The following is a 259,687-nucleotide window of genomic DNA, read 5'->3' on the forward strand; positions in this document are numbered from 1 at the left end:
TCCCAAGAGATAAAAGGAAGGTTCTGAAAACATTCTTTCCATGCCACTGCCTCCAGCCATCTCTGTGGGTTCACAGGCTCTCTTGTAAATGTGTTTCCATTCTCTCTCCCTTGTACTCAAGTCAGCTAACTTGGGCCAAAGCAATGTGACCACTGGGTACATAAGCAAGGGCAAACCAGATCTGGTTCCCGCCTTCCTGCATACCCACAGAATGTGGGCCTGAGGACATGAGTGGAAGAGAGAATATGAACCTCTCAGCAACTTTGGCTTCCTGTCTGGTCCTAGGTCCAGAGCTGCACCCCCAGTGAGGTAAAAAGACAGGGAATGTCAGGCTTAGCCAAAGGCACACCTTGTACTTCTGGTCTTTTCCTTGTGAGAGGCGGCAGGGTCTCAGTGTGTGGTGGCTCCGCTGGTCTAACTGGATTGTAGAGAAGAAACTGGAAGCCCCACATGACAGACAAATCCCGCTCACTCTGCAGTTTGCACTGAAGAGCTAAATGACACGTAATTCAGTTAAAGGAGACGGAAGCAAACCTCATCACAACAGCTGAAAACACGAAAACAACAAATAAGCATCTGCTATGAGCTGGCAACAAGGAGGCCAATTTGATCTCTGCTGAAAGAAAAGTACCATCTTGCGTGTGTGTGTGTGTGTGTGTGTGTGTGTGTGTGTGTGTGTGTGTGAGCACACACGTGCGTCTGTGTAGGGAAGGGCAGCTCTTTTCAAGAAGCCTGCAGCTGCCAGCATTTCAGAGCGCAGCATCAACCAAGTTCCTGGAACACTTTGCTAGATTAGAACTACACCATTCACAGCTTACAGAGTAGGGTCCCAAGTTGCAATCAGAATAGCCTGCACCACATACATGCCTTCAACACACACACATACACACATACCACATATCATCGAAGCTGAGCTTTAGGGGGAAACATTTGGACTCAGAGCCAAAAGTCCTGGGTTTGAAAACACGTTCTGATACTCCCACCTGCCAGCCTCTGGTGAACTGAGACAAATAGCATCGCTTTTCTAGTCAATGTGTAATAGGCAAACAATCTGTCACAGAACCACAAAGCACAAATTTAAAATGAAGGTTCCTGGGGCCCTCTGTAGAATTAGTAAATCAAAATCTCCTGGGGTCCTAGGAGACTGTTTTGTCGGAACCTCAGTGATTCTTTGGCACACAAAAGTTGAGGAAGTACTTAGAACACATTGTCTCTAAGAGCATCAGTGAGCTATTGCAATAATAATTCTGCATAACGAAAACAACCCCACAAAACCTCAGTGGCTTAAAACAACAGATCAGCAGGCCAATGGAGGCTATTCAGGTTCAAGCTATAGGTCTGCAAGTGTTGGGGGTCTGTTCCACAAGTATTCTGGGGTTCAGGCTGAGGAGCAAAACTCATCTCATAGCCATGGCAAAGGTGGGAAAAGACAAAGGTCTACAAGGTCCCTTAAGGCCTGGCCTCAGAATGGCTTGCTGTTACTTCCATCTCATTCCAGTGTCCAAAGTAAGTTACATAGGCAGGCCCAGAGTCAAAGAACAGGGAACTACGCACTGCCTACAATAAGACTATGACAGGGTATAGATTCAGGGAGGGATGACAAAGAGGGGCCACTGATCCTCACAGTTTCTTATTTTCTTCATCTGTAAAAGAGCCTCAATTCTCAATTGTTCTATCTACAAAGTGGGCACATAGTAATCCTTGCCCCTACCTATCTCGTGGAAGTATAGCAAGAATACAACATAATCAGAATAAGGAGGTAACATGTTTTGCAGTGATTTCAAAACTACGTGAGATGATGTGCACATTAGCTAACATGACTGTTACTCAACACGAGTCCAAAAGGTGGAGACTGGTAGACCAGATGACCTCTACATTCTAACAGGTTCTCCAAATCAGTGTCATGAGCTGGATTGTGTGACACTGCTTCTCCTTATCCATCTACTCCCTGCTTGCTGTCCTGCTCTCAAAACAGTAAAGAACACAGCAGGGAGCCATCCTTTGGCAGACGCAAGTCTTCCTGCTGAAGAGATCACATCGAGATATCTCACTGCCCCAGCCACATGGGCCCTGTGCCCCCAAAACCTATCACTGTGGCACACAGCTCCAACATCCCATCCCCAGTTAACATCACACCCTGCTCCTAAATACTCTTAATCATTTGGGCTGCAAGAATGTATAGATCTGGGCTGGTCAGCAGTTATATCACTCTCAGTTGTCCCAGTCCCAGTTCTGTTTGATGAATGTGTCATAGTCTCCACACATTTTGTTCCAAAGAGCTCTTTCTGGTTCCTTAATCTTGGGGAAGACATAAATTGATGCTGATGCAATACTTCAACCATGCTAGGCAAGCGGTATAAAGTCATGGCTCCACTCATAAGCAAGCCTTGCCCACAGCACTGTGCCCCCTTACTAGGCCACTCAGAGTGCTGGTACCCATGCATCTGAGGGTGAGTGTGCAGGATAGCTGAAGAGAAGCCCAAGTGTCTGTAATGTGCCCATTTCCCTCAGTCCACCAAGCCTAGGCCTAAACCCAGACACTGGTTCCTAGTCCACCTTCTTCATTGTGCACCTGGGATTTGATTCCTTAAATGTTTCTGTGGATACAGGTGTGTGGTCACAACAGGAGTGTGGTCTAAAGCCATTCCCTTTTCCCATCACATCGTCCTCCTAATGATGAGACCTGTTGAACTAGAGTCCCCCAAATTTCTTCTGAGGACCCGCGTTAAGGGTGATGATATATTTAGATAAAGACACTCATCTCTCTAGAATGAGGGCGATGTCGTGAAGATGAAGACATATTTTTTCACTCTTCCTAATATATGCCCAGATGGGAGATTTCTGTCAGTTTCACCTAGAACCCAATGAGTTTTTCAGTCTCTAGACACAAGTTTTTTGACAAACCAAGAAATTTTTCCTGTATTATTTCTTTATTTATTGCTTCTCCATCTGTTCCTTTTTCTCCTTCTAGACTTCTTGCTATTTACATGTGAAGTCTCCAGAATCTGTCCTCCAAATATCTTATCTCTTTTCTCCTCATAATTTCCAATTTTTAATTGTTTGCCCCATATTTGAGATTGTTTTTCCACTTTATCTTCTAAGCCACTAATTTATTTCTCAGGAGTTGCTATTTTCTTTTTTAATTCAGCTACTGAATCTTTCACCTCACAGGACTTTTAATTCCAGAAAGTTTCCATTATGCTGTGGTTTCATCACCCTCAGTGCTCTGGTTTTATAGTTACATTTGCTAGTTTTCCTCTGTGTCCTCTAATAGAGCCACCCACTTTGGGTGTTCTGATTTTTCTTTCTCTCCTGCTGGAGGGTTCCCTTAGGTGTGTTTCAGTTTTTCATTTCCAAGGCCCTATATTTACCCTGTGGGCCTTTCAAGCCCTTGGGGGTCCCTGTGCAGTGGCCCCTGTTCAGGACTGGTAGTGAGCTATCAGTCCTCCATTGAGGCTCCAGAAGGAAAGCTCTGTGCTTCCACCTCCGTGATCCTGGGGTAGTACCCTCTCACTGTATGGGGTGGCATGAGTCCCTCTCCATCCCTGTCGTCCCCAACAGCTTCTCTGGGTCCAGGGAGATGACCCATATCCAACTGTCTACTCAGAATCTTCCCTCAAATATCTAATATTCATCTCAAACTTAAGGTCCAAAATAGACCTCGTGGTTTCTTCCAAGAAATCTGATTCTCTACCCAATATTCCCCTACTTCTCTGATATGCAAACCTAGGAGTTATCCTTGATTCTTCAGTTTCCTTCATCAAATGTACCCAAAAGCCATGAAGCCTTCTTGATACTCCAGGTCTAATTACCACCTTTTTCTATCTAGATATTTTTCGTATGTCTATACTAATCAAATTTTCTTTTTTAGGCTGTCCATTCCTAGAGTTTGACTTCCTACTTCTAATTATCTATTCAAGCATTCATGCATTCAAAAAATATGTATTAACTACCTACTGTATGCGAGGCCCTGAGTTAGGTTTGGAAAGTAATGGTTAGCACATCATGGTTTTCACCCTCAAGATATTTGTTGTATCAATAAATAGGAAATATTGCACAGAGGGCTAAGTACTGTGTCGGAAGAAGGGACAAGTATTGTGGGAATGGGAAGAAACAGTGCCCGTGTTCTTTGGTATAGGTTAAGGGATCCAATCTTTCTTTCTTCCCTCTGCCTTCAGTATTTTTACTTATTCAACAGGAGTCCCTGGGATTCTTCTCGTCTTGTCTCTCCATGGGTATTTGCCCACTCTCTTACTTGTTGACTTCTCCCTTACAGACACCTCCCCTGCTCCATACTGCTTTTCCTGGCAGGTGGTTTAGTAGCTACTAAACCATATACTATTCTGAACCCGGTCAGACATCAATGGGAGGACTACTTTTTCTGGGCTTCTGCTTCCCATGCAGCTGGGGACCACATTTGATCACCTTCTTTTTTTTTTTTAATTTATTGGGGTGACAATTGTTAGTAAAATTACATAGATCAGGTGTACAATTCTGTATTACATCATCTATAAATCCCATGGTGCGTTCACCACCCAGAGTCAGTTCTCCTTCCATCACCATATGTTTGATCCCACTTACCCTCATCTCCCACCCCCCACACCCCTTACCCTCTGGTAACCACTAAACTATTGTCTGTGTCTATGAGTTTTTGTTTCTCATTTGTTCATCTTGTTCTTTTGTTGTTTTTGGTTTATATACTACATATCAGTGAAATCACATGGTTCTCTGCTTTTTCTGTCTAACTTATTTTGCTTAGCATTATACTCTCAAGATCCATCCATGTTGTCACAAATGTTCCTATATCATCTTTTCTTACCACCGAATAGTATTCCATTGTGTATATATACCACAACTTCTTTATCCATTCATCTATCGAAGGACGTTTTGGTTGTTTCCATGTCTTGGCCACTGTAAATAAAGCTGCAATGAACATTGGAGCACATTGTCTTTAAGGCTAAATGTTTTCAGATTTTTTTGGTAGATACCCAAGAGAGGGATTGCTGGGTCATATGGTCATTCTATTCGTAATTTTTTGAGGAATGGCTGCACCAGTCTGCATTCCCACCAACAGTGCATGAGGGTTCCTTTTTCTCCACAGCCTCTCCAACACTTGTTACTATTTGTCTTGTTGATGATAGCCATTCTGACTGGGGTGAGGTGATATCTCATTGTGGTTTTTATTTGCATTTCTCTGATGATTAGTGATGTTGAGCATTTTTTCAGATATCTATTTGCCATTTGTATGTCCTCTTTGGAGAAATGTCTCTTCAGGTCCTCTGCCCATTTTTCAATAGGGTTGTTTGTCTTTTTGTTGTTGAGTTGCATGAGTTCCTTGCATATTTTGGAAATTAGCCCCTTATCAGAGGCACTGTCGCAAAAATCTTCTCCCATTCAGTTGGTGGCCTCTTTATTTTGTCGAAGGTTTCTTTTGCTGTGCAGAAGCTTTTAACTTTCATATAGTCCCATTCGTTTATTTCAGTTTTACTTCCATTGCCTTTGGAGTCAAATTCATAAAATGCTGTTTGAACCCAAGGCCCATAAGTTTAGTACCTATGTTTTCTTCTATGCAGTTTATTGTGTCAGGTCTTATGCTTAAGTCTTTGATCCATTTTGAATTAATTTTGGTACATGTGACAGATAGCAGTCCAGTTTCATTCTTTTGCATGTGGCTATCCAATTCTCCCAGCACCATTTATTGAAGAGGCTGTTTTTCCTCCGTTGTATGTTTTTAGCTTCTTTGTCAAAAATTATCTGTCCATATTTATGTGGTTTTATTTCTGGGTTCTCAATTCTATTCCATTGGTCTTTGTGTCTGTTTTTCTGCTAATACCATGCTGTTTTGATTATTGTAGCCCTGTATTACAAGCTAAAGTCAGGGAGTGTGATACCTCCAGTATTGTTCTTTTTTCTCAAGATTGCTATGGCTATTCAGGGTCTTTTGTGGCTCAAGACAAATCTGATGATATTTTATTCTATTTCTTTAAAAAATGTCATTGGGACTTTGATGGGGATTGCATTAAATATATTGCTTTGGGTAATATGGCCATTTTAACTATGTTGATTCTTCCAATCCATGAGCACGGAATATCTTTTCATTTCTTTGAGTCTTCTTCAATTTGTTTCAAAAATGTCTTAAAGTTTTCAGCATATAGGTCCTTCACATCCTTGGTTAAGTTTATTCCTAGGTATTTTATTCTTTTTGCTGCAATCGCAAAAGGAATAGTTTTTTGTATTTCTTTTTCTATGATTTCATTGTTAGTATGTAGGAATGCAATGGACTTTTGTACGTTGATTTTGTTGCCAGCAACTTTACTGTATTCGTTGATTGTTTCTAATAGCTTTTTGGTGGAGTCTTTAGGGTTTTCTATATATAGCATCATGTCATCTGCAAAGAGTGATAATTTAACTTCTTCATTCGCAATTTGGATGTCTTTTATTTCTTTCTCTTGCCTGATTACTCTGGCAAGGACTTCCAACACTTTGTTGAAAATTAGAGGTGATAGGGGACATCCCTGTCATGTTGCTTATGTCATAGAGCAAAGGGCTTCAGTTTTTCACCACTAATTATGAGATTAACTGAGGGCTTGTCATATATGGCCTTTATTATGTTAAGGTATTTTCCTTCTATACCTATTTTATTAAGTTTTTTAATCATAAATGGATGTTGTATCTTGTCAAATGCTTTTTCTGCATCAATTGATATAATCATGTGATTTTTGTCCTTTATTTTGTTTATGTGATGTATCACATTGATGGATTTGCGTATGTTGAACCATCCTTGTGCTCCGGGGATGAACCCCACTTGGTTGTGATGAATAATATTTTTACGCATTGTTGTATTCGATTTGCTAGAATTCTGTTTAGGATTTTTGCATCTGTATTCATCAGAGATATTGGTCTGCAGTTTTCTTTTATTGTGTTGTCCTTAGCAGGTTTTGGTATCAGGGCAACGTTGGCCTCATAAAATGAGTTAGGGAGTACTGTCTCTTCTTCAATTTTTTGGAAGAGTTTGTCTAAGATTGGTATTAGATCCTCTTTGAAGGTTTGGTAGAATTCACTAGTGAAGCCATCTGGTCCCGGACTTTTGCTTTTGGGAAGGTTTTGGATGACTGATTCAATTTCGTTACTTGTGATCGGTCTGTTTAGATTTTCCAGTTCTTCATGGTTCAGCCTTGGAAGGCTATATGTTTCTAAGAACTTGTCCATTTCTTCTAGGTTATGGAATTTGGTGGCATATACTCCTTCATAATATTCTTGGATGATCCTTTGTATTTCTGCAGTGTCCGTGATAACTTCCCCCTTTTCATTTCTGATTTTGTTAATTAGTGTCTTCTCTCTTTTTATCTTAGTAAGTCTAGCGAAGGATTTGTCAATTTTGTTAATGTTTTCAAAGAACAAGCTCTTTGTCACATTAATTTTTTCTATTGTCTTTTTGTTCTCTATTTCATTTAGTTCTGCTCTAATTTTTGTTATTTCCTTTCTTCTGCTGACCTTGGGTTTCACTTGTTCTTCTTTTTCTAGTTCTTCAAGGTGTAACATGAGGTTATTTGTTTGGGATTTTTCTTGTTTCTTGAGAAAGGCCTGTAATGATATAAATTTCCCTCTTAAAACTGCTTTCGCTGCATCCCAAAAATTTTGGTAGGATGTATTTTCATTGTCATTTGTTTCTATGTATCTTTTGATCGCTCCTCTAATTTCTTCATTGACCCAGTCGTTCTTTAAAAGTATGTTGTTTAATCTCCATGTATTTGTGTTTTTTCCTGCTATCTTTTTGCAGTTGATATCCAATTTCAAAGCCTTGTGATCAGAGAATATGCTTGGTATGATTTCAATCTTCTTAAATTTTCTTAGGCTGATTTTATGTCCCAATATATGGTCTATCCTTGAGAATGTTCCGTGTACACTAGAAAAGAACGTATAGTCTGATGTTTTAGGATGAAGTGCTCTATAAATGTCAATTATGTCCATTTCATCTAATGTGTCATTTAGGGCTGCTATTTCATGATTTATTTTCTGTTTGGATGATCTGTCCATAGCTGTCAATGATGTACTGAAGTCCCCTAGTATAATTGTGCTTTGGTCAATTTCTGCGTTTACTTCTATTAGTAGTTGCTTGGTATATTTCGGTGCTTCCTGATTGGGGGCATAAATATTGATGACTGTTATGTCTTCTTGTTGTATAGTCCCCTTTACCATTATGAAATGTCCATCGTTGTCTTGTTATCTTTTTCACCTTGAAGTCTCTTTCATCTGATATCAGTACCGATACACCCGATTTTCTCTGGGTACCATTTGCTTGGAGTGTCAATTTCCACCCTTTCACTTTGAGTCTATGCTTATCCTTGTAGCTGAGATGCGTCTCTTGAAGACAGCATATGGTTGGGTTTAGTTTTTTGATCCAATCTTCTGCTCTGTGCCTTTTTATTGGTGAGTTCAGTCCATTTATATTTTGGGTGATTATTGATATGTGAGGATTTCCTGTCATTCTATCTTTAGTTTTCTGGTAAGACTGTGTCTCCATTGTTTCTTTGCCTTTTTATTGTTTTCTGTTATTTCTGTGTGGTGGTATTCTATGATGTTTCCCTCTGTTTCTTCTTTTATTACTGTATATATTTGAGTTCTGGAGTTTTTTTGAATGGTTACCCTTAAGTTTATGTAAAGGAAAGTTTGATATTTAGAGTATTCCATTTTCTTCAGCATGCTTACTTTCTCCATTCCCATATTCCGGTTCAGGCCTTTACTCTCCCCATTTTTGTTTTGGTTGCTACAAATTGTCCCTGTTGATGGTGGTCAAATAGCCTCCTTTAGTATTTCTTTTTTTTTTTTTTTTTTTTTTTTTAATTAAATTTATTGGGGTGACAATTGTTAGTAAAATTACATAGATTTCAGGTGTACAATTCTGTATTACATCATCTATAAATCCCATTGTGTGTTCATTCCTTTAGTATTTCTTGTAGTGCAGGTCGTGTATTAGAAAATTCCCTCAGCTTCTGTATGTCTGGAAAGGTCTTTATTCCTCCTTCATATCTAAAGGATATCTTTGCTGGATATATTATTCATGGCTCATAATTTCTCTCTTTCAATAGTTTGAATATTTGGTTCCACTCCCTCCTGGCTTGTAGAGTTTCTGCTGAAAAATCTGATGATAATCTAATGGGCTTTCCTTTGTAGGTTACCGTCTTCTTTTCCCTGGCTGCCTTGAGGATTCTTTCTTTGTCGTTGATTTTAGACAGCTTCAATACAATGTGCCTTGGAGAAGGCCTGTTGGGATTAGGGTAATTAGGTGTTCTATTTGCTTCTTGGATTTGAGGATCCAGTTCTATCCACAAGTTTGGGAAGTTCTCATCAAAAATTTGTTTGAATATATTCTCTGTTCCCTTCTCTCTTTCTTCTCCTTCCGGCATGCCCGTTATTCTTATATTGCTCTTTCTGATGGACTCAGAAAGTTCTTGTAGAGTTCTTTCATTTCTTTTAAGTCTCAAGTCTCTTTCTTCTTCCATCTGTGTAATTTCCAGGTTTCTATCTTCAATGTCACTGATTCTTTCCTCCATCTGGTCAACTCTACTACCTAAGCTGGTTATTTCATTCTTAATTTCTTCTATAGAGTTCTTAATCTCCAAAAATTCTATTTGGTTCTTTTTAAAATTTTCAATCTCTTTTGTAAAATGCTCATGTTGTTCTTTGATTGTGTTTCTGAGTTCGTTCAACTGCCTTTCTGTGTTTTCTTGCATCTCGTTGAGTTTTTTCAGAACTGCAGTCTTGAATTCTCTGTCATTTAAGTCACATATTTCCATATCTTTAAGTTCCTTTTCTGGAGACTTCACTTTCTTTCTGAGGTGTCTTGTTGCCTTGGTTATTCATGGCAATTACTTATTTATTATTTCTCTTCCTGGACATCTTCAGGAGTGGCTTCTGCAACAGGTTGATAGGAAGAGGTCTTTCTTTTGTTTTCCAGTACTTTTTTGTAGAATGTTTTATATTCTCTCCGATTGCAGCTTTTTTTTTTCTCTCTCACATGATAGTGCTATGTTTTCTCTGCACTCTTCCAGCTTCTCACACAATGGGGGGATTCCCTGGGAGATGGGCTTCTCCCCTATTATAGTTCACCTGGGTACAGGGCGCAGTGTCTGTACAGGTATGCGGAGAGCTTTGGAAGTTCCAAAGCTCTTCCTGCACCAGATTCAGAGCCTGTATGTTTCAGCAGTTGTATTTACTCCTGCAGGGATCCGCCCAGATAGGTGGGGCCAGGAGCGGGGTGAGTTGTGAGAGGTGGCCCAGAGCAATGGCGGTGACCACCACCATAGCCGGTCCTGCTTCCACAGCTCCCTCCACTTTGCCGGAACTAGTTAGGCTGCAAATCTGTGTCTTTGGTCCACAGTTCTCAGAACAGCAAATATTCTGTTCTTTTGATCTGACACTGCTAATGTTCCGCTTCTAGCACCAGGCAGGTGGGGGAGGGGCGAGCTCTGGGAGGGTATGGAGGGGGCGGCTAGTCTCAGTACCTAAGGGTTCCGTTCTCTGCTTGGCAGTGAGGGCTTAAACCACCGTTTTCAGCTTTCTTCCCTCAGTCTTTTCTCTGAGGTCTCTGCCATGAGTGTTGGGTTCAGCCGTGTTATATGCTGCCCCCTCAGCCCTGTGGGCCATAAGCGGAGCCCTAGCAGTCCGAGTTCTTCCTTCTCCCGCAGCTGCGGTTGTTCCGGGATTCAGCGAGCTCGGAGCACTGAGCTAAGTCTGCATCCTGCACCCGCACGGCTCCGTCTCCGCACTTCTCCCTTCCCACCTTCCCTTCTTGCGGGATTCGCCCACCTTTAGGTGAATTCAGTAGTGGGCCTCTTCATCTTGCCTGTCTGCTGTGCAGGGAGTCCTTTGTGGTGTAATTGTTGTTTGATTTGTGGTGTAATTGTTGTTGTAAATTCCAGGGGAGCTTTACAGAGTCTCACCTCATGCCGCCATTTTTCCGGAAACCACCCAGTTTTTTTCAAGATCTCTTTTGGAAGGAGAGGGTGTTTTCCAATCTTGACAGTCTATGAATTTATAAAACATGTTTACTATTAATTTAATGGTATATCAGAGTTTTATCTTGGTGAGGAGAAATCAAAAGATGGACATTACTTCAAACCTTTATCCTGTCTTGTGTCCATGAGCCTTCACTACTCAAAGTGAGCTTAGTGGACCCAGGGCATCAGCATAACCTTAGAACTTTTTAGAAATGCAGGATCTAGGGCTGACTGAATCAGAACCTACATTTTAATCAGATCCTAATCAGAATCAGGAGATTCCTAAGTACTTTAAAATTTGAGGGGCTCTGCTCAAAATTTGAGAGAACATAGCTCAAAGCGTTAAAGGGAAGCAGTTTTCAGTTTCAACACAAAGAACTTTCTAATTTAGGGAACAAAGCAAAGATACAATGGGATGTTTTAAAAGGCAAAGGAGCCACTGGCATTGGGTTAAAACAGAAATAGGATAGGCACCACTGAGGGTGAGCCTGGAGTATCCTGTAGGGCATTGGATGGATGACCTGTGGTTCCTTGTAACTCTGAGGTACACGGTTATTAAATTCTGCTCCTGCTCATTACTAGATGGTCAGTAGAGGCAGAATGCAAGCCCACTACTCTGCTTAGCTTGTTTTGAGATACCACTACCAAATACAACTGTGATGGTGGAAGGGTACACAGCTGGGCAGAGAAAAGTGACAGAGGCCCATCCTGATTGTACGTTAGTTGCTCCTCACCCAGAGACATTTTCTGGGAGAGCCACTGAGCCTATTGCAGGCCTATAAACCTCCTTTCCTCCCGGACTGCACAAAGACCTTTTTTCCCCTTCCTCTTCAAGGGCTTGGATTCTCAATTTAGAAGCTAATTCTGGTTCAAATTAGTCCATCTCATAGATAGAATTAGAAGCTGGGTGATGATTTGGAAAATACAATCAATTTAGTCTAATTGTTCTTGCATGTCAGCTCTACCCAATGATAGAGAATTTGCTCCTCAGGTTCTTGTGCTGATGAGGAGCCATTATCCGTGGGAGTGAGGTTAGTCTGATAGAACACAGGAACAAAATGGGTTAAGGGCTGCATTCAGCCCCCAGCAAAGGCACCAGCCAGGGCCAAAGGGGAGGCAGGGGCAGGGAGGCTGGTGATCAGATTCTGTCCACGGAGGAAAACTGACCAGAGCAGGACAATCACCTCTGTGAGGTCAGACCTCAAAACAGGGCTAGTTCAAGACAAGGCACCCATCTCTACTTCAGTTTCCTTATATATAATTGGGATTACACCCCACCCATCTCATGGGGTTATATTTAGGAACAAACAACACAATTTATGTGAAACATCATTTATTCAATTCATTAATTTTAATAAACATTTATAACATCTGATATTCGTTAGGCATCAGCATATACCAAACACTGCACTAGGTGAAAGAGCTGATTTAATAAACTAGATAGTCTGATGGTGATGATGATGGTGATGATGATGATGATGATAGGCCTTCACCCCAGAAGATACTATTGGCCGGTACCTGACTTTAATGTGCAGTGAAAGATTGTTCTTCCCACTGTTCATCTTGGCTATGAGCTAAGAAAGATTAAAATGCTTCTGTACAAAGCAAACAATATACATATTTTATGAAATACATTTCTCTGCCTGTTTAATTGTGGGAACTTGAAGAGAGGCAGAGAGATTTGCTGTTTACCACTGGGATAAATCGATAGAGTTTCAGCCTCAACCTCAGGAGACCCCCTGACCATGGTAATGTCCTGGCTCTCCAGGCTTGCAGAGGATCAGAGCACGCAGGAGGGCCAGTGGCCATACAATGGACCTCCATGTGCTCAGCTATAAAGCTAAAATGTCCACTTTCCCATTGCCTAAGTTTATCACAAACAAGTCTGCTGAGATTCACAAAGATGAGAGTGATTTACCAGAGAATAAGGAAAAAGATCATTACAAATGGCCTGTCTTAGGAACTCTGTTGGTCCTATCAAGTTTTTCATTGCCAAGACACTCTCATACTTTCCCTTAATCTTTAATCTAGAATGTGGACATTGTAACACCTCCCTCCAAAAAAAAAAAAAAAAACAGTAGGTGCTTTAACAGTGGTTTCAAATTGGGGATATCTTGAGCCTTCCTGTACAGCAACCACGGAGTTCTACCATGTTTCCCTGAAAATAAGACGTAGACGAACAATCAATTATAATGCGTCTTTTGGAGCAAAACTTAATATAAGGCCCGATTTATATTATATTATATTATATTATATTATATTATATTATATTATATTATATTATATTATATTATATTATATTATATTATATTATATTATATTAAAGACCCAGTTTTAGATTATAGTAAAATAAGACCGGGTCTTATATTAATTGTTGCCCCAAAAGACGCATTAGAGCTGATTGTCCAGCAAGGTCTTATTTTCAGGGAAACATGGTATCAGGTAGCCTGTGTGTGACCACAGCCAGGCCTGGCCTAGCAGAGGCCTCTGAGATTGCCCTAGCTACATCAATAGGCAAATGTCACTTAACAAAGTGGACTTGCCAGCAAACTGATGATCCAGACTTCAGAGCTAAGTCATGGAAAGCTAACTTGTAAGTTCTGCTAGTTGGGCCATAAACATGTAAAGAGGGTTGTAATTTTATTTGGGTGGCCCATTGTGCCAGGACTTCATCATACCTTCATTACACCAAGAACATGTCATCAATTCCACAGAACACTGTTTTTATCCCACTATATTGTACCTCTTTAGTTGTCTCCTTTCCTTACTAGACTGTAAGTTTATTGAAAGTAGGGTAAATAAAATGTACTTTCCAGTAACAAGACCTAGTAGGCACTCAATAAATGTCAGATGAATGAGTGAACAAATGAATGAATTTAAAGAAAAAAATGAACTGGAAGAAGAGAACACATGGAACCACTAATTTTTTTTTTAATTAAATTTATTGGGGTGACAATTGTTAGTAAAATTACATAGATTTCAGGTGTACAATTCTGTATTACATCATCTATAAATCCCATTGTGTGTTCATCACCCAGAGTCAGTTCTCCTTCCATCACCATATATTCGATCCCCCTTACCTTCATCTCCCACCCCCCACCCTCCACCCCCCTTACCCTCTGGCAACCACTAAACTATTGTCTGTGTCTATGAGTTTCTGTTTCTCATTTGTTTGTCTTGTTCTTTTGTTGTTTTTGGTTTATATACCACATATCAGTGAAATCACATGGTTCTCTGCTTTTTCTGTCTGACTTGTTTCGCTCAGCATTACTCTCTACCCAAAAAATCTGAAAACATTTAGAGATAAAGACACGTGTGCTCCAATGTTCATTGCAGCTTTGTTTACGGCCAAGACATGGAAACAACCAAAATGTCCTTCGATAGATGAATGGATAAAGAAGTTGTGGTGTATATACACAATGGAATACTATTCGGCAGTAAGAAAAGATGATATAGGAACATTTGTGACAACATGGATGGAACCACTAATTTTTAAAGACATATAATCCTAGAAGTTAAAAGGATCTCAGATATCATCTAGTTAGCAGAAATCACTATCCTACAGAAATCACTATCCTACCACCCACTCAAGGCAAATATCACCAATGGGTCATGACACTCTGTCCTGCTCACCACAGATATGGCTTCAGAACACTTCACACAACACTTCACACATCCACAATTTACTGAAATTAGCATGCAAAATAAAATTGATTTGCTATCCCTGACCTAGCTCAAACCCCTCATTTCAACCATGGTCCCTCTTAACCTTCTCCAATCCTCCCCTGAATACCTGCTCCTACTCCTATGCCTTATCTAGCTGTCACTTTAAAGAATATCCTCTTTTTCAAAAACACAGAGCTACAGGGCATGGAAACAGGGATCTATGTGGGTGTCGGCATGGCTGACACAATAGGATGCCCTCCTACCCACCGCAAGCTGGGCTTCCACAGTCCTGGTATTGCTTATGCCCAAATGCGAGAACATACGCCACGCATGCGTGGCGCTGGCCTCGGTGCTGAAACATAGACATGTATATATGAGACTGTGAAACCTACATTATTGAGGATTTAGGGTGTTTGCTTTACTGAATGAGGGATTAGAGACCAAAAAGCCCAAATTGACCATCCATTTGCAGAAAACAGAGCTGGAGAATTAGAACTGTCAGATGTGTGCTCTAACCCAAAGGGTCCTATTAGAGCTCTCCCTAACTCCTTAGAACCTTTATCCATCACTAGACAATGGGAGGACGGATCACCAGCTCCTTTACAGAGACCCTGAATGCATGCAGCCAGGAAGTAGCCTTAAGATAAAATGTAGTTTTCCCAGTTTCAGGCCTGGGTGCAGCCATCTCTAGGGCATGGCACCTGGTGAGCAACCACACTGACCTGGGGCTAATTATCTGGACAGGAGCTCAGGACTGCCATCTTTGGGATCTCACCAAAGGGCCTGATGCTGAGCAGTGTCCAGGCTTTCAAGTGGCCTTGCCGTTGAAAGATCAGCAGGAGCCTGATCTTTCATTTTTTTCTCCCCAAAGTCTGAGGAGAATCTTGGTCCTTAACATTCAACACCTATTCATATGTCCATACCTCCTCCTTCTCACTTCCTGACAGACTCTTGCTTGTTTCATAAAGTCAGTAGGGAAATGTTCCTAAACCCCTTCAGTTTCCCATGATCCATGGGGCTGTCAGGGAGGGTTCAGTATGAGTTTTCTCTTTTCCATTCTGCCAAAACACATTGATCAGGCCACATGCAGACTGGGAAAATCACATCAAGGCCCACTAATTTTGAGTACACCCCTTACCAACTTCTGTCATCTTCTTGGCTCCAGGAAAAAAGAGAGAGAGGGGGAGAGGAAGAGAGAGAGAGAGAGAGAGAGAGAGAGAGAGAGAGAGAGAGAGAGAGAGAAGTTTCCAGGCCTGAAGACTCGGGAGGGAGGAGAGAGATCTGCTTCTGATACACTGAGCACAAAAAAAGATTTCTGAAACTTTTTAACACAAAGCTTTTCCTACTCTAAGTCTGAAATTTAGCTGCAACTGTTATAGTCTCCTCTTCTTCCTCTCCCACCCCAAAAAGTCATTATATCCAGCATATTGGGTGATGACAAAGAGCATTTGGAGGCCACTGTCCACTGCTTCCCCTCCTCCTCTCCTGGCTTTTGCCATCTGCAGTAGCCCTTGCCAAGGTCTCTGTCTCCCCGCAGAAAACCCACCCCTCTGCCCATCTCTTCTTTCTTTCAGAAGAATCCAGTAGAGCACATGGGATAAAGCAGATGGCGAAAATGAAACACAGAAACCTCAAGCTTGAGAGGACCACTGGCCTGAAAGCAGGAGACTGATCTTTCATTTTTCTATTTTAGCACATAGCAAAGCTCCTGGCACAGAGTAGGCTCTCAGAAATCAGGTGGAATGAGTGAATGAATGAATGAAATCAAAGCCCCATTTAAGGAAGACTCCTAGCTTCTTCTTTATGTCTTCCAAATTCCAAAAACAAAGGGTGAAAGTAGCTCAGGGGCACGAAGTCACTTCTGCAGAAACTCTGCTAACACCCAAAAGTCTAAGATATGCGCCCAGCATCCTGGTTGTGGAGGGGAGTCTAGGCAGGAAATTAAGTGACTACATCCATCATATTTATTTAGCAGCTCCCCTCTAGAAGACACTAGTGTTGGAGGTCAGTCAGGCACACGGATCCTCAAACTCCAAAAGAGAATGTTCATCTCACTTCACACCACTTTGTCCTTGCTCTTCACAGTCCAGCCTCACTTGCCTCATGTTTGTTTCTCAAATACACAGAGCATTTGGCTGTTTCCCAACTTTGCCTATTGCTGTTCCCTCAGCTTGGGCTCCTGTTCTCCAACTCTGCACACAGCTGGCCCTTCTCATCCTGCAAATCATAGCTCAAAAGTGATCTCTTCACAGAAGCTTTTGCTGTTCTTCCCCTGTAAAGAGCCCCTCCCGGGATTCTCCCTAGCTCTTCACCCTGTTGATTTCTTTCTACATCTCATTCAATATCTGTGTTTATGCTGTTTATTTGCTTGCCTATTACACATATGAGCACATAAGCTCCTGAGGTATACTCGGATGGTGACTACCAGGAGTCCTGGATCAAATGCCAACTTTGTCACTTACTGCACATGTGATCTTGATTGAATTACCTAAATACTATGCCCCAGATTCCTGACCTACAAAACGGAATTTTTAATAGAATCTTATCATAAACAGTACCTCATAAACGCCCTATGACATGAAATTGGTTAACGCATATGACTTAGGACATAAAGGGCCTAATCAAAGTTAGCTTTTCTAATTGCTGTTATTTACTGCTATATTTGTTACTACTATTACTACTGCTATATCTCTAGTACCCAGCACAGTGCCTGGCTTATAACAGAACTCATATACCCAGCATAGTATTAACTAGCTGAATTGGTAAAAAGCATGCACGCATGAATATCAGCCTCCAGAGAAAAGTGCGATGGGACTGAGAGGAAGGGCAGTTCACTTCCTGAGGTGCCTGGGAATCAGGAGAGGCCACAGGAATAAGGCAGCAGAGCCAGAACAGGGTCTCAGAGGAACTGAGGGAGACCATAGGGTTTGCTCCACAACTGACCCAGGTCCAGATTGCAAGGGACTCCAAAGGGACTTGGGGAAAATGGGCTCTGGGGAATAGTTGGGGAGTAGTTAGGAAGGTCAAGGGGCAACCTGGATTGTTTTCACTTCCCCAAGAGGACAGAGAATGGTCTCAGGTTTGCCTCAGAGAGATGTTCCCCGAGTCACAAAGCTCTACTCTCATTGCCTCTCTCAGCTACAGGAAAAACAAAGCAAAACACAAATTATGTGACTTAACGTGATCAAAAGCCATGCAGCTGAGACCTTCCTGTGTATGAAGAGATTCGAGAGGGGCAGGATCAGCCTTCTTACTGCAGCTCAGGAAAAATGCTGGCCCTGCTGGAGAGGGAGGGAGGGAGAAGAGAGGGGGAGCTGAGGGCTTGGTGACCAAAGGACCATTTCCAATTTGTTATGGAGAAACAAGAATGTTCGAGATCTAAAGCTCTGACCAGACACCTCCTAATGAAGGGGCCGTGAGCTCAACCACCCAAAACAACACACGCACACACAGCCAGTGAGAACCATTGCAGGAGAATTTCATGCGTGCCTGTCAAACACTGCACAGCTTGACTGGGCCCTGGGGAATTTACCCTGCCTGCCCTCCTTCAGCTCTCCTGCCACTGTCTGGTGAGACAGAGGCCGATGTGCTTTGTGTGTTTGTTGGGGGTGGGGGGCTGTCTTCATGGACTTTACATTCAACATCAGAAAAGTCACTCCTGTGCATTCTAAGGGGCAGGGAATGGCTCCCTAGAAATGGTGGGGCACCTAGAAATGGCCCCAGCAATTAGACAGCTAAAACAGGCAATGGATCCCAGACAGGCAGGGAGCAGCTCAGCGGAGCTCAGGTCACCTCTGTGGGGTGGTGAACTGAGAAGCAAGGGCTGGTCAGAAAAGGAAGCATCATTACAAATCAGGAGCAGATCAAAGGTCCTGCTGAAAGAGAGGCCCTGGCAGAGGGAACCTACAAGGGGAACAATTAACTGATGAGTAAACTGTTATTCATATTAAATTAGGGCACAGGTGATTTGGAGAAAACCTACAGACCCTCTCAGATGTCCTGTGGGTTTTGCATTGCAGATGACAGTTTTATGGAACCCTTATGGGCGTCAGATTATAGGAGCTGGGCCAGGATAAGAGTGGGGGCAGGGATCCTGTCCTGCTTAACTACACAATAAACACATAACGGCTTGTCCTAGAGGACAGTATGCTTTGAATACTAAACATTTTGGTGCGAGGCTTTGGGGGCCTCTGAGAAGAGGGGCTCACCCCTGGCAGGGAAAGAGAGAGGAAGGGAAGATCAGTCATTTACAGAGAGCCAGGGCTGCTCCAGATGTTCGGAGCAGGAGCTAAGTCGTGGGTATGTATTTGATCCAGAATGTGGAAGGAAAGGATTTTCACAGACCTGCAGAGGCCAACAGGAAGACAGAGAAAAGGGGTAGGAAGGCAGTAGTTATGGCACACCACTTTTGGGGACTGGTGTTTGTGTGCACACGCGTGTCTGTAGTGTGCAGGTAGGTGCAGGTGTACACACATGTATGTGTGCATATGTACATACAAGGCATAAGAAGGTACAATTGTGTGTGTTTGCATGTGCACCTGCCTCTGAGTGCATGTTTTGTGTTTACATAGCTATTTAAGTGTCTGTGTTTGTTCATGCACTTGGGGTGATGCCAAAACTTCCCATTGAAACTAACAGCAGGCTGTTCTCTCTTCACTGAGCCTTATCATGCTAATTTTAATCCCACATTATTGTGTTAAGTTGGCTTTAAAAATTAATATTTAAAAATTTGGTAAACAGAGCCTGGACCTAAATTGCAAGTTGGGTCCCTAGAAAGGGGTTTTTGTTCTTATAAGAATGGTGAGGGTGAAGCTTGTCACCCTTCCTGTTCCATCTGGTTAGCCTTCCATCAGCTAAAGGGAGAGCACTCGAAGGGAGGACCACCAGAGAACACCTGCAGAGAGGGTTCAACTGGCCACAGCCTGTTAGGACCAGACAGGACTCAAGACTATTCGGTCCAACCCCTGCTTTTATTACTACTGAAGACACTGGCCATGACAGAAGGTAATGCCTTCAGAATTCACCCCAAACCCAGGCCTACTCATTGTCTCCCCCCTGAGCTCACCACCCGGTGTTATGCCCTGTCCTGGGGAAACTGATGGAGAAGTGGGTGTGATCCCATCATTCCCTTACACACATACACTGCTGATGGTCCCTCTGAGGGTTTGTTTCCTTGTTTGTAAAATGAGGGGTTGCAACTAGGAACTCTTCAAGGTCATTTCTGCCCTACCATTTGGTGATTTTTGACTTGGAGTGGCTGGCTCAGCTAGAGAGAGAGGCAGTTTGTACTCCATGAAAATTGATGCCCAGGTCCCTCCTCTGTGCTCTGTGCCCTACCCTTTCCTGCACCTGCCTTTCCCATCCTCTAGTTGGTGTGGAGTCTTAGGGGGAAGCAGAATTTGAAGGCCAGGAAAACACGGTCTCAGGAAAGGTTCTCTTCGCAGAGTCTAAAGGAACAAGGGTTATTCAAATAAGGGAAGGAAAAACCAGAGTAGGGCTTGTAGTAATTCATTCTTCATTACGAGAATGAGGAAATGATCCTGCACTGTAGTAGGAGGTATTCAGGTTATATTTGGGAGAACTTCCTTGCTGGCAAAGAGGTTTATTGAACACAGGAAAGGAAGAGGGAGTAAGAGGAAGGGACAGCTGTCCCTAGAAGCAGTAATTATTAATTATATTGTCAAATATTTGTGGGATGGTGTGGATGGAAGGGCTCCTTCCTCACTTCAAGGTTTTTACCAAAGTGGCTGATTCTAAAGCCACCGCCCCTACCCTTACCCCATCCCCCACCCACCACACATACTCAGCTACTCAGTAGAAGGAGCAGGGCCTGGCTTGGTACTAAGCAGGGCAGAGAAGATGAAAGAGAAAGGGCTCCTGTGATTCTCAGCATCAGCTCACAGCACACAGAAACACATTGCCTCATGTTATTACTTTGATTCAGCAATACCTGACAGTGGGTCTAGACTTGGTCGCAGGGTAAGGGGAAAAGGCATCAGAACTTGTGGAATAGTTTCAGTTACTAAAAGGCACTGACATCCTCCTGGCTGGCTGGAGCCAGAACCCCAGCTACAAGAGCTGGCCTCCTCCTGGAGATGTGAAGAGGACACAGGGTGGCCCTGACAACAGGTGTCCAGGAAGAGGACCAGCCAGGGGTTGCAACCCTTAAAACACTTATGAGGAAGGTTTCTAAGTCTCCAGCAACTTGACAAGAGCATTTGGAAGTATCTCCATAGATGGCTACATGCCATGGCTACATCTGTACCCTATATATACATATATACATACACAGAGACTCCTGGTCACACAGCCCCCATCTCACCCAGCACATACAGGCAGGGAACATGTAGGGATTCCTTTGCTCAAGGTGCCCTGGAAAATTCCTGGATAGCCTGCTGGACCCTTTTGCTCCATCTCTGCGCCTCCATTGCCCTTTCCAGGTCCCTCTCCACCCCATTGCCTTCCTGCATTGCCTTCCTGCAGCTCTTTGGAATGTCCAGGGCACTATAGGAGGGGGCTGAGGGTGGCACTCTGCAGGTTGACATGCCCTTGGCAAGGCAGCAGTGCCTACAGGTGGGGCTGCCCTACTGCCCAGCGCCCAAGAACTCCCCTCTCCACCCCCACACAGGTACCTCTGCATGCTGGCAGGTGCCATACGTCCCCACTAGCCATCTCCCGCTGCGGGGTGCCTGAAGCCAAGCAGGGAGCGAACCCTCCCTGCTCCCCAGCTCTTCCTCTCATCTCAGAACCGCCCCCCACTGCCCAGCCCGGAAACAATCACCCTTTGAGAAAGGCTGCCAAGCTGGGCGCCAGGAACAGCCAGGATGGAGGCGGGGTGGGATGGGGGTGCAGGCAATGGGCCGGGCGAGCTTTAACTCTCGAGAGCCGAGGCCCGGGCTGCCTTTGGCCCCCGCCCGCAGTCCCTGCTCGCGCGCCTCACGCTGGAGCTGCCTCCGCTGGGGAGGGTGTTGAGGGATTGGGGGAGGTGATACCAATCCCAGGGTTGTGCTTACTGGCCTCCCTCCTCTCGCCCCCCGCCCTAGCTAGCGAGGTTGGTACCGACCATTAGCGGCGGGTCCCGCCGGCAGCTCGCGCTCGCTCGGGGGCGGGGAGTGGGGGGTGGAGGCGGGGCAGAAGGCGCTGTCAGAGCCGCGGCCGCACCGGCGCAGCCGCCGCCGCCGGAGGGACTCCGAGCTGGCCGGGTCGGCTCGGCTCCGGCCACGCGCCCGGACCCCTAAGCACCCCTCCCCGCGCCTCCCCTCCCGGCTCTAGCCCCAGCCCCCGGTGGTCCTTGCCTGCGCCTCCCGCGCGCTCCAGGCTCTGGCCACTGGTTCTCTGGGCCCAGGAGGAGCGGGGCCGGGCGGCGGGGCCGGGCCGGGCCGGGGCGGAGAGAGCGCGGGTGCGCGGACCCCGCGGCTATGAAGTGGCCCTCGGGGGCCAGCAGTCCGAGAGCCCCCGGGGAAGGTGGAGCGCGCGGCCCAGGGCAGCAGCCTGGAGGCGCCGGGGCCGGGATGTAGGGGCTGCCGCCCACGATGGACCGCGCCGGGGACGATTCGGACTCGCCGCCGCAGGTCAGTGCCCCCCGCGTCCCTCGCGGGCGCCGCCGCGGCGCACAGAGCCCCTTTATGCGTCCCCATCAGTACCCACGCCATGTCCTCCCATTTGGGTGTGTGAGTGTGTGTGTGTGTGTGTGTGTGTGTGTGTGTGTGTGTGTGCGCGCGCGCGCGCGCAGCGGGGACAGCTGGAAAGGGGGCCGGGAACGAACGGGACTGGGAGGCGCTGCCTGCCGCCGCCGCCGAGGGGGCTGCGAAATAAAACCCTCCTCAGGCCCAGCATCAAGGGGAGAGCTGGTTCTCAGCAGCTTGTAACAACTGGCCCAGCCTCTTAGCTGGCCTGTGCATTTCCACCTCAGCAGGTGGTTCCTGGTGGCCCAGAGGAGTCAGGGGCTAGCATCCTGTGCACCCCAACTGTCATCCCCAATGGCTCTGAGCCTCCAGACACTGACTAGTGAACTCCTCAGGGGACCCAAGCTCTGCAACTCTGTTGGGGAGGCAGAGGGACTGAGAGGTGGCAGGGGTAGCCAAGGGTCCTGGGTACCTTCAGTGTAGCAGGAGGCATGACCAAGTTCACCACCCACCCCTCTGCACTAGGTTTCAGGCCTGAAGTCCTGATTCCCCAAATTCAGAGCATACAACTTCCGAAAAAGAAGCTGAGAGGTGAGGCAGGAAAAGAGAAGGAAGCCGCAGGATTTAACAGTGCTGGCGGAAGGAGGTGACAGCCTGGTACCAACTAGTTAAGGTCAAGAACCACACACACACAAATAATGCCTTGACTAGCCTCCCCTTCCCCTTCCTGGTCTGGCCAGGCCTAGTCTCAGCCATGCACTTTTTGCATGGATTCTTATAGAAGCTGGAGCTGAGGGACTCTGGGGATTTCTTTGCTGACCATTGCTAGCCCCATGCTGGAGGGGGCAGCGCTACCTACATGAGTATCAGTCTGGATGGGGTGCCCTTGGGACCCTGAGCTTGGGTTGTATGCTATACACTGTTTAAAAGGATTGATTGGATGGAGATGTCCTTGTGCATATAGCACTGTGAAGTTATTGTAAGTGTGTGTGGAAATGGGAGGCACACAGCTTCCTAAGTTACTGGGGTTGAGAGGCCTGCAGCCTCACAGGACTGTTGCTCTAGGGTTTTTTGAGATGTCGTCTGTGCCTCCTGTATGCCTCTCTACTTCTGCCAATAGCCACCACAGAGACAGAGACATGTCCTCCCAGAACCTGCTTAGTGGTGACAATTATTGGCTTTACTTGACTTACATAGTCCCCCCTTCTTTCATATGGAATGAAGACCCTTCCCCATAAGACCCTCGAAGAGATCATTCATTCTGCCCTGTCCGTGCCCAGCACTCCCAAAGGTTCTGGAGCTGCATGCCTTTTCCCACTTGCCCCTTTGGTGGGAGCAAGAAGCCTTGCTAGAGCTAGTAGAACAGGGAGGGTTAATGGAATTGTGCCCCGTTCAGCCCAGGAGCCAAGTATCTTGTTGTGCCCATTTCTGTACTTGACCCGGGAATCACTCCATGGTCAAGCGTGTTGGAAGCTCATATGTGCTGGGCTGAATATGTGCATATATGTTTCTGGATGAGCAGTCACTAACCAGTCCACTTGAAGCACAGGACAGGTAAACCACTAAAGTGGGACAGCTCCAGTGACAGCCCATATCAGAGACCAGGGGCTCCAGAGAAAGATACCTGTGGGGCTAGCCCGGTTCCCTTCCTCTGGCCTCTTGATAGAACTGGGTTTTCCCACAGTAGTTTTGGAGGGGTGGAAGGACCAAGTCGGCAGTACTTCTGGTTGTGGAGCACAGGGTGATGAAGTAGTTTGGGAGCTTTGCGAGATAGGGGGAGCATGTTGGTTCAGTTTGGCTGGAAAAGAGGGATGAGCTGGCACAGAGATGGCTGAGAGCTCCTGTCTGCCGAGAAATGGAGGAGAAGAGAGGCAGGGTTCAGGAAGAGAAAGAATCTGAGAGAGTCTGAGGCAGGCAGAGGAGCCAGCATGAGACAACAGACAAAAGACACAGAAGCATGCTCGCAGAACAACACAATGGAGGAAGGCCCGAAGGCAAAAGTCCGGCTGGTTCAGTGGTATAGTTGGGGCCGGCCCAAGCATCCTCCTTCCCAAGCTCTCCAATATCAGCAGGCATCCACCAGAGCAAGAAGGCCCCTGGGTGAAGCAGTGAGACAGTCTCCTGAGGAAAGCTCTTTCTGTGGCTCTGATGAATGCCAGAGTAATTCAGAGGGAGTCCTGAAGGCAGAAAGGGGACAGGCTGTGAGATCAGTGATCTTCAGGGAGACCTTCTCGCCTGGGTGAATCCCCCAGTGCTGAAGGATCCACCACACCCCCAATCTCCTAGCACCTGCTCCACCAACCTTCCTGATCCTGTGATAAAATGGGGTGGGGAAGGGTGTGGACTCCGGGGAGACCTGGCATCTGGGGAGAAGGAAAAAGGAGAAACTCCTTCATGCAACCCCAGGCCTCCAGGCAAGAAGAGCCTTGGGGCTCCTGCTGAAGAGCATCAGGGACCGGTAAGCAGTAGTGGAGAGCACCGGCTCTGAGCCAGGCCAAGGGCCTGTCTCAGCTCCTTCAAGGACCAGCTGAGTGGACTTTGAGAAAAACTGAGCCCTCTGAATCTTGGTTTCTTAAAGGCCTAGAAATTGAGGACCCTTCCTCTCACCAGGCTGTTTTTAGGTGAAGTGCTAGACAAATGTTAATTTAATGTATTTATTTTATATACCCCCCTGCAAATTACTCCAGAATTTGGATGGCTCTAGAATTTGAAGTAGCAATTCTCTAGCCAACCCTGGAGCCCATCAACTTGAAATGATTGCAGTCTGTCCTAACTCCCATGCCACCGCACCCCAATTGATTTGCCACACCTCCAGATTTTGATTCTTCTCCAGGCCCACCTGGGGTGTTCCTCTGTTGCAAGGAACAGAGGAACTCTCGGTGTTCCCTTACAGAACAACAGTAACAATAATATTTCCATGTCTAACTAGGTTATTCTAATTTATTAGCCAATGGTTGTCTAAAAAACTTCACGCAACTTGCAAGGACTCCTCTTATTATCCACACTGAAAAATGTCAAGGTAGACAGAGATCACTCAAAATTCCGCTTACTTCCACAGACATTGACTGAGCACCTGCTATGTTCCAGGCTCTGGGCCAGTGCCGGGAACTTAGTAAAGTATCAAATAATCCAAAAATCAGGATTTTCTGTTTAGCTTTGGAAGGGTTGTGTAGATTGCTTTTTTTTTTTTTTCCTGCAGCTATAGCAAATTTACTTTTCCAATGAGGTTTAGCTCCAGCCAATATTAAAATGAGTCTGCGTTCCCTACACACACAAGCTGACAGTAGGGCCAGCAGCTTCCCAGCCAAGTGCCTGGGTGAGATTAGGCCTTTGCCACCAATAAGTCCAAAAGTGGAGAGTTTCAGTCTCGATTACCAAGAGTTGATGGGATTCGGGGATAAACCTTGCCCACAGGGCTATGAATCCCACAGCTCAGTATTAGAACGGTGGGCAGGGTTTCTCTCTTCTTGGGAAATGTGAGCCAGTATTGTTGCTCCATGAAGGAGGGAGGGGTGGAGAGAGCAGAGAGAGCAGAGACAAGGCTTGGCCTTGGCTATTAGGAGTGGACTGCACCTGAGTTTGGGGACCTGGTTCTGCCAGTCCTTCCTGACTGGCTGTGTGTGGCTGGGGACATTCCTTTACCTGTCTCCCTGGCTTCTCTCCATCTTGCTTCCTTCTTAATGAGGCAGTTGAGCAATCTGGCCTCTGAGGCCATGAATCCCTTTAGTGTGAAAACTCTGGGCGATTCATTCGCCCGTCGTTCAGTAACCCTTAGAGCCCTGCACTAGATGTGAGACTGGGGGCTTTCCCTCCTGTGCTGGGCAGTCCCTCAGTCACAGCAGCCACATTTTAAGAGCTCAGTAGCCACATGTAGCTAGTGGGTGCAGATATTGGACAGCAGATACAGAATATTCCCAGCATCACAGAAAGGTCTACTGGCAAGTGCTGTTCTAGTCTTTACGTGGTTTTGCTAGGTGGCTAAGAGCATGGATTCTGGAGCCCGATTGGCTGGACTCAGATCCCAGCTCTGCCACTTACTACAGTGTGGCTGTGGGACATGACTTAACTTCCCCGTGCCTCAGATTTCTCATCTCTAAAATGGGGATAACATAGGATGTTTATGAGGAAGGAAGGAATTATTGCAGTTAATCATGATAATCACTCAGAACATGGAATAAATAGTAAGTGCTTTGCTTAGCAATTTTTATTATTCATTTATTTAATGATTCTGGTAACAAACATGCATTGAACAGCCTGCTTTAGGTCCAGCATGACACCAGGTGCTGGAGCTGTCAGTAATCAGCATGTGACCTTGCTCACATCCCTGCCCCTCCTGAGCTTCAGTTTCCTCGCCTGTGATGGGAACATGGCCGTATAGTAACCCCTGCACCACTCCTTCCCGCTGAAATAAAATATGAGAAATATGTCCTCCTTTGTATATGAACAGTGCCAGATGAAGAGGGATTAACGCTTTTGGAAGTGGATGCAATTCTATTTTATTGGAACCACTGTCACCAAAAAGCATTTCCCAAGCCCCTGTATGTTCAAAATAAAAGAAGCAAATGAGGTCCCAGATGCTGCCAGCATCTTGCTGCAGGGGGATGGAGGGGGAACTTAAGGGGCCTTGCCTGGGCTCACCCACTCCCTGGTCCTGAGGGAAAGAAAGCCAGGAAGCCACTGCCCTGAGCTCAGCAGAGGGAAGCAGCCAGGAGGCAGAAGGGCCCTCGGCCTGACAGGAGTTAGAGATTAGCTGGCTGACCCCCGCTTCTGGTCATAGCTGTGTCAGTAACTCACTGTGTGGCAGAATCTCATAGAGTCCCAGTTTCCTCATCTAAAATATGAGGAGCATGAATCATGTGAACATTTCCCCACCCAAATCATACCACATACCTTGGTAAACGCTCTACAAAATGCCCCAGAAGCAGGAGGCAAGAGAGAGAAGGGAGCCTACCAGCCAAGAAGGGGAGAGGAAATGAGTCTGAGGAGCAAGAATTTGACATCCATAGTCACAAACTAACAGGTGGACACAGGAGACTGTCTGGCCTGCAAGGCTTGTCCCAGAATTAGGAATCTGTGACTCTAGGTTGCTTCCTTCTTCTTGTAGACAAGGAAACCAAGGCCCAGAGAAGTTCTACTCTTGCCTCAGGTCACACAGCACTTGAGTGCCTTGTCTTAGTATGTCATAAGTCTCCCAACTCCCCGCTCCTCCCTGTCAGGCTTCCTGTCCTCTTAACAGGACAAAGAGAGACAGAAGGCAGTAGGAGCAGCCTCCCTGAAGCTCAGGGGAAAGAGGCTCAGTGTCAACGGAGACCCCAGAGCCCCTTTCAGCCGACTGGAACAGACCTCTCTCCTCCTCTGACAGCCGGCCCAAAAGAACCAACCCTAAACCATCTCTGACAGGGCCCCAGGGAAAGTCAGCTCCTTCAGGCCACAGGCAACGCATTAAAAATACATACAAAACTTTAATTAAATCAGTGAATCATTAGCCTGCTATAGTATGTCCATGAGCACTCTGACCAGAGGAATAAGGTCAGCCTGGAAATCATCAGGCTGGGTGAGCTGTCAGGGGCTTTCAATGGCTTGAGACCTGGGTTCTGGGGCTGCCTGGCCTCTGCTCAGCCCAGGCCTGAAGTCCTCTGGGTCCCCATTAGTTGATTGAGGGTCCCCTCAGGGGTGTCCCCCTAAGCCTGAGGAAATCCAGGGAACATCCTCAGCCCAACTTCCCGCCGACCAGTGCCTGGTGTCCTGGGAGCTAACAGCCAACTCCCAGAGGTATCAGCACTGTGTCCCCTGGGAGGTGAGTTAGTGGAATCACGTAGCCTGAGCTAGCAGGCCGCCCCACGCTGCCTTCACATGGCCCCCCTGGGCATAGATGTAGTCCCCTGAACTCAGTGCCCTGTGCTGACTTCTCCCCTGCGCCTTCCTGAACACAGCACAGAGCAGGAGGGACAAGCCCTTGTTCCACAGGGAAGTCCTGGCCAGCACTCATGCAGGATTGACCATCATAGGCCAAGAAACCTTGTTCACAGGCGGCAGGTGGCTCATGCCACCAGGCTGCTTCAGTTGACGTACAGCCTCTGGGCATGTTATTTTCTTTTTCCATCGGTTTCTGAACTTAAACTGAAGTATTACTCTCCTAACTCATCATTGGTCAATATTAACTTCTTCTCCAACCCATAAATCTTTCTCTCTGGGAACAAGTCTCCCAGCTGCTCCCAGCGTCCACATCTCCCCAGGCCCCAGGACTAGGAGACACAGCAGGCTGCCGTGCACACACACACACGTGCGCACACTCCTCCAGCCATGTCCAGCTCACTCTTAGCAGCACATCTGCAACCTCTGGGAGGTGCTCTTCCAGGCATGCTCTGTGCCTGTTTCCTTATGGTGACGGCCAGCAGGAAGGTGCACCCAGCAGCCTCACCTGACACCACACACAGGTGCCCACCCCAGCCCTACTACAGAGAAAGCTCTCTGACCCCCCAACTCCACCTGGGTGTCTCATTGACAGACCTAATCAGACTTTCTAGATGACAGGTTCTTTTTATTATTATTATTGGGGTAAAAAACAAACAAACACGTAACATAAAATTTATCATCTTAACCATGTTTAAATGTTCAGTGGTATTAAGTACATCTATATTGTTGTGCAACCGTCCATATCCAGAACTTTTTCATCTTACAAATTGAAACTATATTTGTTAAGCAACAACTCCCCACTTCCCCTTTCCCCCAATCTCAGGTAACCACCATTTTGCTTTCTGTCCCTTTGAGTTTGACCATTTTAGGTTCCCACCTATAAGTGGTACCATCCAGTATTTGTTCTTTTGTGACCAGCTTATTTCACTTAGCGTAATGTCTTCAGGTTTATCCATGTTGCATCCTGTGTCAGGATTTTCATCCTTTCTCAGGCTGAATAGTACTTGTTTGTATGCATATACCACATTTTGTTTATCTGGTTGACAGGTTATTTGATGCCAGGACACAAGTTGAAAAGTGCTCAATAGTAGTTGTTCTCCCCACTCACCCTTCCCACTCAGGGGCTGTTTCAGGGTAGGGGCCCAGCAGATACCTGCACGCTCTGACTTAACGTACGTTCCAGGCGTCAGAACACAGAGAGGAAGGAGTACCATTTTATTTGAGGAGAGCGGTGTCTGGTTTGGGCCTCTGGTTGTTCCCTTCACCATCCAGTGCTGACTGAGCGTTCCTCAGTGTCCCGCCGCTGCGTGACAGTCTCCAGAATGAGTGCACCTGCCAAGTTCTCCTCAGCTGCTGGAGGTACAGTGAGGGGAAGAGCATTCCAGGTGAAGGTGTTGCCTGAATTCTGTTCCAGACCCCTCCCTACTCTACCATCTTCCTGAGACTCTGAGAGAGAAATCTTCCCTTTCCTCCCAGAACCCTCTCCTAGGGTCCAGAGGCCTGGGTGACCCCCAGGATCCCTGTGGATGTGGTGAGCCTGCCTTAGTATGAACATTTGCAGTGTTCAGGCTCCATCTCAGCAACCCATAGCTATCCCGCTGCTGGCTGTATAGCGCATGGCCTATAAAACATAGATAGTGTCAGTATAATCTACTAGCTGGGGGACTGAGATTTAGGGACCCTTGATTCATCATGTTCATGCCTGCTTGCTCACAGGGGGAGCGCACACTGCCCAATCTAGGCTCACAGGCCTTCTTGGACTGAGCCCCCCCACCAACCCACCTTCAATGCCTTTCGTTAACTATTTCTCATCCAGGCAATATGGTTAGCCGACTCTGCGGGAGGGACCTAAAGCATAGAGCCCAGGTAACAGATGGGGTGGGAGAGCCGGGGAGAAAGGGCAGGACAAGATAGGGCCCAGGGGTCTATGGTCCTAGACCCCTGCTGATGGCCAACTCTCAGCCCCAGTGACATGAGAGGAGACTGCTCTGACAGTTCTGGAGGCAGAAAAAATGAAGAGGTGATGCCTGGCTTTCTGAAATCCCCAGTCCTTCCCTGAGTGCAAGTCTCTGGACAGGGACACAGGACTAATTGTGTGTGTGCGTAGGGGGTCGGGGGGTGGTCCCAGTACCAGGGCAGGCCCAGGCTGTCTGCTTGTAGCAAGGCCTCTCAGTCCCAGCTTGGGTTCCAGATCTGTGAAAGAGGGACGTAGACGGTGTCCGCCCAGGGGGCTGTGCTGAGGCCACAGTGGGAAATGTTAGTGAAAGTGCCAACAAGAGGGAGCCCGCTGGGCCTGGAGATCAGAGCAGGGCAAGGGGAGCTGGGCCAGACTTCAGGCTTTGCGACCTTGGCCTCCCTACATGTGGCAAATCTCCCTTCTCCAGGTACCCCAGCCACTCCACGTACACCCCCATATGGCACACGGACTCATGCCAACATGGTTGCTTTCTATGGAGCCCAGCCTCGGCACGGCCTCATCCTTGGGGAGAGGAAACTGCTAGAAAAACTGCCCAGAGGCCTGTCAGTGCTGACCCAAAAGGAAGGAGCTGCCCCTTTCTCTCGCCTTCTCTTCCAAGTACTTAGATTCGGCTGAATCTTACAACAAGGTGGTAGTTGTTATAATTACTGTTATATTTTACATTAGTGAACATTTTTAGTGCTAATGATGTGCCAGGCCCCATGCTACATGTTTTCTATGGATTTTCTCATTTGATCTTAAAAATAGCCTGGTAAGAGTTACAGATAAGGAAACCGAGTCACAGAGCTGTGGGTGCAGCTTCTGCTTTGTGCCAGGCTCTGGACATGGGATCCGGAGGAGCTCATGGCCTGCGGGCTGGGGACAAAAATGAAAACCAATGAGTGCATAACAGGTTACATGACTAGACAGTTGCTACACGGACCCGTGAACGCTCAGGCCTGGGGAGGAGACAGCAGGGAAGGCTTCAGAGGGGTCACAAAGCTCGGGACAGTCTCACCAAGTCAGCATCTTCACCAAGAACCACACAGACATCAGCAGCAAGAGAAGGTGAGGCACAGAACAGTCTGGACCACATGAGGGTGGGGAGGATGGTGCTGTAGGGACAGACTGGCGTTGGCTGCTCACACCCTCCCTCCCTCCACGGCATCCGAGTCCCAGCCTCACCACAACCTAAGAGGCTTTGCACAACTGTCCCAGTCCAGCCACGCTGCAGACCCTTAGTCCCAGGACCAGACCCACCAGGCTACCTGGACTTCTTGGTTCTGGTCCCCAGACCTTACCAAGATCATACGCCTTGCCCTCTGACCTGCTGGGGTCCAGTGGGTGCCCAGTCAGTCGCCACCACCTGTGCCAGGCTCCACACTGCAGATTCTCATTACAACCAGTGCTCAGCACCCCACCCCGGGTAGCACAGCCTTCCCAGGTCTCCTCTGTAGATGGGGATTGACAAGATGAGGGCTGTGCCCCTCCCAGCTCCCAGAGACCAGGATGCTAGGATGCTGCATTCTCCCCGCCCTCTCCTGCCCCAACCCCACTCACGCTGGGCAGCTGCAGGAGAGGGGGCCTCCCAGCCACCTACCTGTGTGGCTCTTGATCAGCCGCTGTTCCACTAGCAGCTGCTGATTTGCTTGCCTGGCCCCTGCTGTTCATTTTGTATCAGAATCTGCTGAGCCCTCCTCTCCTGCTCCCCTCACCCCTACTCAGGCAGGTGTCTGTGGTGGCCTGAGCCCATGAGCCTGTCCCACTTGGAGGTGGAGCTCCAACTGCAGATGTCCTGAATTGCCCCACAGCCCTCACAGGGCACTCACTAGGCATTGCATCAAACTGGGCACTGGGCGGCTAAGGCTGATGTGTTAAAGAGCGCTTTGCTGTAACTGTATGCAGAATCCAGGGCAGGACGGCATCCTGGCCGGGACTCTACCTGTGCTGGGGGAAATGTACTGCCAGTTCTGCTCAGCCTGTTTTCAAGGGGGCAAGGCCAGGCTAGGGCAGGCAGAGGATGCAGGGGAGTGTTCTTAACAGCAGTAAGGGCCCTATACTCCCAGGCCCTATAATGCAGGGTCACAAGAGCCGTTCTAGGTTTGCTTATAAAGGTTGACCCGTACGGCCTTCACACAGGAGCTAAGACCGAATGTGACAGTGGGCTGGAGAAGAAGCACCAGCTCTGTACTTGGCACTCGCTCCCATAGCCAGGTGTCACACAGCGGGTGGCAGTGGGCTCTGAGTAGGGGAACCACTGCCTACTGAGCCCGGACCAGTCCCTGACCATGTCTGTTGCTGATGTGTTGACTCCTGTTACTGTTTCATCAGCTCAGCACACTCTCAGAGGGCCCAAGTTTGGATAAAATAGTATATGGTCACAAACACTCTAATGAATAGGGTCAGGGAAGGCACCTTCAGCACAGACACTTGGTGCAGGCACCCAGGCTAGGAGGAGGAACATGTGTTTCCATCAAGCCCAGTGCAGAGGCAGAAGAGTACCTCTGAGAGGGAGCCAGCAGGGAACTCAGGCCAGGAGAGGAGACGGTGGTGCTGCGAGGGCGCCTGTGAGGGTCACTGCTACCATAGGAGGTAGCAAGCCTCAGGCAGGGGTGTAACCAGGCCACTGTCTGACTGGACACTGTCCAACAGGGCTCAGAAGTAGTAACCAAACCCAGTCGAGGGAGTGCAACTTGTGCCCATGAACACACGTACTTACTTATTCAGCTGGGGTGCTGGCCATGGGCACACACGTGTGTACACAAGTGAGTGAAGAAGTGAGCTGCTGCTCTATGAAATCACTCAGAAAGGGGCTCTGTAGTTCGCTGAGACATCCTCAGCAAGTTCTCAGAAAGGAAGCCCCAGCCCCAGCCATGGTCCTAAGTGAAGCTGAGGGTGCCTCGTTCACCTTTGGAAGGCTGACATCTTCCCAAATCAGGTGGCTTTGAGAGGATAGTGAGTAAAAGGGCAGAAAGGCACAAACACCGAACTGATACTTAGACTTCCCCAGGGCAAAGACTTGTGACAGCCAGTGGGCCCAGGTACACACATGCCCCCGTGCTGGGTGATAGCAGAGGTTTGGCAAACAGGAGCAGCAGGGTCAGAGGCCAAGGCGAAGAAACAAGGTTGCATCTGGACGAAAATAAGGAGAATACTCGCTTGTGGGGGTCAGGCCTCACTTGATCTTTGGGATCCTGCCTCTAAACTGAGCCCTCATCCCCTGGGGCTGGCCCACACCCTGGCACTGGGTAGAGATGGGAAATTACTATCTGAATGGACAAAGCAGGTTGGCCTGTCTCCAGAGCTCTCACAAGCCCTGCAGGGAGTGACTGTGGTGCGGTGCTGGACTGCAGAGGTCAGAGACTGTCATGGAGGGAAGTTAGATAGGAAACAGGAGAGGATACAGTTAGAGCAGTGGGGTGGGGCCATGGCAAAGAGCAGTGAATGCCAAGCTAAGTAAGTTGCCATCAGGGGGAGATACAGAAGGTTCTGAGCATGAGCAAGTCGATAAGGTAGCTCAGGCAGTGGGGTGGACTCTGAAGAAAGATCACAGTGGAAGGCTATGGAAGCGAAGGTCTGACCTGGGTCAGTACTGGGGGCAGACTTCCCAGGGCCTTGGCGCAGAGCAGGCCAAGGGAGACGAGGACCGGCTGATGCAAGTAGGAGGGGGAATTGAGGACGGCCCTGGGATTTCATGTTGGCTGCCAAGACAGATGACAGAAAGAAGGAAGCCTGAGGAGGAGCTGCTCCGGGAAGAAAGGTGATGGTTGGCTCTTACTCACGTTGAATTTAAAGTCATAATGGAGTATTTCAGACAGTAAAGAAGGCATAACAGCTCCACAGTGAGTGTGGAGAAAGCGAGGTGAGGAGAAACCAAAGGGCCTCACACTGCATAAGGCCAGCGTTAGGCTTTGAGACAGGGAGGTGTCCCTACTGAGTATCCCAGCCACTCTTCCTTACTGCCTCTTCTTTTGGGGGTGAAATGCGGCATTCAGTGTCTGCAGCTTCCATCCTGCCTTCCAGCCACCAGAAGTTCAGCCGGAGGGAGTTAGAGGGAAGCAATTCCAAGCACTCATTCCAGGCCCTTTCCAGGTTGATAATTACAGTACCTTCTGTTTATTGGCACCAATCATGTGTCAGATGGTTTATATTGATTTTTTTCTAATCACCCTAAAAACCTAACGGGGAAAACACTATTTTTATTCCCATTTTACAAATGGGTGGAAACGCAAGGCTCAGTGAGGTTACTCTGCCCAAGTCATGTAGCAGAGGAAGAGAGACTGTAGTGTGGTGCCTCGGGCTATCTGACTTCAGGGCCCAGAACCTCTCCATGTGCCACTCTTCCAAGCAGAGGAGAGCAAAAGAAGATGGGAAGAAGGGAACCAAAGGCTGTGACTGTGATTAGGTTCTGCCATTATCCTCAGAAGCTGTGGGGGCAAGACAGGAACTATGGGTCAGGAGGTGACCTGGCCTCTTTGTTGTGGTGGATAGACTCTAAGACGTCCCCCCCCCCAGCCCCTGACTCCTGCTGTCTATGCCTTTGTGTGAAGGCATCCCCTCCAGCGTGGATGGCACCTGTAACTAGCCTCTAACCAACGGAACATGACAGAAGTGATGGGCCGTCACTCTCATGATTACATTCTGGTATGTAAGACTCTCTTGTTAGCATACTTGCTCTAGATTCCCCCTTGGTGGTTTGATGAAATGAGTGGCCATGTTGGAGAAACCCATGTGGCAAGGAACTTTGAGCAGCCTTGCTGAGGGCAGCCCCCAGCCAACAGCCAGCAGAAAGTGTGACCACTTTCTATGACCAGCAGACAGTGGACTCTGCCTACAACCTGAGAGAGCGTGGAAGCAGGTTCTTCCCTGATCAGCCCTCCAGAGGAAAGCGCAAGCCAACCAATACTTTGCTGCCTGTGAGACCCTGAGCAGAGGTCCCTGGTAAGCTATGCCTGGGCTCCTGACCCACAGAAACTGAAGACAATAGACGCATGTCTTTTTAAGCTGCTAAGTGTATAGTAACTTGTTAGACAGTACTAGAAAACTAATGCACTTGTCTTGGAAGCAGTGACAATCTTTTCAAAAAGCTGGCATGGCCAACAGAATGTGCCTGGGGCAAGGATGGAAAGATAGCAAGGAAGGAGGGCAAAAGACATGGGGAGGTGACACTTCCCAAGACCAAACCTCTCCCCAGACACAGCCCTAGTGGAATGCCAGCTGGGTTGCAAAGTTCTCTGCAGGGACTGCTCTCCAGTCCTGAAAACTCCAAAGCTAGTTGTGACTGTCACTGCCTTCCCCCATCCCTCAGGAAAGCACTGAACAGCCATGCGCTGCTCTCTGTCAGCATGACAGGGGCTGTCCACTGTCCTGTGGGTGATCAGCACCTTCCTGCTGAATTCTTCTGTCACCCAGTCGTTCACAGTAACCCCTCATGACCTACCATGTGAGGGCTCTCACAGGGGGTTCTCCATGGACCTCACTGACCACTGTCTGGCTGTTTACCGTCCTCCATCAGGTCTATATCCTGCAGCTAGCTGTCTCCCTGGCTGCTACACCCTCCCTCCTATCCCCACTCTTGAGGAGCTGAGCCGTCTGTGTGCTCAGGCCCCAGCTGAGAGCTGCAACAAGATTTCTCCACCAAACGAAGCACCTGATTTTTGCTCTAAGGGCCTCCTACATGGAAGCTTGGGGTGAATGGCATCCTTCTGCCTGAAGACCATTAGCTGTTTGATTCAGGGAGCTTCAGTAAAATCCACCAGAGCCAATATTTTATTCTGTTCAAGTTCCTGCAATGAACCAGAATGGACTTTCACTTGCACAGTACCACGTGACCAAGCTCCAATTTTCCTTTTTTACTGAATCAGAATCTAAATCTAATCCAAAGGCTATATCTGAAAAAAAAGAAGAGCGAGAGGAAAGAAGGGAGGGAAGGAGAGAAGGAGGGAGGGAGGGATGGAGAGAGGGAAGGAGACCTAAAATAAACAATGAATTGCATTTCCTGACATTGCTGGGCTCAAAGAAAACCAAGTATAAAAAGTATTCTTTACACAAGCCTGAACTGAACTAAAACTTACCTCTGCCCAAGCCCTTGGCTTGGTTTTCCCAATTAGAAGGGAACAAGATGGTGTAAGATCTGGAATCCACACTGCTGTCACCCTTCCTATCAGAAGTATCCATGAGTGAGTGCCAGCAGTGGCGAGGCCCGGAGTCAGGACATGGACCTCCCCAGGTCTTGGGCCTTCCTCTCCTCAGTGCTGCACCATGAAAGTAGGGTGGGGGAGCCCCTTCCTGCTGCACTTGGCCTGAGCACAGGCTGGCAGGGCAGTGTTGCCCCAGCAAGCTTAGGAAGGTCTGGCCCTGAGGGTGCCCCAAGAGACCAGAAATACGTGCTGGGTCTGCAAGGGGGAGTCAGGGTGGGATGGGGGTGTGCTGATTAAAGAGTTCAAAGGCCTGAGCTAGAGCAGTTCTTGTGGCAGTTAACCCTAGGACCTTGGGTTGATCACACAGGCCATTCTAATCCTCATTTTCCTCATATGTGAAAAGGGGATGGCATCTCCTTGCCCATCTCACAGAGCTATTGTGAACATCAAAGGTAGGGCTCAGGGCTGTTACTGGGAAGGCTTGCAATTCCAACCAAGCACCCCATTAGGGCCTCACTTAAAACTTCCTCGAGTAGAATGAGCTATAAGAGTCTCACTCCCTCCTCTCCCTCCCCCTGCAGGTGATGGGGGCAGGGGAGGAGGAAAAGGAGCAGAAGGCCTGGGGGTGGTGAGGGGAGAGAGGCCAATGCCTCTGCCCTGCAGCCCCCCACACCCACCCCAGCAGCAGCTGATGGCTGGAAGCTGGGGAGAAGTTGGAGATGAGATGGGAGTGGACAGGGTATCAGGAGGACAGGGCTGGGTTAATGAACTATGGATTGAATGGACCAGGAGCGGATCAGCTCTGGCACTGAGCTTTTCCTGAGCAGAGGCCGCAGAATCAATACTAATCCCTTGATCCATTCAGGGGTTCCTGCAGATCTCCGTGCCTCCCTTCGATGGGGGAACTGCCTGGAGCTGGAGGGGAAACCTGTAGCTTTGACTAGCATCCTTCCTGCTCTCTTCTTTTAAAATTTCCCCTCCTTCTGCCTCCTGTTGCCACATTCCTGCTGCCATGCTCAGAGGGCTGGTACCTTCCCTAGCCCCAACCTCCTCACCCTCACTCCACCTGGGCCTGGCCAGTGGATCAGTGGACCTGGTTACGTTCCTCCACGAGGAGGCTTCAGCATCTGTTTCATCAGCCTCAGGGGACTCAGGCTCCTAAATGACAGGCTTGCTTTTTTCCCTTCTCACATACAACAGAAGCTCTCTCAACCAGCCTCCGCTTCATCCCTTGATGGACTGAGAACATTGACCATTCTGCCTTCCACCCGTCAAGCACTCTAACGGGTGCCTGTGCACGTCTAATGCCAGCTCTCCCCTCTGGTAGCCTGCTCCTGCTCATACGGGTTGAGCCACATGCTGGCCTGCAGGCCAAGGTCTGTAGTGTTTATTTGCAACCTGTTTACAAAGGTCATGCTTGTGATCCTCACCATGGAATATGATATAAACCATGAAACATAAGCTGGAAAGAAGGAAATGTGTTGTTTCTATGAAAATTAAGTTAAATGCTCTCAAAAAACTTTAAGGTGAGTCTAGAGAAAAAGTTCTCCAAATTAGGTGAAGATTGGGAGGAAAAGCCATAAAAATTCTAAAGGATTCTGCACTCAGATTGCACATCAAGTGTCCTTCAGGTCTTGGATCACTTTAAAGAAATCAACAGGAGATCACAGGCATTGCCCTATGGCCAGGATGGTTCCAGAAACGCCAAGCAAAGCCCCCAGCTGACTATTGGCCCAAGCAAAGGCCTAAGTCCTGTGTGGAGAAAGCAGAAGTGCTACAAGCTAGCCGGTGATGAGTGGTTTGGATTTGGGGAAAATGACCTCGTATTGTGCGATGATAAAGAAACATCATCTGCTGAGCTCTTGGCTCCTTAACTGTTACTTGAATTGAAACATGCACGGTAAGCATGTATAATTTTGAAGGATTCTTCACTTTAACAGACTCCTTTGGCTAACCAATTAACTACTTTTGCCAGTCGTATTGGGTAACACAGCTAGTATCATCCTGCAGAGACGAGTGCCTTAGCTGGTTTCTGAGCTTGTTTCTAATTGACCTCCATCTCTCTCTCTCTCTCACACACACACACACACACATTCACATGCACGCACACACACAATCTTTGCCACATCTCACATCAGCCTTAGCTGTGTTAAGTCCCTCCTTCCCTCTGGGTCAGGAGGTGCTGGAAGGAAGCCCCTGCCCCTTCTCCCATGTTGCCTGCTGCATTGCCCATAGAATCTAACACCGTGCCTGCCCACTACAGATCCTGAAATACTATTTGTTGAATGGAATTAAATAAGCCTCCTCCTCAAGAACTACAGACATTGATAAAGTTTGAACACATGTAGACTCAGAAGAAAGCCTTTCCATGCATTTGGAGTTGTCCAGTCTTGAAGCCAATCTCATGGGCCCAGCCTCTCTTGAGAGGCTGACTGGCTCTACCCCAGCCTTGGGCACATCACAACCCTCCCATCTGAGTCCAGACACTTTCTAGTATGTACAACTCATGACACCCTAAAGCCCTTAGACAAATTCCTATTACCTGGTCTTTCCAGTCATGGCCAATCTCTGCGAGTAATTGGCCCTCAAATTATGACCGACTTCCCTGGAAAGCTGTTATTTCAGCCTCTTGCCTTGACTTTGACCTTGACTTGCCCACCTGACCCCCACTTTTCTCACAGAGGACATTTCTTCATCCTCATGGAGTCCTAACTGTTGCTACAATGGCAGAACTGAAAAGTCGTTTGAGCTTTCCCACTCCAGCTTCCATATATTTTTTTTTTAATTAAATTTATTGGGGTGACAATTGTTAGCAAAATTACATAGATTTCAGGTGTACAATTCTGTATTACACAGCTTCCATATTTTAAAGATGAAAGTATAGGCCAAGGAGGACAAGTGGTGGGACCCCAGTCCCCAGTGGAGAGCCGGCCAGAATACTGTCCAGGCCACTTCATCCCCACCTCCTTACCACTGCCTCCCATTGCTCTGCTCCTGTTGCCAAATGACCCTCCTGCACTTGACCACACACGCTCCACCCCCAGTGTAGCCTTCCTCTATGTCCAGTAGAGGCTTCTGAGAACACCCAGGGGAGTGGTAGCGCCTCCTCATGTCTGCACTTGCTGAGGGAAAAATGATAGTTGAGGCTGGTCACAGACATGAGTGACCACAGCAGACCCTGGGGCCCCACACTCATTCATGCCTGCAGTTTGCTGTGAGCCATGCCTGGCTGCCTCTAGCCGACTTCTTCAAGCATCTCATTCTCCCTGCCCTTGCTCCTGCCCCTCTCCTGGCTTCTGGTGCTCCTCCATCTGGGTGTTGATTCTTCTGCCTGCTCTCACCAAAGGCCCAGGGCAATTCTGGGGTCTGTGGCAGACACAGCCTGCGACCATAGAGAAGTTGCTGCCATCCCTCCAAGGCCCGGGCAGAAGAAGTAGGCTGCGGCAAGGTAGGCGTCCTCATCTCGGACTTGAACCTCAAATCTGGAGTTGGGGTAGGTGCCGCCTCCTCTCTGCCCCAGGCCCTCCTCCAGGTCTCCCCAACCCGGCCCCTCAGCTCCAAGCCCGATTTCCCCAAAACCCACCCCCGATGGCCAGCTGGCTTTCTCCAAGGCTGGGGCCTCTCCGTTCTGCTTAATAACTGCCTGGTAATTAGCTTCACGATTTCGCTGCTATGCTTATAATAGCCTCCATTAAAGTTATGGGGTTTTCAAGCCGTAATGGCTTCCAGAGTAATTAATGCACAACTGGGTTTATTGCTAAGTTTATTTTTAAAGCTTTTCTCCCTTATTCCCTCCTCCCTTTCCTTTCATAGATGGTTTGAGCAAAAAAAAAAACAAAATGGGACAGAACTGTCTCTCCATGGCCCCCTTCCAGCCTTGCCCCCATCTACCCCCACCACCTCTCCCCCCGCCCATCCCCCTTCCTGCTCCTGCCTCCAGGGAGGTACTGGGACAGCAGTAGAGGCGGCTTTCGTGGAGGAGGGTGGCTCTAAGCTGGGGCCTGTTTGTGTCCCTGTGATCACTCCACACCTGACCAGGTTCGGGGCTCTGGGGTCTAGAACCTCTCTTCTGATGCACCTAACAGCAGCACAGGACCAAAGAGCCGGGATTTATGTCTGTCTGCACCGTGTCCGGGCTGTGACCTCAGGCAAGCTACTGATCCTCACTGTCCTCAGTGAGTTCCAAGTGAAATAGTGACAAGGACAACACGTCCCACCCATCGTTGTTGTGATATTGAACATGAACTGTTGAGGGTCGTCTTTGGACACAAGTGCTACCTAACAGCTATTATTACTAAGGACAGCCCAGCAGGCAAGCAGGAAGTCGACAGGTGCCAGAGGTAGAGGCATGGACGAAAGAGACAGTCCAGAGGAAAAGGGGTGAAGGCAGCTAAGTGAGTGCACAGCAGTAGGCTGGACGTGCACACCCAATTGGCACGCAGCTCATCTTGCCATTGCTTTCTCCATCTGGGGCTTAGAACCCTCTCCAAGATGAAGGACATTTGAAAAAGCTCCATTGGGAGGCGCCGAGAACCCAGAGCACATCTCTCAGCCAGGCCTGTCAGCAGCTCTCCTGTCCTCCATCAAATGTGGCCTAAGATCAGCGAACCAAACCAAGGCCTTGATCAGCCCTTCTCAGCCGTCAGTGGCCTTGGAGTGGGGAGTAGGGCTGGAGCTAGAAGTGTGGCATGAGGTGACTCTGCTTCACCACACTCAGTACATGAGACCCAGACAGGTATCCTGGGCTGGGACACTGGGCTCTGTCACCTATTGGGGCCATGGAAGAGGAGTCTGTAGGAGACACAGCACACACTCCCCAGGATTATTTTTCCTGCTGTGTACCCCCACGGTTGGTCCTCGCCTGTAACCTTTAGCCCCAATGGGCCTTGCATTCCCCTGTGGGGTGAGGGACAGCCTGTCTACACCTGCCTACCAGGAGACTGTGGAGCCAGAGCAGGCCTTGGATCGTGGGGTGATGGGGCTTGCTGGCTGACCCAGACGACCACAGTGCTCTTGACTAGAATACTGGTTGTTTCACAAAATGTCTGAACTCTTTGGAGACAGGACTCTACAAGCAAAAGAAAACACATTGTTTCCAAATGTGGAGGAACAAAACTCCTCCTCACCCATAGCTCTAGGCTGCCAGCAATGAAAGACACATACTACCTGGGGACAGCGGCCTCTGAGGGTTTCACTGCGGAGCGCTGGCATCTGCATCATGCATGGTGCTCAGCACAGAAGTAGAAACGAGAACAGGGTGTGACAATTTCCCTGGTGGTCACAGGGCTCTATGCTACTCTCCTTGTGACATGCGAGAATAAGGCCCAGGGGAGGATGCTGCCTGCAGACCCTCTGCAGAACCGAGGCAATTTGAGCAAATCCATCCTCTTCACAAAGGCTACCACTCCTGGGGCCCATGCTGCCACCATTTTGAATGCTGTCTCCCCAGGACGCGGCTGCCCCCATCAGGACCACCTCTTCTTGCTGACACCCAGCTCCGGTGACCAGTGCTCTGTCCTGCACTGAGTGGGTGTTCCACAAGAATCTCCTGTTGACATCAACAAAGGGAGGGCACTTGCAGCATTTCCTCCTAGGGCCTGTTCCCAAGGCATCTCTTGTTTGTCCTCAAAGGACTCACCCAATGCTCACCCCTTTAATTCGGGCTATGAAAAACACATCTGGGCCCAAACATGTGGACAGCACAGTAGCTAACATGTCTTGAGCACTCAATTATGTATACGTCAAGTGCCATCCTAAGGGTTTTATGGGTGCTGACTTGCTTAATGCTCAGAACCACCTTGTAAAGTAGGTACTGATAGTATTCCATTTCATAGATGAGAAAACTGAGACATGGAGAGTTGCTGTAATTTGTCAAAAGCCATATGGCTTGTTGGTGGCAGAGTTGGTGTTTAAACCAAGGCAGGTGTGTCTGAAATCTGTGCCCTTAACCTCTGTGCCCTGCTGAACACACAGAGTGTGGCAGTGCCACACCATCATTTCTGTGGGTGGCAGAGGTTCACTTCACCCAGGCAGACAGGGAGAAGTGGTCCTCAGGGAGATGGCAGTCTGGCTTCCATTACAAAAACCCCAATGCTGTGTGTTCCAGAGCTGGGTCTGGCCCTTCTGTACGTCTGTCCCCCACCCAGGTCTCTGGCCATCCTCTTCTGCTCTCTCTTGCAGGTGTGCACTTCGCAAGGTTCCTGACTGTGTCCCTGAACAGTCACCCCTTCTCTGACTCCGGTCAGGCTGGACTCTGCAAACCTGCTTCCGCAATGGGTGGGTTGTGAGCGCTGGTAAGACCTTCTAGCCAACACTCGGCTTCTTTGCTATCCCTATGCCTGGCCTGTCCAGCCCATTCCTATTCTTTTCTTCCCTGTGCTTGTCACTGTCTGCTGCCACCACTTCTGGTGTCATCCCTCTCCTGACCTTGCCGCTGCCCAGGTAACGAGGAGCTGTGGGCCCAGCCAGTCTTGGAGATGCCGAAAAGACGAGACATCCTTGCAATCGTCCTCATCGTGCTGCCCTGGACGCTGCTTGTGACTGTGTGGCACCAGAGCACCATTGCACCTCTCCTCACTGCACACAAGGGTGAGCCCCCACACCCAGCCCCAGCCGCGGCCCCAGCCAAGCTTCAGTAATAAGAGTGAGCACAGCCAATGCTGATGGAGCTCTTATTTTCATTTACCAGGCAGCTGCGAGGAATCATAAAGATGATCCAGGTCAATGACCTGACCCTTTCGGGAGTCTTGGCCCCTTTGGAAATCTGATGAATGCTACCACACACACATGCACAACTCTGCGTCCAATTCCAGGACGTGCAAGAACTGGGAGCACTCAGCAGTGGTGGGAGGGATGGCGGGAGAGCATTCCTGGGCTAGACTGGGAAGAATAGATTGTTTGCCCCTCCTTTCCTGGTTAGGCAGTCCTGATCGAGTCCTACCTGGTAAAAATAGACCAAGCCAGAGGAAAAGTCCCATGAAGCACTGGTGGGAGAACGGGTTAGAACCGGCTTCTCCTGTCCCTGGATCTCGAGCTTTCCCCTCCACCAAGCTGCCTTTCCCTCTCACATCGGGACTCCCTACACCCCCAAAACCTCCCATGTGACCCACCTCTGGCCTGCCCCTTCATGCCTTTGTCTTTAGTCACTCCACACATGCGTAAGTCACTCCACACTGAGAGCCTCTCTTCCTGACAGTTCTCCTCTCCTCCCAACTCCAAAATCTCTCTTTGGTGCTTTTCACTTTAGAATTGTTCTCCTACAACTGCATCATCCCAGGTGGGTTAAAGCTGCCACGTATGAAAGGACGTGATATCAGGTGGCTTCCATTCTTGGCAGCGTTCTAGGGTCAGACATGTCAGGCTGTTCTGCTAAGCACTGATCTTACTGCCTTAGCATGAGGAATCTGCGTCTGTCTCCCAGAGCATGCCAAGAGGGACTGAACGAAAGCTGCGGGGAAATGAAGTAAAGGTCCCTGGGAGCCTTTGTGACTCAAAGGGTGAAGAAGCCCTGCAGCCGACGGGAAGGGCTCAGCTCCTCTGTGGCCAAGTCTAATGCATGGAGGACTTTCCCAGGGTGCAGATCCATCTGTTTGGGAGGATCTGAGTGGCAAAAAAGTGGGGGAAATGGCTCTAAATCTCCTCCCCAGGCCTCAGTTTCCAAAACTTTACTGACCATAGGATAAATTAATCCTTACATATCTTAGAATCCTGATCACTCATTCCTGTTTCCTCAAACTTGTTCTCTTTTCACCTTTTGACCCAAAACTTCTACAAAATATTACCTTTGATCAACTGCATCTTTGCCAGTCTTCTGCCCTTGTACTTACCCGTGACATCGTATCCATGGCCCAGGGAGCAGGCTCCTAGCTTGTACTGTGTGTCTTGTCGTGCCACCAGCCTGCGTGAACTCCCTAAGGCCTTCTTCTGGGTTCATCTGTGTCTCTTCCCAGAGCCCAGCGTCAGACCTCACACACGCACCCCACACACTCCACATGCGAACGGCAGCAGTGAAGGAAGAGAGGTGACTGGCTGATTCACAGCGTGCTCTCCAGGTTGGCACTGCGACCCTTTCATGTGATTGCTCATTGTATCCGTAGTCGCATGAAGCCATGCGGAAGTGGGGCTGGCTACTGTCCTACGACCATTATCACCATATGAGATGGTGTGAGAGCAGTGAGGAGCACACAGTGGTTCGAACGGAAAGCTATAACTTGGAGAGAAGGGGCTTATTAAGAATGACGACCAATGGCCCCGATTTCTCCTCTTGATAGGACTACTACTTCACTAAATGGGAAATGTCCAGGATGTAAGGAAAAGCTTGGTAATGAGAGTTGCCTCAATGGGAGCAGGCTGCCTTCAGGAAGAAATGGGTTCCCCCTGCTTGGGAGTGTTTCTCCATGGATCAGGCCCTGCGAGTTTTCACACAACATTCCTCATGGTGTCTTCGTGGAGATATGGGTAAACATCAACTGAGTTCTAGAATAGTCAGGGTCAGGGGGTGGTACAGTTTGTCTCCCAGATGGTCAAATGAGTATTTCCAGAAAGCGCAGATTAGTGACATCAAACCAGCAGAAGAGCTAAAACAGGTCTCCATCCTGTCCTTTTGTGTGTGCCAAAATGTAGGAGCATCTAAAATCAAAAAGGACGGGTTCAGGATTCAAAATTATCTTGACAACTATGGGCAATACCCTGGAATAAAATGTATAGTTAAGTATCAAATTCTGCACCATGATTCAAAGGACAGATTACATAAGGCCATGAGGGGAGAGACCCCACTTGACTAGAGGGTTTGTGAAAAATCAGAGTGAGCCAACCTCACATTCTTCTGAGTCCAGTGTGCTGTGCCCAGGAAAGCACTAACCCTGCCCTTGGGCACAGCAGTGTCTACACCACAGGATGGCAGTGCCACCATGCTCTGAAAACTCAATCCCATGTAGAGCAGTGAGGTCAGCTCTGGCCAGATGAGGATTCACCAGGGTGATGAGGGTCAGACATTTTGTCATACAAAACCCAACACATTTAGGAACTAAGGATGCATCTTGGAATCTGGCCAGCTGCACTCAAATAGCTACAGAGCTGTTCGATGGAGGAGGAGGCAGAGGTCATCTCTTTGTCATCTGGGGAGTCAGAACTAGAGTTCCTGGGATGCAGCCATCACCATTAGCTCTAACAGAGAGAGCAGCAGGCAGGGATCCGATTACATTCCTGAGGAGGAGCAGAGGGCGGGTTTGTCTTGCCAGGGTGGGCGGTATCCTGCCCAGTACCTGAGGCTGGAGAGCTGGTGGTGCTCGAGTCCCCACACTGCCTGTCTCCCAACCCACAGATGACAGCAGTGACCCCCGGCGCAGCACACCACTGGGCACGGACCCCAGGGAGTACTGCATGTCCGACCGCGACATCGTGGAGGTGGTGCGCACCGAGTACGTGTACACGCGGCCCCCACCGTGGTCTGACACGCTGCCCACCATCCACGTGGTGACGCCCACCTACAGCCGCCCGGTGCAGAAGGCCGAGCTCACACGCCTGGCCAACACACTGTTACACGTGCCCAACCTGCACTGGCTGGTGGTGGAGGACGCGCCACGCCGCACGCCACTGACCGCGCGTCTGCTGCGCGACACTGGCCTCAACTACACGCATCTGCATGTGGAGACGCCCCGCAACTATAAGCTACGTGGGGACGCCCGTGACCCGCGCATCCCACGGGGCACCATGCAGCGCAACCTGGCCCTGCGCTGGCTGCGCGAGACCTTCCCCCGCAACTCCAGCCAGCCCGGGGTGGTGTACTTCGCTGACGACGACAACACCTACAGTCTGGAGCTCTTTGAGGAGGTGTGAACAGGGCAGAAGGCAGGGGAAGGGGTGGGAGGACTGAGGGCCTCTGGTGTGGGAAATGGAAATGCTCCTGCGGAGGGGCCCTTTCGGTAGGGACACACAGGGACACTCACAGGAGGGGACATGGCTGATGTCCAGGCTGGGGTCAATATAGACTGCAGGGAACCAGGGAAGGGATGGAAGGCCTGGCTGCAGGCCTCAGCAGCCCGCCTCGTGAAAACGAAGAAAGTGATGTTGGGTTCCTGGACCACAGCCCCGGCCTTTGAGGCGTGGTCTGAATGAGGTAGGGACCAGTTTCAGTGTCCTTGGAGTTTGTGAGTCAAGGTAGTCTGGGGGAGGGAGAGGGGTTGTGTCAAACTCTAAATTGGGAAGACTAAAAGATTTTGTACCAAGGGAGAAAGTGGCAGCAGGGCATGTGGAGAGGGGGAAGATGAGCTGGTTTGAGAGGCCAGGTTCCTCTGTAGATGCCCACCACGGGGATGCATCTATAGACAGGGTGGCTTGGGTCCCCTGGCATGGCTTCAGATGTGTGCACAGAGCTAACTGATGATTTCATGCTCCATGTGGACAGCCATCATTCCCTATCAGCAGTCCCAGGTGTCCTGACTCTGGGTCCCCCTTGTAGATGCGCAGCACCAGGAGAGTGTCCGTGTGGCCTGTCGCCTTCGTCGGTGGCCTTCGGTATGAGGCCCCACGGGTCAACGGGGCAGGGAAGGTGGTCGGCTGGAAGACAGTGTTTGACCCCCACAGACCATTTGCAATAGATATGGCTGGATTTGCGGTCAACCTGCGCCTCATTCTACAGCGAAGTCAGGCCTACTTCAAGCTGCGTGGCGTGAAGGGAGGCTACCAGGAAAGCAGCCTCCTCCGAGAACTTGTCACCCTCAATGACCTAGAGCCCAAGGCAGCCAACTGCACCAAGGTAAGGCCTTCAGCAGAACTGAAAGCTGTAATGCAAGCATTTCCAAGCCCATTCAGACCCTCCCTACAGATCAAGGAGCAGGAAATCAGTCTCAAAACAGACTTGCAGAGAAGATCCATGCTTCCTAGAACACCCTACTGGGAAGGCATTTTATCACCTGTCAGGCAGCCACACTAAAGACAAGCACGGAAATGGAGAAGGTAGTGATCAGAGAGACAGAGCCAAGGATTGCGTCCTCTCCCTCACCTCAAAACAGCTGGGCTCCATGACCTCCCTGCCAAACACATGTATATGTGTACACACACATGCACAAACACGCATGCATGCACATGTACAAACACACACTGCTCCTAGTTTGAACTTCTCCGGCTAGGGCCTGGGCTATCAACCTGAAGGCTCCCGAGCAACTTTCTCTGTCTCTGGAGAGAACTATTAAGAAATGCAGGGGAGGATGAGAAGCAAGGGGAAATCTTAGAATTTCTCTATTTTCTGTAGCTGCAGACTTTGTTTCCAACAGTTATTTTGAATGCATCATATGTACAAACAGCAAGAGTGAGGGGGTAGATAGAAATAAAGAACGATGGAAAAAAAATTGATGGGAACAAGGGCAGAATGGGAGGGGGCAGGAGAAATACTTGCGGAGTGTGGTGGGAGCAGGGAGGTGGCAGGGTAAGGTCAGGGTGACTGCCCCATGTTGTTTTGTGTCTCTGGATGCACAGATCCTGGTCTGGCACACACGCACAGAGAAGCCAGTGCTGGTGAACGAGGGGAAAAAAGGCTTCACTGACCCCACTGTGGAGATCTGAGCCCCAGGATACAGGTACAGTGGGGACAGGGGCGGCGATGCACTGGGCAGGAGCACAGCAAATTTGGACCCAGAATAAATCTGCCGAGACTTTTGTTCTTGGTCTTTAATTGTGGAAGGACAGGGATAATGCCAGGAAGCATGAAGGAGACATAGCTGAAGTCCCCTTCCCATTGTACTATCTGGAAGGTAACAGGAGCCAACTTTCCCCCCACGGCTAGGTCCCTCTGCTACCAGCTCCTTGACAGGCCTCTCCTTCCAGACACCGCCTGATGACAACTTCCTATCATTGCTACTATTATTCTGCCCATCATGCCTGTCCCATTGCAAGGCACTGTTATGTACATTCTCTCTCACAGGCTGTCTTGCCCTGTGGATTCCTCTTCAGTCATGCTGCTGTGAAAAGGACCCACCCCTCACTCACTGCTTCCACCTCATCTAGCATGCCCATGTGTCTCTCAGTAGTGACAGTGTAGTACAGTGAAGATAGCATGGGCCCCAGAGCCTGGTTCAGTTCCTGACCTACCACTTTTCACTCTTTGACGTTTTTTTCTCTAGGCCTCGGTTCCTTCATCTGTATAATGGGTTGTTGGGGGTACCAAGGACAATCTCTGGCACATAATAAGTCCTACATATGTGTTACTGTTGTTATTTGATTCTTTAAAACCCTCTATTTACATGGGCCACAGGATCTATCTACATTTTAGAGGTAAAGAAATGATGTTCAGAAAAGTTAAATGAAATGAATTGTGCCAGCTGATTGGCAAAGCCAGGAATTTTCTCTGGGCATTTCTATGACCTTATCACAGAGGTGGGAACTCAGACAATGGGACACATGTGAACTCTGGCCCCGGAGTTTAGTGTCAGCTTCTGTGTCACGTTTGCCAGCGCCCTGCCAAAAGGGTTACAACAGGGTGTCAGTCTGCCTGTTTTGTCCCCTGAACTTAACAAATCAGCTGGGCCGGTGCCACTAAGATGCACCAGTACTGCGCCATATGCCCTGCCTCCTACCCTTACCGGGTCCCTGGAGGAATCTGCCTGCACCCACCCCTCATCAGGGGTCCACAGAGGACTCTGGGGGGGTGGGTTCCTTGCAGCTCCTGGGGACCCCTGTTAGGGGCTCAGAGTTGAGCGGCCTAACCAGACTGGCCACTCCCTCACCCATTGCTCCTCTCCCCTTCACAGGAGCCTCCCTCTCAGACCCTGTTCCTGGCCTTCCATCCTCTCCCCACGGCTGATGGTCCCTCCAAGGCAAACTCCTAAGGAATGGCCATCACCCTCCTTTCTGTTCTGGGGCTTCAGAGAGAGCCCGGCCCGATGCCAGGACAAAGGACGGAGAACCTAAAGCACAGAAATCCCACACCTGTTGTTCTCTTCCATCCAGCGTGACCAGGGCCCAGCTGCTAGCCAAGCACCCCCAGCCAGTGCACCGGTGCCCCAGTATGCCTCCCCAGAGCTTCCTGTACCAACAGGCCTGCAGGAGCAGACTCATGGGCACCCAGGCCCCAAAGTGATGTTGAACTGGGAGGGAGGTGCAAAGACTCGGCAGTCAAGTAAAGGGTGGCCCTCCCCAGCACCCTGCTCCTGGGGCCCAGCACGGCCACACAGGCCAGCCAGCCAGAGAATTCTGAAGACCAGAGAGCAGTCCCCGCCCAGGAGCGCCCCTCCTCTCCTCAGAGAGTTGCTCCCAAGTACACATGCCTCTATGGCTTTCCCCTAGTTCCTGTTTCCAGAGTATAAGGCTGTCTTTGATCCCAACGGGTGACCATCCCTGCATGAGGGGAGCCTGGGTCTGCCAACAGGCTCTCCCTGTACCTCAGTACCTCATGCTGTGGTGGGAGCAGAGCCCCTTCCACCAGCCCACGCTCCTCAAGCCTGCTCCTTGCAGCACTGAGAAGCAGGTGGCCCCTCAAGCCAGCACAGGTCATGGACTGACCTGGACTAAGACCACGTGGGTCCCTGGGTCCACACTGCCTCCCCACTGCCCACTGGGCTGTAGGGCCCCTTGCCTGGGCTGGGATAGGGAGGGCAGGAGCCCTCTTCCTGAAGCTCTTGAGAACCACAGACCTCAGTGGCTCGAGTGAGCAAGGGGCAGGCGAGGCAGAAAGAGGAGGGAGGCAGGGGCGACTCCAAGACTCTTTCCTGCCCCTGGTTTGAGGGCGAGGGACTTTGCATTAGCAGAGGGATTTATGGGAAAGGGGCAGAGATCATTTGGACACTGAGGAAAGGAGACCTGAGCACACACTACTTTGGAAACTATTCTATTTTCAACACAAAATGGGAAAGAAAATCTCCCTTTTCTCTGAGTGTGGAGCATGCAGGGCGAGCCTGTCTCAGGTCCAGCTGTGCCCTTTCCTCTCCAGAGAAAGATCAGTGCATGTGCTCTCCCCTCTACCAGCAGGAAAGTGTGTCCAGTTCTCCAGGGCACTGAAGAGGCCCCTGGCTTTCTGACAGGACAGGGCCCTCTGGTGATTATCTCACTTATGCTCCTGAAAGTTGGAAGCACAATTTTCCTCCCAAGTGGAAGAAAAGGAAAGATCTGAGCCTACTGATGAGGTGTTTATTTTTTAACCGCTAACAGCTCCCACTCCATTTAAACTCACAGGACCTGTCTGAGGACCACGGAGAACCCACTCCTGGGTGGGAGGTGGGGTAGGACTCAGTCTGGCGACCTAACATTCAAAAAGTAGCATTGACTGCCTATTTTGAAATGGACTGAACGTCCCACAGTAGTCATGAACCCGTCCGATGGGATCATATCCCTGAGAACCCTGAGCCACCTTGCAGTGCGTTCCCCAACCTCTTAACGTTTTCAATGGTTGCTTTGGAAATCAACCCCTCAGAATCAAGTGGCATGAGAGAGAAGGGAGGAGGTGGACACAGGGCAATCATCAAATGAGTGAATTTAGGCCCAGGCATTCCACTGCCTCCTCACCGAAACCAGCCCTGAATGCTCAGGTCAGCTTGGCTGGTCTTAGGCCACCTTCTCAGCCAAATTACCCAGGGCTCATTTTCAGGAAATTGATAATGAACAACAAAATGAGGTATTCTCATTCTCTCTCTCTCTCTCTCTCTCTCTCTCTCTCTCTCTCTCTCTTTCTCTCTCTCTTTCTCTCTCTCTCTCTTTGGCAAATGCTAGTTGAGTTGTTTTCACCTAATATCCTCTCTTAGCTGCATGTGTATTTATTTATAATGATAACCCTGGTGGTCTGCAGCTTCCATCTGTGTTGGGAATGAGTTTGTTATAAATCAGAATTGGGTCCATGACTACAATTTGTTTTCCAAACTCAGTCTGCTCCCTGCTCCCCACCATAGAGGAGTGAGGCTGGGGGCTCGGAATCCCAAACAGAGTGGGGGGAGGATGGAGCCCGTGCAGCTGCACCTTCTGGTCTGTTTTAATTTAACTATTTAATTTGTTTTTGGAATTAAAGTCAAATATGGTTTTTAACAGTCATAATCCTCCTCAGCCCTGCTTTATTTTATTCTCCTACATTGCTTTAACCAGCCAATAAGTATTTATTTGCCAGGTGCCTGCTATGCACAAGCATTATTCTAGGAGCAGCACGGAGCAGTGAAAACCCAGAGCGTTTGTCTTCATGGAGCATGCCTTCTCTTGAGAGGACCTGGATGCACAATAAACAGATCTGTAGTATTTTAGATGTGATCTGGTCTAAGGACAAAAATGAGGCCAGTCGGGGAGACAGAGGGAGAGGAACTGATCCCTACACAGGGTGGTCAGAAAGGCCTCCCTGATAAGGTGACATCTGAGCCGATGAGCAGCATGCAGACATGCCGTTATCTGGGTCAGGGCATTCCAGAAAAGAGAACTCTGTCCCCGGTGGTGGTGGGGGAGTGGTTAGCATGTTTAAAGACCAGCAAAAAGCCAGGATGAGTACAACTGACTGGGAAAGGTGGGAGGGCAGCAGTGGTGGGAGATGGGATGGGTGTGGGCACGGAATATGTTGGTTGGCCCTGGGAACCAGGGTAAAGCCTTTGGCTTCTACTGTGATGAAAAGGGAAGCCATTGGAGGGTTTGGAGCAGAAGACCGATATAATCTAATTTGCCTTTTAAAAGAATACCTCCACTTTCTGTGCTGACAATAAACAGAGAGGGTGAGCAAGGGCAGGCTAGGGGTGGTGACTCCTGCAATAATCCAGGCATGAGATGACGGTGAGTTGGATGAAGGTGAAAGTTTTGGGGCAAAGAGAAGTGGTCGGGTTCTGGATGTGTTTAAGAGGGACAGCCAAGAGAATTTGCTGATGGAGTGGATGTTGGATATGAAAGAGGGGAGCCAAAAGGCATCTGAGACACAGAATAGAATGGCCAGTTCCTGATACAGGGCAGAGTGCAGGAGGGATGATGTGGGATAACTGGAGTTGGTGTCACGTGTCACATGCCCATTAGACACGTGCAGGAGAGGAGGTGAGTAGATGGCGGCTAGTACACCTGGAGCTCAGGTGAAGATGAACAATGGAGAGTACAAGTGGCAGGCTATCTGCAAGCCACAGGCGGGTGAGTCTACCACAGTGAGAGGACAGAGGGAAGAAGCCCAGGGAGTGGCTTTGGAGCCACCAGCACTTAGAGGTTGGGGTTATGAGAAGGCGTCTTCAGGAGACTCTGAGATGAGGCCATGCACTTGGGAAGATCTGGACTAACCGTGAGTGAGCTCTGGAAGATGATCTCTGCCACGGGGCTTTGACAGAGAGAAACCGCAGGGCTATTTGGCAGGTAAAGTCAAGAACAGTAAGTTGGTACAGGAGGCTCTTCCCCCTGAGAAAGGGCCAATGCATCCCAGTGCAGACTTGCTTAAGAGTAATTTGAGGGGATTCTTCACTTTACAAAAGGATTCACTGTAAGATTCCTTTTAGTACCAGTTCCCTGTCACATTTTCCAACAGAAGCCAACTTACATACAGCTTTGTAGAAGCACACTCTGGTGTAAAGTGGGGAGCAGCAACACGGCTCCCCGCACTACTCACGCACCCAAGTAGTCCTGCTCTCCTCCACGCCTTAGCTCCATGCTTGCTGCTCCAAAGCAGTTCAAGAACAGGTGGTGAGTTTTGCCAAGACTGGGGACTTTGCCTCATTTGGCCACCCAGCCATTGTCCATGGAGTTCACTTTAATAAGCTTCACTTCTTTGCCCAGGCCCCTATGACTCTTTGTCCTTGACCCAGCTCAGCTCTTGGGCCCAGGGGCTGCACAACACAACTGTCCCCAGTACGGAACACTTTCCTTAGTGAAGCACAGGATGCAAGCCTGTGGGGCTGCTGGGGGCCTCATGGCAGGCTACTCCCCACCTGTTTTTATGGGCGCCTGGTGTAGGCACTGTCCTGGGGAGGTGTCTGCTATTTGACTTTGCCTATTATTGAAGGTAGTTTGTGGCAGTAGAATCCAGATGTTGTTTGTGAAGAAAACTCACCCACTGGAGCTGACTCATATGTAGAGAACTTGGCTGTCCAGCAGACTCTCACCAGCACTAGAATGGATTTGTATTGGACTTCTCCTCTCCAAGGGCACTTCCAATCCACAGTGACATTTCAAGGGCGGGGGGGGTCAGGAGGGAAGTGGTAAGGAGTCAGCATCTGGCTATTGAGTACCAGCTGGGCTAGCTGTGTGTCTGACTGCATACTGCCTTTTGCCTCTGGCTAACAGCGGCACAGATGGGATCAGAGAAATACTACCAAAGAGGGTTTGCTCAACTCTATTGTTTTATTGCAATTCAGGACAGAGAACCTGAGCCAAACCACTGGACTCAGTCCCCAGAACAAGAGCCTCACATTTGGGGAGACAACTGCCAAGGAAGGCTGCCTCTCCTCCCTGCTACTTGTTCACAGGAGGCTCAGGGAGGGAGACTGAGCTGGAGGCAAGGTCTGTGCGAGGCCTGCAGGCCCCGTGGCGACCCAACATTTCCAGGAGGCGATCTACCAACACCACTGCAGCTGGGTCCTCTGCACTGTTTCCCCTGCACCCTCTAATAGGGGTGTGGTTTCTGCTAGGATCTACATTTCCTCCTCTTCTCACTGAGGAAAACTGGAAATACTCTCTAATTCAGGAAAACAAATGGCTGAGTATTTCTGTTTCTCTTAAGCTCGGCTTGTCATCCTGTCGGATGCAATTAGAGTGAGAATGAAAAGGAAAAATGTGTGTCTCTCAAATGAAGTACCTTCCGGAATCCCAGAAAAGGTTTGAGGAGGGTAGTGAAGAAAGAACAGAGTTGAATGGGGTGAGACACCCCCGGTCCCTTCTCAGTCCTCTACAAGTGGTGACAAACCCACTATTTCAGAAATGAAAAGCAGCCCTGAGAGATGTGGCCAGGTCAGGTGAGAATGTTCATAGGAGCACACATATGCAGCAGCCATGCCCAGCTAGTCAGGACCGCTCTTGAGGTCCATGTGTCAGTCACCAAATGGAGATCTGACTAGACATTCCAACACCAGACATCCTTCTGTCCTCTCTCAGAAGAGCAGGGAGTCGGAAAGGTGCCATCAACAGAGCCCAGTCCAGAAGCCATTCCGGTAAGAAGGGAGGCCCTCCCTCCCCATCCCACCTCGCTTCTTCAGTTCTCTCAGATTTAGGATCTTGAACTAAAGCAGTGGGCAGAGAGGTAGCCCTCGGCTCTCTGAGGTTGCTACTTAAGGACACTCTCCTGATGGGAGGGTGTGAGAGGGTTAGCACACCCAGGCTCCAGTCAGCTGTGAGTAGGGTTTCAGGGCAGGAATTCCCGCCTGTTCTCAGGATTTTTTTTTTTTTTTTGCTTTTCTATTCCCAAAGCCCAAGAAAAGTTGGTCAGGAAATCGGGAAAATCGGCTCCTTGAACCCAAGTGGTTGGTAGTATTGGCCATCAGTTTGTGGAAACAATTCATCGTGGAGAACAGAAAACAGTTTCTATCTCAGGATTCGGGAGTGGGAAAGCGAAAAACATTCTTGAGAATGGGCAGGAATTCCCGCCCCGAAACCCTAGCTGGGAGGAAGGGGGCACGCTCCTGCTTCTCTCCACCAGGAGGCGCTGGGAAGCGCTGCTCAGTTAAGGTACTGGTTCCTGCCTAGGTAGGGTGTTTCAGTGAATCGTATCACAGGGCCTGCCATCTCCTCCTCGAAAACAATGACCTGGGGAGAGAAGGGGGAGCCAGATGAGGGAAGTGGTTGGGAACCGGGCTAGAAAGAACAGGGACCCACACTCATAAGCACCAAGGAAGAGGACAGAGGGACTTCTGCACCTCTCCTGCCCTAAGCAGCCTTAATAGACTGTGACAAGGGCCTTCCCTGCCCCACTTCCCCAGGGAAACACTGTGATACAAGGGAGAGCAGGAAAGAGAAGGGAGTCCCAGGGAAAATGGAAGGGACTACAAGTGTTCCCACCTGGTTGATGCCTTGGTCCAACCAGGTACCTGGAAGGTAGAGGGTCTCCTGGGGTCCAATGTTCCAGTAGCGTCCAAGGTTTTGGCTATTGATGAATACAACCCCCTTCTCCCAGCCCTTCAACAGAGCAGGGAAGGTGTTAGTCAACCACAAGAGTCAGCAAATGTAAAGTCCCACAGGAAAGCAGAGCCACAGTTAGACACCTGCCATGCATTCTCTCAGCTTCCAAGAGACCAATGTAAATGGATATCTTGAGAGCCATGAGGTTACTGGGTTGGGTGTTCTGTCTCCCATCCTAATAGCTCTGACTTTCCAGGCAGGGCATCCAAGCTCAGATTGGATGTAGGAACTCTGGGGCTCTGCTTTGAGCCCACTCCCTTCACCCAAAGGAGGCCTCATGGGGCCCCTTCAGAGAGGGCAACACAAAGACGGAGACCCTCTAGGCAAAGGTGGTAGAGAGGGCTCCAGCAAGGCTCAGGGGTACCTTGGGGGGAGCAAGCCCCTCCTCGTGGCTCAGGCTCAGAGCACTCTGAGAGATGAGAACCTGAGCAGGAAAGGGCTACAAACCTTCAGCTCCATAAAGGTGTCCAGAGGGGAAAGGTCAATGGACAAGGCACCCAGGAAGAAAGCAGGGAATATGGGTGCATCGGGGACAGGATTCCACATGCTGGCACTGAACCTATGGACAGAATGGGAGACAAGAAAGGAAGGAGGGGACTTTCTCAGATCTGGGTCCCATCCTGCAGCTAATTGCAAAGGCATTCAAAGTTCCCTACCTGTCAACCAGGGCACAGGACTGGCAGCAGGGTGATATTGTGGAAATTCCCTAGTCTCCAATGCTGGCACTGCCCCTACCCGGGCAAGTTGCTCTGGGTTCTGTTCTGTTCACATGTGACTAGGAGGAGGGGTGAGGCCAGAGCAGCTCTCAGGGCCTTCCTGGCTCTTCCTGCATGTTAACTAGGATTTCACACACTGCCCTGGTAGGGACCCACCTCTGAAAGAAGCTCTCTTTCATATCCAGGCTATAGATTCTGAAGTTTTTCAGGGGAGAATTATTCAGATAGATATTTCCAATTAAACCTGTGGGAAGGAGACAAGGAAACATGAGCAAGGCCAAAGACAGGGGACAACTGACCTGGCTGTGGCCAGGCACCTCCATGGAAAGTTTCTGGAAAGTTTAAGTGAGGATTTCTCCTGAAGTTTATACTCCCTAAGGGGCTCATCACATGCCTGAAAACCTTCCCTATAAATCCCGAAGGGGATGAGAATGAGTAACACTAGTATTTGTCAGGCCCTAGGATTTGCATGAAAAAAATACATCGAGGGCAATGACAGAGCTGAGAATGTCAAGGGCATGAACAGTCTCTGGCCTGTCTCTGAGGGAGAAGCTCCCTTTTGGGGGCTGAGAATCCCAATACAATAAAATGAGGCACAAAGGGCAGAAGACCAAGAGTTCACAGTGGTTCTAGCCTAGCTTCAAGGCCAGTTTTGGTGGGATCCCAGACTAAACAGGCCTAATAACTCAGCCAGAAATCTACATGACCTAAAATTAAAGATAGATTTTTTTCAGTATTTAAATTGTGAACAGATGGCAATATCACTTGGATGTACAACTCGGGGGAACTGCACACACTCGAATAGTGATTAATTAGTGCTGTAGGAAAGGGGTCAACTCTGTCCCAGAGCAGCCCCAAGGTCCTCCCGACCATGGAGCTGCTGAGTTGCTAGAGTAGAACCTGGATAGGCCGGGGAATAAGAACAGGCTTCATGAGGCCTACAGGCTCTGACATTGCAGGTCTTGGTGTGTGAGGGAACATCCACGTTTCTGGAAAGGAGGTCTGTGAGTTATAAACAGTGAACTGTTCCAGAGGATGGGCACTCCACAATGAGAATCCAGGGCACACCTGGACCAGGGGTCTGGGAAGGCAAAGACTAGGAAAGGGTCAAACTGGCAGTCTCATCCCACAAAGGAAATGAAGAGCAGCCTGGAGTAGGAGCTCCTTGGAGGAAGAAACTGAGACCCAAGGAGGAATGCTAGAGGACTGTTTAGGGAAAAGGGAAGGGAAGCCTGGACAGTGATAGAAGCTGCTTTGAGACCCTTCTGGAGAGGGCTGATCCCCAGGATCCAGAAAGCCCCCAATGGCTGGACCACATGGCTTCCTTGGCAGGCAGGAAGGGATGTACATGTTTCCTCACTACAGAGGCAAACACCAGTGAGAGTTGGGAGGTCACCAGTCTTACCACAGTAGGATTTACTTTTTCTGAGTTCTTATTTTTTAACTAACATGAAACCACCCGTATTTTAATAGACAGATAGGAAGGAAGAGGCCAATTTAAGCAGAGACTGTTTAGAAAGCCAGGGAAAATAAGATGAATTGGTGAAATATTCCTAGAGAGGTATGCCATCAAGAGGATTTTGTTTACCTGTGTGCCCTGCCTTCTGTCCACCACAAATAAGATCATCAGTGAATTTCCAAGGTGAATCAAGGAAAGAAATTCAAGGTGGAAACCCAAGAAGGCAAGTCTTATGCCTTTTTTGGATTTCTGAGAATCCTCTTGCTTGCCTCTCAGGTGCCTCCCCGCCCCACCCACCCACTCCGCCCCCCACCCCCCACACAACACACACCACACAGGCAGTACCCTGCTAAAGCAGGCTGCAGGGGCGGGCTCAGTGTCTGCTGTGTATGCACCAAGGGCATGTGGAGAACACATACAGGGAGTGCTAACAAGTAAGAGGTCTGAACCCAGGTGGGCCTCTCAGACCCACTTCCACCTCCCTCCAATGGGCCTCCATGACCCACCTCTCTCCAATGAGCTTCCATGATTCCACCTCCCTCTGTGGGCCTCCATGACCTACCTCACTGAGACAGGCCTCCATGACCCGCCTCCCTCCAATGAGCCTCCAATACTCACCTGATTGCAATGGACCTCCATGATCCACCTCCCTCCAATCAGCCTCTATGATCCTCGTCACATGTAAGGGGCATCCATGACCCCAGCTCACTACAATGGTTCTCCATGACCCGCCTCCCTCCAATGAGCCTCCATGACCCACCTCCCTCTAATCAGCCTCTATGACCCTCTTCACATGTAAGGGGCATCCATGACCCCAGCTCACTACAATGGTTCTCCATGTCCCACCTCCCTCCAATGAGCTTCCATGACCCACCTCACTGCAATGGGCCTCCATGACCCACCTCCCTCCAATCAGCCTCTATGACCCTCGTCACATGTAAGGGGCCTCCATGACCCCAGCTCACTACAATGGTTCTCCATGTCCCACCACCCTCCAATGGGCTTCGGTGACTCCACCTCCCTCCAATGGCTTCCATGACCCATCTCACTGCAATCAGCCTCATGGCCTGCTGAGGAGCTGGAATGGAGAAAGGATAGTCAGATATATGCTGAGTAGCAGTAGCTTTTCTTTCAGCACGTGCTGTGACCCACCTTTGCGCTGGTCATCGATATTATCCCCGTAGTTGACTCGTCCACAATTCTCCACCAAGATTCTCAGCGTGGTGTAACCCTGCCAGGAATACAGTGGTCGATGATGACCGCCTGGTGACCCAGCCACAAGGTCGCAAGTACACCTCAGGGTTTCTCTGTGGAACCCCAGTTCTTCTCTAAGCTCTGCGAGGGAAAGCATCTCTGCTGATCAGAAAGCAATGTTCTGCTCCACTCTCCGCATACAGCTCTGGTTAAGGAGCCTCCTGTCTTCCAGGTCTTCCCAACCTTGACTCCCACCAAACCTGTTTAGGAAGTGGCTAGCTCTAGCCATCACCAGCTCCCCAAGAAACAAACCTGGATCAAGGGAATAGAGATCTTCCTCGTTTTATAGTCCAAGAATCCTATAGATACTGTGTTCACAAAGACCTGCCAGATAAACAGACAGAGCATCCATGGGTCGACAGGAAGGAAGCCTAAGAAGGATCTCTGCTAAAGCAAAGAAAGAGGCCACTGTGTGTGTGTGCTGAGGAGGGAGTTAGGTGGGTATAGAGGAAAAATGAGTGCCCATGACTATAGCTGCAAAGGACTGCACAGCTGACAGTAAAGGACCACATCTACACACTGGTAACAGCCGGATATAGGAGCATAAAGAGGCAGGAGAGGCAGGGGCGTGTTGTAGGGCTTGATCACGACAGGTCATAGGAATTAAGAGGAGATACTCCTACCTGTCCCCGGTCACGCACAAGACCACTGAGGGTGCCAGATGAGTCAATGGAGGTTTCATACAGAGTGTACCCAAAGGACTGGCCATTTCCATCATTTACTGACAGGTTCTCCATATTGACAGGCTTTTCAGAATTGATTGGCTGTACAGAGAAAAGACAGGGATGCACAGGGTTAGGCAGAGGAGAAAAAAGGCAGAAACCTCATGTTGAGCCTTCTGGGGGAGTACTGGGTAGTATTTAGAACCTACCTGGGGGCTAGCGTACTGCGGCAGAGGCAGGGCAGGGGCCACTAACATTTTTTTTCTGTCTTGACTTCTCATGGCTCTCCAGGGTCACAGGGATGGGGGGGGTGAAAGAGGGAAATGAACCCTACAATTTAGTGGCTTTTTAGCCTTTTAATCCATCATCGTCTTGGATCATAACATCCCTCCGCATCAGCTACAGGAGGTGCACCCTCCTCTCTGCCCACTGAGGCTGCAGAAAGGGAATCCCCGTTGTGTTACCCAGTTTTTCTTCAAGTTCATTTTGTTCCTTCCCACTTCCTACTCTAGCATGAGTTCTCTTTACTCTGAGTTCTAAAGTTGGAGAGTGGACCTCAAGGTTGTCAAGCGTTAATGTTCTCATCCTCCACGACATCTGTTGGGAGGGCGTCCTGGCCTTGCTCTCCTGATGGCAGTGCTCACCTCCTCCATGTACTGCAGGGCATCCCACAGTGACAGGTACAAAGTTGGCCTCACTGACTCATATGCAGTCTTGGGAAGAAGGTCAGGTGGGGGAGGAAGAGGGCCACCTGAAAAACAGACAACAGGGCCATCCCGAAAGGACCAAACAGTCACTGCCTCTCCAGCCCTCCCAACCACTGGCTACTATCCATGACCCAATGTGCTCCCTAATCCTAGAGCCAACAGGGAAACAGGCCCATCCTCACACACCCTCGACCCCACTGGGAAGGTGATGCCAGTGGGGAGGACAGGGAGCCTCCCCGTATCCTCAGGAGTATTAACACCTACAGAAAGGCAAACTTGGCACGACACAAACCATGATGAAAACAGTCTCTCAAAATTGCCTATCTTTCTCTTAGGGTGTTCTTATACACAAACCAACTGGAGGTAATGTGCAATACTGAGGAAATAACTCTTTAGGGGGTCTCAGAGCAAAAGCAAGGGCCCAAGTTGGTGCTTGAGTCTGCTGTTTGCCAGGTACCTGAGATGGAGCCAAAGAACTCTCGGAGCTTGTTGTATTTGTCTGTGTAATCGCCGGCCTCTGTCAGCACCGCATCATAGTCTGCAAGACACCAGCGCATAGTCACTGGTCACTCATGTGCCAGGACAGTATCTATGGCAGCAAAGAGAGAAGGGGGAAGCTGGAGTCGGGCAGCACGATTTTCATTCCAGCAATTTTGGCAGCAAAGCACTTTGGGTATGGGCTGTCAGTCAGAATAATATAAATACTAAATACTTGAAAGTGCCACCAAAACTGCCCATGACCACAACATGACCCCAAATCTCCAGGCATCTTTCCTGCCTTCCGGGGACTCTCAATCTAAAGAGGGGCAGGGGCCATATCATTTCAAGGGCCTGAGCAGGGAGAGGAGACTATCCTCATCTAAGGACCTCCCGCGCCTGCAAGGGCCTCTCTCACTCCCTCCAGCTGACTTCCAAAGGCTCGCAGACATGTCAGCTGGCTTCAGGCTCTGACTGCTCTAGAAGTTTAAAAGTGACAACCCAGACCTAACCTCCACCTTTCGCAGGCACTTCAGAGCCAAATACATTAAAGGTGCCAGGGCTCTCCCTGAAGGACTCGCCATAAAAAGCCTAGACACAGAAATGTTGGGGTGTGCCAGGGAGGGTAAGTATTGGGAGTACTTGCCATAGCTGGTGACATCAGACTTATATTCATGAAAATGCATGGCTCCATTTATGAAGCCAAAGTTGGTGCCTCCGTGGAACATGTAGAGGTTGATGGAAGAACCAGCATCGATGATGGCAGACACTGTTTTCAAAACCTCTACAGCAGTTGGGGAGGAAGGGGAATGTGCAGAGTGAGTTAGAGATTGAGACAAGCCATAAATCCCTTTGGCACTCTCACCTTTCCCAATCCCTCCTCCAGTTCAACACTGTGACTCCTTCAGCTTTTGCTAAAACCCCAGTTGCAGGGGGACAAAGAGAAATGGCCAGAATCACAGCCCCAGGGCTTGGGCCCACCAGTTGTTTCATGAATCATAGTCAAGCCTCCATTGACTGCTATTTGCGCGACCTGCAGCCCAGCGCAGCCTTCTGTCTCTACCAGGCATGCTTCTCAACTGTTACCCCAACTCAGAAGGACACAAAGCGATAGGATTCATAATTAGAGATACTGATATAGTGCTGACCACCTCCCCATCCCACCTTTATTAATGAACCAATGACATGAAAAGACAGTATCAAAGGATTTATATAGTAACACACATATTAATATATATACACATACGCACACAAGTGTGTGTAGCAGATTGGCAAATATTAAAAATTATTTTAATACTCAGTGTTGATGAATCTGTGGGAAATGGGTATTCTCGTTTAATAATGGAGAGCTAAGAATTGCTACAAACTTCCTGGAAAGCAGTTTAGTAAATATATATCAAAAATTGCATTCATATACAATTCTATTGCTAGGAAGTTATCATAGAGAAAAAATATGCCAAGTCTGCAAAATTGGATGTTCAAGAATGCTCACTAAAATGGTGTTCAATTAACAAAAATCACTGGAAACAACCTAAGTGTTCATTAATAAGAGACTGGGTAAATGAATTGTGATTTATTCACCAGTACAGTGGGTTTCTTTGCATTCTTTAAAACAGTGATGGAATGTATGTCTAATAGCATACAAAGCTGTCCAGGTGTGTCATTCGCTGACACAAGCAGGTGACAAGAGCAGATATGACAGCATTTGTCCCCATCTCTATCTGTAGGTGCACAGAGGGCTGCAGACAGAGATGCAACACAGAGAACTGCCTGGACAGTGCACATCACAACGTTTTCTTTGGGCTCTAGGATTTTTATTTCTTCTTTACACACTTTCTGTATTTGCTAGGTGTTTGCAATAGGCACACATTACTTATGTAATTACAAAAGCAATGCTGAAAGCCCCACCGTTCACTTCCAATATCAAGACAAGTGATTCTGGAATATCAAGACCTGACTATTACACGCAAATAGCCCCAGAAGCCTTGCCCTGCAACAGCTCATTTATATCAGTTAATAGATTATCTGGAACTTATTCCTCCTTCTTAGATCAACACCCATGCTGGATGTAGGCACCGCAAAGCACTCACCAGAAGAATCCAGGATGTTGTGTGGACCTCCCCAGGAGTCAAACCACCCTGTCCAGTACTCCATCACCATCTTGGGCTGAACCCTCTGGGTGCCACAAAATGAGAGGTTAGCTGGTCAAAAAAGATAGACAGAAGGGAGCCCTTCTTGGAGGCGAGTGTCAACCCCTCTGTCCTGCCAACACCCCTCTCTCCTGCCTACACACCCCTGGTCTAGAGGCCACTGAAAGCAGAGCACAGATGAGAGCAAATGCATCTGCACCAGCTTAGCCTCCCTGTGTGGTCTCCACACTGGAGGTAGAAAGTAGAAAGCATTCCCAAAGGGGATGCAGTAGACCCTGCTGCCTAATGTGGTTTTAATGTTGCATACAGTGCTGGCGAGGAAACACGGGGCTCTGTTCAAAGTAAGTCTTCATTAGAGCTCAGCATCTGCTTTGGGAGTCTTTACATTGCTTTGCTTTCTGGATCATGCCAAGCTTTGTCTGTCCTCTCCCAGGGAAGGAGAATGGTCTATTAGGATAACCATATTGTGGACACAGACCCCTCCGTTGCTACTTCCTTTTAGCTGGAACAGTCAGAGGGCTGCAGAGTGAATCCCGCTTCAAGGTCCAGGTTAGTTTCAACAGATGTTTACCAAATTGGACCAGAAGAACAGGGCGTTATAGTGCAGCTATTCACAGAGCAGGCTCTGCAGCCGTGATGTCTGGCTTCAGAGCTTGGCTGGGACATTCAATAAGTCTTAAACATTACTGCAGAATACTGACTTTGGCACAGGATTGTCCCAGGGATGCAGACATTGTCCTCAGAACCATGCTCTACTCGGCTATGTTTGCAGCAGAAGCACCAGGGCACCTTAGGGGCAGGGGTACGGAGGTGGGTGAGGACTGATATGCTGGTATTTCAGGTTTCACACAACAGCCTTCCTCTTTCATCAAGTACCTTCTCTGGTAGTGACAGCCTTACATTTAGGGGCAACTGAATACAGAGCAACAAAATCTGATCCAAGGTGATGGGTCAGATTTATGAGCTATTGAGTAGAAGGTACCAACCACACCAGAAAAAAAGGCCAAAATAGTACAATAATTGTTTTTGGCAAACTGGTGGCTTGGTTTTCTTTGCAGCTGTCTCCCTCCCAAGAAGGAGATATACTGTACTACATTTAATTCACTAGAAAGGGAGAAGTAAATTCTAAGTCCCACATGTCAGTAGTCTCCAGTGCCCAGAGGGTGCTCCCTGACCTGAGCGTGCTGGGGTCGAGGAAGGGGGGTGTTAACAATGGCCCAGGTCACTACACTGTACAACGACCTTCAAGCCGGCGCTGTGCACTCACTCAGACTGTGCTCCCCAACCTGCCACTTTACGGGGTACTTGATCCATTCTATGAATCTGTCTCCTTAACTGCAAAATGGTAATGACCGTAGCCCGCACACATGGGTACTTGGAAAATTAAATGAGATAATGCATGTGAAGCCCTGAGCATACAGTGCCTGGCCCTTGGGAAGTGCCCAGGAAACATTCACCTTCGTTGTCTTCATCATGGACATGAAGAACCAGTGATGTGCTACTCGACACCCCAAAGGGAAGCAGAGCTGGGGCCTGTACTGTTTGACCATTCGAAGGAGACTTTGATCTGAACAAGCAAGCACCCATGTCCCCTTCCTTGAGGAAAACGGACATCACTGAACTGCGGACAGAAAGGCCTGTAGCGGTGCTGTTCTGTCAATGGGTGACCAGCCTGGGCACACAGGTGTGGCCACTTCTCCAAGGGGGACTATGCAGGAGCCAACATGAAGCACTGCTGTCCTGCGTGCCTTGCAAACTGTACCGCATGTGACCCTCAAACAACCCTATGCGTAGGTACTGTGATCATCCCCACTTTCCGAAAGAGGAAGGAGAAGCACAGAGAGGGCACACAATGAGTGGGCGGAGAGGCAGCTCACGGCTGTCTGTACTGCTCCTGGACAGCACTCAAGCACAGTCCTACTGAGTTACCAGGCAATTGTTGATTTAACACGTCCCTCCTCAAGCAGGTGCAGCTCCATAAAGGCAGAGGCCCCGTCGGCTTAGTCCCTGCAGTGTAACGGGGCCCAGGCCACTCCAGGAAAAGGGCAGGCACTCAGTAAATAGTGGAGGAAGGAAGGAAAGGAGAAAGGGGCAGGTCCTGGGCCACCTGTATCCGTTGTCTCTCCCCTGATCTGCCTAACCAGGTCTGCCAGGGGTGGGGTCCCACTGTCCTACCTCTTCCTGGGCACCTTCCCTACCCATTCTGCTTCACCCTCTAAATTCCAGTAGTAGCCTCAGCATACACATGGGTGGCCCTCTCTACCCTGCAGTGGTGACTTCATATGGCTGTGCCTTCGGTCACAACCTCTGCTCGAAAAAAAAAACACAAAAAAACAGCAGGGGCACAGAACAATCCCAGTATCTCCATATGCATCCATTCATGGGCAGACACAGACACCCCAGCAATGGTCTGGGCCCAAAGTGGTCTGGGCCTAGGGATCACATGTATGTCCAACAGTGGTGGCTGGGGCCACACCCTTCAGTAACGTGGGGTGAGAGATGAGGCCTCTCAGTTCAGTGAATGGGCCACAGCTGCCTTGGCTAGATTACATCTATCCTCCCAGGAGAGACACACAAACTCAAGAGAAATCAATTAGAATTGGATTTAACTAAATTGCCATCCATCTGATGGGTGTTGAGATATATCCAGAAACCGATCATTCCTTCTGACCTGGAATGGACCAGGCTTCCTGTCTTGCTGGTGACAATAATATTTGTAGACCCCGAGGGGCCTTACAGGTTACAGGCAGATGTGTACAGTGCAGGACATGGGAGTGTTTCTCCCCGCAGTCCCTAGGGCCCGGCCCAAATGGAGCAGTCCAGGGCTAACTGAATCCACAAAATTCTAGTGAGGAGCCTCTGTGAGCGCACCAAGCCTAACGCCTCAGAAAGGATCCCCCTTCTCAAGAGGTGAAAACCACATTCATGCATCGGCCCACGCAGCAACACCTCAGAGCAATTTTCAATTTCCCTTGCCAGGGGCCGGCAGCATGGTGCACAGGGTTGGGATTTGCAGTGCAAAAGGAGGGCTGTGAGCAGAAAGTCTGACAGAACCCAGAATCCCTCTCCCCATGTGGGGAGCCCTGGGCACAGTTGCAGGCACTCCAAAGAAGAAAAGACTTTCTGACAAAGAGGCTCAGCTTAACTCTAGGAATTTCTACACTCACGCTGAGCAGGGCAGGCAGCTTTCCCTGGGTCAGACTCACCTGGACACTGAAGAGAAAGGTGGTTAATAACTGCAGCTCATGTTGCGACTTTAAGTTGATGGTGGCCAGCACTGTGAATGGAAAGGAGTAAAGAGAAACAAAGTATTGTCTGGAAACTGGAAGACTTTTCAAATTACCCCAGACCTTTCTTAATTCACTGGCAAAATAAAGTAACTAATCTTGACATTATTTCCCACCTCCAATTAGAGTTTAGTTCCTCTGATGTCAGATTTATCTTGTTCATCTTGGCAATTCTACCACTCAGCACAGACCTTACAGAGCAGTCACTCACTAAGCATCTGTTCAGATTAATTTAATTTTTACAACCAGAGTGTGCATTTCTGTTAATTATTCTTTTGCAGGGAACTGCAGTCTGATCTGTACTTTATACCTCAAGCATCTAGTACAAGGTAATGAACTAAATGTAGATTCCCCTTTTATTTCTTAGATGGCGGCTAATTTTCTATTCTACCCCATGATGTGTTCATTTTTTTGTTTATAATTGTATTGTAAATGGCTGTCCATTAGTGAAAGGTATGCCCAAAAAAGCTGTGCTACCGTTGGCCTGTGGCCATGGATCCCTGGCCCACCCCAGCTATAGCACTTGGCTCTGAGGCTCTTTCACTGCTGCTGTCTGCAGGGCAGTGGGCCTCACGTGCACCAGCTGTGGCCTGAGGTCCAATAGGCCTGGAAAGGCATGGCAGAGACGGAACCAGCCTGGCCAGCTGGCCACCCTAACGCCCTCCTGTCGGACGTGAGCCCCTGGTTAGCAGTGATTGAAAACAAACAAGAACTAAGGCTCCTAAGGTTAAATAACAGCCCTCAAGGTCACACAATAGGCGAGCAGCAGAGTTACAGGCAACCCCAGCCCATCTGACCCATTGTTCTGTGATGTCACTGTCCTCCAGAAACCCCCGGGGGGTAAGACACTATACCCAGACCCCTCCTCACCTTAAGTGGAAACTCCTTGAAGGCAGGAAGCCTGTCTGAAACCGACCAGGCAGAAATCTCAGAAATCGACAGGATTAGTATGGCTAACTAAACAATAGCATCTATTGCTATCCTTTTGGACACTCCACTGGAATAAAATTAAAAGAATGGAAAGGTGGAAGGCTGCAAGGAACAAGAACTGGAAACGAGACATAGCAGAGATGGTTTCAAGAAAATCTTGGGAGATTGAAAATGGGTGGTGGGTTGGTAAATGGCCTAGGAAAGTGGAGAAGTTATGGCTGGCTCCCCAGCTCACGTGCAAGGCACTGTGCAAGGGAGGACACCGTCCCCTGCCTCACGCATTCCTTAAGCCTCTTTCCCCACTGGTGGCCATCCCCTCAGGGGTCTACACTCTCTGGGAAAGCTGCTGCCTCCAGGTTGGGAGGGTTCGGGCACAGTAGAGTGTGGGTAAGAGCCTAGAAGGGGGAATAAGGCCAATCTGAACTAGGGGAACCCCGCCCATTCTCCCCACCTGCTCCCAGAATATCTGTAGCAATAGACCAAAGTATTCTTCTCTGGAAACATTAAATAGGTCTAAAAACAGTATCTCTAAACACTGATGTTTGGGGTTCTCGCATTGAAACAGCCCACCACAACCCAGTCACCCCACAGAGCAGCACCCCTGTCACCAGCCTCTCCTAGCACTCAGTTCCCAAGTGGCTGGTTAGTGCCTCTTCCTTAAACTGCTCAGTCAAGAGCCAGGCAATTGAGTAAATCACATGGAAGACTGAGCAGAATAGGTAAATGTTTAAAAAAAAAAAAAAAAGTAAAATATCCTCAGAGAGAGACAGAGAAGATAGCATCCATTTAAAAAGTACGTGATGCAAAAAGAAACATACTCAAGAAAAACAGGATCCAGGGAATAACAGAAGGACTAGAAGACAAAAGTTGAGGAATCACCCAGAAGGTAGAACTAAAGGGAAAAGAGAAAAAAAATTGAAAAGTGACTTAGAGCCGCTACAAGAGTCCAATCTATAAAAAACAGGAATGACCAAAGATCAGAAAAAAGAGGGAAAAGCATATCAAAGAAATGCAATAACTGAACGTCTCACCATTGATGACCATAACTGTTCCAATTCAAATGACCCCCAGACGTGCCACAGAAAGGAGAAAGTTTCATGCCAAAGAATAGCACTGTGAGATGCCAGAATATCAAGGATAAAAGGAAAATTCTAAAATTTTCTATCAATCGGAGAGAAAAAAAATAGAACATATAAAAGGATCAGGAACAAGAATGTCTTTGCACTTCAGCAGCAATAGTGGATGTTAGAAAGTAACAAATCAATGCTTTCTTCAGAGTTCCAGGAAACGGGTTCAACAGCAGACACAGAGGCCAGTCTCAGGTTACCGATGCAGAGGCTGCCAACAGCCCTATCAGACTTGATACAGTGTGATAAGTACAGGCATTTGAAAAAACACCTGTGATAGGAGTGTGGAATATGTTCGGTAAAGTGTTTAAAAGAGAAAGGGGAAGAGTGGAGAGAAAAGAGAATTGAAAAGAAAAACAAACAGGATAATTGCATTGAAAGTGACAAGTGAGCACATTGGAAGTGAGTCAATGCACAAAAACTGTGCAAACTATTGGACACACTGTGAAGCCTGCCTGAGGACACCCCTGTCAGTCACGCACAAACACCGACTATCGATGTCATTCAGACGGGGCAGGGGCCATGGCTACACCACCAGGAAAGCCCTGGGCAGGTGAGATGGAAGAGAGAACCAGATTCTCAACCAGAACGAGGAATCAGTAGGTAGACTTCTAAATCAATACGTGTAAATACAGAGTACTATATGTATCTTACTTGGAATTATGAAGGAAAATGTCAGACAAAAAATTAAAGAGTTCAAAATGTCATTTCTGGATAGTGGGAGGAGGGAGGCTACACAGTATTTCTTTTTCTTCTTTTTTCTTTTTTTTAAACAGGACTTTATTGGGGAACAGTGTGTATTTCCAGGACTTTTTCCAAGTCAACTTGTTGTCCTTTCAATCTTAGTTGTGGAGGACACAGATTCAGCTCCAGGTCCAGTTGCCGTTTTTAGTTGCAGGGAACGCAGCTCACCATCCCTTGTGGGAGTTGAACCAGCAACCTTGTGGTTGAGAGGACACGCTCCAACCAACTGAGCCATCTGGGAACTCCGCGGCAGCTCAGCTCAAGGTGCCAGTGTTCAATCTTAGTTGCAGGGGGTGCAGCCCACCATCCCTTGCAGGACTCAAGGAATCGAACTGGCAACCTTGTGGTTGAGAGCCCACTCTCCAACCAACTGAGCCATCTGGCACTGGCCCATGTGGGAATCGAACTGCACGGGAGCTCCAACTGCCTGAGCCACCCAGCCAGCCCCTACACAGTATTTCTTAATAAGCATTTCTATGATTTGACTTTCAGACTTTGTGAATGAGTTACTTTAATTACATTTTTAATTAATTGAAAATAAGTCATTCCAGGGGGGTGGAGGGAGCATCCACACGAGGCTTTCCCCTGCAGAATGCTGGAGTGCTGAAAATCTGCACCAACTTCAAAGGGTCTTGCTTCCCTACCATCACTGGCCACAGCTTACCCCCACCGCCCACTCCAAGCCCCTACCCAGATCGCTGAGAGCTGGAGGACTTGAAAGAAGCCACGGGAAGACAGCGCCACCTCGTGGAAATGACAGGAATGGCTGCTGGTCTTCAGGAGACAGGTCCAGGTGCTTGAAGAACTCACTCATCGTGCCTGGGGACCAGTGCCTTCTCCCACCCATTCAGCCACAGTCATTCCCTGAGTGCTAGCTCCACACCAGGCGCTGGCCTAGGGCTACAGAAACTTAAATCCCTTTCTTCAAATGTTCGAGCCAATGGAGGGCAATGCAGAAGGAACAATAAAGTGCTAGGTGTGCTGCAGCAGAGGCCAGTGTGATTGTAGGAGCCCCCCGGAACAGTGGGTAGTGGCCAGGAGGGCCCAGCATCCACTGGCATCCTTTCAGTGCACAAACAGTGCCCAGGCACAGGAGCATGGCTAAACAAGACAGAACCCAGGCCCAGCAGAGCTTACTGCTGCAGTGAGACAGATAAACAAAACACAAAAACTACCCAGAATGTTAGAAGGCAATAATAAAGCAGGGCAGAGCTCTGGGAGAAGTTACAATTTCAAATGGGTCCTCGAAGGAAGCCTCACTTCGAGGTGACCTCAGAGAAAAGCGGGGAGGAAATGGAATAGCTGTGCCCCGCAGAACTGGCAGAACCTGGGGGTGTCCAGCACGTTAGAGGAACAGCAAAGAGGCCAGGAGGGTGGAGCAGGGTGGGCCAGGGGAAAGCAAGAAACACTGGCCAGGTCACAGAGGTCATGTGGGAGGCCCTTTGAGGCCATTCTCAAACTTGCACTTCACTCTGCTCGAGACAGTGTGCACCTGGAGTTCATTTGGAGGGTGACATAATCCGAGTGACATTCTCAATGGCTGCTGTGTTGAGAAAAAGTTATGAGAGAGTCAACAGTGATAAAAAAAAAAAGGGGGGGGGAGATTAGTTCCAATGCTGCTGCAATAATGCAAAAAATTATGGTAATACTTGAGGTGGTAGAACTTATTTGGATTCTGGATAAATTTTGAGGATAAAACTAAAGATAAAAAGGATTTGCTGATGGCTGAGTGTCAGGCATATGGAAGGAGAGGAGTCAAAATTGACTATAAGGTTTACAAAGAGTGATCAAAAAATACAGTGACTGTTTAAATAAAAAAAAATTTTACAGTAAAAGACACATTGCCATTAATCCCCCTCAAAATACTCTCCCTTGCGTTGAATGGATTTATCCCATTGTTCTTGCCACTTTCTGAAGCAGTTCTGGAAGCCCTTTTTCGTGAGCGTCTTTAGTTGTGCTGTCGTGGCTGCCTTGATGTCCTGAATCAATTCAAAACATTTACCTTTCATGGTCATTTTGACTTTGGGATAGAGCAAGAAGTCTCATGGTGTCAGATCTGGTGAATAAGGTGGATGAGGACACATCGTAATGTTTTTATTTGACAGAAGTTGCCATACCAGAAGCGATGTGTGATACGGAGCATTGTCATGATGGAGAATGAAGTAAAGGCACTCACAAAACAGGACTCCCAGAGCTGCTTCAGAAAGTGGCAAGAATGATGAGATAACTGTTTTCAAAGCGAGGTGGGTATTTTGAGAGGGATTAATGGCAATGTGCCTTTTACTGTAATAAGGTTTTTTTTATGTAAACACTCACCATAATTTTCAATCATGCCTCATAGGGCCTGTGCAATTGGGGGAAGATGATGTTGCACTTTACTGAGAAAAGGGGGGCGGAATGTGGGGCAGGTTCTAGGAGGGAAACAGACCAGCTCAGTTCCCTGGTAGCTCACTGAGAGTGGCAGCCTCCCTGGGGGCGCGCCCAGAAGGCAGAGGTAAGACAAGAGGAGTTCAGGAAAGGTTCCTGATGGGGACAGACATCTCGGACTTATGAACACCTAGATCCTATTTAAAGCTATCTGGATGACATCACCAGATCAGAGGCAGAATTCATTCCAAGGAATGAGCCATAAAGAATTTGAACATCAGAACTCAGGAAGAGAGAAGTGACCAGCACGAAACACCAACAAGGAGCTGCCCGTCAGATTAAAACCGGAAACGGTATCCCAGCTGTCAAGTGAGGAAAAAGTTTCAAGGAAGAGGTTTATGGTTGCTGACAAATAAAATCAGGCAGGTCAGAGGTGACAAGGACTGTTTAAATTTATAACGTGGAGATCACTGGAACCTTGAAAAGAGCAATGTCAATGGAATGGTGAGTGTGGTAATGTGATCACCACAGTTTAAGAGAGATCAAGAGGAAAGGGTCAGGGCAGCAGTGAGTACGGACATGGGGAGATTTGTTGAAAGGGGAGCAGAGAAACCGAACAGCCTCAGGGCAGGGAAATGAGTCAAGGGTTTTACTTTTAGAAGAGAGAAATAGTAACATGTTTGCATGCTGGTGGGAATGACCCAAGAGAGAAAATTTGATGATACAGGGCTGAAGAGGGAGTTGCTGAGCCAGCTCTTCAGTAGGTGACACAGGGCTCAGTGCATATGTGTGGAGCTGGGCCAGTGCATCTACAGTAACAGGGAGAGGCAGAGGTGGGTACAATGCTGGTGGACAGAGAGCTGCTGTTATCTACTGTACACTTACTCTCCGTCACTGTAGGAGCTAGACCTCTGTAGACAGACCCCGGGAAGGGTCAGTCACCTCTACAACTTTGGCAGAACTGGAGTAAGCCATCCTTACAGTACATCCCATGTTTCATCTTCTGGGCACCCTTTGGAGACATTCAGAGACCTCAGTTGCCCAACTCACATTCCCTATGTCTTGCAGTCTGCAGAGCACTGCTAGCATGAATGTGCAGCAGAAATGTGAGACCAGCTACAGAGCTGGCTAAGGCAAGCCTGTCTCTGACATGGAGGCTTCAGCTTTCTGAGGCCCAGAGCTTTGGGCCCAGTGCCATGCAAAAGGGAGAAGGACAGGCAAGTCCACTTGTGGCTTTGGACATAGGGGAAAGCATGCATTTCCAGGCCAGGACACTGACATCTCCCCCCACCCACACAGCCTCCATGCATGCACCTCCATTGATGCCCCCCCCCCACACTCCACACAGCCTCCGTCCAGATACCTCCATCAATGACCTCCCCCACAACACACACATGTTCTCCATGCAAGTACCTCCAGCAGCACCCCCCACCCAGCCCCTCACAGCTTCGATACAGGTACCTCCAGCAACAGTCCTGCCTGCCCTCCAAGCCTTTGAGACCTCCATCCAGATACCTCTATCCATAACCCACCCTCCCACACCCTCGGTGCAGGTACCTCCATGGATGACCCCCTTGCTCAGGCCATCCTTGTTGTCTGAAGTCAAGAGCAGCTCCACAATTCCTCGGTCCTCCAAGGCCTGTGGGGGGAAATGAGAGTAATCAAAGTCTGTCATTCCTCGGCGCTCCTGCTGTGTCACACAGCTGGGAATGAAGCCGCCAGAAGAGAAAGAGGGAGAGATTCATATAAAGCATTTATTTCTCTACAGGAAACAGAGAAACACACCCTGTCTACACGTGGCATGTTCAACAAAGCTCCCATCAGCTGGAAGTCCAGCCATGGCAGCAGCAGGGCTGTCAGGCTCTGGCAGCCTTTGGCTGCTCCTGATCTGGCAAAGTGCCCGGTCTGGCTGCTGTGCTATTCCTAGACAGGACTACTCAGAAGCCAACTCGGCAAGGCCAGCTGCCATACTGTCACTCAGAAATAGACCGCAGGGACCCAAGAGTGGGTCAGGGCCTCCGGGACAGCCCACCCCTCCTCTTTCACCCTCACCAGAAGCAAGCAGTCCATCCCTTCCCCACACCCAGAAGGGTGGGCTCTGGTTACCAGCCATGTCACAGTCACAGTCACGTGCCCACAATACACTGCACATACCCAGAACAGGAAGTGCTCCTTCAAGGTTGTAAATCAAATGATGAAGTGGAGGAAACACACGCTGTGCTGAGGGGCAATAACAATTTTCCCACTCAGAACAACTGCTAACACTGTGGTGCATTTACAATCATTCAGGCCTCTGCCAAGCACTTTACATAGACTGTCCTATTCAGTCTTCACAATTAGCATCTGAACAGTACAGACTCAGAGAGGTTGGGCAAAGCGTCAACAGGTATACGGAGCTGATGAGCATGAACCTGAACTCAGAGTCTGTCTACCTTCAAAGGCTCTTCTCTGGGGCTGTGGGAAATCTGGGGTCAGAAACACCAACCAGCAAGGGGGATTTGCCCATCATTTCCCTGTAGGTATTATGACAAAACTGCAACCCAATTCTTTTGGAAATGAGAGGAGTCAAAGGGGTAACACAGTAGATGAGTAAAGCTCACGTCTGATCCCAGATGCTGGTAAGGAAGGAACAGAGGGGCCCTAATTCCTGAAACAAAAGAAGCTGCAGGAATTTAACCCATTAGGCGAGGTGAGATTTTTATGAAAGCCCTGTACTCACCAGCTCTCAACCAGTCATTCACTGATACTTAACAAGCTTCCCTTGGGTTCCCACCATGTGCAGACAGCCTCGTGGGGGCTGGGAGGCTGTAAACATGGACAATAACCGTCTTTTGTAGCTGTACCATTCACACGTGACCTTTCGCAGGCACTGAGTTACTGGCTACACACTGTAAGGGCTGATTACTGCTTCCTGAGCACCAGCCATCTGCCAGGCGCAGTTGGGGGCCTCATGACTATTATTCCACTGCGTTCCCACAGCAGCCTTAGCGCACGGCATTCTCGTGTCCATTGTGCACACGGTGGAAAGCTCATCATCTGTGCTGATGCTGTCCACATGTCTGCAACACCCCAGAAGTTACATGGCAGCTCAGGAGAGGACCCTCCCAAGAGCTCTAGGATGACAGAGGCTGTGCCGTGCTGCCTCTCTCTGCCTATCTGACTCACACGTGGGTGCCTTTCCCAGATACCAGGGAAGTGGGACTGAGCAGGGAGGTCCCTGAAGGACCTCCTCACCCCCCTCAGTGGAGCTCTCCTCCTCTGCAGCTCAGGAATTCGGTAAACACAGGCTAGAGAAGCCGCAGATCCCAGAACTAGGTGGAGGGCGTGGGGTGTAACACAAGGAGCACGCCTGCCCTGCGCCCCAGCTGGGGTCTTCCTGGCCGCTTCAAAGACAAAGATGAAGACGGCTCTGGCTGGACTTGGCATCAGGACTGAACGCTCTCCCTTCCAGCATTAGGAATGTCACTGTCACTAGAGACAGTCTTGCTCCCTACGCCAAGGGCTTTCTGCCTGGGAGAAGGGTGGGGAAGAGTGGATAAGAAGCTACAAGCTGAAACTGAAAAAGAAAAGAAAAGAAAAAGCAATCATAGAAAACAGATTACCCCCAGAGAAATAAAAATTAGACTAACAGCTGACTTTTCAGCATCAAAATGAATGCTAGAAAGACTAGAATAATGTCTTCAATGTGCTGAGAGAAAATTTTCAACATAGAATTGTAGCCCAGGGAAAATATCTTTCAAAATTGAGAGGTATATAAACACAAACCCAGAAAAGCAAAAGTGTAGAGAGTTTGGTCCTAAAAACTCTCAGTAAAGAAATTTGAAGATTGTTCTTTAGGATGAAGGAAAGTAATCCCAAGCGAAACTTCTGAGATACAGGAAGGAAAGATGAGGAAAAAAGTGGTAAATTGGTGGATCAATTCATTGACTATATAAAATTATAACCATATTTTTGTGGAGTTAAAAAAAAAGGAGAGAGAAATAAAATACAGGACAATTTTATACATATATATATATATATATATATATATATATATATATATATATATGAAACTACAAGCTGAAGTGCTCAAGCCTTAGTCTACCTCTGCAGGGACTAAAGTAATTTCCAGATGGAAAATGAATCTGCCTTTGACAGAAGAAGAGATGCAGCCAAGCACAGCAAGGGCCAAAGCAAAGCAGCTTTAATTAGGTGAATTCACAGAGGCCACTTAACATTTCCTCGACTCACATCATGGCTGACCATTCAAAGTACTCCGAAACCAATACCAGTGATTCTATCAAAGTCTTATTCACTGACTACTTACTGTATGTCTAGAATAGTCCTGAGCCATGTGACCACACATATAGGCACAATTCAAAGAAGCAAATACTCCTATTAGTCGCACTCCATAGAAGAGAAAATGGAGGTTTTAAAAAATGCATTTGTTCATTTGTCTCAGCTACTAAGGCACAGAAACCAGGCTGAGTATTAGCCTGTTCTTTTAAAGTGTTCCTCTAGCCCTGCCCTTCTCTGTTTTGCCATATATTAAATCCATGGTTCTCCACCTCTCCCACACTTTGGAATCAGAAGTGTGGTATATGGCCTGGGCATAGATTTTTTTAAATTCCCCCAGATGAAGCCAGCGTGCAGCGGAAGCTGGGAACCACTGCTTTAGATGCTGAAATGAGAGCAGCTTCTCCAAAAAGACTTTCTACTCATCACCACTCAGTTAAGTCAAATTTTTTTCCCAGCCCCTGCAACACTATGTATGTAATGCCATCCCCAATTAAAATCAATCAATAACGGGTAAATAAGTGACAACCCTGTTGAAATAAAAGTGTGGAGAAAGAACTCACAAATTAATAAATGGTACTGAGAAATGTGGTATCAATACGAGAAAAATACTAGACCCACATGTGACACCATAGCCCATAATACATTCCAGAGGAAGGAATGTGAAGCAATGAACCGACTGACACTTACTTTCTTGATGTAAGGCATGTAGGCAGGGTCTTTGTTATAGGAACCGTATTCATTCTCCACCTGCACAGCAATGATGGGTCCTCCGTGCTTGTACTGGGGAGAAGAGAATCAATCAGAGCTGAGTTTGTAGTGGCAATTGTATTGTCTAGTTTCACCAAACTGATCACCAATTACTAGCAAAACATCCCATTTGAAAGCAAAAGTCTCCAGAAAATTGGTATATAATTGAGAGTGACGTCAATAAGACACAGAGTGGGAAGTTTCAGGCCCGTGTTTCCCTAGGGAAACATCAAATAAATAACTACATAACTGACCAAAACACCTTTATAGGAGCTTGGAAGCCAGTGAAATGTTTAAGCAAACAAATAAGTGCTCAATCAATAAAAAGACACATTCAAAAAAGTAGGAAACGTCATGGTGTTTTGCTTGCCCTTGCCCAACCCCACCCCAGCGGAGCACGGCACAGTCAAGGAAAAGCGTCCCAAATCCCAGTTCCCTCCCTCAAGACAGAAGCAGCAAAATGGAATTTGTTTGCAATGTTCTGGGCTATCTGTAGGCTTCCCAGCAGACTAGTTTTTTCTCATCTGACTTAGAGCTCAGACAGGAAATGTTGGCAAAGTTTGGACTTCCTCAGGTTCATATGTTTCTTTAGAAACTATTTCTAGAGATTTACTTTGTTCCTCCAAATGAGCCATGTTCCCGTTTCTTGTATGCCTTGTGTTTTTCTTGTTGAAAACTGGGCATTTAAAAAAAGCAGTCAGGGCCGGCCCAGTGGCTCAGGTGGTTGGAACCCGATGCTCCTAAGGCGGAGGTCGCCTGTTTGATTCCCACGTGGGCCAGTGAGCTGCGCCCTCTAAGACTAAGATTGTAAACAATGGCTCTCCCTGGAGCTGGGCTGCGGTGAGCAGCTGGAGGTCAGTGTGAGTGACGGGCAGCTGGCAAGAGCTACCATGAGCTGCTGTGAGCGGCCCACTGACTACCGGGGAATAACTGCCTCAGCGGGGAGGAGGGGAGGGGGGCCCGTAAGGCTCATAACACCAACATGGGCCAGGGAGCTACACAACTAGACTGAGAAACATCGGCTTGAACCGGAGTGGGGGGGGCATGCGGAGGAAGGGGGGGAAATAAAAAATAAAAACAGTCACCTCTCCCAGTCTTTGCAGATTTGAGGGGCATGCCATCACTATTTAGGGGGCTCCTGAGCTTTGAGATCAGTCCAGGGTGAAGGCTTAAGACCGTGTCAAATGTTTTCTGGACATGGGTCCTGTCTGGTCTGTGTGTGCATTTTTCCCCCACTGGCTGCTTTTACATATTTTACTTTCTCAGAGTCTCATACCAGCTTTTTCTCATGGCCTTAGATGTTCTATTGTATTCCTCTGCCTGTAATACCTTGCCCCCAGGCATCCATGGGTCTGGAGTCACCCTGAAGTTTTCATGTGCTGTGACCCACCACTGTTTCAAAGAATTACATGCAATGGACTTACTAGACAACGAATATAAAACAACTGTCACAAATATGCTCAAAGAGCGAAAGAAAATCATGGACAAAGAAATCAAGGAAAGGATATATGAACAAAATGAAAATATTAATAATGAGATAGAAGCTATAAAAAAAGAACTAAACAAATTCTGGAGCTGAAAAATACAATATCTAAACAGAAAAATTCACCATGGGAGTTCAACATCAGATTCAAATAGGCAGAAAAAGGAATGGGCAACCTTGAATGCAGGTCATTTAAAATTATTGAGTCTGAGGAGCAAAAAGTAAAAATAATGAAGAAAAGTGAACAGAGCCTAAGGGACTTACGCAACATCAGTAAGCATATAACGATACTCATTATCTTCTCCCCAAAAGGAGAAGAAAGAAAACGGCAGATATATTACTTGAAGAAATAATGGCTGAAAACCTCACAAATTTGAGGATACATGGATATACAAAGCCAAGAAGCTTCAATGAAATCCAAGCAGCATTAACCAGGAGACCCACACCAAGACATATTACAATCAAACTGTCAAAGCCAAAGACAAAGAGAGATTCTTGAAAGGGGCAAGAGAAAAGCAACTTGACATGTACAAAGGATCCCCAATTAAAGCTAGCAGTGGATATCTCATCAGAAATCTTGCAGGACAAAATAGTGAGATGATATATTCAAAGTGGGCAAAGGGGAAAAAAAACAAAAAACAATAAACCGAGAATACTTTATGCAGCAAAAGTATAAAATGAGAGAGAAATCTCCTTCAAAAATGAGGGAGAAATCAGGACATTCTCAGACAAGTAAAAACTGAGAGATTTAATTACCATTAGACTTGTCTTAAAATAAATGCTACATGGCAAAGAAAAAGCAACTATGGCAACACCAGCACTTGAGGCTTGAAGAGGGAGATGAGCTAAAACAGGTATAGTTTTTCTTATGGAAGAAGATACAGTTATTTCATGATGGCATTTGCACCTCCAAAACTCACAGATGGTCCCAAAATGCAGACAAAAATGAGTACCTGGACACCCCTAAACCATCAGCTTTTGAATGACCAAGTATTTGAAGAGAGAAATCTGCTTGGAAAATGGTTTGACAAATGGACAGATTCTCAAAGAAGAATCCTGACAGGCCTGTTTGAACACTGCTCCTTGTCACAGCAAAAGTTCTGCTGTCGAAAGCTTCAGGAAAAAATTCCTGCAGAAACTCTGGAATTTACTACCAAGCTTCCAAGGGTGTTTGTTATCTTTACACATCTTTTCTTTCCTGGACCCCCAAAGCCTTTGTCATTGTGCACAGGTGAGCTGGCTTTTGAAAAACTTAACTGAGCTGGATCAGCTCTGGATGCTCAAATGTTTATGGTTTAACTGGTACATCAGTTTTTCTCCAACTCCCTTTGAGCAGGGTATATGGAAGAAGGACTATATTCAAACGGTGAAAGAATTTCATGTTACCAAGCCTAAGACACCTCCCAAAGATGGGTTTGTGATTGTTGATGTTCAACCAGTTACAAGCAGTTCTCTGGAGGGAAAACAGTCTTCTTCATCAACTTTCCGATCCTCTTCCTCTTTAAGAAGGAAGAATCAGCCAGGGGAGAAAGAGATCCCACCCTGGCGATCCTCTGATAAGCATCCAACTGATACCATCCGCTTCAATTAACTGGACAACTGTGACCCCATCGAGCCAATCTGGCATGGAAGAAGGAAAAGACATGAAATGATCCCAGGTTCCAGCTGACAATCACATGATAAGGAAAATAAATTGCAGGACAGATGTAAGCTAGAAAAGCACAGTCACTGATATCCCTAAGTACAGAACCCAGTTCCCCTCTACAAGTTCCAACTCATCTCACCTGGCCTCCTCGTCAGTTAATGGAGCTCCCAACCACTGACGGAACAGCGAAACTTCTCATGCACATCTTTAGAGACACTCTGGGCTTCAGTCATTACCATCCAGGCTCCAGAGCTGAAGCTGACTTAAAAATGTGGAAAGAGTTCTCTAGAAATGACAAGATGCTCTACACATTGGAGAGTTGGATGTTACTTGACTCCTGTATTGGAAACTGTTGCTTTGGGTACCTTATTGTGAAAGCGTGTTCTACAGTATTTCAGCTGAAGGCATTTGTGGCATAAATGTTGACATATTTACAAACTTAATAAATAAATAAATAAATAAATAAATAAATAAATAAATAAATGTTACATGAAGTCCCTCAAGTTGAAATGAAAGGATGCTAGGTAGCAACTTGAAGCCATATGAAAATATAAAGTTTTCTGGTGAAGGTAAATACATTTTAAAAACATAAAAGCCAATATTATTGTAATTTTAGTTTACAACTCCACTTCTTATTTTTATAGGATTTAAAGACAAATGAATAAAAAATACTTATGAATCTATATTAATGGGTACACAGTATATAAAGATGTAATTTGTGACTTCAATAACGTGAAGAGGGACAGAGCTGTAAAGGAATAGAGTTTTTGTACATGATTAAAGTTAACTAGTACCAATATAAGACAGAATGTCATAAGTTTAGGGCAGTATATGCAATAGCCACTTTTTAATCACAATTAAAATATCTATACAATGTACACAAAAGGAAATGAAAGGGGAATCAAAACTTGTCACTATAAAAAAAATAACTAAATACAAAAGAAGGCAGTCATGGAGGCGATGAGGGAGAAAAAACCTATGAGATATACAGAAAACAAATAACAAAATGGCAAAAGTGTTTCCATACCAGTAATTACTTTAAATGAATGTAAATGGATTAAATTATCCAATCAAAAGACATATATTTGCAAAATAAAAAAACAGTGTCCAACTGTATGCAGTCTATAAGACACTCACTTTAGATCTAAGGACACACATAGGTTAAAAATGAAAGAATGCAAAAAGATATTCTGTGCAAATAGTAACCAAAAGAGAGCAGGGAGACTTTAAGTCAAAAACTGTTAGAAGAGACAACAAAGGGTACTATATGGTGTGTGTGTGTGTGTGTACATTAAATTATATAAATATAAATATATATATACATATACATATACATATACATATACATATACATATACATATACATATATATATATAACATACATACATGACAGCTTTATAATAATAGTAAGAGATTTCAACATACAATTTTCAATAATAGATAGAACAACCCGACAAAAAACCAATAAGGAAATACAGGACTTGAAACACTACAGACCAATTAGATCTAATAAATATATAGAGAGCACTCCACCCAACAATAGCACAACACACATTTTTCTCAAGTGCACATGGCATATTCCCCAAGATAGACCATGTGTTAGGTCACAGAACAAGTTTTAATAAATTTTAAAAGACAAATCATACAAAGTATCTTTTCCAATTACAATAGAATAAAACTAGAAGCCAATAGCAGAAAGAAAACTGGAAGATTCACAAATATGTGGACCTTAACACCCTCTTAAACAACGAGTGACTCTAAGAAAAAAAATCACAGGAAAATTAGAAAATATCTTGAGACAAATGAAAATGAAAACACAATATAACAAACTTATGGGATGTAGAGAAAGCGGTGCTATGAGGGAAATTTATAACTGCAGACACATTAAAAAAGAAGAAAGGTCTCAAGTCAACAACCTAACTTTTCACCTTAAGGAACTAGAAAAAGAGAGATAAACTAAACTCAAAGGTAGCAGAAGAAAGAATAATAATAAGGATTAAAGAAGAGATTAAAATAGAGAATAGAAAAATAGAGAAAAAACTAACAAAACCAAGAGTTGGTTCTTAGAAAAGATCAACAAAATTGGCAAAACTTTATTTAGATTAACTAAGAAAAGAAAAGATGCAAATAATTAACAATCAGACATTGCTACCAATTTTACAGGAATAAAAAGGATTACAGGAGAGGAATACGAACTATACACCAACATATTGGATAACTTAGATGAAACAGACAAATTCTAGAAACACACAATATGCCAAGACTGAATCATGAAGAAATAAAAAATCTGAATAGAGCTATATCTAGTAAAGAGATTTACACCAATCTTTCTCAAACTCTTCCAGAAACAACTGAAAAATAGGTAACACTTACAAACTCATTCTATGAAGGCAGTATTACCATAGCCAGAAAAAGACTCTATAAGAAAACTACAGGTCAATATACTTGATGAATACTGATGTAAAAATCTTCAAGAAAATACTAGCAAAACAAATTCAATAGCATATTAAAAAGATTATACACGAAGAACAAGTGGGATTTATTCCTGAATGCAAGGATGATTCAACAAAAATCTACATTAACAAAATGAAGGGGGGAAAAAAAACACATGATCATCTCAATTGTGCAGAAAAAGCATTTGACAAAATTCAAGACGCTTTCATAATAAAAACACTGAACAAATTAGGAATACAGGAAAACTATCTCAATATAAAATAGGCTATATCTGAAAAGCCCACAGACAATCTCATGCTCAATGGTGAAAGATTGTAAGCTTTTTCTCTGTGGTTAAGATTGAGGCAAGGATTCCTGCTTTCACCACTTCTATTCAACATAGTATTGAAAGTTTTATCCAGAGCTATTAGGCAATAAATAAATAAATAGAATCCAAATTGGAAAGGAAAAAGTAAAATTATCTCTGTTTGAAGACAGTATGATAATATATATAGAAAACTATAGATTCCACACACGCACACAAAAAAAACTATTAGCACTAATAAACAAATTCAGCAACCTTGCAGGATGAAAAATCAACACACACAAAAATAAATTCTGTTTCTATACACTACCAATGAACAATTCTATTTACAATAGCATCAAAAAGATTAAAACACTTAGGAATAAATTTAATCAAGGAGGTAAAATACTTGTACACTGAAAACAACAAAACATTGCTGAAAGAAATTAAAGAAGATACCAATAAATGAAAAGACATCCTGTATCCTGTGTTCATAGATTGAAAGACTTAATATTGTTAAGATGTCAGTATAACCCAGAGTAATCTACACATTCAGTGCAATCCTTATCAAAATCCCAATGACGTTTTGCTGAAATAGAAAAATCCATATGAAATCTCAAGGGACTCTAAATAGCCAAAACCATGTTGAAGAAAAAAAAAAAAAACAGAGTTAGAGGTCTCATACTTTCTGATTTCAAAACTTACTAAACGTACAAAAGCCATGGTAATCAAAAGTCTGGTACTGGCATAAAGACAGATATATAGACCAATGGAAAGAATAGAGGCCAAAAATAAACTCTCACATGTATAGTCAAATGATTTTCAACAAGGGTGCCAGCATTAGTCATCTTTTCAATAAATAGTTATTTATGGGGAAAATTATATAGCCGTATGCAAAAAAGTGAAGTTGGACCCTTATCTTGTACCATATACAAAAATTAACTCAAAATAGATCATAAACCTAAACATAAAAGCTAACACTATAAAACTCTTAGAAAAAAACAGGGGAGGAGCTTCGGGACATTGGATTTAGCAATGATTTCTTGGGCATAGAACCAAAAGCACAGGCAACAAAAGTAAAACTAGATTATGTTAGACTTAATCAAAATTTAAAACTTTTATGCATTAAAGGACACAATCAACAAGAGTATAAAAAGCAACCCTCAGAATGGGAGAAAATATTTGCAAATCATCTGATAAAAGATTGATATCCAGATATATAAAGAACTCCTGTAACTCAACAACAACAAAAATCTCAATTTAAACAATGGGCAAAGAATTTGGATATTTCTCTAAAGAAGATATATAAATGGTCAGTAAGCACATGAAAAAATATTCCATATCACTAATAATTTGGGAATTCAAATCAAAACCACAATGAGATACCACCTTATAACCATTAGGACAGTTTTTATTAAATAAACAAGAAACAACAAGAGTGGGTCAGGATTTCAAGAAATTGGAACTTTGTGCATTGCCCATGAGAATGTAAAATGGTGCAGCTGTGGAAAATGTATGGTCGTTCTTCAAAAAATTAAACAAAGCTAACCATATAATCCAGGAATATCACTTCTGAGTATATATCCAAAAGAAGTGAAAACAGGGACTCAAACAAATATTTGTACACCAATGTTCATAGCAGCATTATTCATAATAGGCAAAAGCAACTGAAATCTCCATTGATAAATGACTGGATAAACAAAATGTGGTATGTACATACAATGGAAAATTATTCAGCCTTTAAAAAAAAGAAATTTTGACATATGCTACAAATAGATAAACGTCGAAGACATTATGCTATGTAAAAGAAGCCAGGCATAAAAGGACAAACATTGTATGACTCTACTAGTATGCGGTCCAATTCATAGAGACAGAAAGTAGAATGGTGGTTGCCAGTGGCTACAGAGAGGGGACATAGGGAGTTAGTGTTTAATGGGGACAGTTTCAGTTTGGGAAGATGAGAAAGTTCTAAAGACGGATGGTGGTGATGTTTGCACAATGATGTAAATGTACTTAATGCCACTAAACTTTACACTTAAAAATGGTTTGAATGGCAAATTTTATATTATGTATATTTTACCACAATAAAAACGTAAAATAATTGTTATACCCAGAAAAAAAATTTTTAATAGGTTTGAAATGTCATTTCCATGTTTAATGGTGCTTCTGAACCATATTCCTGGCATAACCTTCCCAATAGCCCCCTACCCACCTGCACCACCCAACACGCTCAATCATCTCGGTGATCCTATCTTCCTTGCAAAAATCTAGACAAGTAATTTCCTACATTTTTTTATGATTGGACTACCAGATTTAGTAAATAAAAATATAAGGCACCCAGTTGTACTTGAATTTACAATTAATAATTTTTTTAATGAATAATGAACGTTTTTTAATGTAAGTATGTCCCATGCAATATTGGGGATATATTCATACTAACAAAATTTATTTCTTGTTTATCTAAAATTCAAATTTAATGGGGTTCCTGACTTTTATTTGCCTACTCTACAAATGATCAAACAGTTCCTTTGATCTATAGATGCTGTTTATTCAACACTATTGATTCAATAACAATTTTTTTGATGTACTAATTTTTTATTGACATACTAATTTGTTGATATACTAATCAGTGTCATTCTTCTTGTTTTTACATAAGCAATTGGGTTAATTATTCCCATTCCTGCTTTTTTATTGCTTCTAATTATTACATGTAACGTTAAGATACTTTGACCCCCAAAATCATTTTAATACGTTTTGAATAATAAATGTGGACCATGCAGCACCTTTTGGGAAGCAGAAGGATGTACCTTGAAAAGTCATCAACTATAACTTTATAATTACAAAAAGTCCTGCTATCTTACAGGCAAGGGCCTCTCCATGTATGCTCCTCTCTATGTAATCGCTGTGCTTTGGGGACCCTAATAGGTTTTTTCAGTTATCATGTCTATCCTTTCAGCACTGTGCCACCAAAGACAACACTCAAACAGGCAGATCTTTAAAAGGACAACCACTGCCAGCCCCTCCAGTTACAGGTCTCAGGCAGTGGCAAAGAATATGCTTCTGTGTTGAAAGGAACTGTGAGCCCCTTGGTCTGAGAACTGACCTAGGACTATTTACTACTCCCTGTAGGAAGATAGGTGAAGATCAAAGCAGAGTCTGCTTGCTTTTACCTGGAGGGGCACCACCCTGGACATCAGGTGATCAAAATAAAGGTCCACTGCTTCGGTGAAGCCCTTGTAAGTTGTTCTCAGCCTCATGTTAGAGTCTTGGAGTAACCAGCTTAAATAAAAGAAAAAGGCGGGGGATGCGGGGTTAGTTCCACTGTTGTGGGTTTGCTCTCGCCAGGGTGATGTTAGTGTGAAAAGGAAGCAGCTTCAGAGTGCTCAGGTATGAGTCTGGAGACCATTCCCACCCCACTCCCTCTACTCAGCCAGGTAAGTAGGAGATGATTCCAACTGATCAGGCACCACATGACCCAGCCTCAGCCCTGCACTCCTCACTGCTTCCCTGCGTGAGCACACCAGCCCTGGTGGGAATTTACGTCCAGCTTCGCAGCTATAGATCTGGCTGCCAAAGTAAGAAAAGCTCTTCATTGGATGCAAGGCCCAGTTTTCAAGCATTTATTCCACAATCTCATTACAAAGGGTGAAGCCAAAGGCGTTAGGCTTTGCTAGGACTGGAGAAGGACACAGAGGCAACCTTCCAGTGTCACACAGAAAAGCAAGCCTTAAAGGGAGGCTGTGAGAGGCTAATCCCACTTCCTGCTGTGCCCAGCTGCTCTCCGTGCTGACCTGGCCAACTCATTTGCATCAGCTCTTCAGAGCTCAGCTCCGATGGGGAGCAGGTGAACAAAAAGATTAATTCTTCCTACAACCTGTCTGCTGTGATCACATTCCCCAGATGAACGCAGAGCATTAGTTCCAGGGCTGGAGTCAAGGTATTTTTCCATCTCACTTGAAATTCTGAGGAAACACTTATATTTTCTTACAAAAGGCTCTGAAGCTCTCTCGTCCTGACATAGAAGCCTTAAACAGGGTCAGAAATTATCAATTTATGTTAGGTAAAAATGGATGCCGCGAGACACGTCTCCTCCATACTGACACCCCCTCATTCCATCTTACATAGAACAAGTCTAGTTTCTCATCCCCAGTGGGGTTCTGCCTGTTTTGCAGCAGTCCCTGCTTGGTGTCCCCAGGGTGTGCCCATCCTGGATGCGACCAGAGCCTGAGTGGACAGGAGCTGCATGGGGAGGTCAGAGTACTGGAGCTCCGCGCTTCTGAGCTAACACTTAAATCCGGTGCCTGCTCTGGCTGAGTCTGAGGACATTGCTAACACACAGATTCCTAATCCCCAGGTGTGGGGAGAGGCCACTCTGGCTGTGTTCACAGCCTTGTTGAATGGCACAGCGACAGAGAAGTCATCCTAGATAGCGGAGGAGATGAAGACCGAGTCTGCCTGTGCCCCATGGGGAAAGGCCGGGTTGCGTGGAAGCAAGAAAGAAAACAAGACCGAAGAGGGAGGTTGTACTGCAGAAAGAAGCCGTTCCCACGGGAGACAGCATGGCAAACAGGCCCAGCTTTCCTCCCGCTTGGGGCGGCACAGGGTGTGGGGAGAGTGGATCTAACCACCTGGAACGCAGTGAGGATGGGAGAGATTATGCTTATTAACAAGAAAATCATTTTTGTTTAATTAATGGCAAGAATGGTGAGGATGAGGAATGAATGTGGAACCAGGTGATTCTTCTCTGGATTTCTACGCCCACCACACAGTAGTCCCTGGACCTTGCGGAGACCACACATTCTAAGATAATTCATTAGGGCCTGAGATTTGAAGATTAAAAAAAATAAAACAAAAACAGTAATTTGTTTCTCTTAATACTTTATCAAAATACTTAGACTTGAAAAAAAAATGGTGGTACCATCCTTAAGAAACAGATACGCAGGTTTGATTTTTCCCATTTTGTAGACAGGAAAGTGAGGTCTAGAGCAGAGAAATGACCGGCCAGCCCTCCTGTTGCAGCTCGCCACATAAAAACCACATGGAATTTGACAAGGGCAATGACTGTGGCATCATTTAAAATGACCCCATTTTAATGCTACTTATTCTGAAAAGGAACTTCAGTACAGAATGGAGGAACATACTTTCAAAGCAAAATTAACCCTACATTTGTGATTCGCATTTTGCGTAAGCACACAGGAAAACTCAAGCTGTGGCTGGAGTCCCCACAGCCCCGCTCACCTGGGCAAGCCCCCAAGGTCGATCTCACCGCAGATGTAGGGGCCTGGACGCAGAATCACCCACAGCCCGATCTCCGCAGCCATCAGGACAAAGGCCCTAGAAAGGTCAATGTCAGCAACTCTCAGGACACCTGAGCGGAAGGTGGGGATGAGCCCAGCACGCATCGCAGGGTGGCAGAGCTCCCCGGCTCCTCTCCTCGCCTGCCTTCCTCTCTCAACCAGAGACTGGGGTGAGTGAAGGGAAGGCCGGGCCCTTACCCCCAGCAGAGCAGGGAATCCTACCCCAGGTCATAGGCCAGAGGCCCTGGGAACTGGGTTATCACTGGTTCCCAGACTAGGACTGTCAGCACAGCTCCACTGGGTCACGAGGAAGAAGGGCATCAGACAGGGGACAGGGTCCCTAACAGTAAACCTGACTCCCATGACCTCGTTACCCTCGAGGGGTAACCCCTGTCCCAGCCGGGATGGCTGGACCCCACTGCAGAGCAGGGCCAACACTGGGGATGAGGCATCTCTGGGCTGCAGTGAGGAAGGTTGGGCGCAGAGGAGGCAGGCCCTGATGCCTAGGAGTAACGGGTTTACTGCTGGAGAGCATCTGGGTCCTGAGTGCAGAGACTGTCAGTGTGCTGAGAACAAGGCGCTGGACCCCAGTCTGCCTCTGGTTCTCCAAGCAGAGCCAAGATGCCACTATGGTCCCCAATCAACCCCAGCCAGCCCCCTTCCTCCTTCCCTGGCCTGGGCCACGTCACAGAAGCAGCAACAGCACCCACTCCAGATCCAGGTTCCCAGAGAAGTCAAATTTGCCTCTTTGTGGCTCATGGAGGTTCCACGGAACATAGCTGTAATACAAAAGATAATTATAGGTCTGACCTTGTCATTTATTCTACTTCATCTCCCATATTACCTTCTTTATCCCTAAAACCCCTTATGTTGGTTGAAGATGTATTTCCTAGGTACATTGTCCTGGTAACATCAGGACTGGACCCAAGAACTAAGTGAAGAGATGTAGAAGAGAACCTGGGCCATTCCGAGGGGACTAAGCTCACATCCTTGGGAGAAGGGAGAGAAAGCCAACAAGATATGGGTGAAGCATAAGACATGAGCACAGCGCAGCTTGGGCTGTGCTCCCCCTCCTCCTGCTGTCCCTCTCTCTCTCTTCATCAGAGAAAAAGAAGTAACTTCATAGAAAAAAACAGTTATAAGTAGAGTAAAAGAAAACCTTAATTATCAGTCCTGTTTTTTAACTGAAGCATCGAATTCCAAACTTTGTAACAGAAGGGAGGTCCTAACGCTAAAGAGAAGATGAGGAAATGAAGTAAGTTCTCTAAGGGGCCCGACTCAAGAGGCGGAGGTATGGAGAGACATGTGACAATAGTAATGACAGCTGCTCCTGTCCTGGACTCCCACCACCCCTGGCTTCTAGTGAGGCCTCTCCAGCTGCCAAGAAAGTGCATGGCGTGAAGTGAGAGGCGAGGCTTGTTTCCAGCTCAGGCTCAAGAGTTCCATGTTTCAGCAAATACACATTATCCTGCTTTAATAAGACAAAAACTATTGTAGGTTGTCCTGCAATGTTCCTACAAACTTCAGGAGTCCTAGAACAGGTGAATATACCCTCAGGGTCAGAACTTTCATGGGCAAATAAATGGAACCTTTAATGAATCTTTCTGAAAAATTGCACCCATTTGTTTCAACTATGCTATCATAGCTCAGAATATTCCTATAACTCTTTTTTAGAAATTATCTTCAAAGCCAGTTCATAAACCACCTGAGAAAATGCATGTCCTTGATTTGCAACCCCATTTTCCCCTACAAATAGAATAATATAGCCTGATAACCCACTTTCTTTCCTAGACTTGGATTCAAGTATCTGTGGGCAATTTTGAAAACTAAATCCATGTAAAGGTCAAGACTTTTCCACCACTGAGCCTATTTTTTAACTGACTCGCACATTCAACATTTTATTGAGTGCTTACCACGTGCCATCACTGTGCAAGGTGTAGAATGAAAGCATTCTGAAGAAAATTCTAAAAAGGAATTCTGAAAACTGCTCACAGACAGCTTCCCAAAATAGCTACTCTGAAGACTACATTCATTTGCTGTATAAATTGGGGGTAGAGCGCTTGCTAAAAAAATTACTTAATGATAATTCGATCATCTCCTATATCTATACTCCCCTCCTTCACTCTTTTCCTTTGTACACTGTTGCTCTTTCTGGTGCCCAGACTTATATCCATTGCCCATCTGTCATCCCACTAATGGAGAGCGCTGCGGGGATTATGAAGAAGAGAGACTGTCTTCCCATCAAAGGCTGCTCAGATTTAGGATCTGCCAGGCCTCACCCATCTGGCATGCCGGAGACCCCCAAGCTGGGCTCCCACACAGAAGCCTAGAGGCGAAACTCGAAAAGCCCCCGGGGAATAAGGCTTAGTGGCAAGTGTAGGGCAACACTCACGTGGTGAGGGTGTTCAAGCCACAGGCTTTCATCTTCAGCAAGCGGTCCCTCCAGTATGCCTGGGGCACACGGAAATAGTGCACGGAGCCACCGAAGACCCAGAAGGTGGAGTCCTCTAGCATAAAGTTCTGGCCATTGGTGTGCAGCCCGGCCCGCCGGTGTCTGAGCCAGGGAGAGATCAGACTGCGCCAGTCCAACCTACAAAAAGGAAAGGCAGTGGGAAGCCTCGAAGGTCACCTTCAGCAGTGAGCAGGGGAACTGGAAGGGACAGGTTTCCTCTTCTCCTTCACAGGCCCTCAGCCTTTCTAAGGAGGGCCTGCTTCCAGGGTGTTCAGAAGAGGCTCCCACCCTCCGACGTAGCCACACCTTGGAAGCAGCCTTTCTTTGGCACCACGGACTCATCTGGCCCAGCTGCAAGGGAAGCGCAAGCTGAGTGAGGCTGCAGTCAGGAACGAGACAAACAAAACATTAAACATGGAGACTGTGCTAAGAAGAGAGAGGACGAGGTGGGCGCATACTGCACGGGAAGGATGGGCTCAGCAGGCCGGAAAGCTGCCTTCTGGTGCGGCACACAGCTTCCTACAACGGCCAGCCTCCTAGGCTGTGTGACCAAATTTCAAAGTATCAACTACTTCAAACAGTACCTCTGAGCCACCTCACAGTCACAGCTGCCCGGCTCGAGGTGTAAATACCTGCAAAGAGGTATCTGGGTTAGAAAAAGCATCTGTTCAGTTCTCAAATTTTCAGGTCTTAATTATTATAAATATCTAAAGATCAAGTGTCATGCTGGCCAAGAGATCACCTTGCCTGGCAGAGAGCCCCACCTGGGGAGGCTTTGGGAAAGTTTTAGTCCCTGAAAAAACACCACTTGACATCTCTTGGATTGGCCAAGGGTAGCCCACTCAAACTGATCCCCGTAATTCAGTGTTCCCGTCTCCTGAAGGTTGTGAGAAAAAGCAGACAAGAGAAGCTGGAAGACCCAGAGTTTCCAGCCAGGAAACTTAGGAAACTTGAAGACAGAAAACAACAGTGGTTGTCAGTCTGGTGCAAAAGCAAATTTTAGTTGGTGCATTTTCTGCACCCACTTCTCATTACAGTTCTTGACACTAGAGGGCATTTTGCCCAGCAGGGCTCCTCTGCATAAAAAAGCTCCCTAAACTGCTTCTGGTCTTTCCACTCATTTTGTAACACTGGCTAAAATGGTACTACTGGGACATGTGTCCTGGTTAAGGCCCAGCTTGATCCGTTCAATCAGTGTTGATACACACTGATTGGGGATTGTTGTCTCTTAGAAGACATGTGTGAACCAAAAGTGGGCTGACAGCAGCAGTCTTGATTCTAGACTCAACAATTTTCTGTGCCTTTAAAAGGGGCAGCTCCTTCACAAAGCATCGCCAGCCATGTGAACCAGTGGCAGATGTCACGTGGGCACAAGGCACATGCACCCCACACACCCCATAGCTGACTCTCCCAGTGTGCTCACGGGTGTCCCATCCCTCCTGCTCCCTCTCCATCTCTGCCACCAGCACTGTCCCCCTTCTGGGTCCTTTTCCTACATACCAGCCAGCTTCACATCTACCTACAATGCCAAGTGCTTCAGTGCAGAACATGACTTTGCACACCCTACACTGTAAAGCAGCAAGAGCCCTGCTATTAATGGGACCATTTTTAATGGCATTTAGGGAAAGTCTGTGGTAGCTCTTGCTCCTCAGGAAGCTCACTTTCATCCTACCTGAATTCCTCCAAACCACAGTTATGGCCCCTATGAGGATTCCGACACAGAGTCTTCTCCACCTCCCTGCACACTCAAATAATTACAATCCAGTGTCATGAGTGCTGCTGTAAGGCCTGCACAGAGATATGGCCAGGGCTGGCTTCATGGGCGAGTGACCCATGCAGTCAGTTACACAGGGCCCACACCCAGAAGGCCCCCTTGCAACGAGCAGTAAATAAGCCAACCAGATCTAATGCACAATATAAGGAATACAGGCAGCAACGTTGTGCTACAATTATGTAATGTAATAAAAATCACTACAATGGCAATCATATTACAATACACAATATACAAAGTAACACATTCTAAAATTAATTGTTTAAAAAGGCCCTACACATGATTCCAGACACCTCCTGTCTCCATTCTAAAATTCTTCATAATTTTTTCAACAAGGGCCCCACATTCTCATTGTGCACCGGGCCCCACAGATTAGGCAGCCAGGCCAACAACGGCAGAGCACAGTGGCCGAAGTGTATAGGTAACTGTTGAATGAAGAAATTACCTAAATCACCCAGGTGCCGTCAGAGAAGACATCATACTGAAGATGACATTCTCACTGGGTCTTGAAGGTAGGGAATATAAGAAAGCCGAGGAAATGTGTGGCAAAACCATAAAAAGTGAAAGACGTGTATTCATGGAATAGCAAGCCAATGGTCTCCTGCAGCCCCCACCCCCACCCGCCCCAGTGGCCTGGGCCTGGTCTCCCTCACACCACTGCCTGCTGTTAGTCCGCACTGGGAACGATACAGAAATTGAGATACTTTCATAGCAATGACAGCAATTTTATGTCTGTTGAAGGTACTCATAAAACGCTGGGGCACGTATTTTGTATATCTTTTCATTTCCTTTTTTTCTAGTAATTTGTTTTTATTGTATTTTATCGAATAACAGATTGGAATTTTTTTTTAGAAAAGAAGAAAAGTGATTCTTCACCACAGACAGAGTAAGAAGTCCTTCTCTGGACCAGATAGAATGGTCCGGCATTGGGCAGTTGTGATCATAGAGATGGAAAGACAAACATATTGACCAGTTCAATTCATCAGGCTTAGAAATCGAATGGAGGCAGATGTGGGAGAGACCAGAACCACGTGAAAAGCACTTCATCAACAGCCTTCCTAACACTTACCTGAAGTCAGCGATACTAGAGGTTTGGGTTTAGCCACAATCATTCTCAAAGGTGGCAGCATATTTGAATCACCTGGGAAACTTAAAACTAACCAATGCCCAGACTCCGCCCCCTGACGAATCTCTGCAGGTGGGGCAGACGTATTGTTGCTTTTTAAAGGTTCCTCCAAAGATCCTAACAGGCAAGGATGAGAGCCACTGGCCTAGGAAGAGCATTACAGGAGGGACTGGGGCAAATTTGGGGGCTCTGGATTCCAGAAACAGGACAGGAGGATGCCGACAGGGGAGAAGGTGCCACAGACATCACTGACCCCTTGGGAGTCTTATCTACGGCCACTCATGGGCAAAGAGAATTATTTGTCTTACTCATTCTTACTCCTCGCCGCACCCAGGACCCAAAACTCATGCTGCAGCTGCAGGACTACAGTTCAGCTATGTTGTACCTAAAATAGTCATTTGTGGATAACCTGGGAACATTATCACTTTTTTCTTTCTGTAAAAAGAAAAGTTCCATGTTCCAAGTGACTTATAAATAGTATGTCAGAACACAATTCTTCTAAAGGACCGCCTTTAGAAGAAGGACCACCTTCGGGGAATTGAAAACAAAAAACAGTATGTTTTTGGAGGATGGAAGAAGAAGGTTTTATGATTCAGGAGGAAGATCTGGACAAGAATCCTGGCCCTACCTCTAGGAGCACTGTAACCTTGGGTGAGTGGTACCAGCTTTGTGGGCGTGAGTCTCCTTCCTCTGTAAAACAGGACTAATACCTGCCCTGCCTGCTCACAAGGGCTGTTGTGAGGGCCTGGTATAAATGAAATAGTCTGTAATGTGCTGCAAAGAGTCTTGTCACTATTGGAAATAAATTTATTTTAGCTTAGCATGCTTTGCGTATCAGAGGGAATAGCCTCGGGGTGCAGGGGTTTATGTCCCCAATATGGAATAATCCCAATCTTTCCATTCTTTCTCATTTAATTTAGCATCTAATTATATTTTCTGAGCTAGACTTTGTGCCAAGCCATCTTATTACAACTTCTAAAATTTTACAATAAAAGGTCTGCTCACTGGGATTCTGTGAGACCAACCCAGCCCCTTAGCCAGAGGTCTGCAAATTCCCGCTGTGGACTAAATCAACCCTTCCTCCTGTCTTTTTGCCACATGCAAGCTAATGGTTTCTCACATTTTTAAGTGGTTGGAAAAAAATCAAAAGAAATTTGATTTGTTTTGTATCCAAAAGAAATTACATAAACTTCACATTTTAATATCCACAAATAGTTTTACTGGCACCCCACCACACCCATTCATTTATGTATTGTCTGTGGCTGCTTTGGGCACAGTGCAGCTGCTGTGATAGAGACTACAATCATATGGTCTGCAAAGCTGCAAACACTACCGTGTTTCCCCAAAAATAAGCCCCAGTTAAGATCATCAGCCAGACAGACGCATTTAGTACATTATGACGATGTTCCAGAAGAAGATGACATGTCTATTGTGGGGACAGAGTCCCAGAAAGCAGTTTCCAGGCTCTCGACCTCACGTGGAAAGTGCTGGCTCAGTTATTAGATGGCCGTCTGCTGTGGCTGGGTGGCCATCAGCTGTTACTGGTTAGCCATTAGCCACAGATATAACTGCCGTGACTACGCTAGGGGGTTGGTTGGTTGGCAGAGAAGCAGAGGGCAAATTGCGGATCGTGTGGCTCCTGCTTCCTGTGTCTCCAACCCAGCCGCCAGCGAGAATACAGTGGTATGAACCCCCTATCTACGGCTCCATTGGTGTTCCTTTTTCGCCTCACCATGTCCTGCGATCTTGTGCGGGGAGCGAGAGCTGAGACCCTGCATTACAACTATATTTGAATAAATATAAATTGTTGTACATGAAAAAATAAGGCATCCTCTGAAAATACGCCCTAATGCATCTTTTGGAGCAATAATTAATATAAGACCCGGTCTTATTTTCGGGGAAACACGGGTTATCTGGCCCTGTACAGGAAGCCCTGCCGCAGAGGAGGAGGCCCTGGATACCAAAAGGAGGCCTCACCTCTCCTGCCTGAGCCACTACCTGGGCCTGCTTCTAGCCACCCCTTTGTTCCGGCTCTTCCCACCTGACTCTCCTTTGACTACAGTCTCCTGACTATTCTGGCTGTTGCATACCTCACACACAGGAGCGTTTGTCTCCCTTGGTTCTGGACATGTCTGCTCCAGAGAATGCACTCCGCCTTCATGCTTCATGTGCTCACAGGCTTCACATGCTCTCCAGACTCACCTGACCACCCACCTCCCCCTGCCAGGCTCTCCCCTCAGGCAGCCTACTCTCCTGGCTCACCCCAGGCTAGAATGAGGAACAACTGGATGGCAGATTCTTTTCTTAAAAACAAGGACATCCTGACAGTCTGGTGGTGAAAATACACACTTACATGTTCTCTCTCTCTCCTCATCCCCCACTCCCACCCCATTGTTTTCAAAGACAGTGAGAAGACAGTTGAGCAATCACTCCACCAGGTAGCAATCCTTATTTGTCTGGCCAGAACTTCAAAAAACAATCTGCAATTCTTCACCAAGCTCACATCACTGATCCTAACTTTTGTTTACAAATGCTAGGAGTGCTTCCCCCTCTCCACCCGCTAAGTGTAAAGTGTCAGCAGGGTTGAAGAGGACTCTCTCTGGCTCCCTCATTCAAACACAATCCTGGCTAGTAACACAGTCCTTAATCTGTCCCCTAGTGAACAACTAATCCTCAGGAAAGTTCCATCCAGGTTTCCACCTCCAGATGTGGTCTGCACCTGCAGAGTGTCTTCATCTGGAGCTTGTTAGAAACTCAGGCCTCCCCAAGACCTACTGAGTGAGAATCTGCATTTTTAACCAGACCCCAAGGTTCAAGTCTGAGAAGCACCAGTCTGTATCTCCTCCTTTGATACATATAGTCTCTTTTGGGAAAGAGCTTCTCTTTGCAGTGTCTTTATATCCTATCATTTTCTAGATTTTTAAAAAATGATTTCCTTGCAGTGCTTATAAGCAGCTTGGAATTAACGCTGCAAACAAAAGCTAGCTGTTATCAATGTCCAAGTTCTGGAGAATTCAACTGTTTCCTTTCTGGAAATATTCTGATAGGTTCCTAGATGAGTTTTTAATACATTAATAAAAGGGATGAATTCACTGAGAAAATGAGGATGATAATGCTGGATTGCTCCAAGGAATTGACTGTGAGAAAATGAGATGATACATGTCAGAGCTTCATAAACAATAAAGTACCACTCAAAGGGGTAGTAATACTGAGAACGACCATTGGTACTAGTGATCATAATGCTAATAATAACTTCCACAGTTTCCTGAGTAATTAACTCAGTAATAATAAACTAAAGGAAATATAAAGTGTGTGGTTAAATCAGGTCAGGGAGACCTTCCTCGCCAATTAGTTTGTTACCAAGGAGCTAACCAGATCCAGAGGAAGCTCTTGTTACTGTTGATTTTCTAGTGAGCAGTTCGTTCATGATGCAAATTTTCTTGATGAGACCAGAGGTATCTGCCTTCTTTCTAGTTGGAGCTTATTATTAGCACTTTCTTCTAGAATTTCTGTTGCCTTTGTATCTTTAATTCATAGTAGGATAAGTAACTGTCCAGCCCTAAAATACACGGCACAGCAGGACCTGGTCACTGATGGGAACTGTCCTCAGGATTGCTCTGCAGAACCATACTCTGCTCAGTCTACAGTGAGGCTCCTGGAAGAAGGCACACATGTCAGGATTTCTAAAGGGGCCTCACAAAATAGAGCAAGACCTCAACATTCCTGTTGCTACCATCCCTTTGGGCAAGTGTTAGAGGCTGTGCAAGTTAGAGACACAATAGGTTGTAAAGAAAACATTAAGCAGAGGACTTGGGTCCTGAGTTCCCTACAGGGAGGAATTGTCATCTGGTGGTGACTGGTGAGGGAGGAAGGGTAGAGGGATGAAGTCGTCTTACACTTTATATCCATCATTGTACTGGATGACGAGGACAAAGTGTGCAGGGCAGGCTGCAGACTACCAGACATAGTCGAAAGCACTGGATGGACGTGTTTGAGTGCAAAAGGGCAGAGAAGCAGGTAACAAGCTTACAACCTCTATCATGTGGAAGGGGCCCATGAATTGATTCTCAGCTTTCAGAGAGGCTCTTCCAGGATAGCTGGGGTTGGAGAAGAGCCATGTCCAGTCACCTATTTAAATGATCTCCTTGAATGAGGTGTGCTAACCAGGACAGGTCTGAGGGCATGCCAGAGGGCATCCCTATGTCACCTGTAAATCCTGCAAATATTGATCGGTGACTGGAGTAGTGAGGGGCCTGGGAAGCCGTACATGGGAGTCATAGCCGTCTCCTTCAGTTTCCTGCCCTACCACACACAGTCTGACCAGATTCAGACAGGCCAGTAGCCACACAACCTAACATGGCAGAGACAGCATCATCAACTGCTGGAATATGTTGGCTTCCAGCAGCGACCAGACAATGCTCACATAGAAGACAGGTCCTTGCTGGTCCTGAGGGTTGGTTATTTTGGCATTATACATAATGTGTACGTACTTGTTAATCTGCAATGAGAATTTACAAACACAATTTCCAGGCACACTGTGACCGTACTAGGGCCACCCTAAACAAACGTTCAACCAAAGCTAGGCCCAGAACATCACATTAAAGATGCTGATCAAGAAAACACTCATTTATCCAAGTGGTTATGCCAGAGACCATGAGATAGCAGATATGTTAAACTGCCTAAAAGACATGATTACACATAAAAATTTCCTCACTTGGGTCTGAAATACAAATTGCTATTCATCAGTCTCAGGACTCTGATGGGACTATAGGCTCCCATGAGGCGCCGTTTCCTTGGCCATCCATTCCCCTGAAGTGTCCATTTGGGGATATTTCAGTCTTACCAGTCTACAGCCCTGTACACTCCTCCCTTAGCAGGGGAGTTTGAGGGCCTAACGCCCCAGGCAGGTACCCTCAATGCCTCTACTCCAGAATAGTGCCTCTTGGATCAATCCTTGAACCCAAGAATTTCAGCCCCAGGAAAATAAAACTCCGTCCCTGTGTCTGGCCCAGCTTCCTGGATGTGCTCCTTGGCCTGGGCCCAATGCTTTGGGCTCCTGCTTTGCTGGGAGAGGCATTAAATATTTCCAAAGGGCTTGGGCCTTCTATTTTAAAACCAAGTATAATACCTTCATTTTGTAGAGATGCAAGGTCATTGTGCAGGTCACTCTGCAATCTTAACAGCTCCATCCTTCCCTCTGAAAAGATTTCTAGGTAAGCCAGGAGCTGACCTAGCACTCAGGCTCTAGCAAGTCAGGCCAAGTGGCTGCCTACATGACCCAGGGACATGCTGGTAGATCAGAGGGCAAAATTTTCTAAATATTGTAGGAAGTTTGTATGTGAATAAGCATTTACTAGACCAAAATCTTGAGACCCAATCGTAAAAAAATACAAACTCCTCATTAAAATTGACCACATAACAACAATGAAACGTGTCCTGATGTTCTGTGACACTGTATTTTCAGTTTGGGAAAAATTTTCCATTAAGAGCATCATAAATGGAAAAGATGTTGTATCTCAACCTAAAGAGAAGTGAAAGTCTGTCAGATAACCCAAAGGGCTGTACTGATAAAAGACTGATCTTAGAGAAGTGTGTAGAATCGGAATGAAATGATTTCATGAGAGCGGGGACAATATAAATATGTTTTTAAAAATTTAAATCTACAACATGGGACTTATCCACATAGATATATGAGAAAGAGGCTAGTGCTTATGAGACACAAAGAATCTATACACACACAAATTAGGCAGAATTTTCCCCTCAGACTCAGGGAGCTCAGAACCTCCTTCATACTGATCCAACAGAAATAGAATGTGCTATTTTACTTACTTTTTTAAAATGTCTATTGAGATTTAAAATGAGTATCTCATATGGTCAGCAATTCTACATATAGAAATATATCCAACAGATATTCATTGCAACTTTGCAGCAATAAAAGGTGGCCAACAATTGATGCTTATCAGTAAGGGAATATTTAAATAAATTATGTACCAAATGGACCAATGGGGTCACATATATAGCTGTCTTCTTGTATATGCACAGAATTCCCCTGAGAGAAACCATTATCAGTAATAACATCAGGTGAGGGGAGAGAGTGCCTAGGGGCCAGGAGTAGGGGCGTTATTTTCCCGTGTATTATTTAAATACTTCATTTTTTTTTCATATATTAGCTACTCATAAAATCAACTTTGTAGGAAAAACACATGTGTTCTTGAAAGAAACCTCACTGTCTTGCTGAGTACAGAGGATACAGAGGCAGTGAGTATCAACTAAGATTAAAAATATCCCTGCACTTCTATCCTAGAATAAGTCCCACACAATGGAAACTTTTTCAATATGGCCTTTAACATCCAGAGCCATAGATTTAAGCAGAAGATAAAACTGAGTGGAGAGGAAGCAGCAAATATCCCCCCACCAAAAGAACTCTGCTGGGTGAGGGGGGTGAAGGGGGGAGAAGGCCTGGACTCGAGTCCTTTTCAGGTACTAAATGTTCTAAAAAGATCTCGCTAAGCTCCAGCATCTCCTGAATCCTCATCAGAAGACCATTCAAAGCAATATAACGGAATTCTGAGTCATTTCATCAAAGGTTCAGTGTTTATTTCACTTGCTACTTCCTTGACCTCAGGTGGAGAGTACTCTTTGGCCAACTTTCTGATACTTCTTCTGTCAAGGCAATGTAGCTCTTTGCCCCCAATCTCCTGGGTATCCCAGTCCCTTAATCACAAATACACCGATAATATCTATGCCCTTGCTTCAAGACACCCTGGTCCCCTTCAGTTGCTGGCTAGCTTAGCAATGTAAGACTCCCAGAGCCAACTCTTTGTTCCCAGCACCTTTCCCTGACTGAGCCACTGCCTAGCTAGGCATGTTTCCCCATTTATATCAGAGAGGTGACTACCTGCTGAAAGAGACACTTCCCAGATGATGAAAACTTCACTGCTGGAAGATGAAAGGGACACTGTTCAAAGAGTTTAAACATTCCAGGGAATATGACTCAGGCCTCAAGCCTAGTACAGTCCTAGAACAGGCAAAGCTCATAAAATCAATGACCTCACAGAAGCCCAGGAAGCGAGGCACAATTTGTCCACACAGCCTCGGAAAACAGGACTGGCCATGATCTTGATCAAAGAAAGTGACCTGGTCACGTTGCTAAGGTATCCCCCTTCACTAAGGAGAAGTGCAACAGGTTCTCCTCCTGGAATCCAGGTAATGCTAGCAAGAAGCCAGTGAACAGACAGCTGAGTGAAGAGAGGACCTTACTTTTTAGAAGGTATGATGCAGGCTGCCTATGTGGCAGCTTTCCTCTCTCCTAACTTTTGCCAGTTAAAATGTCAAGTATGAGATATGCAGAGTTAATGGATTTTGTTCAGTGATGCATTTATATTAAGGAAAAACATCATGAGTGGGAACCGTGCCTTGATACTATCAAGCAGGCATTCTTATGCTGGAGTGGGAGGAGGAAAAAGAATGAGAGGTAACTGGCTCAAACACACGGTTCACTTTTATACACACATCACAGACCACCAAGTAACATGCTAAGTGAAAAAAGCTTACCCAAAACAGAGCAAATACTTTAGGATTGCCTTTCTATAAAACACTAGAAAATACAAACTAATATATGGTGGCAGAAAGCAAGAGATCAGTGTGCTTGGAGATGGGGGAGCAGAGAGACACAGGAGAGAGAGCTGCAAAGGGGCACAAGGAAATATCTGGGGCTGATGGATGCTTTCACTATGTTAGTTGTGGTGGTAGTTCCACAGGTGGGTACATACGTCAAAACTTACCAAAATGTACATGGTAAACATGTGCAGTTTATCATATGACAGCTACCCTGCAAGAAAGGTAATTTTTAAGAAAGACCATTGTTTAAGCTAAAAAAACAAAGGTTGAAATCTTCCTCAAAAGTTATCTTGGTCCTATTTCTTGGATATGATATAATCAAAGAGCTATGATTGACCATAAACCGGAACAAGGGAAAATTTGTGGGGAAAAACAAAAGCTGAAGTGAAGCAGACCCCTTCTCCCACTCAAATACCTGTCTTCTGAAGTACGGAACAAGGGCTGATCCTGACAGCTCAGCTCCACAAAGCTGCCCGCTGAATAGCCAATTCCCAAGTGACTATATTCCACTGGCCTCATCTACATTCCCAATAACAGCTGGGAGAAATCCGACCTCCCACTCAGTTAATGACCCAGTCAAAGTTAGAGCAAGGCAGGAAGAGGATGCGACAATTAGTATGATCTACTCTGGCCTCCAGAGATAATCTGTCATGTCCAGCTCAGGCTGGACAGAAAGAATTGGGCAGTAAGTGCCCATGAATCAAAAAGATGGCAAAAAGGCACATATTCTAAAGGACAAGTTCAGAGGTAGCTCTGAACTTGGTTCACAGCTTCTCTGGCCTCAGTCTTACCTGCTGAGAAAGAAGAAATAGCAGGAAAAACAATAGTGTCCTAAACACTTCAAACTATTGTCACAGCTATTCATTCTACTCAATAAGCCACCACCCCGCCCCCAAAACTGACTACTACTGCAGTCACCCCACCCAGGTGGGAACACAGGTAACTCACCTGTGAGAAGCTCAGGCTTCGTCACAGCCAGACAGCTGTCTGACATCTCATCTTCTGTCCAAGAAACACCCAGCCTCCTTCCTGCCCCTTTTCCTGTGGACTGTTAGGGTGTACTTACCTGGCACATTTCAAGCCCCTCAGTGTCAGCCCTCATAATGACCTGCCTGAGTCCCCTGCATGGACTGCTATATCCTTGACCACCAACAATGGGCAAACCACATGCTACTTGGACACCTCTGGCACTTTTCTCTGGGGTGTGGGTTTCCTGATACCCTGCTGTATGCCAGAGGCTCCTGCTGCTTCTGCTTTAAGTAATTCTTCTGGGGTTTGCATCAGCCTTGCACCAGGGGGAAAGCTAAGCATCCTACAAGAGCCAGGACCGGTCTTCAAAGACGAAAGGGTTAGAAATCATAGAAAAGATGAGACAAAAGTCTCGGGAACAACTGGGGAAACAAAATGCTTCTTCAGTTTTCTGGGCCCCAGAGTGTGAAGAGCAACATTGCCTTCTCCCAAACATATCATGACATCCTCACTATCTCTGAAACAAAGAAGACATGTTAAGTTTTGCAAGACTATAAATTGGAAGAGTTTCTGAATGTGTTCTTGGGGCAGCAAAATATGTTCAGATATTTATCTCCACCAAAAACTTGCCTCTCCCAGAGGAAGTTCAGAGAAACTAAGAAGAGGGATAGAGAAGAAGACAAGATCGAGCTGAGGGGTGGTGTACCTGCCCCAAATTCCAATGTCTCAGTCTCCAGCCTCTTCAACACTAACTTTCAGTGCCAAAGCATTTGTTAAACTGCTGGTCTACTTTTCCCAGCAACACTGGAAGTTTTGAATATGGAAAGTGCCCAGCATAGACCTGAATGATATGGTCAGGGCTGTAGGATCCTTTAAATAGACCCAGTTTAGAAAACTTCTGGGTTAGGGCACCCACATAGGCCAGCAGCAAAGCATTCTATCACTAAAAGCAACCACTGGCCGCAGGCATTTTGTAAGGGGAGCTGGTGAGTGGAGAATGGTGGGAAAGGGGTGAGAGAAGACATATCAGTCCTAGAAAGGAGCGAATCAATCCAGGGCCAAAGATCTTGGAGGACCCATGGGGAAGCGTTCTCATGACTGTGCTGGGCAGGCTAAATCAACCATAGCGGTGAGCACTGGAGCTCTGGCCTCTGCTGAACAGAGAAGCCTCCCAGCAAGTTTGGTAGGAAAAGTGGAGATCTGGGGGAACAGCATTCGGGTGTTCTCCAAGGAGGACCGAAGGCGGAGCCGTGATCAGGGACATCTGAGAGGGATCTGAGGCTCGTTCTGCTGACCTTCCCAGAGGGCTGGGAGTATCCAAGAGACAAGCTGAGCCCGGCGTCACGGGCGCGGAGTGGGGAAGCCTTAGGGCATAGACGCCTAGGGACTGGGAGGGCAGCGCCTAGTGTCACCCAGAGGCCTGGATCTCGAGGCAGGACCAAAGGTCCTGGAGGCGCCCAGGGACGCCGTAGTATTGGGGAGCTACAACAAAAAGAAGAGGCTGCTGGGCTGCTCCCCAGGGGAACTCGGGACTCGCGGGTCGCGGGACGCAAACTCCGGAGTCTGGCTCCCTGCGGCGAGAAGCGCGGCGAGGACTGGAGACGTGGGGCGCTGGGCTGTCTGCAGTCAGACAGGCGCCGGAGGGGCTCTCACCTGCGGAGCACTAGGACGCTCAAGATCACCAACAGCAGGAGCCCGAACGCGCGGCAGGGCCTCCGCTGGATTTTCCACCTGCTCATCGCGCCTGAGCGCAGCTCGCAGGGACCCGCTCCAAGTCCAGCCAGCGCCCAGCCGCCGCCGGAGATGCGGCTCGGGGGCGGGGCCGTGATTAGTCGCCCGGGCAACCAGGCCCCCGCCCGCCCCGCACGCCCGTGCTCATTGGCTGCGGCCGGCAGCCCCGCCGCGGCTCTGCGGGGACTCAGGTAGCAGAGGCGGGACCTCCGCCTGAGCCAGGTCGGTGGGTCCCAACTGTTCTCAGCTCCGCGGAGGCTGTCTCGGTCTCCCAGCCTTCCTCCTCCCAACCTCAGAATGGTGCGCGAAAGTTTCAGAAGCGATTTTCCTAGACGTGATACGCAAACAGGTTCAGAAATACTGCGCACGTGTCGCCCAGTGTTTGCACACTGGTTGAAAGGCCACCACGCTGCATCAGCAAACGTGTATCTTTTAGAGCCCCCTGCAAAGCCAACGCAATCTTTTAAAACCCGATTGTGGAGAGAAAACTTTTGAAGTAATGACTTACCATGTGAAAAACCAGAACACTGGAGAATTTCTTTTAGACATATTTTATGGTTTAGTGTGATTCACGTTTGAATATCTTTGGGGCAGAGGGATTGCTCAGGGGGGAGCACCAAAATACTTTCTGTGGAAAAAGACTTTCCACAGTCTTTTTCTCGCCCTGACTCCCAGCACTTTTAATTTTTATTTTAAAAACTCCAGATAAAATCCTCACGTTTTAGAATAAGACAGAAAAAAATGCCTCTTTTTGGTTTTGTTTTGTTTTTGTTCTTTTTTTTAATTAAAGTTTATTGGGGTGACATTGTTAGCAAACTTACCTAGATTTCAGGTGTACAATTCTGTATTACATCATCTATATCTCACATTGTGTGTTCAACACTCAGTCAATTCTCTTTCCATCAGCTTATATTTGATCCCCTTTACCTTCATCTACCACCGCCTCCCCCCCCCCACCCTTTGGTAACCCCTAAACAAATATCTGCGTCTATGAGTTTTTGTTTCTCATTTGTTTGTCTTATTCTTTTGTTGTTTTTTCGTTCATATACCACATATCAGTGAAATTATATGGTTCTCTGCTTTTTCTGTCTGGCTTATTTCACTTAGCATTATAATCTCGAGATGTATCCATGTTATCACAAATGGTACTATTTCATCTTTTCTCATGACCAAATAGTATTCCCTTGTGTATATATATATGACAACTTCTTTATCCATTCATCTATCAAAGGACACTGTGGTTGTTTCCATGTCTTGGCCACTGTAAATAAAGCTGCAATGAACATTGAAGCACATATGTCTTTATGGATAAATGTTTTCAGATTTTTGGGGTAGATACCCAGGAGAGAGATTGCTGGGTCATATGGTAACTTATTCTTAATTTTTTGAGGAACTCCAGACTGCCTTCCATAGCAGCTGCACCAATCTGAATTTCCAACAGTGTTTGAGGGTTCGTTTTTTTTCCACAGCCTTTCCAACACTTGTTACTATTTGTCCTGTTGATGATAGCCATTCTAACTGGTGGAAGGTAATAGCTCATTGTGGTTTTTATTTGCATTTCTCTGATGATTAGTGATGTTGAGCATTTTTCATGTCTATTGGCCATTTGTATGTCCTCTTTGGAGAAATGTCTCTACAGGTCCGCTGCCCATTTTTCAATTGGGTTGTTTTCTTTTTTGTTGTTCAGTTGTACGACGTCCTTGTATATTTTGGATATTAGCCCCTTATTGGAGGCGTTAGTTGCAAAAATCTTTTCCCATTCGGTTGCCTCTATTTTGTCGATGGTTTCTTTTGCTGTGCAGAAGCTTTTAAGTTTGATATAGCCACATTCATTTATTTTAGCTTTTGCTTCCCTTGCATTTGCAGTCAAATTCATAAAATGTTCTTTGAACCCAACATCCATAAGTTTCATACCTATGTTTTCTTCTATGCAGTTTATTGTTTCAGGTCTTATGCTTAGGTCTTCGATCCATTTTGAATTAATTTTGGTACATGGTGACAGACAGCAATCTACTTTCATCCTTTTGCACATGGCTATCCAATTCTCCCAGCACCATTCATTGAAGAGGCTGTCTTTCCTCTATTGTATGTTTTTATCTTCTTTGTCAAAGATTATCTGTCCATATTTATGTGGTTTTATTTCTGGGTTCTCAATTCTATTCCATTGGTCTATGTGTATCTTTTTCTGCCAATAACATGCTGTTTTGATTGTTGTAGCCCTGTAGTACAAGCTAAAGTAAGGGAGTATGATACCTCCAGTATTGTTCTTTTTTCTTAAGATTGCTTCTGCAACTGGTTGATAGGAAGATGTCTTTCTTTTGTTTTCCAGTACTTGTTGGTAGAATGTTTTATTTTCTCTCTGACTGCAGCCTTTTTTTCTCTCTCACACTGTAGTGTTATGTTTTCTCTGCACTATTCCAGTTTCTCACACAATGGGGTGATTCTCTGTGAGACGGGCTTCTCCTCTGTTAATAGGTCGCCTGGGTCACAGGGCGCAGTGTCCGTGTGAATATGCAGAGAGCTTTTGAAGTTCCAAAGGTCTTCCTGCACCAGATTCAGAGCCCATGTGTTTCAGCAGTTCTGTTTACTCCTGCAGGGATCCGCCCAGACAGGTGGGGCCAGGGGCGGAGTGAGTTGTGAGAGGTGGTCCACAGCAATGGCGGTAACCACCACCACAGCAAGTCCTGCTTCCACAGCTCCCTCCCCTTTGCCGGAACTAGTTGGGCTGCAAATCTGTGTCTGCGGGCCACAGTTCTCAGAACAGCAAATATTCTGTTCTTTGTATCTGACACTGCTACTGTTTCATTTCTATCACCAAGCAGGTAGGGAGGGGTGAGCTCTGGGAGGGTAGGGAGGGGGAAGCTAGTCTTAGTGCCTAAGGCTTCCATTCTCTGCTCAGCAGTGAGGGCTTAAACCACTGTTTTCAGCCTTCTTCCCTCAGTCTTTGCTCCGAGGTCTCTGCTGTGAGCGTTGGGTTCAGCCATGTTATATGCTATCCCCTCAGCCCTGTGGGCCATAAGCGGAGCCCTAGTAGTCTGAGTTCTTCCCTCTCCTGCAGCTGTGGTAGTTCTGGGATGCAGCGATCTGGAACACTGAGTTAGGTCGGTGTCCTGTGCCCGTGCGGCCCTGTCTCTGCACTTCTCCCTTCTCTCCTCCCCTGCTCAGGCAATTTGCCCATCTTTAGGTAAATTCAGTAGTGAGCCTCTTCGTCTTGCCTGTCTGCTGTGCAGGGAGTCCTTTGTGGAGTTATAATTGTTGTAACTTCCCGGGGAGATTTCCAGAGGCTCCCCTCAGGCCGACATACTGATGATGTCACTCTGCTGTCTATTTTTTCAGTGTCATGGTATTCTATGATTTTTCCCTGTCTTTCTTCTTTTATTATATTATATAATTCAGTACTGGATTTATTTTTTTTTTGAGTAGTTACCATCAAGTTATGTAAAAGAAACTTTTATATTTAGAGTATTCCATTTTCTTCAGCATGCCTACTTTCTCCATTCCGTTATGCTGGTTCAGTCCTTTACTCTCTCCCCTTTTATGTTTTTGTTGTCACAAATTATCCCTATTGATGTTGGTCGAATAGCCTCCTTCAGTATTTCTTGTAGTTCAGGTCATGTGTTAGAAAATTCTCTCAGCATCTGTAAGTATGGAAAGGTCTTTATTCCTCCTTCATATCTAAAGGATATCTTTGTTGGATATGTTATTCATGGCTCATAATTTCTCTCTTTCAATAGTTTGAATATTTTATTCTATTGCCTCCTGTCTTGTAGAGTTTCAGCTGAAAAATCTGATGTTAACCTAATGGACTTTCCTTTGTAGGTTACCATCTACTTTTCCCTGGCTGCCTTGAGGATTCTTTCCTTGTCGTTAATTTTTAATAGCTTCAATACAATGTGCCTTGGAGAAGGCCTTTTGGGACTGAGTTGATTAGGTGTTTGCTTCTTGGATTTGAGGATCCAGTTCTTTCCACAAGTTTGGGAAGTTCTCATTGACTATTTGTTTGAGTATACTCTATGTTCTCTCTTTCTTCTCCTTCTGGTATGCCCATTATTCTTATATTGCTCTTTCTGAGGGAATCAGAAAGTTCTTGTAGAGTTCTTCAATTCCTTTAAGTCTCAAATCTCTCTCTTCTTCCATCCTTGTCATTTCCAGGTTTCTATCTTCGATATCACTGATTCTTTCCTCCATCTGGTCAACTCTAATACCTAAGCTGAGTATTTCATTGTTCATTTCTTTTATTGCGTTCTTAATCTCCAGAAATTCTATTTGGTTCTTTTTAAAAGTTTCAATCTCTTTGGTAAAATGTTCGTGTTGTTCTTTGATTGTGTTTCTGAGTTCATTAAACTGCCTTTCTCTGTTTTCTTGCATCTCATTGGGTTTTTTAAGGAATACAATTTTGATTTCTGTCCATTAAGTTACATATTTCCAGTTCTTTAAGTTCATTTTTTGGAGACTTTTCATTTTCTTTCTGAGCTGTCTTGTTGACTTGGTTATTCATGGCAATTTAATGAATTATTATTTCTATTCCTAGACATCTACAGGCATGGGTTCTGCAACAGGTTGATAAGAAGAGGTCTTTCTTTTGTTTTCCAGCAGATGTTGGTAGAATGTTTTATTTTCTCTCTGACTGCACCTTTTATTCTCTCTAATGCTATAGTGTTATATTTTCTCTGCATTGTTTGGCTTCTCACATAATGGGGGGATTTCCTGGATGTTGGGATTCTCCTCTGTGAACAATTTGCCTGGGTCACAGGACACCGCCTCTGTGGGGTGATGTGGAGAGCTTCTGACGTTCCTAAGCTTTTCCTGCATTAGTTTCGGAGTCTGTGTGTTTCAGCAGCTCTGTTTACTCCTGCTGGATCTGCCCAGATAGGTGGGGACCGGGGCGGGGTAGATTGTGAGAGGTGGCCCTGAGCAATGACAGCTACCACCAGAACAGCCAGTCCTGCATCCAAGGCTCTCTCCCCTTTTCCGGAATTAGTTGGGTCTCAAGTCCGTGGCTGTCGGCTGCAGTTCTTAGAATTGTAACAATTCTGTTCTTTTGATCTGACATTGCTACCATTCAGCTTCTATCACTGAGAGGGTAGGGTGGGTCAAACTCTGGGAAGGTAGGGAGGGGTCGGCTAGGCTCTGTGTCTATGCCTTCCAACCTCTGCTTGGCAGTGAGGGCTTAAACTGCCATTTTCATCCTTCTTCCCTCAGTCTTTGTTCCGAGGTCTCTGCCATGAGTGTTGGGTTCAGCCGTATTATGTGCTGATCTCTCGGGTGGGACTGTCGGCCATAAGGGAAGCACTAGCAGTTCAAATTCTTCCCTCTCCTGGTCTGCGGTAGCTGCAGAATGCAGGGAGCTCAGCGCTCAGAGCTAGGTCTGCTCCTGCGCCTGCACAGTCCATGTCTCCACACTACCCACTTCCCTTCTGCCCCACTCACCCAATCTGCCCACCGTTAGATGATTTCAGTTGCGTGTTTCTTTGTCTTGCCTGTCTGCTGTGCAGGGAGTCTCTTGTGGAATTATAGTTGTTCAATTTGTTGTAAATTCCAGGGGAGATTTCAAGAGACTCACCTCACACCACCATTTCTATGACCCCATTCCCCGTATACAATTCTTATTCAAGAACAGAATTATGTCACAGACATTGTATAATATTTAGACAAAACTTACACTGTCTAACAATCACAAATTCAACTCATCCCAACAACAAAGTCTTATTTTACCGAAAGAAAATCGGAAACATTTTCTAGGGAGGCTAATGTATTTTCAGAGCATCAGGGTTTCTAGAAAATATCCTCCATTGCAATTTTAAAACCATTTTCTATACTTATACATAGTTTTGAACTTATAAAGCTGATCAGAACAAAATGAGATTTTACTTCTAGCAACAAAGACATGCAGAGTTTAGTATGAAGGGTCCTTTTTCTAACATTAAGTAAATACTTAGTCAAGCAGCAAAAGTTAAACAAAAGAGAGACAAAAATAAACAAACAAGGAGGGGAGGCCTTCCACAATGAGAGAAGATAAGTTGGGGCTTTTCACATTACAGTTCTGAAAGCAGGGCCAAAAACATTCCTAGAGACTTGCAGAGAGAGCAGTAGATCCTTTTTAGCACATCAGTACCTTTTATCCATTTTTTAAAGACATACACCAGGTGTGATCAAAGAATGTGGTGAATGATTAAATTTTAAAAATGTATTACAGTAAAAAACACATTCCCATTAATCCCCCTCAAAATACTCCCCCTTGCTTTGAACACTCTTATCCCATTGTTCTTGACATTTTCTGAAGCAGTTCTGGAAGTCGTCTTTTAGTTGTGCTGTTGTGACTGCCTCTATGTCCTGAACTGATTCAAAACATTTACCTTTCATGATCATTTTGACTTTGGGTAAGAGCCAGAAGTCACACAGTGCCAGATCCAGTGAATAAGGTGGATGAGGACACACACCGTAATATGTTTTCTTTTTAATTAAAGTTTATTGAGGTGACAATGGTTAGTAAAGTTACATGGGTTTCAGGTGTACAATTTTGTAATATATCATCTATATATCACATTGTGTAATGTTTTTATTTGACAGAAATTGCCGTACCAGAAGCGATGTGTGAAATGGAGCCTTTCTGTTTTGATCCAAAATACAGTGAATGCTGCTTCAGAGTGCCATCCAATGGAAAGGCAGAAAACTTCAATTCAGGAGGCAGTGCATCAAACCTCAGTAACAGTGTGTGACAAATTTCAACTTGGTCAGTGCAGTCTGCCGTGTGTGACCTACGGTTGAGAGAAGGTGTGTTTTAAAGTGTGCCATAAGTTGTCCTCCATCATGACAATGCACCATGTCACACATCACTTCTGGTATACAGCAATTTCTGTCAAATAAAAACATTATGGTGTGCCCTCATGCTCCTTATTCACCAGATCTGGCACCATGCGACTTCTGGCTCTTCCCCAAAGTCAAAATGATTCAGGACATCGAGGCAGCCATAGCAGCACAACTAAAGACACTCGCGAAAGAGGACTTCCAGGAACTGCTTCAGAAAGTGGCAAGAATGGTGCAATAAGTGTGTTCGAAGCAAGGGGGAGTATTTTGAGGGGAATTAATGGCAATGTGTCTTTTACTGTAATAAATTTTTTAAAATTTAAACATTCACCGTATCTTTTTATCACACCTTGTAATTGCTTGATAGTTGTTAAGACTATGATGAAAATATTTTGGTATAATTGGGATAAAAGCTATCCCATGAGACATATGGAGAAAATGTCAAATATTAGTCCCCTTTTCACCTGTGAAGGTCCATCCCAATTACACATCCCACACTCACCCTCACTCCTCGTGATGTTGCTGAGCAGTGTGGTACAATCTAGTAAACATCAGGGTATCCTTAAGTTATTGAAACAATACCAGCATCTTCATAATTTTTGTCAGATATTAGTAATACCTTTTTAACATGGGCTATACAAACCCTGAAATGCTTAACCCATCCCTGTGTACTTTGTTTTTATTTCTGGGAGAAAAATGTAAATAACTTAGTGCTAAAAAAAATCATTACCCCTCAACCTTCTGGGAAGTACAGAACTATAGATATACCCTACTCACTGTTTAAGAACAATTTTACAACGAAGTCAGACAGAAAATGTCACAAACCATATGACTTCACTCATATTTGGGATAAAAAACTGAAGGCAACAAAGGAACAAAACAAACAAATAAAGAAGCAAAAACTCATAGACACAGACAACAGTTTAGTGGTTACCAGAGGGGGAGCACGGGGGATGGGGGTGGGAGATGAGAGTAAAAGGGGGTTAAATATATGGTGATGGAAGAACTGACTCTGGGTGGTGAACACATCCAGAGTGAGTTCTTCCAATATATAGATGGTGTATTATAGAATGGTACACTTGAAACCTATGTAGTTTTGTTGACCATTGTCACCCCCAATACACTTTAATTTTAAAAAAAAACTAACACTTAAAAAAAAAAGAATAATTTTATTTTATCTGGACTTCATACCATAGAGAGTGCTACAAAGATAACACTAATCTGAGATGAGTTTTGTTGAGGAGCCAATATTTTTGGTGTTTAAAATATTAGCAAAATACTCCTTTTCAAAATGTTTAATGATCTTAAACCAAAGCAGGCAGTGAAATACTCAAATCCCTAGGAACAGAAACTACATTTAAATGAACTGACCTGATGGGGATATAAACAAAATAGTCTGGCAAGGTGCGTGAGATGGTAAGGAATCCCTGATACAAAGGAAGCAGAACTTCACAGGCCACCTTTCTAGTGCCAAGCATTCTGGTTTAGAAAATTCAAGAAATACTTTTTTAAGAAAATGAAGTCTTATTGGTGGCCTCAGCCCACCACTCTTAAGTTAGAGCTCCAACAGACCCAGAGAGCATGTTTCCTTCCTTGAGAACTCATGTCTCGCACATAATCAATGGGAGATAGAAATGCACATGAAGAAGCACAGGGGAGAGTAAAAGCTACAATCATTCAGAATCAGTACAGTAGAGACATTTAAGAAAAATAATAGTATCAAACTAACCTCATCAGCTGTTTTACTATCTATTTTTAATAGGTACAAACATGTTTATAGATCAGTTAGTCATTAATTCACATATCTCATTTTTTAAAGCAACTTGCTAATGCCTTAAATATAGCATATCCAAATTTTAGGAAAACATTTGACAAATTTCTCTCTTTTTGTAATTTAATTTTTTATTTAAGGGTAGTGGATATACAATCTTATATTGGTGATATTAGTTTCAGATGTACAACATAGTGATTCAACATTTTGATACTTTAAAATGTGATTACCCTACTAATTCTGGTAAACTTCTGTCAGCACGTAAACTTATCACAATATTATTGACTATATTCCCCTTCCCATTTTCACCCATTCCCATATGCTTTCTCTTCTGGTAACCATCCCTTTGATCTCTGTTTCAATGAGTCTGTTTTGGTTTGGTTTGGTTAGTTGTTGTTTTTTTGTTTTTTGTTTGTTTGTGTGATTTTTAGATTCCACATCTAAGTGGAACCACATTGCATTTGTATTTCTCTACCTGACACATTCCACTTAGCATAATACCTTTTAGATTCATCCATGTTGTCAAAACTGGCAAGATTTCACTCTTTTTATTGCTGCATAATATTCCATTGTGTGTGTGCATGTGTGTGTATCACATATTTTTTTTCCATTCATCTCTCTATGGACACCTAGTTTGCTTCCATATCTTGGCTTATATGATTTATTAATCTACGACGACAGAGATAAAAATATACACTGGGGTAATGACAGTTTCTTCAACAAGAGTATTGAGAAAACATGGGAAAAAATGAAACTAGACCACTCTCTTACACCATATACAAAAATAAACTCGAAATGGGTTAAGGACTTAAATGTAAGGCCTGAAACCATAAAACTCCTAGAAGAAAACAGAAATAAACTATTTGATATCAAATCTGAGTAATATCTTTCTGGATATATCCCCTTGAGGAAGGGAAACAAAGCAAAAATACTGAGATTCCATCAAACTAAAAGCCTTCTACAGTAAAGGAAAACTTCAACAAAATAAAAAGACAGATAATCCTAAATTTTCTTTGTTTCAGTACAGTCGCTCTCCTCCTGAGCCTGTACACTCCTGCATTTTGGGAATATATATTCTTTTAAAAAATAAATCATCGGCCTGCTTGCCTTTGTTCACAACGAGTTATTCCTACATCCTGGAATGCCTTCCTGTGATGGCTCTGACCTGCTCTCCGATAACACACTTATTAGGTTAGAGCAAAAGAAGTAATTGGTAAGCCCCCACCGTATTGGGGGAGCCAACGAGGAGAATTACTGGCCGGGGCACTACTAGTTCCTGGCAGCCGCTGCAGCTGGCAAGAGCATCTACTGGCAGAGAGAAAGAAAGAAGAGGAAAGTCAAAGATACCTCTGGAAATTTGATTGTTTGCCTGTAAGAATTTCCTAAATGACTGGCCAGAATTATTGTTCCAAAATTAGCGGGGCCAGCTTAAGAGGCACAAGATACAACATACACAGAGGCCAACTCCAGACCAAACCACAGTACTACTGGGTTTGAGCTATAAGTGACACACCCAGAGGGGATTCTTTACAGGCACAAGAGCCCATAGAGGCCAAACCACACTTAAGCGGTCAACCCTCATGCAGCAGAACACCCTGCGGTGGGCAGAGCCCAGTCTCACAACTAGTCAGCCTAGGAGTTAACCCCACCTACTCACAAGCGAAAAGCTATTAAAGATCTTCTTTTACAGGACAATATACACAACACAAGAGTCACCTTTGGAGCACATGCAGAGAAGAAGAACGAAGTAGTGCAAGTCAAATATAAAGGACACATAGTACATAAGATAAACCAGCTAGAACTAAGAACTCTAGGGGACCTACTCAATACATCGAGGCAAACACAGAGAGTCAGCCAAAATGGGGAAACAAAGAAACATGTCCCAAATAAAAGAGCAAAAGAAACCTCCAGAAATGGAACCAAATGAAATAGAGGTAACCAACCTATCAGAGACAGAGTTCAGAACACTGATGATAAGAATGTTTAAGGAGCTTAGAGACGACATCAAGAAGGACGTAGAAATCATAACGAACAACCAGTTAGAACTAAAGAACACAATTACCAAAATAAAGAACTCACTTTAAGGAATTAACAGCAGGTTAGATGAAGCAGAGGATCGAATCAGCGACTTAGAAGATAAGTTAGCAGAGATCACCCAAACAGAGCAACAGAAAGAAAAAAGAATAAAAAACAATGAAGATGGTTTAAGAGACCTCTGGGATAACATCAAGCACAACAACATGAGCATCATAGGAATACCAGAAGGTGAAGAGACAGAGCAAGGGATTGAGAACATATTTGAAGTAATAATGTCCAAAAACTTCCCTAACCTAGTGAAGGAAACCAACATACAAGCCCAGGAAGTGCAGAGAGTTCCAAACAGGATAAACTCAAACAGGTCCACACCAAGACACATTATAGTGAAAATGACAAAGGTTAAAGACAAAGAGAGAATCGTAAAAGCAGCAAGAGAAAGACAGAGGGTTACATACAAGGGAACTCCCATAAAACTATCAAATGACTTTTCTGCGGAAACATTGAAGGCCAGGAGGGAGAGGCAGGAGATACTCAAAGTGATGAAAAAAAAGGCCTACAACGTAGATTGCTTTATCCAGCAAGGCTATCATTTAAAGTTGATGGAGAGATAAAGAGCTTCCCAGAAAAGAATAAGCTAAAGGAATTTGTTACCACCAAGCCAGCATTGCAAGAAATACTAAAAGGACTTCTGTAAATAGAAGAAAGATGAAAACAATCTAACTACAAATTTAAAAATGGCAATAACTATGTACCTATCAATAATCACTTTAAATGCAAATGGATTAAATGCTCCAATCAAGAGACATAGGGTGGCTGAGTGGCTAAGAAAGCAAGACCCTTGTATATGCTGTATACAAGAGACTCACCTCAGATCAAAAGACACACACAGGCTGAAAGTGAAGGGTTGGAGTAAGATATTTCCTGCAAATGGAAATGAGAAAAAAGCTGGAGTTGCAATACTTATTTGTGACAAAATAGACTTTAAAATGAAGAAAATATTAAAAGACAAAGACGGGCACTATATAATAATAAAGGGATCGATCCTACAAGAGGACATAACCCTAATAAACACCTATGCACCCAACATAGGAGCACCTAAATACATAAAACAGATATTGACTGACATAAAGACAGAGATCAACAGTAACACTATCATACTAGGGGACTTCAACACACCTTTGACAACAAGGGACAGCTCTTCCAGACAGAAAATCAATATGGAAACAACAGCCTTAAATGATACATTGGACCACTTGGATTTAATCAATATTTTCAGAGCATTTCACCCCAATGCTGCAGAATACACGTTCTTCTCAAGCGCACATGGAACATTTTCCAAAATAGACCATACGTTAGGCCACAAAACAAGTCTTAATAAATCTAAGAAAATTGAAATCATACCAATTGCCTTCTCTGACCACAGTGCTATGAAATTAGAAATGAACTACAGGAAAAAAACTGGAAGACACACAAATTCATGGAGGCTGAATAACATGTTACTAAATAATGAATGGGTCAAGCAGGAGATCAAGGAAGAAATCAAAAGATATCTCGAAACAAACGAAAATGAAACAATCCCAAAATCTATGGGATGCCAAACAAAGCAGTCCTAAGAGGGAAATTCATAGCATTGCAGGAATACCTAAAAAAACAAGAAACATCACTAATCAACAGTTTATCTTCACACTTAAGGGATCTGGAAAAAGAACAGCAAAATAAGCCCAAAGGGACTACAAGGAAGGAGATAATAAAGATCAGAGCGGAAATAAATGAAATACAAACCAGAAAAACAATACAAAAGATCAATGAATCCAAGAGTTGGTTCTTAGAGAAGATAAACAAAATCGACAAACCTTTAGCCAGACACATCCAAAAAAAAAGAGAGAGAGGACCCAAATAAAATCAGAAATGAAAAAGGAAAAGTGACAACAGACACCACAAAAATACAAAAAACTTTAAGAAATTACTACAAGCAACTATATGCCAACAAATTGGACAATCTGGAAGAAATGGACAATTTTCTAGAGGCGTACAACCTTCCAAGGCTAACTCAAGAAGAAACAGAAAGCCTGAATAGACTGATTACCACCAGGGAAATTGAATCAGTAATCAACAATCTCCCAACAAACAAAAGCCCTGGACCAGATGGCTTTACAGGTGAATTTACAAAAACATTCAAAAAAGAATTATCACCTATTCTCCTCAAGCTCTTCCAAAAAAATCCAGAGGGAGGGAAGACTCCCAAACACTTTTTACGAAGCCACTATCACCCTGATCCCAAAATCAGACAAAGACACCACAAAAGTAGAAAACTACAGGCCAATATCGCTAATGAACATAGATGTAAAAATCCTCAACAAAATATTAGCAAACAGAATTCAGCAATGCATTAAAAAGATCATACACCATGATCAAGTGGGATTCATCCCTGGTATGCAAGGGTGGTTCAACATCCGCAAATCAATTAATGTGATACATCACATTAATAAAATGAAAAATAAAAATCACATGATCATATCAATAGACGCAGAAAAAGCATTTGATAAAATCCAGCAGCCATTTATGATAAAAAAACCCTTAAGAAAGTGGGAATAGAGGGATCATATCTCAACCTAGTAAAGGCCATATATGATAAACCCACAGCTAACATCATACTCAATGGGGAAAAGCTAAAACCATTCCCCTTAAGATCAGGAACAAGGCAAGGTTGCCCACTTTCTCCACTTCTATTCAACATAGTGCTGGAAGTTCTAGCCACAGCAATCAGACAAGAAAAAGAAATAAAAGGCATCCAAATCGGTAAGGAGGAAGTAAAATTGTCATTATTTATATGCAGATGATATGATACTATATATAGAGAACCCTAAAGCAACTATTAGAGCTGATAGATGAATTTAGTAAAGTAGCAGGATACAAAATTAATATTCAGAAATCAGTTGCATTTGTATATACCAATAATAAAACATCAGAAGGAGAAATTAAAAAGCAATCCCAGTTACAATTGCTCCAAAGACTATAAAATACCTGGTAATAAATTTAACCAAAGAAGTAAAAGATCTGTACTCAGAAAATTATAAGACACTGAAGAAAAAAATGAAAGAAGATACAAATAGGTGGAAACACATACCATGTTCATGGATAGGAAGAATTAATATAGTTAAAATGTCCATACTGCCTAAGGCAATATACATATTCAATGCAATTCCTGTCAAACTACCAATGACATTTTTCACAGAAATAGAACATATAACGCTAAAATTTATATGGGACCATAAAAGACCCCAAATAGCCTCAGCAATCTTGAGAAATAAGAACAAAGTGGGAGGTATAACAATACCTGACATCAAATTATACTACAAGGCTACAGTAATCAAAACAGCATGGTACTGACATAAAAACAGACACATAGATCAATGGAACAGAATAGAGAGTCCAGAAATAAATCCATACCTATATGTCCATTTAATCTATGACAATGGAAGCAAGAATGTACGGTGGGGTAAAGACAGTCTATTCAATAAATGGTGCTGGGAAACCTGGACAGACACATCCAAAAAAATGAAACTGGACCACCTCCTTGCACCATATACAAAAATAAATTCAAATGGCTTAAAGACTTAAATGTAAGATCTGAAACCATAAAATTCCTAGAAGAAAATATAGGAAGAAACTTCACAGACATTACCTGGAGTAAGATTTTTACTGATATATCCCCATGTGTGAGGGAATAAGAGAAAAAAATAAACATGTAGGATTACATCAAACTAAAAAGTTTTTTCACAGCAAAGGAAACCATCAATAAAACAAAAAGGGATCCTACTGAATGGGAAAAGATATTTGCCAATGATATATCTGATAAGGGCTTAATATCACAAATTATAAAAAACTCACTCAACTCAACTCCAAAAAAACAAACAACCCAGTTAAAAAATGGACAGAGGACATGAAGAGACATTTTTCTGAAAAGGACATACAGATGGCAAACAGACATATGAAGAAATGCTTAACCTCACTAACCATCAGAGAAATGCAAATAAAAACCACAATGAACTGAATCTGGGTGATGAACACACAATGGGATTTATAGATGATGTAATACAGAATTGTACACCTGAAATCTATGTAATTTTACTAAGAATTGTCACCCCAATAAATTTAATAAAATAAAATTAAAAAAAAAAAAAACCACAATGAGATACCACCTCACCCCAGTCAAAATGGCTATCATCAATAAATCAACAAACAAGTGCTGGTGCGGATGTGGAGAAAAGGGAACGCTGGTGCACTATTGGTGGGACTGCAAACTGGTGCAGCCACTATATAAAACAGTATGGAGAGTCCTCAAAAGACTAAAAATAAATATACCACACAACCCAGCAATTTCACCTCTGGGTATTTATTCCAAAGAAAACAAAAACACTAATTCAAAAAGATACATGCACCCCTATGTTCATTGCAGCATTATTGACAAAATTTCTCCTAAAAGTCATGAGGACAAAATGCCAAATGTGGCTTCTATGATAGTGCCGTCACTTGGATTCCTGGACCATGTTATAACAACCTCCTCCTTACCACCTCCTTATAGGCAGTCACCTCAGGTCAGCCCTACCCTCTCACCCTCTCCAGTTCTTTTGTTCAGTGTTACTGGAGAGTCCAGTTATAATGTCAAGTTGCCAAAGATTCTTGCCCAAAGAAATTAGGAACACAGGGGAATGTCTGGGAATAAATGAGGGCAGTTTCAACCCTTGACAAAAAGAAAGTAGACAGCCCCAGGAAGAGGACTTGACCCTGGGAAGAGATCCAAGCTAAGATGGGTAGTGTTAAACAAAAAACTTTCAAAGCCAACGGCTTTTTTAAAAGAAAAGATTTATTAAGCCATTACTAGCAGGAAAAAGACCAGGTCCTGGGGAATGCGATCTGAACCACCCGCAGGAGGCTACGTGGATGCAAAAAGAGGCACTATGGAAAGTAACCTCACACGGTGTTTTGATCATAAATTCCCAACTGCAAAGGTCACGGTGGGTAGTCATGCCCCGGTGTATAATTTTTTAGTAAAAGGTTTATCTTTGACTTAAGCAAGCCCTGTCCATTATTTCTATGCATCTAGGTTAACATACCTTCGAAATAAATCATAACTGCCTTCAAGAGAGCACATTAATCTTAACCATCCTGCAATCTAATCCTCACTTTTCTTTCTTTCACCTCCATGTAAGCTTCCTTATGTCCCCTCTTTAATTTCAAATGCATAGAAGTGCTGTTATTCTCTGGAGCATTTGAGACCTTGCTCCCTGGCATATGTCATCAGTTTAGCTCAAATAAACTCTTATAAAAATTCCCTACATGTTTGGACTTTTTTATGGCAACAGCTAGTTAGAAAAGACAACCATGTCCACGGTCCTGGACTTGATGGATTATTTTATGGAAACAGTTTGGGGAAAAAGGCATAAGTTGTTTTGAAAGAATATACATTGGCTATACTCGTAGATAAAGAGCATGGGAGAAGAAAGCAGGGCTAGTTCAGGGATCGACACAGTCCCTAAGGAAGAAATGTCCACTCCCTTGGAAAGGCAGAGGGCAATAGATTGGAAAGTTCATATGTAAGCAAGAAGTGTGAGCTTCTGGGGTGCAGTGGTGCCTGGTTATTCTCTTTAGACGATCATGGACACAGTCATCTGGAAAGTAATTCAAAGTTCCAACATACATCAGGAATTCAAGCACTTTTGTTGGTTTGACCCTGCTGTTGTTAATTGATTAACCTCTCTATCCCTTTTTTGCACTCTTTGGCCTGCTGTAATTTAACTTAGGACACGTCAGAATTTTCTCCTTGTGAGTAGTCAGGCTTCTCACCCCAAACAATGTATCATTGGGACTGGAAGGGGCCTGTGTGCATTGGGAAGGAATGCACTGAATGTCATCGTTGGCCTTAGTCCAAAAATATCACTTTTCAGCCTCAGTCTTTGGAAGGCTGAAAAACTAAAGATCTAATTCACAACAAATATTTAATGACCACTGTTTTATACTAAACACTATTTTAAGTGCTTGGATACATCAGTGGACAAAACAAAGATCCCTTCCCTTTAAAACTTATATTCTAGCTGTGCAAGAAAGACAACACAAATTTGAACAAACGAATGAGTAAATTGTAGAATGTGTTCAAAGGTAATAAATTTCATAGCAAAAAGAAGGTAGAAAAAGGAAGGAAGTGTGGGAGGGAGGGGTGTGCACAGAAGAGGTCTTGCTGAGGTGTTAATGGAACAAAGATCTGAAAGAGGTGGGAGTTAGCCAGGCATGTTGATACCTGCAGGAAGGGCTCTCCAGGCAGAGAGAACTTCTAGTGCAAAGGCCTTCAGGCAAGAGCAAAACACTGTGTTCCAGGAACTGTAAGGAGGTCAGTGTGGGAAGAGGAGGGAGGGTGAGGACTACAGGAGATAAGGTCAGAGAAATACAGAAGCCTGATCATGGAAGGCCTTTCAGATCAGGGCTTTGACTCTGAATGAGACGGAGAGCTACAGCAGGCTTGTGACGTGACATCGGTTATGCTTTAAAAGACCACTCTGGCTGCTGTGTTGAGAATCACAAGGAGTGGGCAAGTGTAGAAGCAAGTTGACAAATTAGGAGGCTACTACAGTAATCTACGTGAGAGATGATGGCTCAGGCAAGGGTGATAACAAGGGAGGTAGTGAGAAGTGTGGATTTCTGGAAATATTGTGAGAGCAGAGACTAGGAGATTGTTGTGGTTCCTAGATTACTTGTGAGGTCAGAGAAATAAAGAGGATTGAAGAATGACTCCAACATGTTGGGCCTGAGGAACTGGAAGAACTGGAGTTGCCATCACCTGAGATGGAGAAGGCTGTGCAGGATGGGTTTGTAGGGGAATATCAGAAGCTCTGCATGGGCTTAATGAGTTTGTGGTGCCTTTGAGACTTTCAAGTGGGGATATGATGCAATCTGTTAAATATACAAGCCTGAAGTTCAGGAGAGAAGTTTGGAGATATTAATGTAGGAGTTGACAGAGTGTTGTTATTTAAAAGCATGAACCTAAATGAGGTCACCAATGAAGTATGTGTAGACAGAGGAAGAGGACCAAAGGTGAGTCCTGAAGCACCTAACATTGAGAAAAGAGGGAGAACCAGCAAAATTGGACTAGAAGGAGCAGCCAGTGAGGAAGGAAGAAAACGCAGAAAGAATAGTGTCCTCGAAACCAAGAATGAAAAGTTACCAAGGAGCAAGGAGTGATTAACTGCATTATATGCTGCTGACAGGTCAAGTTAAGGAATGGACCCATGGATCTGGTACATGGAAGTTTTTGACGAATATGATGCAGGCAGTTTTAGTGGAGTTGAGAGGTTGGGGTGGGGAAGCTGATTGGAATGGGCTTAGAAAGGGTGAAGTGGAATCCTAGAGTGAATACAGGTAACTCATTCAAGGATATTTGCTAGAAAGGGGAATAAATAAATTAGCTGGTGGCTCATGACTCTGAGTCAAGAGTAGTGTTCTGTTTTTATTTTATTTTAGATGGAAGAAACTACAGCATGCTTGTATGACAACAGTGATCATGATGAAAAGAGTGAAATCAGTAAAATAGGAAAAGAACTTGGAGAATTTCTGGAGCAATAATACCTTGAGTAGGTGAAGTAGATGGGGTCTGGTGAGCAAGTGAAGGACAAGCTTCAGGTGTGAGCATATAGGACCATTTAAAGCATCATTGCTTTCTCAGTGATAGAGCAATCGCTTAGGTTAATTTCAAATACAAACAACATAACAGTATCAGAAATGAGAAGTAGGTTTGTCATTTGAATTTGTTGTTGATATCTAAATATTCAAATGCAGATATACATTTGAGATGTGACATGAAGTGAAACATTAAGATTTTGTTGATAAGTTAAAATAAAGCAATTATTAATATTATTATGAAAACTATTAATATAATGTACAAAGACAATTTTTGAGAACTTTCAAATACCTAAGCACATAGGGAAATAGATTGACAGCTAACATGAATATTAAGAGAGTGCATTAGCTTTATAACTTCTAAGGAAAAATATGATATAATCTTTGAGCAAACAAATGTATACAAAATAGATCATTTTAAAAAATAAAATGCATTGACATTATATATTTATATAATATATACATTTTTAAATATAAATAATAATGTATATTGATAAAGATCACAATTTTTATCATTTTAGAATTTTTTGATATATAACATTCATAACATTAAACAACATACCTTTTATAAACCAAATTTAATTTTAATACTTAGTTTCATTCCAGCCATGAGTGTTGAAAAAAAGGCCTTTGGGAATTCTTGCCACCTCAAAACTTCATGAGGAGGAAAAGTTCCAAATGATGTGCAGCCACATCTATGACGAATCATGTTCAATCCAGATGGAATAAAGAATAAACCACACATGAAGAATAGATGAAAGTGTTAAAAATTAGGCACATTTTGTTCTCACTGACCTAACTTCAAAAGGACAGACTTAGAATAATACTTTAAGAAAACAATTTTGGGGGCAGCCAGATGGCTCAGTTGGTTAGAGCACGAGCTCTTAACAACACGGTTGCCGGTTCAATTCTCACATGGACCAGTGAACTGCACCCTCCACAACTAGATTGAAGGACAACGACTTGACCTGGAGCTAATGGGTCCTGGAAAAAACACACTGTTCCCCAATATTCCCCAATAACAAAAAAAAAAAGAAAAACAATTTCTTATAGCTTTGAGTTTATGAAGGCTAAATAAAAAGTTTCTCAAAACAATTGCTCTATCTTGCTATTTTCAGTCAATTTTTTTAAATATTGAAGGGTTTTAAAAATCTGCCCAAGTTATAACTTGCAAAGTTCCTTTGCAACATGTTGCTGGAAACTTTCTCCTGAATTATATTTTGCTGTGTACCAGTTAGTGATATTATGAAATACCCATATATTATGTATTAAATATTTGGACATACAAAAACAGATAGAAGTTTCTTAAAGTTCAACAGTCTAATAGATGAATGATGAATTTAACTATGGTTCTCCTTTATTTTGTTGCCATGATTTCTGAGTCTAGTACAGCAAACTAAGACATATTTAGAAAATGAAAAGTTAGGAAATAAAAGTGCCTTATAATTGTCATAGGCAAAGGACAAACATGGCTAAAGACATAAATGATTTAGGAATTACATATGTAAACGTTTCGTTCACAACCTTCAGCTCTGTATTTAGAAAGTAATTTCAGCACAGTATAAGGTAAGTATTTTTCAACCAAAAGCAAATTCCATGACATGCAAGATATTTTGAAACCCTCTTATTCCTTCACTTTATGCACGATATTCAGAAAGATTGAATAGTAGCTAATACACACTAAAATAAATTTTTTTAAGCTTCAACATAGACAGCCTTAATACTACACTTCGCAGAGAATAATAATGACATAGCATGACGTGCAAGCAACAAATGATGTACAGTAGTACCTCAGTTTTCTAACAGCTCTGTTGACAAACATTTTGGTTTATGAACACTGTAAACTGGAAGTAAATGCTTTGGTTTACAAACATGACTCAGAAGTCGAATATGTCACACGGCTTCCCCTGAGTGTAAGATCCTGAGGCTAGCTGTTGGCTGTTTTCAAGTGTTTCAGAGCTCGTCGATTATGTTCGAAAACCGAGGTACCACTGTATTTGCTTAAACCTGTGGAGAAAGGAACACGCTGATATCCCTTGAGAGGAAAAGTCATCCTGATATGACACTTACTAAGAATACTAGTATCCTGTGAAAATGAAAGCTGAAATGCAGATAAGATTTCAGAGATGATTTTTGTCATCTTAAAGTCCAGTTGTATTACTTTAAAAGGACAAATTTTTAGGGGAATGCAAATCAAAACTTCAATGTGATAGCATTTCACACCCACTAGGATAGCTAGAATCAAAAACAAAAAATATTAGAAACAAGAATTGGTGAGGATATGGAGAAATTGCAGCCCTCGTACATTGTTGGTGGGAATGTAAAGTGGTGTAGCCACTTAGGTAAACAGTTTGGTGGTTCCTCAAAAAATTAAACATAGAATTACCATGTCCCAACAATTCCACTCCTGAATATATACCCAAAAGAACTGAAAAGATATGTTCCACACAAAAATTTGTGCATGAATGTTCATAGCAGCAATTATTCACATTAGCCAAAAAGTGAAAATAACTCAAACATCCATCAGTTGCTGAATGGATAAACAAAATGTGTATTATTCAGGCATAAAAAGGAATGAAGTACTAAAATGTGCTACAGCATGGATGAGTTTTATGTTACGCTAAGTGAAAGAAACCAGTCACGAAGGGCCACCTGTTGTATGATTCCATTTACATGAAGTATTCAGAATAGGTGAATCCTAGAAAGGGGAAGTTGAGTAGTGGTTGCCAGGGGCCGGGGGGCGGGAGGGCATGGGGAGGGACTGTTAATGGGTATAGGGTTTCTTTTCAGAGGACAAAACATTCTGGATTTCGATGGCGGTGATGGTTACGTAACTTTGTGAATATACTATACTAAAAACTACTGAATTGTAAATTTTAAAGTATGAGTTTTATAGCATATGAATCATATCTCAATTTCAAAAACATTTCTCAAATGTAAAGCACTCCTATTTGTCTTTTTCTAAGTATAGAACGAAACACATTTTGCTTTATATACTTTGAGGCTAAATTTTTAGGAACATACAATTCTAGAGTTATTACACCTTTTTCATGAATTGAATCTTTTATCACTATTAGTAACCCTCTATATTTAGTAACACCTTTTCTCATTCAGGATACTTGAATGATATGGTTACTCCAGGTTTCTTCAGTAAGAATTTGCAATTTGTTAACTTTCAATCATTTTGTGTCCTTACGCGAAAAGTGTGTCTATTATAAAACATATATTTAGGTTTTTTTATTAGGGCTTTTTAATTGTTTCTGACAACTTTTGCTTTTTAATAAGTGGGTTTAGTCAATTTACAAAATTTGCTGTGGTTGCTGATATTTTTGTGTGTTTTTTCTACTATTTTAATATGTGCTTTCTACTTGTACTTATTTTTCTACTTCCTTATCTTCTACTCTCTTTTACCTTTTATTGGTTAGAGATTTTAGTGTTCTTGTTTTTTTCTTATTCTATTTATCCCCCTTTTTTGAAAGTTGCAGCATGATGTGCATTCTTCTAACAGTTAAGCTAAGTTTATTAAGATACATATTCAACAGGCTAAACTTAACGTCTGAGCATTACAAAAACCTTGATCACTTTTTTTTGCTATCACTTCCCTCTTACCCACATGACATTTGCCCATCTTACAATTGTACACTGGTTTTACCCTCAAATTAGACATGAGTCTACTTGTATTGAATTAATGTTTATTCATATGTAACTTCCTTTATTTGCTCCACATTCTTTTTTGAACCTCAGACACTCCCTCTGGGGTAATTTTCTTTCTGCTGACAGCACATTCTTTTTTTTTCAGGTTTTTATTAAAATATAGCTAACATATAATATTATACTAGTTTCAGGTGTACACCATAGTTATTCAATATTTACATGCCTAAAGAAGAGATCATCAACACCACATTAAAAAATGAAAAATAAAAATCATATGACCATATCAATAGATGCAGAAAAACCATTTGACAAAATTCAGCAGCCATTTATGATAAAAAACTCTTAGCAAAGTGGGAATAGAGGGATTATATCTCAACATAATAAAGGACACATATGATAAACCCACAGCGAACATCATACTAATTGGAGAAAAGCTAAAACCATTCCCCTTAAGATCAGGAACAAGACAAGATTGCCCACTTTATCCACTTTTATTCAACATAGTTCTCAAAATTCTAGCTACAGCAATCAGACAAGAAAAATAAATAAAAGGCATCCAAATTGATAAGGAGGAAGTAAAATTGTTACTATATGCAGATGACATGATACTATATATAGAGAACCTCAAAGACTCCACCAAAAAACTATTAGAACTGATACATGAATTTAGTCAAGTAGCAAGACACAAAATTAATATTCAGAAATCAGTTGCATTTGTATACACCAATAATAAACTATCAGAAGGAGAAATTAAGAAAACAGTCCCATTTACAACTGCTTCAAAAACTATAAAATATTTAGGAATAAATTTAACAAAAGAAGTAAAAGACCTAACTCACAAAATTATGACACTGAAGAGAGAAATTAAAGAAAATACAAATAAATGGAAACTCATACCATGCTCATGGATAGGAAGAACGAATATAGTTAAAATGTCCATATTGCCTAAGGCAATATACAGATTCACTGCAATTTCTATCAAATTACCAAGGACGTTTTTCACAGAAACAGAACATATTATCCTAGTATTTATATGGAACTATAAAAAACCCTGGATAGCCACGGCAATCTTGAGAAATAAGAACATAGTGGGAGACATCATGATACCTGACATCAAATCATACTGTAAGGCTATAGTAATCCAAACAGCATGGTACTGGAAGAGAAACAGACACATGGGTTAATGGAACAGACTAGAGAGCCCAGAAATAAATCCATGCCTATATGGTCATTTAATCTGTCACAAGAAAGCAAGAATTTACATTGGGGTAAAGACAGTCTGTTCAATAAATGGTGCTGGGAAAGCTGGACAGACACATGCAAAAAAAAAAAAAAAATGGAATCTGGACCACCTCCTTACACCATCTATGAAAATAAATTCAAATGGATTAAAGACTTAAATGTAAGATCTGAAACCATAAAATCCTATAAGAAAATAGAGGAAGTACAAAACCAGAAATGAAAAAGGGAATGTTATCACGGACACCACAGAAATACCAAGGATCATCCAAGAACACTATGAAGGGCTATATGCCACCAAATTCACTAACCTAGAAGAAATGGACAAGTTCTTAGAAACATATAGCCTTCCAAGGCTGAACCATGAAGAACTGAAAACTCTAAACAGACAGATCACCAGTAATGAAATTGAATCAGTCATCCAAAACCTTCCCAAAAGCAAAAGTCCAGGACCAGATGGCTTCACTAGTGAATTCTACCAAACCTTCAAAGAGTATCTAATACCAATTCTGCTCAAACTCTTCCAAAAAATTGAAGAAGAGATCATACTCCCCAACTCATTCTATGAGGCAAACATTACCTTGACACCAAAACATGATAAGGACAACACAAAAAAAGAAAACTGCTGACCGGGGCCGGCCCGGTGGCTCAGGTGGTTAGAGCTCCGTGTTCCTAACTCCAAAGGCTGCCGGTTCGATTCCCATATGGACCAGTGGGCTCTCAACCACAAGGTTGCCAGTTCAATCCCTCGAGTCCCGCAAGGGATGGTGGGCAGCGCCCCCTGCAACTAAGATTGAACACAGCACCTTGAGCTGAGCTGCCGCTGAGCTCCGGATGGCTCAGTGGGTTGGAGCGCGTCCTCTCAACCACAAGGTTGCTGGTTCGACTCCCACAAGGGATGGTGGGCTGTGCCCCCTGCAACTAGCAACGGCAACTGGACCTGGAGCTGAGCTGCGCCCTCCACAAATAAGACTGAAAGGACAACAACTTGACTTGGAAAAAAGTCCTGGAAGTACACACTGTTCCCCAATAAAGTCCTGTACCTCTTCCCCAATAAAAATAAAAAAAAAAAATCTAAGAAAAGTGCTGACCAATATCTCTGATGAATACCGATGCAAAAATCCTAAACAAAATTCTAGCAAATCGAATACAACAAAGCATTAAAAAGATTATTCATCACGACCAAGTGGGGTTTATTCCCGGGGCACAAGAATGGTTCAACATATGCAAATCCATCTATATGATACATCACATAAACAAAATAAAGGACAGAAGTAATATGATTATATCAATTGATGCAACAAAAGCATTTAACAAGATACAACACCCATTTATGATTAAAACACTTAATAAAATAGGTATAGAAGGAAAATACCTTAACATAATAAAGGCCATAGATGACAAGCCCTCAGCTAATCTCATAATTAATGGAGAAAAACTGAAGCCCTTTGCTCCACGTTCAGGAACACGACAGGGATGTCCCCTATCACCTCTGCTTTTCAACATAGTGTTGGAAGTCCTTGCCAGAGCAATCAGGCAAGAGAAAGAAATAAAAGGCATCCAAATTGGGAATGAAGAAGTTAAATTGTCACTCTTCACAGATGACATGATGTTATATATAGAAAACCCTAAAGACTCCAACAAAAAGCTATTAGAAACAATCAACGAATACAGTAAAGTTGCTGGTTACAAAATCAACATACAAAAGTCCATTGCATTCCTATATACTAACAATGAAATCTCAGAAAAAGAAATACAAAAAACAATTCCTTTTGCAATTGCAGCAAAAAGAATAAAATACCTGGGAATAAATTTAATCAGGGATGTGAAAGACATATATGCTGAAAACTATAAGACATTTTTGAAAGATACAACAAACTGCATAGAAGAAAACATAGGTACTAAACTTATGGAACTTGGGTTCAAAGAGCATTTTATGAATTTGACTCCAAAGGCAAGGGAAGTAAAAGCTAAAATAAACAAATGGAACTTTATGAAACTCAAAAACTTCTGCACAGCAAAAGAAACCATCGACAAAATAAAGAGGCAACCAACTGAATGGGAGAAGATTTTTGTAAACAGTGCCTCCGATAAGGGGCTAATATCCAAAATATAAAAGGAACTCATGCAACTCAACAACCAAAACAACAAACAACCCAATTGAAAAATGGGCATAGAACCTGAGGAAACATTTCTCCAAAGAGGACATACAAATGGCAAATAGACATATGAAAAAATGCTCAACATCACTACTCATCAGAGAAATGCAAATAAAAACCACAATGAGATATCACCTCACCCCAGTCAGAATGGCTGTCATCAACAAGGCAAATAGTAACAAGTGTTGGAGAGGCTGTGGAGAAAAAGGAACCCTCATACACTGTTGGTGGGAATGCAGATTGGTGCAGCTGCTAAGGAAGGCAGTGTGCAGGTTCCTCAAAAAATTACGAATAGAATTACCATATGACCCAGCAATCCCTCTCCTGGGTATCTACCAAAAAAATCTGAAAACATTTATGCATAAAGACAAGTGTGCTCCAATGTTCATTGCAGCTTTATTTACGGTGGCCAAGACATGGAAACAAACAAAATGTCCTTCGATAGATGAATGGATAAAGAAGTTGTGGTATATATACACAATGGAATACTATTCAGCGGTAAGAAAAGATGAAATAGGACCATTGGTGACAACATGGATGGATCTTGAGAGTGTAATGCTAAGTGAAATAAGTCAGACAGAGAAAGCAGAGAACCACATGATTTCACTCATATGTGGTATATAAACCAAAAACAGCAAAAGAACAAGGCAAACAAATGAGAAACAAAAACTCATAGACAGAGACAATAGTTTAGTGGTTACCAGAGGGTAAGGGGGGAACGGGGGGGAGACGAGAGTAAGGGGGGATCAAATATATGGTGATGGAAGGAGAACTGACTCTGGGTGGTGAACACACAGTGGGATTTATAGAGCATGTAATACAGAATTGTACACCTGAAATCTATGTAATTTTACAAACAATTGTCACCCCAATAAACTTAAAAAAAAGAAAATATAGGAAATAAATTTGCAGACATTACCTTAGTAATATTTTTACAGATTTCCCTTGGGCAAGGGAAGTAAGAGAAAAAATAAACATATGGATGATATCAAACTAAAAAGTTTTTGCACATCAAAGGAAACCATCAATAAAACAAAAAGGCATCCTACTGAATGGGAGACGATATTTTTCAATGACACATCAGATAAGGCAGTTTGATAGGAATTGCATTGAATATGCATATTGCCTTAGGCAGTATGGACATTTTAATGATATTAATTCTTCCTATCCATGAACATGGTATGTGTTTCCATCTATTTGTACCTTCTTTCATTTCTTTCTTCAGTGTCTTATGATTTTCTGAGTACAAATCGTTTACTTCTTTGGTTAAATTTATTCCTAAGTATTTTATAGTCTTTGAAGCAATTGTAAATGGGATCTTTTTTTTAATTTCTCCTTCTGATGTTTTATTATTGGTATATACAAATGCAACAGATTTCTGAATATTAATTTTGTATCCTGCTACTTTACTAAATTCATCTATCAGCTCTAATAGTTTCTTGGTGGAGTCTTTAGAGTTCTCTCTATATAGTATCATGTCATCTGCATATAATGACAATTTTACTTCTGCCTTACTAATTTGGAGGCCTTTTATTTCTTCTTGTCTGATTGCTGTGGCTAGAACTTCCAGCACTATGTTGAATAGAAGTGGAGAAAGTGGGCATCCTTGCCTTGTTCTTGGTCTTAAGGGGAATGGTTTTAGCTTTTCCCCATTGAGTATGATGTTAGCTGTGGGTTTATCATATATGGCCTTTATTATGTTGAGATATGATCCCTCTATTCACACTTTCTTAAGGGTTTTTATCATAAATGGCTGCTGGATTTTTGTCAAATGCTTTTTCTGCATCTATTGATATGATCATGTGATTTTCATTTTTCATTTTGTTAATGTGGTGTATTACATTAATTGATTTGCGGATGTTGAACCACCCTTGCATACCAGGAGTGAGTCCCCCTTGATCATGGTGTATGATCTTTTTAATGTATTGCTGAATTCTGTTCACTAATATTTTGTTGAGGAGTTTTGCATCTATATTAATTAGAGATATCGGCCTGTAGTTTTCTTTTTTGTGGTGTCTTTTTCTGATTTTGGGATCAAACTCTTAAATATAATGGATATGGGAAAGTCCTCTACAAGAAGATGGGCTTTGTTGAACATAAAAGAGCACACACAGGAGACAAAAACTTTGAATGTCATGAATGTGGGAAAACTTACTGCAGGATGTCAAACCTTATTGAACATCTGAGTATATATACACAGGGGAGAGACCCTATGAATGTGGCGAATGTGCAAAACCCTTTAATGCAAGATCATACCTCATTGCTTATCATAAAACTCAACAGGGAAGAAGCCTTTTGAATGTAATGAGTGTGGGAAATCTTTTGGCAGGAAGTCACAGCTCATTCTCCACCAGAGAACACACACAGAGGAGAAACCCTGTGTTGTGAATGTGGGAAAAAATTTCACGTTAAGATATCCCTTAAGGAAAACCTTTTCTGAGAAGGCAATCTTCACAATTCACCAGAGAACTCACACTGGGGAGAAACCCTATGGATGTGGTGACTGTGGGAAAAACTTCCGTGCAAAGAAATCCCTAAATCAACACCAGAGAACTCACACAGGCGAGAAACACTACAAATGTGAGGAATGTGGGAAATTCTTCAGAATTAATATGACTCTCAATAATCACCAGAGAACTCACACAGGTGAAAACCCTATCAATGTAATGAATGTGGGAAGTCTTTCGGGGTGCACTCATCTCTCGGGATACATCAGCGAGTTCACACAGGAGAGAAACCTTATGACTGTAACAAATGTGGTGATGCCTTCTATGTTAAAGCACGCCTCATTGAACATCAGAGAAGCATTCAGGAAAGAAACCCTAAGGATGCAGTGAATGTGGAAAAATCTTTACTATGAAGAAATCCCTTTGTCAACACCAGAAAACTCACACAGGAGAGAAACCTTACGAATATAGCGAATGTGGAAATGCCTTTTATTTGAAAGTATACCTCATTGAACATCAGCGAATTCACACAGGAGAGAGACTTTTTGAATGTCAAGAATGTGGGACAGCCTTCTGCTGGAAAGCATACCTCACAGAACATCAGAGAACTCAAGTAGGCCAGCCCTTGACTTGTACTATGGAGAAAGCTTCTCAGTGAAGACTCTTCTCACCATTTGATCAAGCCCTTTGGACCATCTGATCACCAGGGCACAGAGAGTGCACCTGTAACAATTTGGCTCCTAACTACATTGGTGTGAAAATATGTCCTGATCCCTTAGGGGATAGCTCATTGTTGTTTTCCCTTCATTTGGATTTTCCCTAATTAGTGGTGAGGTTGAACGTCTTCCTCTCTGTTGATTGCCCACTTGGGTTTTTTCTTCTGTGCATTGACTGTTCATATCCTTTTGCTCCTTGTTTTCTAATGGTCTATTTATCTTTTGTCTATTGGTTTAAATGTTGTTTTTTTATATGAGACTATAAAAAAAATCCCCTTTCAGTCAAAAAAAAAAAAAAAGAAAAAGAAAGAAAGAAAGAAAGCACAATCGGTAACCACAAGATTTCCATGGGGATACAAAAGACAGTTTAAGGAATATAATCAATAATTTTATAAAGATTCTGTAGGGTATCTAATGGACACTTGTCTTATTAGGGAGACCACTTCATGGACAGTGTAGGTGCCTGACCACTGCAGTGTATACCTGAAGCTGAATAATAATGAATGTCAACTATAATTTTATATATATATATATATATATATTCACAGGATGTGGAGTACAGCATAAGGAATAGAGTCAGTGGAACTGTAACAGCTCTATATGATGTCAGAGGGGTAGCAGATTGGGAGAGGGGGGCTATCACTTTGTGAGGGGTATAAATGTCTAACTATTACATTGTTTTGTACACCTGAAGTTAATAATAATAAAAAAGAAGTGATCACCATGATAAATCCAGACACCATATCTGACACCATATCACGCTATCACAATATTATCAACTTATTTATTTTATACCTGGAAATTTGAACCTTTTATTCCCCTTCACCTTTTCTCCCCCTGTTTAATTTTTCAATTACAGTTGACATTCAAATTATTTTATATTAATTTCAGGTGTACAGCATAGTGGTTAGACATTTATATAATTTAAGAAGTGATCCCCCTGACTAGTCTAGTACCCTCCTGGCACCATACATAGTTATTACCATATTATTTGCTATATTCCCTATGCTTTACTTTACATCCCCATGAATACTGTGTAACAACCAATTTGTACTCTAAGATCACATTCTTTAGAACACATTTTCTCAACTGTGGTTCCCTGAGAAATTTAAGCTGCAATGACCTCAGGCATCCATGGTCTGTAATGAATTAATGTCCCTAATGTGCATATAGAATGATACAAAAAACTAATCCCTGAACGCATTTTCTTTAAGGTTTAATTCTCTTATGAAACCAACTGGGAAAGGCTGCTTCAGAATTCCCTTTAGTGTGTGGATCTTTTGATGACAAAAATCGCTTCTGTTTAAAAGGTCTATATTTTGTTTTGCTTTGTTTTTCTTGAAAGGCAATTTTACTGGGTGAAGAATTCTAAGCTGTGAGCATTTTTCTGTAAGCACGCTGAAAGTATATCATCTGGATAGAAGGGTTGCATTCATATTTGGGAAAGACTGACATAGGTATGGAGCTGAGGTATCATAACAAAAGAAGAGGTTTGAATCAGAAAGACATATATTCAAACACCTTTTGGAACTTTGATTTTTCCACCTACAAAATGGGTATGTATTTGTTGCGTGGTTGTTAAATTTAGAAATGATGTATATATTGCATCTGAAATATAATACATTCTCATCATTATTGCTTCTGTTTTGTTCTCTTAGTATATAGTTTAGCCATAGAATTCATGAGTTTGAGTCTAGAGCTCCCTAGAATGAAGTTTTATGTAAAAATTGTGTAGGTACATGATAGAATTCTCCTTCAGTAAACCAGCCATTCAGATTAGTGGGAGAGAAGATAATCTGACTCTTTTGTCCTCATTCCAAACTGTAAGGTTTCTTCCTCCCTTTGGACACCAGATTATTTGTAAACTTCTCAAACCTCCTAGGTACTATTTCTAGCAAGATGATAATATTTTTGTTATAGTGCATTGGTTTGAATTTAGGCTAAGTGCTATATTTTGATTATAACAATGTGATTAGTTTCCAATGGTGTCATTTGAGAAAATTGGTTGAGTTATCCATGCATATGTGGCTTATCTCACTTATATCCGTCTTCTATCAGTAAGAGCTTCAACTATACCCAGACAGCTGAGGAGTAATAAGACACAGAGTGCTCAGTGCCAGGCTTTGCTGTCACACACATCAGAACCAAAGAACCAAATTGCTTTTCCTTCTTTCAGTGGACGTGATGCACCAGGTAATGCAGGAGACATGCAGCCTGTAGGGAAATGCCTGAAGACATTGTTCACTCTTCCCTGCATTGCCCCCTCCTACACACACACACACACACACACACACACACACACACACACACACCGGGGGTTTGTCCGTCAGCATATACAACACTCTGGCAAGGAGAGAGCAGTAATTCTCTCTCTGTCATAGGCCAGAGACCCTGCACTTCTTCCCAATTGAGGATGGAGAAGCACAAACAAAATTTGTTTTTATTTTATTCATATCTGCCTAAAGGCATATTTGATTAGAGAATAAGAACCTGCTAAGGATTAAGCATTAGCTAGGTAAATCAATCATTGCAGATTTGAAGACTTTTTAAAGCCTAAAAATAGGCATCATATGGATATACTATAACATACATAACAATTTCTCTATTGATTTTTTAGGGTTTTTCACATTTTTGCTATTGTAGACAACACTGTGTCTGAAATTCTCGGTGTAGCTCTTCCTCCTGAAACACTGCTTGTAGATGAACTCCAACAATCCAAGACAGTCTAAAGCATGGGTCCATCTATAGTTTGAATGTATGAACCGCTCTTGCTTTTCTCAAACAGGATGATCTAGGGAAAAAAGAAAGGCTGACAGTAAGAAGGGTAATCTCTTTAATACAGGATGAAAAAGACACTGCAATTTGCATTCTGTGGATGAAGGCAGATCTGAAAGTTTATGAGACAAAAAGGCAGGGGCAGGGGTGACTCACCTCATTGTCTTCAGGATGAAGCCAGGCACCAGGAAGGTAAAGTGTTTTCTGTGGTCCAATGTACCAATATCGCCCAAGGTTATGTCCATTTATGAACACAAATCCACAATTCCAATTCTGGAAGAGATCGAGGCTTGAGACGTGGGAACAGATTCACACTGGCAAGGAAAAATCAGAGGCACTTGGGGAGTGAGAGCATGACTGAGATGTGCTATGGTACTGAAAATGAAAGTGAGCTTACAATGGGATATGTTCTAGAAGATTTACCCTGCTGTACCTGGTGTAGGCATGACAGAGCAGGACTTCTGCTTCCAGAAATAAGTACTAGGTAATAGAAATGAATACTACTGCTGACAACAGCTATAAAAGCTAGACAATTTTTTTTTAAATCTGCTTCCAATACAATGAAGAATTATAGGACCAAGATTTAGGATAAGAAAACTGAGAACACATTGAGGCAATTATTCCAATAGAGGAATCTGCTTACTCAGGAAGAGGTGGCTGAGAAGCTGAGCAGAAATTTTCATAGCTTCACAAGTTTAGGGGAACAAAAATTCAATACAAGGGAACCTTATTATATAATCTACACTCTGGGTTGGGAACCTGAGGGTATACACCATAGGAGAAGAGTGAACTAGAAAAGTCTAGACATTGAATGGAGGCCTTGATACAAACCATTTCATTCATTGTAAATTATAGCAAGGTCTAGTGTCCCTAGTCACCTCCAGAGTTGGATATAAATCCCCTGAAATCACGTTAGGCCTTGAATTATTTCTAGAATTTTTCACTTTTTTTTGTTTGTTTAGTGAAAAAAGTTTATTTCTTTATTTTTCATTTTTTTAATTAAAGGTTATTGGGGTGACAATTGTTAGTAAAGTTACATAGATTTCAGGTGTACAATTCTGTATTACATCATCTATAAATCACATTGTGTGTTCACCACCCAGAGTCAGTTCTCTTTCCATCACCATATATTTGATCCCCTTTACCCTCATCTACCAATCCCTCCCCCCTTACCTCTGGTAACCACTAAACTATTGTCTGTGTCTATGAGTTTTTGTTTCTCATTTGTTTGCCTTGTTCTTTTGTTGTTTTTGGTTTATATACTACATATCAGTGAAATCATATGGTTCTCTGCTTTTTCTGTCTGACTTATTTCGCTTAACATTATAATCTCAAGATCCATCCATGTTGTCACAAATGGTCCTATTTCATCTTTTCTTACCGCCGAATAGTATTCCAATGTGTATATATGCCACAACTTCTTTATCCATTCATTTATCGAAGGACATTTTGTTTGTTTCCATGTCTTGGCCACTGTAAATACAGCTGCAATGAACATTGGAGCATAATTGTATTTACGTATAAATGTTTTCAGACTTTTTGAGTAGATACCCAGGAGAGGGATTGCTGGGTGATATGGTAATTCTACTCGAAATTTTTCTGAGGAACCTCCACACTGCCTTCCATAATGGCTGGACCAGTCTGCATTCCCACTAAGAGTGTATGAGGGTTCCTTTTTCTCCACAGCCTCTCTAACACTTGTTACTATTTGTCTTGTTGATGACAGCCATGCTAACTGGGGTGAGGTGATATCTCATTGTGACTTTCATTTGTATTTCATTGCTGATTAGTGATGTTGAGCATTTTTTCATGTCTATTTGCCATTTGTATGTCCTCTTTGGAGAAATGTCTCCTCAGGTTCTATGCCCATTTTTCAATTGGGTTGCTTGTTTTTTTGTTGTTGATTTTCATGAATTCCTTGTATATTTTTGATATTAGCCCCTTATCGGAGGCAATGTTTGCAAAAACCTTCTCCCATTCAGTTGGTTGCCTCTTTATTTTGTCGATGATTTCTTTTGCTGTGCAGAAATTTATGTTTGATATAGTCCCTTTTATTTATTTCAGCTTTTACTTCCCTTGTTTTTGGAGTCAAATTCATAAAATGCTCTTTGAACCCAAGGTCCATAAGTTCAGTACATAGGTTGTCTTCTATGCAGTTTATTGTTTCAGGTCTTATGCTTAAGTCTTTGATCCATTTTGAATTAATTTTGGTACATGGTGACAGATAGCAGTCCAGTTTCATTCTTTTGCATGTGGCTTTCCAATTTTGACAGCACCATTTATTGAAGAGGCTGTCTTTTCTCCATTGTATGGTTTTTGCTTCTTTCTCAAAAGTTGTCTGTCCATATTTATGTGGTTTTATTTCTGAGTTCTCAAGTCTATTCCATTGGTCTATGTGTCTGTTTTTCTGCCAATACTATGCTGTTTTGACTATTGTTGCCCTGTAGTACAGGCTAAAATCAGGGAGTGTGATACCTCCAGCATTGTTCTGTTTTCTTAACACGTTGCGTATGGATCACGAGAATCTTCATGAGGGATTTAAACCCCGCCGTACGCAACGTGTTAAGATTACTTTGGCTATTCGGGGTCTTTTGTGGTTGCAAACAAATCTGGTGATTTTTTGTTCTATTTCTTTAAAAAATGCCATTGGGATTTTGATGGGGATTGCATTGAATCTGTATATTGCTTTGGGTAATATAGCCATTTTAACTACGTTGATTCTTCCAATCCATGAGCATGGAATGCTTTTCCATTTCTTTGTGTCTTCTTCAATTTCTTTTAAAAATGTCTCATAGTGTTCAGCATATAGGTCTTTCACATCCTTGGTTAAGTTTATTCCTAGGTAGTTTATTCTTTTTGCTGCAATTGCAAAAGGAATTGTTTTTGTGTTTCTTTTTCTGAGATTTCATTGTTAGTATATAGGAATGCAATGGACTTTTGTACGTTGATTTTGTTAGCAGCAACTTTACTGCATTCGTTGATTGTTTCTAACAGCTTTTTGGTAGAGTCTTTAGGGTTTTCTATATATAGCATCATGTCATCTGCAAAGAGTGAGAATTTAACGTCTTCATTCCCAATTTGGATGCCTTTTAATTCTTTCTCTTGCCTGATTGCTCTGGAAAGGACTTCCAACACTATGTTGAAAAGCAGAGGTGATAGGGGATAGCCTTGTGGTGTTCCTGAACGTGGAGCAAATGGCTTCAGTTTTTCACCATTAATTATGAGATTAGCAGAGGGCTTGTCATATATGGCCTTTATTATGTTAAGGCATTTTCCTTCTATACCTATTTTATTAAGTGTTTTAATCATAAATGGATGTTGTCAAATGCTTTTTCTGCATCAATTGATATAATCATATGATTTTTGTCCTTTATTTTGTTTATGTGATATATCACATTGATGGATTTGCGGATGTTGAACCATCCTTGTGCCCGGGATGAACCCCACTTGGTTGTGATGAATAATCTTTTTAATGCATTGCTGCATTCGATTTGCTAGAATTTTATTTAGGATTTTTGCATCTGTATTCATCAGAGATATTGATCAGCAGTTTTCTTTTTTGTGTGTTGTCCTTACCAGGTTTTGGTATCAGGGTAATGTTGGCCTCATAAAATGAGCTAGGGAGTACTGTCTCCTCTTCAATTTTTTGGAAGAGTTTGAGCAGGATTGGTATTAGATCTTCTTTGAAGGTTTGGTAGAATTCACTAGTGAAGCCATCTGGTCCCGGACTTTTGCTTTTGGGAAAGTTTTGGATGACTGATTCAATTTTGTTACTGGTGATCGATCTGTTTAGATTTTCCAGTTCTTCATGGTTGAGCCTTGGAAAGCTATATGTTTCTAAGAACCTGTCAATTTCTTCTAGGTTATTGAATTTGGTGGCATATAGTCCTTCATAGTATTCTTGGAAGATCCTTTGTATTTCTGTAGAATCTGTGATAACTTCCCCTCTTTCATTTCTGATTTTGTTTATTAGTGTCTTTGTCTTTTTATCTTAGTGAGTCTAGCCAAGGTGTCGTCAATTTTGTTAATCTTTTCAAAGATCCAGCTCTTTGTCGCATTAATATTTTTATTGTTTTTTTATTCTGTATTTCATTTAGTTCTGATCTGATTTTTATTATTTCCTTTCTGCTACTGACCTTGGGTTTCATTTGTTCTTCTTTTTCTAGTTCTTTATGGTGTAAAGAACTAGGTGAGGTGAGGTTATTTATTTGGAATATTTTTCGTTTCTTGAGATAGCCTTGTAATGATGTAAATTTCCCTCTTAAAACTGCTTTTGCTACATCCTAAAAGTTTTGGTAGGATGTATTTTCATTATCATTTGTTTCTGTGTATCCTTTGATCTCTCCTCTAATTTCTTCTTTGACCCGGGCTTTCTTTAAAACTATGTTGTTTAATCTCCATGTATTTATGTTTTTTCCTGCTTTCTTTTTGCAGTTGATTATCAATATCAAAGCCTTGTGATCAGAGAATATGCTTGGTATGATTTCAACCTTCTTAAATTTGCAGAGGTGAGTTCTATGTCCCAATATATGGTCTATCCTTGGGAATGTTCCATGTATACTAGAAAAAAATGTATACTCTGATGTCTTAGGATGAAGTACTATATAAATGTCAATTATATCCATTTCACCTAATGTGTCATTTAGGGCTGCTGTTTCATTATTTATTTTCTGTTTGGATGATCTATCCATAGTTGTCATTGATTTATTTAGGTCCCCTAGTATAATTGTTTTTTGGTCAATTTCTCCCTTTAGTTCTGTCAGTAGTTGCTTAGTATATTTCAGTGCTCCCTGATTGGGGACATAAATATTGATGACTGTTATGTCTTCTTGTTGTATAGTCCCCTTTACCATTATGAAATGTCCATCTTTCTCTCTTGTTATCTTTTTCACCTTGAAGTCTGTTTCATCTGATATCATTATGGCTACACCTGATTTTCTCTGGATTACCATTTGCTTGGAGTGTCAATTTCCACCCTTTCACTTTGAGTCTATGCTTGTCCTTGTAGCTAAGACGTGTCTCTTAAAGACAGCATAAGGTTGTGTTTAATTTTTTGATCCATACTGCTACTCTGTGACTTTTTATTGGTGAGTTCAGTCCATTTACATTTAGGGTGATTACTGATATGTGAGGATTTGCTATCATTCTATCTTTAGTTTTCTGGTAAGACTGTGTCTCCATTGTTTCTTTGTCTTTTGTGTTGTTTTTGTCTATTATTTCTATATGGTGGTATTCTATTCTTTTTCCCTCTGTTTCTTCTTTTATTACAGTGTATATTTGAGTTCTAGATTTTTTTTTTGAGTGGTTACCATGAAGTTTACATAAAAGAAAGTTTGATACTTAGAGTATTACATTTTCTTCAGCATGCTGACTTTCTCCATTCCCATGTTCCAGTTCAGGCCTTTACACTCCCACTTTTTATGTTTTGGTTGCCACAAATTGTCCCTGTTGATGGTGGTTGAATAGCCTCCTTTAGTATTTCTTGTAGTGCACGTCGTGTATTAGAAAATTCCCTCAGCTTCTGTATGTCTGGAAATGTCTTTGTTCCTCCTTCATATTTAAAGGATATCTTTGCTGGGTATATTATTTTGGCTCATAACTTCTCTCTTTCAATAGTTTGAATATTTGGTTTCACTCCCTCCGGCTTGTAGAGTTTCTGCTGAAAAATCTGATGATAATCTAATGGCTTTCCTGTGTTGTTACCGTCTTCTTTTCCCTGGCTGCCTTGAGGATTCTTTCTTTGTGGTTGATTTTAGACAGCTTGAATACAACGTGCCTTGGAGAAGGCCTGTTGGGATTGAAGTAATTAGGTATTCTATTTGCTTTTTGGATTCGAGGATCCAGTTCTTTCCACAAGTTTGGGAAGTTCTCATCAACTATTTGTTTGAATATACTCTGTTCCCTTCTCTCTTTCTTCTCCTTCTGGTCTGCCCATTATTCTTATAGTGCTATTTCTGATGGAGTCAGAACGTTCTTGTAGAGTTCTTTCATTTCTTTTAAGTCTCAAGTCTCTTTCTTCTTCCATCCTTGTCATTTCCAGGTTTCTATCTTTGATGTCACTGATTCTTTCCTCCATCTGGCCAACTCTAATTCCTAAGCTGGGTATTTCATTCTTCATTTCTTCTATTGAGTTCTTAATCTCCAGAAATTCTATTTGGTTCTTTTATAAAATTTCAATCTCTTTGGTAAAATGTTCATGTTGTTCTTTGATTGTGTTTCTGAGTTCATAAAACTGCTTTTTGTGTTTTCTTGCATCTCGTTGAGTTTTTTTCAGAACTGCAATCTAGAATTCTCTGTCATTTAAGTCACATATTTCCATATCTTTAAGTTCCTTTTCTGGAGACTTTTCTCTTTTTTTCTGAGCTGTCTTGTTGCCTGGGTTATTATGGCAATTTCTGATTTATTATTTCTCTTCCTAGATATCTACAGGAATGGGTTCTGCAACAGGTTGATAGGAAGAGGTCTTCCTTTTGTTTTCCAGTACTTGTTGGTAGAATGTTTTATTTTTTCTCCAACTCTAGCCTTTTTTTTTCTCTCTCACACAGTAGTGCTATGTTTTCTCTGCACTATTCCAGCTTCTCACACAATGAGTGGATTCCCTGGAAGGCGGGTTTCTCCTCTATTAACAGTTCACCTGGGTCATAGTGCGCTGTGTCCCTGTGGGGATGTAGAGAGCTTTCAAGTTCCAAAGCTCTACTGTACCAGATTCAGAGCCCATGTGTTTCAGCAGTTCTGTTTACTCCTGCAGGGATCTGCCCAGATAGGTGGAGACAGGGGCGGCTGAGTGGTAATAGGTGGCCAAGAGCAATGGTGGCGACCACCACCACAACCAGTTCTGCCTGCACAGCTCCCTCCCCTTTGCCAGAACTAGTTGGGCTATGAATCTCTGTCTGCAGACCACAGTTCTCAGAACTGCAAATATTCTGTTCTTTTGATCTGACACTGCTACTATTCTGCTTCTAGCACTAGGCATGTGAAGGTGCGGCAAACTCTGCGAGGGTAGGGAGTGGGTGGCTAGTCTCAGTGCCTAAGGCTTCCATTCTCTGCAGCAGAGAGGGCTTAAACCACTGTTTTCAGCCTTCTTCCCTCAGTCTTTGCTCCGAGGTCTCTGCCATGAACATTGGGTTCAGCCGTGTTATATGCTGTCCCCTCAGCCCTGTGGGCCATAAACAGAGCCCTGGCAGTCCAAGTTCTTCCTTCTCCTGCAGCTCTGGTAGTTTCGGGATGTAGCAAGCTTGGAGCACTGAGCTAGGTCTGTGTGCTGCGCCCACGCGGCTCTGTCCCTGCACTTCTCCCTTCCCTCCTCCCCTGCTCATGCAATTTGCCCACCTTTAGGTGAATTTAGTGGTGAGCCTCTTCATCTTGCCTGTCTGCTGTGCAGGGAGTCCTCTGTGGAGTTATAGCTGTTTAATTTGTTGTAAATTCCAGGGGAGATTTCCAGAGGCTCACCTCACGTCGCCATTTTGATGATGTCTATCTAGAATTTTTCATAATGTCTAGCACTCAATCAAAAAATAATAAATGAAATACCATATACAATGGAATACTATTCAGCCATAAGAAAAGATGAAATACTGCAATTTGCAACAACATGGATAGCTCTTGAGAGTATCATGATGAGTGAAATTAGTCATACTGAAAAGGATAAGAGTCATATGATTTCATTCATATATCGGATATAAAACAGAAAGCAACAAATGAATGAACAAAACAAACAAACAAATAAACTCATTAACATAGATAACTGTATGGTGGTTACCAGAGGGGAAGGGGGATTGGGGAGGTTGAAGAGGGTAAAAGGGGTCAAATATATGGTAACTGAAGGAGACTGAACTTTGGGTGATGAGCACATAATGCAATATACAGATGATGTATTATAATATTTTACATCTGAAACTTATATAATCTTATTAGCCAATGTTATCCTAATAAGTTTTTAATAAAATTGAAAATAAAAAGGTGATTGTATGTCTAACTATTACATTGTTTTATACACCTGAAACTAATTTTAAAAAAGGCTATAGTTTAGAATTGAAATTCTAGAACTAAAAAGCATAATAATTAAAATTATGAATTTAGCAGATGTTTTGAATAGTGGATTAGATAAAGCTAAATAGAGAAAATAGCTAAATAGAAACCTAGCTGAATAATAAGAAAAATGAAATTTTCCAGAATTAAGCTCAGAGGGAAATAAAAAGAGAAATACACAAGACAAGAAGTGACAAAAGTAATATAGCAAAAGGTCTCACATATAAATTGGAGTGTCAGATTTTAAAAGACATATTTAAAAGAGAATAATTGATGGACTGCAGATGGGCCCTAGGTCAGACAAAGAACATAAACTCCATAACTGGGCCCCTCCCCCCACTGTCCCAATGCTGCCATTGCCCTTCCAGAGACGCAAGCTGGCCCCTCAACTGAGGAGTAGTGTCAGATTACAGAGGAGCCATAGTGCTGAGAATCTGGTAAGACCCAGCAGGCAGCTCTGACCCAGGGAACAGGCTGGGAAGAATGTGATATTGCTGGGCTGGGAGAGAGAAGACCCCTCCATCCTCAGCCACCACCTTTTCTGGCCTGACTATGGCAGGGCAATTACAACTGTGGAGACACTCCCAGGGATCAGCAGTAGGCGTCAGACACAGCTCTGGGCTTTCAGTAGCTCAGAAATCTCCCGCCCGCCACATACATACACACACACACACACACACACACACACACACATTCACGGAAGAAGTGCCCTAAGACTCAGGAGAACTGGGCACAGGGCTGGTGCTGCTACTCCCAGTGTGCATATGTGCAGGGAAGAACAGAAACTGCACTGACTTTCTAGAAACTACCATCCAGACCCCTTACCCCACTTATCTAAATCTGCAGTCCCAAGGTCACCCTGGGCACCAGGTGACCGGCTCTGCCTGCACAATATGCACAGGACTCTTGGGTACAGCAGAGGACAACCTGGAGATTACTTGATGGGCTTAAGCCAAGACTGGCCCTGCTTTTTTTGTTTTGTTTTTATATCTTTGCTATCTTTGCCTGTGTCGTGTGTGGGTTATCGATAGTTTCTACATGTGAATGTATTTGGTTTTCTCTTTGGTGTTGTTGTTGTTGTGCTTGGTGATTTGCTTTGTTCTGAAATTGCCCTACACCAGGGCCCAGCTTAAGAGGCACAAGATTCAACACACCCAGAGGCCAAATCTAGACCAAACGAGAGTACTACCCAGTTTGACCTACAAGTGACACACCCACAGGGAATTCTCTACAGGCACAAGAGCCCATAGAGGCCAAAACTCACTTAGGCTGTCACAGCAGAATATCCTGCTGTGAGCAGAGCCAAGTCTCACAACTAGTCAGCCTAGGAGTCAATCCCACCTACTCACAAGCTAAGAGCAGTTAATGATCAACTTTAACAGGACAATATACACAACACAAGAGTCACCTTTGGAGCACAAGCCGAGGAGAAGAAGGAAGTGGTGCAAGTCAAATATAAAAAACACATACTACATAAGATAACCCAGCAAGAACTAAGAACTCTAGGGGATCTACCTAATACATCAAAGCAGACACAGAGAGTAAGCCAGAATGGGCAAACAAAGAAACATGTCCCAAATAAAAGAACAGAAGAAACCTCCAGAATTGGATCCAAATGAAACAGAGGTAACCAACCTATCAGAGCAGAGTTCAGAACAATGATGATAAAAATGTTTAAGGAGCTTAGTGACGACTTAGACAAGGATAGAGAAATCATAATGAACAACCAGTTAGAACTAAAGAATGCAATAACTGAAATAAATAACACACTTGAAGGAATTACCAGCAGGTTACATGAAGCAGAGGATCAAATCAGCAACTTAGAAGACAAGTTAGCAGCGGTCCCCCAATTGGTACAACAAAAGGAGAAAAGAACAAAAAGCATGAAGATGGTTTAAGAGATCTCTGGGATAACATCAAGCGCAACAACGTGAGCATCATAGGAATACCAGAAGGTGTAGAGAGGAGGCAAGGGATTGAGAACATATTTGAAGTAATAATGTCCAAAAACTTCCCTAACATGGTGAAGGAAACCAACATACAAGCCCAGAGATCTGCAGAGAGTTCCAACCAGGATAAAGCCAAACAGGTCCACACCAAGACACATTATAGTGAAAATGGCAAAGGTTAAAGACAAAGAGAAAATCCTAAAAGCAGCAAGAGAAAGACAGAAGGTTACATACAAGGGAACTCCCATAAGACTATCAAATGACTTTTCTACAGGAATATTGCAGGCCAGGAGGGAGTGGAGGAAGGTACTCAAAGTGATGGAAAACAAAGGCCTAAAACCTAGATTGCTTTATCCAGCAAGGCTATCATTTAAAGTTGATGGAGAGATAAAGAGCTTCCCAGAAAAGAATAAGCTAAAAGAATTTATTACCACCAAGCCAGCATTGCAAGAAATACTAAAAGGACTTCTGTAAATAGAAGAAAGATGAAAACAATCTAACTACAAATAACACATTGGAAATAACTCTGTAGCTATCAATAATCACTTTAAATGTAACTGGGTTAAATGCTCAAATCAAAAGACACGGAGTGGCTGAGTGAATAAGAAAGCAACACCCTTGCACATGCTTTATACAAGAGACTCACCTCAGATCAAAAGACACACACAGACTGAAAGTGAAGGGTTGGAGTAAGATATTTCATGCAGAGATTAGTCATGAAAATGACGACATGAGGTGAGCCTCTGGAAACCTCCCGTGGAATTTACAACAAATTGAAAACCTATAACTCCACAAAGGACTCCCTGCATAGCAGACAGGCAAGACGAAGAGGCTCACTACTGAATTCACCTAAAGGTGGGCAAACTGTGCAAGCAGGGAAGGAGAGAAGGGAGAAGTGTGAAGACAGAACCGCGCGGGCACAGGATGCAGACCTAGCTCAGTGCTCCGAGCTCGCTGCATCCCAGAACTACCGCAGTTGTGGGAGCGGGAAGAACTCTAATTGCTAGGGCTCCATTTATGGCCCACGGGGCTGAGGGGACAGCATATAACACGGCTGAACCCAACACTCACAGCAGAGACCTTGGAGCAAAGACTAAGGGAAGAAGGCTCAAAATGGTGACTTAAGCCCCCAATGCTGCAGAGAATGAAAGCCTTACACACTGTGACTAGCTGCCCCCTCCCTACCCTTCCAGAGCATGCCCCACCCCCACCTGACCGGAGCTAGGAGAGGAACAGTAGCAGTGTCATATCAAAAGAACAGAATATTTGCAGTTCTGAGAACTGTGGTCTGCAGACACAAATTCAGAGCCCAACTAGTTCGCGCAAAGTGGAGGGAGCTGTGGAAGCAGGACCGGCTGTGGTGGTGGTGGTCACTGCCATTGCTCTGGACCAATTCTCACAATTCACCCCACCCCTGTCTCCACCTATCTGGGTGGATCACTGCAGGAGTAAACAGAACTGCTGAAACATACTGGCTCTGAATCTGGTGCAGGAAGAGCTTTGGAACTTCAAAAGCTCTCTGCATCCCTACAGGGAAATGGCACCCTATGAACCAGATGAACTATTAACAGAGGAGAAGCCTGTCTCCCAGGAAATCCCCCCATTGTGTGAGAAACTGGAATACTGCAGCGGAAATATAATACTACCGTGTGAGAGAGAAAAAAGGGCTGCAGTCAGAGAGAAAAAAACATTCTACCAACAACTACTGGAAAACAAAAGAAACACATCTTCCTATCAACCAGTTGCAGAAGCCACTCCTGTAGATGTCTAGGAAGAGAAATAATAAATCAGTAATTGCCATGAATAACCAAGAAAACAAGACAGCTCAGAAAGAAAGTGAAAAGTCTCCAGAAAAGGAACTTAAAGATATGGAAATATGTGACTTAAATGACAGAGAATTCAAGATTGCAGTTGTGAAAAAAACTCAACGAGATGCAAGAAAACACAGAAAAGCATTATAATGAACTCAGAAACAAAATCAAAGAAAAACATAAGCATTTTATGAAACAGATTGAAATTTAAAAAAAGAACCAAATAGAATTTCTGGAGATTAAGACCTCTATAGAAGAAATTAAGAATGAAATAACCAGCTTAGGTAGTAGAGTTGACCAGATGGAGGAAAGAATCAGTAACATCGAAGATAGAAACATGGAAATTACACAGATGGAAAAAGAAAGAGACTTGAGACATAAAAGAAATGAGAGAACTCTACAAGAATTTTCGGACTCCATCAGAAAGAGCAATATAAGAATAATGGGCATACCAGAAGGAGAAGAAAGAGAGAAGGGAACAGAGAATATATTCAAACAAATTGTTGATGAGAAATTCCAAAACTTGTGGACAGAACTGGATTCTCGAATCAAACAAGCAAACAGAACACCTTATTACCTCAACCACAACAACCTACTCCAAGGTACATTGTATTGAAGCTGTCTAAAATCAACCACAAAGAAAGAATCCTCAAGGCAGCCAGGGAATAAAAGACGGTAACCTACAAAGGAAAGCCCATTAGATTATCATCAGATTTTTCAGCAGAAACTCTACAAACCAGGAGGGAGTGGAACCAAATATTCAAACTAACGAAAGAGAGAAATTGTGAGCCAAGAATAATATATCCAGCAACGATATCCTTTAGATATTAAGGAGGAATAAAGACCTTTCCAGACATACAGAAGCTGAGGGAATTTTCAAATACACAACCTGCACTACAAGAAATATTAAAGGAGGCTATTCGATCACCATCAACAGGGACAATTTGTGGCAACCAAAAAATAAAAAGGGGGAGAGTAAAGCCTGAACCGGAATATGGGAAAGGAGAAAGTAAGCGTGCTGAAGAAAAAGGAATACTCTAAAAATCAAACTTTTTTTTACATAAACCTAAGGGTAACCACTCAAAAAAAATCTAGAACTGAAATATATACTGTAATAAAAGAAGAAACAGAGAGAAATATCATAGAATACCACCACACAGAAATAATAAACAACAACAAAAGGCAAAGAAACAATGGAGACACAGCCTTACCAGAAAACTACAGATAAAATGACAGGAAATCCTCACATATCAATAATCACCCTAAATGTAAATGAACTGAACTCACCAGTAAAAAGGCACAGAGTAGAAGATTGGATCAAAAAACTAAACCCAACCATATGCTGTCTCCAAGAGACACATCTCAGCTACAAGGACAAGCATAGACTCAAAGTGAAAGGGTGGAAATTGACACTCCAAGCAAATGGTACCCAGAGAACATCAGGTGTAGCCATAATGATATCAGATGAAATATATTTCAGGGTGAAAAGATAACAAGAGACAAAGATGGACATTTCATAATGGTGAAGGGGACTATACAACAAGAAGACATAACAGTCATCAATATTTATGCCTCCAATCAGGGAGCACCAAAATATACCAAGCAACTACTAACAGAACTAAAGAGACAAATTGAACAAAACACAATTATACTAGGGGACTTAACTACATCATTGACAGCTATGGATAGATCATCCAAACAGAAAATAAATAACGAAATACTAGCCCTAAATGGCACATTAGATGAAATGGACATAATTGACAGTTACAGAGCACTTCATCCTAAAACATCAGACTATACATTCTTTTCTAGTGTATATGGAACATTCTCAAAGATAGACCATATATTGGGACATAAAATCAGCCTCAGCAAATTTAAGAAGATTGAAATCATACCAAGCATATTTTCTGATCACACGGCTTCGAAATTGGATATCAACTACAAAAAGAAAGCAGGAAAAAACACAAATACATGGAGATTGAACAACATACTTTTAAAGAACGACTAGGTCAAATAAAAATTAGAGGAGAGATCAAAAGATACATAGAAACAAATGACAATGAAAATACATCCTATCAAAATTTTGGGGATACAGCGAAATCAGTTTTAAGAGGGAAATTTATATTCTTCCAGGCCTCTCTCAAGAAACAAGAAAAATCCCAAATAAATAACCTCATGTTACACCTTAAAGAACTAGAAAAAGAAGAACAAGTGAAACCCAACGTCAGCAGAAGAAAGGAAATAACAAAAATTAGAGCAGAACTAAATGACATAGAGAACAAAAAGACAACAGAAACAATTAATGTGACAAAGATGGTTCTTTGAAACAATTAACAAAATTGACAGACCCTTAGCTAGACTCACTAAGATAAAAAGAGAGAAGACACTAACTAACAAAATCTGATATGAAAAAGGGGACATTATCACGGACACCACAGAAATACAAAGGATCATCTTAGAATATGAAGGACTATACGCCACCAAATTCAATAACCTAGAATAAATGGACAGGTTCTTAGAAACATATAGCCTTCCTAGGCTGAACCATGAAGAACTGGAAAATCTAAACAGACCGACACCAGTAACGAAATTGAATCAGTCATCCAAAACATTCCCAAAAGTCCAAGACCAGATGGCTTCACTATTGAATTCTACCAAACCTTCAAAGAAGATCTAATACCAATCCTGCTCAAACTCTTCCAAAAAATTGAAGAAGAGACAGTACTCCCTAACTCATTCTATGAGGCCAACATTACCCTGATACCAAAACCTGGTAAGGATCACACAAAAAAAGAAAACTACAGACCAATATCTCTAATGAATACCGATGCAAAAATCCTAAATAAAATTCTAGCAAATCGAATACAACAATGCATTAAAAAGATTATTCATCACGACCAAGTGGGGTTCATCCCCGGGGCACAAGGATGGTTCAACATACGCAAATCCATCAGTGTGATACATCACATAAACAAAATAAAGGACAAAAATCATATGATTATATCAATTGATGCAGAAAAAGCATTTGACAAGATACAACATCCATTTATGATTAAAACACTTAATAAAATGGGTATAGAAGGAAAATACCTTAACATAATAAAGGCCATATATGACAAGCCCTCTGCTAATCTCATAATTAATGGAGAAAAACTGAAGCCCTTTGCTCTACGTTCAGGAACACGACAGGGATGTCCCCTATCACCTCTGCTTTTCAACATAGTGTTGGAAGTCCTTGCCAGAGCAATCAGGCAAGAGAAAGAAATAAAAGGCATCCAAATTGGGGATGAAGAAGTTAAATTGTCACTCTTTGCAGATGACATGATGCTATATATAGAAAACCCTAAAGACTCCACCAAAAAGCTATTAGAAACAATCAACGAATACAGTAAAGTTGCCGGCTACAAAATCAACGCACAAAAGTCCATTGCCTTCCTATATACTAACAATGAAATCTCAGAAAAAGAAATACAAAAAACAATTCCTTTTGCAATTGCAGCAAAAAGAATAAAATACCTAGGAATAAACTTAACCAAGGATGTGAAAGACCTATATGCTGAAAACTATAAGACATTTTTGAAAGAAATTGAAGAAGACACAAAGAAATGGAAAGACATTCCGTGCTCATGGATTGGAAGAATCAACATAGTTAAAATGGCCATATTACCCAAAGCTATATACAGATTCAATGCAATCCCCATCAAAATCCCAATGGTATATTTTAAAGAAATAGAACAAAAAATCATCAGATTTGTTTGGAACCACAAAAGACCCCGAATAGCCAAAGCAATCTTAAGGAAAAAGAACAATAATGGAGGTATCACACTTCCTGACTTTGGCTTGTACTACAGGGCTACAATAATCAAAACAGCATGGTATTGGCAGAAAAACAGACACATAGACCAATGGAATAGAATTGAGAACCCAGAAATAAAACCACATAAATATGGACAGATAATTTTTGACAAAGAAGCTAAAAACATACAATGGAGCAAAGACAGCCTCTTCAATAAATGGTGCTGGGAGAATTGGATAGCCACGTGCAAAAGAATGAAACTGGACTGCTATTTGTCACCATGTACCAAAGTTAATTCAAAATGGATCAAAGACTTAAGCATAAGACCTGACACAATAAACTGCATAGAAGAAAACATAGGTACTAAACTTATGGACCTTGGGTTCAAAGAGCATTTTATGATCTTGACTCCAAAGGCAATGGAAGTAAAAGCTAAAATAAACAAGTGGGACTATATGAAACTTAAAAGCTTCTGCACAGCAAAAGAAACCATTGACAAAATAAAGAGGCCACCAACTGAATGGGAGAAGATTTTTGTAAACAGTGCCTCCGATAAGGGGCTAATATCCAAAATATACAAGGAACTCATGCAACTCACCAACAAAAATACAAACAACCCAATTGAAAAATGGGCAGAGGACCTGAAGAGACATTTCTCCAAAGAGGACATACAAATGGCAAATAGACATATGAAAAAATGCTTGACATCGCTAATCATCAGAGAAATGCAAAGAAAAACCACAATGACATATCACGTCACTCCAGTCAGAATGGCTATCATCAACAAGACAAATCATAACAAGTGTTAGAGAGGCTGTGGAGAAAAAGGAACCCTCATACATTTTTGGTGGGAATGCAGATTGGTGCAGCCGCTATGGAAGGCAGTGTGGAGGTTCCTCAAAAAATTACAAATAGAATTACCATATGACCCAGCAATCCCTCTCCTGGGTATCTACCCAAAAAATCTGAAAACATTTATACATAAAGACACGTGTGCTCCAATGTTCATTGCAGCTTTGTATACAGCGGCCAAGACATGGAAATAACCAAAATATCCTTCGATAGATGAATGGATAAAGAAGGTGTGGCATATATACACAATGGAATACTATTCGGTGGTAAGAAAAGATGATATAGGAACATTTGTGACAACATGGATGGATCTTGAGAGTATGATGCTAAGCGAAATAAGACACACAGAAAAAGCAGAGAACCATATGATTTCACTGATATGTGGTATATAAGCCAAAAACAACAAAAGAACAAGACAAACAAATGAGAAACAAAACTCATAGTCACAGACAATAGTTTAGTGGTTACCAGAGGGTAAGGGTAGTGGTGGTGGGAGATGAGGGTAAGGGGGATCAAATATATGGTGATGGAAGGAGAACTGACTCTGGGTGGTGAACACACAATGGGATTTATAGATGATGTAATACAGAATTCTACACTTGAAATCTATGTAATGTTACTAACAATTGTCACCCAATGAATTAAAAAGAAAAGATATAACAGGTAAACCTTAAGCAAAACAAAGTTGCTATAGATCTATTAATATTGGAAAATTTTGATATTAAGGCAAGAAGCTTTACTAAAGATAAATAGGAAAATCTCCTGTTGATAAATTTTATATGAATGTATATATCAAATATAGACAAGCTAAACATATATATTCAAAATATATAAGCAACATTGATGGAATAACAGGAGAAATAAAATTCACAACCACAGTGTAAAATTTTCATACAATACTTCAATAGCTAATAGACAAAGCAAACAGGAATCAAGACATAAAAACATTTGAAACAAGATGATTAGCAAAATTGACCTAATTGGCATGTATAGAATATTGATCTAACACATGCAGCATACACATATTCTTTCAAGCATAGATCAGAATCTTTACAAATTTGACCCTATGTTGGACTAACCAAGTGTTGTAAACATATTTTAAAGTTCTCAAGGTCAGTGCAATTAAACAAGAAATTGATTATAAAAATGTTACCATAAAATATCCTTAATAATTTTTTAGAAACTTTTGCATGCAACCAAATCATGCTTAAATGAAAAGTAATAGCCTACATTCATACATTAAAAAAATAACATTAAAAAATCAGTTGTCTAAGTATGTACCTAAAGAAATTATAAAAAGAAAGCAGATAACTCCTACTATAAAATGTAGAATAAACAAAATAATAAATATAATGACAGAAATTAAACAGAAAAGAAATACATAATACAGTGAGTCGTAGCCAAACCTTCATTCTTTGAAAGATTAATAAATTAATAATGTTCTGGTGAGACTTATCAAGAAAAAAGAGATGTTACTACAGATGACCTAGACATTAAAAACTAACAATTTAAACACAATACATTTGTAAATTTAGATGAAATATTTTAAAATCTTAGAAAAATATATTTGATCTAAACTAATTTTTAAAGAAACAGAAACTCTGGAGAGTACTTTAATCTTGAAAGAATTTAATCGACACTTATAAACTTTCCCACAAAGAAAACAGTGGCCCTAGATGGATCCATTAATGAAATCTACCAAATATTTAAAAAATAATACCAATCTTACACAAACTTGACTTCCCAAATCATATATGTGGTTATTAAACCTTGGTAACAAAACCTGACAAAGACATCTCAGTCATGAACATAAACAGAAAAGTAGTCTTAATTATTTATAGTAGCCAAATGCTGGAAATAATACAAATGGCTATCAACTGTAGGATGGTTAAAGTATGGTATATTTTTAGAATAGAATCCTATACAACAGTGAAAATTAACAAATCACTGCAATATCATGAAATGGTTGAATCCACAATGTTAAACAAAAGAAGCTATATATAAAAAATTTAAAAAGACAGCTATGTACTTCAACTTACATGAAGTCAAAAGAGGAAACACTGAATTAGAAGAGTATCAGAAGTTTATCGGGGTGACTTTAATTAGAAAAAATAAAGAAGAGTATTAGAAGTCAAGACAATGGTTATCTTTCAGGAAAAAGGGGAGGCAGTGATTGGGAGGGCTGTTGACAGTTTTTGTTATCTCAAGGGCAATTATTTAGCATTCCACTTTGTGATAATTTATTGAACTGTACATTCATATTTTGTGCATCTATGTTATCTATGTGTGTTTATACATAAAAAGATACATGAGGTAAAAGTTGACCTCCCCCCAAAAAAAAACAATTTACAGAATATAATTTCTGGAATGGTCCCATTAGCGCAAAAAGTAACTATGTATGTGTTTAAGCAAAGTTATGTATGAAATCACACAAAATGTGTGTGCTTAGTTCTGAGAAGCAGAGAAGAATTGGCATGCAGGTAAATTTGAAGGAGAACTTCCACCATTTGCTCTCTACATCTTGTTATTATTTGAATTTTTGAACAATGTTTTGATGTATTATTTTTTGAACAATGATAAATTAGGAAGATTGAAAGATGTTTGATGGCTTGGTTGGAAGGGATGGAGGGAGAGAGAGAGAGAAGTATTCTTGCCAGGAACACTATGTCTTTGCTTCAAGATTTTTGAAGAAAGAATAGGTGTTTGGGACACCAGAGTAGAAGAGGGTGCTCACTTACCAGTAGTCTCAGGAAAGTGTCCTTGGGAGAAGAGCCAGCCTTCAAGGTACCAAGGTAGAAGGCAGGGCCCAAATAACTATTTGGGACAGGCCTCCAAGTGGCAGAGCGGAGCCTGGAAGAAGGGCCAAACCTTGAGGGAGAGGAACACCCCTTCGCAATTCTAGTCCGAATATTGAGCCTAGATTTCCATACAGGAACTAAGATTCAGTTTCAGTGGGACATATCAGACTAGCAGCATTAAAATGATAACCAGTAGACTCGTTCTAGGGTCCTAGGCCTGATTCCAAAGCACTCTACAATCCTGAGCAAATCACTTCAGTTCTCTGAATCTTAGGCTCTTCATCTGCACAGTGAAGAGTTTGAAATCTCTGAGTCCCCTGATCCCTCAAAGTGTCCAATGGGAGTAAGTAGGAACATACCTCTCAAAGAAGTTCATTTTCATTTCCAGAGAATAGATAGTGTAACCCTCCACGGGAATATTATTGATGGTAATAGATCCGATTAATCCTGCAGATGGGAAGTAGAAAAGAGAATATGGTCAGGGACTGGATATTCTCAGTGTTTGGAACAAAGAAATGCAGACTGTGTGTATCTTGGGCTCAGCCATGAGGGCAAACACGTCTGACTTGCTATGATTGAAGGTTTCTTGTATGTTTCCATACTACTGAGGAAGTTCCCCACTTAGCATCAGAGCTTTTCCTGAAATTCCCAAAAGGAGATTGAGCCTGCTCCAGGACAAGACAGCACCTAGCAAAACTACTTCACTTTCCTACCCTGGAGAACTGGAGAAGGCAGGACAAGGAAGAGGGAAAGAGTTTGCATCTTTGGTCTTAGGACCTAAGTCTCTCACTGCCTGAGCAGCACATTTATTTCCTTCTAACTCCAAAATAGTGCCAGTGTTAGGATCCAAGTAACCATGAAGAGAGATTACAGCCTGATTCTCAGGCCTTGAGCCCACCTTTCCGCTGATCTTGAATTTTCCATGAAAAATTGACTCGTCCTTGATTCTCCACCAGGACCCTTAGAAGTTGACATTCCTATTTGAAACAGACCAATTCATGGAAACTACGTGGTCACTCAGCATTTTTCCTCTAGAACCCATTCTTCTCTTTGAGTCCCAGACGGAAAGACGAGCAAGTGGGAGACAAGGAAACTCCGGAGCCCAGCAGTCCTCTCTCTCTCAAGGACCCTGTGTGTTCTTGTTTCACACTGTCTCCACTTTCTTCTGCTGCCTTAGGAAAGGCAGAGATACTCAGCTGGGCCTTTGGTCAGAGACCTGAACAGTGGCTGATGCCTGGCTCAGGGATTAATGGGAAAATTCTGTTCACACTGAACCTTATATAAGGCAGCTCTTGATGTGTCTGAGCCTGGGAGATGCAATTATGCTTATAGCTAACTTACAGCTAAACAAACACTTCCTGCTGCAACCCTAAGTGAGGAGCAATACCAAAGGGCAGCGGTAGAGAAAGGAGGTGGTCTCTATCAGGAGCAGGCTGTGTTTGCATTTGAGTCAGAGGTCTGCGGCAGTGTCTAAACTCTTGAAATACATACCCTGACTTCAGGAATGTTCAAGTTCTGATTACCATCACTCAGCATTCCTATACTTGTCTCATTCAAAAACACCTGCAAAAGAAGAGCTGGTGTCTGACTGGTAGGCCTACCTGAAGAAAGGGAGAAGGGAGGCTCTGGTTTAGGGAGGAGGTCATTATGGAGGAAGGGACCAGCCTTGGTGCTCACAGATTGCCAGAAGCTAACAGGGAGGCCCCAATAGACTAGGTTGTAATAAAGCAGAAAGCAAGTCTTTGGTTTGACTTTCTATTCCCATTACCTCACACATAGTAGGTCCTTAAAAATACTATCAAACAGTAAAGTTGACCAGCGACTGACTACCTTCCCCAATAGCAGAGTTAGGCTAAATGTTCTGCTTACCTCCATGGAGAAGCTGCTGACCCCTACCTGTGCTGTATCTTGAACATCACCATGGAGCTCACCTCCAGAGCAGATGAGAGTCTCATACAGTATGAATCCATAGGACTGACCGTTCCCATTGTTTATGGGAAGATTCTCCATGTTGACTGGTTTATTAGATATGACTGGCTATAAGAGAGACATGGCCAGAAACAAGAGCCAGGGTGATGAGAAGTCAGGATCCTTCTTCCTAAGACACTTGTCTTTTTTTTTTTTTTTGTACCTCCTAATGGTCCCCAGGGGTTCTTTGGATAAGAAATACTAAAACAGATGCTATGTGATGATGCTCTTGTGCAGGAAACTCAAAGGACAGTGAGGGCATGGTAGAGGGAACAACTGCTGTAATCATGAGAATTAACAGAATGAATAAGTTGTGTTCTAACATAATTAAAGTTAAAAATATGCATTAAGAGAATCTTTATATAGCATCCACAATGTGTCAAGCACTATTTTTTATCTAAAACAGTGATAGCACAGGTAAAACAATATGAATTCAAGAGTTGACATTTTTCAAACACTGTCGACCTTTTCTTCAAAATAGGACAGGTAGTCTAATTGTAAAGGGAGAGCAGGGACCTGTAGAAGTTCAGTGATTTGGCCTAATTGATGGTGAAGAAGAGTCAGAAACTCAGTTTCATGGGTTCCTAGCTCAGCAGCCTTTCCCTTCTGGACCATGCAGTCCCCCACAGAAGCATTTGCCAGATGGGTTCATCTGAGCTGGGAAAAAGTATCCTTTAATATCCTGCTTCTCCCGCAACCCCCACTCATTCTTCAAGTTCAAATCCCTTCACAGTCCACCCAGAAGGAGCTTGTAGGTTTTGCCCCATAATTGTAAACTGGGGCAAAATGAAGAGGATTAGCTTTCACACTTCCAATAAAAAATCCCTTGAAATAACCTCTACTCTGTGACCTAAGGCCTTCTCCCCCGTGTCTTAAATGGCCACCCCCCATTCCAGTGCCCAGGCAGTACTCACCTCATTTAAGTACTTTAACACATCCCATAGTGGCAAGTAAAGGGATGGTCTCACAGCAGGATACACAGCCTTGAGAGTGATCTCAGGTAAGGGGGGTAGAGGAAACGCTGCAATAAAAATGGGCCATGGGGCCAGAAGCACCTGCAGTAACTACTGCCTTCTCCACACCTCCCCATCCCTATCCATGAACTCTCGTACCCCAGAGCCAACAAGAGAAATGGGTCCTATCCTGCCACATGGCTATGCTTCTCCAATCATGATGGAAACCTGCCAAGAACTAAATTGGAGCTGTTTGTATGCACAGATAGCTCATACTAGATATAGACGCAGAAAAGGTGATGTTAGTCATACAGACTAACATTACAAATGGTGATTTGGGGAGCAAGAATTCTGCCTTACGCCTTTGGCAATGATAGTGCTTACCGACTTTCTAGCACACAGTGGATGGTTAATTAACTTTATTTAAATAAATAAAATTAAATAGGATGATTTTAGTTATTGTATATGAGGGTATTAGGTCATATATCATACTAAGAGCTTTATAAATCATAACTTAATTTTCACAATCATTATAGGAGATGAGTATCATTGTCTTCATGTTTTGGGGAAGAAACTGAGGCTTAAAGGACTTAAAAACACTCATGCAAAGGCACACAGCTTTTAAGTGGGGAAAATGAGGATTTGAACTTAAGTTGCCCTTGTTCTTAAGCACTTTATTAAGTTTCTGCCCATAGGGGAAACCCTTCCCTTTCCTCACCCTTCCACTTCATGGGGACGGCGAGCCCTCAAGTTAAAATGGTTGCTGGGTACCTAAAATGGATCCAAAGAGTTTTCGGAGCTTGAAATATTTGTTTGTGTAATCGCCAGCCTCTGTCAGCACAGCATCATAGTCTGCAATACACCACGGCATAGTCACTGGCCAGGCAATCCTCCACAACAGGCCCTGTTTCAGCACTTCTAGTATGAGATGGACCAGAGCCACCAGAAGGAAACAGAAGACACATCTTCCCCACCCCCTGGCCGGGTCCAACCCAGGCCAGGGTTTGAGGAACTAATGCCAATCTACCCACAACCTCTCCTGGGGACCTGAGGCTGCCATGACATTGGGCTCATCCTGTTTCACTTTCTAATGAACACTCTCTTCTTTCCTCAATCTAGATTGCCCAGCTGTGCCTATCGGTGCCCATATAGCAATCACCATTTGTAATCTGTCTCTCTTGGAAGGTTCAAGTCAAGGGGTCAGTGTACGTGATGAGTGAAGCAGAGCTTTAGGTCATAGGCAGCACCATCTACTGCAATGAAAGCCTATTGGGAGCATTATGAACTTCACAGAGAAAGGAAAATAAATAGGAAAACCTTCAATGCTCAGCTTAGAGTATAGGTCAAGAACCTAATGATGCCAGAATATGCTTTTGGAGCCGCCTCTGTTTTGGTGCCTCCAGCACCACCTATGCTGGGAGGTGACCATACCAGCAAACACTTGCCATAGCTAGTGACAACACCTCTGTGATTCTCAAAATTTATGGCCCCGTTGATGAAACCAAAGTTGGTTCCACCATGGAACATATACACGTTGAAGGAGATCTCAAATTTGATAAATTCAGACACAGTTTTTTCAACATCTGTAGAGGAGGAAGATCAGAACATAGAGAAAATTAAAAATTAATAGAAGATGGAAGATGGTAAAATCTTATCATTCCCAACCCCAACCCACAATCAACTTAATTGCTTTGTCCTTCAACTCCTGCTAAGATTCTAACCAGAAAATAGGTGGAATTGGCCAGAACTACTCTAAGAAACCACATCTTGTTTCCCAGACTTTTTTTTTTTTTTTTTTTTTTTTTTTTATTAAATTTATTGAGGTGACTTTTTTAAAAATTATTTTTCCAGAGTATGGACATAATTGGATTCTAAAGTACATATGTTAAATAATAGCCTAAGAACACTTATGTCACTTAAATATCTAATGTTTGTCACATTTTTTGAAATGGTACAAGTAATTAGTACACCACCATTACTAATATCTCTGGGGACACTGGCTTAGAATTTCTGCAATAGTCTACAAGTGGCCGTCTCAATCTTTAGGCACAGAAACTCTCATTTTGTCACTAGGACTTAACAGGTGTGATGATCATCTTTCCACAGGCCATAATGAGAAGCAGGATGGTTAAAGTTGGATGTGGGATTCAGTTCTAGCTGTGCTTTTCACTTTTGTATAACCTTGGATGATCTATTTTCTTTCTCAGAGCCTCTTCTTTCTTATCTGGTAAATGAAGGTACTAATTCCTACTACATCATAGGATTGATGAGAGAATATATTAAGAAACATGGCATAGTGCTTGACATGCAAGTGATCGGAAGACTGTTTGGTGGTGGTGGTGGTGGCGGTAGCTTGCTTTTTGTTTTTATTTTTTCTATTTTTCAGGCCAAAGCAGACTTTTCTCAGTTACCCAATACTTTTCAATGGTTTTCTTTACTTCAGATACAAGTCAGCATGTTTTCATAATAGCGGCGGCAAAACATCTTTAGTAGTAAAATACTTTTATTAACAAGATCTACCAGGCACTGTTCAGAATACTATATTTTGCCGTGCATAATGCACACATTTTTGCCCAAATTTGTGAGGGAAAAATAAGGATGCACATTATACATAGATAGTAGTAATTCTGTATCTACATAAACGTTTTTAATTCTTTTATTTATGCTCATGAGTTAAAAGTGTAACTCTCAATAATGATAGCCGTACACAAAACAATATCCTGGAATGTGATCATTGGTTTTGTTGAACTTAATGATGAACTTGCAACTGACAAAGAGTTCTTGGTCTTCTATGATGCGTAAATGTCATATATTTGTTACCAGTACATAATTCTTCCATCTTATATCTGTTTTTGTGTTTCATATTTATGTGTTACATAGAATTTCTTGCCCCATGATATGTTTAAAAAATGCTAAAATTCCTTTATAATACAAAACACAAGTACCTAAATGTAAATAAATTTAAAAAATGGATTAAAAATTTAAAATGAAAGATTTATTTCCCTCAAAGTTTGGGCCAAAAACGTGGGTGCTCATTATACACGGCAAAATACAGTGGTTTGCATGAGCTGCCACATTTAATCCTCACAACAACCCTATGAGGTAGGTTACATGATAACCCTCATTTTTGGATGAAGACACTCAGAAGTGAAGGAAAGCTGCCCTGAGTAACGCAGCTAGTCCTGCAAAGCTGGGATTGAAATCCTGATCTCTGGCTATAGAATCTACTCTCTCAACCATCATGGCATGTTGTCCTCTGATAATTACTACCATGCAGTTGACAAGTCTGCAGCAATGTCCTGTGCATTTTCCAGAGATAAGATTAAGACTTTCGGCAAATGTATCACCTTCTTCAGAAACACTTCCATGACCACCATGCCTCCCCTCTGCACTCTGTCCCTGTCTTTTCTATCACTGTGCCCTTTTGGTTTGCTTCAATGCCTTTGTCAAATGCGGAGCTCTATATTGACTGTTTTATATCTTAATTATCAGCTCCACTAAAGTACGAACTCCCTGTGGGTAAGAACCAGGTAATTTTTATTAACTAGTGCACTTTCAGGCCTAGCAAGTCCTTATACATAACATGAGTTGAATTAATAGTTGTAATTGAATTATCTGATTGAGTAGCAGAGAAATGTGTGACTAACTCATGATTCAGGGCCATCTCTACTTGGGTCAAACACTGCAAAATACTTACCGTCCGCATTTGTAACCCTGTGTTCACTACTCCCCCATGTGTCAAACCAGCCGACCCAGTATTCCATAATCATAATGGGCTTATTTCTCTAGAAACAAACCAAATAAAATATTAAGTCTGACAAAAAGAAAAAAATCAGAAAAACTGAATACAATAGATGAGACTTTGAAGAACCTATGCTTTTCATTTTTTCCCAAGTCAGTGCTTACCCCACCCCCAACTCTCCCTCACCCACTGCACCTTTGGTTATTCCAGTCCTTCTAAACAGTCATGATCTCCAGACGCCTTCCAGATTTACGTGCCTCCCTGATGTACCTGGATAGCACCGTCTATAGTTCCAACCTCGTCATATGCAAAGCTGGTGTTGAAAGAACTGACTGCAATTCCTCACATAGAAACTGAGGCTCAAAGGTCACATTGCTGGTAAGGTCAGAGCCACAATCCAAATCCAGGTCTGAACCAAACTATCAGCCACTAAGTTGTACTGTCTATTAAGTAGATCATTCATTTTCTCTGTATCTTTATTTGATTTTATTCTACCTCATCTTTGTTGAAGTATCCATTGTAATTGTGTTTCTATTCATCTATTTTCTATTTCTAACAGTTCTTCCTTTGCATGTTTTTGTTACTAAACAATTTGGTATATAACAATTCATAAATGTTACCAGATCTTTATGGATTATACTTTTATTTACATAAAGTAATTATTACCATATTAAAATGACTAATGATGATTGAACTCTTAATATGTGCTGGGCACTGTTTGAAGTACTTTATTTAATTTTTTCTGTATAACAACCTAGTAAGGTAGATACTATCAGTTCCTATTTTACGAAGGAAGAAATTGAAATTAGAAATCTTGTCCAAGTTCACTCAGGTAGGAACTGTTAGACCTGGGATTTGAACTCAGCCAGCCTAGCTCCAGAATTCACATTCTTAACCATTATATTATATTGCCTCTGGATTGTAAGTGACTTATTTCTTCTAAAACTAGAAGAAAACATATCAAAGCAATTACATTTTCCAACCTTCTGAATTAACTCTTGCCTGAAAATATAGGCATCTCTTTTAAAATTCATATTATTGGTGGTCTCAACTATTAGAAGCCATAGTCTTTCAGCCTGATGCCTGCATTCACTCCTAGCCTCGCTTTTCAAAGCTGCTGAATAATGTAGGTTCTTTTTTTTTTTTTTAAGTTGACATATTCTCCACAGCAGGCCTAGCTGTTGTGCCGTTTTATTACAATGGAACATTATGGCTGGATTTCCATTGGGGAATATGACAGACATTCACACTATGCATTCTCAATTGCAGTCTTGGAATCTTCCAGCATGCTGCTGTAATCAAAAACAGTCACTCTGTAAGCCGGAAGACCTGTCATCCAAGGACTTTACCTAGCTGATCCCTGAGGTTGGATATGATATGTTCTGGATCCCATATGTTGTTCTATCTTGATTTAAAGGACAACAACCTGACTTGGAAAAGTCCCAGAAGTACACAATATTCCCCAACAAAAGTCCTGTTCCCCTTCCCCTATAAAATAAAATAAAATAAAAAGTTGACTTAAAAAAAAAAAAGGAAAGAAAAAAGAAACAACAAAAGAGACTTATTAAATGCACTAAGAACTAGAGAGCCACGGATCTACCCCCAGCAGAATCCCTTCTTTTTACTCTTAATAGGTCAGAAACTGAAGAAATTAGTGAGAAAAGGAAGTAAGAATGGATTAGTTCTTTAATTAAAACTTGTGGAGGAGGGTGTAAGGCTGAGGAGAGGGCACTGGGGAGGGTCTAGCCAAGCGAGAGTGCCACACTTTGCAGGAATTACAGAAGGCCTTCGTGGATGAGGGAGAAGACCAGTGAGGGCTGAAGTTGGAAATGAAGACTGTGTCAGGCACACAGGCCATGGACCGGGTTTTAGATATTATCCTAGGCACAAAGGAAACCCAGGAAAGTGTATTAAGCAGAGGAAACCATAATTCTATTTGGTCTGTCAGAGCTCAACCCTGTTCTGTTGAGAGAGGATATAATCCCTGAAGCTACAGGTTATCCATCTTTGTAACAATCACAGGGGGTCACCCACTGAGAGGAAACTAAGAGCTACTCAATCCATGTTTGTTAAATGAATTCATGTGCAATACAGTTACTCATTCCCATAATTTGCACAGCTACGTTATAAAGGCTGACCCCACCAAAGCTAGGCATGATTCCTCTGTCAACAATACACATGGCCCATTCTGAGCTCTGTCCTCACAGAGTACAGAAAACATCATCTCCCTCTTGTTTACCTCACATAACCCCTCACCTTTCATCTGGTCATCTCCATGAGGTGCTCCACTAACACAGGTGACAGAAGCAGAATTTACTCCTCATTCTCCATGACAAAAGACATAAACTCCCCTAATTGCTTTGGGACCCAGTTGAGACCCCCAGGGGAAAAGCTGCAGTCTTTCTGTCAAGCCTCCTCTCCTCATTGAACACCAGTTGCACAGGCTGGGGCGAGGGGGGGATTCATGACAGGTGAAGAGACTAAGACTCTTCATCACTAAGGTGTCCTTACCTGTATCTTATAAAGGGACTTGATAGCATTTGCCTGAAATGTGTTCATATTGATGGTGGCCAGCACTGTAGAGAAAAGGGAGAGGTGCTGCATGAGGCATTGTGACAAGTGCCAACAGGGAAGGGATGGAGGCCCATAATTTGCGCACAGAAGGAAGGTGTGTTGAGTAGTAAGGATAATGAGATACTACTTGTATCCCACGCTGCAATGTACAAAGGACTGTCATATATCTCCTCACATCATTGGATACTTGTGCAGAGAAATGGAACAGGCCAAGGTCACACAACTTGATTAGACCTAGGAATTCTGACCCCAAGTCCAGCACACTTTCTACTGTACCATAACAACTTTCTACTGTACCATAACACAGTAAGGAAGAAGCACCAAAAAGTTATAAGGAGAGAACAGCAGTCTACAGAAGAAGCTAGTCTTAAGCTAAGGACTACTTGACAGATATTGCCCTGGACCCATCTGGCTGCTCAATAACATCAGCTTATAACTTTGTTCTGAATTATTCAGCTGCTTTATTCTCTAAGACCTACTCAGAGTCCACAGTGCACCTCAGGTTGCAGGATCCCAGGACTGGGCCTCTGCTGAGGCTGGCTGCCTGGTACAACACCTGTCTTCTTCTTCTCCCTGGAATTCTCAATGTTGGTGGAGAAGGCCTTCATTCTAAGTCTACCCAGCACCAATCCAGGTTCTCAGCCACAGAAAAATTATGAAAGATGGAAAGGTGTACTGGGGACAGAGGAACTCAATTATGGCTTTGTTGATGAAAGACAACAGGAAGAAGGAAAAGTGATGGAATTGCCAAATGAACGCTTCACTTTGACCTTGAGTCCTCATCTATTGTAATATCAAATCTCTATGGTCCACTTCAAAGTACATGGGAAAGGCAGGTATCAGAAATATTCTTGGTTCTTTCTGAGGCTTGTTCAAGATTCAAACTGGTGGGTTAAAAGCCTCAGTTCTCCCTTAAAATAAGTCTAAATTTGTACCTCCTTTTATGGAGCCTCTTAGCACTTCTTTCTCAGAATCTGAGGTCAAGAGCAGCTCCACAATCCCTCTTTTCAGCAGGGCCTGTTGAGAAAACTGGACAAAATGAACCCACTTCCCTTGCCCCCTTGGGAAGGAGAAAATTAGGGAATAAATACAATTGGGCTCAGATGGAAAGTGTGTGAGCTGGAAAAAAATGTTTTAATTGAGAGTCTGACCATCTGAAACTCAATAAATTGAGGGAAATTGCAGTCTCTGTCCCAGTGCGGTGTTTTTCCCAGGAAAGGCCACAAAAGCAGCTAAATATGGGCTCTGATAGCCCGTAGCCTCAAGAGGGAAAGCACAAGGCTAAGTTTATAAGGAAACGCCCTGAGGGGGGATCTAAATCTGAGAGAAAGAGAGAAAGAAGACTTGGAAAACTCTTTGTGCTTGAAGGGGAGAAGCTGAGGCTATGGGGCCCCAAGGATAATCAAAGAGAAACTTAACAAAACTTGAATTCTACCTGGACACTCAAAGGAAGCAAGGAAGCCTGCCACAGTGTTGGGAAACAGGGAAACTAATTTGAAAATCAGGGTAAGGGGGGCGGGGGGTGGGGGGTGGGAGATGAGGGTAAGGGGGATCGAATATATGGTGATGGAAGGAGAACTGACTCTGGGTGATGAACACACAATGGGATTTATAGATGATGTAATACAGAATTGTACACCTGAAATCTATGTAATTTTACTAACAATTGTCACCCCAATAAATTTAATTTAAAAAAAAATCATATTTACTAATGGCAGAGGAAGCAGACAGATGGCCAAAGGTGAGAAGACCCTCTCTGTGTGTCTTATATGTTCACTGAACCATATTTGGGCCTGGGAGTGGAGTCGCATGATAAATTTTAAAAATCAAGGAAAAATAATGCTAGCTGAATGAGATTGATTTGAAGGGGTCTGATGTGATACCCCTGAGAAATGTTAGGGAGGGGAATTTCTCACAGGCCTCGTCCAGCTCTGGAAGCCACAGCTGTAGGACAGGAGCCAGGACACCTGTGGAGCCCAGCACTCGCTCCTCCCTCTCTCGTCACCTGCTCTCTCTTCCCTGTCCAGCTGGCAACTCCTCCCGCTGCTCTCCAGGCCATTCCACCCAGAGGTCTCTGTGTGGACAGAGCTAACATGGGCCCCTGACTCCTGCTTAGCTGCTTGGGGAAGAGTCCAGTTTAGACAAGAACTCATCAGCTTCCTGAATGTGGGAAGTCAGTGACAGGGAGGAGCCAACAAAGCCACCAGGCAGGACTGAATTATTCCTTGGTCTGAGATATCCCCCACATGAAGGAGCAAAGGCAACAGAAGAAAGAATGTGAATACTATAGGTAAGAAAGCTGCTGGGTGATAGCCATCATCCTTAAGCTCATGAAGTATTATGTATTTACTGTGGATGCAAATTCACCAACCCCAGCTTCATGAGAATCATGGGTCATAGAAATAGCAACAGAAAGGAATAATCTTTTCACATCATATTTTACCTCATCATAAAGTTATTTAAGTACATCTTGATCACGCTGACCATATTGCAGATTCACAGAGAAATTGAACTTGAGCGTCTATATGAGGTCTGACAATTAAGTTCGCGAACTCATCCTAGAAAAAGTGCTACACATCTCATTGCTGAATATCACTACAGTCACCTTCGAAGTACTCCCCTTGGGAAGCTATGCACCAACGCCGGTACCTAGTCCACCCTTCAAAGCAATTTTGGAACCCTTTCTGAAATGGCCATCAGAGCTGTCACTGTATTACCCTTGATGTCCTGAATGTCCTCAAAATGTCTCCTTTCAATATTTCCTTTATCTTCAGGTAAAGAAAGAAGTCACTTGGGGCCAGATCAGGTAAGCAGGGAGCATGTTCCAATACAGCTATTTGTTTACTGGCTAAAAACTCCCTCACAGACAGTGCCGTGTGAGCTGGTGCATTGTCATGATGCAAGAGCCATGAATTGTTGGCAAAAAGTTCAGTTTGTCTAACTTTTTCACGCAGCCTTTTCAGCACTTCCAAATAGTGAGTTTGGTTAACTGTTTGTCCATTTGGTACAAATTCATAATGAATAAACCCTCTGATACCAAAAAAGTTAGCAACATTGTTGCAACAAGTTTGTGAACTTAATTGTTTGACCTCGTATTCGATAACCCTCAGTGCCTAACATAAAATCATACAGCAAACTCAGAAATACATCCTGTAAAAGCGACATGTTGAGGAAGGAAGCATGAAAGTATGGCGACAAATCAAATGTTTCTTACCTTTTGAAGATACAGCATGTAATCTTTATCTTTATTAAACGAACCATATTCATTCTCCACCTGCACTGCGATAATGGGGCCTCCCTGGTGGTACTGAGATAAGCAGAGGAAGGGGGAGAGTGAGGCTAAGCGTGGGAAAGCCTGGAGTCTGTGGTCTGCTACTAAAGATAACACACCTGCTGAGGGACACTTTGATTCTAGCTGTTTCCTTACCTGAAGGCACTCTCTCTTTTACCCCGGACCCTATAATCAGTACCTCCAGGTACTTTAGCTTCTGCCAGGAGTCCTACCTTCACGATTTTTGTAGCGACTGCCACAGTTTTCCCTCCATTTCTCATATTAATTAACTTCTTAAATATGAGAGCTCAAACCTACAAACTCACCTGCTTCCACTCCCACTCTATGCACTTTCCCACCTGACAAAGAATGAGGTATCCCTCCTCTCTCCTCCTGTCTTAGGGTAATGCCCCCACTCACGCGAGGAGTCCCTGCCTCCTATTACCTTCTCAAGAGCTGGTTCTATGCACTGTTCCCTCGCCATTCTGTACTTTCAAACCTTTCCTTCCAAACTGACTGATTTCCACCACCCTGGAAACTTATTCAGAAACTTCACATCAGAAACAGAGAGAACAGCCCAGGATTGTTCCTGCCAATAACCATTCTCTTGATCTCTCCTCCTTTGTTTTTGGGTGTTTTTTTTTTTTGGTTTTGGTTTGTTTTTAGATTTTTATGGCTATTTTATTTTAATTTTTTTATTTTTCAATTACAGTTGACATTCAATATTATATTAGTTTTAGGTGTGCTCTCTCTTCTTTAAGATCCTTACTTCTTGGAAGAGTCACTAGTTGTCTACTCTCACTTTTATCAACATCTCAAACCATTGTGGTAAAGCTTCCACCCCATCATACCATCTAAGCTGTCAACATTGACCTAGTTGTGCTGAAATTATAACACTTTTCAATATTGAATTTAATCTTTCCACACTCCAGTCTTTCTACACTCAAGTCAATTCTCTGCTTCTTGAAGCCTCTCCACACTAAAAGCAGATAAACTCTCAACAGTAAACAACGGATCATTTCACTCCCCACATGGTTCCTATTGCCTCTGAGTAAATGCCTGTTTTAGAGTGAAGTATTCTCTTTTAGACAATGGGACATGAATTCCTGAGTTGGAACAGAGGAGAATGACCATGTTCAGTGGGTTTTCCTTTACAGCCTCACATTTTGCCTCTTTTCCAGCTCACATGCTGTTCTCCAGAATGACTGGACTTCTTCTACTTTTTCAAACTCCTCATTCTATCTCCACCCATGTTGGAGATTCCTGACCATTCCCCCTGGCCTGGTTCAAGCCTGCCCACATTTCAAGTCACTGTTTAAGTTACTTTTTCTGAAAAACATGCTCTGAATCTCCCTTTCTCCTAGGCTTCCTTCCCTGCAGCAGTTTCCATTTGTGTTGAAGTGCCTGTTTGTCTCTCGTGTTGAGTTATAAGCCCCACGGGAAGCTTAGCTACTACATAGTGTTTGGCACATAGTAGGTGCTCAATAATCACTTGTTGAATGAACATAAGTATCTGGACTGATGGACTAAGGATAACTGTTTGTATTACTGAACAGTATCCTCTTCCCAGCCTGAAGAGTGAGATATCTAAAAACCCCATAGTAGGAGAATTCACAGTTAACCATATGAAATAAACAGGATTAGAAGAATAAATATGCCCAATAAAATAGTAAATATACTCTAAAAATTATTTAAATGTAACAAAACAACAAAGACAACCAAATGGAAAGACCTTAAAATACTAATAATTTGGTAATGATGATCCCTATGCATTTCATTTGTACTTACAATTCCCTGCTTCTTAAAATTTTCCCAGAATTTCCCACCTTATGATTTCAATGGATGTTTATAAATTTACTTTGCTTGCTGAACATATATGAGTGCTAAGTAGCATTTTACTTATACCCAAACTTCCATCCAAACGGTCAGACTTTCTAGTTTTAGGACTCAGAGATTTTTCATTCCTGCCACTGAGTCTCACCTTGATTGCAGAAATAAATCCAGAAACATGGCTTCAGCTCTTCTTACAAAGGATGTACCTCGACTCCACCAAATAGACCCAGAGTTTAATCCTAAAGACAAGGTCTTCTTCCCCTCTGCATTGCTCTTCTTTCCTAAAGCTGTGCTGCTTTATTTCCATTTATAATCTCCATTTCTTCTCTTTATAATTATCCTAATAAGAGTAACTCAAATTCACAATTATTTAGGAAAGATGACATCACAGAAATGGCAGCATGAGGAGTACTTCTTGAAATCTCCTCTGGAAGTTACTAATTAAACAGCTATAATTCAACAAAGATCTCCCTGCACAGCACACTGGTATGCTTGAGAGACTTGCACGGTGAATCAGCTGAAGGTGGGAAAATCGGGCTAGCAGGGGTGGAGAAATAAGGGAAGTGCAAAGAGACAGGCCACTGACTGTGGGACCCCAGGATGCAGACCAGAGTCACAGCCTCAGGAGAGGGAAGAATTCAGGATCCAGGTGCACTGCCTTGTGACCCACAGTCTTGCCTGAGGGGTCAGCATACAAGGCAGCTGAGTCCAGCATTAGAGGTGAGAACAGTGGTTTAAGCCTGCACAGCCAGGCAGAAATCAGAAAAAGAAAAAACACAGAGCCTGGCTTTCCCCCTCCCACCTTCACAGAGTTAGAACTGGGCTTCAGAAGAAACAGGTAGCAATGTCAGATTAAAGAACAAAATATCTACAATTCAGAGAACTATACTGACAGTCCTGTGCACTCCAGCAACAGGGAAAGAGCTGGGGGAGGGGGACAAGACAGCTCTGGGCTGATTGGAGCCACAAGCTCCAGCCATCTTTCCACATCCCACCCCGTCCCCACCTTTCTGGACAGATCCCTGTGGGGTAATCAGAGCAATGAAGACATACAAGCTCAGCATTGGGCTGCAAGGGAAGCTTTGGGATTTCAGAAGATTTGGCCATGGTATTCCCAGCGCATTTTCGCAAGCTGGGGCAGAAACTGCACTGAATCGATAGAAAAAACTGACCACACCCCATAGCACACTGGAATCCTGCCCCACCCACCTAGAGATGCATTGTTGGGGGTATTCTGGGTGCTTGGGTGACTAACTCCTCCCCCAGAAACTGTGGAGGAGGTTTTTTACAGCAGCAAACAATCTGAAAAGGACTAGGGAGATTTGGGTGGTGAACAGTGACCCAAAAACTGCACCACAACCACTTGGGAGCAGCTCTCGGGAATTTGCAAGCCTGAAGTAGAGGCTGGTGGCAGTGTCCTCAGGGCACAATACAAGGTGGTCAAAGGCCAGGTACAGGCATAAGATCTGAATCTGTATTAACATTGTAAAAACAAATGGTCACATTTCATAAGTCACTTCAACTCCACCCCACCCAGCTAGTGCTGTATCACCAAGGGCACTCTCAACACCAGGTCCACCAGCCAGCCACAGGCTCCTAAGGAGCCTCTTTCAACAATTGGGCCTTACAGGCAACTGACAGATAGCAACAGGCATGGGGTGGCCCTGAGCCTATTGCTAAGCTGCCTCAGGCCCAGTTGGTGGCAGCCAGCCGCAGTTCACAGAGAGGCCACCCACACATGCATGCAGGTCCAGCATGGGCAGCAGCCAACTGCATACAGCTTTGAGGCACCTACCAGGTAGCCATGGGCTCATAATAGGCTGGGCTGAAACTGCCCTGCATGGGAGCCCCACCCAAGAGACACCAGAAATAATATACCCAGAAGCCAGGTTCAGACCAAATGAGAGTACTACCTGGTTTGACCTACAGGCAGTACAGAGGGAATTCTCAACAGGCACAAGAGCTTGTACGAGCAAAGCCTCCGCTGAGGGGGATCAGCCCTCACACAGCAGCTCATAAACTGTGGGTATAGCCAATCCTCATAGTTAGTCAGCCTGGGAGTCAATCCCACACACTGATACAACAAAAGCAATCAAGGCTCAACTACAACAGGAGAACACTCACAACACAAGGGACACTTCTGGAACACATGCACAGGAGATTAGGGAGACTGAGCAATTTGACTACAAAGGACACATGCTACATAAGGTCATGCATCAAAGACTGAGAGATATAGGTAATCTACCTAATACATAGAAGCAAACACAGAGCAACAGCCAGAATGAGGAAGCAAAGAAACATGTCCCAAATAAAAGAATAAAAGAAACTTCCAGAAATGGAGCTAAATGAAACAGAGGCAGTCAACCTACCAGATACAGAGTTTAAAATGCTGATTATAAGAATGATGAGGAACTTAGTGAAAATTTCAACAAAATGATAGCAAGAGTAAAGAAGGATATAGAAATCATAAAAAATAACCAGTCAGAAATAAAGAATATAATAACTGAAGGATACACTAGAAGGAATAACCAGCAGATTAGATGAAGCAGAAGATCAAATCAGTGATTTAGAAGACAAAGTAGTAGAATTCACCCAATTAAAACAGCAAAAAGAAAAAAGAATAAAAAACAATGAAAATAGTTTAAGAGACCTGTAGGACAGCATTAAACACAATAACATTTGCATCTTAGCAATACCAGAAGTAGAAGAGAGAGCACAAGGAATTGAGAACATATTTGAAGACATAATGACCAAAAACTTCCCTAACCTGGTGAAGGAAAATAACATACAAGCCCAGGAAGCACAGAGAGTTCCAAACAAGATAAACCCAAACAGGCCCACACCAAGACATATCATAGTTAAAATGGCAAAGGTTAAAGACAAAGAGAGACTCCTAAAAGCAGCAAGAAAAGGACAGCTAGTTACTTACAAGGGAGCTCCCATAAGACCATAGCTGACTTTTCCACAGAAAATTGGCAGGCCAGAAGGGAATGACAGGAAATATTCAAAGTCATGAAAAACAAAGGCTTACAACCAAGATTGCTCTACCCAGCAGGGCTATCATTTAAAATTGAAGGAGAGATAAAGAGCATCCCAGAAAAGAATAAACTAAAGGAATTCATTACCACCAAGCCAGTATTGCAAGAAATGTTAAAAGGGCTTCTTTAAGCAAAAGAAAGGTGAAAGCAAACTAACTAACGAAGACCAGAAACACAAATAATAAAATTGCAATAACTATGTACCTGTCAATAATCACTTACATGTAAATGAATTAAATGCTCCAAGCAAAAGACATAAGGTAGCTGAGTGGATAAGAAAAGACACGAGCCATTCATACGCTATTTACAAGAGACCCACCTCAGATCAGAAGACACACACAGACTGAAAGTAAAGGGATGGAATAAGATATTTCACACAAGTGGAAATGAGAAAGAATCTGGGGAAGCAATATTTCTATCAAACAAAATAGATTTTAAAATGAAGACTATAATAAAAGACAAAGAAGGGCACTACATAATAATAAAGCGATCGATACAACAAGAAAACATAACCATAGTAAACATTTATGCACCCAACATAGGAGCATCTAACTATACAAAACAGATATTGACTGACATAAAGGCAGAGATCAACAGTAACACAATCATAGTAGGGGACCTCAACACCCGACTGACCAATGGACAGATCCTACAGACAGAAAATCAATAATAGAAACAGTGGCCTTAAATGACAAATGAGGCCAGTTGGATTCAATCGATATTTTAAGAGCATTTCACCCCTAAACAGCAGAATATACATTCTTCTCAATAGCACATGGAACATTTTCCAAGATAGACCACATGCTAGGCCTCAAAACACGTTGTAATAAATTTAAGAAGATTGAAATCATACCAAGCATCTTCCCTGATCACAGTGCTATGAAACTAGAAATCAATTATAAGAAGAAAACCAGAAATCACACAAACACATAGAGGCTGAATAGCATGTTACTAAATAATGAATGGGTCAACAATGAAATCAAGCAACAAATCAAAAGATACCTTGAGACAAACAAAAACTGAAAACAAAAAACCCAAAAACCTATGAGATGCAGTAAAGGCAGTCCTAAGAGGGAAATTCATAGCAATGCAGGCCTACCTATAGAAACAAGAAAAATTTCAAATCAACAGTCTATCTTTACACCTAAGGGAACTAGGAAAAGAACAGCAAAATAAGTGCAGGGGGACTACAAGAAAGGAAATAAAAAAGATCAGAGTGGAAATAAATGAAATAGAGACAAAAAAACAAACAAACAAACAAAACAAAAAAAACACCACACACACAGAAGATCAATGTACCAAGAGCTGGTTCTTTGAAAATATAAACAAAATTGACAAACCTTTAACCAGACTCAGCAAGAAAAAGAGAAGACCCAAATTAATAATATCAGAAATGAAAGAGGAGAAGTGACAACAGACACCACAGAAATACAAAAAAAATTTTAAGAAAACACTATGAGCAACTATATGCCAACAATTAGACAATCTGGAATAAATGGATAAATTTCTAGAAGCACACAATCTTCCAAAGCTAAATCAAGAAGAAACAGAAAATCTAAAGAGACTGATTACTACCAACAAAATTGAATTAGTAATCAACAAGCTCTGAACTAACAAAAGCCCTGGCCCATATGGCTTCACAGGTGAATTTTACCAAATATTCCAAAAAGAATTATCACCTATTCTCCTCAAACTATTCCAAAAAATCCAAAAGGAGGGAAGGCTCCCAAGTTCATATTATGAGGCCACTATCACCCTGATCCCAAAACTAGACAAAGACATTACACACACACACACAAAAGAAAACTATAGGCCAATATCCCTAATGAACATAGATGAAAAAATCCTCAACAAAATATTAGCAAACATAATTCAGCAATACATTAAAAAGATTATACATCATGACCAAGTGGGATTCATCCCTGGTATGCAAGGTTGGTTCAATATCTGCAAATCAATAAATGTGATACACCACACTAACAAAATGAAAAATAAAAATCACATGGTCATAGCAATAGATGATTTGACAAAATCCAGCAGCCATTTATGATAAATACTCTGAGCAAAATAGGAATAGAGGGATCATATCTCAAAATAATAAAGGCCGTATACGATAAACCCACAGCTAAAATCATACTCAATGGGGGAAAGCTAAAACCATTCCCCTTAAGATCAGAAAGATAAGGATGGCCACTTTCACCACTTTTATTCAACATAGTTCTGGAAGTTCTAGCCACAGCAATAAGACAAGAAAAAGAAATAAAAGGCATGCAAATTGGAAAGGAGGAAGTAAAAAGCGTCATTATATGCAGATGACATAATACTATATAGAGAGAATCCCAAAGACTCAACCAAAAAACTATTAGAACTGACAAATGAATTTGTAAAGTAGCAGGATACAAAATCACAACTCAGAAATTGGTTGCATTTGTATACACCAATAACAAACTATTAGAAGGAGAAATTAATAAGACAATCTCATTTACAATTGCTTCAAAAAAAATAAAATACTTAGGAATAAATTTAACCAAGGAAGTGAAAGACCTGTACTCAGAAAATTATAAGATATTGAAGAGAGAAATTAAAGCACATACAAATAAATGGAAAAACATGCCATGCTCATGGATAGGAAGAATTAATATAGTTAAAATGTCCATACTACCTAACGCAATATATAGATGCAACACAATCCCTATCAAATTACCAATAATATTTTTCACAGAACTAGAACATATAATCCTAAAATTTATATGGAATCATAAAAGACCCCAAAAAGCAATGGCAATCTGGAGAAATAAGAACAAAGTAGAAGGTATCATTCTACCTTACATCAAATCATACTACAAGGCTCTAGTAATAAAAACAGCATGGTATTGGCATAAAAACAGACACATATCAATGGAACAGGATAGAGAGCCCAGAAATAAATCCATGCCTATATGGTCATTTTATCTATGACAATGGCAGCAATAATTTACACTGGGGTAAAGACACTCTATTTAATAAACGGTGCTGGGAAAACTGGACAGACATATGCTGGACAAAAAAAACGAAGCTGGACCACCTTCTTACACCATATACAAGAATAAATTCAAAATGGATTAAAGACTTAAATGTAAGACCCAAAATCATAAAACTCCTAGAAGAAAATATAGGAAGTAAATTTGCAGATATTACTCTTAGTCATATTTTTACTGATATATCCCCTTGGGCAAGGGAAGCAAAAGAAAAAATAAACATGGCGTACTACATCAAACTAAGAAGTTTTTTCACAGCAAAGGAAACCATTAATAAAACAAAAAGGCATCTTACTGAATAGGGAAAGATATTTGCCAATGATACATCTAATAAGAGGTTAATTTCCAAAACTCATAAAAAATAAAAAACACATAGAACTCAACACCAAAAAAACAAACAACCCAATTCAAAAATGTGCAGAGGACACAAAGAGACATTTCTCTAAAGAGGACATACAGATGGCCAACAGACATATGAAAAAATGCTCAATGTCACTAATCATTAGAGAAATGCAAAATAAAAATGACAATGAGATACCACCTCACTCCTGTCAGAATGGCTATCATCAATAAATTGACAAGTGCTGGCAAGGATGCGGAGAAAAGGGAATCCTTGTGCACTGTTGGTGGGATTGCAGATTGGAGCAGCCACTATGGAAAATAGTGTGGAAGTACCTCAAAAACTTGAAAATGGAACTACCTTATGACCCAGCAATTCCACTCCCAGGTATCTATCCAAAGAAATACAAAAACACTAATTCAAGAAAAAATATATGCACCTCTATGTTTATTGCAACACTATTCACAGTAGCCAAGATATGAAAACAACTGAAATGCCCATCGATAGGCGATTGCGTAAAGAAACTGTGGTACATTTACACAATGCTATATTACTTGGCCATAAAGAAGAATGAAATCTTACCACTTGCAACGACATGGATTAACCTAGAAAATATCATGCTAAGTGAAATAAGTCAGATGGAGAAAGACAAATACCATATCATCTCACTTATATGTGGAATCTAAAGACCAGAATAAATAAACAAAACAGAAATGGACTCAGAAACATAGGGAAAAAAACACTGTTTGCTCGTGGGAGGGTCTGGGAATGGGGGCGAAGGTGAAGGGATTAGAAATTACAAATTAGTGGTCATAATATAGCCACGGGGATGTGAAATACAGTTTGGGGAATATAATCAATAATGATTTAAAGATTATGTACGATGCCAATTGGGCACTAGATTTATCAGGGGGATCACTTCATAGACTGTGTAGATGCCTGACCACTGCACTATACACTTGAAGCTGAAGTTGAATAACATTGAATGTCAATATTGAATATCAACCATAATTAAATTATATATATCTATATAGTCACGGGATGTGGAGTACAACAAAGGGAATATAGTCAATGGAATTGTAACAGCTATGTTCGGTGTCAGAGGGGTAGTAGACTGGGGGTGTTATTACTTTGTGAGGGGTGTAAATGTCTAACTATTACATTGTTTTGTACACCTGAAACTAAATAGAATAATAATAATAAATGAATTATTTAGAAAGGGCTGGATCTGCATCATTTTGCCTCCAAAAAAGAGTCAAAGATAATAAGTCTAATTCTGGTTTTGATCCCATCTCAAGCTATACCAAAAGGTATGTTCTTAAAATAACATTAATTTTTAAATAATCACCATGTGCCTCCTCTCATTTGGAAGAGAGTTATGTTTTTTAAATCAAACACAATGATCAAACAATTACTGTCTTGCAGACTGCAAGACACAATGTTCTTTTTCTGTCACAGACTGGTCTATGTGCTATAGGCTGACATTATGAAAATAAAGGCATTTCTTGCCAAGCACATAGGTTCTGGGCATTCCAATGAAGAAGGGACAGTGTGTGGCAACTGTGCCCTTTGCATTTACGTAAACAAAATGACTGGAATGTAAGTAATAGCAAATATATTCACACAGGTACAAATGACACACATGAACCAAGTTATTCATTATAAACTTGAAAAATCAAATGCCCATGACAAGGGCACTAGTTAAATTTTGATATATCCATATCCATATTATGAAATATTTTGCAGTCATTAAAAACAATGGCAGGTTTGAAAAACATATTTTCGAGTGACCAAAGAAAAATGCTCAGTGGAAATAGTATATTTTTATATTTAAAAATGTCCATACACACACATACACATGTGTAAGTGTTTGTATAAATAATTTGCTTCCATGTGTGTAGAGAATCTCTGGAAAGACACAAAATTCTGGTAAAGTTGGTTGTCTCCTAAAAAATAACTGAATGGCTTTGGACAGGGTAAGAGGGGAGACTTTTCTTTCACCATAAACTCTTTTGAACTCTTTCGAGATTTTTCACCAAGTGCGTACATTAACTGTTTAAAACAGCAAAAATTATTTAAGAGTAATAATAAGGAATATAAGATCAGTGAGTCTAGTGAACATCCAGTACGTTCAGAACGACAACCACACACCCATGCTTTCTGCCAGTCCTGTCTGGTGTGCTATAAGTTTTCCAGAAGCCCTGGAACAAAAGCTGTAGTAAGATGAGGGTCTAGAATTCAAAATCGCAAGAATATAAGCTTCAGCTCTCGTAGAGACTTATTCTGCGAACAAGTCGGGAAAAGCTATTTTTCTAAAGCAAATATAAGAAAGAAGGTAAAGATACTTTGGCTTTACCTGGAGAGGAACCACTCTGGCCATAAGATGATCAAAATATTGATCAACTGCTTCAACAAAGCCATTGTCGGTTGTTCTCAGTCTCAACTTGGGGTCCTGCAGTAACCAGCTGAGGGTGAAAGGAGACAAGCTGAGTGAGATGGAAAGACAGGAGGAAATATGAGTTGGGGCTGGAACCTACCCGACAGCTAGCTCATTCCCAGGGCTCCCTTCCGCACAGTTTTACGTATTTTGATCTCATGCCCACAGCTGTGCAGCACTCAAGAGTCCTGAAAGGATGCTTTCTGGACCATTCTTACAGACTTGTGAAATTTAGAAGGAAAGTGTCAAGACACTTTACAACTTAGGAGTTGCTCGCAACTCCATCTTGGCTCGTACAGCCACATCTTAATGAGAGGTTTTTTAATCTTTCATTGAATACTCTCCTCCATTCTATTTCAGTTCATTAAAAAAATTTCCCTTGAGCAAAGTGTATGTACCTTAGGCACAGTGTCAAACCTTCTCTAAGACCTGAGACTTCGAGCACAGAGTAGGAGCTTTCAAGATAGCAAGCACAGCCCCAAGTCACTTTTAAGGTGCTGAGCAGAGCCACAGCTGACCTGTACAGGGAATCACAGCTTCGCTAAAACACCCACTTCCCTCAAGGTCAGGCTTTTTCTGCCCCTGAGCTGGCATGGGAGAATGAGCTCATCTTGGAGAAAACAAAGCCTTTACCTGACCCAGGGGAGTAAAAGTGCTCACCTGGATGCAGAGCCATACATTAAACAGGGAGCTTGTAGAGTTAACAGAAGAGTATTCTTAGATTCTCACCCTGAACCTTAGTTGTCTGGACTGAGGGCCAGCATCACAGATGAGAGAAAAGGGCAAAGAAAAATGAGAAGGAAGGGAGGGGAGTTAAGAGTTCTCAGCTCACTGGAGAAAATGGTCTTCCATTAACAAAATAAGAGAAAAGTCAGAAGTCCCCAGAATAAGTCCAAAAGTTGTCAGAACCTTCCGTCCCACTCTCTACAGCTTCACTTCCCATTCCTCCCACCACAGCAGAACAGAGATGGGCACAGCTCCTTCCCACGAAGAAAGAAGACTGTGATCATACTGATGCTTCCTCCTGCCCTCCACCCCCGCCCCACCCTACACACACACACACACACACACACACACACACACACACTTGGCCACATGCCCACAACACCAGGACCAACCTCTCAAGTCCCTTCTCTGTGACACAGGACTACAGTCGTACCCACATCTCACTATGTTACTGCAAGCAATCCCTGGGACGCTGTGTGAAAAGTACATGACAGTGCCTAAAACAGCATATCTGCTCAGTGCTGTCAGATTCAAGTTTCATTTTTAGTAAAGTAGACTGCTTTACCACAACCACAACCGTACCCTGAACTCAAAGCCCCGCTCACCTGGGCAAGCCCCCAAGGTCGATCTCACCGCAGATGTAGGGGCCTGGACGCAGAATCACCCACAGCCCGATCTCCGCAGCCATCAGGACAAAGGCCCTAGAAAGGTCAATGTCAGCAACTCTCAGGACACCTGAGCGGAAGGTGGGGATGAGCCCAGCACGCATCGCAGGGTGGCAGAGCTCCCCGGCTCCTCTCCTCGCCTGCCTTCCTCTCTCAACCAGAGCCTGGGGTGAGTGAAGGGAAGGCCGGCCCTTACCCCCAGCAGAGCAGGGAATCCTACCCCAGGTCATAGGCCAGAGGCCCTGGGAACTGGGTTATCACTGGTTCCCAGACTAGGACTGTCAGCACAGCTCCACTGGGTCACGAGGAAGAAGGGCATCAGACAGGGGACAGGGTCCCTAACAGTAAACCTGACTCCCATGACCTCGTTACCCTCGAGGGGTAACCCCTGTCCCAGCCGGGATGGCTGGACCCCACTGCAGAGCAGGGCCAACACTGGGGATGAGGCATCTCTGGGCTGCAGTGAGGAAGGCTGGGCGCAGAGGAGGCAGGCCCTGATGCCTAGGAGTAACGGGTTTACTGCTGGAGAGCATCTGGGTCCTGAGTGCAGAGACTGTCAGTGTGCTGAGAACAAGGCGCTGGACCCCAGTCTGCCTCTGGTTCTCCAAGCAGAGCCAAGATGCCACTATGGTCCCCAATCAACCCCAGCCAGCCCCCTTCCTCCGTCCCAGGCCTGGGCCACGTCACAGAAGCAGCAACAGCACCCACTCCAGATCCAGGTTCCCAGAGAAGTCAAATTTGCCTCTTTGTGGCTCATGGAGGTTCCACGGAACATAGCTGTAATAGGGAAGAGGGAAATAAAATAAACATCTTATTTCTTTCCTATAAATTCCTAGGTTAGACCCAAATCCAAGCCAAAACCTAGGATGGCTTTATTTTGGAATAAGTTGAAGTTTCCAGTGACAATTGGAAAACCTATATTACATGAACAATGATTATTTTCAATAGATTCTTCGCTATTACACGGTTGTCGTCCAAGCTGCCAATAATCCTGATTCTAGATTCCTTAAATTTATACATAATTTATCCCACTCACCATCCCATTCTTTGTAACACTCATTAAAAATATTTAAAAAATGAAAAAATACAAATGTCTATATATGCCCAATAAATTATTGCTAAGAATTAATCAGAATCAGAATAAAGGAGGAGGCGTTTCTATGAAAACAATGGAAACATAATAAAAGAATGTGCTACCTTTAGACCTAGCAAGAAGAACCCTGCTAGTGACATTGGCCATAGGGCTGAGTCTGTAGGGCCAAAGGAACATGTACGAAATTTTATTAGGTGCTGTTTTTATTAGGTGACTATATTTTGTGTGTATAATGCAGGGGCTCAGCTCCCACTCACCGCACAAGAACGCAGGATATGGTGAGGCCAAAAAGGAACAACAAGGGAGCCATAGATAGGGGAGTCGTGTCACTATATTCTCAATGGTGGCTGGTCAAGACACAAAAGCAAACATCCGCCAGTACCCCAATGAGGGTCTTGCTGCACCCCAGTCTCGCTGGTGGCCGAGAGAGACAAAGGAAGTAGGATCCACACAATCCGCAATCCGCGTTTACCAACCGCACTCGCCAGCCACAATCCGCACCTGCTAACCACGCTTGCTAACCATGTCATCCATAATCCGCCCTCCTCTTCTCTGGCAACCAACCAAGCCCCCTAGCGTACCTATGGAAGTTATCTCAGTGGCTAATGGCTAACTGGTAACAGCTGATGGCCAACTAGTCACAGCTGACGGCCATCTACTACCCGAGCCAGCACCTTTCCACGTGAGGCCAAGAGCCTGGAAACTGCTCTCTGGGACTCTGTCCCCACAGTGCGTTTCACCAACAAAGTGTTTGAATATTGTGCCCAACATCATGAGCCTTGTGGTTCTTATTTCACAATTTTGCACAGCGTAGAGATTTTTTTTTTTTTTAATTAAGAATCCAAAATGTCCTTCGATAGATGAATGGATAAAGAAGTTGTGTAATACAGAATTGTACACCTGAAATCTATGTAATTTTACTAACAATTGTCACCCCAATAAATTAAAAAAAAAAAAAAGAATCCATATGTTGCATTATGGCAGAACTGACTGCACTCAAAATCTTTTGTTGTAAGGAGGAATGAAAAGTTGATTTGCGAAAGACTTTAGATATGCATGGTAAAGCTTATAGCCAAACATTGACAGAATAGAATGAAAAAATTTTGCTAAATGATACTTACAAGTGACTTACTTTAAAGAAAATTGCTGGGGGGGGGCGGGGGGGGCGGAGGCTGGGGGAGGGGCTACTGGTAAGCTCAGTTGAAAAAAAAGAAATTTATCAAATTCATTTTGGGTATCAATTTGTTCATGTGGTTTTGTACTTTGATATAGTAATGAGAAAAATTATGTGAATATATTCCCTAATGTTGAATTATCTTTGCTAAATTCTATTGGCTGATTTGAAAAAGAAAGAATGAGAAAAAAAAGAAAGTAAAAGAAAGGAAGGAAGGAAGGAAGGAAGGAAGGAAGGAAGGAAGGAAGGAAGGAAGGAAGGAAGGAAGGAAGGAAATAGAAAGAAAGAAAGAAAGAAAGAAAGAAAGAAAGAAAGAAAGAAAGAAAGAAAGAAAGAAAGAAAGAAAGAAAAGAAAGAAAGAAAGTTGCTGAAAAAAGTCAAAAACAAAAAGATGGAAAAATATATAGATGAAGCAAAATTAATTCAGCAATCTTAAATAGCAGGCAAAATAGATTTTAAGGCAAAAAAAAACCCAACCCTCACAAATAGATGCTAAGAGAGGTATCAAATAATAACAAAAGGAGTGATTCATCAAGGAGATATAATAATCATGGCCTTCTGTGCTCTTTTTTTTTCTTTTCTTTTTTTGTTAATTAAAGTTTATTGGGGTGACAATTGTTAGTAAAGTGCTCTTAATATCAAAGCTTCAAGTAAAGGAGCAGCTTAATGAATCAGAGAGGAAATGGATAAATCCACAGTCATAGTGGGAAGATTTAACATGTTTCTCTAAGAAACAAAAACAATAACAGCAAAAAACTAAGCATATAGATTTGAACGATACCATTACAAGGCTGGATCTAATAAATACATAGAGAACTCAGTAGCCAACAGGTGGAGCATATACATTCTTTAAAAACACACAAGACACTTGTAAAACACAAAATAAATCTCAACAAATTCCAAAAATCTCCATCACCTAGTTCGTGATCCTAAGACAAGTGCAACTAAATTAGAAAATTATACTTTAAAATATGAAAAAGTAAAATCAAAAGATAAATAAAACAGAAAGTATAGTCCCAAATAGCCGAAACGTTTGAAACCAAATGACTTTCAAAGTACTACGTAGCAAAATTTGTGGGATATATAACCAAAGCAATACTTAAAGATATACTCATAGCCCTAAATAAATATATTAGAGAACATAAAATCCTGGAAATAAAATGAGGTAAATTTTCAACTCAGGAGACAAGAGAAGGAGAAGGAGGAAGAAGGTACTAAATCAAATAAAATAGAAAAAAGGAAAATACACATAACTCAGAAATTGTGAAATAGAAAACAAAAAGATACTGAGATTAACAAAGCTACAAGCTAGTTCCTTGAAAAGACTAAAAACTTAGACAAGATTAAGTAGGAAAAAAAGGCCAAATTTACAAAATGACATATAATTTTCAAGAAAGAAATGAGATTTTTTTTAAAAAGTCCCAAAAAAGAAAAAAAGATCTACAGAATAAAAATAGCATATACTCTAGAAGAAATAAAACACATGAGTTAAACAACTATTCAAGAAAATTATACTGTCCCAAAAATCTTCACCTCACAACCGCACAAGATAGTAGCCACAAAGTTTTACAGGTGAATTTTAGGAAACATTCAGGATAAAAATTCATTTGCAAAATATTTCAGTAAATATAAAAAGGAAATATAATCACTTGATGAATTATTATAAAAACTAGACAAGACACTAATATAAATAAAATTTTAAATCAATTTCAGTTATATATATATGAAATAAAACACTAGCAAATCTGTTCTAACAATCTGTGTGTGTGTGCGCTCATGCACGCACGCACACACACATGCACATGTTCATGTCTCATAAGTAAACAATTTATCGCAGAGCTGTGGATTGGTTGGATATCAGAAAAATTGTCTATGTAATCTATTGCTTTATTAGAGTGAAGAAAAACCATATGATCCCTCAACAGATGCAAAAAAAGGCTCTCAGTAAAACTCAACAATTATTTGTGATTAAATTATTTGCATATTAGATGAGCCAGTTATCAACTTATTGCCTCTCGGCTTCAAATTCACCCTTTGGAATCAGCTCTGCAGTAATGGTTGGAGCCCTTTAAGAATTTTCCCCCTTGCAGTGAGTACATTGTTTATCTTTGCCACAAGAGGGCGGTGGAGGGACATTCAAGAGAAAAGGGGCTTCTTTTTTTTCTATTTCTTTTTTTTAAATTCTTTTTTTGTTAGTTTCAGGTGTACAAAGCAATGTAATAATTAGACATTTAAGACATTTATCATTTATGTCCCTCACACAGTGATAACCCCCCTCCCCCCATCTACTAGCCCTGTGACATCGCATATTGCCATTACATTTCCACTGTCTCTATTCCTAATGTTCCTAATGCTGTACTCCACTTCTTGTAAATATATATATATATTTACATATGCAAATATATGTAAATATATACATCTTGTAAATATATATATATACATATATACACGCATATATATATATAAAATTGTAGTCAGACAAAGATAAATACCATATGCTCTCACTTATATGAGGAATCTAAAGAAAAGAATAAATGAATGAACTAATCAGAAACAGTCACAGAGACATAGAGGAAAAACTGAGGGTTGCTAGATGGGAGGGGGGATGGGGATAAGGAGGAAGGTGAGGGGATTAGAAAGCACAGTCAGTAACCACAAGACGGCCACGGGGTTACGAAAGTCAATTTGGGGAATGTAATCAATAATGTTGTAAAGATTTTATAGGGTATCCGATGGACACTTGTCTCATTAGGGAGACCACCTCAGGGATGATGTAGATGCCTGATCACTGCACTGTACACCTGAAGCTGAAACTGAACAATAATGAATGTCAACTACAATGAAAGGGGCTTCTGATTGTGGTGCAGTTTTTATACTTCTGTGGTCTTGCTAGTCAATGGCGTAGGTGTCTGAGGACACCTGGTGGTTATTTCTTTTTAAAAAATTCAGTACACCATAAATATAATCCATAACAAAAAATGTAAAATTAACCCAAAATAGCGAGGAAACAAATATTTTGGAATTAATATAATTAACACAGTTACAGATATAAAACATTATGTTACATGCCCCATAGTGTTTTGCTGCCACTTTTCAGTTCTTCCCTTTCTGTAGTGTAAGTCTGAGATTCTCAGGACTGCCTTTACTTTTTCCTGATGTTAACTAATAAAATCCCACAGCCTGACCATGAAAACAACAAACCTATATAATTGCTGGTGATAAACATCTCATCAAGAAACAGAAAGGATAGTTTAAGAGACCTCTGGGACAACATCAAGCATAACAACTTTCACATCATAGAAGTACCAGAAGGAGAAGAGAGTCAGCAAGGAATTGAAAACCTATTTGAAGAAATAATGACTGAAAGCTCCCTAATCTGGTGAGGAAAATAGACATACAAGCCCATGAAATGCAGAGAATCCCAAACAAGATGAACCCAAAACACATCATAATTAAAATGGCAAAGGTGAAAGACAAAGAGAGAATCCTAAAAGCAGCAAGATAATTTATATATATACACACATATATATACATGTGAATTATATATATGAATAATAAAATATCAATAACTACACATCTATCAACAATTACTTTCAACGTAAATGGATTAAATGCTCCAATCAAAAGACAGGGTGGACAAAAAAACGAGACCCTTAACACATGCTGCCTATTAGACACTCACTTCATATTGAAAGACACACACAGACTGAAAGTAAAGGGATGGAAAAAATTATAGCATGCAAATGGAAATGAGAAAAAAGTAAGCTGGAGTAGCAATACTTATACCAGACAAAAGAGACTCTAAAACAAAGGCTATAACAAGAGACAAAGGACCCAGTAATCCCACTGCTGGGTATTTATTTGAGGTAACCCAACATGCTACTTCAAGGGGACATGTGCATCCATATGTTCATTGCAGCATTGTTTACAATGGCCAAGATATGGAGGCAGCCTGGGTGTCTGTCAATGGATGAATGGATAAAGAGGAAATGGTATATGTATAAAATGGAATACTACTTGGCCATAGAAGGGAATGGGTTCTTGCCATCTGTGGCAGCATGGATGGACCTGGAAGATATTATGCTGAGTGGAGTACGTCAGACAGACAAAGACAAATACAATGTGATTTCACTTATGTGTGGAATCTAAAGAACAAAACAAATAAACAGACAAACCAGAAACAAACTCATAGATACAGAGGACATTTTGATGGTTGCCAGATGGGAGGAATATTGGGCGGGTGGGGGTAGCTAAAAAGGGGGAAGGGATTAAGAAGTACAAATTGGTTATTACAAAGTAGCCATGGGGATATAGGGTATAACATAAGGAATATAGTCAATAGTATTATAATAACTATGTATGGTGTCAGATGGGTACTACATTTATTGGGGTGATAGATGGGAAGGGTTTTGGGACAGGATAAAAAAGAAGAAGGGATTAAGAAGTACAAATTGGTAGTTACAAAGTAGTCATGGGAATGTAAAGTAAAGCATAGGAAATATAGTCAATGATACGGTAATGTGCCAGGTGGATACTAGATTAGTCGGGTATCTAGATTAGGTATCTAGGTTATCTACATCTCTTAAATTACATGAGGTGTGATCAAACAATATGGTGAATGCTTAAATTTTTAAAAATTTATTACAGTGAAAGACACATTGCCATTAACCCCTCAAAATATTCCCCCTCACTTCAGGCACACTTATCCCATAGTTCTTGCCACTTTCTGAAGTAGTTCTGGATGTCCTCTATCATGATCTTCTTTAGTTGCGCTGTCATGGCTGCCTCAATGTCCTGAATCATTTTGACTTTGGGGAGGAGCCAGAAGTCACACGGTGCCAGATCTGGTAAATATGGTGGATGAGGACACACCATAATGTATTTATTTGACAGAAATTGCCATATACCAGAAGCGATGTGTGACAGAGATGGAGGATGATTTACAGCACACTTTAAAATACACCTTCTCTCAACCGTAGTTCACACGCAACTAACTGCACCAAACAAGTTGAAACTTGTCACACACTGTTAATAAGGTTTGAGGCACTACTTCCAATATTGAAGATCCCTGTCTTTCCATTGGATGGCACTCAGCAGCATCATTCACCATATTTTGTCATCACAATGGAAGGGCTCCATGTTACACAATGCTTCTGGTACGGGAATTTCTGTCAAACAAAAACATTATGGCATGTCCTCATCCACCTTATTCACCGGATCTGGCAACATGCAACTTTTGGCTCTTCCCTAAAGTCAAAATGACCATGAAAGGTCAATGTTTTGAATCAATTCAGGACACTGAGGCAACCATAACAGCTCAACTAAAGATACTCATGAAAGAGGATTTCTAGAACTGCTTCAGAAAGTGCCAAGAGCAATGGGATAAGTGTGTTCAAAGCCAGGGGGAGTATTCTGAGGGGGGTTAATTGCAATGTGTCTTTTACTGTAATAATTTTTTAAATTTAAACATTCACCTATTTTCTGATCACACCTCATATAAATGTCTAACCACTATTCTGTACACCTGAAACTAATATAAAATAATACTGAATGTCAACTGTTATTGAAAAATGTAAAAAGGGAGGAAATGGTGAAGGGGTATAAGAGGTTCAAATTTCCAGGTAGAAAACAAATAAGTCATGGGGATGTAATGTACATCATAGAGAGAATAGTCAATAACATTGTGATAGTGTGGTCAGATAGTTGTTGGACTTATCATGGTGATCACTTCTTTAGGTATATAAATATTGAATAACTATGGTGTACACCTGAAACTGATATAATGTTGTACGTTAGCTATAGTTTTCAATAAAAATATTTTAAAAAATGAATGGCAATTATGAGACAAGTAAGAAAACAGAAAAATATGTTCTGCAACAAAGAAATGATAAAATATACTGAAAGGGCACTTAGACTTTATAGGACTTTACGATGAGAGTTGCAAAGTGTTGTGAACATAATCCTCAGTCTCTAAGCAAAGTCCACAATTGTGAAAGGTGCTGAATTGTTTAGCAGTTGGGCCCAGGAGCCTGACTGAATTCAAAGCATAGCTCTACTATTACTATACGTGACTTTGGGAAAAGGTCTTAACCTCTCTTTGCCTGAGTTTTCTCAGTGGTAATAACACTACACACCACATAGAATTGCAATATAGATGAAGTGAATTAATATTAATATTTTCCAGAGTTTAAAACAGAGCCTGGCTGTGTATAAATACTATATATATGTTCATTAAATAACTAAAATTGGTACTCTTACTTTATAATAGTAGATATATTTAAATTAGCATTTGTGTTCTGGCAATGGCAGGATCATTATACTCAGGGTGGCTTCCCTGCCTTCCCTCTAACCTGAGGAACGCCCTTCCCCTGATGTTAACCACGCCCCCTTTTGCATGCAGCTGCCACAATGCAGCCTTCCACAGAACGTTTTTCTTTGGGCTCACCCTTCAACCCACTTTACTGACTCCCAATTTTTTGAGTTTCAAGACTTTTCTGGAAATAGGCCTGCTATGAAGGGAACTCCACTATTCCTAATTCAAATATGATTTTTGCTTTGGGTATGGTTTTTATTTGACTGGTCATCCGTGCACAGGCAGGAGCCTTTGCTCCCATACTGGGAGGAGACACTCCTCCTGAGCAAGCCAGCCTTCTGTGCTTCCATTGCTTCCCCTGCACAACGGGAATATACTGTCCAGCTCACAGGACAGTTGTGAGGATTAAGCAATTTTGTGAAAATACTTAGAAAATGCCTAGCAATCTGTAAACTGTAAATACTTGTTACCTTTTGTCACTACATGTGTAACCATGTTAAATATCATGTTAAATTTATATTTAAATTCTTCTAATGGACTAAACTGGGCTTGTATTTCTTTTTGCCACCATTATTGGGTACATGTATGTGCCAGGCATTGTGATAGGCATTTTTCATATAAATAATAGAAAGATTTTATCTTATTTCATCATCAACGCAACCTTACAAGGTAATTACTATTCTGCCCATTTACAGGCGAACACACCAGGGCCCAGCGATGCGCTGGTTGGAGGCAGAGCTGGAAGTGAAGAGCAGGTCTGTCTGATCGTTTAACTACTGCATTCATTCCCTTTACAGCATTTAACTTCACTTTAGTGATTCTAGTATTTCCTTACATGCTCATTTTGATACTACTATTCCTTTATATGTCCATCTCCAAATACATCAATAAGAACTGTTTTAAAAACACCATGTATTCACTCACCATGTATACTTTAAACATACGTCATTAAACTGAGTGCTGCTAAGGAGCCCAATGTCTGTTCCACTAGAGAGAGTCCTGAAGAAATCACTTACTGCTTTTATGTTTCTACCATTACATTACGCAAGGCTCCCACCTCACCAAACTGAGTATGAGGTGTAAGTGACGCTTAAGCATGAAAAGCGCGCGCTGAACCTGATTATTCCGAAGGTGAGCCCTCAGGTCTGGCTCCCCAAACCGGCGCTGAGCCTGGTGCAGATGTTACGAGCCCCTGTGGAGAAGCAAGGTTGGGGAGGACTGGGGACAGCACTCACGTGGTGACAGTGTTGAAGCCACAGGCCTTCAGCTTCAGGAGCCGGTCCCTCCAATACGCCCTGGGCACCCGGAAATAGTGGATGGAGCCCCCAAAGATCAGGAACTTGTGCCCCCCCAGTGTGAAGTATGGCTTACTCCCAGCTATGCTTTCAGTCTGAAGTCCCATAGATCGGTTTTTCAGCTCAAGAGGATTCAGATGAGACCAATTAAACCTGCTGAGAGAAAGAGAAACTGAGAGAGGGAGGGAGGGGGGAAGGGAGGGAGGGAGGGAGGGAGGGAGGGAGGGAGGGGGCGGGAGGAGAGAGAGATGAAGCCCTTGGGGAAAAAGAAGTTCTTGTTAGCAGAACATGCTCTGCGCATGCTTCTGATATTATTTTCTCCAAGAAAGGAGAGAAAGCTCCCGGCTCTCCCCGCTAAGGCAAACCTGGACTGTGGCAGCTGCGGTCGCGCTTCTCCAGATATAAGATACTCTTTATATTTTATCGAAGGAGCAAGACCTGATAAGATAAATGGTAGCAAAAAGATGCACACGATTCTTTTCCAGGAAAGACACGGGCTGAAAAGAGAAAGAAATAATAACAAGGGGGGTGGGGGGGGAGGGTCAGCATTGGCCTCATTCAGCGATGCAGAAAGCTGCCCTAGAAGGCAGGTTACAGGCGAGAGGCACAGAGGTGGCCACAGGTAGGTCACCTAGGTTAGCCTAATGCATAGGATGACTGAGGCTTTGCTTGGGTCCGCCGAGGTCACCCACAAAACCAGGGCGGTCCCACAGTCCCTCTCAGTCAGGACAGAAAGCTGGGACACACCTTCAGAGCTAGAAGCCTGGGCACTGGGGGATGGGGTCCCGGGGGAAACGTGGGAGGGGTAAGGGGCTCAACGACAGGGAGCATTTCATCCACCATGTTCAGGAAGGACGCAATATCTGGGAACTGGAGGACCTTGTCAGCATCCACACCCTGATTTTTTTCCATCTGGAGCAATGGACAGGCCCTTCGCAGGGCGGACACAACTAAGACAGGGGTAGAAGAAAGCTGGAGGAGAGAGAGCTTGTAAGGGAAGCTGATAAGAGTCTCAGCAGACTTGAGTGTCCAGGAGGGCGTCCCAGACCAGCCAGGTCTTTTTGCCCATTGGAAGTCGGCTTAGGCAGCGGCCGTCACCTGAAGCGTGGCGAGGAATCCATCACCGCAGGGCCGGGGCGCAGAGGGGCTCTGCTCTCGCCGCCTCCCTGCAGCGGGGACCAGCCACGCTCCGGACCGCTGCGCGCCTGTAGCCGAGGATCTGCGAGCCTCCACCGGAGCCCAGCACGGAGTCCGGGAGCCTCCCGGGCAGGGCGGTCTGGGGCTCTAGTCGGCGAGAAGGGCAGAGCCCCTCATCCCACCCAAGGCGCCAAACCGCTTGAGCGCAGAAGACTTGCAGCCAGGTAAGTAAGGAGGAGGTGTCCCGGGTTAACGCCCTCACCTTGAGTTTCCTTAAACTGCGTGTCACCATCCAATAGGGACAAAAAGGCGAATATGAGTGGGAGGAAAGGAGAACAACTTAGCCCCCGCCGTGTACCAGGGAACAGGGAAGTTTTCATTCGGTGGGTTCAGCAACTTTAGCAAGGGCCCTTTGGTTCCAGACAGCGCTTTAGGCTAACAAATGGGTCGTCCGCACAATGAAATCGTTTCAATACGACGTGTAAATGCCAAAGTAAAGATTCCACAGGGTGCTAAGGGCGGACAGGCGAGGGGCACAGGCTACCCTGGCAGAGTATAGTTTTCTCAAATTGAATCTTGGTAAGTGAGTGAGAATTATCAGAGCGAAGAAAAGTGGGACAGCTGTTCCTATCAGTGGGAATAGCTTCGAGTGCTTATTTACACACTATGTGGAAGAACTGCAGTTTGGAATTGTTTAGTTACACGGCAGCAGGAGACGAAGCTGAAGAGATCAGACTGGGAGAAGGTGAATCAGGAAGCATCGTGGATGCAACGCTAAGCGTCTCAGTCTCTTTTCAGAGATTTGAAGCAGAAACTAAGTCACAACTTAGTCTTATGGAGATTACTTGGCCGCAAGGTGGAAGCTAAATGGAAAATAGACAGGTCATCTCAATAGACCTGGTGATGCGAGGAAGAGGGCTTGAGTAGTTCTGGTACTAATACCAAGCAAGAGGGAGTGGATTCAAGAAAAAAAATTGAGGGAACATTGGTAGCTCTTGAAAATTGGATGAGTCAGGTGATAGAAAGAGAGTAGAGAGTCTAGGGTGACCACCATATTTCAGGCTTAAATGACTTGGGTAGACAGTGGTGACATTTATTGAAATCAGAAACACAGGAAGTGATAGAGGTTCCAATAGAGGTAGGAGAGTGATGAACCCAGCTTTGGACATGCTCGATTTGAAGTTCCTGTGATGAAGAGAAGGCTTCTGATCTTTTCTCTTTGAAACCTTTGCTTTTCCTTCCCGCTTGAAAGAACAAGCCTGTGACATGAGGTTGAAATCAGTGCTATAGTTTTCAGAGAAGTGTGTGTGTGTGTGTGTGTGTGTTTTCTCTTATCTTACTCATTACAGGCATACTTTCCTCCTTGAAACCTCAGCTCCTGAAATTTTTATAATGAATGAAAATTTTCTCACTCTTAAGTGGAAAGCAATGCATTCTTGTGACTTTCTGCATCTTACACAGAAGCATAATATTTCACTTCTTTGAATATACCTTGTTTAATAGATTTGGATTTACAGCCACAAAACTTTATTCTTCTATGTCAAGATTTTTAAAACGATTATAGGGTCTGTGCCTTTTCATATAAAATTTAGAATAAACTTGTCTGCTTCTACGAAAAGCCATGCTAACATTTTGATAGGAGTTGCATTAGACCTATAGATCCAATTGAGGGGAATTGGCATCTTCACTATGTTGAGTCTTCAAATCCATGAACAGGCTATGTCTCTTCACTTATTTAAGTCTTCTTTCACTTTTTTCATCAAAATTTTCTGATTTTTCAACATACAGATCCTATGCATGTTTTGTCAGATTTATATCACAGTATTTCGTTTTCTTTTGAGCAATTTTAAATGGCATTATATTTTTAAGTTCAGTTTCAGCATGTTCACTGTTAGCATACAGAAATGGAACTGGATTTCTTGTATTGATTTGTATTCTGTGAACTTGTTAAACATACATTAATTCTGAGAGGTTGTTTTAGGAATTGAAATTCCAATTCTTTGGAATTTTCTACATAGGCAATCATGTCATCTGCAAATGCAGACAGTTTTTTTTTTCTTCCCAACCTCTATGTCTTTTATTTCTTTTTCTTAAAAATCTTATTGTAATAGCTAGAATTTCTAGTACTTTATTAATAAGAGTGCAGAGAGCTGTTATCTTTACCTTATTCCCAGTCTTAGGTGAAAAACATTCAGTCTTTTGCCATTAAGTGTAATATTAGCTGTGGGGTTTGTATATATGTTGTTTTTCAAGTTGAATTAGTTCCCTTCTATTCCTAATTCGCCGAGATTTTTTTTATTATGAACGGTGTTGGATTATGTCAAATACTTGAACCCTCTCTTCATTTTCTATAACATGACTATCCTACTTCTTTACCTGAAAGATACTTTTGGCAGATATAGAATTTGCAGTTGTGCAATAATGTGACAAAACAAGAAATACATATTTAATCTTCATTCCCAGTTTCTGGCACAGAACTCCTAAAACCCTTGGAATTTCCTGTGTGACAGGGATGAGAAGATCTTTTGTTATCCATAAAAAGTCTTTTTCAACCACACCTGAGTGAGTTTTTATTAATGAAATAGCTTTTGGAAAGCTCCTCAGGATTAGGGGCTGGTTGCTAGGGGACACAACCATGTGATGAGAGGGTTGGAATTTTCAGTCCCCCAACCTGAGGGAGAGGGGCTGGAAGTTGAGTTAATTACCAGTGGTCAATGGTTTGGTCAGTCATGCCTACATAATGAAGCCTCCATAAAAACCTTAACTGAAAGGGTTCAGGGAGCTTCCAGGTTGGTAAACACATTGAGGTGCTCACGGAGGGTGGTGAGCCCAGTGAGGGCATGGAAGCTTCATGCCTTTTCCCCATACCCGGCCCTATGCATCTCTTCCATCTAGTTGTTCTGAGTTGTATCCTTTATAATAAACCAGTAAACCTAAGTTTCCCCGAGTTCTGTGAGCAGTTCTAATAGATTATCAAACATGAAGTCATGGGACTCTGATTTGTAGCCAGTCAATCAGAAAGTGCAGGTGACAACCTGGAACTAGCCTCTGAAATAGAGGGGGGGGGGGCATGTGGGACTGGGGGCTCTGTGCTAACTTTGAGCAGTTAGCATCAGAGCTGAGTTAAATTGTAGAACACCCAGTTGGTACCTGCTTAGAGTTGGAGAAATGCTTGGTGTGGAAAAACCTACATATCTGATGTTAGAAGTGTTGTGTGACTAAAGGGAAATAAGTTTTCCTTAAACTTGGAAATTTTTTTCTTTTAGCACTTGAAAACTATTGTGCTACTTCCTCTGATCTCCATAAAATAGAGTTCTATTTCATGTCTCATTAATTGGCTATAATTCCAAGTGAGGTTCCCCTTTAGTTTATAGATCACGTCTCTCTGGATGCTTTCAAGGTTTTACCTTTATTCTCAGTTTTCTTTAGCATTCGGGGGGTGTGTGTGTGTGTGTGTGTGTGTGTGTGTGTGTGTGTGTGTGTGTGTGTTTTAAAGACTTTATTTTTTAGAGCAGCGTTAGATTTGCAATGAAAATGAGAGGAAGATACAGAGATTTCCCATATATTCCTTGACCCCCACATATGGAGCCCATCCATTATGAACATCACTCACCAGAATGGCACTTTTTTTTCTTAACCAAGGATGAACTGACACTGATACATCATAATCACCCAAAGTCCGTAGTTTACAATGCAGTTCACTCTCCGTGTTGTAAATTCTAGGGGTTTAGACCAATAGATAATGACATACATCCACCATTAAAATACCATTCAGAGTATTTTCACTGCCCTAAAAATTCTCTATTCTCCACCTATTCATCTTCTCTCCTCCCAAACCCTGGTGACCACTGAACTTTTATTGTCTCCATAATTTTGTCTTTTCCAGAATATGTCATATAGTTGGAACCACACAGTAGGTAGCCTTTTCAGGTTGGCTTCTTTCACTTAGTAATATGCATTTCAGTTTCTCCATGTCTTTTCATGGTTTGATAGCTCATTTCTTTCTCTTTTTTCAGTTTCAGGTGTAAAAAACAACAGAATGATTAGACATTTAAACACCTCACAAAGTGATAACTCCAACAAGTCTACTACCCCTCTGACACCGTGCGTAGCTATTACAATACAATTGACTATATTCCCTATACTGTACTTTACATCCCATGACTATATACACATATATATTATAGTTGACATTCAATATTATTTTATATTAGTTTCAGGTGTACAACACAGTGGTTAGGCATTTATATAAGAAGTGATTCCCCCTGATAAGTGTAGTACCAACCTGATACCATATATAGTATTACCCATACTATATTTCACATCCCCGTGACTATTTTGTGACTTCCTAATTTGTACTTCCTAATTCCTTCACTTTTCTCACCCATCTACCCAAACCCCCTCCCATCTAGCAACCATCAGTTTATTCTCTCTATGAATCTATTTCTGTTTTGATTGTTGTTTATTCTGTTCTTTATATTCCACATATAAGTGAGATCATATGGTATTTGTCTTTCTTAGTCTGACTTATTTCACTTAGCATAATACCCTCTAAGCCCATCCATGTTGTTGCAAACAGTATGATTTCATTCTTTTTTATGGCAGAGTAAGACTCCAAATGTACCACAGTTTCTTTTTCTAATTGTCTATTGATGGGCATTTCAGTTGTTTCCATATCTTGACTATTTTGAATAGTGCTATAGTGAACATAGAGGTGCATATATTTTTTTTTGAATTAGTGTTTTGGAATGGAACTACTGGGTCATAAGGTCACTGTATTTTTTATTTTTCGAGGAACCTCCATACTGTTTTCCATAGTGATTGCACCAATTTGCAATCCCACCAACAGTGCACAAGGCTTCCCTTTGCTACACATTGTTGTTTGTGGATTTATTGATGATAGCCATTTTGACAGGAGTGAGGTGATATCTCATTGTAGTTTTTATTTACATTTCTCTGATGACATTGAGCATCTTTTCATATATATATTGGCCATCTGTATTTCCCCTTTGGAGAAATATCTATTCAGATCTTCTGCCCATTTGTTAATTGAACTGTTGTTTTTTTCCTCATGTTGAGTTGTATGAGTTTTATAAATTTTGGATATTATCCCCTTATCAAATGTATCATTGGCAAATATCTTCTATTTGGTAAGATGTCTTTTCAATTTGTTGATGGTTTCCTTTGCTGTGCAAAAACATTTTAGTTTGATGCTATCCTACATGTTTATTTTTTCTTTTGTTTCCCTTGCCCGAGGAGGTATATCAATAAAAATATTACTAAGAATACTGTCTGAGAGTATACTTTCTGAATTTTCTTCTAGGAGTTTTATGGTGTCAGGTCTTACATCTAAGTATTTAATCTATTTGGAGTTTATTCTTGTATATTGCATAAGAAGGTGGTCTAGTTTCTTTTTTTCATATATCTATCCAGTTTTCCCAGCACCATTTATTGAATAGACTGTCTTTATCCCAGCGTAAATTGTTGCTTTCTTTGTCATAGATTGAATGAACATATAGGAATGGATTTATTTCTGGGCTCTCTATTCTGTTCCACTGATCTATGTGTCTGTTTTTATGCCAATACCATGCTGTTTGGATGACTATGGCCTTGTAGTATAGTTTGCTACCAGGTAGCATGATACCTCCAACTTTGTTCTTCTTTCTCAGCATTGCCATGACTATTCAGTGTCTTTTATGGTTCTATATAAATTTTAGGATTATTTGTTCTAGTACTAGTACTATGAAAAATACCAGTGGTATTTTGATAGGAATTACATTGAATCTATAGATTGCTTTGGGTAGTATGGACATTTTAATGAAGCTAATCCTTGCTATCCATGAGGATGGCTTATGCTCCCATTTATGTGTATCTTCTTTAAATTCTCTCTTCAATGCCTTATAATTTTCTGAGTACAGGTCTTTTTCTTCCTTGGCTAAATTTATTTCTAAGTATTTTTTGATGCAATTGTAAATAGGATTGTTTTCTTAATTTCTCTTTCTGATATTCATTATTGGTGTATAAAAATGCAACCAATTTCTTAATATTAATTTTGTATCCTAGTACTTTCTCAATTTCATAAGCGTTTTTATCATAAATGGATGCTGGATTTTTGTCAAATGTTTTTTCTGCGTCTATTGATATGACCACATGATGTTTATTGTTTATTTTGTGTATGTAGTGTATCACCTTAATTGATTTGCAGATATTGAACCAAACTTGCATAGCAGGAATAAATCCCACTTGATCATAGTGTATTATCTTTTTAATGTATTGCTGAACTCTGTTTGCTAATATTTTTTTGAGTATTGTTGAATCTGTGTTCATTAGGGATATTGGCCTGTAGTTTTCATTTTTTTGTAATGTCTTTGTCTGGTTTTGGAATCAGGGTAATGTTGGCCTCATAAAATGGAGAGCTCATTTCTTTTTATTGCTGAACAACATTTCATCATCACAGTTTAGCCATTCATCTACTGAAGGACATCCAGTGGCTTCCAAGTGTTGGCAATTATTAATAAAGCTTTGGAAATTGTGAATAAAGCTGGTATAAGCATTTGTGTGCAGGGTTTTAAGTGGAAATAAGTTTTCAATTCATGTGGGTAAATACCAAGAAGCTTGATTGCTGTATTGAGCGGTAAGAGTACATTTAGTTTTGTAAGAAACATCCAAACTACCTTCCAAACTAGCTGTACCATTTTGCGTTCCCACTAGTAATGTACAAGAATCCCTGTGCTCCACATGCTCAGCAGCCTTTGGTGTTGTCAGTGTTCTGAATCATGGTCCTTCTAATAGGTATATAATAGTATGTCATTGTTGTTTTAATTTGCATTTCCCTGATGAAATATGATGTGGAGTATCTTTTCACATATTTATTTGCCATTTGTATATATTTGGTGAGGTGTCTGTTAAGGTCTTAGGCCCATTTTTTAATCAAGTTTTTTGTTTTCTTATTATTGAGTCCTAAGATATATTTTTGAATGTCTTTTATGAGCTATGTCTTTTTCTTAAGATTTTTATTAAAATATAGCTAACATACAATATTATATTAGCTTCAGGTGCACATACATTTGTATACCTAAAGAAATGATCACCATGATAAGTCCAGCAAACATCTGACACTGTACCACACTATCACAATATTATTGCCTATATTCCTTATGCTCTACATTACATCCCCATGACATTTATTTTATACTTGTAAGTTTGAATCTCTTTTCCCCCCCTTTAAAATTTTTCAATCGCAGTTGATATTCAGTGTTGTTTTATATTAATTTAAGGTATACAGCATATGGTTAGACATTTATATAATTTAAGAACTGATTCCCCCATTATTTTATATTAATTTCAAGTATACAGCATGTGGTTAGACATTTATATAATTTAAGAAGTGATCCCCCGACTAGTACCCACATGGCACTATACGTAGTTATTACCATATTATTGACTATGTTCCCTAAGTTTTACTTTAGATCTCTGTGACTATTTTGTAATTACCAATTTATACTCCTTAATACCTTCACCTTTTTCACTCTGCCCCCCAATGCCCCTTCTATTTATTACCCTGATATATCTAGTACCCATCTGACACCACACATGATTATCATATGATTGACTATATTCCTTATGCTAAATCCTACATCCCCGTGACTACTTTGTAACAACCAATTTGTACTTCTTTATTTTTTATTGGGGAACACTGTGTTTCTCCAGGGCCCATCAACTCCAAGTTGTTGTCCTTCAATCTAGTTGTGGAGGGCACAGCTCAGCTCCAAGTCCAGTTGCCTTATTCAATCTTTAGTTGCAGGGGGCGCAGCCCACCATCCCATGTGGGAATTGAACCAGCAACCTTGTTGTTCAGAGCTCACACTCTAACCAACTTCGGCCACCCCTCTGGAAGCTCAGTGGCAGCTCGTTGCCTTCAATATAGTTGTGGAGGGTGCAGCTCACTGGCCCATGTGGGAATCGAACCGGCAACCCTGTTGTTCAGAGCTCATGCTCTAACCAACTGAGCAATCCGGCTGCCCCCCAGTTTGTACTTCTTAATTCCTTCCCCTTTTCCACCCACCCCAACCACCCCCCACCCCAAATCTGGAAACCATCAAAATGTTCTCTGTATCTGTGAGTTTATTTCTGTTTTGTTTGTTTATTTGTTTTGTTCTTTCAATTCCACATATAACCGAAATCATACTGCATCTGTCTTTCTCTGTATGATAAAGTACACTTGGCACGACACCCTCCAGGTTCATCCTTGCCACTGTAGATGGCAAGAACACATTCTGTTCTCTGACTGAACAATATTCCATTGTATATATGTACCACCTCCTTTTTATTCATTCATCCATCGACGGACACCAAAGCTACCCCAATATTTTGGCCGTTGTAAACAATGCTGCAGTGAACATATGGATGCACACATCCCCTCAAAGTAGCATTTTGGGTTTCTTCTGATAAATACCCAGAAGTGGGGTTACAAGGTCCTTCTTTCTCTCTTGTTATATAGCCTGTTTTAAAGTCTATTTTGTCTGGTATAAGGATTGCTACCCCAGCTTCTTTTCATTTCCATTTTCATGAAATATCTTTTTCCCATCCCTTTACATTCAGTCTGTGTGTGTCTTTAAATCTGAAATGAGTCTATTGTAGGCAGGAAAATATGTAAGTGTCTTGTTTTCTTGTCCATTCAGCTACCCTGCCTTTTGATTGGAGCATTTAATCCATTTACATTTAAAGTAATTGTTTATAGATATGTAGTTATTGCCATTTTATTATTCATATTTTCTATCTTTTTGTCTCTTTTTCATCTTAAAGAAGTCCCTCTAAGATTCCTTGTAATTCTGGTTTGGTTTTGATGAAGTCCTTTCGCTTTTTTGCTTGTCTGGGAAGCTCTTTATCTGTCCTTTAATTCTAAATGATAGCTTTGCTGGGCAGAGTAATCTTGGTTGTAGGTCCTTGCTTTTAATCACTTCAAATATTTCCTGCCAATCCCTTCTAGCCTGCAAAATTTCTGTTGAGAAATCTTCTGACAGTCTTGTGGGAGCTCCCTTGTAGATAACTAGCTGTTTTTCTTTTGCTGCTTTTAAGATTTTTTCTTTGTCTTTGACCTTTGCCATTTTAGTTATGATGAGTCTCGGTGTGGGGCTGTTTGGGTTCATTTGTTTGGGACTCTCTGCATTTCCTTGGCTTGTTTACTCATTTCTTTCACCACGTTAGGGAAATTTTATATCATTGTTTTTTTTTAAGTAGGTTTTCAATTCTTTTCTCTCTCTCTTCTCCTTCTGGTATCTCTGTCATGCAAGTGATGTTGTCCTTGATGTTGTCCCAGAAGCCCTTAAACTATTCTTGGTTTTTTTAATTCTTTTTTCCGTTTGCTGTTCTTTTTGTGTGCTTTCTGCTACCTTATCTCCAAAATCACTGATTTAAAAAATATATATATAAATAAAATAAATCACTGATTCGATACTCTGCTTCATCTAATCTACTGTTGATTCCCTCTAATGTATTCTTTATTTCAGTTACTGTATTCTTTATTTCTGACTGGTTCTTTTTTATGTTTTCTATCTCTTTGTTGAAGTTCTCATTAAAATCATTGAGCATCCTGAAACAAGTACTTGGAACTATGCATCTAGTAGATTGCTTGTCTTTATTTTGTTCAGTACTTTTTCTAAAGCTTTGTTCTGTTCTTTCATTTGGGATATATTTCTTTGTCTCTCCATTTTGATTGCTTTCTTGTGTTTGTTTCTATGCATTAGGTAGGGCTGCTATGTTTCTGCGTCTTAGTAGAGCTGCCTTATGTAGTAGATGTCTTGTGGGGGTCTGAGGTACAGTCTCCCTGGTGAGCTCCAGGTGTGTCCTTTGTGTGGGTTGTGTGTGCACTCCTGTCGTAGTTGAACCTTGGGTACTGTTTGCATATCAGTCGGAGGAATTAACCCTCAGGTTCACTGATTGTGAGGACTAGCTCTGACTACATTTCAGCAACTGTTGTGCAGGGGCTGATCCTATGGAGCAGGATTCACTTTAGCAGGGCTCTGGTGCCTGCACAGTCTACCCTTTGGGTGTGTCATCCTTTGAGGCAGCCAGGTGGTGCTCTTGCTTTTCCAAAGCTGGCCACTGGCATGCCAGCCCTGGGGGCCTCCTGGGAGGGGCCCCACCACTGGCCAAGTTCAACTGTAGCTTTTGCCCTGCCCAGGGCCACCTGGCATAAGCCACAAAGCAATTTGCAGATGGCTGCCACCTGTGTTGGGCTTGGCGGTAACTCAAGAAGCCAAGCTGCGAACCAAGGCTGGCTCTCACTAGTGCTGGACTTATGGCTGTTCAGCCAAAGGTAGGGACATGACAAAACCAGATGCTGCTTGTTTGGGTTTTGTGAACCTGTGAGAAATTTTAGGGCAGTCCACAGCATGAGTCAAGACAGGCTATTTATATGGAAAAGCCACTGGAAGCAGCTTGGGTGTGCCTGAAATTTGGGTGGGGTGGGGGGGTCTCACAGACTCACCAGAGCAGAGTGAGCAAATGATGTTAGTCAGGTTAATGGAGACTCAGCTATGGCAGCCGCCAGTGTCTGCATGCCAGGAGGGGGTTAGGGCTCAACAAAGACCAAGGGCTTCCACCAGTTCCTCCATTCAGGAGAAAGATGTCCCTACAGCCCTTGCGTGAAGCCAGACAATTCAGTTCTACCCCATTTGTCTCTGGCACCTTTCAAGGTGCTGCACCAGTGCTGGAGATCAGAGCCAGTGAGTCTGTAAGTGAGTAAGTCTGTGCATGGACCCTTTAAGAGGAACAGCGGGGCTGCAGTCACTCTTCATTTGACCCAGCCACAATATCTGCTGGTTTTCATAGACAGAAGTTATGGGGACTTCTTTCCCCAGTACTGAAACCCTGGGCAGGGAAGCCTGGTGTGGGGCTGGAACCCCTTGCTCCTCTGGAGGAAGGATCTCCACAGCTGAGATATTCCTCCTGCTTTTTAATAGTTACATGAGGGTGTGGGACCAGCCTGTTCCACGTCTCTGCCCCTCCTACCAGTCTCAAGGTGGCTTCTTCTGTATGTCGTTAGTTGTAGGGCTTCGGTTCAGCTAGACTTCAGGTGATTCTCAATGATGGTTGTTCTGTAGTTTAGTTGTAATTTTAATGTGGTCACAAGAGGAGGTAGGCACAGCATTTACCTACTTTACCATCTTGACTGGATCTCTCTGAGATATGTCTTTTGTAAATTTCCCACCCAGTCTATGGCTTGTCGTTTTATTCTCTTGATATTGTCTTTCACAGAGCAGAATTTTTAAAATTTTATTGAAGTCCACTTATTATTTCTTTCATGGATCCTGTCTTTGGTGTTGTATCTAAAAAATCATCACCATATCCAATGCCACCTTGGTTTTCTCCTATTTTATCTTCCAGGAGTTTTATAGTTTTGCATTTTATATTTAGGTCTATGATCTATTTTGAGTTAATTATTGTGAAGTGTACAAGGTCTGTATCTAGATTTTTTTTTACATGTGGATGTCCAGTTGTTCCAGTACTATTTGTTGAAAAGACTATCTTTGCTCCATTGTATTGCTTTTGCTCTTTTGTCAAAGATTAATTGACTATATCTATGGGCTCTATTTCTGTTCCATTGATCTATTTGTCTATTCTTTTGAAAATAACATACTGTCTTGATTAATGTAGCTTTATGTTAATTGTTGAAGTCAAGTAACATCAGTCCTCCCATTTTGCTCTTCTTCTTTAATATCATGTTGGCTATTCTCGATCTTTTGCTTTCCATATAAACTTTAGAATCAGTTTTTCAATATCCATAAAAGACTTGTATTATTATGCTCATGGTTTTCTCAACCTTTACCACATGAGTATAATTATAATAGCTATTTTAACATGCTTTTCTGCTAGTTCTTTTATCTACATCACATGTGAGTATGTTTTTATTGATTGAATTTTCTCCTGGTTATGCATCATACTTGGTTGTCAAAAAGAAAACAGATCTTTTTTCATGAGGAAAAAGTTGTCAGATGGAAGGAGTAAAATGCCATATGATCTTAAGAAGTAAGAAATGGAAATAATCGGTAGTAAAAATATATGCTAGATCCCTTTGTATTAGTGAGAAAATACGATAGGATACCTATAATGAATCTAGGACACAGTTTCTGTCACTATGCTTCTAGTGACCTTCAAGGAAAAATTTTTTAATGAAATAAAGTATCATGGTATTAATTTTTGTGAGTGAAAATACATTACCACCGAAAGCATCAAAACCATAACTAGGGGCCAGCCTGGTGGCTCAGGTGGTTGGAGCTCTATGCTCCTAATATGGAAGGCTGCCAGTTCAATTCCCACATGGGCCACTGGGCTCTCAACCACAAGGTTGACATTTTGACTCCTCAACTTTCACAAGGGATGGTGGGCTCTGCCCCCTGCAACTAAGATTGAGCATGGCACCTTGAGCTGAGCTGCCGCTGAGCTCCCGGATGGCTCAGTTGGTTGGAATGCTCCTCTCAACCACAAGGTTGCTGATTGGACTCCCGCAAGGGATGTTGGAATGTGCCCCCTGCAACTAACAATGACATCTGGACCTGGAGCTGAGCTGCGATTGAAGGACAAAAACTTGACTTGGAAAAAAATCCTGAAAGTACACACTGTTCCCCAATAAAATCCTGTTCTACTTCCCCAATAAAATCTCAAAAAGAAAAAAAAAAGAAAAGAGAATTAAAAAAAAAAAAACGTAACTAGGAAATTATATTATATTATGTATGTTTTATTAATTATGTTGATCATAAAACTCTTATTCTTTTACTGATATTACTTAAGATTCTAAAAAAAATTCAGGCTCCTTGCCTGGTTCTCATATTTATATATGTCTTATCTAATCTCTGAGAATTCCTCATAAATTAATCTATAATTTTAAATTAATTGTCCATACTATAGCAAGCTATATATTATCTAGTTTCTCATACTTATCCTTCAAACATGTAGGCATATAAATAAAATGAAAGTTAGGGCAGTTTCTATAATCTTAAAATCTAGATAGAAGACTTCATCCAGCCAAGATGGAGCAACATGGAACAGATTTATCCTCTTGCTTTAAACAGCTAGAAAACTAGACCAGACAAAAATATTTGGAGAGGATATCCATTATTCATTTAAAAATATTTATAACAATATTTTTCAGACATTGGACAGCAAGCAACACAGATCTATGATTCCTGAGATAAAGGAAGCCAACAAGATAAGCCCTATGATTGCACGAGCTTACTACTGCCTGCAAGCAGCTTCCAGGGTACAGCACAAGGAGGGGAATACAAATAGAACCCAGCATTCTAGCTAAGTTGAGGAAATAGAGATCAAATATGGGGGAGAGGGGAGACAAGGCAGCTAAATTGGACCAAGGTAGCTACTTTGTAGAAAAAAGTACCAGAGAGGAGAAATCTATATAGGAAATTCCAGATATCTGCAAAGAAGTCCCCTTGAGTCTTTGGCCGAGTTCAGAACTGTGCATGCGTATAAGAAAACTACCAAGACCAGGGAAATAACCACTAAAAATATTTTTAAAAATCCTCACGGCTTACAACAGGTCTGGGAATAGTTCACATCCCACCAGCTAGAGTGGAAAGATGATTTTCAAATGTCCAGGGAATCCAGTAGAGTAATAATAAGGGTACTGAGGTCTATACTACCTCTAACAAAGATTATTTTAATATTCTTGAAAGTATCAAACTAATTCTAAGTAACTTAGTGGCATCTCACAACAAAGCCCAAAAATATCTAAAGAATTACAGCAAATCCAGCAAACAACAACATAAAATTCACAATGTCCAGCATTCAATAAAAAAGTACCAGCCACACAAAAAGCAGGCAAGTATGATGCACAACCAAGAGAAAACTCAATCAGTGGAAACATACGCACATGTAATATAGATGAAGGAAATCACAGAAAATAATGTTAAAATATTAATAACTATTATAATTATACTCTATGTGGTAAAGAAGGTTGAGGAAACCATGAGCATGATAAAAAGAAAAATTGAAGATTTACACTACATCCAAATGGAACTTCCAGTGATTAAAAATATATCTGAACTTAAAAAAAATACACTGGATGAATTAGCAGTATATTAAATACTGCAGAAGAACAGATCATTGAACCTGAATGCATAGCAAGAGAAATTATCCAGAATGAAGGACAGAGAATTAAATAAACATAGCATCAGTATCCTTTGAGACAATATTGAATGGTCCTGTAGTTGGAGTCTCAAAAAAGAGAGGGTAAAAAAAATTTTGAAGAAATGATGGCCAAAACATTTAAAATTTGATGTAAAGATGTTTACCTCAAATCCAAGATATTTAATAATGCCTAAGCAGAATAATCATAAAGAAAACCACAAGCCAGGAAGAAAGTCCTCACCAGGTCTGACCATGCTAGCACCCTGATCTTGGGCTTCCAGTATCCAGAACTGTGAGAAATAAATATCTATTGCTTAAGCCAGCCAGTCTATGGTATTTTGTTACGGCAGCCTGAACAGACTAAGACACTAGGTTTATTGATAGTTAATAAAAAGCAACAAAATTTGTAAAAGTGAAAATTTAGCCACTTTTACTTATAAACCATGCTTGTTTTAGAAAACTATTTGTTTACTTAAGTCGTAAGATGTTTATTATAGGAAATGGAAAATGCTCATTTGAGCTATAAAATGGACTCAGTAATCTCCCAGTAATTAATTTGACCCATGACGATATATTATTGATAAAGACAGATAGAGGGACAGGTGACAGACTTGTTCTTGCTGGTAAGAAATCTTCAGATCCCTAGTTTTAAGTTTCCTCCTTATAAAAATTCAAACATCAAGTAAATTAGTCATCACCTCCAACAGATTCCAGTAGAAATAAAATGGATATGCTGCATATCACACGTGGCAGCCCCCAGCATAGGGAGATGAAGCAGACAGCTTCAGTGTGTCCCTCAGCAGGATGATACTCAAGGGCTGGAGTCTCTAAATAAAGTTTCCAGTGGCAGGCAGCCCCTCTCGGCTGCCATCTCTGATTCAGTGTCACTCAAATGTGTCTTTGTTTTTTTCATTTGGTATTGAATCTACTAAATGCATTCATTAATTAAGGAAATTGAAAATCATACGTAGCTCTAGGTAAAATCCAAGATTAAAATGTGTTGTCAAGAGTGTTTTCCCCTATGAATGGAAATTAATAAGTGATCAGGTTGAGGTAGAAAGATTGCTCTCTGCTCCAGTGCAGGTTTGATTATGGAAAAATGCCAGGTGTTTAAATGGTACAAGAGAGAAAGAAAAATTACTCTATGGGGTATCCATTAAGCAGGCTTCTCTTCTTGCAGATAACCTGATCCATTAAGGTACAAGTTGGATGAGAATTATCTGTAAGAATATTAAAAGCCTTATCCTAAGGTGATTCATTTTCATCAGGTTTTTATTTTCTCTGTTATTAATAGCTGATAACACTCATGTGCTGGCATTGTTCTAAGTGTTAACATGTATTATGTCAACTCTCACTGCCTCATAAAGCAAGGACCATTATAATCCCGACTTTAGCAATAACGAAGCTAGGGCATAGAGGTTTCAGTGACTTGTGTAAAGTCACGCAGCAGGTTGGTGACAAAGCTGGGATTTGAATGACCTTTAATAGTCAAGTTATGGCTCACATTACACAAATGATCAGGAATTCAATTCTGTTCAGCTGGACTCAGCTCAGCAGTTACCTATGAACTTGCAGCCACATACAAGCACCACATGGTACAAACCTGTGAGATCACCTAGAGCAAAGTGCTTTACAAAAACTACACAATGCATTTAAAATAACTACGTGACTAGTAAAAGGGAAAATAAAATGCTTCTAAACTAGCAGACCTGTAAAATAAATTATGGTGAACATGGAGAACTTTCTTAGAACATTAGAAGGCTTGAAAATTCTCCTGTTTTCTTTATTAGTAAAGCCATCTGACTTTTCTTTTCTCAATTTAGTCAGGCTAAAATAGAATGCAGCTTGAAGAGCTGACAATTGGAGAAATTTTTAGATCTAACTCATGTCACTATGTTAGCTATTAAAAAATTTATTGTGGTATATATACACAATGGAATACTATTCGGTGGTAAGAAAAGATGAAATAGGACCATTTGTGACAACATGGATGGATCTTGAGAGTATAATGCTAAGCGAAATAAGTCAGACCGAAAAAGCAGAGAACCATGTGATTTCACTGATACATGGTACATAAACCAAAAACAACAAAAGAACAAGACAAACAAATGAGAAACAAAAACTCATAGACACAGACAATAGTTTAGTGGTTACCAGAGGGTAAGGGGGGAGAGGGGTGGGAGATGAGGGTAAGGGGGATCAAATATATGGTGAGGGAAGGAGAAGTGACGGGGTGGTGAACACACATTGGGATTTATAGATGATGTAATACAGAATTGTACACCTGAAATCTATGTAATTTTACTAACAATTGTCACCCCAATAAACTTAAAACAAAAAAGAAAAAAACTTCTTGTGGCACCCAAATACCTGTGCACATCTGTCTTTGTTTTTGCTATCATGTATTGGAATTGTGTACTTTCTGTCTATCCGCCTCTCAGAATAGTTAGCCTCGCGAGGGTGAGGTTTGTCTTCTGTCATCTGTAACCCCAGTACTCAGTTCTCCTGACACACAGAAGACATTCTTCAATAAAAGTCTGTTGACCAGCATTTTTTGGTTTGTGTGTGTGTGTCTGTGTGTCTGCGTGCGTGCATGCGTGTGTTGTTTTGGTATGTATAACTGAAAAATGCCAGAAAATAACTCAAAGCTTTCTGATGTTCAGCTGTAAGCAAACAGAGGGAGAAACAAGGGAAACAATTTGCAATTGCATCAAAAAGATTAAAATACCTAGGAATAAACTTAACTGAAGAGGTGAAAGACCTGCACTCTGAAAACTGTAAGCATTAAAGAAAGAAATTGAAGCAGACACAAATAAATGGAAGAATATACCATGCTCATGGATTGGAAGGATTAATATTGTTAAAATGGCCATAATAGCCAAAGCTATCTACATATTCAATGCAATCCATGTCAAAATACTAATGACATTCCACTCAGAACTAGAGCAAATAATCCTAAAATTTATATGGAATCACAAAAGACCACAAACAGCCAAAGCAATCTTGAGAATGAAGAACAAAGTTGGAAGTACCATGCTCTCTGATTTCAGACTATACTGCAAAGCTATGATAATCAAACAGTATGGTACTGGCACAAAAAACAGACACATAGATCAATGGAACAAAATAGAGAGCTCAGAAACAAACCTGTGCTTATATGGTCAATCTACAACAAAGGAGGCAAGAATAGACAATGGAGAAATTACATTCTCTTCAACAAGTGGTGTTGGGAAAATTGGACAGATACGTGCAAAAAAAATGAAATTGGACCACTGTCTTTTACCATATAGAAAAACGAACTCAAAATGAATTAAAGACTTAAATATAAGACCTGAAACCATAAAGCATCTATAAGAAAACATAGGTAGCAAACTATTTGACATCAGTCTTAGTAATATCTTTATGGATATGTCCTCTCAAGCAAGAGAAACAACAGCAAAAAGAAACAAATGGGATTTCATCAAACTAAAAATCTTCTACACAACAAAGGAAACCATCAACAAAATGAAAACACAACCTTCTAAATGGGAGAAGATATTCACAAATGATATATCCAATAAGCGGTTGATATCCAAAATATATAAGGAATTCATATAACTCAATAACAACAACAACAACAAAAATCCAATTAAAAAGTGGGCAGTGGACATGAAGAGACACTTCTCCAAAGAAGTCTTACAGAAGGCCAACAGACATATGAAAAGATGCTTAACATCATTAATCCTTAGAAAAATGCAAATCAAAACCACAATTAGATACCACCTCACACCAGTCAAAATGGCTATTATCAAAAAGTCAACAAATAACGTGTGCTCGCAACGATATGGAGAAAAGGGAACCCTTGTATATTGTTGATGAGACTGCAAATTGGTGCAGCGGCTATGGAAAATAGCATGGAGAGTCCTCAAACAACTAAAAATAGATCTACCATACAACCCAGAAATTCTACCTCTGGATACTTAGCCAAAGAAAATAAAACCACTAATTTGAAAAGATATATGCACCCCTATTTTCACTGCAGCATTATTTACAATAGCCAAGATATGGAAGCAACCTAGGTGTCCATTGATAGATGAATGGGTAAAGCAGATATGGTACATATATGCAATGTTATATTACTCAGCAATAAAAAAGAATGAAATCTTGCCATTTCCAACAACATAAATGACCTAGAAGGTATTAAGCTAAGCTAAGTGAAACAAGTCAGAGAACGAAAAGTACCATATTCTTTCACTTGTATTGGGGAATCTGAAAAAACAAATTAACTAACAAAACAAAAACAGATGTACAGAGATCAAACTGATCGTCACGGGGGGGGATGGGTGGAAAAGGCGAAAGGGAATATGGTCAATAGTATTGTGATAAGTTTGCACAGTGATAGATGATCGCTAGATTCCATGTGGTGATCACACTGTTAGGTATATAAATGTTGAATCACTATATTGTACACCTGAAACTACTATAATATTGTATACCAACTATATTTTAAAATTTTAACTGAAGATTAGACTACAAAGATTAAAAAAAATTGCCTTTAAAATTAAATGCAATGTAGCACAGAAAAGCTTCTTGCCCTCCTTAGTAAATAAATAAGCCAGAAAATCTATTTTATGGTGACAAGATACAGAGAATGTCCACAATTGGCTTAAGCAGTACCTCCATCCCACATGGCTAATGCTCTTTGTTCTCCCTCCCTTTATGGGAACTGACACATAAACTCTCCCAACCTTCTCCTTTATCTTTGTAACAAAGGAAAATACCAGCCCAGTGCTTTGCATTCTCAAGGACACTTGGGTCAACAATCATCGTCTACTCTCAAATACCTCAAATTCTGTTGTGAGTTGTAAGCTTGATTTCAACTACACTTTTTGAGCAAGACGAAACCAAAGTATTTGGAGCTTAAAATATTTAATCCCGGTGCCGCAGCAGCCACCACCACCTGCACCACGTACCCTTGAGGACCGCACCTGACCGTGTCCAACACATTCCCTTCAGTGGCAGCTGGCATCAGGACCCATGCGGGTGCATGGATGCCCGCCAGTTAGGAGCTCAGCAACCAGGATACCAGAGTCGACATTAACAAAAAGTGTGAGAGGAGCAGGTGTCTAAATCATCCAAAGTGGCTGCAAAGGAATTAACGACAACCTACACGACTGTATCGTTATCCAAGGTGAACGCAATGACCATGTATTTTCCATACACCCGACAAGATAAAAAGGACAAGAGCCGTGCTCCATTTTATGCAAAACTTGCATCCCAAATGCTCTCGGTGGCTGGGGGTACCACAACCTCATGATGGACCTGCATACAGGGATTCTTTGATATTCCTGTGGATGATTTGTATGCGGAGCCCGCAGTCCTGCAGTGGATTGGGGAAAACATTGCGAAGTGGAGAAGCTGTGTTATCGTTTCACCTGATACAGGGGGAGCCAAAAGGGTAACATTGTGGACAGGTTGAAAGCAGAATTTGCTTTGATCCACAGAGAAGAAGAAAGTGAACGAAGTAGACTGATGATTCTGGTGGACGATGTGATGGACCACGTGGCTGTCCTTGTGGACCACATGCCGGAGACATGGGGCACCATCTTCCACTCTCAGCCGGGGCTACCAAAGTTTATGTTTTCCTAACCTATGAATCTTTTCTGGGCCAGATATTTCCAGAATAAATAATGCTAATTTTGACACTGCTGTCACAAATGCAAACAGAAGGAGGGGGAGAAGGAGAAGCAGTGGGGGGTTATGATAGAGAAACAGGCATAAGGTTCCTAGCTATAGAGAGGCAGAAGGTGAAGACAGAGGAGACCGTCTTCTGGCCATCCCTTAACTCCAGTGCCCACCCCTCCTGCACTGGTTTAAATATACCCAGAGAAAATGAGGAAAGAGAAAACTAAAGGAGACTTAAATTTCCCAATATTTTCTTCTCCCACCTGAACAGCAGTACTGATGATGTGGAAGTCAGACTCTGTGGTGAGAATAAATCCAATATAAAATTCTAGGTTGTGTTGATAGATTACTGCAGCTGCTTTATTTAATTATTGGGCAATTGCAGAGATGTTTCCAAAGATTCCTGAGGTAACAACTGCAGAAAATAAACCCCAGCAAGCCACCTGCTTTGAGAGAAATTTGGGTTGACTAAAAAGAGAGAAACAGAGTTCCCTTTAAAACTCAAATACTACCTGAGAATAAGCAAAGAGCTGAATAAACCTCTAGGAGACAGTAGGCACTTTAAATAGTCAGCAGGCAGCTGAGAACTGAAGACAGGAAGCTGCAAAGAAGAAGAAGTACTTCCCGGTAATCCAAAGACCAGAATTCTAACCTCAGCTTCTCAACTGGTTCAATGCATGACTTTAGAGAATTTACTTACTTCTCTGAGATGTTTCTCCTTGTGGTTAAGTTTAGTCCTATTTGTCGCTTTTTCATTGTCTACTCTGTGTTAGGTGCTGTGCAAGACAACAAGCAAGCAGCAGCACAGAAGATCTGGCATGGGTCCTCAACAAGATTATCTTTAACTAGAGAAAATAGGTATGTTTTTAAAACGAATTCCTTACTTTCTGAATTATAGAATTAGAGAAGTATGTGCAACATATAGAAATAATCTTTTTTTTTTCATTTATTCAAAAATATGTGTGCCTCCTTAGTGATACTGTGCGCTAGACTCCGGAAATCCAAAGATGAGTGATATGTTTCCCATTCTCAGGCCCTTTCAGCCTTAAGGTCATCATCATATAAAGAGAAGTTCAAGCCACAATGCAATAAGTTAAGCGTCGTGATAGAGCTCTGCACAGGCATTATGAGGAGAGACGGTCCATTCAGGCAAGAAAGGGTTCGTTCACCTGTACAGGCTCTTAGAGGGTGAGCAATTCACCAGATGTGTAAATGTGGAAAGACGTTTAGGCCATAACAAAAAAGTGCAAAAATACAATGATTAGAAATAACAAGGAATTTTTCAGAAATTGAGACTACTTGGAATTCCTAAAGTAGAACAACAACAACAACAAAAAAGGTGATGAACTTAGCAGCTGATGCTGCGGAAGTGGAGTGCTCAGACTATGACTGAAGTTTAGACTTGACCCTCTAGAACAGGGGTGTCCAAACTTTTTTCAACATTTTTCACCAAGCGCCGTATGCGGTAAAATACACAAACAGCCAGCCCACTCACTCGAGGTGAAGTACGTATTGCCTCACCTGGTTTATTTAAGTAAACTAAATATATTTTTGGAATTTGCTGCGGGTCAATTAACAATGGATTGTGGGCCGCAGTTGGCCCACGGGCCGCAGTTTGGACACCCCTGCTCTAAGGGAAGAGGAGCCAGGGAAGGTTTGGAACATGTTCAAATTCACATTTCAGCAAGCACTTCTGGGTGGTAGATGAGAAAATGCAGTATAGGGGTCAGTAGAAATGACACTATAAAACCATTAAAACACACAAAGATCAAATTATTGACATGGAAACATGTCAACAACATAGTGTTAAGTTTAAAAAGCAAGTTACAGAGCAGTATGCACAGTACAGTCCCACTCGTGTGTGATATGTTTCTGGCTAACATGAGCAAAACCATTGTCACAACAACAGCTTCTAGGTATTAAGAGTTCACTGTGCTTCAGGCATTGTGGTAAACAGTAGATAAAATATTGCTGTTATCTCAGTTCCACCTCACAGTAACTAACTGTGACCAGTGCACCCCATTTTATATCTGCAGAACCAAGGCTTTGCCTAAATCACTTGCCTCAAGTAAGTGAAAGAGCCTAGAACTGGATTCACAAAGTACCAGGGGCACTTGCTCAACTCCCCCACCTGCACCAAACTGAAATCGTAGAAAAGGATATTTTAACAAAATAAACTTATAGCAATTGTGGAAAATACATTAATATTTCAGCAATGCAACATCTGAACATTCACATTAAGAGAGATTAAAAACTGGCATGTCAGTTCATGACAGGTTTTGTTTCCAGATTAACTCATATTGGGTCAAGCTTAGCTGCCAAATGAGTGGGAAGAAAAAAAAACACTTAAGGTTTTACAGAGTTTTGTGGATGTCATAATTATAGATAAGGAATTGGAAATTTGTAAATTTTGGTATTATTATTGGAACGTACATAGGGTTCTAGTTTCAAGTTAGCTAAATAAACATATCCAGCAATCTTCCTCCCTTGTACCAAACTGTGAACGTGATCAAGAAGATAGATTTTATTTTCGATAAATGAACAGATAACTAATGAGCAGGATTTGCATTTCCTGTATAAATTTAGATTGCTAAAAATAAAAAGGAGAATGGGGAAGAGCATCCAGGTAAGCTTTTAACAGGTTACAAAAATGGTTTCGGGTTCTCCACTCTCTTCACAAACAGATTTGTGTTTCTGTGGTTAGAAGGGCAGGAAGTTTGTGGACTGAAATCTTTCCCACTTTACAAAGACCTCTGTATGATACAGGAGAAAAGGATAGCAAACTCTGTTAGTCCCCAACTTCTTCAACCTGCCCCTGGAAAAGTACCATGCGATATATATATACAATAAGTGTTACTGGGGACAAACTCACAAGCAATAGAGTAGTAGAATTTACAGACTCCCCCAAGCTCTTATCATTCAGAGTGCTTAAGCCAGGTGGTTGGGGTGCCGCACGACTGCACCCTATAATGCCTACATATGTATAGGTGGGAGGGCAGGAAACATCTGTGTGTCCATATAATAATGGAGGTTCCCTGTTTGAAGAAATAACCTTAGAAGGAAAACCTCAGCTGATATCAACCTTCTGTTGAATTAATTCAGACCTGGTGAGCCAGCTCTCTGCTAAGCTAACTAGACATGAGGAGGACAGGAACCGTCGAAGCCATTCAGATTTATCTCCCATCAGTCCATTCCCAGATCCTTGGCATCTCATCAAATATAATTACTATCTCCACCAGTTCCGACTGATACCCAGCATAGGGGTTTCCACAACTCTTTCTGGGAGTGAGCTATCAGTGCTGTCCCGTGGCCTGAGACAGATGAAAGTGACACATCCAGCATCACAAAGAGTTCAAATAATGAATCATTGCCTAGAACAATAGTGGGGGCTGTCTGGGACTGCTCATTCCGTTTCTGTAAGAGGAAAAGAGAGTTTTGGCTCTGACCCATATGAACTGTCTGACCATCCACTGGTATCAAAGAAAGCACAATATGATCTATCATAATATATCTATCTGCCTACTGAGGTTGAGCAGGCATAAAAGAAAAAATAGAGAGAGGTGGGTACTGTACCATAACAAATGGAAAGGAATGTTATGTTCCTCCTCAAATTCTCCTAGTTCCCCATCCCGAGTTCTGTGTACCTTGGAGCTCAACCAAGCATAAAGTGGTATGGTCATGTGCAACATGTAAATAATTAAAGATAGCCAGCTGAACTGATTTCATGCAGGTCATCATTGGAGAGAATGGTATCTTCCAATACATGTTAGAAGAACTGTCTTTTTAGGCATCCCAGTCCTTTATTTTATAGTGGTTTTATTAAAGAGATAATGGCTGTACATGTTTGACTGGCTTTGTCCATCCAGACACCTTCCTTTAGACGGGGTTGTTTCATATGTAGGTGTGCACGTGTAACATAAAGACTGAGTACCTAGTAAACTGTGTCTGCTTCCATAGAGAGGTCTTTAGAAATCCAATCCTAGATTAGTCGTTTGTGTTGGTCCATTGATCTGTGTAAAGGTATTCCAGTCTGTCTGGAAGTGCTGTGCTCTCTAGTCAGGAACACCATTAAAAATTCAGCCAACTGTGAAAGCATTCAATACTGTAGGCAACTGGCAATTCATTATCCCTAGGATAGTTAGATGCAGCATTCTATTGGATATTTCCACCTTGGGGCAAGCTCTTCCACCTTCGAATCAGGCTGTCTTTTTAAGTGTTAAGATCCCAATCTTGTAATATATTAGACAAGGCACCTTGGGGTTGGTGAGATAGCCCCCTGTGTATGAAGCAACTTTAGTCTTTGGGGCCAGCTATGGCTCATAATAAGAGGTACCATTTTCATATCACAATGGAACTTCTTGGAGTTTTTCCCACCACACGGAAATTTAGTTACAAGAGGACCTTTTTCAAGATGAGAATTCTGGGTTAGATAGTCATGACTATTCATTCTCTCTGTGAAGCAACCTGTCTTTCACAGATTCTCAGCAAAAGGAAGAAGTTCCCAAGTCTGAAAGCAGAGAGACTGACAATACTAGTGGAGCCATATTGACAAAGTTGCCAGCAGGCTCTATGGCCACAAATACTTGTAATTCTATGCAATCAGAGGACATATGTGATTCTGGAGCAGGGAATGGTTTACTGTCTCCTGGGCTACCTCCAAGGCTTCTGACTGTATGCGGGTTCCATTGAAATGTGGCTGTCTGTCTAGGGACTCAGTACAGTTGCTTTAGCAAAATTCCCTGGTGTGAGATGCATTGTCTATAATTTTCAGAGGCCAACCAAGTGCTGGGCTTTTTAAAAATAGTTAGTGGCTAAATGGCCAGTAGTTTAGTTTTACTTGATTGTAGAATATTTCTTCAGGCTACAGCCCAGAGATTTCCCATGATGGTCACTTGGGAGGAGCGTCTTGGGTTTTGTCATCATTGATCAGCTGTATTTAGGTGGCACATAATACAAGGTAAACCTTTTTCTAAGTAAAAGCCATTATCATTACAAGATAACCTTCTAACATCCCCCAATAGTTTACATTACGCGTATGTAGGGTTTCTCCCGCTCGTTGATGATGTGTTGCTGTTGTGCCGCTCCAGGTTAAGGCAAACTGATTTTGATTTTTTTTCTAGCAGAGTATAAGTAGGGCACCAGAAGGCCAAGCAGCAATTGTAGTGGCATCCTTAGTTATTGTTACGATAGTACTACAGTGGGAGTAGCAGTGGCTAGTACCTTGTCCAAATTTCTGTAGTCACTACTAAAACCCCAAGCAGCAGTGATTTCCACTGGCCAAAAAGGGCTGTTGAACTTGGATGCAGTGTTGTATATCATCCATTAAATCTTGTGTGAAAGGACTACATGCACTTTCTTCTCTTGGTTTGCGACATTTCAATTGTGCAATCTTGGCAAGATTTACAGGTTATTCTTGGCCATATATTTAACTGACTTTATAGGTACAAAAGCCAGGGATCACAGCATGTAACCAATCGTAAGTCCATGCAGTCCAGCACAGAGAAGAACCACAGCAATTATACAGGTGGACGACAGTACAGCAAGTATAGTGCAGACACACAAATACAAAAACAACAAAACAGCAGGCATGTAAGTTCTGGTGTGTGGAGGGCAGAGGGTACCACTTCCCGCAACTAGTCCTAGTCCCAATGATCCCAACTGCGGTGCAAAGGCGGCCTGTGCTAACACCACTAGAGCTCCAAAATGCAGATATAAAATAAGGTCGTGGGGGAAGTCCAACACAGAGGTAGTAGAGGGCACTCATCCCCTCCCCAACTCTTATCTTCTCATAGCTAAGACTGCATGTAGACAATCTGTATGTGCCAGTGCTCCATAGAGAGGGGTCCCACTCTCATAACACTCTACATATTTATAGGGTCAAGGAGACAGAGTACTTCTGTGTAACAATGTCAAAGGAGAAGCTCCTGGTCCGGGAAGTGGCCTTGTTAAAGAGGGGAACCTCAGGAGCCCAGCAGGTCTTGGTCTGTTCTATTGAGCTACCGAAGTTCTGCTAAGCCAGCTCTGTGCTAAGCCATCAGAAGGGGGAGGAGAAGATCCCCAAGTCACCAGGTTTATCTCTCATCAGGTAGATAATCAATATTATCAACAAATCTTCTACCACATATCTACTCAATGGTACAAGTTTAAAAGTAGTCACATCAAATTTTGGAGCAACACAAGGCGTTCCACTACCACTATATTTCAATATTATATTGAAGGCCTTACTCAACAAGACAACAAAAATAAAAGTGGAAAAATAATTAAAATATAAAAAGCAAAATTGTCATTGTAGACAATGTGATCATTTTTATACAAAACTCTAGAGAATCCCCTAAAAAACTATTAGAAATCCATAATTTATTGGGCTCAAGGGTTACATACAAGAATAGACACCCTACACACCAGCATAAGGGGCTCATCCAGGTAGTTCCCAATGCCCTGCTTGGACCCCAGTTTGGAGGGAGCTTCACCCCTTCCCAAAACTGTTGAAATAAGCAGCTTTAATGTGGCCACAGTCCTGTCAGACCCCATTTGGACTTGCTGTCTGATGGAGTTTTGGGCTTCTTCAGCTATCAAGAGGTCCAGGTGTCTCTTAGTGGAGGGAAACTTTGTCCTGTTGCTTGGCCTTGCCTTACCACGGCAGTGCAGATTTATCCAATCATCCTTTCGGGGAAATGGGCAAGTGTGTAGGTGAGGCAGCTTTTAATTAGGCAAGTGCCTTGTTCCTCATAGATCCAGGCCCTGGAACCCTGCCTCTCCAAAGACCAGCCTGTTTCCTTGTGCCCAGTGTCCTAGACCTGCGTGGTCCACATATGTGCAATAGTTGTCCAAGGCAGCCTGGGTCGTCAGTCACATGAGATGAAATGTTGCGCAGGCACTGTCCATCCTGAAGATGTCGCTGTTTGTATATGCTTATGTAAGCACCTTGGCTGTGAGCCACTTTTGTCTCTGTACGGTATAAAAGGTCTGACCATTTATTGAGGCTGGCTGCTGAGAAATGGGGTTGCTGCTGACTGTGCCCAGGGGGCTGCCACTGGTTGTATCCTGAAGAGGCTGACTGCCTCCAGCGACGAGGCTGGCTGTGTCCAGAAACCCAGTGAATAAAGGATGTCTACTCTGCCTTCTGCTCCATGCATCTTCTTCCAGCTCCCAGAGTTGCAGACACCTTACCGCAGGTCCACAACCCACTCGGACATTACAGTCCCCATTTGGACTTGCTGCCCAAGGGGATCCCAACTTGCCTAACCACCAAGATGTCCAGGTGTCTCTCACTGCAGAGAAACTTAGCCAGTTGGCCTGGTTTCACCCTGGCTGGGCAATCTTGATTCTCCCAAGTCAGCCTTCTGGGGGAAAAAAAAAAGTGCATATGTTTAGGTAAGGGCTTATAATTATGCCTTGTCTTGTCTTCCTAAGAGTCAGCTCCTGGGACCTGGTCCTTAACTATACCTGCCTGATTCCTGGTGCTGGTGCCCCTAACTTGCATTGCCTTAGCATACACAATAAGCTCCTGGGGCAGCAGGGGGCAGAAAAGAGGGGCCTCCAGGCCTGGGAGGCTCTTCAGAAGGGTTCCCAACCTTCTTAATAGCCCAAGCATGAAGACAGCTTCCACACCTACCAAAAAAATCTTTGTGAGGAAGCAGCTTTAAAGAGGCCGCATTTTACTCAGTCCCCATTGGGACTTGCTGCCTGATGGAATTCCAGACTTCCCCAGCAGTCATGATGTCCAGGTGTCTCTCACTGGAGAGATGTATTGCCAGGCCTTCTGACCTTGCTCTGGCTAGGCATTCTAAATACCCCCAGTTCAGCCTTCAGGAGGGAAATTTGAATATGTGAAGGGGAGGCCTTTTAATTAGGCATGTGTATTGTCCCAAGAACTAGTTCCTGGGACCTGGCCTCTCTGGTCACCAGCATGGTTAATGGTGCTCAGTGTCTCAGGGCATGCATAATAGGTGCCTGAGGTAGCTAGGGCACCAAGCCAGGGCGGTTTCAGAACGGTTCCCAACCTCCTACATAGGCCCAGGTTAGAGGGATCTTTCACTCCTATAAATCTCAGTGAGGTGGCAGTTTCCAAGTGGACACAGTCCAGTTAGTCTCCATTTGGATTTGCTGCCTGTTATGGTCCAAGGATTTCCCCAGCCATCAAGAAGTCCAGATGTCTTTCATTGGAGGGAACCATGGCAGGGCTGAAAGGACTTGCCCTGATAAGGCAGTACAGACGATCCCAGCATATTCTTCAGAAGGGAAATGCCTATATGTATAGGTGAGGGCGTTTAATTAGGAACATGCTATGTCCCCCCAACAGATACCTCCTGAGACCTACCTCTCTCTACCCCTGCATGGCTTCTGGTGCTCAAAGCCCCAAACCTGCATGAACCATGTATGTCCAATAGGCACCGGGGGCATATAGGAGGACTTTAAAACTAGGGGGCTGGTCTGGGCAGTTTCCAATAGCACTATAGCCCCAGTATGGAAGAACATTTCACCCCTCCCATAAATCTTAAAGTGGTAGCAGCTTTAAGGCATCCAGAGTCCAGTCTGTCCCTATTTGGACTTGTTTCTGGTTGTGGTCCCTGGCTGCTCCAGCTTTCAAAATGTCCAGGTGTCTCTCATTGGAGGGAACTGTGGCAGAGTCTGCTGGCCTTGTCCTGGCGAGGTAGTCCTGATTCTCCCACATCAGCCTTCAGAAAAAAAAAATGATGTGCATGTGAGTAAGTAAGGGCTTCTAATTGGCATTAGTCTTGTCCCCCTGAAAGCCTGGGACCTGGCCTCTACCTATACCTCCCTGGTTTCTGGTGCCAGCACATCTGACATGCATTGCTCTCAAACAGTAGACACCTAGGGCAGTCAGGATCTTCCAGGCCTAGGGGGCTCATACAGTAGGTTCCCAATATTCTGCTTAGCTCCCAGCATAGCAGGAGCTATCACTTTGTTGTACGATAGCAGCTTTAAAGCAGACACAGTCCCGTCAGTCCACATTTGAACTTGCTGCTTGGTGGAGTCCTGAGCTACTCTAGACTTTAAAATGTCCAAGAGTATCTCACTGGAGAGAAAACTTGTCCAGTTGTTGGCCACACAATTCGAAGGCAGTCCAGATTTACACAGATCAGACTTCAGAGGGGGAAATGTGTGTATGTGTAGATGAGGGCTTTTAATTAGGCAAATGTCTTGTTCCCCATAGAGCCAGTCCCTGAAATCTTGCCTCTCTGGTCACCAACCTGATTCATGGTGCACTAGTGCCACAGAGCTGCGTGGCCCATGCATGCGCAATAGGTGCCCCAAGAAGCCAGGCCCCACCAGGCAATGGAAGCTCATCAGGTGGTTTTCAATACCCTGCGTAGCCCCCAGCATGAAACGAGCCCTCAACCTTCTTGAAAATCAAGTATCGTTATGAATGGCAGCTTTAAAGTGGCAATGGCCTAGTCAGCCCCCATTTCTATTGCTATTTGATGGGGTCCTAGGCTTCTTCAGCCATCAAAACCTGCAGTGCCTTTCATGGAAGGCAGCCATGGATAGGCCAACAGGCTTCACGTTGGCCAGGCAGTCCAGATTAGCCCAGACCAACCTCCAGAGTGGAAATACTCATATGTGTAGGTGAGGGCTTCTAGTAAGGCAAATGCCTTGCTCCTCACTGTCAGCTTCTGAGACCCCACCCCTCAGGAGACTGCCTGGTTCCTCGTGTCCAGTGCCTCAGAGCTATGGGGCCCACACATGTTGTGGGGATAGAGCCCCAGAGAGCAGTTTCCAGGCTCTTGGCCTCATGTGGAAAGGTGCTGGCTCGGGTAGTAGATGCCCATCAGCTGTTGCCGGTTAGCCAATTGGCCCCTGATGTAGCTGCCACGGCTGCGCTGGTTGGTGAGGGAGTCGAGGGAGTTGAGAGAGTCAGTTGGTTGGTTGGCAGGTAGAGAAGCGGACAGCACGTTGCAGGTCATGTGGCTCCAGCCGCCAGTGAGACTATAGTGGTATGACTCCCCTACCTATGGCTCCGTGGGTGTTCCTTTTTGGCCTAGCCATATCCTGCGTTCTTATGTGGGGAGCGGGACTAGAGGCCCCGCAGGCCGCCTCGCACGACATGGCAGAGCGAGCAGGGTCTCCTGCATGACACATGTGCAATAGTCACCTGCGGCAGCCAGAGTCCTCCAGCCCCAGCTTATAGCCCCAATTATAACATGTCATAAGACAAATGTACTTTCCATGATAATAACAGAATATACAAACTTTCTGGGAATAAGCCTTACAAAAATCTGCAAGCTGTTATGGAGGAAAATATAAACTTCAGTTGAAATACATAAAGGAGATTTTAAGAAATGCAAATATACACCATATTTATGAAAGGAAGATTGACATTATAAAAAAGATTAATTAAATATATTAATACTTTAATATAATTCTAACCCAAATCCCAAGAACTCATGGCACTTGTCAAAGTAATTCTAAAATTCATGTTGTCCAATAAGAAAGCAAGATTCACAGTGGTATTTATTAAAATACATAGCAATAATAGCAAACATTTACACAGTGTTCATTATGTGCCAGACAGTGTTCAAAGAATTTTCCATTTATTACATTCACTAATACAACTGGCCCTCATAAATGATCGTATGTTGTAAGTGTGCTAATTACTAACAGAGCTCATAAGGCCATCAGCTTTGAGTGAGTCCCAGAGCAAGAGAAGGCTGTCAGACAAATGCAGGGCACCTGGTAGGTCAACAGTCTCCACCTGAAAAACAGCTCTTGATTCCTTCCGTGTAACCCTGGGACATCAAGTGACCACTACACTAAACTGCTGTAGTAAAATACTACATCTGAAATTCTCCTGAAATAAATACTAGACGAACAGGGCCCCATTATTTTCTTAACTCCAAAGCTTCAAAGAGGTACCAATAAGCTGCCTGGAGCAGTTGGGGAAAGAAAACAAAGCATATGCAAGTGTTCCATCCCCCTTTTTACCCCATCCTCAGATCCTGTTGCCTGCCTTTCTGTCCCTGGGCCCCTGTGTCCTTCCAGACCAAGTCAGCTAATTTGGTCATCACTGGGTTTGAACACCGCTGCTTATAGCCTCTGTGCATCTCTGAGGTTGGACTGAGGACCTGCTAGTATAGCATCTTGTCAGGAACCAGAGTCAGGAACTGCTATATTTTTCTGCATTTTAATAATTTTTTTAAATAAAAAGATGTGCAAATAAAATTTTTATTTCAAAGCTTAATGCATATGTAAAAGACATAAAAATGATTCTGTATAAAAGTGTGTGGGTACAGAGCCAGGAGAGCAGTTTCCAGGCTCTCGACCTCACGTGGAAAGGTGCTGACTCGGGTAGTAGATGGCCATCAGCTGTGACTGGTTGGCCATCAGCTGTAACCAGTTAGCAATTAGCCCCTAATGTAACTGCCGTGGCTGGGCTAGCAGGCGCTGATTGCAGCTAGCAAATGGGGGTTGGTTGGTTGGCAGAGAAGCGGGCGGCAGATTGTGGATCGTGTGGCTCCTGCTTCCTGTGTCTCCAACCCAGCAACCAGCAAGAATATAGTGATATGAACCTCTATCCATGACTCCGTTGGTGTTACTTTTTGGCCTCGCCATATCATGCGTTCTTGTGTGGGGAGTGGGACCAGAGACCCTGCCTGATAAAGTGTGAAAATCAAAATATTAGGAGAGAGAAATGTGTGGGGTTTTACAATTCCAGAATAAGTGATTGACTTAGACATGTAAGTGACGTTTCATATTGCCGCCCAAGACATACCATGAGAGAATCCCAGGGAAGGGCTCTGAACTGAACACTTTACAGACACGCTGATGGCTGTGAAATTTATACCAGGGCCTTAATTTTTTTCATTATGCTGAGGAGAAATTTTATTTGCAAAGGATCCTAGAGGGATAGCAAATGTTGAAAAGCCTAAAACCTCGCAAACACAAGAGATTTGTCCCTCTGCTTATGCTCCCATTTGGATTAAAACCTCTAGTATTACATTTCCCAAAAATCTATTAGGGCATCAGGAAACATAATTTTAAAAGGCTGAAAGTGAAAGGAGAAAGAACCATTTTGTGGTAGTTCAGATTTTGAGAGTGATCTTTTTTATTCTGGTCTTAAAATGAAAATGCATCCATTTTCCTTTAAGAAACCTGAGCAGAGAGGCGTTTATGCCTGTCATAAGAGCTTACAAACCCGGGACAAATACTACCCAAGAATTAAAGGATCAAAGTCCTAATTATGATGCAAAACTTGTCTGAGCAGCCCACAGCAGCCCCGGGAAGTTTTGGTGCTGGGCAGTGACCCAAAACCTGTGTCTCAGCCTCTCTTGGGTAACTCTCAGGGATTTGCAAGCCTGAGGCGAGCAGTGGCTGGCTGCTGTATTCTCAAGGTGTTTTGCAAAGTAGTCACAGGCCAGGCGCTGGCCCAAGAACTAAATGTGTATTAACCTTGGAAAAACCACCGGCCTTACCTCATGACTCCTTGTGACCCTGCCTGTCCTGCCCAGCTAGGGCTGCGTTGCTAAAGGCACTCTCAATACAGGGTCAACCAGCCCGGCTGGTCACCTAAGAAGACTTTATCAACAGCAGAGCTTTACAGGAAGCTGGCAGGTGGCAACAGGCCTAGGGCCCCCTTATCCTTTGTCTAAGCTGCCCCAGGCACAATACTGGGGGCAGCTGGTCTTGTTCACAGTGAGACCACCCCCACATGCCTCGAGGTCCAGCACAGGCATCAGCCAAGCACATATAGCTTTTTTTTTTTTTTAATTTTATTAAATTTATTGGGGTGACCATTGTTAGTAAAATTACATAGATTTCAGGTGTACAATTCTGTATTACATCATCTATAAATCCCATTGTGTGTTCATCACCCAGAGTCAGTTATCCTTCCATCACCATATATTCGATCCCCCTTACCCTCATCTCTCACCCCCCACCCCCGTAGCTCTTACCAGGTATCTGAAAGCCAGTCACAGGCAAGGCTGAAACTGGCCTGCATGGTGGCCTTTCCCAAGAGACACCAGAAAGGCCAGTTTTAGACCACACCAGAGCACTATCTGGTTAGCCCCACAAGTGGCACACTGAAAGGGTGGTCTCAACAGGCAGAAAAGCCCACGGGGGAGAATCCCTCTCTGAGGGGTTAGCCCCCACACAGCAGCTCATACCCTGTGAGCGTAGCCAATCCTAATAGTCAGCCTAGGAGTCAGTCCCACCCACTGATGTGCTAAAAGCAATCAAGGCTCAATTACAACAGGAGAACACACATAACACCCTCAAGGGGTACTCCTGGAACACACAAGAGATGAGGGAGAGTGTGCCATTGGACTACACAGGACACATACTACATAAGGCCACTGAGCAAAGACTGAGAAACATAAAAGATCTACCTAATACATAGAAGCAAACACAGAGGAGCAGCCAGAATGAGGAAACAAATAAACATGTGTCAAATAAAAGAACAGGAGAAACCTCCAGAAATAGAACAAAATGAAATGGTGGCCACCAACCTACAAGAGACAGAGTTTAAAACACTGATTATAAGAATACTTAAGGAACTTAGTAAGAATTTCTACAAATAGATAGTAAACATAAAAAAGGACATAGAAACTATAAAAAAGAAACACTCCAAAATTAAGAATACAATCACTGAAATAAAGAATACACTAGAAGGAATCAACAGCAGATTAGATGAAGCAAAGGATCATATCAAAGATTTAGAAGACAAGGTAGAAGAAAACAGCCAATCATAACCAAAAAAGAATTTAAAAAAAAATGAAGAGAGTTTAAGGGACCAGTGGGACAACATCAAGTGTAACAACATTCACATCACCAGAAGGAGAACCAGAAGGAGAAGAGAGGGAGCAACAAATCTAGAACCTATTTGGGGAAATAATGACTGAAAACTACTATAACCTAGCAAAGGAAATAGACATACAAGCCCAAGAAGCACAGACAGTCCCAAGCAAGATGAACCCAAATAGGCCCACATCAAGACAAATCATAATTAAAATGCAAAGGTTAAAGAAAAAGAAAGAATCCTAAAAGCAGCAAGAGAAAGGCAACTATAAGAAAGCTCCCATAAGATTGTCAGCTGATTTCTCAACAGAAATTTTGCAGACCAGAAGGAATTGGCACAAAATAATCAACGTGATGAAAAGCAAGGCTCTATTAACACAACCAGGACTACTCTACCCAGCAAGGCTACCATTTAAAATTGAAGGAGAGATAAAGAGCATCCCAGACAAGAAAGAGCTAAAGGAATTCATTGCTACCAGACAGTATTAGAAGAAAGGTGAAAAGAACTTCTTTAAGCAGAAGAAAGAAGAAATCAAACAAATAAAGATTTTTAAAAAGATGAATAATAAAATTGCAATAACTATGTACCTATCAATAATCACTTTAAATGTAAATGGATTAAATGTTCGAATCAAAAGACACAGGGTAGCTGAATGGATAAGAAAACATGACCCATTCATATGATATGTTGTCTATAAGAGATCCACTTCAGACTGAAAGATACACACAGACTGAAAGTAAAGGGATAGAAAAATATATTTTACACAAATGGAAACAAGAAAAAAAGCTGGGGTAGCAATACATATATCAGACAAAATAAGCTTTAAAATGAAGAATATATTAAAAGACAAAGAAGAACATTGTACAATAAAGGGATCAATCCAACAAGAGAACATCACCCTATTATGCCCCTAACAAAGGAGCACCTAAATATATAAAGCAAATATTGACTGACATAAACACAGAGATCAGCACTAACACAATCATAATAGGGGACTTTAACCACACTGACACCAATGGACAGATCTTCCAGACAGAAAATCAACATGGAAACAGTGGCCTTAAATGACACACTAGACTGCATAGATTTAGTTGATATTTTTAGAGCATTTCACCCCAAAGCATCAGAATATGCATTCTTTTAAAGTGTACATGGGACATTTTCCAAGACAGACCACATGTTAGGCCACAACACAAGTCTCAATAAATTTAAGAAGATTGAAATAATATCAAGCGTCTTCTCTGACTACAGTGCTATGACACTAGAAACCAATTACAAGAAGAAAACCAGAAATCACACAAGCATGCGGAGGCTGAATAACATGTTACTAAATAATGAATGGGTCAACAATGAAATCAAGGAACAAATCAAAAGATACCTTGAGAAAAACAAAAATGAAAACACAACAACCAAATATCTATGGGATGCAGTAAAGGCAGCCCTAAGAGGGAAATTAACAGCAATGTAGGCCTACCTAAGAAACAAGAAAAATCTCAAATTAATACTCTATCTTTACACCTAAGGGAACTGGAAAAGAACAGCGAAATAGGCCTAAAGTGAGTACAAGGAAGGAAATAATAAAAATCAGAGTGGAAATAAATGAAATAGAGACTAACAACAACAACAACAAAACACAAAAGATTAATGAAATCAAGGGCTAGGTTTTTGAAAAGATAAACAAAATTGACAAACCTTTAACCAGACTCATCAAGAAAACAAGAGAGAGGACCCAAATAAATAAAATCAGAAATGAAAGAAGAGAAGGAACAATTGACACCACAGAAATACAAAAAAAATTTAAGAAAATACTATGAGCAGCAATATGCCAACAAATTAAACAATCTGGAACAAATGGATAAATTCCTAGAAGCATACAATTTTCCAAGGCTAAATCAAGAAGAAACAGAAAATCTGAACAGACCAACTACTACCACTTGAAATTGAATCAGAAATCAACAAGCTCCAAACAAGCAAAAGTACTGGACCAGATGGCTTCACAGGTTAATTTTACCAAACATTCAAGAAAAAAAAAAAAAATTAACACCTATTCTTATCAAACTATTCCAAAAATCCAGAAGGAGGGAAGGCTCCCAAGATCATTTCATGAGGCCACCATTACCCTGATTCCAAAACCAAACAAAGACATTACAAAAACAGAAAACTATAGGCCGATATCCCTAATGAATATAGATGCAAAAATCCTCTACAAAATATTAGCAAACCAAATTCAGCAATACATTAAAAAGATCATACACCACAATCAAGTGGGATTGATTCCTGGTATGCAAGGAGGGTTCAATATCTGTAAATCAATTAACATGATAAACCACATAAACAAAATGAAAAACAAAAATTACATGGTCATATCAATAGATGCAGAAAGAGCATATGACAAAATCCAGCATCTATTTGTGATAAAAACTCTCAGCAAAGTGGGAATAGAGAGAACATATCTCAACATAATGAAGGCCACATATGACAAACCAGTAGCTAATAACATATCAATGGGGAAGAGTTAAAAGTACTCCTCTTAATATCAGGAACAAGACAAGGATGCTCACTTTCACCACTTTTATTCAACATAGTACCGGAAGTTCTAGACACAGCAATCAGACAAGAAAAAGAAATAAAAGGCATCCAAATTGGAAAGGAGGAAGTAAAATTGTCATTATTTGCAGATGACATGATACTATATAGAGAGAGCCCCAAAGAGTCCACCAAAAACTATTAGAACTGATAAATGGATTCAGTAAAGTAGCAGGATACAAAATTACAATTCAGAAATTGGTTGCATTTTTATACACCACTAATGAACCATCAGAAAAAGAAATTTAAAAAACAATCCCATTTATAACTGCATAAGAAAACATAAAATACTTAGGAATAAATTTAACCAAGGAAGGACAAGACCTGTACTCAGGAAATTATACGACATTGAAGAGAAAAATTGAAGATACAAATAAATGGAAACATATACCATGCTCATGGATAGGGAGAATTTAGTTAAAATGTCCATACTACCCAAAGCAATCTATAGATTCAATGCAATCCCTATCAAAATACCAGTGGTATTTTTCACAGAACTAGAACGAATAATCCAAAAATGTATATGGAACCATAAAATACGACAAATAGCCACAGCAATCCTGAGAAATAAGAACAAAGCTGGAGGTATCACGCTACCTAATATCAAACTATACTACAAGGCAGTAGTCATCAAAACACCATGATATTGGCATAAAAATAGACACATAGATCAATGGAACAGAATAGAGAGCCCAGAAATAAATCCACACCTATATGGTCATTTAATCTATGACAAAGGAAGCAATAATTTACATTGGGGTAAAAACAGTCTATTCAATAAATGGTGCTGGGAAAACTGGGCAGATACATACAAAAAAATGAAATTGGACCAACTGCTTACACCATATATAAGAATAAGCTCACAATGGGTTAAATACTTAAATGTGAGACCCAAAACCATAAAACTCCTAGAAGAAAATATAGAAAGTAAACTCTCAGACATTACCCTCAGTAATATTTTTGCTGAAATATACCTTGGGCAAGGGATACAAAAGAAAAAATAAACAAGTGGGACTACATTAAACTAAAACGTTTCTGCACAGCAAAGAAAACCATCAACAAATTGAAAAGATATCTTACTGAATGAGAAAAGATACACCTGATAAGGGATTAATATCCAAAAATTTTAAAAAACTCATACAACTCAACACTAAAAAAACAAACAATCCAATTAACAAAAGGGCAGAAGACTTGAATAGACATTTCTCCAAAGAGAAATGCCAACACGGATGGCCAATAGACATATGAAAAGATGCTCAATGTCACTAATCATCAGAGAAATGCAAATAAAACCCACAGTGAGATACCACCTCACTCCTGTCAGAATGGCTGTCATCAGTACATCAACAAACAAGTGTTGGCAAGTCGGTGGAGAAAAGGGAGCCCTCACGTACTGTTGGTGGGATTGCAAATTGGTAGTCACTATGGAAAACAGTATGGAGGTTCCTCAAAAAATTAAAAACAGAACTACCTTATGACCCAGCAATTCCACTCCTGATGATTTATCCAAAGAAATCCAAAACACTAATATGCATCCCTATATTTACTGCAATGCCTTTCAAAATAGCCAAGATATGGAAACAAGTGAAATGCCCATCAATAGACAATTGGATAAAGAAATTGTGGTACATTTATACAATGGAGTATTGCTCTGCCATAAAAAAAAAAAAGAAATTTATCATTTGCAACAACATGGATGGACCTAGAGGATATTACACTAACTGAAATAAGTCAGACTGAGAAAGACAAATACCATATGATCTCTCTTATATGGGGAATCTAAAGAACAGAAAAACCGAACAAGCAAAACAGAAATAGACTCATAGATACAGAGAACAAAGATTCTAATGGAGAACAGATACAGAGAATAAACCTAGGTTGCTAGATTGGAGGGGGTTGGGGAGATGGGTGAGAAAGGTGAAGGGATTAGGAAGTACAAACTGGTAGTCACAAAGCAGTCATGGGAATGTAAATATAGTATGGGGAATACAGTCAATAATGGTGTAAAAACTATGTATGGTGTCAGGTGGGTACTAGACTTATCGAGGGGATCACTTCATAAATTATGTAAATGCGTAAACGCTGCACTTTACACCTAAAACTAATATAAAATATTATTGAATGTCAACTGCAGTTATATACTGGGGGTGCCAAAAAAATGTATACATGTGGACACTTTGGTCAATGTTGCTCAAGCAGTAGTTTGCCGTAATCAAAAGTGTCTGGACACTTTGAGCAGCTCTTGTAATTACAAAAGTCAAATGTGACTTGTATTCATATTTTGTTATCGGTATATATTATTACAATTTTAATAGTTTTCCTTTCTTAAAATGTATATACATTTTTTGGCACTATTTTCTATATATATGTATATATTCATGGGATGTGAAGTACAGCACAGGGAACATAGTCAATGGTATGGTAATAGCTATGTCCGGTGTCAGAGGGGTAGTGGACTTGTCGGGGTTATCACTTTCTGAGGTGTGTAAATGTCTAATAATTATGTTGTTTTGTACACCTGAAACTAATTTTACAAATACTTTAGAAAGGGGGTGGGGTAAGCTTTTCAAAAGCAGAAGTGGCTTTGAAAATATTCCCTTGCCTAAGCAGGCTGCTCCCAAGTCTCCTTAAATAATTGTTTTTGAAGGACAAATAAAAATCTTAAACCCTAGCCATCTCAATGAATAAACTTATTTCCACTGTTATAAATTAATGGGTTTCTATTAGGTCTCTGTTTGTATCTATATATGCGTATGTATGTCTACCTCTAGAGGACATTATTAAAATTGGTTTATAAAATGAGATTTGTTTAAATGACTTAAAGAAATTGTGCTCATACAAAGTGAGAAATATAATAGAAACAAACCCAATTGCCTTTTAGGATTATGTGATCTGGGAAATTATTTAATATTAAAGCTAATTTAAGTTTTTTTGTTTAATTAAACAGGCATGTCTTTAGAATTATCAACATCCTACAGGACAGTACCCATCATACAAAATTATCTGTCCCCAAAGAGTAATAGTGCTGAGGTTGACATGCTGTTCTATGACAAATGTTCTCAAAGTGGGGTGCTCAGCCCGGCAATATTGGCATCACCTGGAATTTGGTTGACATGCAGATCCTCAGGCACCTCTCCAGACCTACTGAATCAGAAATTTGGGGCATGGGCCCAGTAATCCATGTTTCCATGAGCTCTCCATGTGACTGTGCTGTACATTAAGGTTTATGCTCTATGGAAGTAAGAGCGTATGACATGGAACCACCTGATACTTTTCAGTTCTGCAGGACAGCAGGAAGGAGGAGCAAAGGTCAGAAGAAAGGAGCCATGCTGCCATTTTGCTGCTTTCTCCTCCATGGGCTTTGACTGCGAGGTGCGGCTTGTGGTGGAGCAGTGAAGGAAGTGCCGAACAGGAAGCTCTTGCCCTACAAACTCTGTGGACTATGGAGGCTCTTGTCCACATGGGTGTTGCTGGGCCCCTGGAATTTATGGATACAAGGGATGAACTGATGATTTTGACTCTGGGGGCTGGCTGGAGACTGGCTGCAGCCCACTGTATAACTGGCGTAACCCCGGCTCCCACTGGAACTCAGTACCTCTGAGGTCCGGCTGTGATTCCTTCTAGTCTTGGCTTGGAAGCTTCTTCAGTAGCACTTGATGCAGTGCCAACTTACCCCACTGGTGACCCACCTTCCAAGCTCCCGAGAATCCTGTCAGCTAATCCCAAGGCCTGTTTACAAGGTGCTGGGATTTGCAGAGGCTTGAAAAAGTGAAGCGTCCTAGTTCTTCCCTCTGCCTGCCCATGCTGTGCCACCAAGTTGATTCACCCCAAGAACTTAGATGGCTCTCTGTCCTTTGCTATGGCTCTGAAGGGTTGCAGCCACACATAGGAGGACCGGGAGTAGAACAGGGAATAAAGAAGAGCTGTGAATCAGGTGCCAAAGATGGTAACCAGGAGGTGGGTAAAGAATGGTAAAGCAATGAGAGGCACTGGATAGGGCAGTTGGTTGGCACAAGTCTCAAAGAAGCAGGTTTTCACCTGAGTATCAAACAAGCATTAAGGAGTAAAAGGGAAATCCTTTTTTTTCACATTGAAAATACAAAGCACATGTGAACTGCCTGCCATTTCCTTCATTACCTTTTATATTTTATTAGATTTCTTGGAACTATCATTTGTTTCAGGTTTACATTTGTGGGGTCAAGTACTCTGAGCATCTTCTCATTTTTTTCAACATTTTATTTGGTGATCAAACAGCTTTTATTGTAGCAATATGATAAAGGTATATATTGAGTACAATTTATTTTTTTGTAAGTATCAGAAACAGACAGGTTAGCTAATTTATACAAGAAGAGAAATGTACTGGCAGGTTGGGAAGAGGATGGTGGACCCAAAGCAAGGCTTGGGATAAACAGAGAAGCCAATAGTTCCAGCGACTTAGGTGTCAGGACTGGTAGGTTACTCACAAGCCCACTCTTGACGTGACTCAGCTCAATGAATTTCCTACTTTGTGTCACACCACTCAAGGTTCAATATCCTGGAAAAGACAGTCTGATTGGTCTATTACATGCCACAGTTGTAGGTGGGGAGGAAGAGCAGCTTATCAGTCCCACTAAGATTCTAAGGAAGGGAGCATGGAGCAAGAGAGTCTGGGCACGTAGACACCAGACACCCACTATCTGCAGGCACAGAAAGGCTGCAACACTCTCACCTATTGGGACTGGGCCACGCATTCCCTGACTATGGCAACCTGAGAAAGGGTCCTGAAAAAAGTGCCTTGGAATTACCAAAAATGACAGTATGAGACTCAGGAGCATCACTTTGTAAATTATATAAATGTCCAACCAGTACGTTGTACACCTGAAACTAATATACTATTGTATGTCACCTGTAATTGAAAAATAAAAATAATAATAATTTTTTAAAAGAGCAGTAGGAAATATAAGTTGCAGAAAAGTCAAGTAGTGGAGGATGTTGGGACCTTGGTTTACAATGAGACAGGGATCCAGAAAGTACAGTGGAAATGTCCAGAAGGAAGGGAGGCTGAGGGAGTTGGGTTAAGGCTGTTAGAGGAGTTGGCTGTTACGTCATCCTAAAATGGGAGGAGAGGAGTGGAGCTGTGATAGGTATAAGAGAAAATCTGGCTATCATGTAAGGGCAGTGAGGAAGGGCTCAGTTCCTGGGAAATAATGCACATTCTGCCTTCTTTATCCCTATCGCAACTAAAAAGATCCAAAAAGATTGTCCCAGATGCTGCAGATTACCCCCCAGAACATCCTACCTAGAAGAGAATAGTCCGTGAACTGGATCTCTGGCCAGCTTTATATTCCTCAAACACAATGATCTGTCAAGAACATGGGGATGCCATGCGATTCAAATTCTGCCTCTGAGACAAGGCAGAGTCCAAGCAAAGTGGACTGGGAGGTGGGAGGCGCAATGGGGGGAGTTCACCTTATTTGATCCAAGTTGAAGCCAGGGTCCTGGAAGGTAGAGGGTCTCCTGGGACCTATATTCCAGTAGCGTCCCAGGTTTTGTCCACTGATGAATATTACTCCTTTCGTCCAGCCCTGAAAAAGATTAGAATTGGAGATTCAAGACCTGAGTTCTAGAGGCAAAGATATAAGGGGTGAAGATACACACATACACCCCTCATATACCATGAACACACCAGATCATATACCTAGCCATACTCACACAGAATGGATTACCAACTATGGCCCCAGGTGGGAAGTAATCTGGAGAGTTCTGTGCTACTGCCCCAGGCCTGGTGTTGGCTCAACATGCAGGCCTCACCAAGGAGGAAACTGTATCATCTCCCTGTATTTGCCCAAAGTCAGGGAAGGGCATTTTCATTTACCATAAGGTATCCATCAGAACACACTAGGCCCAAAACGTAGGGAGAGTTGTAGAATTTCAGGTGGGGCAGGAAGTGTGCACTGGACTCTCATCTACAACATCCCCAACACAGGTTGGGAGCTCAGAGTCTCAATATCTTGGATTATGTCTGGGGACTAGTGGATCACACTCACTAAATTCCTGTGGATTCTACAGCTGTCCATACTAGAGCACACTTCTCATGTCTCTGTCACATTTGCTCATCTGCCACCCCAACACCCTCGTCAACAGGGAATGGCCACCTCCCAGACAGCTGCGGAGGGGCTGGATTCCCTGGAGCCCAGATTTGCTTACACAGGGCAGGGCCCATGCACTTTGAGAAAAAGATTCTTTTAGGAGGGGAGGTTGGGGGCACATGGGCAGGGGAGAAATGTCACTAACCTCCAGTTTTATGAAGGTGTCTCTGGGGTAATTACCAATTCTCAGGATACTGAGGAAGAAGGCAGGGCCCTGAGGTTGGAATAAGACTGGTTTCCAGATGTTGGAAATGTGCCTATGAGTGTCAAACACCAGTGGAAAGGTCAGGCCCTTCTTCATGTGTCAGTTGTGACTTTTGAGGTATGTCTCTTTTCTGCCAGAGCCAGGTGTCTCTCCTATAGCACAGGCATATGCCATTCAGGGTGCACGATGCAGTAAATAAAACAGCTGATCAGGAGTTGGGTGAATGAGGGATGGTCACCATTCTACGCCAGACAACTACAAAACTTGGGTTCATTTCCTTCAGTGTTCTGGATCTTGATCTCTTATCTGAAAACCAAAGGGGTTAGTCTGAGCTCCATTCCATCTCTAAATAGCTACCATCTTTGGCCAATCACCTTGAGTCAATGGCCTGGTACCTACCTTCGTAGGAATTTAGTGCTCATCTCCAGACTATAGATTTTAAATCTTCTTAATGGAGAATTGTTCAGATAGATATCCCCAGTTAAACCTGTAGAAGAGGGAAGAAAGGGAACATGAAAAAGGCGGAAAGGATGCAGAGATGCAAATGGGCTATGGACAGGGCTCCCCCTGAAGGACGATGCTTTCCTGGTCTCATTAGATAGAAGGTTTCTGCAAATACCTACACAGATTCTTCCTTCTGGGTGCATATGTACCTCTTAGAGTGGTACCCATATTCCATATTAACAGTGCATAAGCCACTGCAATTCCTGCCCAGTCTCCCCAGCAGAGTGGCTCAAGCTAAATTTAACTCTTAAATAGGTCAAAGCACTTGCAGCAGGAGAAGGAAAATGTGTGGGACTCTGTGCCCAGGAATCCAGGGGAAGACCAAGGAAATGACAGGACACAGGCACTGAGCTCCAAAGAAGGAAAAATCAAAGTTCCAAGGGAGAGACTAAATATTTTATCCTCCAAGGGCATTTCCACAGCTTTCTTCAAAACCCTCCCAGAAGAGGAGCGGCATTGCGCTGGCTTGGTAATTAGAGAGCACACTCTGGGAACCCTGGGGGAAAGGTAGCATCATCCTTTCCCATCAAAGCGTGCCTTGGTTATAGTTTCTACACAGATGTCTCATTGGTTGGGAGGGTCTGCTCTCTTCCAAACCATATATCTGGCCATAACTTTTCTCAGCCCAGGGATAAGAGTAACAAGAATTTGGTGCCTCAAGAGCTCAAGCTTCTCCCACCTTTTCTCTCATTATTGATATCCTTCCCATAGGCGAGTCAGCCCTGATTCTCCACCGGGATCTTCAATGTCAGGGAATTCTTGTAAGCCTGTCCAAAACAGACCAGCCAGAGTGGGGACCACGCAGGCACTTTTCTGTAGACCTTCTAGGTCTCCCATGAAACTAAGATTAGGTATAAGCAGGGTGATTGTCGGAGAACAGGCCTATAGACCTCCAGCTCTGGGTCAAGCCAACCCTTTGGGTTCCTGGTCCCTGCCACGTCCCCTTTCTGAGCCTTTAAGAAATTAAGAGTGACTTGCATATTTTACCAGAGACTCTATCAAAGATGGTGACAACCCAGAGTTTTTTGAGCAGCAAATAGCCAATGTGGAAATGTTCTGCTCACCCAAAGCATGTACAACTGTACCTCAGAGATAAACACAGCGCTCCTTCCTCCCTGGCTGGCTCCTAAGCGAGGCAATGCCAAGCGCAGTAGAAGAGAAATAGGCTATCAGGGGGCCAGACCACACATACAATTGAGCGTAGGGCCTAGGAAGGCAGTAGAACTATTAGTCCATTAACACTGGATTATATACATTTTTCCTGGGAACTGTCAGTTGATTAGTGGAATGATCCACGACTCCTATATACTTCTTATCCAAAAACACCTGGTAAAGAAAAAGGAAACCACAATTAGGTCCTCATAAGGAAAAGGGGAAGAAGGGCTTGGAAAAGCAAAGAAAATGGCAAGTTCTATGGGAATGATTAATGCGTTGCCTCCCAGAATATTACAAGCTGACCATGAGTTCACAAAAAAAGAGCGTGTTTAAAGCTATACAGTCATTAGATGGTTAAGGCAAAGTTCAGAGAAGAATGGATTAATACTAAATCTGGGCCCTGGCTTCACTGTAGGGCAAGAGGGAAAGAAAGAAATTTTAACCTGCAGAGGAAAAAAGAATGGTAGAGAATGAATGAATATTGTGAAAGAAATAATGGCGAAAAGGGAGGCAGGGGAGCTCTAGGTACAGCAGGTATCTGCCACTTTGCTCACATGCATTCACCTCTATAATCGAGCCAATCTTCCAGGTTGCCCCAGATTCTCATCTGGAAAGGCTGCTGCTACCACTATGTCTGATTTTAGGGATGACCTGAATGTAAATCCATTTCTTTTCTATTACCTACTATATCACTTCAGCCACAGATTAAGCCACCCAGCAAACTCTCTGCTCTGACCAGGCAGGACCAGAGAAGGATACATAATTTCCCCCTTAGATTATTCGAGTTGGATCACAATTTTCAAATGAAGTTTGACTAGGAAACCATAAAAATTAAAATCCACAAGTATTAAAAACACAAATGTTTTATATTTTATATGAAATGTTCAGCAAGCTACTGCTATCGTAGGTCTAAGGTATGTAAACATTCCTGGGGAGGGCACTCACTAAGCCCTTATGGGAGTTGATGGTGTTTCTTAAGGAGACGTGGGAAGAGCTTTAGAAGGCCCTGTGCTACTGTGCAGCGTCCCTAACATTTACATAGCGCATTACAGTTGACTCTTCTCATTTATTTTTCAAAATACCCATCTAGTAAACACCCATCTAAAATATTTATTATAAATGAAGAAACTTCAGAGAAGTTAAATGACTTTCAGAGGATATTTGACTAGAAAGTAGCAGAACCGAGGTTAAAGGCTTCATAATCTCACTCCAAGCTGAGCTGTTTTCTCCAGTTCTTCGTGAAATTGTCCTGCTCTTTATGCTCTCTATGTGGTTTGTATCTTCTAAGGCTTCAAGTACGCCTTTATGGCTGCAGCCTTTCCCTTCTCTTTAACTGCAGACCCATATTTCTTGCTTTTTGCTGGGCACTTGTCTTCACTTAAATGTATGTTTCTTGACTTAAACTCATGTCCAACACTAAATTCATTAGCTTCCTAAATAAACCTCATATTATATTCCTCACATCAGTTCATAGACTCCAGGCCTCCCAACTTGAAAATGCTGCTTCTATCCTCCCCTGATCCTTCCTTCGCACCTTACGTTCATCTGGCCCCTGTATGTGTAACATTGCACAATTGATCTTCTTTTAAAATCTTTGCTGTCATTGCCTTAGAATCATCTTTGTATCTTGCTTCTACAATTGTTAGAACCCCATAGGTCATCTCCCTCTGCCAGGTAGCTACGTTTATCCTCTTCCTTGCTAAATTAAATCCCTCCCTCACAGTGCCATCAGAGTTTTCTTACCCAGGTAAAAATCTCATCACCCCACTTCCCCACTTACAATCTTCCATTGATTTCCCCAGTCACCTATCATCACATCTGTGAAATAGCCTGGATTCTGCTGTTGGTTAGGATGTGTTTCCTTTTTTGTGCTTCCATAGCAGTCCATCCACATCTCTATGTTTGCTATTATGGAGTGTTCTAATAATTTCCTTGTGTAACTGTCTATTTGAGTTGCTCAGTGGCTAGGGTTGTATCTTAACCTAGCTGACCCCTGCCCCAGGGGAATATTTAGTCAGTCAGTAGGTGTTCAGTTATGATTTTAGAGTATATAAACCTTGTAATTAGACTCTAATCAGCTTAAAATGCGAATCCTGTGTGCTGTATAAATTGACATTGATGTGTTTTTTACTCTCTTAAATTTCAATTCCACAATACAGTGTTGTCAACTATAGTCACTATGTTATGCATTAGATCCTCACACCTTATTTACCTTATAAGTGAAAGTTTATACCTCTTCCTTATTTCCCGACTCCCCCCAGCCTCTGGTAACCACTATAACCACTATTCTACTATGTTTCATGAGTCTTCTTCTTCTTTTTTTTTTTTTTGGTAAGAATCCACATATAAATAATACCACGTGGTATTTGTTATTTGTCGTTCACAGCCTGGCTTATTTCCCTTAGCATAATGCTCTCCAGGTTTATTTATATTGTCACAAATGACAGATGTCCTTCCTTTTTAAGGCTGAATATATTCATATACATTTTCTTTATCCATTATTATACACTCATGCTTTTTACTTGGCTACTGCGAATAATACTGCTATGAACATGGGATTATAGACACCTCTTCAGGATAATGATTTTGTTTCCTCTGCATATATACCCAGAAATGATTGTTTCCTCTGCTGGATCATATGGTAGTTCTATTTTTAATTTCTTGATGAACCTCCATACTGTTTTCCACAGTGGTTGTACCAGGTTACATTCCCACCAACAGTATATAAGGGTTGTCTTTTCTCCACATCTTATACTTATAATAGTCTATTTTACTAGAAACAATTTAACTCCACATACTAAAGCTCTACAATTTTACTCGCACCATCTTTTATGTTTTTTATGTCACAATTTGTATCTTTCTGCCCTGTGTATCTGTTAACAAATTACACTTACAGTTATTATTATTATTTGTGTCTTTTAACCTTCATATTAGAGTTATAAGTGATTTACCCATCACCATTACAACAGTAGAGTATTCTGAACTTAATTATATATTTATCTTTACCAGTGAGATTTACATTTTCCTGTTACTAATTAGCATCCTTTTATTTCAGCTTGAAAAACTCTAGGTCAGCCTGGTGGCTCAGGTGGTTGGAGAACCGTGCTCCTAATGCCGAGGTCGCTGGTTCGATTCCCACGTGGGCCAGTGAGCTGCGCCCTCTACAGCTAAGACAGTGAACAACAGCTCTCCCTGGAGCTGGGCTGCCGTGAACTGCCACCGGCTGCTGCGTGCTGTGGTGGTCTCCTGCGTGCCGCCATGAGTGGCCAGTGGCCAGTGTGAGTGGCCAGCAGCCAGTGTGAGAGGCCGGCAGCCAGCGTGAGCGGCCGTGGGCTACCATGTGCTGCCATAAGTAGCAGGCAGCCAGTGTGAGGGCCGGCAGCTGGCGAGAGCTGCTGTGAGCTGCAGTGAGCGGCCGACCAGACAGAGGCAACCGACTGCCTCAGCCAGAGGGAGTGCAAGGCTCATAATACCAGCATGGGCCACGGAGCTGTGTCCTACACAACTAGACTGAGAAACAATGCTGTGAACCGGAGGCGGGGGGTAGAAGAAGGGGGAAAAAAAGGAAAACACAAAAAGGTGCACTTCAGGCAGAGGAAAATGATAAAGGAGATAAAGATCAAAGATGCAGAGAGGAGGAAAATGCAACAAAACTAAATTTTGTGGGTAAATCTAAATGCCACTTATATAAATAATAAAATAAGAATGTCTTGGGGATGTAAAGTATATATAGCATAAAGAAATGACAAAAGCACCTAACATAGAGGAAGGGAAATGCATTGAAACTCTTCTTATGTGCTTTCTTTGCCCTGGAATTGGCAAACATATTATCTTATATTAGACATTAATAATTCAAGGATAAATACAATCTCTATGGCCAATTCTAAAAGAAACACGTATAGTCAGTTAGTAGAGGAGAAAATAGAATAAAATTACTCAGTCAATCCTAAAGAAGAGAAAAAGGACCATTGAACAAGTAGAAAAAAGAAAAAGAAAATAACAAGATGATGATTTAAATGCAAATATCAGCAATTATATTAAATGTAAACAAACCAAATACCTCATTTAAAAAGACAAGAATGTTCATACTGGATAACAAAAACAAATTATATACTTCTTACAAGGTATGTACCTTAAATATATGGACACAGAAAAATTGAAAATAAAAAAGAGAAAAGTATGTACTTTACAACCAATCAAAAGAGAGCTGTGATATCCACAGAAAGGAAAAATATTTTAACATCACTCTTTGCCTTACATTAGAGTCACATATGTAGTTTCCAATCCCCTATTTAGGATGTAAATGCATAGGAAAGTTAAACTAGACCTTATTCATCTTCATATCCCATGGTACCATGCAAGCTGTAAGTACTTAGCATATGTTTGCACCACAAACTAAGTGAGAAAAGATGCATATAAATATGGAGGAAAATTAAAGGAGCACTTACCTTTTTAACATATGACATGTATCTTTTATCCAGATGATATGAACCATATTCATTTTCGACCTGCACAGCAATGATGGGGTCATCATTTTCATACTGAGGATCAGGAAAATGAGAGCTTGAGAGTGAGGCTACTGGTGGGGAAAGGCTGGATTTTCTCAACTTGCTGTTGCACACACATATTTAGTGTTCCATAAAAATAACATATATTCCTGAACTCAATTCCAAGTTACACTATAGTTCAGGCAATTTCTCCCACTCCACAGCCACCTTTAGGAAGTCAAATGTTCTTAGAGTCCTACCTTTAAGAACACTCCCTAAATAATTAACTCCCATCATTTTCCCCCTAATTCAATGCATTAAGCATGAGGCTTCAAACCTCCATTTCCACCCTTTCGACCTTAGCACCAGATAAATGAGTCAAGTGCCCTTCACCCTATGCAAGCATTGCCTCACCCCGGGTGCTGGATCTCATCTCCTTCCCACTTATCAGGAACTTTCCTCTTTGGGGAACCCCTGTGTCTTCTGAATCTCACCTCCTTCTCTATTAAACCCTTCCCATCATCATTTAAATTGACTCAAAGTCCTATGTTAAAAATAACTTGCCTGGATCACTTTCCCCTCTAGTTACCACCCCTCTTGTCCTATCACCTTAGACAAACTCTGAAATATTTTATGGATTCACTCTTGATTCCGTTTCCTCTCATTTACTTTTCACTCACTGCAGTCTCACTTCTACTCTTTCTATTCCATCCAAATTACTAACATTGACATTCTCTTTACTAAATTCAAACTATAAATTTTAACACTAATTTAATTTCTCTCTCAGTAACATCTGACACACTTGGCTATCTTCTCCTTCTTGAAACCCTCTGTTCTGCTGTCTTCTGTAACATATTCTCTCCAAGTTTCTGGCCTGTCCTTCTGGTCACTCATCCTCAGTCTCCTTTGTGAGATCCTTTTGTCCTACCCACCTTTTAAGTACTGATGTCTCTAATGGTCTATATTAATCCCAACTTGGTGCTGAATCACATACTCTCTGCTCTCTCAATTATGCCCTCTTGCAACTATCTTTTCATTTTTCCCTTCCCACTCATTCCTTTCTATTGACGTTAACATGCTCAATTACCTCTTGTTTTATGAGTATCTCCAGTCCAGCTGTCATGTTTTCTCTGCATGTCTTGCACCTGCCCCATCATAGTCAAGTTTCATTGTGCCCACTTCTATACCTCAACCTACTTTTGGAGATACATGGGTAACCATGAGGTATCCCTCTCAGCACGTAGAAATTAAAAAAAAAATAGTGTTGACCTCTAAGAATTAAACTTTGTGCCAATAATGCAAGTAAGAATATGGGCAACACCCAGAACTACATACAAGTAGGTGCACATCAAAAACTGATTTATTATGACCTAGGAGAAACTTTTAGTGACAGAGTTGAAATGGGAGCATATTTAGCAAGCAAGGAATAACTGACTGTATTGTACCCTGATAGGGGAGAAAGAGGACACGAAGCCTACAGGAGTGTTTCTCAAAACCTTAAATCTCATCTTCTGCTGACAAACATTTAAAAACTTTTTCAAAACTAGCTTTTCTCAGGGTACTGGATGGCTCAGTTGGTTAGAGCGCGAGCTCTGAACAACAGGGTTGCCAGTTCAATTCCCACATGGATCAGTGAGCTGCACCCTCCACAACTAGATTGAAGACAACAAGCTGCCGCTGAGCTGCCAGAGGGGCGGCTGGATGGCTCAGTGGGTTAGAGCGTGAGCTCTCAACAACAAGGTTGCCGGTTCAATTCCCACATGGGATGGTGGGCTGCGCCCCCTGCAACTAAATATTGAAAACGGCGACTGGACTTGGAGCTGAACTGTGCCCTCCACAACTGGATTGAAGGACAACGACTTGGAGCTGATGGGCCCTGAAGAAACACACGATTCCTCAATATTCCCCAATAAAAAAACAAACCCAGCTTTTCTCTTCCCCCTTCCCATCCATCCAATGAGGAATCCAACAGATTACATAATAGAAAAGTAAAGAGGAAAGATCCATAAATTGACAGTACCTGGGATTGTTTAAAGCAAGAGACCCTGAGCCTAAGAAATACACCTGAAAGTTCTAAAAGAAGGGCACTCATTTGCAAGTGTTGATTCATAAGGCCATAATAAAATACTTTTGAGAAGGCCCAACCTCCACAGGCCCTGATTTTGTGCCTACAAAGAACCTTCAGATTATTAATTTAACTTTCCTGGAGTTTCAAGACTGAGAAACCCTGATTTGGGGATGAGCACTTGTTCAACACTGCCCAGCAGAACTTTCTGTGATGATGGAAATGTTCTCTATTTGCCTTGTCCAGTATGGTAGCAGCCACCCACGTGTGACTATTGAGCACATGAAATGTCAGGTGTGAATGAGGAACTGAATTTTTAACTTTATTTAATTTAAGTGTGAAATAGCCACATTGGACAACACAGCTCTAGTCTCTATAAAGGACTAGCTCTTCTCTCCCCCAAGTGGCACACTGATTTGTGTTCTTCAGTCACTTAGTAGTTTTAGTTGCTTCCGAGTCTGATTAACTCTGGGACACTCACAATGTCAGGAACCAACTCTGTCCCTACTATATAGTCACTCTATGTGCAGCCTTCTCTGACCATTTGCAAGCCTGTCATTGCCTCCATTCAATCTACAATAAGATCTCCTTCAAACGATTACCGTGAGGATGAAGTATGCTAGGTAAATGTTAACTGCCTAGCACAGAGCTTGATTCCTAATAGATGTTATATATTTGTTTTATCCCTCTGATCCTTTTCTACCTAGTGTACCAGTTCTGACAATTAAGTTTGCAAACTTGTTGCAATGATGTTGCTAATCTTCTTGATGTCAGAGGGATTATTCATTATGAATTTGTACCAACTGGACAAACTGTTAACCAAGTTTACTATTTGGAAGTGCTGAAAAGGCTGCGTGAAAAAGTGAGACGACCTGAACTTTTAGCCAACAATTCATGGCTCTTGCATCACGACAATGTACCAGCTCACACAGCACTGTCTGTGAGGGAGTTTTTAGCCAGTAAACAAATAACTGTATTGGAACACCCTCCCTGCTCACCTGATCTGGCCCCCAATAACTTCTTTTTTATCCAAAGATAAAGGAAATATTGAAAGGAAGACATTTTGATGCCATTCAGGACATCAAGGGTAATACAACGACAGCTCTGATGGCCATTCCAGAAAAAGAGTTCCAAAATTGCTTTGAAGGGTATACTAGGCACTGGCATTGGTGCATAGCTTCCCAAGGGGGGTACTTCGAAGGTGACTGTAGTGATTTTCAGCAATGTGATATGTAGCACTTTTTCTAGGATGAGTTCGGAAACTTAGTTGTCTGACCTCGTATAGTCCTTTTTATAGTTTCCAGCCATTTAGAAATATAGTGTCATGCTATTTATTTCTACTTAAATGAGTACGTATGACATGGTTTCATTGCACAGGAGGTATATTAAAAATCAAATAAATTGCAACTTCTACAAAATTACTGACCTGAAGTCATTTATATAATCTATTATCTGTGAAAGACTGACAAGTAACTAGCAGTTAAATTGAGATATTTGGAAGACATTCCCCATTTATGGTGATGGAAAGCAAAGAAATAATGGAGAAGATAAAACAAAAATATACTGTGTGTGGTTCCAAGCACACAGCCAAGAAAAAGGCATCCAGTTGGGCAGTCGATGAGGAAAAGGCACAAAAGTAAGGCAAACCTGGTATTTCTTAAATAAGGAATTGGAGTTAGCTGTTACATAAGTTTCCTGCTTCTGAGTGATAGAAAGCAGGCTAGCCCTATCTAGGCAATCAATTCACACAATTACTTTCCTTAGAGATGGAGAATTGGGTTTTACCTGAAGTAGTGCTATCCTGGAAATCAGTTCATCAAAATATCAATTCACTGCTTTAGTGAAGACCTTGTAAGTTGTTCTCAGCTTCATTTTTGGATCCTGGAGTAACCAGCTAGGATTGAAAAGGCAAGACTCACACTTTGGATAAGACACAGCAATAAGAAATGTTCAAGCATATGAGGCTGGAAAACACGTCCAAATTTGCTCAGCCACACTGGAACAGTAATATTGTGAGATTTTAATCCACCTTTAAGAAAAGCAGTCTGTGTTCCAATTACAAATAGCTCAGCACCTTCGCCACTACCTCTTTCCTCAAAATACAAATGAGGTTTGTATTATCATGAAATGATCTAGAGCAGGGATAGTCAAACTGCAGCCCACAGGCCAAATCAGAGCCACTGTCTATTTTTACAAATGAAGTTTTATTGGAACACATGTGTTTACCTATTATCACAGCTGTGTTCCTACCACAACAGCAGGACTGAGTAGGCACCACAGAGATTGTATGTGGTCCTCAAAGCTGAAAATATTTGTTATCTGACCTTTTACAGAAAAAGTTTGCCAACCCCTAATCTGGAGTGAGATTATTATAAAGCTGTTTTAAAGATTTTTTTAAATGTTCTTTACTGGAATGTTATTCAGCCATGAAAAAGGAATGGAGAACTGATACAAGCTAAAACATGGATAACCCTTGAAAACATTATGCTGAGGGAAATAAGCCAGACACAAAAGGTCATATATTGTATGATCCCATTTATATGAAATATTTGCCAGAATAGGCAAATCCATAGAAAATTAAAGCAAATTAGTGGTTGCCAGGGACCAGGGGTGAGGAGGAATGGGGAGTAACTAGACATGGAGTTTCCCTTTTGGGTGATAAAAAAAATTCTGGAACTAAATTGTTGTTATGGCTATTCAACATTTGTGATGTATTTAATTGCCACAAAATTGCACACTTTTAAATTGTAAATTTTCTGTTATGTGTATTTTACTACAATAAAAAGTGATCAGAAGCCAAAAAAATGGGGGGGGGGAATACTTTCTAAAAAGAGATAATTGAGGGGGTGGCCAGTTAGCTCAGTTGGTTAGAGTGCAGTGCTCTTAACAATAAGGTTGCTAGTTCGATCACCACATGGGCCACTGTGAGCTGCGCCCTCCAGAACTAAATTGAAAAAACTACTTGACTTGGAGCTTATGGGTCCTGGAAAAACACACTTAAAATAAATAAAAGTTTATTAAAAAAAAGAGAGAGATATATAATTGACCCAATTTCTTGCCAGTTGTACTGACACCACAAAAACTAGAACTTATAAAGATATTGTTTAAGTGGTAGCCATTAATTTTTATTTTTTAAAAGGTATTCTATCTCATTTGCACTGCAGAGATGAGATGGGGTTTATAACAAACAAATACTATATAATTTCCAATATTTTAAAGTTCATTTTCTATGACATTAAAGGAAAAAAAGTAATGCAATTGAAAAATGAACATAGAAAACCAAGCAAAACACTTTGTTGTAACTTACATCTGAATGTACCTGGGGCCCACATGGAGCCATGGCCAGGGCCTCAGAGCACAATTCACCTGGGCAGGCCTCCGAGGTCTAAGTCACTGACACTGTAGGGGCCTGGACACAGAATGACCCAAAGCCCGTCCCTGGAAGCCATGGATATAAAAGTCCTGAAGGGTGAAGCAATAAAGATAATTCCACATCAGAAGGTGAGGCCTGGAATCACTACTGTGTTTCTTTCCAATGTCTTTTCTGAGGTTAGAATGAGTGAAACTCCCAGCCTGGTCTACAAAAGTCCTAGTAGGAGACCAGACACAGACGGTGAAGGAGCCCTTCACTCAGGAAGAAATGGGCTCAGTCAAGGCATCAGAGACCAGGACATTGAAGCAAAAGTCCAGAAATACCATGTTTCCCTGAAAATAAGATCTAGCTGGACCATCAGCTCTAATGAGTCCTTTGGCACAAAAATTAATATAAGACCCAGTGTATATTATATTATATTATATTATATTATATTATATTATATTAACCCGGTCTTATAATAAAATAACACCAGGTCTTATATTAATTTTTGCTCCAAAAGACGCATTACAGCTAATGGTACGGCTAGGTCTTATTTTCAGGGAAACACAGTACTAAACCAGACACCATGCTTCCCTCCTAAATTTACTGTCCTGCATCTCCTGTCTCCATGAGCGGCACTACCATGCAAGAAAACCACCTAAGGCAGACACTTTCAAATCATCCTTGCTCTTCTTTCTTCCTCAACTCCTATTTTCAGTCAGTCACCAAATCACGTTTATACCTCCTTCCTACTTAAGATTTTCAAACGTGGGCCGGCCCAGTGGCTCAGGTGGTTGGAGCGCAGTGCTCCTACCAAGCACGGAAGTCACTGGGCTCTAGTCCCACATGGGTCAGTGAGCTGCGCCCTCTACAGCTAAGATTGTGAACAACAGCTCTCCCTGGAGCTGAGTTGCCGTGGGCTGCTGAGTGCTGCCGTGGGCTGCCCAATGACTGGTGACCAACTGCCTCAGCCAGGGGGGAGCGCAAGGCTCATAATACCATCATGGGCCACGGAGCTGTGTCCTACACAACTAGGCAGAGAAACAATGGCTTGAACCAGAGTGGGGGGGGGGGAGGCGGAAGAAGGGGGAAAAATAAAATAAATAAATAAATAAATAAATAAATAAATAAATAAATAAATAAAGATTTTCAAACATGAAACTCTTAATTCCTAGTGCTACCACACTGGTTAAAGAACTCACCAAAGACATTACAATTATTTTCTAACTGCTTTCCTTCCTTCATTCATACCTTCTTTCAATGTTTCCTCAGTCACTGTCAATAATATCGCCATCAACAACAAAAATAAGAGCTAATTTTTACCTTGTATCAGCATCAGGCACTTCAGCTCAATTTATTCTTTTATTTTATTTGACAACTCTATGAGATAGGTATCCAGATAGTCTCCATTTTACAGATTAGAAATTAAAAGCTTAAAGGAGTCAGAGCTTCCTCCAGGTCACATTTTTAGTGAATGGAAGAGCTTACAGTACAATCAGACAAAATACCTCCAAAAATAAATCTTAAGTACTATGTTACTCTATCTCTTAGAAATACTGCTGGCACAATCTTTCTAAATGCAAATATGAGCTTCCCAAATTAAAATTCTTCAAATGAAGTGCCTTCAGAATAGATGCCAAATCCTGTAGCAAGCCACGATGTATAAAACCAGAATGTATTCAACTATCCCTCCAGCTTTATTTTCTGATAGTTCTACTGGAAACTAGTAGGAGAACCAGAGAGCATTATTTGCAGTTCCCAGAAAATATAATGTGTGGCAGAAAGTTAAACATCAAATCCATTCCCTTTTCTTCCTAAGCAAGCGCTCAGCTACATTTCCCAGCCTCCTGAGCATTTAGCTGTGGCTACGTGACTGACTTCAAGCCAACAGCATGTGAACGGAGGGACTGTGTTCCAATCCCCAAAAGAGATTCCCCATGCTCTTTCTTTCACTTCTGACTTGATGCAGAAAAACATCGTGGTTTGGAAGCTATGTGATGAAGATGGTGAAGCCATAAAATACAAAGACCCTGAATTATTTCTTAGAAGACAGGTACATGCATACCAGGAATACCTAGTTTAGATTTTACTTCAATGAAAGTAAATCTTTATTGTTAAAAGGTTGAGGCTGAGATGCCCATCGGTAGATGACTGGATTAAGAAACTGTGGTACATTTATACAATGGAGTATTACGCAGCCATAAAGAAGAAAGAAATCTTACCATTTGCAACAAGATGGATGGACCTAGAGAACATTACGTTAAGTGAAATAAGTCAGACAGAGAAAGACAAATACCATATGGTCTCACTTATATGTTGAATCTAAAGAAAAGAATAAGTGAATTACAACTAATCAGAAACAGTTTTGGAGACATAGAGGAAAAACTGAGGGTTGCTAGATGGGCGAGGGGGTGGGGATAAGGGGGAAGGTGAGGGGTTTAGAAAATAGTCAGTAACCACAAGATGGCCACGGGGTTTTGAAAATTAATTTGGGGAATGTAATCAATAATGTTGTAAAGACTTTGTAGAGTTTTAAAAAAGCTGTTTAGCAGTTATTTTGTCTTTAGAATATATTGTGTTGGTGCAAAAGTCATTGCGGTTTAAAAGGTTAAAAATAATTGCAAAAACCGCAATGACTTTTGCACCAATCTAATATCTCACTAAGAACACAGTCATTACTGTATCACTTGAAATAGTCTCTTTTTGTGGATATATTATCAATTTTATATATAACTAGATCTATTTGCTAAAAAAAAAAGGTTGAGCCTTACTTGTTACAGCAACTAACATCACCTTAATTAAGTTACAATGTTTTCTCACATCTCTGACTTTGCCCTTGCTGGACCCTCTGACTAAAATACTATTCAGCCTCCTCTAGTTAACTCCTATTCAATATTCTAATTTATCTCAGCTGTAACTTCACCATTGTCTTCCCTGACCTGTTGCCCTAGTTTGGGTTGTGTGTCCTTAGTAAGTTGTTATTTGCCTCCCTCCCTAGAGAACCCTTATTTTTGACAGTACTAAGTATATTATCTGTCCATCTATAGCACCAAAGATAATGTCTGAACTATAGCAGATAAGTAATACATATTTTTGAATAAACAGTTACTCTACCATGCCATGTCTTAGAAACCCTGTAAACTACTGCCCAGAAATCTCCTCTTATAACTAAGACAGCAGGTTCCTCATGATTGATTCACACTGTAAAACTCTGGATGCACAATTTCTAAATCAAACTGTGAGTAAAATGTACCACAGACACTAAGGTTTAGACTCTACTGCAAATAACAGAATCACTGCTCGAGAGAATTTCAATCCAGGGAGCAAAATTACCTGAGTTTGCTAAGGTTCTCAAAGCAGAAAGTTAGGTGCCCCTTATTGTTCATCTGACCCCACAGAGTCAAACCCCTGTCTCTAAACCACAGAAACAGGCTACTTAAACATTAAGACATACTTCAAATCCAGATTTCCAATAAAATAAAACTAGCTTCTTGTTGGCTCATGAAGGTTCCAGGGAACATGCCTACAATGAAAAAAAAAAAAGAGGAATATAAAAACCTTTCCTTTATTTACCCTGATTCCATGTTGACTCCTTTAGTTTCAACATAGCACTGGGGCTACCTCCACTATCAAGAAGGCTAAAGATTTCAATAGCCAAAGCTCTATGTGTATGTGTGCACTGTGTATTAGCTCCAAATTTTCCTCCCTCAAATGCCCAGCAAAGATCCAAGCAGTCAATATATTTTCATGATTCTGAATTCCAGGTAAGACAGATGTGTATGTAATTTCCTTTGGGATGCAACCACAAATATTAAAAATGCTCATAAAACCATAAAAAGTTTAAATCCACATCTTTAAAGTAAAAAAAGGAAAAGCATTAACCATAACACAGAAACCAAAAGGGGCTGAAAATGTATAGGGCTGAATTACACAATATTATTTAAATGAATAAAATAAAATCCAGCAAGAAGTAATATAAGATTCATAATACCCAACATCCATTAAAAAATTACTAGGCATGCAAAGAAACAGAAAAATATGATGCATAATGAGAAAAAAAATCAAGTAATAGAAACAAACCTAGAAATTATATATAGAATGCTAGCAGAAGAATATTTAAAAGGCATAAAAAGTACATATGATATCTTTAATCACTAAAGGAAAGCATGACCATGAGGAGAAAAATGGAAGACATAAAAAAACGGAACTTCTAAATTTTAAAAATGTAATATTTGAAATTGAAAACACTCTGGATATTATTAACAACAGAAAATAAAAAATATACTGGTTGAGACTAATAAAAGTAGACCTAGCAGAATAAAAGATCGAAGAACTTTTAGAACAAAAGAGAGTCAAGATGGCAGAGTATGAAAATCCTTCCCACTGACATGCAAACAGCAACCAAAGCTCAACTACAACAGGAGGGCACACACAACCCACATAAGGGACACACCTAGAGCGCCCAGCACAGGTGACCAGGGAGACTGCACAACTGGGCCCCACAGGACACCTACTACATAAGGCCACTCTACAAAGACCAGGAGACATAGAAGCCCTATTTTATATGTAGAAACAAACACAAAGAGGCAGCCAAAATGGGGAGAAAAAGAAAGATGTCCCAAATAAAAGAACAGAAAAAAGCTCCAGAAAAAGAACTAAACAAAATGGAGACAAGCAATCTATCAGACGCAGATTCAAAACAGATGCAGGTTCAAAACATGGTTATGAGGTTGCTAAATGATCTCAGGGAGAACTTCAACAAAGAGATTGTAAACATAAAAACAGAGATAGAAAACATTTTTAAAAAACAGAAATAAAGAATACAATAACTGACATGAAGAATACAAATACATTAGAGGGAATCAACCATAGATTAGATGAAGCAGAGGATCAAATCAGCAATCTAGAAGATAAGGTAGCAGAAAACACCTGAACAGAACTGCAAAAAGAAAAAAGAATCCAAAAAAAATGAGGATAATGTAAGGGGCCTCTGGGACAACATCAAGCATACCAACATTTGCATCATAGGGGTACCAGAAGGAGGAGAGAGAGAGCAAGGAATTGAAAACCTATTTGAAGAAATAATGATAGAAAACTTCCCTAATCTGGGGAAGGAAACAGACATCATATGTCATTAGGGAATTGTAAATTAAAACAAGAGTGAAATACCACTACACACCTATTAGAATGGCTAAAGTCCAGAACACTGACAATGCCAAAAGCTGGTGAGACTGAAGCAACAGAAATTTTCACTCATTGCTAGTAGGAATGCAAAATGGTACAGCCACTTTGGAAGACAGTTTCACAGTTTCTTACAAAACTAAACATACTCTTACCATATAATCTCCAGTATTTACCCAAATGAGTTAAAAACATATGTTCACTCAAAAACCTACACACCGATGTGTATAGCAGCTTTATTCATAATTGCCCAAACTCAAAAGGAACCAAGATGTCCTTCAGCAGGTACAAATGGATAAATAAATGTGGTACATCCAGACAATGGACAAGTATTCAACACTAAAACAAATGAACTATCAAGCCATGAAAACACACGAAGGGAACTTAAATGCATATTACTAAGTGAAAGAAGCCAATCCAAAAAGGCCACATACTGTATGATTCCAACTATATGACCTTCAGGAAAAGGCAAAACTATGGAGACAGTAAAAAGATCATTGGTTGCCAGGGGTTAGCGGGGAAGAAGGGACAAACAGGTGGAGAACAGAGGATTTCTAGGGTAGTGAAACTACTTTTTATGATACTTTAATGGTAGATATATGTAATTATACATTTGTCCAAACCCACAGAATTTACAATACCAAGATTGAACTGTAATGTAAACTATGGGCCTTGGGTGATTATGATGTGTCCGTGTAGGTTCATCGACTATCACAAATGTATCACTTTAGTAAGGGATACTGATGCTGAGGGAGGCTCTGGGGGACAGGGACCAAGGGGCAGATGGAAAATCTCTGTGCCTTCCTCTCAATTTTATTGTAAATCTAAAGCTTCTCTAAAAATTGTCTTTTTTATATTAAAACACTAAAAAAAATAAAACAAAAAACGAAGAAAAAGTTTAAAGCAGGCAGAGAAGTGATGTATAAACTATAGGGGAACCCCACTTGGAATTACAGTCACTCATGAGACATGGAATGCAACCACATTTTATGGAGGCCAGAGGAAGTAGCACAATATTTTTCAAGTGTTGAAAGAAAAAAATGTCCAAGTTCAAGGAAAACTTATTTCCCTTTAGTCACACAACACTTCTAACACCAGATATGTAGGTTTTTCCACACTAAGCATTTCTCCAACTCTAAGCAGGTACCAACTGGGTGTTCTACAATTTAACTCAGCTCTGACACTAACTGCTCAGAGTTAGCACAGAACCCCCAGTCCCACATGCCCCCCACCCCGCTCCTCCATTTCAGATGCTAGTTTCAGGTTGTCACCTGCACTTTCTGATTGACTGGCTACAAATCAAAGTTTCCCATGACTTCACATTTGATAATCTGCTAGAACTGCTCAAAGAACTCTGGGAAACACATACTTAGGTTTACTGATTTATTACAAAGGATACAACTCAGGAAAAACTAGATGGAAGAGATGCATAGGGCCGGGTATGGGGAAAAGGCATGAAGCTTCCACGCCCTCACTGGGCTCACCACTCTCCAGCACCTCAATGTGTTTACCAACCTGGAAGCTCCCTGAACCCTTTCAGTTAAGGTTTTTATGGAGGCTTCATTATGTAGGCATGACTGATGAAATCACTGGCCATTGGTAATTAACTCAAACTCCAGCCCCTATCCCTCCCTTCCCAGAGGTCAAAACTCCCTGCACTATATGCTCAATATTGCTGTGAACCTAAAACTCTAAAAAAAATAATAATGTGTATTATTTTTAAAAGAAATTCTCCAATTCCTCAAAGAAACTAGAGAAAAAGATATATTGTCCTCTAAGGAGCATCGATTAAATGGAGAGCTGGCTTTACAAAGACAATGAAAGCCAGAAGGCAGTGGCATATCTTCAGGGTGCTGAAAGAAAACAACTGCCAACCTAGAATTTCATCCCAGTGAAAATATTCCTCAGAAATCAAAGGGAAATGAAGACATTTTCAGATAAACAAAAGCTGAGAACTTTGTCACCAGCAAATCTACAGTACAGAAAATTCATTCAGGAAAATAATAAAGTTGTTATTTAGAATTAAAATACACAACAACAATAGCATACACATCAAGAAAGAATTAACTAGAGATAAAGGACTGTAATGTCTTTGCATTAAAAAGTAGATAAATTAACAAGTAAAAGTACAAGGAAGCATCAGTTGCTGATAAATCAAGGATCTTGAGTATCCAGTAAAAGAACATATATCTCTCAAGTTGACAAAAGAAAGGAAATGAACACCCCATCATTCTAAAGAAAAAATAGGGAAGAAAATAATTCTTTAAGGAAATAAAAGGCTGAGAAACTAAGCTACCACATCAGATATTAAAACAAAGTATAAAACTAGAAACTCAATGTTACAGGAGCAAGCATAACTAAAACATAAAGACAATAATTAAATTAAGCATTGTGATTGTACAAGTATGACTAGATAATATAATGTAATCAATAATAGCCTGTAAATAAAACCCATGATTGTGTGCTCAAACACTGGTCAAGATCTGCTGACCCTGAGGTGAAGTGTTTGTGAATCCATAACGAAAATTGTTTATGACTGAAAACTTGTGCAAGATTGAAAGAATGAAAATCAGCTTGACTGCAAAAGAAAAATCAGTCCTCCCATTTTCAGACTAGGAGGTAGACATAGATAAAGCCACATGAAAAGTTAATAGGAAACACTGTTTCTCCCAAGTTCTTTACCAGCTGTAAAATGCCCCCTCCTTGAGTGACGATTGCTTTCTCACCAATAATACTCCCAGACCCTCCTTGCTGTACTCATGTATGCCTAGGGAGGCCCAATTGCTAAACTACCCATACTTCGTACCAGCACCCAACCCCTAGTTATCCCCTGCTTCTTCTAATCCTGCATCAGAAACAAGCAATCCAGAATTTATCCCTGCTTTTCCAACTCCCTTCAGAATTCTTTGGCTGGAACCTAACCTGACAAAGGCCCTTCTCTCCCCCCGTTTGTTGAGAGTGACATTCCACTGTTTCTCTGGAACCCACTCCCTTCCTGAAAGTCAGTAAATCTGATTTTGTCAGATGCTAGATGTGTCCCTGCAAAACTTCAGCTTATTAGTTGTTAATTTTTATGAGAGAAAATGCACTCTTTTTATAACGCTAAATGTATTCACTGTATAAGGCTGTCTTCATTTTGAGATAATACTCTTCCTCTTCCAATGATTAAGAATGTCTATAGTTTATGAAATAATAGTGATACTTTTTTACTTCTCTAAGCAATGATACTAAAACAAGCAAACAAAAAAGAACTTGGCTGTTCCATTTAGACTACGAATGTCTTTGAAAGTTTAATAGTTCATGCAATTTCAATGTCTGTGAATCACTGCTATACAAAAGCAACAAAATACGGAGGAAAAATGATGTGATGTGTAAAAGGTATTATGACAGTTTAGCGGGAAATGCTTTAAAAGATCATCCCACAACATTCGCGAAATTAAATTCCACATATTTTTCTTCTAAACCTATATTTTAAAAATCAAATCATCAAAAAAGAGGAAACAACTGAAACTGATATCAAAACAGTAATGGATTAGGGCCAGCCCGGTGGCTCAGGCGGTTAGAGCTCCATGTTCCTAACTCTAAAGGCCGCCGGTTCGATTCCCACATGGGTCAGTGGGCTCTCAACCACAAGGTTGCCAGTTCAATTCCTTGAGTCCCTGTAGGGAGCTGGAGCATTAAGGTTAAGAAAATGTAACTACAAGCAGAGGTTGGGAGGATGGCTGAGGGGAACTCCAATAAGCATAAAGAACAAACAGACACCAGCTGTTCTGGGGATGAGGAATTATCAAAAAGGTAAAGACAGTCAGGGTCAAACTTTGAAAAAACATAACTAATCTGTACTTGCTGCTTCAGCCGTTCTATGTAACCTTCTTGTTTCTGTGTGTATAAAAGAAAGTTGGAAAATAAAACAGGTGCAGCAGTCTAGTCAGAACTGCTCGCCCTCCCGATCCCATCTTTGTCTCTTGTCCAATTTTTTTCTCAATCCTCACTCCCCACTTCAGGAACCGTTCGTCTCGTCGGCAGGCTCCGACAAGTCCCGCAAGGGATGGTTGGCTGCGCCCCCTGCAACTAAAACTGAAAGGACAACAACTTGAAGCTGAATGGCACCTTCCACAACTAAGATTGAAATGACAACTTGACTTGGAAAAAAGTCCTGGAAGCACACACTGTTCCCCAATAAAGTCCTGATCCCCTTCCCCAATAAAATCTTTAAAAAACAAACAAAAAAAAACTATATTACAAAGTCATACTAATCAAACAGTATGATACTGGCATAAAAACAGACACAGAGATCAATGGAACAGAACTGAGAACCCAGAAATAAATCCATGTATATATGGTCAATTAATCTATGACAAAGAGCCAAGAATAGGAAATGGGAAAGGACAGTCTCTTCAATGAACGGTGTTGGGAAAACTGGACAGCTACATGCAGAAGAATGAAACTGGAACACTTACCTTATGACATACACACAAAAATTAACTCAAAATGGATTAGAGACTTGAACGTGAGACCTGAAACCATCAAACTCCTAGAAGAAATCGTAGGCAGTAAATTCCTTGACATCAGTCTTTGTGATGACTTTTTTGGGGGGGATTTTTCACCAAAATCAAAGGCAAAAATCACATTCCTGTGATTTATGTCTTTTATCTTTTCATGGTAACTCCTTCTAACACCTGTTAATATTTTTAACTTAAATTTTATATTATGAGGTAATTGTAGATTCACATGCAGTTGTAAGAAATGATAGAGAGAAATCTTTGTATACTTTACCCAGCTTCCACAATGCAATCATCTTGCAAAACTATAGCACATCACAAGCAGGATACTTACATTGATACAGTCAAGATATGGAGCATTTCCACCACCACAAGGATCCCTTCTATTGCACTTTTATAGCTACATCCACTTTCCTCTCTCTCGTACCCACTGCTTACATCTAGCAACCACTAATCTGCTCCCCATATTTATAAGGTTGTCATTCCAAGATTGTTATATAAATGGAATCATACACTATGTAACCTTTTGGGGTTGACTTTTTTTTCACACAGTATAATTATCTGGAGATTCATCCAGGTTGTTAGGTATAACCATAGTTTGTTTCTTTTTTGGCCGAGTAGTATTCCATGATGTGGATGTACCACAGTCTCTTTAATCATTCACCCATTAAAGGACATCTGGGTTGTTTTCAGTTGTGGACCATTATGAAGAAATATTTATGTACAGTTATTTGTGTGAATATAGTCTTAATTTCTCTGGGATAAATGCCCAGGTGTGCAATTGGTGGGCCAAATGATAAGTCCATTTTTAGTTTTAAAAGAAAGTGCCAAACTGTTTTCCATTGGCAATCCCACCAGCAACATAGGAGTAATCCAACATCTTCACCAGCATTAGGTGTTTTCCTGTTTTTGAATTTTGCAGCCATTTTGAAAAGTGTGTAGTGATATCTCATTGTGGTTTTAACTTGCATTTCCTAGTAACTATGATGTTGAACATCTTTTTATGTGCATGCGTACCATATGTATATCTTCTGTGAAATGTCTCTTCTTGTCTTTTATCCATTTTCTAATTGCATTGTTGCTTATTCTGAGTTGGAGAATTTATTATATATTCTAGACACTAGTGGTTCATTGGATATGTGGTCTGCAAATGCTTTAGTAGGTAGTTTGTCATTCCATCAGCTTAACAGGGTCTTTTACAGAGCAAAAGATAGTCGTTTTGATGAAGTCCAACTTATCAATTTTTCTTTTTATGGATTGTGCTTTTATTTTTTATTTTTATTATTTTTTTCAGTTATACAAACATTTTCATTTTATTTATTTATCTATTTTTATTATTAGTTTCAGGTGTACAAAACAATGTATTAGCTGCACATTTATACCACTTACAAAGTGATAATCCCCCTCCTCCAATCTACTACCCCTCTGACATCGCACACAGCCATTACATTTCCACTGTCTCTATTCCTAATGCTTGTACCACAGTTTCTTGTTCCAGTCATCTACCGAAAGGAATTTCGGTTGTTTCCGTGTCATGGCTATTGTGAATAGTGCTGCAATAAACATAGAGATGCATTAATTTTTTCAAATTAGTGTTTTGGATTTCTCTGGATAGATACTTAGGAGTGGAATTGCTGGGTCACAAGGTAGTTCCATTTCCAGTTTTTTGAGATACCTCCATACCTTTCCATAGTGGCTGCACCAATCTGCAATCCCACCAGCAGTGCACAAGGGAGCCCTTTTCTCCACATCCTCGCCAGCACTTGTTGTTTGTTGATTTATTGATGACAGCTATTTTGACTGGGGTGAGGTGGTATCTCATTGTGGTTTTTATTTGCATTCCTCTTATGATTAGTGAAGTTGAGCATTTTTTCATATGTCTGTTTGCCATCTGTATGTTCTCTTTAGAAAAATGTCTCTTCATGTCCTCTGCCCATTTTTTAATTGGGTTGTTTGTTTTTTTGGTGCTGAGTTGAATGAGATTTTTATAAATTTTTGATATTAACCCCTTATCAGATATATCATTGACAAATATCTTCTCCCATTCAGTAGGATGCCTTTTTGTTTTACTGATGGTTTCCTTTGCTGTGAAAAAACTTTTTAGTTTGATGTAATCCCATATGTTTATTTTTTCTCTTACTTCCCTTGCCAGAGGGCATATATCAGTAAAAATATTACTAACAATAATGTCTGCAAACTTTATTCCTACATTTTCTTCTAGGAGTTTTACGGTTTCAGATCTTACATTTAAGTCTTTAATCCATTTTGAATTTATTCTTTTGTATGGTGTTAGGAGGTGGGCCAGCTTCATTTTTTTGCATGTGTCTGTTCAGGTTTCCCAGCACCATTTATTGAATAGACAGTCTTTACCCCAATGTAAATTCTTGCTTCCATTGTCGTATATTAAATGGCATGGATTTATTTCTGGGCTTTCTATTCTGTTCCATTGATCTATGTGTCTGTTTTTGTGCTAGCACCATGCTTTTTGATTACTATAGCCTTGTAGTATAATTTTATATCAGTCATCATTATACCTCCCACTTTGTTCTTATTTCTCAAGATTGCTGTGGCTATCCAGGGTCTTTTATGGTTTCCTATAAATTTTAGTATTATATGTTCTATTTCTGTGAAAAATGTCCTTGGTAGTTTGATAGGAATTGTGTTGAATATGTATATTGTCATAAGCAGTATGGACATTTTCACTACATTAATTCTTCCTATCCATGAGCATGGTTTGTGTTTCCATGTATTTGTATCTTCTTTAATTTCTCTCTTCAGTGTCACATAATTTTCTGAGTACACGTCTTTTACTTCTTTGGTTAAATTTATTCCTAAGTATTTTATAGTCTTTGAAGCAATTGTAAATGGGACTGTTTTCTTAATTTCTCCTTCTGATAGTTTATTACTGTTGTATACAAATGCAACTGATTTCTGAATATTAATTTTGTATCCTGCTACTTTACTAAATTCATTTATCAGTTCTAATAGTTTTTTGATGGAGTTTTTGGGGTTCTCTATATGTAGTATCATATCATCTGCATATAATTACAATTTTACTTCCTCCTTACCAATTTGGGTGCCTTTTATTTCTTTTCCTTGTCTGATTGCTGTGGCTAGAACTTCCAGAACTATGTTGAATAGAAGTGGAGAAAGTGGGCAAACTTGCCTTGTTCCGGATTTTAAGGGGAATGGTTTTAGCTTTTCCCAATTGAGTATGATGTTCGCTGTGGGTTTATCATATATGGCCTTTATTATGATGAGGTATGTTCCCTCTATTCCCACTTTCTTAAGAGATTTTATCATAAATGGCTGCTGGATTTTGTCAGATGCTTTTTCTTCATCTATTGATATGATCATATGATTTTTATTTTTCATTTTCTTAATGTGGTGTATCACATTAATTGATTTGCAGATATTGAACAACTTTGCATACCAGGAATGAATCCAAGTTGATGGTGGTGCATGATCTTTTTAATGTATTGCTGAATTATGTTTGTTAACATTTTGTTGAGAATTTTTGCATCTGTGTTCATTAGGGATGAACATAGTTCGGCCTATAGTTTTCTTTTTTTGTAACTTCTTTGTCTGATTTTGGGATGAGGATGATAGTGGCCTCGTAAAAAGTGTTTGTGAGCCTTCCCTCCTTCTGGATTTTTTGGAGTAGTTTGAGGAGAATAGGTGGATTCTTTTTTGAATGTTTTGTAAAATTCACCTGTAAAGCCATCTGGTCCAGGGCTTTTGTTTGTTGGGAGCTTGATGATTACTGATTCAATTTCCCTGGTAGTAATTAGTCTATTGAGGTTTTCCATTTTTTTCTTGAGTTAGCTTTGGAAGGTTGTATGCTTCTAGAAAATTATCCATTTCTTCTTGATTGTCTAATTTGTTGGCATATAGTTGCTCATAGCAATTTCTTAAGACTTTTTGTATTTCTGTGGTGTCTGTTTTCACTTCTCCTCTTTCATTCCTGATTTTATTAATTTGGGTCCTCTCTCTCTTTTTTATTGATGAGTCTGGCTAAAGGTTTGTCAATTTTATTTATATTCTCAAAAAACCAGCTCTTAGTTTCACTGATTTTTTTTTTTTTTTTTTTTTTTGTATTGCTTTTTTGATCTCTATTTCATTTATTTCCACCGATCTTTATAATCTCCTTCCTTGTACTCCCTTGGGCTTATTTTGTTCTTCTTTTTCCAGATCCCTTAAGTGTAAAGACAAACTGTTGATTTGAGATTTTGTTTGTTTGTTTCTTTAGGTTGGCCTGCATTGCTATGAATTTCCCCCTTAGGAGTGATTTCACTGCAGCCCATAGATTTTGGGTCATTGTGTTTCCATTTTCGTTTATCTTGAGATATCTTTTGATTTCCTTCTTTGTCTCATTGTTGACCCATTCATTATTTAGTAACATGTTATTCAGCCTCCATGTATTTGTGCCTCTTCCATTTTTTTTCTTGTAATTGATTTCTAATTTCATATCACTGTGGTCAGAGAAGACACTGATATGATTTCAATTTTCTTAGATTTACTGAGACTTGTTTTGTGGCCTAACATGTGATCTATCTTGGAAAATGTCCCATGGTCGCTTGAGAAGAATGTGTATTCTGCAGCTTTGTGGTGAAATGCTATAAAAATATCAATTAAATCCAACTGTTCCAATGTGTCATTTAAGGCCATTGTTTCTATATTGATTTTCTGTCTGGAGGACCAAAAATTGTTGTCAGTGGTGTGTTGAAGTCCCTTACTATGATAGTGTTACTGTTGATCTCTGTCTTTATGTGAGTCTATATCTGTTCGTATATTTAGGTGCTACTATACTGGTTGCATAGATATTTACTAGGGTTATGTCCTCTTGTTGAATTGATCCCTTTATTATTATGTAGTGCCCATCTTTGTCTTTTAATGTATTCTTCATTTTAAAGTGTATTTTGTCAGATATAAGTATTGCTACTCCAGTTTTTTCTCATTTCCATTTGCATGAAATATCTTATTTCAGCCCTTCACTTTCAGCCTGTATGTCTTCTGATTTGAGGTGAGTCTCTTGGATACAACATATGCAAGGATCTTGTTTTCTTATGCACTCAGCACTCTTTTGATTGGAGATTTAATCCATTTACATTTAAAGTGATTATTGATAGGTACATAGTTATAGCCATTTTGTTATTTGTATTTCTGGTCTTCATTAATTAGATTATTTTCGTCTTTATTCTGCTTACAGAAACCATTTAACATTTCCTGCATTGCTGGCTTGGTGGTAATAAATTCCTTTAGCTAATTCTTTCCTGGGAAGCTCTTTATCTCTCCTTCAATTTTAAATGATAGCCTTGCTGGATAAAGCAATCTAGGTTGTAGGCCTCTGTTTTTCATCACTTTGAATACCTCCTGCCACTCCCTTCTGGCCTGCAAAGTTTCTGTAGAAAAATCATTTGATAGTCTTATAGGAGTTCCCTTGTATGTAACCTGCTGTCTTTCTCTTGCTGCTTTTAAGATTCTCTTTCTTTTTCACCTTTGCCATTCTAACTATAATGTGTCTTGATGTGACCCTGTTTGGGGTCATCTTGGTTGGTACTCTCTATACTTCCCAGGCTTGTATGTCAATTTCTTTCACCAGGTTAGGGAAATTTTCTGTCATTATTTCTTCAAATATATTCTCGATCCCTTGCCTCCTCTCTTCTCCTTCTGGTATTCCTGTGATGCGCATGTTGTTGTGCTTGATGTTATCCCACAGGTCTCTTAAACCATTTTCATTGTTTTTATTCTATTTTATTTTTGTTGTTCCACTTGGGTGATCTCTGCTAACTTGTCTTCTAAATGGCTGATTGGATCCTCTGCCTCATCTAACCTGCTGGTAATTCCTTCAAGTGTGTTCCTTATTTTGGTTATTGTGTTCTTTAGTTCTAAATGGTTGTTCTTTGTGATTTCTCTATCCTTCTTTATGTCGTCACTAAGCTCCTTAAACATTCTTATCATCAGTGTTCTGAACTGTGTCTCTGATAGATTGGTTACCTCTATTTCATTTAGTTCCAATTCTGGAATTTTCTTCTATTCTTTTATTTGGGACATGTTTCTTTGTTTCCCCATTCTGGCTGACTCTGTGTTTGCTTCGATGTATTAGGTAGATCACCTAGGGTTCTTGTTTTTTGCTCTGTGATCTTATGTAGTATGTGACCTTTATATTTGAATTGCACCGCTTCCCTATTCTCCTGTGCGTGTGCTCCAGAGGTGACCTTTGTATTGTGTGTTTTCTCCTGTTAAAGTTGAGCTTTAATTGCTTTTGGCTTGTCAGTAAGTGGGATTCACTCCTAGGCTGACTAGTTATGAGAATTGGCTATGCTTGCAATGGATGAGCTGCTGTGTGAGGGTTGACCCCTCAGGTGAGGCTTGGCCCCTATGGCCTCTTGTGCCTGTAGAGAAGTCCCTCTGGGTATGTCACTTGTAGCTCAAACCTGGTAATACTCTGGCTTGGTCTGGAGTTGGCCTCTGGGTGTGTTGCCTTGCACCTCTTGTGCTGGGCCCTGGTGTAGGGCGATTTCAGAACAAATCAACAAGCACAATGATAATAACAACAAAGAAAAAACCCAATACACTCACATGTAGAAAACCGATAACCAACACTCAACACAGGCAAACATATCAAATATACAAAAATAAACAAAATCAATACAGAAAAATGGAAAAAGTGAGGAAAAGTAGGGTGGGAAAAGAAAAAAAGAAGAGAGAGAGACAGGGAAAAATGCATATATATACATATACATATATAATGCATATATACACATATATATATATAAAAAT

The 259,687-nt window shown here is 42.3% G+C and overlaps 3 protein-coding genes, 1 long non-coding RNA gene and 3 pseudogenes across 11 annotated transcripts; 5 read left to right on the forward strand and 2 right to left on the reverse strand.

Annotated features, from left to right (window-relative positions):
• Positions 1–21,621: 21,621 nt before the first annotated feature.
• B3GAT1 (beta-1,3-glucuronyltransferase 1) lies at positions 21,622–51,322 on the forward strand. Of its 6 annotated transcripts, none has more exons than XM_074321849.2 (8): positions 22,103–22,237; positions 34,715–34,808; positions 42,485–42,597; positions 42,746–42,892; positions 45,627–46,135; positions 46,764–47,060; positions 47,780–47,880; positions 49,051–51,322. In XM_074321849.2, the coding sequence occupies exons 4-7, from the start codon at positions 42,781–42,783 to the stop codon at positions 47,864–47,866; spliced, it is 1,005 nt and encodes a 334-aa protein (XP_074177950.1). In that variant the 5' UTR covers positions 22,103–22,237; positions 34,715–34,808; positions 42,485–42,597; positions 42,746–42,780; the 3' UTR covers positions 47,867–47,880; positions 49,051–51,322. The 6 variants fall into 6 exon arrangements, with proteins under 6 accessions (XP_019573329.2, XP_019573333.2, XP_074177950.1 ...); XM_074321848.2 differs by having other exon boundaries at positions 42,485–42,580; XM_019717770.3 differs by lacking the exon at positions 34,715–34,808 and having other exon boundaries at positions 21,622–22,237; positions 42,485–42,580.
• A 2,234-nt stretch (positions 51,323–53,556) lies between these two features.
• Positions 53,557–103,152, reverse strand: GLB1L2 (galactosidase beta 1 like 2). 2 transcript variants are annotated; one of them, XM_074321845.2, is made up of 19 exons: positions 103,005–103,152; positions 89,806–90,003; positions 88,124–88,192; positions 87,355–87,450; positions 85,287–85,395; positions 76,191–76,283; positions 72,783–72,864; positions 65,977–66,047; positions 62,711–62,795; positions 61,267–61,404; positions 60,601–60,681; positions 60,081–60,187; positions 59,398–59,538; positions 59,027–59,098; positions 58,673–58,751; positions 56,218–56,305; positions 55,793–55,904; positions 55,226–55,342; positions 53,557–54,973 (listed from the first exon to the last, which is right to left on the reverse strand). In XM_074321845.2, the coding sequence occupies exons 1-19, from the start codon at positions 103,088–103,090 to the stop codon at positions 54,887–54,889; spliced, it is 1,911 nt and encodes a 636-aa protein (XP_074177946.1). In that variant the 5' UTR covers positions 103,091–103,152; the 3' UTR covers positions 53,557–54,886. The 2 variants fall into 2 exon arrangements, 1 of the variants encoding a protein (XP_074177946.1); XR_012492776.2 differs by lacking the exon at positions 56,218–56,305 and having other exon boundaries at positions 54,957–54,973.
• LOC109438142 (F-box only protein 16 pseudogene) lies at positions 77,347–79,836 on the forward strand (annotated as a pseudogene).
• Positions 103,153–130,449: 27,297 nt separating the features above from the next.
• LOC109438776 (uncharacterized) lies at positions 130,450–131,525 on the forward strand (annotated as a pseudogene).
• A 2,486-nt stretch (positions 131,526–134,011) lies between these two features.
• Positions 134,012–189,263, reverse strand: GLB1L3 (galactosidase beta 1 like 3). The gene is made up of 20 exons (XM_088800800.1): positions 189,130–189,263; positions 188,397–188,528; positions 187,972–188,184; positions 178,865–178,933; positions 178,097–178,192; positions 176,685–176,793; positions 166,044–166,136; positions 163,765–163,846; positions 162,767–162,831; positions 160,211–160,298; positions 157,959–158,096; positions 157,285–157,365; positions 156,475–156,581; positions 155,462–155,629; positions 155,084–155,155; positions 154,491–154,569; positions 153,952–154,039; positions 153,533–153,644; positions 134,515–134,631; positions 134,012–134,374 (listed from the first exon to the last, which is right to left on the reverse strand). Exons 1-20 carry the CDS (start codon positions 189,150–189,152, stop codon positions 134,309–134,311), a joined length of 1,998 nt encoding a protein of 665 aa, XP_088656926.1. The 5' UTR covers positions 189,153–189,263; the 3' UTR covers positions 134,012–134,308.
• Positions 189,255–241,287, forward strand: LOC141569158 (uncharacterized). 2 transcript variants are annotated; one of them, XR_016022352.1, is made up of 4 exons: positions 189,255–189,392; positions 209,751–209,835; positions 228,270–229,279; positions 236,370–241,287. It is a non-coding gene; the product is annotated as an uncharacterized LOC141569158 (long non-coding RNA). The 2 variants fall into 2 exon arrangements; XR_016022351.1 differs by lacking the exon at positions 228,270–229,279.
• LOC148757275 (ribose-phosphate pyrophosphokinase 2 pseudogene) lies at positions 208,037–209,056 on the forward strand (annotated as a pseudogene).
• Positions 241,288–259,687: the final 18,400 nt, after the last annotated feature.

This window comes from Rhinolophus sinicus, chromosome 9 (assembly GCF_057876585.1).
Source record: "Rhinolophus sinicus isolate RSI-liver-muscle chromosome 9, RSI-T2T, whole genome shotgun sequence".
Classification (NCBI taxonomy): domain Eukaryota; kingdom Metazoa; phylum Chordata; class Mammalia; order Chiroptera; family Rhinolophidae; genus Rhinolophus; species Rhinolophus sinicus.

Excerpts from the sequence above, each read along its gene's own strand:
- GLB1L2 (XM_074321845.2), bottom strand. The coding sequence starts at position 103,090 with ATGAGCAGGTGGAAAATCCAGCGGAGGCCCTGCCGCGCGTTCGGGCTC. Across the intron at positions 88,193-89,805 it reads GGCTTGAACACCCTCACCAC|CTATGTTCCGTGGAACCTCC; the intron begins GTGAGTGTTGCC and ends TTTGTATTACAG. Across the intron at positions 60,682-61,266 it reads GTCTGATGTCACCAGCTATG|ACTATGATGCGGTGCTGACA; the intron begins GCAAGTACTCCC and ends GGTGTCTTGCAG.
- B3GAT1 (XM_019717770.3), top strand. Across the intron at positions 46,136-46,763 it reads GTCTGGAGCTCTTTGAGGAG|ATGCGCAGCACCAGGAGAGT; the intron begins GTGTGAACAGGG and ends TCCCCCTTGTAG. Across the intron at positions 47,061-47,779 it reads AGGCAGCCAACTGCACCAAG|ATCCTGGTCTGGCACACACG; the intron begins GTAAGGCCTTCA and ends CTGGATGCACAG.
- GLB1L3 (XM_088800800.1), bottom strand. The coding sequence starts at position 189,152 with ATGGATTCCTCGCCACGCTTCAG. Across the intron at positions 156,582-157,284 it reads ACTCTTTGGATCCATTTTAG|CGTTTCCTCTACCCCCCTTA; the intron begins GTACCCAGCAAC and ends TTTTTATTGCAG. Across the intron at positions 155,156-155,461 it reads TCAGCAGCTTCTCCATGGAG|GTGTTTTTGAATGAGACAAG; the intron begins GTAAGCAGAACA and ends CTTCTTTTGCAG.